The sequence below is a fragment of the Delphinus delphis genome, chromosome 2 (assembly GCF_949987515.2).
Source record: "Delphinus delphis chromosome 2, mDelDel1.2, whole genome shotgun sequence".
Taxonomy (NCBI): Eukaryota; Metazoa; Chordata; class Mammalia; order Artiodactyla; family Delphinidae; genus Delphinus; species Delphinus delphis.
In genome coordinates, this window is record NC_082684.1 from 157,834,440 (window position 1) to 158,122,797 (window position 288,358).

General features: G+C 42.8%; 1 protein-coding gene across 3 annotated transcripts; it reads right to left on the minus strand.

Annotated features, from left to right (window-relative positions):
• Positions 1 to 63,275: 63,275 nt before the first annotated feature.
• Positions 63,276 to 207,070, minus strand: USP6NL (USP6 N-terminal like). 3 transcript variants are annotated; one of them, XM_060006035.1, is made up of 15 exons: positions 207,028 to 207,070; positions 190,282 to 190,368; positions 126,449 to 126,516; positions 123,719 to 123,801; positions 115,255 to 115,294; positions 104,090 to 104,170; positions 96,045 to 96,152; positions 87,247 to 87,356; positions 85,065 to 85,113; positions 83,325 to 83,445; positions 80,288 to 80,382; positions 79,565 to 79,630; positions 79,373 to 79,472; positions 76,725 to 76,877; positions 63,276 to 67,201 (listed from the first exon to the last, which is right to left on the minus strand). In XM_060006035.1, the coding sequence occupies exons 2-15, from the start codon at positions 190,283 to 190,285 to the stop codon at positions 65,784 to 65,786; spliced, it is 2,496 nt and encodes an 831-aa protein (XP_059862018.1). In that variant the 5' UTR covers positions 190,286 to 190,368; positions 207,028 to 207,070; the 3' UTR covers positions 63,276 to 65,783. The 3 variants fall into 3 exon arrangements, with proteins under 3 accessions (XP_059862018.1, XP_059862019.1, XP_059862017.1); XM_060006036.1 differs by lacking the exons at positions 190,282 to 190,368; positions 207,028 to 207,070 and adding an exon at positions 169,698 to 170,048; XM_060006034.1 differs by lacking the exons at positions 190,282 to 190,368; positions 207,028 to 207,070 and adding an exon at positions 131,312 to 131,441.
• Between the last annotated feature and the right edge of the window lie 81,288 nt (positions 207,071 to 288,358).

The window sequence follows — 288,358 nt, forward strand, 5'->3', positions numbered from 1 at the left end:
ATTGTTATTCTTTTCAGTCTTTTTCAAAGACTTAAAGGCACGAAAAGCAAGGGAGCGAGAGAGCACAAAAATGTGCATCTAGCCAGAGGGAGCCCGTTTGGCAACCTGAAATCTCTGCTTCTCGTTAATTAGCAAAGCTGAGAAATCACCCTTCAAAGCTGGCGTTTCAACCAGAAACGCCAACTGCTCAACCTTTTGTGGGAATCGTGCCACTGGCCCCCTGGATGGCCCAGTGCCCTGGCCACACGACTGAAGCGTCCACTCTCGCCACCCCAGCCTGTTAATTGCCGTGGAGAGGGGCCCCCGCTCGCCCTCTTTATCTGTCACCTCCAGGAGCAGAGCTGTCCTCGCGCTTCTCCCAGAGCCAGGCTGGCGGAGTTGCCGTCCCCGTGCCAGGCGCTGGCCGCCGCTCCTCTCCTGCTTCCAGGATCTGGATCCCCGTCCGGCTCAGGGCTCACACCCTGGCTGGCTCGGCTCCGGCCGCACTGCCGAGCACAGGAACAGCTGGGGAAGTGGCGCTGGCAGGTGGTGGCGGCTCCCGGAGCTGGACCCGCAAGCACGGTGGCCTCCTCTCCTGCTCAGCTGCGCTGGGGTGGTCGGAAAGTACAGGGCAGCCGCACGGACGGGGAAGGGGACCCTTGGACGCCAGGCTTCCCACGATGAAGGACTGTGATGCTGTGATTTATAACAGGAAATATAAATTTGGTCTGAGTCCCTGCTCCTGGCACAGAGCTCCCAAAACCCTTGGGATTACCTACTGGAGGAGAGCCATAAAGGTGTCTCTGCTATGTGAATAGGGTGCCTGGAGGGTTGGAAATTCCAGTCCCTCCCCCAGCCTCTGGGGAGCGGGGTGGAGCTGAAGTTTGAGTCAATCACCAATGGCCAACGATTTAATCAGTCGCAATGAAACCTCCAGAAAAACCCCAAAGGACATGGTTTGGGGAGCTTCTGGGTTGGTGAACACATACAGATAGGGGGGGAGCGGCCCCCAGAGAGAGCATGGAAGCTCTGTGCCCCTTTCCCCATGCTTGCCCTATGCATCCCTTCCATCTGACTCCTGAGTTAATCCTTTTATAATAAACCAGTGATCTAGTAAGTAAAATGCTTGTCTGACTTCTGAGCTGCTCTAGCAAATTAATCGAACCCAAGGAGGTGGTTGTGAGAATGCCCACTAGACAGCTGGTGGGTCACCGGTGACAACATGGACTTGCAATTGGCATCTGAAGGTTGGGGGGTGCAGTCTTGTGGGGCTGAGTCCTTCATCTGTGGGATCTGACGCTGTCTCCAAGTAGTGTCAGAACTGAGTTAATTGCTTGGTGGTGTAAAAAAAAATTGCTTGGTGGGAGAAAAAAAACACACCCACGGGAATCGGTGTCAGAATCATAGGCAGGAAGCAGGGTTACTTCACCTGGAGAAGAGACAACAGAAGGACAGACCTCTGGGTTCCCGTGAGGACTGTCGTCACTGTAGGAGGACCAGAATGACGGTACTGACCCCAGAGGTGGAACCAGGCCCTCCGGGTGGAAGCAACAGAAAGACAAATCTCCTGGGACAAGGGTGTGTGGCTGCCTCTGGACAAGGCAGGTTCCCAGAGGAAGGGGAGGGGAGGAGGCCAGGTACGAAGACAGGGGTGTCGCAAGGCTGGACTCCACCGGCCCCAGAGGTCTCGGGGGCTGCCCCAGCCGAGGGAGTGCACCTGTCTACTCCGTGGAGGGCGGGGAAGGCATCAGAAGGGACGGATTCCACTCCCAATTCTGCAGTGCATTTGTCGACAGTGGGATCTGGCAAATCACTTAACCTCTCCGAGTCACAGGCTTCGCGTCTGTAAAATGACAGGTCTCGGAGAAGACCCTCTCCAAGTCATTTCCAATCTTCAGTGCGGCAGTGCCGCCCTGCCCCCACCCTGCCCCCTGTCCTGTGGCCAGAGAGGGGTTTTTGCAAGTCAGGAAGTGTGTGTGCATTCTGGGGCTGGAGGGGAGGGCACGGAGAACTGTTTATATCATAATAAGGTCAGTGTTATGCTAGCACAGGGGCTCTGAATCTCAAATGTGATACTGATGAGGACTTCGGGGAGAAATCACCCCCTTGCAATTTGCAATGGTTCCGATTGGTTTTAGGAACTTAAAGAAAATAAGAGGAAAAGACAAGTCTCCCCGAGAGCAGAGCATCACCACCGCCCCCCTTCATTCCACCAAGCAGCGGAGTGGACGGGTGTGGCTGGCTCACGACTATATCCAGAGGCAGCGAAAGCTCACAAGATGCCGGAGGAAACTTCTCAAATCCTGGTGGAGGCTGGGGGTGGGGGTGGAGAAGAAGGGGAGGGGTCTTGAGGAAAGAAGGAGTTAAAAGGGCAGAAAAATTGTGTGGGAAGGCAAGAAATAGCTACTAAGGCAGAGAGGGTGCCGCACGCTGGCCTAGGGGGTGTCCACTTGGCGCCATCCCAACGGTCTGAGCCAAGATCGCCAACTCCCGGAAGAGGTGAGGATGCACAGCTGCCAGCCCAGGACTGCGGGTCGGAGGGAGCATCTGATGCCTGAGTTTCCTTCTAGTCCCACCTCTGAAGTTTAGATTTCTCACAAACACCTTAAGATGAATCTGAACATCCTTGGTATCTCCTGTGCTCACGTGTGTTCGCTTTAAGGGGATGGTGGCCAAGTTGGCCACAGCTAAGGGTGTAGAGTAAGTCCCAACCCCCAGCTGCAGTCAACCCAGGCAAGAGAGTCATTTTTACGACGGGCCATGAGTCACTTTCAATGGCTGAAAAAATAACAAGGTGGGTCCTTTGGGCTCTCTCCTACCCACTCTGCTTCATATCCTGGCTGAAAAGATACGGAGAAAAGTGGGAGAGGCTACCATCTTGGATCTCCAAACTTTGCTGCAAGGTCCCTCTGTGCCTCAATCCCATTTAGGGTCCCACAGAGCCAGAGGTGGAAGCTGCCAAGCTGCAGAGCTGTTCTGGTGTCCAGGGGTGTGGCAATGGGGTCATGGCAATGGGAACAGCCTCTCGGAGTGAGAGGGACTTGGAATGGGTAGCTGGAACCTTGGTTCTGGAATCAGCTTGGGAGGTGGGTGTGAGCACTCTTCTCTCGGCCCCAAATTTTCAAGCAAAGATGTCTTCCCAGAAAGGGGAGGCAGGTCTGTTGGAGGAAAGGGTTCTGGGAAAATCCAAGCTAAATTTCTTACCTCCTGGCAGAAAGGGGGTGAAAAGACCCCTAAGTGGGAGGTGAGTTTGCAGAGCTCCATGGACAGCAGTGGAAGGGGCAGAGAAGCTGGGAACGTTTATCCAGAGCCTCTGTGTGCCTCAGCCAAGCGTTTGCTAGAGAGATTCATGGTGTCAGCAAAAACCTCAGGCTTCATGAAGTGCCCACGGGCCTTCCAGAACCTTCACGATTAGTCTGGGTGGGGGAAGAGGAAGGAGAGGCCACAGGAATTTTGAAGAAAGAGAATAACACTGCCAGCTCAAGTCTTAGAGACTAAAAGAGAAAACGTCACAGGGAGAGAGGTTAGCAGCTGCTCCAAACCCACCCCCAGGACCTGGGGCCAGGCCCCACTCATGGCTCCACCCTCCCACTTCTGGTTCCCATATGAATAGGGTGGTATTAAAGGTGAGCTGTTTAGAGCCTCTGAAATATCTCTGGTGTTGGAGGAGATGTTAGTGACAGGTCAGAACAAGCCGGACCAGGCCTCGGGGAGGCTAGAGCTCCCCACAGCTCCCATTCCCAGCTCCCTGGCTGGCAGGGCTGGAGGTGAGACAGGTGCGTATCAGAGAGAGGGGGACATACCTGGCAGTGCCAGAGGTTAGGTCCCAAGATGATTCTCCTCTGGTCCTTCCCCAGCAGCATCTAACCCAGGCTTCACTGCAGGACGCAACAGAGTGCGGCCTCTGACGCAGGTCCAGGACAGACACCCCTGCAAGGTACGTGGTGACAGGCCAGGAATTCGGGGGATGGCCTGAGGGTAAGAGAACTCATGCTGCACCTCAAAGGCCTGACAACGTGGCCCAGGTTACTGGGACAAATTCTCATCCAGTCCAGTGTTAACCCATTATTTCCACAACCTGGTTGAATCAATATGCAATGACACTACGGCTTCTGACCCTGCTACTTACGCCCACCTCCGAGGGTGTGGGGGGCAGGGTTGCACGGTTTCCAAGGCAACCATGCTGGTGGGGAAGCCTCAGGGATCCGGGCCCAGGAGACTAGCCTGCCGCAGCTTAAAGGGTTTGCCCTCCATGGATGGGATGGGGCTGCAGGAGCAGGGCGTGCCCTCAGTTGTTACAAGACCCTAGAGCGCTCAGTAGTGTAAGGGACCACATTAAGAACACCCAATAAATAGCATTACACGGGAATACTCAGCTTGGTTAAGGTGCAGAGAAATGGTAGGAGGTGAGGTCTGAAATTCCAATTGATGCTCAACTGTGGGCGGGGGCCTTGCACACCTAGCTAAGAGGTGTGGGCTTTTCCTTGGAAGCAACGGGAAGGCCCTGAAGGGAGGCAGGAGGGAAGTGGAATCAGCATCCAGATGTGTGCTGGTAGCACCTCTTCCTCCCTCCAAAGGGCCCCTCTTCCACGCTTCCTCTACACACCAGTTCCTGCCCCAGCCAGCTTTCCAGGTCAGTGCTTGGCATCCAAACAGGATCTCCTGAGCACATTAACGGACAGTGTGATGTTTACTGGAATCCAAAGGGAGGGAGTCTAATGAGCGTTAAATATGACATGACGTTTACAACCTCCAATTAAAAACTCAGTAGTGAAATAAAAATTATTATTTTTCTTAGGCAGAGACATCTCTTTGAAAAAAATATTTTGATAAGTCACTTATGGTGAATGACATGATTATGAGAAATGATCATAAAGCGGCCTTTTAAAATGAAAGTAGGTCTAGTTAACCCCGTCACTCTTTGTTTCACTATGGTCTGTACAGAGTTTTCTGCAAGTTTGGGAGTGGAGGCTGGGCAGGGCTGCTCCGCTTGTAATGAAGGAGGAGAGGACCGCCACCCAGGTCGGGCACTTCCTGGGGACAGGGAGATAGAAAAAGCTTTTCGAGAAGCGAAACACCTGAAATGGACTTTAAGCAGTTTGCTGTGATGTAAACGCCCACACCGCCTCCCTTGGGAGAGCTTCTGGAAATCCTACTACGCAGACTTCTGCTCTTGCGTGAGGGGATGCTTTCTGAGTTCTGCTCCCAAGTTCATGCAGGATAAACATAGAGGCCGTTCCCACAAATGCTGGCGCCAGAGGACGAGGGACAGCTGACATCTGGCACCAGTGGAGGGACCATGAGTCACCTGTGCTGGACGTGCCCTGAAGACAGTCTTTAGGAGGAGACAGGGCTGCGGAGAGGCAGGCGGTGGATGTGAGGATAGGATGAGTCCGTAGGGGATGGGGGATAGAATCCACTGGCCCTGTGACCGGTCAACCACCAGCACCAGCACCTGCTCGCATCCCTGTTTTCTCCGTCTGTGTGATGATCTTTGATTCTCACAACTCAGCAGGCAAAAAGCAAGAGCACGGGGAGGGCAGGAGACCGAGATGACAAAGACTCAAAGGAAGTTCTGTCAGGGGAGAAAAATAAATAATTATAGGCTTTCACACCAAGCACTGCTCTGGGGATCCAACTGTTCGCCCTGTATTCGAAGTGTACATTTACTAAGAAAGCAAAAATAAGCCAGATAAAGGCGATTGAAACCCTCCCAGAAAGAAGGCTTCCCCTGCTCGTGCCCCGCCGTCACATCGCCCTGTGGCTCTCCTGAGCGCGGTGCAGCTAGCCACAGAAACGGAAGGCTGTAATTAAAGGGAGACGGGCTGCTGCTAGATGCTCAAATTAAACTCCTTTAAATGACAACAACATTTTTAATAAAGAGAGGCCAAACTCAGCACGCTTTGGTCATTACTGTAGCACTTTTCTTCCAGGAGGGTTAGCAAATAAGAAGTATGGGGCCTTGAAATTTTGATCAAGCAAAGTGTTTTAAAGGGTTTTATTTCCTCCCTGTTCATTAAAATTGCACTACTGTGATTCTATTCTGTATATAAACTAGATACACACACGCCTGCTGTGTCATTTCTACCAAATGAGGACAATAGGACCCTCCGTAGGAGCTAATATCTCTTTAAGGATCTGTTGGGGAAAAGCCATACATATAAAAATATAAATGAAAATGTCCCCATATATATTTATATATATAAAGATACAAAAAAGTGCTCATTTCCATCACTAGGGTATGGTTTTAACTTGAGAACGCATGAGAAAAATACGTTTATTAGGTCAGAGAAACAGATCTAGACTTGGGAATGTGACTAAAAGGAGACTGGAGGCCTCTCACCTGATGGCTGAACCTGGGAGGAACTGAACCCCAGAGCCTCAGACGAGAGAAGGACCCTGATTGCTGCAGCCTGGAGCCTTCTGCTCCCAACACTGCCCCTCCATTTAGCCCCAATGACTAGAAAGGAAGGGGAAAAAAAGAGAGAAGCAAGAGGAGAGGAAGAGAGAAGTGGGCAGGAGAGAGAAAAGAAGGATGAAGAGACAGAGGGAACGATTTCAAGGTGCCTTTGGTCACAGTAAGGTAAACCATCTCAAGCCACTTAAGAGAAAAAGAGGGATGTACTATAAAGACAGAGAGGTGATTCATGGGAATCCACTCAAGTGGGCCTTGGGGAAGTTCTAGAACAAGGACCTAGAAAATCTTCAAGCACCCATGTCACCCCCAGGCTCTTCCAGCTCCCCACCCTGCTCCTCCCTCTGCCTCATTCCGTCTCTCCAGCCCAGCACCCTCCACTTCTCAGCCCTCAAAGCTGCACACGAAGACCCGCCAGTTCTTAGGATCGTACATGTATGTCCCCCACACCCAGCCGCGTGCAGAAGCCAGCTGGCCATCTCTGAATCCCAAGTCCAACCTCCCTGGGGTGAGAATTTGATTGGCTCACACACGCCCACCTCAGTTCAATACTGCAGAGAGGGGTCACATGATGCAAATGTGGGCAAGAGCCCAGCCCTGGGGCAGAAGCATGGGGGTTCCTAGGATAGAGGGATCACCCTAAAGGTTAGGTGAGGGAAGGCTCCAGAAAGTGGGAAAGGAGGGACAGAGAAACCTGTTTATCCTCCTGTTCTCAGGAAGCGTGACGCCTCCCTCCTCAGTTGTCAGGGCAAGAAGAAACCGGGTCTAGACACAGGCACATTGAGTTATGTGTCATGGAACCTTCTGGAATCCTTCCCCCTACGTCTTTGCCTCACTCAATAGCTACCAAACAGGAGCAGCCTGTTGGATCCCTTCTTATTCCAGGAAGACCCTGTGGAAAATGAGTCAAAGGTGAAGACCGTCTTCCTTGCCTCCCTTCCCGGAATTATCTTCCCTGTTCCCATCTTACCCTAGTGCCCTCTCATTATTTCCCCAAATGCTACACCATTTCTTGTAATAATATTTTTAAATTAAAATTTAATAATGTTTTAAAAATTTGCTTTCATTTCACTTTACACCTAAACAAGAAGCCATGCAAAGGATGTAAACAAGACCAAGGAATCAAGATTCCCCATCACCTTCCTCACACCCAACAGGTACATTCCAAATCTGTGGTCAATGTAGCTTCCATGAAGTGGGCAGTCTTCCAGCTCAGAGGATCATCCTATTAATACTTTAAAATCTGTTCACTTGTCACTATTCAGTTGGTCATGCAACCAATACTTACTGGTATGTCTTCTAGATACCAGATAATGTGCTAAACACTGGATACAGCCATACAGGACAAACACAAGTTTCTGCTCTCATAGAAGCTTAATGACTTGCCAGGAACACAGTCACTGAAGAGTAATTCCACACATTAGAAGCGTTGCAAAGGGAAATCGAGGGTATGGGAAGAATTTATGAGGGTGAGTCAAGGAACGCCGCCTTGACTAGGTGAAATTATATAGGCTTGCAGCTTATGTGTTAGTTTACCAGGGCTGTCATAACAAAGTGCCACAGGATGGTTGGCTTAAACGATAAAACTTATTTTCTCACAGTTCTGGAGACCAGAAGTTCAAGATTATCATGCTGGTGGGGTTGGCCTCTCTCTTTGGCTTACAGGCACCCATCTTCTCCCTGTGTCTTCCACATGGTCTTCCTTCTGTGCCTGTGTCCTAACCTCCTCTTTAAAGGCCACGGTCATACTGGATTAGGGCCCACCCTAACCACCTCATTTTAACTTAACTATCTCTTTAAAGATCCTATGGCCAGGACTTCCCTGGTGGTCCAGTGGTAAAAAAATCTGCCTTACAATGCAGGGGACGCAGGTTCGATCCCTGGTCAGGGAGCTAAGATCCCACATGCTGGGGAGGGCGGGGGCAACTAAGCATGCGTGCCTCAACTAGAGAGCCTGTGTGCCACAAAGTACAGAGCCCACGTGCTCTGGAGGCCACACACCACAACTAGAGAGAAAAAAAAAAACCCACACGCCACAACTAGAGAGAAGCCCGTGCATCGCAACGAAGAGCCTGCCCATGCACGGCCAGGAAAGATCCCACATGCCACAGTGAAGATCCTGTGAGCCGCAACTAAGACCCGAAGCAGCCAAAAATTAAATAAATAAATAAATAAATAAATACGATATTTTTTAAAAAAGATCCTATGGCCAAATACAGTCTCATTCTGAGGTCCTGGGGTTTGGCGGGCGGCGGGGACACAATTCAGTCCGTTACTGCCTGATCACTGCTAGCCAGGTGCCCAATCTTGGAAAGAGCCTTCTAGAAAGAAAACACAGCTGGAGAAGAGCAAGGATGATCATGAAACGTCTAGTAAATCAGGTTAAATACTTTCGACTTTAGATCTTAAAGGTGACCTTGAGATCCTTGAAGGAAGAGGGACGTGACAATGCGGTTAGAAAGATCATTCTGGTTTCACTGTGGAACATGAATTGGAGGAACGAGATGCGTACGCGGAGAACAGGCGCTGCCGACAGTCCAGGTGGCAGGTGGAGGGGACTCGGCCTGGAGGAGAGCCCTAGGTCTGGGGAGTAGCTGGGATGTGACTATAAGCCGGGATGCAGGCAAATGCTGAACAGAGCCCCGGGAAGCACCGATGTTTGAGGATGAAGAGAAGGCAGAAAAGAGCAACCAGAAAGGTGCCAGGAAACCACAAGAACGTGTGGTCACCAGAGCCGGGGACCGGAGTGCCCCTAGCAGGGAGGGGTCGGAGGGCAGAACCGTCCAACAAGGGAGGATGGGGAGTGGCCACTGGATGTATTTATCTGGAGGCCAGCGGTGCCCCGAGTGAGGGCAGTTTCGGGGGTGTGGAGGGCTGATAAAGGTCCATGGGAAGGGGAGGTTGCGGGACAACCCTGGAATATTTGGGCTGGGGATGCAAGGAGAGGGAAGAAATCACAGCCGGGAGGTTAGGGATCCCAAAGGAACATTTTTAGAGGGAAAAGGTTGAAACACACTTGAACGATGTTGGAAAAGAGCCAGTAGAGGAAGAACATCAGATCCTGAGGAGGCAGGTGGGAACGCCGGCCCTGGGAAAGAAAAGGGGCGATTCTTCCACCTCAGTGCAAATGAAGCAAGAAACAAAGAGCAATCAGAGCCTGCAGTCACAGCGATGGCATCCCAGCCGAGGTGTGTGCAGGGGAAACGCGCAGTAGAGGGACTCCGCGTGGATTCTGCATGTAGACAGAATGGATGCATTAATGAAGAATGGAGTGAAGAGTGAATACCCAACGCATTTGGCGACAGCTGTATGAATCAGGCCTGCTCTTTTCTTTTTTTAAATAAGATTTGTCCTCAAATTGCCACCTGTGCCCCTTGGCGGTTCGGTATCTAGACTAGCAGACAGGAACCATCCCATTACCCCCTGGAAGTAGGCCATCGAGCTATCCACAGACAAGCCAAATTTTTTCTCCAGAATATTTTGAATTAACTATAAAAGCTGGAAGAGTGTGATTAATCCCCTAAAGCTGCAAACCACAGAGTGTGCAAGAACGGTCGTCTGGGCCCGGATCATTCTAAGGGCCATTGTTCTGAGCAAAAACAACGGGCAGACCTCCAGCGAGCTGGGTCTTTCCTCCTCCGTCCTTGCCTGGGGCCCCCTCCACAACCCTGCAGGTCCTAGATGTCCCTGTGACCGGACACCCCGCTCTGCGGGCCCCGAGGTCAGGAATAAAGCCCCTTGGAATAACCGGGCCATTGAATCTCAAACTGAATCACCCCCAAAGGCCCATCTTCTCCAGTTACGGGGCTCATCAGAGCTCAGGTAATGTAACAGCTCCTCCTGCTAATGGCGCATGAGCAGGTGGAGGAGACAAACCAGCCCCTCTGCTACTTCGCTGAAGAGAAATGGGGAGGAAACGGTCATTGACTGTAGCCCCGAAGTTCTTAGTGTTTTGGAAGAACTTCCTACCATGAGTGAGCTGCAGCATGAAGAATGGATTCACCGGGAGGTTGTGGTGGTTATAAGCAGAACAGACATTCATCCGTGAATCCTAGTGACCGATGGCCAGCGTTCTGGAATTTGTCATTCTAGAAGTTTCCATGGCTAGTCTCACTGGTAGGAAGGAGGCATGAGAGATCCCTGGAGCCAGAAGAGGTCTTCAGAAGCTGCAGGGGCCGCATGCCAGGAAAAGTGACACCTCTAGGAGGTGCCTGGTTTGCACTAACTTGTCCCGCTTGAACCTCAGGGTCTGGACAAGGACGTGCTCTCCAGGGACACTGAAGAATTTGACAGCGACTGGACAACTGGAAATACAGTGGAAATCGACCAAGATGTTCCTAGCATTCAGCGTGTGGCATTTCCTGGGCCAGGACTCCACTGGTACCTCTGCCGGGGGCCACGAGAAAAGGGAGCGCCCCTTACCGCCCTGTGGTCTGACCCTGAGCCCCAGCCGGCCTCCAATCACGTTCACTTGCTTAGAAATCAGCTGACCTTCAGAAAGTGATACCTAATAAGGAAAAGGACTTGAAGCTGGGGGTTCCAGGCACAAGAAAGCTAAGAGTAGCCCCCTAATTCTGTGGGGACCAACCAGAGCTCCTTAAAGGAAGACAGCAGATCGGTTATCACCACAAATGAAATGTGTTGTCAAGTGCCTGGTGCACGGAAAGTGAACGGTTTCTACCTGGTCCTGTTAAAATCACTCCCACTAAATTGAACGGAAACAAAGGGATCATGGCTCCAGGGCCTTCCTAGCCCACCAGGCTGGGAATCATTTCCCACAGGCGAATGGCATCAGGAAAGAAAATTGGGATTCCTCAGCCAGATTCCACTGTAGTCCCAGATCTGTGCTTCTTGCTGTCAATCTTAACTGGGAGGAAGCTTTGGGGCCAGTTAAAGACCCCAAGCAATGCAGTGGCCCACCTGAGTCCCCTCTCAGCTTCCCATCCGTCATGAAACCTGCAAAGGGACTGCCAAGAATCCCAAGAACCTGACATTTTGAGTGTCCCAGACAACTGCAGAAGAGGAAAGGGATGGGGGACACCACAGTTTCACAACCCAATGGCTTTGGCCAGCCCAGGCACGTCACACGATGGGGGAGCAAGAGCGAGCCATGACCATGGCAACCAGAAGGACCACAGCTGGGGTCCAGGAGGGCCCTGTGACTCGGCCATCTCTCCTCCTGGGCCAACCCCAGCAGATTCTTACAGGTTTGCCAGGCAGGGAAAAAGGGGGCATGGTCACTGAGAAAAAACTCGACTAAGGCCTTCCTCCTCCTGGTCCCTGGTCTCACCCACTCCCACACTTTCTGCGTCCTTGCCTGCCAGGGAGCGAGGGGCAGTCTGTTTCATAACCAATACACAGGTTTTGAATGCCTCCTGTGGGGAGGGCTCTGGGCTCTGCCCCACTGGGACATGGGGCACTGGGAACAACAGACTGAACACAATCTATGGAATGCAAGGCAGAAGCCCATCAGGGTAGAGGAGCAGGGGAACCCGAGGAGGGCATGACTGATTCTGCCCCAGAAGATGCCAGAGACTTCACAGAGGAGGTGACCTCAGAGCTGGGAACACTGAGCAGCTCATTAAGAACGGGCAGATGGGGCTTCCCTGGTGGCGCAGTGGTTGAGAGTCCGTCTGCCGGTGCGGGGGGCGTGGGTTCGTGCCCCAGTCCAGGAGGATCCCACATGCCGCGGAGCGGCTGGGCCCATGGGCCATGGCCGCTGGGCCTGCGCGTCCGGAGCCTGTGCTCCGCGACGGGAGAGGCCGCGGCAGTGGGGGGCCCGCGTACCGCAAAAAAAAAAAAAAAAAAAAAAGAACTGGCAGATGATACAAACGAACTCATTTACAAAACAGAAACAGACTCACAGACTTAGAGAATGAACTAATGGTTACGGGGGGGGGGGGGGTAGCGAGGAGGGATAGGGAGTTTGGGATTGGCATGTATACACTGCTCTATTTAAAACAGATAACCAACAAGGACCTACTGTATAGCACAGGGAACTCTGCTCAGTATTATGTAACAACCTAAATGGGAAAAGAACTTGAAACAGAATAGATACATGTTTATGTATAACTGAATCACTTTGCTGTACACCTGAAACTAACACAATGGTGTTAATCAACTGTACTCCAATATAAAATTAAAAGTTTAAAAAAAGGACTTCCCTGGTGGTGCAGTGGTTGAGAGTCCGCCTGCCGATGCAGGGGACACGGGTTCGTGCCCCGCTCCAGGAAGATCCCACATGCCGCCGAGTGGCTGGGCCCGTGAGCCATGGCTGCTGAGCCTGCGTGTCCGGAGCCTGTGCTCTGCAACGGGAGAGGCCACAGCAGTGAGAGGCCCGCGTACCGCAAAAAAAAAAAGAACTGACAGATAGTCCTCCTAGCTGTGGGCTGGGAACACTTCTCAGCTCCCCAAGGCAGAGGAGCTTGTCTGCGGTCAGGGCCTGGCTCCCGGGAGCCTGGGTCACGCCAGGCCACGTTCCCGGCTGCGCGCTGATGGGGTGTCAGAGGCTTAGCTTCCACACGTGCCTCCCACTCCTTCCTGCCCCAATCCAGCTCCAATTCACCCATCTTTCCCTTCCAAAAATGCTTTGTTCCTGCACCACTGTTACACCCTCACTGCACCAAAATTACCATCCTACTTGAAGCACATTTTTAAACATATATAAAAGTAGAGAAGATAAATTAATGCACCTCTGTCACCTAAATTCAACAGTTTTCACCTTATGGCCAGTCATGTTTCATCCATAATCCTGCTCCATTTCCCCAACCTGCACCCCAGACAACATACCATTTCATCTGTAATTATTACAGAAATTATCCCCCCAAAATCAGAGTTTTCTCAGCACATCCGCAAGACCATTCTCGTTCCTTTAAAAAATATCAATTTCCGAATATTATCCAATATCCAGTCAGCAATCCCACAGTCAGGATTTTTCAGACTGCATCCCCAAGATTTCATTTGCTATGTTCCTCTGTCCCTTGACTTTTCTGTAAATGGATATTTAGACCTAAAGACTCAGTGATTATTTTTGGCAAAAACTTCAAAGGCAGTGGTGTTCCTTCCATCAGCTGGTGCACAGAATCTGGTCAGTTCGTTCTTGATGTTAACAGACACTGACGCCAGATCCGTTCATTACTTAGAGGTGGTCACGTGGTGATGCTCTAATTCTGTAACTCCTGCATTTATTGGCTAGAATGCTTCGAAAAAGGAGAAACTTCATGGAAAAACAAAATGAATGCTTGATTTTTCCCTTCTTATACCAGTTTCCCAAAGATTGAATTGCTTCCCTAACCTTCTCCAAAAGTGACCAAGGAGCGCTTGATTTTTAGCATTGCTATAAAGGCTTCGATTTCAACATATCTGATGTATTTTAATCCATTGCAATCAATCCCTTGCAGTTATCACTGTAACTGATGTCTGAATTGCCTCATCTTTGGCTACTAGGACTTTCGCTCCTGCGTGCACTCTGATAGTTTCCATGCTTTCCGGGCTGACAGGATGGTCCAGGCTCATCTTGTACATTCATCTCACTCTTGTTTATTTCAATAGCAGGTCCCCTGACCCCCACCTCCAATCTGTCTGTGTCTTCACTGCAGCTAGATTAATCTTTCCTCAAATTAATTTTAGTCCTGTTTCTCTTCTTGGGAGACAGTGTGATACAGGCAACAAACAGGACCTTTGGAATTCGGGAGAACTGGGTTTGAAAGTTGGCCACATCAATTACAAGATAGGCAGCCCTGGTTGGTTACATCATCTTCTGAGCCTCAACTGCCTCAATTGTAAAAATAGGAATAATAATACCTTACCTTACAGGATTATGGTAAGGACTAAATAAGTGTAAAGCACCTGGTTTAGAATTCTGCGAAGAGTAAGTACGGGTCAACATTCCTTCCTTTTCTTCTTGTTCTTCTTGAGAAACATTAGTGGTTCCTAGTGCCCCTTCCATCATGCAGACTTCCAAGCTCCCTTTCCTCTGACCCTCGATGCCTGTTCTCTCCACCCACCTCCACTCCAGTCCCGCCAGTGTGCTCTCACCCAAGCTACTAGCTCCCACACCAATCTTTATTTACACAGACTCCCCAGTCTTAAATGCCCCACGTGCTTCTGCTTATTCAAACCCTACCTGTCTGTGAAGACCCAACTCAGGTCCTTCTGTTTCCCCAAACCCTTCAGACCTCATACTCTTCTCATCCCACAAAAGCTTGTCTGCCTGCCCACAAAAGCAAGTTGGGAGGCTACAGTCTTCCGTAGCCATTTGCACCTGCCACCTACAAGTTAGGACAGAATACACTTCAAGAACAGCTGTTTCTGAAGCTGGACTGGTGTGTACACAGGTCCCTGGGCACCCCAACTAGATGTGGGACCGTAAGCGTGCAGGACCATTTAAGGGTGTGCTTGTGCGTGAATACATGGGTGTGCACGTGTGCGTGCTTGCATGCATTTGTTAGCACATTCATGTGTGCACATGTGTAAGTGCATGTGTGCACACACATGTGTGCATGTGTATACGTGTGCGTGTGATCAACACCCTGCAGGAAGCCAGGCTCCCTGTTGTCCTCTCTGACTCAGAATCACTGGGAGTCCCTGAGGCTCTGGCCTGCCCTCAGATTTCAGCTGGAACATGGGAGGGCCCTGATTTTAACAGAGACCCAGTAATGGCCTCCTTGGGGGTCTCACTTTTCCAAACCAGCTATGACTCCATCCGGAGCAAGGAGAAGAGCCATAAATGACCAGAGAAAGCTGCCCTGTCCAAATCTGGCAGCCAGATCTGAAACCAAAGATGAACTCAGCATAGAATTTTTCAGTGGAAGAACCAGCCTCTGGAGAAGCAGCGAGTAAGAACACTTAGCAAGATGGCCTCTCACCCCAAGACAGGATGACCCCACCCATCGACTTGGCCAATCGTGCCAAGGCATCACAAAACCCGGAGAGGTAGCTGTGACACGCGGTATCCACCTACAGGCCCTTCCTGGACCCCAGAGTCTGTCCCAGGACGGAGTCGCTGCTGTGAAGAATGAAAGAAGAAAGCGTGTTCCAGGTGAGAGACAAAATGGAGCTCCAGGGTGGGTGCAGAAGCCCTACATGGGCTTTCCTGGGTCTTCTGGGTTTAAAAGAAACGCCTGCCCCTTCCCTCAAAAGGTGTTGCCCAGATAAAAGGGGTTTAGCCAAAGCAGGGTTCAAACCTCAGCATAAAAAAGCAACAGTAATTTAAGCAATAAAACCAGAATTTCCCTGGAGGGCTGGAGGGGCAGGGGGAGCCCTGTGATGAAGGGAGGGGCTGGCCAGCACCCCAAGAAGAAAGTGGCCAGTGAGGAGGTTCCTGGAAGGCCTGGCTGTGCTGGCGGGGGGGGGGGGTCCCTTGGGACAGAAAGGGCCACATGTTCAGTGGTCGCCTGTCAGCTGTCATGAACCCACCCCTGCTGTCCCGAACTGTCAGGAAGATGCCTGGGCTGATGTTCCCCAGGGGATGAAGGAAGTGGGCAGAATCCCCAGGCTGGCAGCTCTGTGTCCAGGGCTGTCAGAAAACAGGCTGGCATGTGGCCATCTCTGGGGCAGAAGTGAGACAACCCCCAATTATTCCAGAGGAAAGTGGCCTTTGGACTGAGTGGGGAGAGGCTGGGCTCTTTCCACAGGGGAGTGAAAATGGAATCTCAGGTTGTTTAATGGCGTGTTAAAGGTGTGGTGTCACTTCCCCCGAAAGGGGTGGGGCGCTTGGGGACATCCCAGCAGAGGCAGGCTTCTGGGTCTGCAGATGCTCACTGGTTAAAGGCAGCCGCGCTGGGGGAAAGGCTCTTCAGGACCAGAGGATGTGTGGCCCTGCCCTGCCCTCAACCCACTTCCAGTGCTCGTGGGCGTGGAGAGCAGGAAGGCGGGCTTCCAGAGAGTGAAGCAGCTTGGTAACCACCAAGGGCCATCACACAGTAACATTTCATAGTGCTGCACAAAGCTCCAGGCTGTGTTCCAGCAGAGGCTTGAAAATTCCAGGCCCACTTCCTTCGCAGGCCTGCCACAGGAGCGGCATCTGGGGGTGTGACAACGTGGGCTCTGCCCCAGGCCTGCAGGACATTCATTAAGGGAGGTCTGCCCTGGCCCACCCTCTGCCCACCCTCCACGGGTCAGCCTGATTGAGACGGACACTGGTGCACGAGCCTTTACAAAACACCCTATGAGCCACTCTCTATTCCTAACATATGAATAGACTGTGTTCTCGTGCATCTTTCTGGAACAGGTCATGTGTGCAGGCTCTCCTTCCATGGCTTGCCTTAAGTGGGTTTCTCAACCCAGGCACCCGACCTACCTACAAGAGGCAGGTGCCCCGGGCCAGGCCTCCTGGAGGCTCTGACCACAGAATTCTTAGAGCGCCTCTCTCCACTGGAAGCTGGAAATCCAAGCTCAGAATGGTCAGCACAGGGCACTCCCGCTGGGGTCCCAGGAAACTCTTTATTGCCAGCTTGCTGTTTTATTTCAATTGGTTTTTTTAAGATTTTTTTTTGATGTGGACCATTTTTGGTCCAAAGACCATTTTCAAAGTTTTTACTGAATCTGTTACAACATTGCTTCTGTTTTATGTTTTTGGCCACGAGGCATGTGGGATCTTAGCTCCCCGACCAGGGATCGAACCGGCACCCCCTGCACTGGAAGGAAAAGTCTTAACCACTGGACCGCCAGGGAAGTCCCTCAATTGTTTCTAGATGAGCCAAAGGCCAGGTCCCTTATCTGTCTGCTCGAGAAAGCTGCCCTTATCCTGGGGAATGGACCTCACAAATGATCACACCCGTTCCCTGCTTCCAGCCCAGGGTGAGCTCAGAGAGCCCCAGAAAGAGCCACCTGCCTCCTCAAACATCCCCCGACGAGGACAGGCCACACTGACCCCTGGAAGAAGCGCAGTGACTGGGATGAGGCAGTGAGGCATCCCGGGGGCCCAACTCACGGGGCAAAACCCCCAGGTGGGCAGTTTGGGTGACTACCTAACCTGCCGCACCCTGGTCGCTGCTCTGCTTGCAAATAATCCTGTCTTGTGTAGGATAATTTGTAGGTTCTAGAAGTCTCCCCAGACATCCATCTCAAATTCTTCTGCTTCAAATTGAATAAGGCTTGCAGCTCTTGTGGAGAAAGAAAGGGAAGAGACTGGAGGGACAGAGATAGACAGAGACTTACAGAGACAGGGAGACAGAGAGATGCCCCTGGTCCTGCCAGATGTCCTTTGCATTATCCTCAGGCAGTTTTCTCCTCAACCTCACTTTCCTTATTTTTTTTCCAGCCTGATCTCTCCACATCTTTCAAGCTCTGCCAGTGGGATGAGTTCCATGGAATGTCCCACGAGCATCCATCCCCCTCGTAATGCATTTCATTTTCCTTGTAGCTGTTTAATCCTTTGAGTCTCCTCCCTCATTCACTCAGCGCCCACTGGGTTCAAAGCTCTGGACAGGGCCCTGGGGCTGCCAAGAGCAAAGCGGACATTGGGGCAGCACCATGACTTTCGTGGGCTCTTCCTCAACAACAAAAAAATCTTAAAAATTCCATTTTATGGCTCTGTTGGTACAAAGGTGAATATATTAATAATATATATGACAACATTTTCTTCAACCTAAAAGTTCATCTTTTTGCTTCTGATTTTAAAAGAAATGAAAACTAAAAGTCGCGGGCCCCTGAGAGTGTCACGGGTCCTAGGCACAGTGCTTCATGGGGGCTTTGGCCATGGCAGACGGTTGCCAGACTCAGAGCTGCCAGTCTGGCTCACAGTCAAGGATGTAAAGTAGACCACCCTGGGAGCTTTCAGAAGCGCTGTAGCCCAAGGCACTCAAACAATGACATCAGAACCTCAGGATGGGACCCAGACACCAGTATTTTTTTTAAAGCTCCCGGTTGATTAAATGTGCACTCAAGGCTGTGAATTAGTGATTCTCAGCCCCAGCTGCCCGAGACAATGACCTGAGGAACTTTTTTTAAAAGCCCAGGGAAGAGGGGTTGTGCAGCCACGTTCTTAAAACCCCAGGCAATCCCCCCTGTAAAAGGGTTCTCCTTCCCTTGCCAGGCGGGGACTTGTATGTGTTCACCATTGTCACAGACTCCGAATTGCAGTTCTCTGCTGATTCTGAATAAACCCTCTTTGCTGGAGAAATATCTGGCTGTCTATTTGTTTCAGGTCAACACCATTAAACAACAACTCCCCATTCTCCCCACTCCCACCAGCCCCCGGCACCCACCATTCTGCTTCCTATCCCCATGCACTTGACTACTCCAGGTACCTCATGTAAGTGGAATCCTGCAGTATCTGTCCTTTTGTATCTGGCTTATTTCCTTCACAACGTCCTCAAGGTTCATCTATGTTGTAGCACGTGGCTGAATTCCCTTCCTCTAAGGCTGAATACTGTCCCGTCGTGTGTACGGACCACATGTTGTTCATCCGTGGGATTTTGTCTCTTTCATCCTGCTGCATTGCAGTGCCTAGAACCTTGCCGGCACACAGGATACGTGTTGAAAGGCTGCTTTAAGTGAAATAATCCATTACAAGCACTTCTTTCCGGCACACGGTAAGCCTTCCAAAAGTATTAGCCATTGTTGTGATTAGCCATCTTCATTCTAGATTCATCCATGTAAACAGAGGGCAGCTCTCAGCACTGCCAGGAAGCAGTGGCATTTCCTCAGGCCACCCCCATGGGCACACACAGAGAGAGGCAGGAGAAGTCACAAGTTAGAGCTACATGTCGCTGGTGCCATTGAACTTGGGAGTCAGAACCCGAAGTTCCACCAGCTTCTGCCTGAGGAGGTGCTCCCTGGACCCAGGCTGGTCCCTGCCATCTTGTGACCTTCTTCTGGGAAACACAGAGGTAGGAGGCCCTGGTGTCCGCCCTCCATCGCCCTTCATCATTCTCAGGGACCCCTACTTTCCTCCCAGATGAATGACCCCTTCCAGGAAGGCCCAGAGCAGCATGCAGCCTGGGTTGGCACTTTGTAAACAAGAGCCGGTGAGAGATGATGGAGGCTGTGAACACGGGCCTCGCTCCCTCCTGCGTTACGCCTGCAGGAAACCTGGGGATTGAAGTGGGTCGTTATTACAGGGAGAGAGAAGCCCTCTCCACTTTCTCTTGGAACAAATTCCAGGAGACTCAGCTCATCCATCCTGAAGATGGTCAGCCAGCAGCCCAGGGCCATCTTTCTTGTCACTTTCTCACAGCACAGACCCTGGCCCCGTGATGGTGCCACTGCCTAAGGTCTCTGCTCCAGCTTGGAGGGAAGCTGAAGGCTGGTGAGGGGTTAGTAGGGAGGGCAGGGGTGGGGGGGCACAGGAGCGGGGCCAAGGTGTCTTTCCACAGAAAACTCCAGAACCTTTCACCCTCCGCCTGAGCCTGGCAGCCCAGAGTTTGATGGGGGCAGCTCCGTCTCTCCTGGCAGATCCATCCAGACAGCTTGCCCAGAAGTCTTTTGACATGAAGTAATAATTGTCAGAGAGGGTCAGGCTCCAGCAGCTGAGAAAACAACAGAGTGACCCTTGCAAGGCAAGCAAGCCCTGCAGAATCGGACACAGCCCATTAGCAGGTCAGAGGACCTGCCCCCACTGACATCTGCAATGTCGCTGCTGCATCGGGAAATGTGATGGGAGAGACACCCTCTGTGCAGTCACCTTGATGGGGTGTGAGCCAAGCTCTCCTTCTGAGTGGTTGTAACACCAGAGTAAAAACACAATAGAAGGCTGTTCACGGGTGTTTCTGCCTTAATACAAGAGGAACAACTAACCACAAGAATTTTGGAGATGACAGAAAAGCACACTGATGAAATAAATTGCCCATAATTTCATCCTTAAGAGATGAGAGCTGCTTGGACCTCTGTCAATGTGTGTGTGTGTGTGTGCATGTGTACGCATGTATATGTGTGTGTATGCACGTACATTATGCATGTGTATGTATATTATATACATGTATATATATGTTGCATGTAGTGTATGTGTGTAGGCATATGCATGTACATGTGTGTGTCTATAAATGTGTTATGTGCATGTATATATGTTAAGTGTGTGTATATTATGCACATATATGTGTGTATTATTTGTATATGTGTATGCATGTGTCTACATAGATGTATGGGTATACGTATGTGTATGCGTAGTATGTGTGTATATATGTGTACACATTATGCGTATATATGTATCTATATGTGTATGTCTACATGCATATGCATGTGTAAGTGCATATATATTATGTGCATGTATATGTGTTATGTGTGTATATTATGTGTATGTATGTGCATATTATGTGTAAGTGCGCATGTATGTGTAGGTGTGTATATGAGTGCATACTGTATGCATGTATATGTACATATACATATGTGCATTATATGTATACATATTATGTGCATTTCTGTGTGTACATTATGTGCATGTATATGTAGGCAGTTATATTTTTATGAGGACACACTTTCATTTGTAACAAAATCAATCACCAGGATAAGAAAAGATGCTGTGAGATCAGGGGCATTTTGGTATTTAAAGCTTTAAAAATGTTTGTGGACATCTTAAATATATTTCTATAGCAGCATTTTCCAAACTGTGTTCCACAAAACACACACACGAATTAAAATAAAAGCTGGGACCTGCTGCTGACCAGCTAGAGATTCTAGGGCACACACAGACCCTGAGAAACCCTGTCGCAAAATACGTTAAGCATGGTTTACCCAGCACCGTCAGCCATGGACCACCTTTCTTCATGAGACCACTGATCCTTGCTGGTCTGCGGGATAAAGGGAACCATCTTTTCTCACACCCTTTCCTGAAGCCGGCGTCCAATCCTTTCCAGTTCTCCTGGGCCTGAGGAGGGGCCAGTCCAATATCACTGGGGGAATTCTGAAAGCAAAAAGGAGAGGGAAAGTGGCTGAGATTCTGTGTAACATAATACTTTCCCTGCACATTTCCCCAGCTCCTCCTGGGCAAGGGGTGAGGCAGATGACCGGAAGGGAATTAAAATCATTGGTTCTCTAATACACTGCCTGACCTCTGACTCACTTTCTCACTCTCACCAAAACATGGGGAAGGATGGGAGGGGGTTGACAGGCAGTGGAAAAAGGAGAAGACATTCAGGAATCTTTTTTTAAATGAAGATCTTCACTCTTTTTCTTGCTCTTTTTTTAAAAATTAGGATTACACTGTATTGATTGCTTTTGTAATCTGCTTTTTCACTTAGTATATCATGAGAATTTTCTCAGGGCATTAAATAGTCTTCTAAAACATAATTTTTAATGTCTTCATATAATTCTATCTTGCAGATAAATACCATGATTTTACCCAGTGTGCCAGATAGCAATTGTTTGCCTATTGGATCCAAATTCACCCTTCAGTACCTGCTCTGTGATAAGGGGCTGTGTGTACTCTCAGCATTTCTACTTTACTGTAAGAGCAATGCTAAACTTTGTCAGAAGACAGCGTGAGAGGGACACTGCAGGAAAAAAACTTTGTCAGAAGACAGCGTGAGAGGGACATTGCAGGAAAAGGCCAGGTTCTCTTCCCACATTTCAGGGTGAGGGGTTTGCTCTTTTTCATTTCTATTGCACTGTCAGTTGTGTGTATGCACGCACACGTGCATGAGTGCCCGGTGGTGCTCTGCCCTAGCACACAGGCAGCCTTGGCCCAGGCTGGTGACCACCCAGCTGCAGTGCGGACACTGCTGTTCTCCCCCAGCCTCACGTGGGCAGCAGTGCCTTGAACCCTCTGTGCACCCACCTACAAGCCCCCCTCGCCTGTGCTCTAGACACAGGTTCCTGCTGCCCAGGGACATGGGCCAGCTCTGGCCAAGGCCACCAGTGGACTTCTGTCCCAGCCAGTGACCCCCAACCACACCTGCTTCGACCATGGTGAACCCCCTTCCAAGTCTGCCCTTTCTTGGCTGTCTCCCTGCCCTAGGGCACCCCTTAGAGTTCTCTTTCCATCTTTATAGCCACTTTCCTATCACTGTGGAATAATCCCTTAGAGTTAACTTCCCTTGTTCAAATTATTGTGTGGTTTCTGCCTCCTAACCAGACCCAGATGGAAACATCCGGCGAGGATAGTGCTTTAGGCCTTGTTTTTGAAGTGTTTTCATTAGAAGTTGGGCAGCAGGAAAGGATGGAGTGAAGGATGTATTTACTCAAATGGCAAACGTTTACCCAGGAGCCCTAAGAGGGCTACCAGGTCCCAGAACAGGCAGCCAGAGAATAGTGACGGTGACATTACTAAAAGCCTGTCATGAGAACCAAGTCATTAATCTTCACGACAGCCCCATGGGTGGCACTACAATGAGCCCAGCGAAGGAGTTTGCTGGTGTTTTCATCAGGAGAATCCGAGGTCCAGGCACATGGGACTCACTGGCTAGTATACAAAAGTAGCATGAGGCCAGGGCTGGAACTTCCAGGAGATGGACGGAAGGATCGAGAAGGATCCTGGGGAGGCACGTTTTGCACACAGGAGAGGAGGCCCCAGGAGAGCCCGGAGAAATGGTTTCCGTCTTCTGTGAGCTCTGCGTGGGTTCATCATTGGTTGTGAGACAGCCTGGCCACCTGGAAGAGTCAAGCAGCATGCCCTCCCCACTACTGCTGCATGTCAGGCAGACTCTCCCCCTGCTCCTGTGAAAAAAGTGCTGTTTCCACTGAATGTCCACATCCCTTGAGTCCTCCCTCTGCTGTGGGTGTAGCGGGCTGTGAGGGCTGTGGGAGCAGCAGTGGTCCCCAAGCTTTGCACCTCATCATATTCCAACGTCTCATAAGCACTTCATGTTGCGTATTTATTTATCAATTAAATATATTTACTACTGTTCCAATCACAGTGTGCACCTCATAAAGCATACACCCAGTAGAAATGTTAGGGGATTAGACAAAAATAAGTACAGAGCAAAGTTCTAAAATTATCCTCCTGCATTCCAGTGAGTCATCCTGACGCCATACCCCACCCGAGATGCATGGTCCCCACTTTGGAGATCTCTAGTTTCCAAGACATGCTGACCCTACAGCAAAGTCCAAGTTAATTAAAGTTACTTAAGCCCCTGTGATCTCTGCTTTCTGCTTCTTCTCCTCCCCCATGAGACCCTCCCATCCCAACAGTCCACATTAACAGCCCAATTTTCCCATATTTAAAAATGAGATTACATCATCTCTTACATATTTCTTACATGTTGCTTTTGCTACTCTTTTTACAAAAATATTTGTTTGTTTATTTATTTATTTACTTTGGCTGTGCCAGGTCTTAGTTGCAGCATGTGGGATCTTTAGTTGTGGCATGCAAACTCTTAGTTGCGGCATGCATGCGGGATCTATTTCCCTGACCAGGGATCGAACCCGGTCCCCTGCATTGGGAGCATGGAATCTTACCCACTGGACTACTAGGGAAGTCCCTTTGCTACTTTTGAAGAGTCCTCCAAATTCATACTGCTCTATGAGTTCTATATATTTAATGGCTATATCACATTTAGTAGTGTGTGGGGGGGGGTAATTTATACAACCATTCATGAACGTTCACTTTGCTTCTCATGTTTTGTCACTATGAACAATGCCATAATAAACATTCTTGTATGAATACAAATAAAAATAAAGAGTTACTTAGCCTGCTCCTGGGTGTCCTTGTTGCATCAGGACCAGCCAGCTCTTCCTCTCCTTGAAGGAGACCAGGCTGCACACCTAGCAGGGGTGAGAAGGTTGGTGAGAAGTTCTTGCAATCACAGTCCTGGGCGCAGTCTCCTAACACAGGACACAGGCGTTTTAATACCTGTCTCGTAGGGTTTGGTGAAGATGAAATGAGGTAATGCATGTGAATCACTTAAAAGAATAACCATTGCAAAGTGGCTGTTCAGTAAGTAGTAGTTGTCTGCTACTATCTCATGTCAGGGCAGTTGAGGGTCTGCATCAGATCAGCCACCCAGAAGAAGGGTCATCACTCCAACCAACACCTCACGAATGGTCTGACCTAAATCACGAGCTGCGTGTTGGGATTCTGAGGGACAGAAAATGGCTATTTCCTAGACAGCAGAGATTTAAGGAAAAGTACCCTGGGGTGAGCTCTACTCCCAAGGACAGGCTGGGTGTGGCAGAGACGGTTAATTGTACCCCAGTATCTATTTCCCCCTTCTTCCTTGTAGTCATAGAACCCCTTGAATTCCAGCCAGGCACGTGGCATCCTAGTTAGAAATTACATTTCCCAGACTCTTTTGCATTCAGGGGTGACTATATGGCTAAATTTTGGCCAATGAACTGTGGGCAGGAGTGATTTGTGCAAGTTACAGGTTGCTTTTATAAGGAAATTCTTTGCACTCCATTTCCTCTTATTCTGCCTTGAATGGACTAAAATGCAGATACGATGGAATGATTCAAATTCAACGCCACAGTCAGAGGAAACCACCTCAGGGATGAGATGCGCAAAAACAGGTGAGGACCCGCTATCCCTGGTGACCTTGAAGAGCAGAGCTGCAGTATCCCTGGACCACTTCCCAGCTTCTACGGAGAAGGAGATATGATTTCAGCTTCTTTGAGCACCTGTCTTCTGGGATCTTCTGCTACAGTGGCTGTCCTGTATCCTAATTGGTCCTGCAATTGGTGTTGGAAGGGAGGTACTGCCATAATGAAAACTAAATTATACAGCATTGTCTTAGCAGTGGGGTGGCAGACAGTAAGAAAGTCACACAGCAGGCTGGAAAGCAGGTGATCCGTGTTATGTGGCAAGATATTTGGCAAATCAGTTGCCTTCAGTAACTTGGAAGCAGATCAGGTACATAAAGAGCCTGTGTCTCTAGCAAAAATAATTTTAGAACATTCACAACATGGATCGTCTGGCTGTTCCTTGATACCTTTAACAAGGGACCACAAGAGAGACATAAAGTCAGGTGTGTTTGCAAGCAAAGATGGAGGGAGGCAGCTCTGCGACAGAAAGGCCACTCTGCCTGTGGCCTGCAATCGAAATTGACCAAGTGGCTGGAAAAGCCAGCTGCTTCTGTCACCAACAGTAGAGTCTCCTGGCACAAGCTCAGAGCCTTTCTCAAAGGCCTCCTGTGGAGACTTTTCAACCGGACAACAGGATCCAGGCTAGAAGCAACAGTCAGATTAGGGATGTTGCTTTCCACTCAAACATTTCAGGTGGCTTCAAGAAAGCCCCTGTTAAAATGAGGAAGAGGAGGTTGGCAGTGTAAACCCTTAAACAGAAAAAGACCTAGGGGCAGGCTTAAGGTCTGCATCCCAAAGAGATTTTTTGAGTAGATTATTTTGTCCATGGAATGAACCAGAAGCAAATAGACTGAAAGCTTACTAAGTCTGGGGCAATTTATTATGGTTCGTTCCCTAAAATAGCCCTCAGATCCCCAACCTGCAGCAGTGGGGGCCTTCAGCTCCTTTGGCATGATGTCAGCATCTTTGATATAACCTCCTTACTTTCCGGTAAATTAGATAGTCTGAGCTCATCTTGGAATAAGCCTCCCAAACTTGGAATCAGCTCTGGTTCCTTTTGGCAGGAACTGGTTTTAGATATTCAGATACTCTGATTTGTGTTCTGGGGGTGTTCACTGCTTTCAAACATCTTTATTGGACAAAACCATGAAATACTTTGAATTTCGTGTTCATGATATATGAGTTCATACTAAAATTTTCAATTCAGATTCAGGACTATGGGATTTTTACTTAACTCATTAATGGTACATCTGTACTTCTTCCTTTATGCCGCATATTCCGGTCCTCAAAAATGCCAACCAAAGAACTGCTGTGCTTTATTCCACAACGTGCACAAAACCGCTCCAGAATAAAAATGCCTAACACCACCACAAACAGGAGTCACTGAATACAGTGTTTTTTTTTTAATAAATTTATTTATTTTTTTTATTTTTGGCCGCGTTGGGTCTGTTGCTGTGCGTGGGCTTTCTCTAGTTGCGGTGAGCGGGGACTACTCTTTCTTGTGAAACGCGGGCTTCTCATTGCGGTGGCTTCTCTCGTTGCAGAGCGTGGGCTCTAGGCACGCGAGCTTCAGTAGTTGTGGCACGCGGGCTCAGTAGTTGTGGCACGCGGGCTCAGTAGTTGTGGCTTGCGGGCTCTAGAGTGCAGGCTCAGTAGTTGTGGCACACGGGCTTAGTTGCTCTATAGCATGTGGGATCTTCCTGGACCAGGGCTCGAACCCGTGTCCCCTGAATTGGCAGGTGGATTCTCAACCACTACGCCACCAGGGCAGCCTTAGTTTTTAAAAATGTTTTACAGTTCTTTTTTCCTCAGAATACGGCCCGACCAGGGACGTAGAGTCAAATGATTGCATTTTATAGTCACCTGAAAGAGTTCCTTTCTAGATAGTTACGCCAGTGGTTCAAGACCCAGTTCTGCTCAGTTGTTTCATTTTGCTCTCAACACTTAGGAAGCACACCTTGAAATTTAATTTTTTGCCATCGGTATGTAAAATATTTTCATGATTCCCAAGGTAAATATACAAAACAAGGTGAATTTATTAGTAGACTGACCTTAACATGTGTGGGTCCTGGGACAAGGTTACAGACAGAGGCCCGCATTCTATGTGGACATGTATTTTAAAGTAATAAATCAAGCCAACAAATTCTTAAATAGAATATGTCCCATCCTCTTCTCAGAGAAGCACTTCCTCACAGACATGGAGGCCAATTTCCAGGTAGAATTCCTGGCTACTTAGAGCTCCACACTGGAACGTGGCGGCACAGGACAGCCTGCCGCTCACTGCCCCTCCTGGTCCCATTCCCCCCACCCCCGCTTCCTCATAGCTCAGGGGGCCTTGCACACACACATGTGGACACGCCAGCCCTAGTCAGCCTTCAGGAGGATGAACCCTGAGACGGGGCCCTCGAAGTGGGCTTGGGGCCACGTGGGTAGGGAGTTCCAGAGTCCTGTGATCTAGAAAGGAGGGTGTTGGCTCCCCGTAACTCAGCCCACGGGGTCCTCACCCCCCAGGCCCGGGCAGGGACTCCTCGCACCCAGGCCCACAGGCAGTCCTGACGGACAAGCCAAGCATCTCTCCCTGTCCTGCAGCCCTGCAGTCTTCGGTTTATCGTTCCAGTTTATAAATAGAAGCACATTTTATATGTAAACAGACTATATCTTCACACACACACATATACACACAGACGTCCTACCCTGTGGCTGGGGATGGCAGGGAGTGGACAGGAACCTGTGATCACAGATCTCCTCCCCGCAGATAAGGGCCCTGCTGAGCCCAAGCAGCAGTGAGGCCACCAGCGGGCAGCGAGCACGGGGAGACCGCTTCCCATCACTTTGGGATGATTCCGTCAAAGGAAGCAAATACGACTTTAATTCACATTAACCAGTAGGAAAATACAGTCTTCTCCGTGTACCAACATAAGGCAAATTCGACATAAGAGACACAGATTCAGTTCAGCTCCACTGCCTTGAACCGATCGCTGGCCTGACCAGCCTCTCTTTCCTTTGCGAACGCCTCACGTGATTACGCACCCCCCCACCCCACCCCCGCCTCTCCAGGGAGCGGGACCACGAGAAGGAACCCAGGTCGTTTGCCCCACGGCCGTCTCGCAAGCTGCCAGCTCAGCACCACCCTTTCCGTGTTGGTCCACAAGCCCCATGTTGGGAAACCACTTTACCTTCTTCAGCTCCATTCCCCACCCCCGCTCTCATCCGAGGTGAAGAGGGTGCTTCACAGGCGACAAGCTGCCAGCTTTCCACTGAAGCCCCGGGTCCTCAGCCGTCGGGCGACAGAGGCTTAAACTCCCCCTGCTGAAAGACGATGAGGGAGGAAATCACAGAGAGTGGAAGCTTAATGGGTATACAGTGTCAGTGCTACAAGGTGAAAAGTTTTGGAGATCTGTTTCACAGTAATGGGAATATACTCAGTATTACTATAAATGGTACTGTTGAAAATGGTAAAGATGGTAAATTTTATGTTATGTGTTTTTTACCATAATAAAAATCATAATAGCATAAGACACACACACACACGCACGTACGCACACACACACCCAAAGACAGGAGGATGCAATCCGAAAAACAAATCAGCATCTGAGACGCGAATCAGTCCATGTGTCTTTTCTATCACTAAAAAGGAACTGGATTTGGCATGGACACCCCTAGGGGACAAACGAGTCCCCTCTGGACACTGCGGTACCCGTCGTGGCCGCCAGGTGGCCTGGGGGGTCGGAGGGAACGCTCCCCTCCAGCCAGGAAAGCTGAGAGAATTAGGAAACCTATGAGCCAGACCAGAGGTGTTTTTGTAAATATAAATAAATAAAAATATATATTATTTAAAACAGTGTAAATTTTGGGCTTCCCTGGTGGCGCAGCAGTTAAGAATCCGCCTGCCAAGGCAGGGGACACGGGTCCAAGCCCTGGCCCAGGAAGATCCCACATGCCGTGGAGCAACTAAGCCCGTGCACCACAACTACTGAGCCTGTGCTCTAGAGCCTGCGAGCCACAACTACTGAGCTCACGTGCCACAACTACTGAAGCCCACACACCTAGAGCCCATGCTCCACAACAAGAGAAGCCACCACAATGAGAAGCCCGCACACCACAATGAAGAGAAGCCCCCGCTTGCCACTAGTAGAGAAAGCCCACGTGCAGCAACAAAGACCCAATGCAGCCAAAAATAAATAAACAAAATAAATAAATTTATTAAAAAAAAAAAACAGGGTTAGTTTCACTTATAAGAGCAACGTGGTGTCAACTCACTAAGAACTCAACCTCTCGTAAACTACCACCTAACCTTGTCTTGGGTTGAAAAACTCTCTGATTTTGTGCAGAATTAGGAATCTCAGGAGCAACACTCACTTTGTATCAGATCTCTCATTAGCCTTACGGGAGAGAGGCCTCCCTTTGGCTGCCTAAGTAATAATTAGCAAAGCTTTGCTGGAGGTTTTTGAAGTCTCTTTCCTGAGAGAAAACCAACAGTCCCTCTGTTATGGGCTTTTATCCTCTATCCTTTGTTTTCTCTCCATTTACGTAATTAAAAAAAAAAAATCTCCGTGAAAGTATGGCAGCCAGAACAAGGCCCTACTGTACAGCACAGGGAACTATATTCAATGTCTTGTAATAAGCCATAATGGAAAAGAATATGAAAAAATATATACATGTATAGCTGAATCACTTTGCTGTATGCCAGAAACTAACACAACACTGTAAATCAACTATATTTCAATAAAAAAGAATTAAAAAAAAAAAAAAAGCATGGCAGCCAGGCCAGGCTGCCATAACCCTCTTCATGACCAGCTACCCAATCAGGAAGAAAGTTCGCTTGGTTTCCAAGGGCAACCGCCACTCGGCCTTGGCTCTGTAAGGTCTTCTCACAAACCATTGCTTCACTAGGATTGAAGAGATTTTCTTTGTTCAAGAAGGACGTCCCTCCTTCATACCTTTTTTTTTTTTTTTTTTTTTTGCAGTACGCGGGCCTCTCACTGCTGTGGCCTCTCCCGTTGCGGAGCACAGGCTCTGGACGCGCAGGCTCAGCGGCCATGGCTCACGGGCCCAGCCACTCCGCGGCATGTGGGATCTTCCCAGACCGGGACACGAACCCGCGTCCCCTGCATTGGCAGGCGGACTCTCAACCACTGTGCCGCCAGGGAAGCCCCCTCCTTCATACTTTTAACTTCATCCTGAAACCTCGGACCAATCTGCTTCATTTCCTTTCCAAATATGCAACCGTTTTCGACGGAACAGCTGGTAAATATGCAGGACTCAGCAGTCTCCTCTCAACCGGCAAGTGAAGGTCAACCCACAGGGCTGCTCGGCCGGGATGTTAATAATATCACTTGTAGAAACAGCTTTTCTACGTAAGACAGCTGGTAAAAAGACCCTGTTTGCTCAAGATGGCATCGTAAATGAATCTCAATTGGAGGTCCTCTGCATGGAGATGTGACTGCACAATAAGTCAGACAAAGCAACTGTCATAGCCTCCACACCCTCCATCCTCCCTTCTTCCTCTTTTCTGTGGTGGCCATATGCGCAGCACCAGATAACCGTGACAATCCTGTTCCCCAACTTCCCAACTTCTCTTGCAACTAGGGGTGGCCCTATGATCTACTCTAGCCAGTGGATCCAAATGGAAGTAGGTTGAGAACATTTCCGGGAAAACTTTACTTTTCCTATTAAAGGGATAGACGTGGCTTGTCTGACTCCTCGCCTCCCTTCTTTCTGCCTTGACTTCAGACATGATGTCTGGAGCTATAGCGTCTGTCTTGCAACCAGGAGGCAAAGGAAAGGCTTGGGTGAGCATCACAGATTAAGGGAACCAGGGGCAGCAAGCCCTACCTCTGAACACCTGCTTACATGAGAAAAGTATACGCATACGTGTTCAAGCCGCTTACGCTGGCTTTCTGTTCCTTGCAACTTCACACGATTCTGAGTGAGACACACCATGCCTGGCATACTTTCCACTAACTTTGCCGTCTCTGAAGGAATCTAGAGCTGAAGGAGCAGCATTTCTGCTCACCTCCTCTCTCCACCTTCTCTCCTTTGTAGGGCAAACTCATACAAACCCAAGCTGGGTAGATGAAACTGTGAAATTCTCCAATTTGACCCAGGGATTTTTGTCACTGCCAGGTTAAATGGGTGACGACTGATATCCAAAGAAAATCATGGGACTTTATGTCAAAGACGTTAAAGGACCTGCCCATTCCAAAGCCAGAACATCTGCCCCCTGGGTGGGAGGAACCCTCCCCGGAGCCAAAAACTCAACCCCGACCAGGTGTCCTCGTCAGAGGGACAGGAGGGTCCGTCCAGCCACCCCTGAAGCATCCACTAGGCGGTGCCACAGGCCAGAGGAGCTCTGTGTACGCAGAACACATCTGAACGGGGCCTGAGTGGATTATTTTGAAGAAATCCTCAATACTGCCTGGTTCCGGCAGCCTATTCAGCACCGATTCCTGAGCTTTAAGAAAAACGGTGGGAAAAGGACCTGGAATGGATGTGGCATAATCATAGACACGAATGATGGTTTTCATAATAATAACCTCCGAAGGGGTCAGGGCAGCGTTATCATTAATCCCATTTAACTGACTTTTGACGCTTAAGCTGACGGGGTATCTTGCCTTGGAGTCCCCGCTTCCATGCCGCTCCCCTATATCACAGGACATTCACCCGGACTCCCTTCCGCCACCACAGCAGGGTGCTCACCAGGCAGCCAGGCTCCAGGGCGCCGACGGGGCAGGTTTACCAGCAGCAGGATGGCCGTTCTAAGCGGGGTGGCATCCTCTCCCTTCACGCTGCCCAGTGGGCGAGCTGGGCCAGGATGCCCCAGCCTGCTGGTTCCCTCTGTCTTCCTTTTGCCTGCGGCCATGGGCACCCCCATCACTGCTACTTCCTCTGGCGGCCACGTCTAGACGTGGGGCACTGGGTCTCTGTTGGAGACGCTTCAGCAGGCAGAGGAGGGGGTGCCCCGGCACGAGCATTTGGGATGAATGTTGTATGGACGGTGTGGGCTGCGGCCGGGCCCTGTGTTCAGACCTCCAGCTGCCAGCACGACCACCAAGGGGCGTAGCAGAAGAGCAGACCCACCTTAGTGAGGTCCAACTGAGCTGGGGGCCTCTGTCCTTGGTGGGAAGAGAGATCTCTCCTGGGACCAGCAAAGGTGTTTTTGATTCTGGTGGGTGACGCACATGAGGAGAAGACCTGACTCATGAAGTTCCATCTGTGGGCCTTGGCAATGTCGATTCGAGTCCTTTGTTTCTTTTCACCTTTAAAATTGAAAACAAAATTAAAAAGGGAACCACAGGTGTATTAGACTGCTAGGGCTGCTATACCAAAGTCCCAGTATAAGCCTGGGGGGCTTAAACAACAGACACTTATTGTCTCCCCGTCCTGGAGGCTGGAAGTCCCAGATCAAGGTGTGGGCAAGGTGTTTCTCCTGAGGCTTCTCTCCTTGGCTTGTGGATGGCCGCCTTCTCCTGTGGGCTCACATGGTCGTCCCTGTGTCTGTCTTCTTCTCATAAGGACCCCAGTCATATGTAATAGGGCCCACCATGCTGACCTAAGTTAACCTCAGTTGCCTCTTTGAAGACCCTCTTTCCAAAAACAATCACATTCTGGGGACTTCAACATATGAATTTGGCGGGGGGTGGGGGGACACAGTTCAGCCCATAACACGACTCATGTGATTACACCGGCCCCACCCAGATAATCCAGGATAATCTTCCGATCTTAAGGTCTATAACCTTAATGATACCTGCAAAGCCTCTTCTGCCATAGAACACAACCCAGTTACAGGTTCCAGGGATTAGGACGTGGACATCTTTGCGGGGAGGCTCTTCTGCCTTCTCCATCGTGCCGGGTACTTTACATACATTACCTCACTTGTATATGGCCAGATTTTCCTACTCTCCCCGATTCCTAGCTGCAAAAACTGAGACACAGAGAAGCTAGGAAGGACCCCAAGTCCCATTTATCACTCCACAGTTGATAAATGGTGAGAATGTGGTCCAGCCACAGCCTGACTATAAGGCCTGCCCGTTCTAACTGCCGCCCAGTAAGGAGTCTTCAGCCATAAGGGTGGCTGCAGTTCTGGAATCTGAGGGCTACTCTCCCCCGGCATAGAAATGGGGTAAAGGGACACGCCCCTCCTCTCTCGCCCACTAGCCTCCCTGAGGCTGCATGGTCTGAACCCTTCCCCTCAACGCCGGTCTCCCTGAGTCTGTGCTTCTTCCCTAGAATCCACCCACCACAGCGTAGCCAGAGCCATGGTTTAAGTCACAGATCTGATTTTGTCACCTCTCTGCTTAAAAACCTTCCACAGCCCCCCAGTGCTGCCAGACTGCTATAGACTGTGTCCCCCCGAGATCCACATGTCAAAATCCTAACCCCCAAGCTGATGGTATTAGGAGGTGGAGCCTCTGGGGTGATGAGGCCATGAGGGTGGAGCCTGCAGGGATGGGATTAGTGCCCTTATTAAAGGGACCCCACAGAGCTCCCTCGCTCCTTACACCATGTGAGGATGCAGGGAGAAAATGCTGACCCAGGAGAGGACCCTCACCCGACCATGCTGCCACTTGGACTTCCAGCCTCCAGACTATGAGAAATCAATTTCTGCTGTTTATAAGCCACCCTGCCTGTGGTACAGACTTGTTTGCTATGACAGCTTGAATAGACTAAGACACGATAAAGACCAAAAGCCACAATATGTTTTTTTTGCTGGGACTCTTGATTTAAAGCTATGAAAACCCAATGCCACGTCAGAAAACAGTTTGGTAATTCCTCAAAAAGTTAAACACAGAGTTTCCATATGACCCAAGGATTCCATTCCCAGGCATATACCCAAGAGAATTATAAACATGTTCAAACAAATACATGTACACACATGTTCAGAGCAGCATTAGTCACACTAGCCAAAAGGTGGACACAACCCAGGTGTCCATCAACGGATGAATGAATGAGCGAAATGTGACATATACATACAGTGGACGTTATTCAGCCACAAAAAGGATCAGGTACTGATACATGCTACGACATGGATGAACCTTGAAAACACTGAGTTTTCAAGTGATGAGAATACAGACACAAAAGGTCACATACTGTATGATTCCATTCACATGAAGTACCCAGAACAGGCAAATCCAGAGACACAGAAAGCTGATCGATTGTCAGCGGCTGGGTGGGGAGGGGAAGGGAATAACTGCTTCACGGGTATGAGGTTTCCTTCTGGGGCGATGAAAATGTTTTGGAACTAGATAGAGGTGGTGGTTGTACAACATGGTGAAGGCACTAAATGCCCCTGGATGGCTCACTTTAAAGTGGCTAATTTTATTTTATGTGAATATCAGTTAAAAAAACCATGGAAGGAAGGAAGGAAGGAAGAGAGGGAGGGAGAGAGGGAGGAAGGAATTTATTGGCTCACGTAAATGTGAAGTTGAAGAAAGAGCCTCAGCTAAATGATGGACTGAAATGGTACGATGGGGGGTTTCCATCATTGTGTCACCTTGTCTCTGATGTGCCTCAGCCTCCACTAGACAGGCAGGGTGACAAACCTTCAGCCTCAGACACCAGTGCTCCCAGCCCAGAACCCCAGCAGAAGGACACAGCCCAGTTCTGTCTTCATATCCCTGTGGTCTAAATAATCAGCTAACTCCACATACACCCAATATGCAATAAGGGAGAAAAAGTTTGGGGGCTGTGATTTCTTTGAGGGTTCAATTTCTTTAAAGGAGGGGAGTTTATTTTGGACTTTCATTTCTCAGCAAAAAAGGGAGGGGTAATATTGGTCAAGATCTAGTTGGAAGAAATCGACCACCATGATTATCTGAATGGGGAAATTTAATATTAAGAACTGTTAACCAAAACTATTAAAAGGGGTATAAGAGGACTGGAGAGGGTCCAGCAGTAGCAGGTGCAAAAGGGCCTGACATTGTCTGATGGAGGGAGAGTGGACATAGGGGACAAGGGCTGGGAGGGGGTCACCCCCAACCAGGGCTAGGACTCCCACCTATTCAGGAGACCCTGCCCGACAGGGAGCATGCAGCCAGCTGGAGAAGCAGCTCGCTGGGGCGGGGGGTGGGGCAGCTGTGTAGGCTCTTCACTGAGGAACAACAGCAATGCAGGGCCGGGACCCGGAAGGGAAGGGTCTTCCTGGCCCCGTGGTCCATCTGTTGCCCTCTGTTGAGGAACCCTAACATTCCTCCAGCCTGCAAAAAAGAATATTCCCCCAGCCAGCTGGGGTCCAGCTCCAGTGTCACAGGCAGAGCAAAGAAGGATGGCTTTGGGGCTGAGAGATGATAAACTAATAACTGAAACGGGGATTTCATTGGTTGGGGCTTTCGTTTCTCTGGTGAAACACAAATGGGAGCGGGTCCCTGTTCTGGGCCTTGTGTCTGGACAACTGATCACAGGGTCTCTCCCTGGTTAGGAAGGTGGGCATGGAACTGGGCGTGGGGACTTGGGGTCTGATGTGCAGTGTGCTCTTGGCTTTAACTGATGTCCATTCTGACCTATTTTGGGGACACAAGCTGAACTTCCCACTGCACTGATCCTGCAGGAATATGAGCGGTTCGCAGAGTAACACAGAGGAGGGAGTTGTCGCTCTCCACCTCCCTCTAGAGGGTGGGGGAGAGGGGTTCTCGCCTGGCTTTGTGCAGCTCAGGCTGGGCTGTGGCTGCTGGAGGAGAGGTCACTGCTCATCTGGACACCCCGGGGCCCTTCTCTTCAGGCTGCGGTGGGACAGGGTCGATGGCCGAGTCTGGCCACCGTGCTCGTCTCTCTTCCCTGCTGCTGTACCTGGTGCGCTTTGCTTTGCTCTCCTGCATGAGGCACCAGGGTAGAAGGGGATAAAATCCCCTCTCAAGGTTGTGGCTGCAGGGGAGAGAGGCTCCTGCTGAGTCCACGCCAGCTTGGTGGGACAGGCCTGCACAGTGAGACCTGTGCTCGCCCAGCCGCTGTTACAGTGGCACCTGCTTCCCCGTGTGCTCCGTACGAGGGCCGCCCCCTCGATACAGGGCAGGCAGAACAGGCTAAGACAGGTCTGCGCAGTCCTGAGCTCTCTTCACCTGATAATACTGATGATGGTCACCACAGCTATTCAGTAGACCCGCTGTCGACAGACCCAGTCTTGAATCTAACACGCCTTGCGAAGGCCAGGCTAGAGAGTGCTTGCACTGCACTTAGACGACGCACGCTTTGCATCCAAATCCCAGCAGTGCTGCAGCAGATCTCAGAGGAACCTGATCCACCGGATTCAGTATGATAGATCACACAAACTTAGCACACGCCTAGCACTGAATCTGGCACAGAGTAGATTCCATGGACGTACGCACGAATTAATGGACGTTCGGGAAAACTCGCGGCGCTGGACAGCATATGCTCAGGTTGTGTTCAAGTGCTAAATAAAAGAGGAAAATCTAATCCTTCATCCATCATCCAGTCGGATGGTAAACCGATCACTTCCCCAAACAGCACTTCCCTTCAACAAACAGTGGCCATAAAAGCAAAGGCTCTGAAACTTTAAGAGGCCATAAAGCCTTTGGCAGTGGTGCAGGGCTCTGAGAACACACACATGAATAAATTAAAACCCACAGCTGCCGCGGAGACACAGCCACGTCCAGAAGGACACTGATGAACAGACTCTTAGTGGAAAGAAACATGGGCCACAGCATATAACGTGAGCCAGGGGCAGCTGCCCGCCAGGCACCCCGGGGCCCCCAGCCCTGTGCCAAGTCGGCAGCTCCCGTCCAGCTGAACAGGGGGCTTACACAGCAACACAAAATCGATGCCACTGGTTGGTCAACCGAATAGTGATCTCAGCGAACGACTCTCAGGCCACAGATGCGCTCCTCTGAGAGGGGAGAGGACAGATCAGTCTGGGGATGCAGACCCACACTCCCCGAGTTACCAAGTTTACAGTCAGCCACCAAACAGAGTGCTCCGGGGCGGAGAGAACCACTAGTGCAGGCTCCTCATTCAGTGACGGACGTGGGGAGGGCCCTTCACGTGGAGAGCCTGACTCTGGACGCTGGATTTCTCTATTGAGAACCGGCCACCAAGACCAGGCAGGCCGCCTGCACCAAGGTTTCGTCCTGGATTTAAAAACATTCTTTTCCCTGCAGACCTCTGAGCGGGGACTGAAAAGAATTGCAACGAGGCCCTTGGTGTCAGACAGAATTAATACGACTCATCCCTCCTGCTGGGTCTCGGCAGGACACCTGACACCCAGACCACAACCACTCAACTCCTTTCCCGGGACTGGGTGTCAAGGCTGCGAGCTTGGTTAAGCTCCGAGGAGGATTGGCAATAGAATTCGAGTTGAGGGGTTTTTTTTGGGGGGGGGCAGTTCTTTTTCTACTTTCTTTTCACCTGTAAGTAGAGTCCAATCAACTGCTCAAACACGCATTTTTTCCAGGGCTAAAAAGTACATACAAACCAGGACTCGGGGGAGACTGGACACACAGAGGCTCCATTAAAGCCACTGAAGGAGACAGAGCTTGGCAAACAGGAATTTCTACCTCAGTTCCAGCAGCCTCGGGTGGTGGAGGCATGTAACAAAGATCAGGCAGAGTGAGGAATGGTCTTCTCAGACAGTCATCCTAGGTTGCCTGAGCATTTATTATGTGCCGACGCCATGTTGGGCAATGAAAAACAATTCGGGGCAAAGAAAAGACTGAGAGGCTGTTTGAAGGCAGTCAGGCCCTTGGAATGATGGACCGTTATTCTCCGAGCCTGTCTGAGGGCCCGGGCAAATCCTTCACCTTCCAAATAAAGAAAACGAGGTACAGAGACAATGAATTAAATGTAATTTCCAAAAAATAGTAAGTCTGTGCCTGTTTCTACACCACAGGAGTATTGTGTCTGGAAACCCCTGATTTCATCTGGCTTCAAATCAGCCATGGGACTGTCCTGGTCAGCTCGGGCTGCTGAACAAATATATCAGAGGCTGGGTGTCCTAAACAACAAACACTCATTTCTCACAGCTGTGGAGGCTGTTGATTCTGTGACTGGTGAGGGCTGCTTCCTGGTTTGCAGATGGTGCCTTCCTGCTGTGTCCTCACATTACAGAAGGGGCTAGAAAGTGCTCTGGGGTCTCTTTATAAGGACACTAATTCCATCATGAGGGCTCCACCCTCATGACCTCATCACCTCCCAAAGGCCCCACCTCCTGATACCATCACACTGTGGGGTTAGGATCTCAACAGATGGATTTTGGGAGGACACAAACATTCAATCTATAACATGGACCAAGCAACGTGGCCTGAGCACCCCTGATGGTAGACAGAAGGGGCTCTCCTCATTCTTCGTGGGTGTAGCATAGAAGTCTGGGGTCCTACAGTATCTTTTTCTACATCAAGCTAATAGAGACCTGCTATGTAATTTTTTTCACACTTATATTTTTCCCCAAATGAAAACCTCTTTCCTTACTACTAAATAATAAAACTTACATTCTTAAACGTCTCCCCTTTGTCCAACACTATACCAAATGTTTTATACTTAACTCTCACAACACCTCTAAGAGGTTGGCATCCCATCTTGTGGATGAGGACACGGAGGCTCAGAGAGATTAAATCACCTGCCAAAAGCCACACAGCTGGCCACGATCCAGTCAACTCCCACGCCCATGTATGCCCCTTCCAGTATTAGCAAAACTCTTACAGATTTACTGGCTGCACATAAGTGGGCCGTCGTGACCTCTTCCACGGCGGTGGGAGCAGATGGAACAGATGAACAAACTCTACTCCGCCAACCTTTCTCTGGCCAAGGCTGCTCTCAGAGACAGTGCCGGGGAGCAAATGCTGCTCCCTCCCAACAACAGGAGGGCGGGCGGCTGTTTCCAGCAGGGGTTGTGATGGGGTGGCGCCAGGCCCCTCTGGCTGCCATGCACAAAGGTGGCTCAGGCCATGGGGCTCTAAGGGCCCCTGAGATGGAGGGATGATGGCTGTGGCAGCAGCAGCCGCTGCCCCTGGCATGTCACAGGCTCCTTGCAAATGCCTGGATTCAGGTTCAGATGGGAACAGAAATGAGACACCTGAGTTGATCCCTGCATGCCTCCACCAGGGTCCATCTGGTCAATCAGTGAGCTTACTTCATAAGGTTCTGAAGGAATGAAATGGAGCAGCACCTAGAATGACACAAGGCTCTAAATGACAGTGTGACGTGTTCATTAGTGTGAATACAACTGCACTCCCACTAGTCAGGGTCCCCATCAGACACAGACCTCCGGGGGCTTCAATTCTTGGCCAAAAGTTTAAGAGCTGTGATCTCTCTGTAAGACATGACTACAGTATATCCAACAAACTAATCACACACCATCCTTACTGAGAGAGAGAGAGGATTAAAAGAATAGAGTTGGAGGCGTGGGGGAATTCCTGGGAAAGAGAGGGGGTTTTCTGAGGATGGGCCCCTGTCTCTTGGTGTGGGAATTCCCAGATAAGTTTAGGGATATTAGAGGAAAGTTTCCTTGTGGCTTTGGAACCTCATAGTAAAAGCTGGAAGGACTTTGAGGAAAGTGTCCATGAAAACTTGAAGAGCCTTGAAAAACTGTTTATAGAAGCATGACTGTCTTTGAGGTGGCCTCAGGTAAGGGATTAAAGAAAAGGGAAAAATCTTACTGGAAATTGTTATGTAGTAGAGACAGAAACTTTACCAGCACTGTTGCCTTATAAGGAAGATAGAAAACGTACCTTAGGCATGGGGTGGTCTAGCAAAGGAGATGGTCCAAGCAGAGTACTGAAGAGTGATTTCTTCTTGCTGCTTCTGGTAAAAAGTGAGACAAGAGAAATGAGCTAAAGGCAGCACTGTTAAAAAAAAAGAGAGGCAGCACTTCCTGCTTTTGAAAATTCTCACCTTCTCCAGATGGCAAATGATGTTAAATCTAAAGGGCTCTTAGGTAAAAATCAAGTACAGGCACCATCAGGAAAATCTGGTCTAAAGATGAACCCAAGAGTGCGACTGTGCCTTAGTCGGCTCGGGCTGCCATACAAATAACAAATGCCACAGACTGAGCACTTCAACAACCCTGTCCTTTCAGGGCATATATTGGAGCTATTTGTAGGTGAAGCTTTTTTTTTTCTCTAATGGAGTGAGCCCCCCACCCCGCAGTGAGATTCACAGGTCATCCACAAGGTTTTTAAGAGAATTATATTGGAAGAAGCACTGACAGCTTGAGCTGAAAGGGACAGACAGCACAAACTGAAAAGATGTCTTTGGACCCTGAAACTTGTACAAGGCAGAAGCAGGCTGAGAAAACTACACAAATACAGGAAAAGGAAGGATGACTCAGAGGGTAAAACCAAAAGCCTGCAGAGTAAATCCAAGAGCTGTGGAAAATTATTCCCAGGAAATGTCAATTTGTACCCTACTGGATTTCAGAATTGCTATGAACCAGTGACTTCCGTGCATCCCCAATTTCCAACTCTGTTGAACAGGAGGGTCTTCAGTAATTATGCTATGCTTGTCCTATTATTGCAGATAACTTGTCTCTCTAGTTCACAAATTTCAGACCTGGCTTTGAGGATTCAAGGAACTACACCTAAGGAGCCTCAAGAACATCTGGATCTAATTTGGATAATGAAATTCTGGACTTCAAACTGATACTCTACTGCACTGGGGGCCCTGGGAGAGGCTAAGCACATTTTGTGTGTGGGTAGGACGTGAATCACTGGGGCACAGAGGGAGGATGTTGGTAGCCAGCCTCTAAGACTTCCCCCAATGATCCCCATCCTCCAGTACTCTTGCCCTTGTGTCACCTCTTCCCACAATGAACAGGACTGACTAATGTGACCAACAGGATGTAACTTCTAGGTCTTAGCAGACGCTGTGACTTTCCCCTATTCTCTCCTGGATCACCTGCTCTGGGGGAAGCCAGTTGCCATGTCATGAGGAAACTCACGCAGGTGTGTGGCGAGGTCCCCATGGTGAGGACTGAGGCCTCCTGCCAACAGTGACCATTGGCTTGTCACCCACATAAGTGAGTCATCTTGGGGAGCAGATCCGCCCAGGCTCCTACAGTTGGCTGCAGTCCTGGCTGATCACAATCTCATGAAAGAACCCAAGCTAGATCATTCTACTAAAATGCTCTTGAATTCCCAACCCACAGAAGCTGTGTAACATAACAAATGTTTATTATTTGTTTAAGCCACTAAGATTTGGGATAATTTGTTACCCAGCAATAGATAACTATTACAGGATTGAAATGAGCATATCAAATACTTCATTCAATTCATTAATGAATGATGGAAATAGTAATATAATTCCAGGAACACTTGGGGAACTTGATATTTATAGCAATTTCATAAAGGACTGTTAGAATTTGAGTGCTAGGTTAATACAAAATAGTACAAAACTGGTTAATGCCCTAGGGAATAATAAACTGAAACCTTTGGGGTTATCTTTTTGAGTTAACACTGAAATGACATGCCATCACCTTTTGCCTCATTTTCAAGTCTTAAATACTTTTTCTTAATAAGCAGATGTGATCCAGGAACTGAGAAAGGGAACTCCCACTTGACTGACTGCTTCTAAGGAAAGGGGGTCCCGGTAGCTGCTGCCACCCCAGCTGAGACTGCATGTGTGACGTGGCCTCCCTCACCTCTGCTCAGAGGGGACAGAAATGAATGGGTAAAGAGGGCGGATATGGCCGGGGTGGAGCATGGGCTGAGAGCTCCCAAGGGTAAACAGCATGGGGCTATATACAGACTTGTCTCAGAGCAGCTTTGGCAGGGTAGGTAGGAAGGACAGGTAGAGACGGAAGGGGAGAAATAGGATGCCCAAATAGAATCCCAGTCCCTAACTAAGGTTTGGGGGGTTTTGTTTGTTTCGTTACCTTTTAAAAATCATCTTAAATATGTAAGCAGTATTTACCTAGTAAAAAGAAGAAATGTGAATTCACCTTTGGGACAGACTCATCGTCTTTGTTTTGGGAAGAACTATTAAGTGGACATTTGATTATGAAATATAAAGCAGACATCATGCTTCTTGTTGAGTCTGTTGGCCTGAATGCGCGTGTTTGAGGCTGAGAAGCTCCATATTCTATGCGGAGTAAACGGCAGAAACAGAATTGTTCCTGAAAAAGAAGTAATTGGTGGGCTAGGGGCTAAGGAATGGGTTTGCAGTAGCTGTACCTGCAGCCTGCAGGTGGCACACCTGCAGGAGGCCAGGCTGGGTTGGAGAATTCTATCATAAAGGAGAGAAGAAAGTCCAGAGCAGGGACCTGGGTAGTTTGCTGTCTCTGTCAGCCTTTGGGAACGCTGTTGGACACACTTGTTTTTTAAGGCTCACGTTGGAAAATCATGTTCTAATGGACCTTCTTGTCAGGTACCAGAAGGCAAGGGAGCATTCCTGAGGCTAAAGGTGGGGGCGGGTTTATCTCTCAAACACAAGGGCCATTTCTGTTGTCAGTCATCCTGGGGAGAGGCTGCTCTTGAGACAGGAAGTGAGGATTAGGGAGGCTGGCCTCTGAATGCAGAGACGGGACAAGCACAAAGCCCTCCCAGGGAGGAAGCGGCCCCTCCTCCCCATGAGGGTCACCTGGCAGCAGGTGTGGGGGGAGCTCTGTAAAGGACCCCCAGGACAGACCCACCTAGAGGCTCTAAGGGAAGTCCCATCCAGTAGGGTTATCTGTTACCTGTGCTGTACCTCCTTCCCCTTCTCTCACTCACACTCGTCAACACAGTCTGGTTCCTGTTGTGGTGTCAGAATTTAAGGGAAAAGCCTTTTCTGTACCTGAAACGCAGGGCTGAGTGCCAAAGCTAGCGTGTTGGTGAGGGCAGCAGCCTGACAGGGAGGGACGGTGGCCCAGCTCAGTGACAGAGCATGAATAAGACACCACAATGCCAAATTTGGACGCTGGAGAGATCTCAGGATTGAGGGGCTGGACAGGGAAGGGACCCAGATTAACAATCCACAAATTGACAGGTAGCTGTGAAATTCACAGCAAGATGAAGTGTGGCTTAATTGGTGATCACCTGGCCATGCGGGCTATTGATGAATGAGACAGAGGATGGATGATGGTAGATAGGCAGGCAGGTAGAGGGACAGGTATAGGATGGATGGATGGATGGATGGGTGGGTGGATGGATGGATGGATGGATGGACGGACGGACGGATGGATGGACAGACGGATGGATGGATAGGCAGGCAGCTGATGTATAGATAGATGGAGATATAGGTATAGAATGGATGGTGAAGGAGTTCAGAGAATGTCCCCCCAAAATATGCCACTCAGGCATACTGATTCTTTTGAATTAAAGGCATTTGAAAAATAGCAGGTATAACAAGGGCTCTCTAACTTTCCTTTTTCTTCCTGAAAGCAGGAGATAAACTCCCCTGTGAAAGGTGTCCCCCCTGTACCGGGAGAAAGGAAGATACTCTTATCACCAGAGATGGGGAATCTGAGGCCGAGAGATCTGTACAAGCAAACCCTGTTCAGCCAACCCTTATCCTACTTCACCATTTACCACCTCTGGCCCAAAGCCCTGTGTCTTGTCCATTCTTCACAAATGTATTGTTTCTTTGTCTAAAAGGTATAAAAGCTTTCTGCTCTGGTTGCTTCTTCAGGTCTTCATTCTCTTATGAAGGCTCCCACGTACATGTAACAGTTTACTAAAACGTGTATGCCTTTCTCCTGTTCATCTGTCTTTGTCCATTTAATTCTTAGACCCAACTGGAGACCTAAAGAGTAGAGGAGAATTTGTCCTCCCTTACAGACAGATAATGACGTATAGATAAATAGATAAACAGATATAAGTACAGGGTGGATGGATGGATGGATGGATAGATGACAGATAGAAAGAAAACTGCAGAGGAAACATTTATTTTTATTATCTTCCTAAAATGTAGACAAGCACAAAGAAAGGACATGAAAGTATAAGTGAACAGGAACTCCAGAATACAAATTACTTAGTTTTGCTTGTCACACTCCAAGAGGAGTTTTAGAAGCAAAATTCAATGGTTTCCAATCTCCCCTTTTCTAGATTATCTGTGATGGATACTTTTCTCAGCAATTTCACCCAACACCAACCAGGAGATTGAAACTCAACAGAAAATAGAACTCAAAGAGCCAGCGCTGCCCGTTTCTGTCCCCTCCGACATACAGAAGAGCGGAGCGGAGGAGGTTATCCGGATGGGCCGAGGGGGAGGCTGGTCCCTGCAAGCTTCTCCTGAGCCCCCCACCCAGCCGTGTGGGGCCTTCTGGGTGGCTTCTTTGTCACCACGCTTCTCATACCCGAAGGGAAGGGCATGATATTCTGCCAGCTTCCCTAGTGTGTGTCAAGCAGCTCCAACAGCCATTTGAAAGAATGCGGCTATTTGGGGATAAAAAACTCTATGCAGGGCCAACTACTGTCGCTTCATAACAGGACTGGGTCCCCGGAAACACGAGAGGCAAATCAGTTCTGCTGGGGAGCCACAGAAGGTTTTTGTGATCCAAATGGAACCCAGTGGGCAGTTAAGAGCTCTAGTCCCCATGAAAGGCCCCCGTGGAAAGTGCAGTCATATGCAACGTGCATATTTTTCTCTACAGAAAGCTGATTATCTACCATTTCCTGGAAACAAAGAAAAATTACTTGTAATTATTCTAGACTGAAAAAATAGCGACTTCTGGAAGTTTTCCACCTCCTCTCCTACAATGCCCGTTAACAGGTATGAGGAGGAAATAATACCGCGTGGATTCAGGGTAACGCGATAGATCAGAGCATGAGTCACGTCTTAAGAGGGGGTGGGCGAGAAGGATCTACCTTTAAAGAACTCTAATTAAAGCAATTACCACTGTTACCAAAATTACTGTTTTTAAAAGACTGAAGTCCTCTATTGGAGAACGATCACGTCAGAAAGCTGTGGGGAAGAAAAACCCACATGACCAGCACTATTAGGGAGAACAAAAGGCAAGCATTATTTAAACCCAGGTACTTAAATGCTCCCATGCCTCCATTCCTTGGTGGGAAGTCACCATTCCTGAAAGCCTGTCATACTTTTTAAGTTTTCAAAGAGCTGTCAGCAATATTCCAAGGGTGGGAGGTAAGCGCTGCTGAGTGTGGCAGGCGGGTCAGGCAGAGTGATGGCTGTTGCCTTTTCTCCTCCTGACAAGGTAGCATCCTGGGGCTTCTCGTTCTGGAGCAAGGAGTGGATGGACCGCTGCGGGGGTCTGAGATTCCGCACTCAGACTACAAAATTACAGGTGCACGAAGAAATGATAACAGGCAGGGCTGGCTGCCCTACAGGGGTAGGGGATGCTGGAAGGTAGTCTGGAGTCCATCTGGGTAACCTTTGTGCTCATGGCCTGATGCTAGAAAAATCTGATCGGGGGTTTGATGTTGGTGGGGACGCTCTCAAATGATGAGGGGAAGGACTGTGATTTTTTTTTTAATTTTCAGTGTGCTGTATATGGGTATTTTTTGTAAAGTACCCTAAAAATTAATGACTCGAACATGAAATACCAAGCAAAGAAATACAAAATATAAGCCCCACTACTTTGGTATTAGGTTCAACAGACATAAAAATTAATCTGTCCAACTGCCAGAAAACTTTCTAAAAGCTTACTCTCAATTTCCGTACTTACCCCACTGGGGACCATCAGGCCAAAGGCTGCCCTCCAAGTAGCTCTGATCTAGGACAGTGTATCCCAAAGTTGTTGCTGGAAAACGAAGTCACCCAACGTGATCATGGGAACATGGTTCCGATGGTCACATAAGAGGTGAAAATGCTACCTGTCATTCTGGACATTCACAAGGCGTGGTGGCGTATTAAAGGCTCCGAGAAATCCTGTTTCAAAAAAGGGAAAAAACTACTTTTATTGAGCCTAGTTTTCCAAATTTATTTGCTCACTTTCTCTTTGTCTCCTTTTTAAGTTTGTTTACTTATGGATTTATTTTTGCATCATACGTACAACATTTGCCAAATTACATTCCACCATCACACGCTACGAGATGCGGGTCTGGGGTTTGCCCCCATGGGAATCTGCCCAGCCTGAGACACTGAGAAGTTAGTCATAATGCTGGACCCCAAAGTGGAAAGTACCCCAGCCTCGGCGAACCTTTGCCAGCCAGTCGGCCCCGCGGTGGTAATGCCTGGACCCAGTTGTAGACGGCGCCAAATGGTCCAAGGAATTGCTTCCGGTGAAACTCAGGTTCCTCTTTAATTGTTTAGCTGCAGCAACAGACAAGAGCTCCAGCTATTGGCACTACTCCATTTTGGCAACTGCCTCACACATTGAGACACGGTGGCCTTTAGCGGAAGTCTGTGCGTGGAATAAACTCAATCAAGTGTAAGGAGACTACAGGTTATCCTGGGAACTCCAGGGTACCAGCTATAGTAACACTGTTTATCCTTCCCCGGGCTCACTCAAGCTAGGCCCAGAATGGGCTTTCCTAATTAGCTGGCATCAGCCAACCATCCCATAGTGCAATCAATGTCCTTGCAGGAGGCTTTCAAACACCTCTTGGAAGTAGATTTGAATTCACTAAGACTCCCAATTCCCCTCTAACAAAACAATTACCTAGAGTTCGATTTCCGCACATAGAACCCCAAGTGCCTTCACACTGGGGTCAGTAGCACGAGAGGTCTGGTTTTGCCAGAACTGGTGTCACTACTGGCTTTAATAGTCATGGAGGCAGCTGGCTGATCTAGTTGGTCCAGAATATTGCTCTCTCTCAAAGACTTGGAAGTTTCTGCTGTCGCGTCAAATCAAAAGCACAGCAAAGTCAAGGTCACTTTCTTACCTACCACTCAGTCTCCTTACTGTTTCCTGCCTTACTGTTTCCTTGCCTTATGTCTCCTAGCTCTATTTTGTATCCCTGTGACATGAACTACTTTACAATGTACTCTGATATATACCATCCTGAGTCACAGAAAAAAAGTATTTCCAGGCCTGGGGGTTTTCCTGGTAATGACATCGACACAGTATTTAGTCTCAGAAAACGTAGCCACCTGCCTGCACGTCACATCATCCCTCACACGTCCGACATTAATCGCCAACCACCGCAGGCACCGAGAAACTTTCCACTGAACGCCTCTTGTATAATAGGAGGGTATAATTATGAGGTCCCCAGACCATGTCACAGGCTTCTGTGTGGTTATAAATCACGCCAGCAAATCCTTGGATTTACCTCCCAGAAAAAGGTGGAGTCTACTTCATGTCCCGTGAACAAGGGCCAACTGTGGGCACTAGCTTCTGACAATCAGACTGCAGCAAAGAGGAGGCTGTCTGTCCCCCGAGCTCCCTCCTGGTTGTTTCTCTCTCTGGGGACACGTGGCTTTGGAACCCTGAGGTGTCACATAGGAAGTATCACTGTCGTGAAGACACCATGCTGGAAAGACCCTGAGTGGAGACCCCAGAGAGAGAAATGCCGGAGGACAGGGAACTCCACCTACTCCAGCTCAGGCGCCACACGTGGGAGGGAAGAGCCTCTGAGACGTCGCTGGCTGCTCCTGAATCGTGAGAGATCACAAATCACCACGGCTGTTATAAGTCACTCAGTTTGGGGTGATCTGTTACTCAGCAAGGAGGTAGCTAACATCTCAAATGGCTTACAGTTAGAGCTCTTCCCACTTCTCTTTTTTTCAGCACACACTACTGACCTCCTTAGGACTGACTCTCCCAGCTGGCAAGACTCTCCCAGCTGGTAAGGCTCCCAGCTAGTAAGACTCTCCCAGCTGGTAAGACTCTCCCAGCTGGTAAGACTCTCCCAGCTAGAAAGACTGTCCCAGCTAGTAAGGCTCTCTCAGCAGGTAAGACTTTCCCAGCTGGCAAGACTCTCCCAGCTGGTAAGGCTCTCCCAACTAGTAAGACTGAACCAGGTAGTAGGACTCTCCCAGCTAGTAGGACTCTCCCAGCTGGTAAGACTCTCCCAGCTGGTAAGACTCTCCCAGCTGGTAAGACTCTCCCAGCCAGAAAGACTGTCCCAGCTAGTAAGGCTCTCTCAGCAGGTAAGACTTTCCCAGCTGGCAAGACTCTCCCAGCTGGTAAGGCTCTCCCAGCTAGTAAGACTGAACCAGGTAGTAGGACTCTCCCAGCTAGTAGGACTCTCCCAGCTGGTAAGACTCTCCCAGCTGGTAAGGCTCTCCCAGCTGGTAAGGAACAACAAAGCACACCTGGTCTCACAGATTAGCTTGAACTGTCCCCCGCCCCACTGCCCCCGCCATCACTCACACCTTGCTTTACGCTGCTCACCTCAGATGCTGACTCATGTTTTCACGTTTCTATTTTTGATGCTTCTAGTTATGAAGTTGCTCACCTTGAACACTCCGTGCCCCTGGTTTTCAAGCTCACTCTCCCACGTACCCACCATGCACCCGGTAGATGGATGTACCCCATCCCTGGGTCCCGTTCCTTGGCTTCTCCCCTCACAGGCGAGGAACATGGTCAGTCCAGCCTGTGGCCGGCGCCTACAGGTTCCACAAGCTCACTCACTCACTCACTCACTCTGTGTTTACACGGCATCCATGAGGCTCCAGGAACAGAACAAAGCTGATAATCTCGCCGTGCAGCGGGACCAAGGAGAAGACTCACGTCTTCATTAACAGTGTGGCGAGCCAATACCAACCATGGCTGTGCACTTAAGACAGAACAATCAGACAGGAAAGATCTATGTTGCTGCTGCTGCTGCAGGAGGTCTTGTCAGGCTGTGAATGGGTACAGCTACCCGCTGTCTTATCTCTACGGTAAGAGTGCTGTTGTAAGGATGAGATGGGACCATATCTGTAAGATGCTTTGCCCAGTGCCTGACACATAGGAAGAGCTCAGCAAACGTAGGCTCTTCTTAGTCTCATTCCATATTATCTCAAGTTTAATATGCCCAATGCAGAGGCCCTCACATTCTCCCTGTTCTTCTCACATGTTCCCCATCCCAGTTCATGGTACATTATCCTTTGAGCTACTCAGCCGAAAAGAAACCCCAAACACCTGCCGTCATTCCGTCTCCTTTCCTTCACTCACGTCCCACATGCAACCCAATGGCAAGGATTTTTGGTTTTGTCTTTAAAATGCATTCAGAATCGACCACTTCTCACCCCTCACTGCTCTGCCCCTGTCCAAGTTCTCATCGCCACCCGCCTTTGTTCACAGCTGAGAGGTGCTAACTCCTCCGCCTGCTGCCACCCGCCCTCCGCACGCCCTGACCCACTCCTTAACCAGCAGCCAGGAGAAATCCTGCAGTAATTTCCCATCTTTCTAACGACCTTGTGATCTCATGATCTGGCCCCAGATCTTCTCTCTCGTCGACTTCTCGGCCCCTCACACACTCTTGGCTTCAGCTTCGCCAGCCCTCCTGTTCTTCCTCAAATACACCGGCCACTCCAGCCTCAGGACATTTGCACTCGCTATTCCTTCTGTCTGAAAGACTCTCCTCCAAAGACCTAAATGCCTGGCTCCCTCAGCTCCTTTCAGTCTATTCTCAAAGGTCAACTTTCCCAGGGGGGTCTTCGTTGACCATCCTGATTAATATCACAACCCCTCCCAGCACTCTACTCCTCTCCATGCTTTGTTTCCCCACCAGCTACCTCGCTTACGTGTTGGCTTTGCCTTGCTGTTTCCCCCACTGGAATGTGAGCCCCACGAGGCTGTGGGTTGTTGTTCACTGCTCTATTCCCAGTGCCCAGAAACAGTGCCCACTACACAGCAAACAGGCAGTAACTGTTCACCGAAGGGAGGGAGGGAAGGAAAAAGGGAAGGGGATACAGTGCACTACTTCTTTGCCTCCAACGACCTAGAAAAAAAAATCCAGGCTGATCAAGTGTGGAGCCTTGCTTGGGTTCTAAACTGGAAGGGAGAGTCCTTTGCACTTCCTCGGCAGGGAAGGGAAGTGCGGCAGCCCCTTGGATACCTGTCCCTTCATCTTTCATTTAGTGCCGGCACAGACGAGTCACCGTTAGTTCGTGGCCCCCACTGCTGCTGACCTTAGGCATCCTCCCCACTGTATATGGGGGAAGAGGTAACTTCTTTGGGTAAAAGTGTTTGCCCAAGGTGAAGAACAGAGAAGGGCTCGAGGTCAAGTCTTCTGGGAGGCCCCTTGGCCTTATGGAGGTCAGTGACAGGTCCCCAAGTTAATTCACTCCCATGCTCGCTCACAGAGGGGTAAACACGGATAGTGCACATTTCCTGGCTGGGTCAACAGCTTGACAGAATAGAAAGCGTGTTGAGCTGGGGGTCACGGGATATGGGCTTTAGTCCAGGCTCTGTTATCAACCAGGTCCAGAAGCTCCATGACCTGAAGGAGACCAGTCACAGCTGCCACAACCCCATGAAATAAGTCACTGCTCAACCTTCTCAGGAGGACACGTCCAGATGTCTCCATGAGGCCCCCAGCATGTTTGGGACAAGAGCCTTACAAGTAATTGGTGGGAGGGAAGCAGAACAGGACATTTGGTGGCGACACCCGTGCTTCATATGCAATAGCTTTTTCCTTCTTGACTTGTTTTCACTCATTCATTCAACAAATGCTTACTGAACATCCATCCAGGTAACAAAGGCACGTTTACAAAGGCTCTTACCTTCCGCGGGGACCTCATTTCCTGGGTCTCTGACTCCACTTTTTTCTTTCTCTCTGAGCTCTAACCCTCATGCCACTCCCTGGAGTGAAGCCTAGGACCTCTTGGGCAAGAAAGGTGTTCGCCCCCGTGCCAGATGGTCAACAAGAGTGTTCTCTTTGGGGAGGTGACAGGCCTCCAAAGGCCCAGCTGACGTCTGCTGCAGACTCCACAGTCTGTAACCCCACCACATGACAAATGGGTTGGGTGACCTGTCTCAGTGTGGACTTCAAAACATGCTTTAGAAGGAAGCGGGGGGTGAGGAGGCAGGAGAGCAGACACTAAAGACTTGCTGGAAACAAACGTGGCAGGAGCTCTGGGTTCTGCAGGGACGGGGCTGTCAGAGTTGCCATCAACCACATGGCAGGAGGCCCAGGCACAGCAGGTGGCAGAGACACAGCCTTAATCAATAGCTTCTGTAAGGAATTAGGTGGGTTATAACTTCCAACCTGCAGCTTGGCTTAGCTAAACTGCATTATCTTCCCTCTCCAGAGTAACATACACAGAAGTGAACGAGAGTGGGTGTCATCCACCCAAGACCTGCGGCTAAGCGGCCTGTTTGTAAACACAGTAGGAAGAAAAACGATGTGCTAAGGAGAACAAGTCCACAGGCACCTCCTCCGCTTGCTGGAAGCTGCTCCAGGAGATCCCCGAAGGCAGCATTTACCCTTTTCCCTCGAGAACTTGCTGAAGTGCCTTCTGGAGACGAGAAGGACCACCTCCAACAGCCAGATGAGAGCCTTCTGACGGTCTAGGCCTGTGAGATAACTGAGGTCTGCGAAGACGTGGAAAAGCAGACACCCCACTACCTCATGTATGCCCCTGAGCTCCCGAGGCAAACGGCTTGTGTTTACGCCAGGCGGCAGCCTCTGAGACCCTGGCGTGGGAGTGACGGAGCCTGGCAACCTGAGCTTCTCCCGGACGGCTCTCCAGGGACATCTGGTCTTTATCCTCGTCACTCACAGCGTGCTCCCCAGTCTAGCAGCATTGGCATCGCCCAGGAGCTTAAAAGGAATAGAGATCCTGGAACCCACGGAACCAAATCTGCATTTTAACAAGCTCCCCAGGCGATTTCCACACACATGGAAGTTTAGGAACCGGTGACCCTGGTAATGGATGGTACAGCCCAACCTCCAGTTGAAACTCACCCTTTCCTCAAACGTTCTGCGTAACTTAGGACTGTAAGAAGAGTGAGGCCTCGGAAAACTCTAGGCCACTGGGTAGACTCATAACTGGGATCTGACACCTTTATTTAAATATAAATGTGACGTTGAGGATCTCAAGAGAAGTGATACCAGGTGGGAAGAGTCCTAGGTACGGGAGGGGGACAAAGCAACAGGAAGGGTGTGAGGGACATAAAGGCAAACCAGGCTTTGTAATTCTGCCGACAGCCCGGTGGGCGACTTCCTTCGTGGACTCCGTGGAAGATGGTGCCCCCACTGCAGGGCCAGGCACCATGGAGCCTGGAACACTGACTAAGCTACTGAAACCTGCCACCAGCGAAGCTGAGTCCTGCTGTACCTCTTTAGCGAGCCTCAGCCAGCAAAGCCCCTTCCTGACTTTTACGCCGACATCCAACTTCATGACTTCCAAACCCACCACGGCCTGAGTCAATTCTAGAGGCCCTGGGGCCCCAGAAAGCACACACGGGAAAACCCTGCTGAAAGGAAGTTCACAGTGTATGTCACAGGCAGCCTTGAAAGCGGGGCTGAATGATGGATGTTTCATCTGATGGCCTTTGGGAGCCACCGAAGGTTTTTAAAGCAGGAAAAGGACATAATCCAAGCTGGGCTTTAATGGTATGATTTGAGATTGTGTCTTTGAGTAGAATGTTACTGCAGGAATCCAGCAAGTGTTACTGAAGACTTCAACTAGGAAGTTTTGTTTTTTAATTGGATGTGTAGTGAACAAAATATGACTTTATTCTGATAAACACTTATGGGCACACAGCAGACATTCGGTAACGCTGTGGGATTCAGGGGCCTCATTACACAGGCCAGTCTACACAGTGATGCAGGGAAGACTTCGGATTTGTTGGACTTTCACCCATATTGCCATTTCTTGAATATCTGCACCAGGGTTGGTTGGTTGGTTGTTCAGGTAACTAGGCTTTATCCTCCTCTCGCTCTCCGGCTGAGCGAGGGCTGTCCGGCTGACGGCAGGGGTCACCGCAGTGCCCACCTTCCTCCTCTGGATTTGTGTCTTCAATCTGCTTTGGGGTGGATCAGCAGCAGGGACAGGTGAGGTCTGGTTCCTGCCCAGTCGTGAGACCTTGGGCAAGTTGTCCCCGGACAACTCTGGGCTTGTCTCTCCATCTGGAAACTGTTCATCACACGATGCAGGGAGCTTCAGGAATTGCCTGGCCTGAGTCCAATGGGTGTGGTCTGTCATCCAGAGAGTTTCCCCAAGAGCACAGCGCTCCAGCTCTACCACTCTACATGTAGGACATTAGTTGGTTAGTCAGCCCGGTTCCTTCGGGCCTCCTGTCCTCGGGTGAAGCTGCCAGGTGACTGGATTCTGGGTGGGTTAAGTTGTCCCTGCTTCCCTCCAACGCACTTCATCATAAAAGAACATCTGGTTTTCTTTGCATGGCTCTTAATTTCTTGTATCAGTTTCAATTAGGTTCTAGTTTTCCCTGCTTCTCTCAGCTTATCTCAGGCCTAACTCAGATCCCAGTGTTTTTTTTGTTTTTGTTTTTGTTTTTTTAGGCACTGTACAGATATCCCTTCTCGGGACTCGATTAAACTCACACACTCCATCTGGTGTTACAAGAGCTGTTTCAAGCCTGGATTCCTTCTCTGAAGTTATCTGCCAACAACCCATCCATAAATTAATAGTTACGGTATGTTTATTAGTTTCCAGACTTCTAACAGTATACTGATTCTGGGCAGAAGCTTAGCATCTGGTTTAGCTAAAGAACTTAATTTTCTACAAACCACGCAATCTAATTTTATCATCTGGTACTCAAACACGAAGTCAGTGGCCTTTAAATGCTGATGTGTGCACCACGGCCGAGCCACTTATCGAGTTTCCACCAGTCTGCCATGACAATGTGGGTGTTTAAAAAAAGAAAGAAAATAAAGGTCAATATAGTGGATTTTTAAAAAGGCTAACTACATTCAGTTTAATGGACTGTCCATTTTTCTGATTTATGCTCTTACTTTCTTCTTTTTCACCTGTGTAACAATATTCTTTAAAATATTTTCCTTTTGGGACTTCCCTGGTGGCGCAGTGATGAGACTTCTTGCTCCCAACACAGGAACTAGATCCCACATGCATGCCGCAACTAAGAGCTCGCATGCCACAACTAAGGAACCCACCTGCCACAACTAAGACCCAGCACAACCAAAACAAATATTTTTTAAAATGTTTAAGATATTTTCCTTTTAATAAACACATTTGATAAAATAAAAATGGACAATTCTATGTACCTCAAACTTTGTAGAATATTTTCCTGATCCATGAACTCCAAAAGATAGGCTACCCCAGGCGAATGGAACATCCAGTGATTTTAAAAAGATGGGCCAAGTCCAGGTTTAAAACCTCCTCACCTCTTTCTGGAATCAATAAACACCCACCATTGTTTCTGATGGGGCCAGCGGGGAAGAGAAGACAGTTTCCGACACAGGCTTTGAAACAGAAGCAAATCCAACATCGACTTACTCAGCCGGAAGAGACTAGCAGGGATTGGACTCCCCCTTGTTTCAAGGCCTTCATATTTCTGAGTTACCTGCCTTTCAAAAAACTATTATTGCTTTTCAAACTGTCACTCACTGGGCATCACTTGGCCTTTAGCTTCGATGTGAAAATAAACAAGTGCCCTTTCACCCCAGGCCACACCAGCCTCAGACAATCAGGGTGTGGCTTCCAGTAGTGCTCTGGGCTCGGGGCTCCTGGCCTGTGAGCACCTGCTGCTTTTCAGGGCTGCTCCAGGGACCTCTTTGATTTCCTGCCCCTTCTTCTTCCGCCAACTCCCCAGCTGAAAGAACAGGAAGGGAAGGAGCAGGACTGTTTAAGGGGAGGGCTTGGCAGTTTGAGGGCCTCTCCATGGAGGATGGACACTTGCTGAGTTCCATTGCAAGCCCTGTCAGTCTCATTCTTGGCTAAAGCCTTTAAACGGTGACCCAAGCGGGAGGTATCTGCCCGGCCTCCCTCTCACCTCTTATCCCTACCGACCTGGGACATGCCCCCATCTTTAGGGGTCTTTACCCCTCTTCATCACCCTGTCTTACTTCAACGTGGCTCATTCTTACGTCCCAGGTGCCTGCCCATCAGTTCTAAAACCTTCTTCAGAGTCTGTCTGTCCTTAAGGCTTCGAAGCTTGTGTACATAGAACTTCCCTGGCCCTCCCAAACCTATGGTGAGTGACCCCCGACCCCACCCGATACATGACCTTCAACACCACAATGCTGTCTGCTTCAAGGCTGGCCTGATGGGGAGGCAGAAGCTGGAAAGTCAACCAAGGGCTACGTGAATACTGTTTGTAGCTTTGTTCACTGAGCAATAAATCAGACATCTTCCCATGTCAGTACATATCAGGCCATCTCCGTATTTTTAAAGGGTGAACAGTGTTAGCGTCCTTTTATATGGTTACACTCTAATTTAACCTATCCTCTGTTGATGGACATTCAGGCTATCTCCAGTTCTTCTTTATTACAAACAATGGTGAAACAAACATCCCTTTACATCCACATGCATTTCTGCTCTTGGAAGTGGTGCTGCTGTATGGATAACACAGCATGGGAAGTGGCACATTTGGGATGCATTTTCCTCCCACCAGCAGGGCACAGACATCCTTTTGGCCAACTGTTTGTCAATCATTGCTTCAATTTCAGTTCCTCTAGTTAGTGGAGATGGAGGATATGTTTAATCGCTTTGTACTTATCTGTACATTTTCTTTTACTATGCTTTGCCCATATTCCACTTGGGGGTACTTTGTAAGTCTCAAGGCGAAAAACAAGCCCTTTAAATATAAATGATATTAGCCCTTTCCCTATACAAACATTTCTATTCATCATTTAACATTTATGGAGCATCTCTGTCCCAGGCACTGTATTACACGTACATTACCTCAGTACATCTTCAGAGCGACCCTGCAGGGAAGGTCTCATTTTCTCTATTTTACTCAAGAGGCTGAGGTCCAGCAGGGTTAGTGGAAAAGCTAAGACTCATCTCCAAGTTTGCTGCAAGCCTGAGTTCTTTCCACACACCATTCAAACCCTCTAGATAGACATGCCCTCACATGATTTTAAGGTGTCTCCTGATAGTAACAGAAGAATGACGTGGGAGCTAGAACAATAAAGACGTAGAGGTGGAAAGGGAAGGACGTCTCCTTTCTTCATGGTCCAAACACTTTGCTTGTTACGAGAGGCAGGTCATTCATGGCTTCTCAACCAAGATTTCAAGCCCAAGGCTCTGGCTTCTTGCAGTTTATTCCTATACAATTGCATCACATGGTTCAGTTCTGAGGCTCAGGTTATAGAATCATGAAATATTGGACTGTGTGTTTAATTTTTTAAAAAAATCCTAATTCCTAGGCCCCAGCCAGGGAGATTCTGACTTATTGGTCTCGGGGGGACTGAGCATCAGTATTTCTGGCAGCTTCTCGAGTGACTCTCGTTCACAGCGCTGGTTGAGACCCGCTGTCCGAGGTCATCTCCACCACCCTGTCTAGCTCGAACACTCACGTTTTAGAGCTGAGAAAGTGAAGCCCAGAAAGGGAACGTGACTTGCCCAAGCTCACCTGCTGACAAGTGGCAAGCTCAGGCTGCAGCGCAGGTGTGAGGGCCTCCAGTCTACTCCAGCAAACTGCAGACGGCCAGGGCCGTCGTCATCCGCCTTTCCAAAGGTGGTCCTGCGAAGGTATTATTCGTGGGTACAGACACGGTTGATAATGTACGACTGCCTTCACGTTAGCAACTTGCACTGTCTGTGCCATATTTGCTACTCTGCGTCCTCTGCTCCCAGGCTGTCCTGCGAGGGCCCCTCATCTCCCACGGCCATGAGCCGGTTTCCTCGGCCCATTACCGCACCGACTTCGCTGCCCGTACAATTCAAGCCGCATCATTTCTCACAAGCATCACCTTCGTGCTTGTCGTTATCACAGGGGCCCGAGCGCACTGGGTCCTCCTCCCTCCTGGTCCCTGCCACAGATGTGGGTCTTCATTTATGCTGGTAACAAAGAATGCCAGCCTTCCCCACACGACCGTCCACTCCGTAACGCCAGGGACCATCTGGTCTTTGCTCACCACTGTTTTCCTAGCACCCGACATGGTACCTGCACAAAGCAGACAAAGACACCTGGGGTCGGGGCACCCTCCCCTTAGCGTCTGAGGCAGAGCCCTTTTCAAACTCTCCTTCCGACCCCCAGAGTTTGCAGATCAGAGAACCCAGGCCTGGGGAGGCCCAGTGACCTGCCTGGAGCCACACCAGGGATCTTGGCAGAGCTGACAGCCGCATTCAAGCCTGGGCTTTCTGGGAGCCACGGTTCATCGCTGATTTGTGCTTAGCTTTCAGAGCAGTGAGCCTCTCCACCATCCGCGCACGGCGACTTCTAGATCACACCTCCTTAGTGCGCTGCACATGGCAGCAAAACTCAGAGAACTGCTCTCCAGAGTCAAGGATGCCCCTGGCAGGATACGAGAGCTTTCCTGACGCAGCCTGCTTTATCTTCAGATTATGCTGATTTTCCTCCAAATTAAAGTGGAGAGTCTGAACTACAGAAAGGTCAATCATTGGTGCTTTAATCCCCATGAATACAGAACGTAACAAACTGGAATAAAACCACAGGCTGGCTGGTAGAGGTCCCTGAGTGGTTGAATGGTCAGAACTACCCTCTAACTGGCATTATTTCCCCATGTAAATCCACCCCTCCCAGCCCCTCCCTCCACCCACCCTTCTCTGGAGAGACCGGCATCGCCGCCCATGGGTGCCAACCTGGCCGTGGCTCTAGGAGAGACAGCAGATGACGGCACCGACCCCCAAACTGTCAAACCCCAATTGTTTCTTCAGTCAAGGCAATGGGCCTTTCTGCTGCACTGAGGCCGCCGACCATTTCCTCCTTCCTGGGACCCCTGCCCCCCTAGCCAGGGCCCCTCCTCTCCCATCGCCCTGTGCCGTCCCTCCCCCCACGTGTCGTGTCGTGTCGTGTGTGCCTCTGCGCTGCTCACGAGACTCTCAGCTCCATGAAGTCAGGGTCCACACCCTCCTGGTCTCTAAGGCCCAGCTCCGTGGGGCCGTGTGGCAACAGGTAACATTCCACGTTACTACCGCGTGATGACGCTACGCTGGATACTTCGCACAAGTCAACTCATTTAATCCTCACAACTCCATGAAATAAGCGCTACAATCTCCATGCTACAAGAGGAGGAAATGGATCACATCAGGTCCCCGAGGACACGGATGCTGTCGTCCTGCTACTTCACGATTTCCCAGAATCAACAACAGTGGCCTCCGTGGATGTCGACTTCAAACTCGAGTCAGTCTGACTCCGAAGCTCCGTCTTCAATCACCGGGCACGTGGGTACTGCGGAACCAGTCCAGGACTGCCTCTCTGAGTGCTTCACACCTTCTTCCCTGGGGCACCTCTTAACTGTCAGTGACCCCCCAGGCTCTCCCGTCCTCAGCTCATCTTTTCCCGAGGCAGGTGCTCTCCTATGACTTGATCCTTACATGCCAGCAAGTCCAAATCTCCCTGGAATTCCCGGCTGCCCATCAGACAGCACAATCTGTCCGTCCCCTATTCCTCAGATTCTACACGTTTCCTCACCAAGCCTCCACCTGCTCCGTCTCCTGAATTCTTTTCATCAGATTGTGACCCCACTATCCACACCACCGCCCAACCTGGGAACTGAAGAAATCAACCTTGAGCCTCCTCTCCCCTCAACAGTACAGAATGATGTGTAAGCACACAGGCTCTCAAGAACACAATTCTATTCACAAGAGCAAGGAAAATAAAACACTTAGGAATACCTTTAACAAAATAAGTGTTAAGGCTAAAGCTACAAAACCTTGCTGAAATTAAAGATCAAAATGAATGAAAAATAAATTAAAAACCAAATGAAAAATAAATTAAAACTCAAAATTAAAGGGCTTCCCTGGTGGTGCAGTGGTTGAGAGTCCACCTGCCGATGCAGGGGACACGGGTTCGTGCCGCGGTCCGGGAAGATCCCACATGCCGCGGAGCGGCTGCGCCCGTGAGCCATGGCCGCGGAGCCTGCGCGTCCGGAGCCTGTGCTCCGCAACGGGAGAGGCCGCAACAGTGAGAGGCCCGCGTACCGCAAAAAAAAAATAAAATAAAAAATAAAAATCAAAATTAAAGATCAAAATAAATAGTCTATGTTTATGGATCAAAAGACCCAACATTTTAAGATTCCCAAGTTGATCTATAGATTCAACAGGTTGCTGTTTTGGTCTGGTTTGGTTTTTGAAGAAACTAATGAGTTGATCCTAAAATTTATATAGAAATGCAAAGGACCCCAAATAGCCAAAACAACTTGAAAAAGAACAAAGTTGGAGGATGTACACTTCCTGATTTCAAAACTTAAAATACTTATATATATGGTCAACTGATTTCTGTTAGAGGTGCCAAGGCAATTCAGTTGGGGAAAGCAGGCTTTTAAACACATGGTGCTGAGACCACTGAATACCCACGTAAACTTAGATCCTTACCTCACACCTTACACGGTAATAATTCAACACAGCTCACAGACCTAAGTGTAAGAGCTAAAACTATAACACTTCTGAAATCAAACATAGGAGAAAATCATTTGTGACCCTGGGTTAGGCAGAGAGATACAATACTAAAAGCATGATCCATAAAGAAAAAACCAGTAACTGAACTTCATTAAAATTAGAAACACTCACACTTCAAAAGACACCATTAAGAAACCGAAAAGACATGTCACAGACTGGGAGAAAATATTTGCAAATATGTCTTATAAAGGACTTGTATCCAGAGTATTTTAAGAACACTTACTTTTCAAAAATAAAACCCAATTAAACAAGTGAGCAAAAGATCTGAATAGACATTTCACCAAAGAATATACATGAATGATTCATAAAAAGATGAAAAGACGCTCAACATCATTTAGCCATTCGAGAAATGCAAATCAAAGCCACAATGAGATATCACTTCACACTCACTAGAACGGCTATAACCAAAAAATATAAAACAACAAGTATTGGTGAGGATGTGGAGAAATCAGAACCCTCAAACATTGCTGGTGGGAACGTAAATGGCACAGACACTTTGGAAGAGTGTGGGAGTTTCTTAAAAAGTTAAACACAAGCTTATCATAAACACCAGCAATAGCACTGCTAAATACATATGCAAGGGAAGTGAAAACAAGGCCACACAAATACCTGTACACAAATGGTCACAGCACCATGTGAAAACAATCCAAATGTCTATCAACTGGTGACTGGATAAACAAAATGTGATGTAGCCATACAACAAAATACTGTTCAGCAATAAAAAAGTGGTTACTAATACATGGACGAACCTCAAAAACATTAGCCTAAGTACAAAAGAAGCCAGATGCAAAAATCCCACATATTATCTGATTCCATTTATACGAAATGTCCAGAAATGGGAAATCAAAGAGATATAAGGTGGATTAGTGGTTGCCTGAGGCTGGGGGTGGGAATGGATATTGCAAATGGGGACAAGAGATCTTTTTGAGGTGATGGAAAGGTTCTAAAATTGGTCTGTTGTGATGGTTGCACAAGTCTGTAAATTTACCAAAAAATCACTGACGTGTACACTAAAATGGGTGAATTTTATGGTAGGTAAGTTATACCTCCTTAAAACTGTTGGTGAGGGGGAGGGAAGCACAGGCCCTAGATTCAGATTCAAGTCCGGGGTCTCTTACCTACCGTGTCACCTGGGGTAAGTTACTTCAACTCTTCGTGCCTTGGTTTTCTCATCTGTAAACTGGGAATTAGGGTCGTACACACTTCAGAGAGTTATTCTGAGAATTAAGTGAGTTAATACAGGTAAAATGCTTAGCACAGTGCCAGATGCACAGCAGGCATTCAGTAATGTTAGCTACTTTTCTTAATTATTGTGGTTACACTCAACCAATTATCAAGTTTTGCCAATTTTACTTAGTAAATAGTTCTCAAGTTCATCACCTTTTCTTCGTAACTTCTTCCCTGGCATTGAGCTCTGGACCACCTACCTTGTAGACAGAACACCTGCTGCAATTGTCCTAACTTCCCCCAGGCCTGCACCCCTGCATCCGCCTCCACAGGCCACAAAAGGCCCTCCAGGACCCGGTCTCTGCAGACCCTCCCACCCCATCCCACACGCACACCAAAGCGAGAAACTTCCCCACACGCACCATGCAGTTGCTCGTTCCATCCCCTCTGTACAAACGCCCCCTTCCCCTCCCTTTAGTCCATCTACTCTGAGAACCCTCCACACAGGCCCTCCCTCACCCTCTTGAGTTGGGCCCTTCTGTGCCCATAATAGTCACCTGTGCACGTCCCGCCCCCAACACTGAATTGAGACACAGATTACAAAATGTGCCTCTTATCTTGACGTGTGAACCTAGCACAACCCCAAGGCAACTAGTACACTGTAGGTGCTTAATAAAATGCTGAGCGGTCAAGTGGACGACCAGGATATGCAGCATCTTCTCAGCTTCTCACATGGGGAAAACGCACTTGGGCTTCCTGACAGCTTAAGCCTCTTTTTAGCCTGTCACTTACGGAAAGTGACAGAGGTTGTCCAGGAAAATGGAAATCCTCGTAAGGCTCTACCTATTTGGAAGAACTACTGTAAGACGTAATGAGAGAAAGTACCGGGTCAGGCCACCTTCAGCTGAAGCCACTGCTACTTTCCACAACTGCTAGTAGTTCATAAGCATTTACAGAGATGGCTGGTAATGTTAGTCTTTCCAGTGGAAATTTTCTTAACTTACCTGAAATCAGTTTCTAATCTCTGAAACTGACCTGTTAAGAATTTTTGAGACAGCTCACAGTGGTAATACACAATCAATTTTTTAAAAAAATTTCCCCAGTTCTAACTAGCAGCAGGGGTCAAGATCCAGTCCTATGAAATCTAACATTTGTTCCTCTATTTTTCAGGGTTCTTATTGATAAAATGGTGGCAATTATGCTTAGATTTATGGAAACTGAAAATCCTTCTGAAAGTACAATTCATACATAAATGTTAAATGGAACCCTTTCTTCCTATTCTCAATACCTTAGGTCATTATAAAAGTAAAGTCTGACTTATTAAAACCATCTGGTCAGTAAGTGTTAATATCAATATTAGAAATGAAATTTAGGGCTTCCCTGGTGGTGCAGTGGTTGAGAGTCTGCCTGCCGATGCAGGGGACACGGGTTCGTGCCCCAGTCCAGGAAGATTCCACATGCCGCGGAGCGGCTAGGCCCGTGAGCCATGGCCACGGAGCCTGTGCCCCGCAATGGGAGAGGCCACAACAGTGAGAGGCCCGCATACCGCAAAAAAAAAAAAAGAAAAAAAAGAAATGAAATTTAAAATCCATTAAAGGACAATTAAAACAAAGAAACAGATTGCCAAAACCATAGTCTCAATTAACCCACAATCAAGTGCATACTAAAACAAAGGTGTGAATCTAAAAGATAACTGAGCAGGGACGAAGTGAGAGAGAGTGGCATGGACTTATATACACTACCAAATGTAAAATGGATAGCTGGTGGGAAACAGCCGCATAGCACAGGGAGATCAGCTGGTGCTTTGTGACCACCTAGAGGGGTGGGATAGGGAGGGTGGGAGGGAGATGCAAGAGGGAGAGGATATGGGGATGTATATGTATAGCTGATTCACTTTGTTATACAGCAGAAACTAACACACCACTGTAAAGCAATTATACTCCAATAAAGATGCTAATAAATAAATAAATAAAGATAACTGAGAATAGTATTTCCAGAAGATTAAGCTGTAGATCCTCTGTGAATAAATCCCTATTTGTGGAGATGGAATGCTTTTCTCTAATCATGAAAATGAAAAGAAAACGGATCTTAGCAAAGTACTGACTAGGCGTCATTTTTGTGCTTATAGTATAACGAGCCCTGAGGGAGAGATCTGAAATGACAACAAATATAAAACTCCATGTTAAAGTGACACTGAGTATGACATAAATTTTGTATAAGAATCTTCTTAAAATGAAAAAAAGTTCAAACAATCACATCACATCCTGTAAACAACCATTTTTCTTCTCCGGAAATGCCCCATTACCTGAATCTCTCTTCCTTCTTTTGAGAAACATTCTGTCATTGACAGTGAAGGGTATCGCGATCTATTACCCTAAAATATGCCACTGGGCAATAAAAACGATTTTTGAGCTGAAGGCATTTGAGTTTCTGATATCCCTTATCTGCCTAAAAGCAGAGCGCCACCCCCCCGCACCCCCAAAGAACACAACTCTCCTAAATCCCCTCCTGGGGCAACTCTATAACCTCCTCTTCTGGCGCCCCACCAGACCCCGTCACAGACGATCATGTCTCCCACCTGCTCTCTTAAGGCCCATTTATTTTCCAGAAAGTCACCTGCTTTTCCGTAAGTGCCCTTTCTCCCCCTTACCACCCTCACCCCTGCCTTGACTAGGTTGGGTGGAGAGACCCCAAGCTAACCCTCCCTTTGACTGACTGATAACCGGATACCACGTGAATGCAGGACGCACGTGTTAATGACCTTCCAGTTGCTTTTCTCCCGTTGGTCTGTCCTTTGTCAGTCCAATCTACAGGGCCTGGGTGGAGAACCTAGAGGGCAGAAGGAAGAAGAATTTTTTTCCTCCCCTGCAATACCAGGGTGTCTGATCTGACAGCTATGGCTATCTCCCAGCTCTCAAAGCTATTTTAAAAATCCTGTAAGCAACATAAGCACCTGAAAGAGTCGAAGTTTTAAAACCCTTTGAGACACTGGGTCTAAGTTTAACTTTTCAAACTAAATATTAAAATATAAAAACTATATCAAAGTGCTTACTGTGTTAGGCAAAACTGTTATGAAGAAAAGACTTAATAGTGGCAAAATAGTTACCCGTGTACATGTAGTTAAAGCAAAATCAGTCTCCGCACCATGAAGATCCTCACCAAATGTTTTTTATAAATATACTTCGCCTACTTTATGAATGTTATTTCATATTTTATCCTTATTTCACTATTTATGTTTTATTAAAAGATAAATTTGAAAGAGTAAAATTGTACGGTGGCAAAATGACTCTGAGTTATATTTTCCTACTTGAAAAACTAACAGATCTACATTTTCTAACGGGGAAGACTGAAAATAATACCTTATCACTATTAACAATGGCTGATTAAATCAAATAAAGGGCAGGTGATGCGGTTCTAAATACAGAACTACTGGAAATTAGTAAAACATATACAACTGTGATACATATAAAGTCATGTAGGCAAACGCTACGCAGTATCTGCTCAGTTAGAAAGGAACTAGCTTTAGAAAAATCAGAGATGCCATCTGAAAAAAGCACATAAAAGACACAAAACAAAATATACTTATTTAGCATGTTAAAAACAATCACATCAAAAGAAGTATACAGATAAAAAAGTCATAGGTGACATAAGAAAATAGTGTGTGTGCATATATTTTTTGCATATATATATATATATATATATATATATAAATCTACAGTATTTACCACTGTTGATATATATATATATTTTGGAACAGCTCTGATGCTGCTATCATAAACTAAATTGTACAGCTTGGTTTATTACAAGTCACAGAATCATGGTTTAAAATTGGAATTCACATCCCCAGCTACAATTTTATATACATTTATTTCTAAGCTTCCACATGATCTGAACCAGGAGCCTGGTGGATCGGAGTTTCCGTGCAGCGTTTGGCTGCTAATACACTGCATTTGTTTTGCCATTTAATAACATCATTACCAAGTTGATTAAAATTATATTAGGCTCATTATATACATAAAAACATTGTCACATTCACTAGCTAAACAAATGTTACTCTCATTTTAAAAGACATACTTCTGTACCTTGAAAGCTTAAAGCCCCAACTTGCAACAAGAAGAACCATCAATGTTAGGTTTTCTATTCCTTATTGTTCTAATAGGATCAAAGTAATGTTGAAAACAAGCTCTCCAGTGAAACCCAAAGGCATACTTCCTTAGAGTGCCCAAAACTTGGTCAGTGTTTTGGTCATTGTAGTGTAACAGATGATTTTGAAAGACATTGCTGATTTGTTACCATGAACCTGAATTTTTCACTGAAACAAACAACAAAAAAAAAAGACTTTTGAAAGTATGAAAGTCACGCTATTTAAAAAAAAACAACAAAAAACCCACCAAAATCTGAAGTTCCTAGTAATAATTAGGATCATTTTTTACAATTTTACACAGCGATAATTTAACGGCCTACGAGCAGCAATATTCACTGACTACATTCTTTAAAGAAGAGGGCCAGGAAAAGATCATGTAAATGCCACCCCGGGGCCCTTTGCGGGGAGACTCCACAGTAATTTAAGGGGCAGAAGTAAGAAGTAACCATATTGTTTATCTTGCTTTCAAATGAATGTAAAGGAATTTGTTCTGCTGCCCCGTGTGAGTGCTTGATGATCAGTAACTTGCAGCTTCTCCTGCTGGCATCCGCCGGAGGGCTGTGTGTACTTCCTGGGCATCTGGCAAGGAACACTCTGCTCTGAGCTTTGCGAGGGTCAGACCAGAAAAAAGGGCACAGACGCACGAAAGCTGATGTCTTGGTGAACACGGATACATTGCGTGCTGCACCTTTGGTCATAAAATTAAACTGCCCCGATTTTAAGCACCATTAAGTGGTTAGCCTTTCTCTCCAATGTCTTTAATCTTCAGATTGAAAACTGAATGAGCAATTGAACGAGAAAGCTGAGCATTCCGTGAGATGCTGAATTAAGCCAGGGCAAACCCTCAAGTCAGTTTAGGACCTGCGTTAAAAATATAAGGGGGGAAAAAAAACATGACCAAAAGACAAGGTAGGGAAAAGAAGTAGAATAAATTATTCCATGGATCTAGATGAAAAGTAGTTGTTTTTTTTTTTTAACATTTCTTTAGTTCTGTGTTCAAACGTGTATGCGTAGATGCATATAGTATCTATTAAAAGACACGTACACTACACATAGCCTTAAAATATCTATTCTACAGTTTTTCAGTGCTTTGTATCGTTACTCAAAATAGAATGGACTAACAGAGTACAAATATTCAGATTTTGGAGAAACTGTGCGTGCATCCCTAAATACTATTGCTATGTTTCCAGGTTAAATTCTTTTTAACAGGTTCAGTGATGATGCAAGTTAAAAGCTCATCTTAAGCAGCATCTAGGTGGGGATGAAATCACTTCCATATATTCTTATTACCGACATACATGAGAACTGTGCGAGTTGTTCACACTGTATAAAATACTGCTTTGGCAATTATCAACATAGCAATGTAGGTTTCATATGGTTTCTATTCTCTCGTCTGCAGCAAGTACAGATCAATTCTCACAGCAATACTGATTCCTGGATAGAGAGTCCATCCCGATTCCTGTAGTGATATACTGGGGGTGAGGGCCCTGAATACTGATACCCAGATGAACTGGCATCTTCCAGAGCTGGGGAAGTTCGATACCGCACCGGACTATCTACTGAAACTGCAGGGAGGGTGTGGTCCTGATAGGGGACGTGTTGAAAGGTGGGGTATTTGGGTAAACTGCTTAAGTGGCTACGGTTGGCATCACGAGTCCACGACTGTCCGTGCATCTCCGGTCTCAATGCGTAACCAACTTCCGACCATTTTCCGTTATTATCTGGCAAACATTCCACTGGAGGAAGGAGGAATTTCCCATTCTTTGGTGACCCTGAATTGCCCGAATATCCCGCAGCACCAATATCAACAGGGAGAACTTCTATTCGACTGGACGGCTGGACCAGAGGAGTTGCGCGGCTGTAAGATTTCTCTGGAGAAACATCAGTCGAAAGAGTAGAACCGTAAGGTCTCCGGGAAGGATTCACTGGTGTCCCGTGGGGAAACGGTGGAGACACAAAGCTGCTGTTAGCAGCAGGGATGCGCTTTGGAGAACTGCCCTGGTAAGTGGGGGGGTCACTGTAAGATGGGGGGTGTGCTGTCCCTCGATCCTCCCCGTCTAACTGGGATGGATATTTTGCATAACTCGGAGGCTGTAATTTAAATGTAAACGTGTTCGGGGCTCTGGATGGACTGGAGCTGGGCTCAGCGTGCCTCCTTGGGCTGTGAGGGTAGGCCGCGCCCCTGGGGCTCTGGGAGCGTGCCCTCTCCAGCGCCTGCTCCAGGGCCGCGCTGGCTCCATCCCCGGGTACGTTGTCATACTGCGAGGCTGTGGAGCCACGCTTCCCTTCGTCCGCATCCAGAACCTTCACCTTCTGCCTGACGCTGGGGGCCCACGGATCAGCGGAACCGGGGACGGTGACTCTCGGCGTGGGGTGTGCAGCCCGACTTCGGCCTTCAATGGCATACTTGGCGGTTTTCTCAATAGCTGAGATATCTGACGGCTTATTCCATTTGGGCACAAACTCCTTCCTGATGTGTGAAGTGGCGTTGCTATTCTGGTTAGCGGTTGCGTGGTTATACTGCCTGGAATTGTCCTGTGGACCCGATGGAAGTCTCCTTTGAAAATCCACCTCATCTTTAAGCTTTTTAGTCTCCTCGTCCACCGACTTCCGCCGCAGCTGCCGCGCCCTCTCGGGGGTACCTGTTCTACTTTGATGGGGAGGGGAATGCTCGTGGGCTTTGTAAGGTGACGAGCCGCTCTCTCTCCTGCCGTCCAGATGCGGACTTGACCTGCCCACACTTCTCTGTCCGTTGCTCAGGTGACTGACGCCAGCTGATTGAGATTCAGGGGGAAGTTGTCCCAAAGGTTTCTTTGGAAATTCATCCTCTTTACCTAAAGGGAAAGATCAATTCATAACTGACATACATGCATGAATAAATGGTATCAAATATAAGAACTATATCATGAATAACTGCTTACTTTTCATGTGTGCACTCAAGCACATGCACATACATACAGACACACAGAATTTTAGTGGCTTAGGAGAAGCATGTTTTAGAGAGATTCATACTAAGGCATACCAAAACTCAGTCTTATGCAATGTGCAGATGGGAAAATTTTATAACCTTATGAGTAAGGATCATACAATCATGTAACATATGATTCTTATATTTTGTTAAGATAGTTACCTGCTTTACCGTGAATGAGAAGCTGATATTCTCATTTCTATCCCTAAAACAATCCTGCAGGTCAGTAGTTCAGTGTCTCACCGTTACATTCCTTCCACTTAAGCATACCTCAACTAAAACAGTTCTGGAATGTCAGTAAAATGGTTCCTAACAACCTCAAGCCAGTCTGCCAAGTTTAAAAGTTAACTGATGACCAACTGTGGTCTCCAGTTATCCCCAGAAAGCTTATTATTATTCTCTCAAGTACCTTCCACCATATACAAAGAGACGGCATTCTCTATTTCCAAATTACTACTCTAAGAGGGTCCTGCTTTAAATGCAAAAAAAAGGGAAAAAGAATAAAAAAGAAAATCATATTAGATACTTTTGGTTTTACATTTTAAATAACTAACATGGGAAAATTAATGAGGACTTAAAGGAACATGCAATAACTTGGGCATTTTGTAAACAGTGTTTAAAATGATCCACAATATGGACTCCACTAAATACCATCCTGAAAAAAAACAACAGACTCCACTTGTAAAAATTCCAAGGTTTAAGACATATGTTTTTTATGTCTTCTATTACTACAAAACCGTATATTCTCACTTAAAAATAAGTCATTGCACTCTTCAAATGCTCCGCCACCCACCCACCTAACAAATGTTTCCTGAGGAAAGCCATGAGTCCACCAGCTGTGAGCAGGCGGACGCCACCTCATTTTTATGTAGCTTACGGTCTAGGTGATGATAATTGTATTATTTACCCACATACCATAATTTTCTTTAAGATGTTAAAATAATTCAATGAGCTTTTCTTTGGGAGGGGAGGGAGTAGAGAATGATGGCAATGCGATATCCTTTAAATAGTTAAGCTACCAGAATAAGAATTATTGAGCTAAAGATACTTTATGCTTTTCTGATTCAGTGGTCTTGGCATAATCAACATGGTTCTTGCATCTTTCTATAATAAAGACGTTTTATGATATATGGACAGACTATTTTAAGCGATAACCCAAACTTGAAAATGCTTGTCATTGAGAAAAGCTTTGTTTATGAATGTTGCATGTAAAATAGTCTGGAGCATTCCAGTTCAGCCTGACTAGCCTCATATGAAATATCTGGAATTGAGGTGAGAAAGTTGACGCAAATGCAGCCCTAGTCCAGAATATTCACAAGTAGTCATTCAGCCTATCAGGTTAAAAACGAACAATAAGGGGCTTCCCTGGTGGCGCAGTGGTTGAGAGTCCGCCTGCCGGTGCGGGGGACGCGGGTTCGTGCCCCGGTCCGGGAGGATCCCGCATGCCACGGAGCGGCTGGGCCCATGGGCCATGGCCACTTGGCCTGCGCGTCCGGAGCCTGTGCTCCACGGCAGGGGAGGCCACGGCAGTGAGAGGCCCGCATACCGCAAAAAAACAAAAAAACGAACAATAAAAATAAAATTAAAATCTATCTGGTGTCCCCCAAGTTTTTATCAGCTCTACAAGTAGCTATCCATTTAGTCCCAAGGAAACATATGAATTCCTTCTTTCCTGTAAGAAAATAACCGCAACAAACACAAATTATCTGGAAGATATGATAGAAAAACCGAATGCAGGAATTTTCTCTTTGCCTCCACTCTGACAACTCTCTAAGCGCACAACAGAGTAACTGGACTGGCCGATTGATATTCCATCAGATAATAACATCAGCCTTTTCAGGTTGGTGTGTAGGAAACCTGATGGAAAACATAACCATTAAAAAGAAAAGGAAAACAGTGGCTCCTGGAGAGAGTGCTAATTCATGCCTGCAAGACGCACGTTACAGGGACAGACAGATCAGCTGTAGAGATCCTCACGCTGAGCCCTCCAAGCCGTCCCACGTCCCCACCACTCGATGGCTCCCGGCAGCCTGCAGAGAGCCGCCAACACTCTACTTCCCATGAAATCATTCTAAATGTTTCTAAAAATTCTCCACAGCGGTATTAAAAAAACAAAAAAGGAAGAACAGATTTCAAGCTGCCCGGCTGCTGCAGGTTGCACGCCTTCTCCCTAGAACACCGTCAATCAGCGGAAGCCTCACCTGCTTCTCTCGGCCCAGACCCTGCGTTGGGGTTTCAGTCTTTATCAATTCACAAGTCACGAAAACAGTTGCTTGAAATTAGGTTTTTCGAGGGTTAGCTATCTGCTATGGTTTGAATGTCTGTGTCCCCCTAAAATCCATGTTGAAACTCCCCAGCGTCACCTCCATGTAATGGTGTTTAGAGATGGGGTTTGGGAGGTAATCAGGTCACAGCGTGCAGTCTCGTGATGGAATTAGTGCTCACACCCTTTCCACAGTGGAGTAACGGACGGGGCCACCAAGAGAGCAGGGGTCTCCTGGGTTTTTCCTCCCCCCCCACCTCAGGGACTGCAGCCACGGGTCCCTCTGAGTTGTGGTCGACAGTGGGGTGAGGAGTGGCCCTGGCAGAGCAGGAGGAATGCCCAGCTGGAGAGGCAGTAGTCAGACAGGGGGTTCCGGACCCTGCGCGGGCAACCCACCTCCTTCTGCTGTCACGCCTGCCCAAATACACCAGAGGGGGTGACATTGACGAGGGAAGGAAAGGCCGGTACCTGATTAATGTGAGTGACGTGCTGGGCAGGGCCTGGCACGTGTAGCCCTGGGACAGAGCCACACACCCTGTGTCCTCTGAGGTGGATGGGGCACCAGAGCAGGGGGTGAGTCACCAGAGAATAGATGTTTGCTTTTTCTCTTCCTCAGCAATGTCTGTGTCTAAAAACCACCTCCTGGTTATGAGCTGAATTGTGCCCCCTCAGAATACCTATGTTGAAGCCCTAACACCCCGAACCTCAGAAGGTGACTGCATTTGGAGATAAGGCCTTTACAGAGGGGACTAAGGTTAAATGAGGTCAGCGGAGTGGGCCTCTCATCCAACGTGACAGGTGACAGTATAAGAAGAGGCGATGTGGACAGAGAAACACACAGAGGGAGGACCACATGAAGACACAGTGAGAAGGTAGCAACTAAAGCCAAGCGGAGAAGAAACCAACCCTGCCCTCACCTTGATCTTGGACTTCCAGCCTCCAGAATCATGAGAAAATCAATTCTGTTGTTTGAGCCACTGTCTGTGGCGCTTTTGTTGTAGCAGCGCGCACGGACTAAGACACTACCCTTCAGTCTACATCCTAAACCTCAAAACTGATTTGCTTTTACTAAACACAAATTTTATGGATTGCTTTTCCTGTTAGTGAAAAGTCACATATTTCACATATTATTTATGATCATCTGCTTTTATGGTTCTAGGACATTTTCAATGTCAACAATGTAATGAAACCAACTACAGTAATTAAAACTTATTTTAGGGGCTTCCCTGGTGGCGCAGTGGTTGGGAGTCCACCTGCTGATGCAGGGGACATGGGTTTGTGCTCCGGTCCGGGAAGATCCCATGTGCCGCGGAGCGGCTGGGCCCGTGAGCCATGGCCGCTGAGCCTGTGCGTCCGGAGCCTGTGCTCCACAACGGGAGAGGCCACAACAGTGAGAGGCCTGCGTACCGGAAAAAAAAAATTATTTTACAAAACCAGGTCAAAAAGATAACTGAACACAATAAGTGTGGAGGGTGGACACAGGCAGTAACAGACCCACAGGGGTAACTCGAGTTCCGTTACTTCACAGATTCTTGTGATTTCCTATGGAAACGCAGACATTCAGCTGTAGCTACTTACTGATGCTGATAAAGATAAAGGGCATCTTTGTAAGTGTGGTACCCAGAATTTAAGCAATATTCTAGGTTTGGAGTAACTGAAATGCAGTACAGTGGGGTTTAATAAGGGACTGATGCAATGGAAGAAATTTTTTAAGAACACTTTACAGTGGTGGTGGGAGAGAGAACGTGAGGGGGAAGAGGTACTAGGGGAGAAAACTGAACATCACGTCCTGTTCCTGTATTCTATTGTCCATAGACTTCCATCCTGAAATCCTTTGGATACATAAAAGGTCCGTATCAGTAAAGACTAATAGGACACAGGGTAAAAGGCAGGATTACAAAAATAAGGCACATATTTCTCAGGAGAAGGAATAAAAAAGTGAGAAGGAAGTAATGGACTGAGGTGGTAATTTCATGCCTGAAACAAAATGGAAAGGTACGTGTCATCCATACAAGGGAGTTTTAATTTTTCAATATAATGGGTAAGAAAAGTACTCACCTTACACTTAACACTACTTTATATTCAAGTCAATACACGAATTTCTCTAAGGAAGAGACATTAATATTCTAGGCATCTACACATTATATTAGAATTAAAAGAAAATTTTAGCATGTTCCATTTACTTAATGGTCAAGAGGCCAAAATCCACACCGGGAAAAAAAAAATCTGTGACTGTTCTAAAATATCAAAAAAGCAGCTTCTTAAAGTTCTTTCATGGTAGCCCATAATACATTTCCCTTTCACCTTAGCAGAAGATAGCCTACTTAAAGTGCAGTCTTACTTATTTTGCAGACCTTCCTATAGCATCTAAAATATTAACAGAATTACAGGTAAGGTTTTGACAAAATGTCCACTCATTCAAATGTAATTAATCTTATTAGAGTAACGATATACCATTCAAATAGTACCAAAACATAACGGTTATAAATACCCAAGATCTATGTAGCTATGAAACTAGATATAGCAGGGTTTGGAGAAAAAAAAAAAATCCAGTGCAGACAAAAGGACATTGCGTCTTAATTAATTTCTGAATGTCAATCTCTCACTAGGAACTAGGATTCTGTAAGAGGTGCATGGTGAATACCTCGACTGTACAAAGACATTTAGAGGATATGGCCTCTTTGCCCCCATAAAGATTATCAATAAGCATGGAAGAAAGGAAAGTAATTTGAAAAAGGCAGCAGACAAGGATATAAGAAGGAGCTCTCTAAAATGGAAGTGCTTAAGAAACCTAATTCCTCCCAATTTTAAGGACAGTAATGCAAGTTAGGCAAGGAGGCCTTGCTTGGTAAGGGTAAGCTTATTCCCCGGTGCCAGGGCCGGGCCGCAGTGCTGGGAACAGTGCCAGGCTACACCTACTGTCCATAGTGACCTGGGACCGGGGAGCAGGGTAGGGCCACCAGCAGTTGCTGACTGATGACACACGGACTCTGCCACGTCCAGTTTATTCCTGTAAGTGACCCAACCCCTCTGAACAGCGCAGCTCCTCGGTGATTCAAGAGCGAGCAAATGTGCACTTGCTGTTGGCATCTCTAAGGGTCCTCAGGGCCACCGTGACCATGGGAAGGGCTGTCTCTCAAGAGGAGTGAGAATAGGGTGGGAAGGAGGGACCAGAGGGGAAAAGAGAGAAAGAGGGGGGAGGAGGAGGGGAGGGAGAGGACGGGAGACAGAAGGGAGGAGTGTGGAGGGCAGCAGGGCAGGGGGGGGGGGGTGTGGGCACGGTGGAGCATCGCCCCACCCCCACCCCCCGAGGCCGCTGGGGCCCGTGTGTCTGAGCAGGGACCTGTTCCTGTTTCTCAAAAACTGAGCAAGGCTGAGTCTCGGCAACCACAGCACCAAAACCCAAGGGCCCTGCGCCTGGGGGAGCTGACCTCTGTGTGTAAGTACAAAATCAAGAAAAAAATCTACCCAACCTCGTTGCAAGGCGATTCTTCCGTGAAGATTAGTTATTCAACTTTCCCTGAGCTGAAGCCATACTAGGCAGACCCTCCAAGAAGTACGTATGCCATCGTCATATTTTCATATGCTAATGAATATCCCTTGCCCTTTCCCACAAAAGTAGATCCAAATAAGCATTAAACATTCTTGTACAATCTCTTCATAGATTCACCTTAACCTCCTCGAACTACCTGTCCCCCAAAACACACACCACTATACTTGGCCTTTGTTTGGTTTAAGTATCTCCTTTCACCCCTAAGCAACTGAGTGTAACTAAAAGATTCAAGCATAACTGATGTCAAAAGAGATAGCTATAAACAGGCAATAAGTACTAATATTTATTATGCACATTTTCCCCTGAAAACCAGGAGTTTAAATGATATTTTTCACTAGCGTTCCATTATGTGAATGGTGAGTATTTTTATGCCAGTGCCAACAATTAGACTACTCTGCTCAAAAAAAAAAAGGAACTACAGCTTGATATATTTCAGGATAAACGCAAAAATGCTTATTATTTTTTCTTAAATAAGTTTTTTCCTTGAAAAAAAAAAATAAGAAAGAAAAGCCACCGAAAAGAATACTCCTAAGCATCCCTAAAGAAATACGGGAGAGTCTCAAGCCCCTTTGGGCTGGTCCATCTCTGATCTTACTCAGGTCTCTGTCACCACCCAGTGGACACCACACGCAACTACAAGTCTCACAGACTGCCTCCGAAGACCTGAGCAGCTTTCTTCGCCCAAGGATACGTAATTACAGGAAAGTGCTCTCAATGCTCTTCCCTGTGAGCAACTTTCTACTTTTAAACTTCAGCAACAGAATACATGTACTCTGACTGTTCTAAAAGTTTTCAGTTATAAATGGTGGGGACCACTGTCAGGAAAATTTTTCTGGGACAGAATCATCTTATTCCTTTTTCCAGATTAATTAAGTCCATTTGAGGTTTCAAATATTGTCACAAAATTACTGATTTCAAATTTATATCTGAAAAACAGAGCAGTTTCATTTCTGTTTAATGTACTATAAGCCAGAAGAATATACAATTCAAACACTATTACAGCTTTCAACAAGGTGATCAAAAGAAATACAGTATGCTTTCAAAATTATAGCTATGATAGTTTCAAAAAATCAAAAAAACTTATTGTAGTTAGGCTCATAGGCTGGACTTCCTTTCTAACAGATTAAACTTGAAAGATAAGGGAAGCTGAAAGGACATAATTATTTAACACATTTATTTTTATAAACCTATTTTAATGCCACATAAATTAAATAGATCTCTGTGAAATAATTTTTAAAACCTGTGCTGTGTGTTTCCTAGGGTTTCAAGTCACAAACACAGTACAAACTGCTGTGCATGTGTAACATCAGTTTCCACTATACAAACAAATAGAAGTGAAAACGCACTCAAACCCTCAAAACTTGAGACAGAACACATAACTAAACTGACTTGTCTGCGTGTGCAATCGAGATACAGAAAGATTCCATCACCTCCAAAAACTGCCTCCCACTAACCTTTTGTAGACGATAGGTTTTTATATCCTAAAAAATACATTATAGCTTCATTTGTTCATTAAAAAATATCGATTGAATGCCTACTCTATGCCAGGCACTGCCCTAGGTGCTGGAGACACGAAGACACGGTCACGGTCCTCCAGGAACCTACTGTCTAGTGCAGACATCAAACTAACTGGCACGGGGGTGACGCCCAGTGAGTGTGGGGACAGATGCACACACGGGGCACGCACGTTTCCAGCACAAAATACCGGTGACCAAACTCTGTGGCTTTGGGGAGGTGGGGGACTGGCCGAGTCTTCAGGAAGGAGACAAGGCTTAAGCCAAGCCGTGTGCACTCAGCAGGGTGGACCGGGTCAGAGGCCCGGGTGGTGCGGAGCCCCCTCACCACGTTCCCCCTTAACCGCCAGCATGAGCAGAGCAACATCAACCAGTGTTCCTGTTGTTATTTATCCACCCCTCTCCTTTTATCCCCACACTACTCTCCATCCCCTTTCTACCACTTCCTAGTAAAAGATCTTACGAACGACTGCTACCAGGTTTCCTCATGTGTAAAATGAGGACGAGTACTTTTTCTTAGAGTTATTTTAAGGATTAAATGAGACAGTGCGTGTGGTATGTGGCAGACAGCAAGCATTCAATACATACTAGCTGCTAGTTAGATGCTAAATCATCCCATTCCATTATACAGGTTTTGAGATTTTATTCTCATGTTCAAATAGTTCTATTACATACATATATTTTTTTCTTTATGTGTCTTTTACTAAAACTTGTCTTAAACTCTTTTTAAAAGTAGGCAAGACATTTAAAAATAAATGTTGAAATAGCAAGAATATAGTTAATAACTGCTGTTCCAAATGCATTCCCTGCTACAGGAAAGGATTAGTAGAAAAGGGACATCATCACACTGCACCAGGGAGGGGTGACCTTCCAGAGCACAGGTGATGGTCTCACAGGGCCCAGCCCCACACTCCATTATTGCTGTGACGGCTTGTTTTCTAGTGAATCCTGAAGACCCAGAACAAACCTCAGAGAACACGGATTAGACCCCTTGCAATTAAATAACTAAAAGCAGAGCATCTCGGTTTTCAGCGAAGGTGTGCTCTTAAAACTTCTTTCTACTGTGCTCTCTCCACATTTTCTTTTTTTCTCTTCCACTCACCCGGTATCACCCTCCAACCATCTTCCCCCATTTATCCTGTTTCTAGCTCTATTATGACCCTATTCACACTCTATTATTGTGTAAATTCTGTCTCTCCTCCGTGCACCCTGAGAGCAAGAAGCACGTCATTCTTTTCAGTTAAATCCCCAACAGAGCACCTAGCAGAAAACCTAACAGGTGGTCCTGGAAGATGTTTTGAAATAAATGAATAAAATATATTATTTAGGGCTTCCCTGGTGGCACAGTGGTTGGGACTCCGCCTGCCAATGCAGGGGACACGGGCTCATGCCCCGGTCCGGGGGGATCCTGCGTGCCGCGGAGCAGCTGGGCCCGTGAGCCATGGCCGCTGGGCCTGCGCATCCGGAGCCTGTGCTCCGCGACGGGAGAGGCCACAGCAGTGAGAGGCCCGCGTACCGCAAAAAAAAAAAAAAAAAAAAAAAAAAAAAAAAAAATATATATATATATATATATATATACTGCAACATACTGCCAAGAGCCCTGGATCAGCAGTCAGGAAACTCTGACTCTAGTGGCAGCAGTAATGCTGTGTCTGCAGGTTCTGCAGCTTCAGAGTTAGCATTTTAGTATCAGTTTCCTCTTCTAGAAAATGGGACTTTTACTTGCTCTGTTACTGCGTATGGTTCCACAAAACGAGATGACGAAAGTAAAAAGCGCTTACTGTTATGGTAGCTTAAAGCACCATGGTCACTTCTGTTGAAATAACATTATTTGTATATCAAACTTCCTAAATTTAAGTAGGGACTCTATTAAGAGAGGCAGATTTAATTAATGTGTTTATTCAATTTTTCTTAAAATCGAAGATTTTAAGAAATCTGATTTACATGATGTCATCACAAGTATGCTGCTGTTTTCAAACAGAAATGGCCCATGTTAACTGCACCGTGTCTTCCAATCTTAATTGTAAGTTACACATAAAGAGTCTGGCTATTTCCTTACCAGGTTCTGGAAGGTCTAACTTTGCCCGCTTTAGTTCTACCATAGAAATCTGGAGCTGCTCTATTACAAAGTCGTCTTCGAAGAAAAAATCCTTTGCCAAGGTCTCCTGAAGAAATTCCACAAGTTCTTCCATAGACAATTTCATAAGATGTTCTGAGAAAGGAGGAAAAGGTAAACAACAGCTACTTTAGGTTGAGAATATAATGTATTCTATTGTGATGTATGTTTTTAAAAGGGCACAGCATACAATTTATACATGGCCTTGTGAATTTCACCGAAACTGAGTAAGACGAACATCTTTTCTGATATTAAAGCAGTCACAGAGAAAAGCAGGTACTCCTGGGGGCTTGGGGAGAGGCGAATGCTGCTAAATACGTTCTCGTTGGTGTAAGAATAACCGGACCTGGGTATTAATATTCCCCCAGAGCCACCCAGGATGACATGTGCGCTTTCTGTTTCACTGATACGGAGCTCCAACTGTTATAGGCACATCCACTTCTAGGCCTGTATTTTAACTGTCTCAGAATTTCTCAAAAATCTGGATTATTAATTTTATTTGTATTTCTACTTATGAAAAAATTCAAATTACAGATACAAAGCAGAAAGTAAAAATCAGCTAAGATCCACTAGCCAATGACCTACAAGCAGATGTATGTACATGTGTATCAATTTACAAAAATAAATGATACTCTCCATGTTATTCACCTCCTTGTTTTTCCCCCACTCGATGGCGTACATCACTGATACCTCTCACTTCAACAAACATTTTATACCACCATCATTAACTATATAAGAGTCCATTGTATTGTACGCTCTATACTTTACTTAATTGGTCTTCTAATATTGGGCATTTAGGTTGCTTCTAATTTTTTTTTACTGTTTAAAATCACTGTGTGATTTTTTTTTTTTTTTTAATTAGTAACAATGTCTCTAAATATTGGTAAGGCCATCAGGGAAAAAAACAAGAAAAAAATCTTACGAGCTTCAGCTAACTATTGGTCCAGATTTTGAAGGTTTATATGGTGAAGGAACTTCATGAAAGTCCTTGAGCTGTGTCTTCCTAACAAGAAAAAATACACAGCAGCAGACAAAGGTTTTCCACAGCTTATTTAATCTAATGACATGGTAGGATATAAACTAACTGTTATGCTTAAAGTTTATTTACAAAAGGTAGAGAAACTTTTTACTTGTCAAAGTTAAGTAAGAGTCTGAAGTAAAACATAATTTAAGAGGAGGAAGACAGCTACAGGGAAATATAACATCATGTTTTTACTTTCTCACTGCTTAGGGAACATTAAACTAATAATGTTTAAACTAACTAATGTAAACTAATGATGTTTAGTATACTAAGAGTATACTTTTGCTCTACATTTTTGTCAGTTCATAATCTAGAAAGAGAGAAAAGAAGTAAAGGGGGTGAGAGGAGAGACTGATTGATTGATTTCCTGTGGTTACGATAGACCCTGAGTCTTGGGAGATAATTCATTGCCAAATTGTTTCATCTTGGTGTTGTGGTTTGCGTGTTGGGGGAGGGAGGGAAATGGACCACAACACTTCTGAATCCTCTTCTTTCAGAGTAAAGTATACAGTCGTGATTTCAAAGTTTCATTCCAACATAGAATTTGGATAATCTGATGCTCCTGAAGGCCACGCTTTTCAAGTAAGCAATCTCATATCAAAGCACCTAACACATTCTTAGAACAAAGCCAAGCACAGCAGGGAGAAAAACTATAAAACATGACCCCAAGCACTCAATTAGCTTATAAGTTATGGGGGCAACTGAAGAGATGATCATTCAAGATAGGATGCAGAGTATACAGTGAACGTGAACCTAGGCTGTGCCCTAGGCTGGAAGTGTTGTGTGAGGTTCCAAAGCTTCCAGTGACTCTCTTCTCTGCATTGTTACAAGACGAGTCACCAAAGTTTTAAGGTTGGGTTGAGACTTTAAGACAAAAAACGTTCTTCATATTCATAAAGAGAAACTCTCATTCCTTGACTTAAGGAATTCCTTGACTTAAGGCACGGCATATCAAATATACAGAGCCCTTGAAATATTGCAATTGAAGGCTTTTAAAAGCCTTGCGTTACATTTGGGCAACTGTGGACATGGACTGTACTTGCTTCAGAGGCCGCAAAGCAGCCAAACAGGGAGATGAGCTGGAGGTTCCCCAACTCTGGTCTACGGCGTGGGGCTGGATGCTTTTTTCCTGGGTGAAGGACACAGTAAAGGAAAACGTCCTCACTAGCCCTTTTAGCTAAGGGGCCTGGCTTCTTTAGTCTCTCCCTTTTCCTACTACAAACCTGAGATTCCGACCAATGAAAAGAAATAAGGGATCCCCCCTGGAAACAAATAACTAACAAGAATATTATTATTAGTGAAACATATACACTGCATTCTACTGAAGTGTGAAGATGAAAATGACATAGAGAAAAAAATCAAAGACGTTTTCCAATGTAGTAAGCTTCTGGTCATGAGGAAGAACCAATGAAAGTAAAGTGCCAACTGAAGATAATTTCACTGATTCCCAAGAATTTTTTAAACTCATTACTGAAAGAAAATGAATTTGAATCTGGGTGGGTAATGAGAAATCAAAGTTAAAACAAGGCTAGGTTTTTGTGAAATCTTTATAATTAAAACATTTTCTTACTTCTGTGTAATTTTAAGATTGTGTAAGACATAGCAGTAAGAATTCGTTCTCCTTCAAAGATATAGATGTCCCATATTCTGAGGTTTAGTGTAAAGGGAGTCTACAATTAAAACAAAACAGAAATAAGATTAACAGTTTGCCCTTGGCTGGAATTTGTAATTTTATCATTGGGCTTTGTAAATAAATACTCACCCGATCAAGGAAACATTGAAAAAACCATTTCATTGTGTAAAAACTTGTGTAGATTTCTTGAGAATCCTGGAAAAAACAAAGACTTCACAACTTCTGGATTGCAGCACACAAAATATGACAATATAATACTAAAAGTTAGGCAGGTTTTTGGAGGTAGCTGTCACAGCTAAACAAAACCATTCATTACAAATCTCTTTCGTGCTGGAGTAGTTCCACTTCTTCTCTCCTGACTCCCTCTTCTCCCTCAATTTTACTTTTGAAAATCACCCTGAGAATAAACCCTTCATAAGATAGGACTGTAATACAACACTTTGCTTCTCTTTAATATATTCTAAAGGGATGTATCCTTGCTTTACTAAATTACTGTGTTTTACAGGACAGCATGTATATGGTTCACTGAGGATGAGTTTGTAGGACTCTTAAAATACTTCAGTGTGATTAAAAAACCTCCCAAATCACTGAGAAATCACACATCCTTAAAAACTATATTGTTCGTATATATCAGCTTCAAAGTTTGATCCTATGAGTTAGGGCTGTGATAGTTCATCCATACTAAATTTCACAAATCTAACGTCCTCTGAACAACTGGGAATTGCAACTGCTCAGTAGATGACATGGACAAGACTATAAATCAATAGGGTAATTGGGACCAATGGCTGCACTCAAGTCCTCTAGCTTTATTCTTGGTGTAGGTGGGTGTAAGTCAATGTCACATCTACCTACCAAGTGCTGCTTAAGCTTGGACAAAAATTTATTCAGTATTTTTTCATGATGTTCTTGAAACCTCAAGAGTTTGGGAAAACCATGGACAAAAAATCCTAGAATATAAACATAAAAACAATACTTCATAAACAATACCAACAGAAATCTCTATTTTAAAGTGCAACATACTTCTTTCATCTTTTAACTGTCAACAACAACAAGAACAACGAATCCAGTAATCACCCCAATATTTTTCCTCCCCTCCAAGGAAACAATTGTGTATAAGCATTGGTTAATGAAACTTACAGTCTAGTATGTGTTTGCTAAGGATCTCCTATATCCTTGTAAAAGTATAAAAGAGGACAGAATATTTCTGAATTAAAAGGGAAACTAAGAAAAAACGGAAACTGAGGCCATTTATCAAAATTATCTGTTCCCTTGAAGTACTGGGTCATGTCTTATATGTACACATTTTTATAAGTTATTCTAATCTTGATTATTTATTTTGTTTTACCATTAATACATTACATAACAAACATTTTATTACCCTTTTCAGGCTTACTCCAATACCATACCAAGGTTATTATCACTTTTTAATCCTTTCTATAAGTGATACTTAACATCATCTAAAACATACAGCCACTATATGATCGATGTTAATATATTCTATCCCAACTGATTATACAATATAATCTATAAGATTTCTAGGAAGTAACTGTAAATGGGAAGTTAGTATTCATTTTGTGTATTTAAGTCATGGAACTTTACATCTATTTTCATTCAAAAATTTCCTTTCAGATATTCTATATAATCTGTTAAAAAGGATGCACACACAATGAATTTATCATTTATCCACATTAGTGTTTTCCAACCTGGGTTCTACTTAACTTCAAAAGATGTTACTAAATGTTCTGTTTTTGAAAGAATCCAGGAGAAATACTGTGTGTTATATGTACCCTTCTTGCCTATGTTCACGAGGCATATGAACTTCTGAATGTTTCTAAGTTGCTTTATGGACTAAAGAAACCTGGTTTTCTTCGTTTAGCTCATCTCCCAGCCTTACTGGCTCTTGGAGTCCATTTTTCCGCACAGCACACCTGTTTCCAAAAAGTGAAACTACGTCCCTCCAAGAACCCAAAGAACACACTGCTGGGAAACACAGCTTTATAATCTTCAGGGAAGGGCTACTTCTTAGCTAATTCTCCGCTTTCTAAGGCGCGTGTAGAACTTCCCAGACAGCAACTTCCTCCCTTCGTAACACTGTCCAGTGAAGTGAGTCCATAAAAAATCCATGTCTCTCTTTCTGTGCCACTTTCATGGTCAATTTGATAGGAATGGGAGTTGGAAGAATTTCAATAAAAAGTCTGATTTTGAAAAAGGCAATCCCTTCAGTAATACACAAGTGCCCAAGGGTGCTAAGATACCCGACTCTGCTTCACTTTTCAGTGGCGTCCCAGACTTGATGTTTCAAATCTCACTTTCTTCAGCCCTCACTTTATTCTACACATTTGTAAGTGATACCACTGTCATACAGGAAATGCAAAGAACTGAGGCAACCTTCAGTTACATAATTTCACAGGCAGACCCTGAAACAAATACCTCTAAGTACAAACCTACCCATAATAATGACCTAAACTGCTTTGGTAATGTAAATGTTAGGATAGTAAAATTAATACTGCTTTATAGATTAGACTGGTGACAATAATTACTGAAAGCAAGCTATCAGGTTTGTTTAAAAGAATGAATTTTCTAAAATTGGGCGGTATTCCACATAATTACATACTACTTAAACCGTAACATTCCACTGTACTTCAAGATATATCAGCAACACCATCTCAGGGTAAAGCAAAATGAAGACTGATAAAGAAGAGTTATTCTTCTTCAAGATGTCTTTTGAAATGATACTGTCTATTGGATGGCAGCTCAATATAATGTGTCTTACTACTGGAGTCTCTTTATGGGATGCAAAGTGACCAGAAACAGTTATCATGCAGATAGTATTTATTTTTTAAAAGATTCACAGGGAACACTGAGGGAGAAACAGACAGACAGACAGACAGAGAGACAGACACACACACACACACACACACACACACACAATGCCCCCACAATAACCACATGGTAAGAATGTGAGATTTAATAAACTATAGTCTATGGAAGGTCATACTTTTGAAAATTTAAAATATTACTTTAAGATGTGGCAGGTTCCCTACCACGTAAAGCTTTAACATTCACAAACAGAACTAAGATGGTCCATTCTCAGAGTGATTAGTGTTAAAATTGTTTTTAATTTAGTATTATCACACGCAGTGGCACTGGGAAAATAATTTTGCATTATACGGACAAATGCCACTTTCATTTCCAAGAGAAGCTGCAATCCAAACTCTCGCAAGTAAAGTTTACTGCATATGCTTGGCAAATATAACGAGAACGTTATTAAAAACCTCCTTCTAACTTGAAAACCAAAAAATTATGCAAGTTTTGAAATATTAAATAATAAAGTGGCCAGAATATGTTATCAGCCTTTTTACTGTAAAATGGACTCAACTTTACGGCTGAAACAACTGAAACACACACATGAAATACAAAACTACTTAATTATGGTGTACCTTTCCTTTAAACACCTAAGTGTCATTTCTCAATTAATACTCTTTGACAAAGAAGCAGACATCACAACATCCAGTCAATAGGAGACATCTCACTGAATGCACGACTGTCCAAAAGTTCTGAACAAAAGCTCTCAATAATTCAGTTTTTCCTAAATTCTTCTAAACCTAAATTAGTTTCTCCTGACTGGGCCAAGTAAGGAAAGAGTTTTAAAATGTCAACAGTATACTTTGTAGTAAACACGAAGGAATATAAACGTGAACAGAAAAGTTTAGAAATAGAGAAGAATTAAATGAGAAACTAGTAACAAACACTAATGAATTAAAGAAGCCCCTAAACATTTTTTTGTACTTAACCCTACCGATCATCTTCCAAAGTCTGACTTTGTTTGAATTTGCCTTTTTCTCCCTCCCTTGTTTGTTGCTGATGATCAACTATGGGGTTTTCTTACCATGCATAGCATGTTTGGGGCCCGAGAACAGTTTGACCAGGGCCCAGAAGGCGTCTTCTTCATTCATATACATGAGGAGTAAGGCTGTGATCTGGCTCATCCCCTGACAGTATCCAACTTCCTAAAGAGAAAACGAGAACAGAGAAACTGGGGGTTTTCAGATCGAACTACATGTACATGCACATATAAAAAACTGATGTAGAAAATAATCAGAAAATGCCTAAACGCATTATTTAATGGCAATTCTATAGAGAAATGTTACAATCTCAACAGCACTGAGCCACAAACTATCAAAGAATGCACCTGGCATTGGAGAATAAACGAAGAAGTACAGGCAAGCCTAACCTACGTGGATTTTACTGAGCCCTGTTCAGTAAGTACCATTACACCTTCTGTAAAGGCTGTTTATTTTTCTGTTTTGTGTGTGATTCTCAGCTCAATAGTCCTCTTCTCTGCTCAGATGCTGGCAAATTTCTCTCCTCATATAGTTCCCAAATTTGCTGTCTTTTCTCCTCTACACTTCCGGACCCTTATACGGACACATTGCGGGGTACTATCCAGCCTATGCTCCTTCCCTGCGAACTGCCCACTCTCCCCATAATCCCTGCTTATAACATGGCCTTAGAGATTCATGTCTGTGCCACGTGAACCAAAGCTGCTGGAGCAGAGGACACCTGGCCCCAGGGAACCATTAACTGGCTGCAAGACTAATTTACTAATTTCTCTAAGAAAACTGAATAAAGCCACAGAGACTGCAATCCGATGGTGGTATGTGCTTGAACAGAATGGTCATGGTGAGTCCATGGGTGCAATACTAGCCTTGGAAAAACAGATAAGCAGATAAAGAAAGCAATCTGGAAAGAGAACCAGTGGAACGAACAGTTCCCAGAGACAATTAGAGTTACCACATGGCCACAGAGTGGAAGAGAGAGAAAGGGAAGCTCTACTCACTGGAGGCTTCTCACTCTCCAGCTCCAACCCCCCTGAGCTTCATTTCTGTGAGAAGTCCCTTTAATCAATCCCTTTTTAACTTGCCCTTGTTTGAGTGAATTTCTGTCCCTTGTAACTTAAAGGTTTTGACTATAACAGAAATGATATACCCCAAGGTTCAAGGTGTCCTTCCTGTAATCTAGTCGACAAGCATTTATTTGGCATCTACACTGGTTTCGACACTAGTTGATCTTTCCCCCCAAATCGTTCTCCCCCCAGAGTAATCAATGCCTTAAGAATAACATGTTCTAATACCTAAAAGCTTCGTTTTGGCCCACTCCAGGAGACAGCAAGTAGGTACATATGGTCTCCCACCTGGACCTCACTGAATAAACGAAAGGTGATCCTGAAAGGCAACCTCCCAGGGCAATGAGGAGTCACCAGGAGTCAGGCGGAAATTAACCTAGCTACCACTTCCTGTCCTCCTAGCCTGCTCATTCCAGTCCTATCTGCTTAAAATAAAAACAAGACAAACAACAACACAAAACGTAACAAAACAGTCTGGAGAAAGAGGGGGAAAGTGAGCTTCGCTGTCATACTGTGGTTTTTCCACTTCCCAACCAGCTCTGCTCTAAGATGCCAGGGGGGCCACGGGAGCCTCAGGAAGATCCAGAGAGACCTGGAGACCATCCAGTCCTGAGATGAAGCAATGCAGGCCAAAAGGGCCTTGTCAGGAGGGAGGCCCAAAGATCTCCTCCAGGTGCTCAGAGCACAACTCAAAAAGCTGTGGGCAGGTGTGCTCCAACTTACTGTATTGTAGATAGAATATGCAGCAAGAACGTGGAACAGGGATTGCTGCCTAGAAAAAGAAATTTACATTGAACACAATTTAGTTTTTTTCACATATTTTTAAAATTATAAACTTAAAAAAACAACAGTTTGAAGATAAACAGATAATGCAGATAAAACTACTACTATAAGGAAATGATCCCCGAGCTCAAATTTAAACAATACAGTCTAAACTTGAGGCTAAATTTGACAGAAAGGATTTATAGCAAAAACCACGAAGGGCTTCACAGTTTCTTCAATTTGTTCCCCTCTTTCACTGAACTACTCTCACTATAGAATCATCCCCATAGAAGGAGCCGGCTGGACGGAGCTGCAGACCGGCCTTCTGAAGACTCACTCACACTGCCAGCTCCAAAAAGTACCTTGCGGGGGGCGGGGGGCATGTCCCCCAGGAGGCGGTATATACACCCGAAATCAGCCTCCAGCACCAGTGCTGCCTCTCCCAGGATCCAGGGGTGGGAACGGGAGTGGCTCCACACACCGTTACCTCTTGGGTCCACTAACAACATGCTTGGCTCTGCTGCTCTAGAGGTCCTGGCTCCAAAGAGAGGAATGTCCCCACCAGGAGACACAATGATTCCACTGAACTGGAAGCCGAGACGGCCACCCGGCCACTCTGGGCTCCTCATGCCTCCAAATCAACAGGCAAAGAAGGAGGTGCCTGTACCGGCTGGAGGGACTGCTCCCGACCACTAGGGGAAGGGGGTGCTAGGACACAGTGGACGTAAGCAGGAGCACGTCTAGAACACAGGAGACACTTAAGGTGCCTCTGAGTATAACCAAACCCTGTGATTAAAGTCAACGGATAACCTCCACAAGCAAATTCAGGCAGGACTGCTAATGGTCCAGACTCTTCAGGAATAAAGGTTTAGGTCCCCCCACCAGGCAAAGAACCACAGCCAGCCGAGGCACTTGCTGAGGGCAAAGGGAATATGGGGTAGGCAGTGGGAAGGTAAGTAACCAACCAGCAGTGACCACATGCCCAGTCGCAGAACTGCTGACTATATCTGTTTTGAGCATTTCCTTATTTTGATATCAATATGTTTGTGTATATATTTTAATGTGTCTTCTTCCTTCTCTTTTCCTTATCATCTAACATAATGTTTAATAATAGCTGACTTTTTATCACAGAAGTTAGGTTACACATATCAACGCAAAAAGAGTAAACACTGCCCAAGGGCGCTGCATCTTTTCGTGCGGAGGGGGTTAGCATATTTTCAGTCGTAAGTAGAATAGCTGTACCATGTCAGGCAGAGCATGCCTTTATCGTCTTTATGCGGAAATTAAGTTGACGAGGGTGGACTGTGATGGTTAGCTTTACGTGTCCACTTGGCCGGGCTACAACCCCCAGTTATTCAAACCCTAATGTAGGTGCTTTGTAAATGTCATTAAAGTACACAGTCAATTGACTTGAAGTAGGGGAGAGTATCCTAGATGATCTGGGAAGCCCTGGGTCGAGCAGTCAAAAGGCTGGAAGAGCAGATCCGAGGGTTCCCTGAAGGAGGGACTCCTCCTGTGGACCGCGGTTTCACTCGCGCCCACCCGAGAGCTCCAGCTGCCCTTCCTGACGGCCCGCCCTACAGATCTTGAACTTGCCTAGTCAGTCCCTGCAACTGTGTAAGCCAATTCCCCACGATAAATCCCTTAGTTTACATCTCTTACTGGTTTCTTTTTCTCTGGTTGAACCTTAACTGATAGGAGGTCAGCAAAACTGTACCTTTCATTCCTAAACTGCCACAGTCATTTCATTTGCGTATTTTCCATTTTTTTAGTTTCACCTTTGCATGGAGTCAAGGGTCTAAGAATATATTTATTGCTGACATGGCTCTCAAAAAGTAACACAATCTCTCATTTCTTTGATAACACTTTTAATAAAAGTATCTACCATATATTTAAGAATTCCCAGATCATAAAATGATTTATAGCAATTTTATAGCACCTACTATGTCAAAGGTTAAAAATTTAAGTTAAATTAGCTCCTGAATTGTACACAATATGGAACAAATGATCCACCAAAACTTAAACCCTTAGAATTGGAATCAAAATTATCGTCTATACAAGACATTCCAAACATTGACATTTCAAATTGATAAAGACTATTTGTACATGCTATTCATAGTTCATAATACTAAACTTTACTTACTTCACACCATATCTGTCTCTAAACATGATATGGTCCCTAAAGGTGCGGTTGACATCAAGGTCTATTTGTCTGATATCAGGTGAACAACCCCGTGCTCTGTGTTTTAATTTCTGAAGAGGAAAAAGAGGGGAAGAAAGCACATTTTTATGGAAATCGGTTGTCAAAAAGCCTATGACAAATGGTAAAATAATTCTCTTTAAAAAACTTTTGACTTAGGAAAGCCATTTCCATGGTTCAAAAATGAAAACAATATGAAAAGGTGTGCAATGAAAGGTTTCTCTCCATCCACAACCCCTCCTCTCCCTCCTCCCACCCCCTCCTCTCCTTCCCATCCTGCCAGTACAGTTAGACTTTCATTTTGGATGGAGAGCGTTTTGGAGTTTGTGTTCCTAAGACTCTTCACAGCTGAGCCATGTAGTTCACTATGCTCCCTTTCTTCTTTCTAGCACAATGTTCTTGTTTTCCTTGGGGCTTATCATTGCCTTGTTTCTTGATTTGCTTCATTTTCTACATATGTGTCACTAATTCAATCCAAACTCACTTTAAGTTGCATCAACCTCTCCTGGTGCTATTCTAACAGAACCGGCACCCTCCCTGCAGACCTGGCTTCCAGAGCTTTTGGACCCGCTACTCAGCGGGGGTCTCGGGGGTCTCCCTTCACCATCGGCTAGGCCTTCCTTTGCTTGGGTCCCCTCTCTCCTGCATCTCACATCTTTCTTGGCTTATTCCCTTGTTCTGGAGGAGCTTGTCCTCCAGTAGCTCCTGTGAAAGGGCGTGTGGGAGATAAATTTTGTGACACTTTGAATGTCTGATAAATCTGTCTTCTTTCTTAGCTATTTGGCTATTTTAGAATTCTAAGTCAGAAAATATTTTTGCTCAAAAGGCACCGCCTTCACTGTCTTCTAGCTTCCAGTGTTGCCATTCTAATTCTTTCTTCTTTATATGAAATCTATTTTTTCCTCTCTAGAAGCTTATAGGAGCTTCTATCTTCAAGTTTTGAAACTTGCAATTTCTGTGCTTGGCTTGGATCTATTTTTAGCCACAGGTTTGGGCACTTGATGGATATTTTCAATCGTAAAAACTCATTGATTTGAGTTTTGACTTCACAATCTATTTTCTGGGAAATTCCTTCACTTGTTATTTTCAAACCCTCCTCTAGTACTTTTCATTTCTATTATCATTTTTTATATTCATAAGCTCTATTGTTCTCTAATGTTCCTTTTATAGCATCCTATACTTGTTTTATGGACACAATCTCTCTTTTTATCCCTCTGAAGACCCCAGCAATAGCTCTTCCGTTTTCTTCTTGCTGTATAGTCTTGTTTCTCACAAATTGCTTTCTCTACTTGTTCTTATTTTCCATGTTATCTCCTAGCTCTTCTCCTCACTCATATTTGAAAGAAGACATGAGAAAGCTGATGGAAAGCGCTATGTGCAGACGTGGGGCTTCAAGCTCTGTCTTCACTGTAGAGTGATCTGGCTGGTTTCACTGGGCTTCCCTTGAAGTCAGGAGTTTGGGGGTATTTTCTTGGGCTGGTCAGATTCCTAGAGAAGACTCTTCTGAGCTCCTGTCAGGAGGACAAGCTTCCGGATGCCGGTGTTTTTGAGCGGAGGGAAAGGCGGGGCTGCCCCAAATTCAGGACATTCACTCCCTCGGTGCTTTCCTCCGCAGGTCTGTGTCCACTCCAGCCCACCGGCCTTCTGTTTCATCCTCTCCAAACAGTAACCCACACCCTGCCCCCGTCTCGTGCAGGGGTGGGGAGCAGGTGGGGGAACTCAGGGACTCTAACTACTTCTGCAACAGACTTTCAAGCACTTCTACTGTTTTTAGTTTCACTTCCACTTCCAGAGGTACCTGGAGCTGGCAATTATGAAGCCTGCTGGGGATTCTGAGACATAAATCAGGTCCTCCTCCAGTTTTCTCAGGGTTGCTAAAATTACTAAATGTTTGTCTGAATTCTGGTCTCCAAACATTGGCAGGGGTTACCTCTTCTCCCATTTTCTTATTCCTTGCAGTTTTTGTCTGTTTAAAAAACCCTCTCTGCTGTCAATTAAGCAGCATTTCAGGGGGAAAAGAACAAAATGAGTATGTTTAACCAGGTGGGAGATTAAAATTTATATTAATTTATACTTAACCAGATTTAATTGTAATTAAACATCTATATACATGTGTTATATTGACCTATTTACCATGTACTGGAAATATATATTTCTGTTAAAACCAATTCTAGTAAATATATATAACTGTTAATTCCTGACTTAAGCTAAAAGTGGAAAAAACAAGGCTTCCTGGAATATATGTTTTTATGTTAAATGTTTTGTGAGTATGTGGGTTTTGTGTCTTGAGGTAGGAACTCAGAGAAGGGCAGCTTCTGCAGCTTTTAAAAACATGAGCACTTCCACAGTGTTTTAAAACACTTCAGAGTTCTGAAGACCAAGGAAGATATTTATACTATTGTACTAGAGAACCGTACAACCACTAAAATAGTATTGTATGCTATTTCTGATAAAAGTTGGTCCAAGAGACATTACAAAAATTTAGCTTTAAAAATAATAATCTTTACATATTTGTTCTTTAAATATCTTTAAAAAAAAATAAGGTAGTCGGCAAGCAAAGAGGTTTCAATTATTGTTCCACAGGCCCCCTGGTAAAAGATGAGGTATCAAAACACAGAAAGAAAATGTTTGACAAGACATGATAAAATATGCTTTAAAATAAAATTTAGCTGAAAGGGAGAAAAACACCCAAAGACATCTATAATGTCAATTACTCTAGAAAACTTCTCCTGAAGATGGCGGTGTGGGAAGACGCGGAGTTAGCACCTCCCCACTAAAGCACCTGCCGGCCGCTGGTGGGGGGCTCTGACACCCAAGGAGACGGGAGGAACCCCAAAGTGAACCAGTAGGACATAGGGGGACTGAGGCGGGAGGAGAAGTGGAGGCCAGACAGGATTGGCGCCCCCGAGGCCGGGGAGATCAGGAGAGGCAGCTGGGAGGGACTCTCCAGGAAGACCGGGAGGGGAGAGAAGCGGAGGGCGATCGCCTGGCCCAAACGGGCCGGGGAGCCTGCTGAGCTCCCAAGCCGGTATCCCCCGCTCCAAAGCCCCCTCCAGGCCGCGTGGGTGCTGGGGGTATAGGAGGGAGGCCGGGGAGATCAGGAGAGGCAGGTGGGAGGGGCCCTCCGGGAGGAGCAGGAGAGGAGCGGAGGGCGATTGCCCCGCCCACTCAGGCACGGGGAGCCTGCTGGGCTCCCAGGTGAGGTCCCCTGACAGCTGAGACCAGGGGCGGGGGGCACGCCTGGGCCCCTTCTGTTCCTTGAGCCTAAGCCTCACCCCTCACAGCCTTTTCCAGCCCTGTGGGTCCTGAGCATTGGCCCCGCCCACTGCCCAAACCTCACCCTTGCTTAGGCCCTGCCCTCCACAGCCAAGGCCTTCCCAACCCCCTCTTTTATTGTTTTTTCTTTTCCCTCCTCCTCTTTTTTTTTTTTTTTTTTTACTATTGTGGTACTGACGTACCTTCTGGTTGTTGATTTATCTATACTTTTATTTTTATATTCCTTCTAACATATCTGTTAGTTTTGTAGACTAATTTTATTTTTTTACTTTGTTATTCTTTTTTTTGCAAGGATTCTTCAATATATACAAATCAATCAGGGTGATACACCATATTAACAAATTAAGTAATAAAAACCATATGATCATCTCAATCAGAAAAAGCTTTTGACAAAATTCAACACCCATTTATGATAAAAACTCTCCAGAAAAAGGGCACAGAGGGAACCTACCTCAACATAATAAAGGCCATAAATGACAAACCCACAGCAAGCATCATACTCAATGGTGAAAAACTGAAAGCATTTCCACTAAGATCAGGAACAAGACAAGGATGTCCACTCTCACCACTCTTATTCAACATAGTTTTGGAAGTCCTGGACACAGTAATCAGAGAAGAAAAAGAAATAAAAGGCATAAAAATTGGAAAAGAAGAAGTAAAACTGTTACTGTTTGCTGATGACATAATACTATACATAGAAAATCCTAAAGATGCCACCAGAAAACTACTAGAACTAATCAATGAATCTGGTAAGGTTGCAGGATACAAAATTAATGCACAGAAATCTCTGGCATCCCTACACACCAACAACGAAAAACCAGAAAGAGAAATTAAGGAAACACTCCCATTTACCACTGCAACAAAAAGAATAAAACACCTAGGAATAAACCTGCCTAAGGAGGCGAAAGACTTGTACTCAGAAAACTATAAAACACTGATGAGAGAAATCAAAGATGACAAACAGATGGAGAAATATACCATGGTCTTGGATTGGAAGAATCAATACTGTGAAAATGACTATACTACCCAAAGCAATCTACAGATTCAATGCAATCTCTATCAAACTATCAATGGCAGTCTTCACAGAATTAGAACAAAAAAGTTTAAAATTCGTATGGAAACAGAGAAGACCCCAAATAGACAAAGCAATCTTGAGAAAGAAAAACGGAGTTGGAGGAATCAGGCTCCCTGACTTCAAACTATACCACAAAGCTACCGTAATCAAGACAGTATGGTACTGGCACAGAAACAGAAATATGGATCAATGGTACAGGACAGAATGCCCAGAGATAAACCTACGCACATATGGGCACCTAATTTACGACAAAGGAGGCAAGAACATATAGTGGAGAAAAGACAGCCTCTTCAATAAGTGGTGCTGGGAAAACTGGATAGCTACATATAAAAGAATGAAATTAGAACACTACCTAACACCATACACAAAAATAAACTCCAAATGGATTAAAGACTTACATGTAAGACCAGACACTATAAAACTCTTAGAGGAAAACACAGGAAAAATGCTCTTTGACATAAACCACAGCAGGATCTTTTTTGACCCACCTCCTAGAGTAACGGAAATAAAAACAAAAATAAACAAATAGGACTTAATTAAACTTAAAAGCTTTTACACAGAAAAGGAAACCATAAACAAGACAAAAAGACAACCTCAGAACAGGAGAAAATATTTGCAAATGCAACAACAAAGGATTAATCTCCAAAATATATAAACTGCTCATGAAGCTCAATATCAAAAAATGAACAATCCAGTTAAAAAATGGGTGGAAGACCTAAATAGACATTTCACCAAGGAAGACATACAGATAGCCAAGAGGCACATGAAAAGATGCTCAACATCACTAATTATTAGAGAAATGCAAATCAAACCTACAATGAGGTATCACTTCACACTGGTCAGAATGGCCATTATCAAAAAATCTAGAAACTATAAATGCTGGAAAGGGTGTGGTGAAAAGGGAACCCTCCTGCACTGTTCAAGGGAATGTAAATTGATAATACCACTATGGAAAACAGTATGGAGGTTCCTTAAACTAAAAACAGAACTACCATATGACCCAGCAATCCCACTACTGGGCATATACCCTGAGAAAACGATAATTCAAAGAGACATGTACCACAATGTTCACTGCAGCACTATTTACAACAGCCAAGACACGGAACCAACCTAAATGTCCACTGACAGATGAATGGATAAAGAAGATGTGGCACATATATACAATGGAATATTACTCAGCCATAAAAAGAAACAAAACTGAGTTACTTGTAGTGAGGTGGATGGACCTAGAGTCTGTCATACAGAGTGAAGTAAGTCAGAAAGAGAAAATTAATACCATATGCTAACGCATGTATATAGAATCTAAAGAAATAAAAATGGTACTGATGAACCTAGTTGCAGGGCAGGAATAAAGAGGTAGACATAGAGAATGGACTTGAGGACACGGGTGGGAGGGCGAAGCTGGGACGAAGTGAGAGTAGCATCGACATATATACACTACTGAATGTAAAACAGTTGGCTGGTGGGAAGCAGCAGCACAGCACAGGAATATCGGCTCAGTGCTTTGTGATGATGACCTAGAGGGATGGGATAGGGAGGATGGGAGGGAGGCTACCTAGAGGGAGGGGATATGGGGACATGTGTATGCATATGGCTGATTTGCTTGGTTGTGCAACAGAAACTAACACAGTACTGTGAAGCAATTATACTCCAATAAAGATCTATTAAAAAAAATTACTCTAGAGGACAAGAAAATTCAACATAAGACCTCATAACAGAAACAAAGCCCAGTTAAGCAGGTAAAAAATAATAGAGCAGAAAGATTATTTATGTCCTAGAATGGTTACAAGCCAATGTGCAGAATATAGGAAATCAAGCATATTTCTTATCTTAATGAAAGGAGGTGTAAGCAACTTCTAAGGTTACTCTGAGATTGGGTGGGTTAAGATCCATGAGTGTCACAATAATAAAGAATAAACATTTTACTTAAAAGAAATAGGAATGTAATGAACCTATAAACCTGAGAGCAGAAGTACAGTGGAAAGTATCTGGATGAAAAACTAGCAATTTCACTGTGGGTTTGGCCAACAAGATTACTAAGTCTTGCTAAGGCTGCAGGTGAGGTTGTTATCCACTGTCACTGGACCTCTGCCACCTGTGAGAGAGAGCACTATACCCCAGAGAGACAGATAACAATGAGATACAATTAAAAGAACAGGAGAAATAGCAGATAAGAGCACTGGCTCAGGAATCAGGACAATTCCACCATTTGAGAAAAATCTTAGTATCAATAGATTAAGAAAAAGTAGTTTTATTCCCATTGAATTTCCCATTTCAGGACAGCAATTTATACTACTTTTGCAAAGAGAGAGTAAAAGAAAATAACTGGGAAAGGAAGACTTGGTTAAATGCTAGAGGAATCTCAAGTAGTAAAAATAATGCTTATGATAGCGCTGAAAATTACAAGCTTGAAATGATTGGTGGGCAAGTCATTTCTTTTCTTGTTACTGTATACTGGATATACAGTAACTGGATAATTTTATTCTATGTAGAAAAAGCCTGAACCACAGTTCTAATATTAGCATATGTACTGGGTTGAATAGCATCCACCCCAAATTCCTGTCTACCTAGAACCTGGGCCTATGACCTGATTTGGAAATAGGGTCTTTACAGATGTAGTCAAGTTAAGAGGAGGTCATACTAGATTAGGGTCGACCCTAAATCCAATGACTAGAGTCCTTAGAAGGTGAGACAGAGACACACACAAGGAAAGGCCACTTGAGGACAGAGGGAGAGACTGGAGTGACGCAGCCTCAAGCCAAAGAACACCCGGGATGCCGGCAACTCCAGGATCTAGGAAGAGTCAAGGAAAGGTTCTTCCCTAAAGCCTTGGGATGGAGCATGGCCCTGCTGACACCCTGATCTCAGACTTCTATCCTCCGGAACTGCAGGAGAATAAATGTTTGTTGTTTTCAGCCACTCCGTTTGTGGGACTTTGTCATGGCAGCCCCAGGAAACCAAAACAGCATGCTAAGTAAAATTTTCTTCTTTATTAATTAAATAAATTATTTACTGAGCACCCACCCTATGAGAGGCACACTATACTAGGGGCTGGGGTTAGATTTTAAATATTTCTCTCAGATATCATTTTTCAATACTGGTTCTAAAACTATGACATTAAAGGCAAATATCTAATCAACCATCTAAAATAATTTGAAACTCTAAAATCCTGAGACAAAACTTATATTCTGTGCAGGGTCCAAACAACTAATTTAAAAACTCTTTACATCATAAAAAACAAGTAACTGTTTAAATTAACCAATATTTATTACATCTTTTTTAAAATTTATTTATTTAATTTATTTATTTTTGGCTGCATTGGGTCTTTGTTGCTGCGCGCGGGCTTTCTCCAGTTGCGGTGAGCGGGGGCTACTCTTTGTTGCGGTGCGTGGGCTTCTCACTGCAGTGGCTTCTCTTGTTGCGGAGCACGGGCTCTAGGTGCACGGGTTTCAGTAGTTGCAGCACGCGGGCTCAGTAGTTGCGGCTCACGGGCTCTAGAGCACAGGCTCAGTTGTGGTGCACGGGCTTAGTTGCTCCGTGGCACGTGGGATCTTCCCAGACCAGGCCTCGAACCTGTGTCCACTGTATGGGCAGGCGGATTCTCAACCACTGTGCCACCAGGGAAGCCCTATTACCTTACATCTTGATGAAATTTTGCTTATTTATACATAAATATGAAAATATCAAAAGAGCATTCCAAAGCCCCTTTTATAATTGGTGTTGGGTTTAAATGACAAATAATTTGTCTTTATTTCAGTTATTCGGTCTTATTCTATTTATATACAATTTCTGAGGAACAGATTTCAAAGTTATTTTTATTATAATTTGTCTTTATTTCAGTTATTCTATCTTAATTTATTCTATTTATATACATTTTCTGAGATTTCAAAGTTATTTTTATTTTTAATTTTTTTAAATTTACATTTCCTTTTTTATTAGTGACATTGAACACTTTTTCTAAGGCACAAAGTTATTTTTAGATATACGTTTCTTATTCCTTTCAAAGGTTAATATAAAATTTAGGTTTAGAAAGGGTATAGCTGAGATGACAAGGAGGTAAATTTAATGCCCTGACTAATATACAGAAAGCATTACTGATCACTGAGTGAAACGTTTAACTTTTTATAAATAAAAAATAAAACCTAGAATACTGTAACAATCTTAGGGGAAAGAAGAAGAAAACAGTCAATCATACACAGGCAGCCATTGGATAAACTGAATTCTGCTGTTATTTTCCCAAAAACTCTAAAAGTGACATTGTAAATCTCTTTATTATTAATACTACATTGCAAATGAGTAGCTACAACCAGGTGTTAGTCAATTTTCCTTACAAATATGCCCCAACATTGAATGATCGTTGCAAAATAACAGGCTGGCTCTCGGTACTCACACTATATAGGTCTCTGGTTTCTTCCTTCATTTTCGGGATCTCCAGGAGGAGGGCCCAGACTTCCCCTCTGAGCTGGAGTGGGATTCCTTTGTAAATTCTCCTATGAAACTTATTAAAAGAAACATAAATTGAAAGTTACAAACTGACAAAGCTTAGACTAGTCCCTTAAATCAAACTAATGAATATTTGTTAGTCTTGTCTTTTCGAAGGATTCCTCATAATTGATACAATTTAACATGGCACATTTGGATCCTCTCATCTCTACTTTTCAGATCCAAACAGGGAGGCATATACAGAGAAAGCACAGAATAAACAAGAAAATGTTAAGTATGCCCAGTACATTAGTTATTTTCATACACTGCAAAGGTGTTCCTTCAGTGGCACGAGAGCACAATCAGTGTTCTTTAAGTTGTGAACATCTGACTTACACACTCCCCATTGATATAACTAACTAGATACACATTTTCTTCTTTTTCCCTCCTACATCTAAAAGGTTCCAAATAGCAAAAGGGTTCTCTTGTGTCAAAGTGCCTTCAAGGAGGGTAGAGTCTCTCTAGAACCTTCTTATAACTCAATGTGACCTACAGTCTTCATTCAAGTCCACCTCCACCCCCCAAACACACACTCTCTCCCTCTTCCCTCTCCTCTTCCCAATTCTGGAGCGTTTCTTCAGGAAAGCCTCTGTCCTCTTCTTAATGACATTGATCCTATCTGACCAGACAAAAATAGTGATAAATTTCCATCAAGAAGGAGCATCATCATCTTTGAATGAAATCAGGTATAAATCATCAGCATCATTAACACTCTGGGTCCTTGAAAGTACACTGCCATCACTCTAAGAATCTTAAGACTCACCATACCTCTCCATCTTCTTGTAATTATATCTTTTTTCTCAAGGCTAATTACATACTCAAAATAACATATAAACCTATTATGCTCGTTACAAAGTTGTGCATAAGGAAACTTTGAAACTTAAAAGTAGATGAAACTTAAAAGGAAATGATTAAACAAATTACGGCAGAAACTTCAGGAGCGAGGTAAGAATAAGTACATAGTTACCTTTATGATCAAAATAATATATTGAAGTAGTACGGCCAAGAAAATAAGATGCAAGTTCTAATAATTGAGATGTTGACGAGCTATGAACTAATAAGCAGAGCTTCAACTTCTACAATTATACTAGATTTTTAAAAATGAAACCTTTAGTAACTAAATTATGATGTAGCTTTAAGAAACTGTGATTTTAAATCAGTGACACTATAGAATAACTTTTCCTGTGAAACACTGAATACTGTGAAGTTGATTCAATCAGATAATTACATACATAATCTCAGTTTTGTTCTCTTGGTATAAACACAGTAAGTCTCAAATTTGAAATTCCAGCAGACAGTGATTAGAAACACTGAAGTTTTAACTTATGCGGTAGATGTAACTGGAAGAATATGTACAGAAAGGCTTTGTATAAACTGGACTCTGCTTCTTCAACATTTCCCATGTACTAAACATTTACCACCATTAACTGCAAACAGTGTGGTTTAAAAAAAAGTGAATTTAAGATTTACTTTCCAAAGAAAGTTTATCATCTATATTCATTTCAAAATTATGATAAACTTTTTTTTTTTTTTTGCGGTACGCGGGCCTCTCACTGTTGTGGCCTCTCCCATTGTGGAGCACAGGCTCCGAACCCGTAGGCTCAGCGGCCATGGCTCACGGGCCCAGCCGCTCCGCGGCATGTGGGATCTCCCCGAACCGGGGCACGAACCTGTGTCCCCTGCATTGGCAGGCGGATTCTCAACCACTGCGCCACCAGGGAAGCCCCTAAACTTAACTTTTTAAAGGAATATCATCCACTAAAAGTAACTTCAAATTATCTCCTGAATTTCTAGAGTAAGGATGTTAAACTGAAAGCAATTAATATGAATAGCAGAATGTGGGAATTATTGCAAATGTGAAAAGTGAAATTTTGATAGTCAAGTAAAACATGATGGCAGGTAAACAGATAAACTTTGATGGACCTGAATGTCCATTAGATGGATGTTTTTCAATGAGTAAGATAGGAACCACATGCATTTCTTATACTGTATCACTTACAAAGGTTTTGGACATTATTTACTGCTTTCATTCAATTCTGTATTCACCAACTGTACAAAAATTACCGTTCATTGTTTATCCTAAAGTTAAATCTAGATTTAGAAAAACAAAACATTAAATTGCCATGATTCAATGAAGAAGAAATAATAGAAAGATTTCAGGTAGAAATAAAAAATTAATGGTCCTAGTGTTATTCCAGGGATAAAACGAAAAATGAGGCATGTCTAGAAAAGGCTCAAAAAGAAACTCTGATGCACTGTCATTATCATCATCAACAGTAACAGTTAAAACCAACTTTTACTGAGCATTTACTATGTACAGGAAACTGTTTAAAACTATTTACATATGTTGTCTCATTCAATGATATTAATAATTCTATGAGATATTATTACCCCAATTTTACAAATGCTGACAGTGAATCACAAAAAGATTCAGTAACTTGCCCAAAGACACACAGAAGATGTTACCAGTTAGTAGAAGATACTGATTTTATATTTTATAAAAAGCAAAGACCATCTTTCTAAAACCATGGTGTTATGTAGTATATCTACTGTCCTGCTTAACTGGACTTACTAAAATACATGGAATGGAAAATATTAATGAAATTGAAGAGCAGAAAGCATTAATAATAAAATTATAAAATTGTAAAATAAAATAAAATTATAATCAAAACCCAAAAGGAATATAAAAAGGGATGTATCTGGATTCAAGCTGTGAAAGGTAAAGAGATGAAACATGTATACAAAGTAAGATACAGTAGAAAAAGAATCAAATTATGAGATCTTAAAATAAGCATTTTAAATTATAGTTACTATTTTTCAAATACTTCTACTGTTACATGACAGACTGACACTGTGGTTACAGATCTTTCCTCACAAATTTTCAACTATTGTAGAAATTCTGGAAATTTTGTAAAACAAAGTAGGAATCGTATCAAAGCACAACAATTATAATAAAATCTGCTTATTCTCCAGAACAGTAGCACAGTTTTCATTTGTTGAGAATCTGTCAATTGACAAAGCAGTATCTCACACCTTCTAGGACAGCTCTGTAATGTCGGCAGGGCAGGTGCTACTCCAGTTTAAAAGGAAGGGAATCAAGGGACAAAGAAGTGGCCTGCCTAGGCCAAGAATTCCATCTTCCTGCTCCTGCTTCAGGATATTTCTGCCAAATCACACTGCCCCTTAGAGATCACAACTTTATTAAAGTAGTAGAATTTATCAGTAGAAGGGGACAGCTGGTCATCCCAACTCAAAAGTGAACAACATTCGTTCATTCATTGTAAACAGAAACTGTAATGACTTTCTGCTTTGTGGCCAATGCTTACTAGGTACTATGGATACAAACTTGAAAAAGTTCTGTGGAGTTCACAGTGTAGTGGGGAAGATAATCATAGAATCATATAATTATAAACATAATCCTTTGTAATAAGGTCACATATGTTAATTCCTATCAGAGCTGAGTATCACACCCTGAGGGGCAAGTCGTGATAGACATCATCCCCACCAGAGGTGGGCCTGGGTGGTAATGGGAGAATGGCAGGCGCCACGCTGTCTAATCTGGGGGAGTGATTTTGGGGGCAGCTGGCCCTTACGGAATAGACACGAGATTCTAAGGGGAACCAGAAACAGTTTAGGGATAAAGGTGTTGGGGGCAGGGGCAGTGTATCTGCTGTGATGGTCACTTCTTTATTGGTCCAACACCGGGGCTCTCATCCCGAGACTATACCAGAGATACTATAATGGAGGAAGCGGGGTGAGTTCTGCGGGAGAGAGTAAGGAAAGATTTCCTTTAGAGAGGATGACAACAAACTCAACATAAAGGATATGCAGGAATTTTCCAGGAAGGAGAAATGAGGATGGGGACGAGGGTAAAGATAGTGATAAATCAAACAGTAATAGCAATGTTAGTAACACCAGTTACACTAACTAACATTTTATGATTATTAGGAGCTGAGATATGTTTCTAGATCAAAGTATTCCTCGTAGTATTTTTACATTCCTAAAGAGGTAGGTACAGTGCTTATCATGTCCATTTTACAGATGAGAAAATCAGGTGTAGAAAGGTTTAGTAATAAGCTCAGTCACATAACTAATACACTGTGGAAGAAGAACTGAAATTCAAGTAGTCAGATTTCATAGATCATAGTCTGAACAATCATGATATATATAGAACTTTTATATGTTGGATTTTAATATTCCAATTTGAAAAGTACTACCTTTAAAATTCTGTTACAATTTTATTTTATGGGTATGATCTCTGTTCACCTGCCAATAAAATCAAGCGGTCTATTTCAGTCACACAGATAAATTTAAAAATCCATCAACTAAAAAAAAACAATTTTTTTTTTTCCATCAACTGACCTAATGTTTTCAACACGTCTTTCTAACCTTACTGGTTTCAAAATAGTGATAAATGTGCAGTGCGTGCCAGCATGGCTGCGAGGGAGTAAACTTTTCAGCCCAGCAAGTTTGGCTCAGTTTGGTGGGACTATCAAAACTGCAAGTGAACTCCAGGAGACAAAAGTTTACTCTCTGAGCTGCCTGTGCTCTTCATTGCCTTCATTTCCTTCAGTCGTCCCTGCTCCGTTGGTCCTTTCGTCTCTGTCTCCAAATAGGCCCACGTCTCCTGAGTCTGGATCTGAAAGCTTTAGAATCCACAAGGCCCTAATGCCTCTTACAACCACTTTCTATTTCCTTCCGGCCTTTTACTGACAAACACCGAAAGGGAGAGCTAGCAAACAGATGGTATCTGGACGTAGCATCTCTTGCTTGTCACTAATAATGGCCTTGAGAAATTTATTTCTAAACATCGTGCCTCCATTTTCACATCAGTACAATCAAATGTTGGCTAATATGAGTCTGTTAGTTACCTGACGAACAAAGGTCCATTCAGTTATTTAACCAGAAAAAAAAAATGTGTATCTGTAGTAGGAACTCTGCTGTGACAGAGCTTAGACACAATTAATAATGGCTAGTTAAATCAGAATGGCCTCTACTTAGCAGAGATAACTTCACCTCTTCATTTAATAGATTGTATTTTAAAAATACACTATGACTGTACATAGGGGGCAGTCACTGTGAAAACACAGGCAACCGTAATGGCAACTATTTTTCATTAAATCTTATATTCTAAAAATCCAAATATTCTTATCAGAGCTATATATTTTTATTTCAAGATATTTTTAGATACTTCTTTGTACCACTACTACATAAGTAAGGAGTCTGTTGAGAGAAAACTTATACCTCCCTTTGGAAGAGAAGAAAAATATATACTACTTTTTAACTTCAATGCAACTTAAAACTGGGTATGAACTGAGAGCAGCATTCTTTTAGAAGGTACATTCTACCTCATACCAGATTGGACCATATATATCATCAAATAACTAGCATTATAGCTGTGGGAAAATACTTTAAAATTATTCATGAAAGGAAGAGCTCTACTAAAATCCCTCTTACTGGGAAGTATGTTAGCCAGAGTTGCTGTGAGCGTAACAGCCCAGTAGAATGTTCATTTTTACAGAGGCTTATATACTTTCAGACATATGTATAAAGCCACACAATTCTACAAATATTTTATTGAACTGAAGCTGAGACGAAAGTGTAGGTGCAACACATCAAAACTGATCCTGTAATTAGCGCTTGAGAGACCTTTCCACAAAGATGTCAGGTGAAGTAGTTGTCAGTTTTAGGCCAGTCTGAGAAGCAGAGTGTTAAACAAGAGCACAGGGGTCATGACCAACATCCTACTCTGAACGGATTCTTCTTGAAGCACCTTAATGAAATCAGCAACCCAGAAATGAACTTACTCCTGATGAAATAAAATAGTAAGAGTCTAATGGAATTTAAATAGGGATATTTAGGATGCTCAAAAAGAAGAGTGACCTTATTCCTGTGAGATACCCCATGACAAAAAGATTTCCATGGCTGAATAAGTGTCATGCAATTTAAGGTCCCTCTTGAAAATTTCTACCACGTTATAATATTAAAGTTGATGAGGCATCCTGTAGTAAAGAAACCCGCTTACCTCGGTTCAGCCTTATCCCAACTTTATTTAACCAGAGAGCCCCTTTCTCATGTAATAATAAACAACACTTACTGACTGCATATTAAGTATCAGGCACTATTCTTTGTGCTTTACATGAATTAACTTATTTAATTCTCAAAATGACTCTGTGAAGGAGGGATTGTGATTACCCCCATTTTACAGACAAGTAAACTAAGGCAGAAAAAGGTTAAATACCTTCCTCCAGGTCATACTACTAGTAATGTGGCAGAGCTAGGGATTGAACCTAGGATAGTCTATTGCTTAACCATTAGGCAACAATGCTTTTGTGTAATACCCGTTAGACCCCAAGGAACTGCTGCTCCCTGGAATTCTTGTTGGTAAAGGCTGACACACAACAGTTTATATCTATGTAAAAAGGAAAAAATACATAATGCATGGAAAAAAAGTGTGAGGAAACAGACAAAAATCCTAACAGCTCAGTGTTTTGCTGTAGGATTATGGAAGATTTCTTTTTTCCCTTTAAATATTTTTTACTGCCCAACCTTCTTTCAAAAAACTGATAGCAGTAATCAACCCTATTGAATGCTTATTATATGCAAGGTGCAATGCCAAGTGCTTTATATGCATGAAATCATTAAATCTTCATCTCTTTGAAATGGGTATTGTTATCTCCACTTTATAGATGAGGAAACCGAGGCTTAGATGTCAGCTGTTCTCAAGGCATGGGCCATGAGGTCAAGACTATTTTTGTAATGATACTAAACCATTATTTGCCTCTTTCCCTATGTTGACTTTGGCACTGGGAGCACAAAAGCCATGGTGGTGAAGCCCCTGGCACATCAACACAAACTAAGGCAGAGGAAGCACTGTGCTGGCAGTCACTGCATTCTTTCCTCACAGTTTAAAAAAGAGGTCAGTTCGCTTAGGAATGCCCTTGACGAAGCAGTAGAAACTATTAATTTCATTCAATCTCAATCCTGAATACACACACGTCTTATTAATATTCTGAGAGATGAGGTGGAACGCACACAGAGCAGAGTGTCGGCCTCAAGAAAGAGCATTTATGAAATTGTATGAATCGCGATCTGAACCAACTGCTTTGGTCACGGACACCGTCATTACTTGAAAGAACGACTGACCAGCCAATCGTGGTTGTTGACACTGGGTACTTAGCAGACATTCTTCTCAAAAATAAATGAAGTAAGCCACTTTAAGGAAAATACCTGACAGTATTTTTGCCCCTGATAACATCTGCCCTTTCAAGCAAAAGTTAGAATTTTGGAAAACTTACACCACTAGGAACTTCACAGCTTCCCAATATTTAAGGAAGAATAGTAGGAATTAGTAGGAATTCCTACTGATTAGATTAGTAGGAATATTAATAGATATATGCATTTTTACAAATTGATTCAAAACAGCACAGAGTCAATGCGGGGTAAAAAGATCTGGGGCGGGGTGCGAGGGTGGTCTGCTAGAAGCTTTAGACAAGGAGACGCTCCTGCTTCACGGAAAGCTTTCAGAGGCCAGGCCTCTCTCCTTCTGAGCAGAGAGACAGGGGGATACAAAGCCTGGAATGACGGCAATAATCCTGATCCCAAAGGGAAGCCAAGCTCAGCAGGAAGCCGACACTGAAGTAGGCAGAGAAGAGAGACGGAAAGAAACGAAATCACAGACAACATAACCAAGCGGCGGAATTCAATCATCCCCGAAAGCCAGCTGGCCTCTGGACTGTCCGCCACATCCTCTCAATTCCTGCAACCCATCTGAACTGGCTATTCTGTGACAGCACAAAGACTCCTAATTTGAGGCATTCCACTCAATTAAATTACACTTAAAAATTTTTTAAGAATATGAACATAATACTCTTATAATTAAAGAGGAACTTTTACTGGGCAAATCCACATTGAATTTGTATAGTTTCATAAGGAAGTAACATTTTTAATTACCTTTTCAGTGTTCTTGTATTTTTCCCATCCTTTTAGCATTTTCAACCATTTAGTAGTTCTTTCAATTTCCAGGTGCTTTTGCTAAAAATAAAATTGAAATTCATTGTTACTGTTTGTTTCAGGCTTCTTTTACTTACAAATTACAAAAAACTGTCAAGGAAAATGCTGCTGAAAAAGGACTACTAAAAAAGTTATGCTATATTGGACAGCAAATATCCTAACTTTTTTTTAAAGTTGTATAATTGATGACATTTGTGTCTACAGTATCCCCCCGCCGACGTTAAGACACGTAGGAGATGCTCCATTGGGACAGGTAAAGAGAAAGGGATCCCTTAAATTTTCTAACATTTTAATCACTGAAAACGCTGGCTACTCTACAAATTTAAGCCAAAAGGAAGTTTTAAAACAGTCTGAAATATTTTTATGAAGCATCAAAAACACAACTTCAAAATTCCATTCTCTTCTTTCACATTTTACCGATTTCTGGCATCTTAATGTTTTCGGTGACAAAGGTGGTTTTGTAAAGGAGAATTGGGTATTACTGGGGGGAGATCATCATATAACTAGCACTACGTTAGTGAAAAACTGTACAAAAATAAGTAATAGTTGCTGTCCCAAGGCAAGTTCACCGCCTGCTAAGGGTACCCGACATGGAATATGCAGTGTTGTCACCTAGAGGCAGAGATGGTGACTCAAGTCCTGTGGAGGGAGCAGTCGAACCCACCCAGGGGCGTCAGAGGAGGCGAGTATAAATGAAGGACTGGAAGAGGGTTAGGGTTTTTATCAAGTGCAACATGGGAAAGAACATTCCGAGAAGCATGGACAGATGTACTTCTTCGACAATGCAGCAGTGTAGGGGGTAAAAAAGGAACCATCCGGAGCTGAGGCTGAACACATAGGTGGGGCTCTTGGCTGTCACACTAAATTAAGATTTGGGGCAAAGTTGGAAACGGGGAAGGTGGCAGAGAAAAGGCTTCTTCCGCACTTCTTTGGTCTCAAGGAGAAGGGGCATTTTTCCTAAGTACTCGGGTGGGCTCTCCAATCTCTTATTCACTCCTATGGTGGTAGAGTGACTTACTTGATTCATACATTTAGAAAAAACTGGGTGTGCACAGCCCTCTGTCCCTTTACTTTGGGAGCCCAGCTACCCTCAGAAAATCCATGTGTACTCTGTCCTTTCAGGCAGGAAAAACATCCTCTTCAGCCAAGAAGTCTGGGTGACCCCTGTGCCCATGACCAGGTGAGCAAGTCCTCTCCTCTGGGGGCGCAGCCTAGGAGGCCCCTCGCTGCCGCACACCTAACCTCCTCCCCCCTGACTACTCCATCTACGAAGGCCGAGATGTTCGCTGCTTCCCCACTGCCTAGAACAGAGCCCGGCAGGGTCCACTACTAATGATGACCTTTTCATGAGAACAAAACTCAACAGAATTCTTTCTTATGAGTGAGCTGAGATTCTGCTATTTTGTTAATTCTCCTCGATCCCAGCATTGTCTTTTCAGAAGGCCTAAGTGTATTAAGTGCATCTAAAAAGTAAATGAAATGGAAGACTACACAGGAAAGAAAATGGTTCTGAGGATACATTTTATGCTCAAAAATGTATGCTCATGGGCTTCCCTGGTGGTGCAGTGGTTGAGAGTCCGCCTGCCGATGCAGGGGACATGGGTTCGTGCCCCGGTCTGGGGGGATCCCACATGCCGCGGAGCGGCTGGGCCCGTGGGCCGTGGCCGCTGGGCCTGCGCATCCGGAGCCTGTGCTCCACAATGGGAGAGGCCACAGCAGTGAGAGGCCCGCATACCGCAAAAAAAAAAAAAAAAAAAAGTATGCTTGTTATACCCTTATGAGGTAGGTATAATCACCCCCATTTTTTTTTTTTTTTTTTTTTGCGTAACGTGGGCCTCTCACTGTTGTGGCCTCTCCCGTTGCGGAGCGCAGGCTCCGGGCACGCAGGCTTAATGGCCACGGCTCACGGGCCCAGCCGCTCCTCGGCACGTGGGATCTTCCCGGACCGGGGCACGAACCCGTGTCCCCTGCAACGGCAGGCGGACTCTCAACCACTGCGCCACCAGGGAAGCCCAATCACCCCCATTTTACAAATAAGGAAACAGAGGCACAAAGGGTCTAATCAACTTCTCCAAGTTCCCGCAACTGGTGAGTTCAAGGCCAGGCAGCGTGGCCCCAGGACCTGCGCTCTAGGCCGCCATATCCTACGCTCTTGCCTCCATCATGTCCCTGCTCTCGTCGGGGATCACAGTTCCTGGATGGAAGCAATAGTTCCTCATCGACGGTCTTCAATCCAGCCTCAAACAGGCAGATGGCATGGGCCCACCGTCGATATTTTTAGATTCAAAAGAAGCATAAAATCCCAAAGAAAGTCCTGAATTTAGGAAAAGATTCTCACCAATCAGAATAATTTTATGAAATTTTATTTTTAGGCATATCCTTAAAACTCTTTAATTACTTCTTTACTCTTAAAAATTTTGATGGTTTTTTCATAACCAAAGATGATCACTTGTGAGCAAAAGATACCCTGTTATGATTCTCATTTTTCAAAAGATTAAGCATATTCTTCATTATATTATTAGTAATAAAATCTTACAGATGGTTCCAGAAATACGTTTAATTTTAAAACTCAGTGGGGCTCTGAAATCTAATTAATGTTTCTGCTAAATGTTACTTTACAGAAAGCCAAGCTGTGAAAAATTAAGATTGATCTAAGATGCCATTTGGTACTTTCTTGTTCTTCTGCACTTCCCCCCATGACTTCTTCAAACCACAATCCCTTTCTCCACCAACAGGAAAACACCAAATGATTCAAGCCCATCCAAGAGTACAATAACATACACTTTGCCAGGAAAAACCCTGCTGAGATCTAGCAAGTCTTTTGCTATCTTTCATTCTTATGACTATTAAATTGTCAATAAATCACTTTAAGAAATAGCTATTCTTTTCTTTAAAGGCACATTTTTGTATTCTAATGCTCATCATATATATAGAGAGGTTATTTTAAATGCTACACATTCTCATATGCAAGGATAAAAAAGACGCACACAATTTTCAGAACCATTAAGTATACATTTCTTTCCCCTACAGCAAAAAAAAAAAAAAAAAAAAAGGAAAAAAATACACTTCGGTAAAGCTCCCAGGCTGTAGGATTTTTAAATTATACATCAGTAGTTCAATCGGGTTTCAGTGTTAACTCCATAACTCTGCCCGATCAACTACACCAGACTTGCATGCACTCATGCATCTATAATAAATGGATACAATATACTTTATCAGCAAACATGCTATAGCTTAACAACTCCAGAATTTATTCTGAGGTAAGGAGTAACTGAAAACACATGTGACAAATGTAAACTTAAATGCTCTAGAAAAATAGGCTAAGGAACATCATCTTGCCATGGACTCAGTAACACCAAAACAGACTAGAATATAACAGCAAGTTAGAATCTCACCCAGAAGTTCAGCAGATACTTCAAACTCAGCACACCCAAAACGATTTCCCTAAACATGCTGCTAATTACCCCTCCCTTTCCTACTACGAATTAAGAGCATCACCACCCACTAAGTCAATCAACCTAGAAGCTTAGGTTGTCTTCAGTCTTCCTTGTATCTTCTTTCCCAACCTACACTCTGCTGGTCCCATCCACTTCCGCTTCCATCACACCCTCTGCCCTTTTTCTGTCAATCCTCATCCCTAGATGAGGGCAGTAACTCCTCACAGGTAGCCCTGGATGGCTTCAAGCCAGCCTCCACACTGCTATGACCTTTAAAAAGTGAGTCCCAGCTTAAAATCTTTCAATAGCTACAAATAAAGTTCAAATCTCTACACGGTTGGCCCTTCACAATATGGCCCAAACTCACCTTCTAGTTTCACTTCCTGTTACTTTTTTTTTTTTTCCCCTGCTACTTTTATGATCTGGCCACCTTGAACTATTTGTCATTCCCAACACACAATGTATTTTCATGCCTCTCTGACCAGTGTTTGCTTTTCATCTGCCTGTGATGCTCTTCCTCACCATCATCTGGCAAAACCCTATGCATCCTCTCAAGACCCAGTCAAATGTCCAAAACCTTTTCCAAATTCCTCCATCCTCCAGGCAAAATAAACTGTTTCTTCAGCATTTCATGGCATGGACTAAGGACTCAGGTGGCCTGAGTTCTGCCCCTTCTTATCTGTTTCATTTGGGACGAGTTACGTAATCTTTCTGTATCTTAGTTTCCTTATCTATAAAATGAGAATTATTATGATTATTGTTATAGCACCTAACACCACTTGTGTTCTAGTTGGTCTAAATGCCCAAATTTATTATTATTATTATTAAAGGATGAACTCCTTGAGTACAGGAACCATATCATATACTCTTAATTTCATCACCTAAAACTGTGACTGGTGTATAAGAAAAGTTAAGTAAACATTTTTAAACATAATTTACATCAGGAGAGACAAGCAAACAATACTATGAAGCAATTATGTAACAGCATTTTGTGGTCTTGGAAGCAGAGGGGTGGGAAGGAGAATGAATATGACTAGACCGACCAAAATCCCTAGTACTTTTGATAGCAGTTCGATCACTATAATACAGAAGTAAACATAAGTACAATAGTATCTCTAATGTAGCATAATAAAGATATGGATCATTCCATCATGTTGGCAACGCTTTTCAAAGTGCTGCTAAAATGTGAAACTACTGATGTTAGGAATCTATACAAAGCTGATATTAAATAACTCTGTTGCCTTTATACACTGACATCTTACTTCTCCCAATTTTTATTGAAATATTTCAAGCCTACAGAAAAGTGGAAGACCAATGCACCATATACTTATATATGCTTCACCAAAATCCATCAATTATTAACATTTTGCCAGATTTAATCTATTTATATTAGGGCTTTTTTTTTGCAGGGGGGTGGGGGGCGCTGATCTATTAGAAAATCTCAGACGTCGTGAACACTCCGAATATTTCAAGTATGTAACACCAAAGAACAAGACACATTATCCTACATAATCACAGTACAACTATTACACCCTTTCAAGAAATTTAAAATTGGTCCGTTACTTGGTAATAAACGGTCCATATACCAAACTCCCCACTTGTCCCAAAATCGTTCTTTAAGGCTGTTTCCTTTAGGTGGGTTGGGGAGGGGAATTCAGAATCCAACCCTGGAACATACATTGCCTTTACTGGCACATCTCTTAAGTTCCCTTTGCTCTAGAACAGTCCCCTGGCCTTTGTTTGTCTTTCCTGATGTTGACTTTTGAAGAGTCTAGTCCACACTATCTGGCTTTGCTAACTGTTTCCCCTAGATTTTGGTGGGACTATTACACAGGTGATTTTGTGTTCTTCTTATGGCATCACATCCAGTGACAGATCATGCTGATTTGTACCATTATCAAGGATACAACTTTTGATCCCTTGGTTAAGTGGTATTTGCCCAATTTTTCCACTAATAGAGAAATTCCTTTGTGTAACTGCTAAGTAATGTGGGTGGTGCACTTTGAGATAGTACGGATATCCTGTTCCTTAACAGCTCTACTCAATGGTCTTCTCATCCACTATAATCTCTGTCTGAGTCAATTCTGATTCTGATGGTGGTAAAATGGTATGGTGGATTTTTTTTTCCTTATGATTCTGTCTATATTATTAACTGATATTTTTCTATTAAAAAGTTTTTCCTTTCAAGTCCCTCCCCATTTTTAATATCACTAAGGTATAAAGGACTATTTTATTCAATGTGTTAAAATCCATTATTATTATCATCATTATTCTTTTTGAAGCTCAAATTGCCCCCAATTTGGCTGGGCTGCCTCTTACCTGCTTGGAGATTTCCCCTCTTCAGGCAGATCCTTTAGACATGACTCATCTGGCACAATGTAATTCAGGCTCACTTTATACTTTTTTCTATCCTAGACCTAGATCATCCATTTCTTTAAAGAAACAGTGGTTCTTTTTAATGGGGAATGGTATTCCAAAACTAAGATCTGGGTACTAGACAGATCTGGGTGCTAGATGTGCTCATCACTGAAATTTTTAAAATCATATAGGAGACCCTAGTATAAGGAAATTCTACTCCCCTGAGAATGTCAGAACAACATATATCAAAAGGAAAATGAGGCAGAGGTCTTAACCTCCACTCTATATTCCCTTTGTTATCTCTCCATTACCTCCACTGATTAGGAAATGGTACGGTGTTGTATACTCTTCCCCAGGAGCTGTTTTCAGGAAAGGACTAAACTTCCATTTGAAGTTTGCAACCTGATACCTGATCATCTTAAATTCACATCCCCTCTGAATCAGGACTGGCCCCTCCTATTGGGGTAAGGAGGGTATAACGATTAAAAATGGGACCAATATCTTCTTGGTTGAGATCATTCAACCTCTAGTGGTCTGAGACTATACCTTAATCCTATACAGGACCAATTGAATAGGAAGTATTTAACAACTGCTGCATCACCCACACAGTATGAAGTTGCCTTGCATTGGGTCCAATGTTCCTCCCACTAGCAACAATGATTTATAAGATAGGTAGTAAAGGCTACCCATATACACAATGCATGGATGGATATTAAATAGCCTTCTCTTCTAGAATAAGAAGGCTCAGAACTCTACTGAAGTTCGAGTCTTCAGATGTTTTTTTGAATATTAGGATGTGTGGCTGAGGATAAAGCTGACCCAAGGCACGCACAACTAGACCTCACCAGCAGAGGTCAGGAGAGGATAAGGAGTGTAAGAAGCAAAGAGTCGTGTTTTGATAGAATGATGATATTGAAAAGTCAGTGTATTTTGAGCAAGATTTCACACCTCGTAAAATTAAAATATAATTTTTAAAGATCTGAAAAGGCTCCAATATTCTGTTAAGCCAAGCAAAATACTGCACTGCAAAAAGGAGTAGCTGAATCCATGAAAATTCATAGCTTTACATATCCTTTCCTCCTTATTAAAAACATCAATAAGCTCAAAGAAACAATATAATCCATTATTAATAGTGTTCTCTGCAGAGTAAATATAATAAGTGTGTGTGTTTATTTGCTTCAGTGACTGTCAGGGGGAATCCAAAGCAGTCTGCAAACACCAACACCCCTCCTCTTACGAGGGACTGCCTGCCTTCCACACCCTATTTTAAACAGAGAATTACCTTATGTAAAAGGAATACACTGGCAAAGCTGGAACAAAAGCCCCGATGACCTGACTATGCATCAATGTACAAGTGTTCCCGAACAGCAGGCAGGAAGTACACGTTGCAAGTGGATGCTTTGTGAAGACTGATGAACACTTGTACGCTTCCACAAGGCTATCCTTTCCACTGATTTTATTCAATGCCGCATATGAATATGCAGAATTTTTTATTAGTTTCCTAGAAATGGCAGACCTTGGCCATTAGGACTAGGCAATCACTGAAGAACGTATGAACTAAACTGAAACTAGAAAAATTGGGGGAAATCCTGATAAACTAAAAAGTTTCCAGCCTCAGACTGCTCTGCATGTGTCTAAAGTTCTCATTCCACTTTAAAGAAACCAACTGGGCCACAGGATATGAGGGCAGTTTATAGACAAGGGGAGGACGGAGTCTCAGTCGGCAGCCTCAGAACCCCCACTCCCAGTAAAAGCCTGACGAGGGAATATGAAACTATGTCTTACGTTAAATTATTAAGGTGTGCGTATCATTTCATAGTGATTCCCTGTTATATTAAACTGTTTAGAGCAAACAATCCATTAATTATAACTTTAACTGCATTGGATAAGAGGTCTTTTACTGTACAGGCAAATCTCTTTAAAAAAAAATTAAAAACAAACAACCTCCCTCAAGCACGCATTCTCCAACTAGGTTTTGTCTCATATTTCTTCTTTCCTTCACTGTCACATTTCTTGAATCATCTACGCTACTGGTTCCCACATGTCTGAATTTTCTGGACCAGGAATTCGTTCTGAAAGGGGAAGAGAGGTGGCATTGGAAAGAAAAGTCAACAGTGGGTTGCCAGATTTTTATTCTGCCAAATATGGATAAGGTACCTTCCAACTCTTCTCTCCCTCATTTCTCAAATAAAGCACACTGTCAACATTTGAAAGGACAAGCTCCGTCAACCTTTAAATTCACCTGTTTAATGACATAACACAGTCTTTATGTTCACCTGGTCGTTTACTCAGCCACCATTTATTATGCACGTACTATGTGCCCTGCTCTAGGTTCTGGGGATACAACAGTGAACAAAGCAGATGAAACCCCCCTCCTAGAGATTACATCCTAGTGAGGAAACAGACAAAAAAAAAGACATAAGTAAAATACTGAGTAAGTGAAACAGTGTGAGTACTCAAGAGAGAAACAAAGGACCGAGGGGGATAGTTGAAATGCAGGGGGGAGGGAGTTCCCAACGTAAGATCTGAGATGCCAGGGAGGGTCCTATTCCGAAGGTGGCGTCATACAGTAAATACCTGGAGCAGATGAGGGACCATGCCCTGTAGCTTTTGGGGGTAGGAGGAGGGGCTCCCCAGGAGAGGAGGCAGCCAGGCAAAAGCCTGAAAGAGGGAACATGGCGGGCTGGTCGGGGAACACTGAGGAGGCCGGTGGGTGAGCAAGAGATGGGAGCAGGAGAGGAGAGACTCACGGAAACCAGTCACACGGGGTTCTGAGATCATTCTAAGGACCTTCCCCTTTACTGTGGATAAGCTGGAGAGCAGGCAGGATGTTCCCATCAAGAGTGACACACTCTCTCTTATTTTAACAGGATCATTCCGGCTCTTGTGGTGAACAGACAGCGGACACTAGCAGAAGAAAGAAGCTGGAAGCCCCAGAAGAGAGGTTCCAGCAGACCAGGCAGCAGAAGCGCGGATGCTGAGAAGTCATCAGACTGTGGACACACACTGAAGGCCAAGCTGACACATGAGGTGTGGGGATGGTCAAACACAACTCAGAAGTTTTTAGACTGAAACCTGGAAGGGTGGCGCTCCCACTGGTTGAGATGGAGAGCTTGTTCACAGATGGATTTGAAGAGAATAACAGAAACCCCAGTTTCGACATTTTAAAGACATCTGAGTGTATGGAGTAAGCCAGACACTAAGTCTAGACACTGAAATGCACACACAGTCTGGGGGCTGGCGTTTAAAGCCAAAAGACTAGATGAGATGACCGAGGAGGAGATCCAGACAGGAAAGAGAAGTTCCAGGCCTGAGCCATGGGCTCAGGATAAAGTCATGAGACGAGAAGGAACAAGTGGAGGAAATGGAGAAAGAGCAGCCAGTGAGGAAAGAAGAATATGTGGAGAGTAGGGGGTTCTGAAGGCCAAGAAGTGGGAACGTGTGAGAGTGAGGCTAAGCAACCAATCACACGCGTGGGTGGGTCACTGGGAACTGACTACTTGGTGTGACAGTGCAGAGATAAGAAATAGGAAACACGAAGCACGCACATCGGCTGGGCAAGGCCAGAGAAGGAGGTACTGGAGGTTTGAGAGGGAATAGGAAGCTGCACTAGTTAAAATGGGAGCAGAAATTCGCTAGGAGGAAGCGGTATGATGTCCAGGCAGCATAAACATCCAGCTGAGGTTTGTGAACATGGATGTAAAGTAAAACCAGTCATCCCAGTTGAGAGTCTTTTCCCAGTTGCACTGAGCCGCTCAGGTGCAGGCGCTGCAGAGGCACAAAGTTCAGCCCAGGAGAAGTGGGCAGGAGGGGGGAGGGGGCAGTCCCAGCCTGTGGCAGAGCTGAGCCGGGAAGAGAGGGGAATGAAGACATAACAGTTGTGGGATCCAGAGGGTCCACGGATTAGCCAAGTCAGGGCACTAACAGAGAGAGAATGGCCGGAACGTGGACACAAGCAAATCCCTGTGTGCCCACTTCCAAGTGGTCTGGTAGAAGTTCACCAGGGGCAGAATTGGTAGAAAGCGCCGTCACTTCCTTCTCCTGCATCCCTGGGCCGCAGGGGCCCGCCTTCTCCGCCAGCACCACTGCCACGACACGCTGCACACACCATGCCCCTGAAAGCCACTATCATTTCCCACTACTGTCCCACCTGACCTGCCTCTAGTCACTGGATGAACAGCCAGCCTCTCAGAGCAGAAACTATGCCGTATTTGATCCTGATGTTCCAGGCTATGGCCTCGATTCTAGACCCGTGCTTGATATATAGTTGCTAAGCAGTAATAGAGCTTTATTAAGAGAAAGAAACTTCTTTGCCCAAACATCAAGGTTATGACACAGAATCAGGCAGTCACAAGAGAATTTAACCGCAGGAAGTACCCGTAGGGCTCTCTACACGGTATATGTAAAATGGCACTTTTTATCCAGAGTTATGCTACAGTTCTAATTTTCAGGAAATTTTTTACTTTAGAAAGATTTTCTAAAATATTTTTCAAATTCCAATTCCAATTTTACCTCCATTGTCTGAAACCCAGCCTCCTTCCCCCATCAAACATAAACAAACTGAGAATAATCCCCCCGATCAATAGCCTCCCTCTCAAATCATAAATTCTACAATTCATTTTTAGGTACATAAAACAATGGAGAGGGGGAGGGAGGCTCTGAGCAACCTTAAACATTCAGTCGCTGGTTCTCATGCACACCCAGCTATGGAGTCAGCTCCCCAGCCAAGTGCAATGAAGAAAGGGGAACCACTGAGTTACAAAAAAACTGATGAGTTTACTATATGTAAGACTTCTAAGTCTTTAAAATGCACATGTACTTATTTGACTACAGCAAACTCTTTTTGTTGTTGTCTGTGGAAAATGTGATTAAAAGCTCACGGCACAGTTATGTTCCGAAGAGCTGCTGGTCTGGACCACGGCTTTAGGAGCCGCATGGTGCTTTAGAGGCACCCGGGAAACTTGTACACTTTAGGGGCCCAGGCTCTCGCTGCTCCCAAGCTCTGTGCTCTCACCAGGCCCGAGTCCTGAGGCATCCTCGATGGAGAACTACCCGCGCACAATGCACTCTCTGCTAACGCCTACCTCACCTTTTTTCCAAGTACCTATCAGAAGTTCCATAAAATCTAAAATTATTTCACCATTAATTTAATTACTTTCTTACAGTAAGAAACATGAGGGTCAAATTCTAACGATGACTACAGCACTGACATATATAACACGGCACTCACAATCTCAACGGTAGCAGGTTTTATTCCTCTGATGAATGTAATTCCCCGGTAACTGTAAACAAACGCAGAGTTGGACTTACCCGTTCCATAGCTGCATTATGATATGGGAGCTCCTCTTCGCTGCAGAGGAAAAACAGTGGATGTGAAATAGTTGAAACCAGAGCAAACTTTTAAAACATTATAAACCTGTAGGTAAACATGATGTACAACCATTTATTTATCATCTCAAGAGCTACGTAAGCTTCCACTCCACCGAATTTAACATAAAACAATGAGCTATTCTGTAACCACGTCCCCTGTCTTCAAATCTCTAGACACACTCTGTCCAATCCAGTCATCTCCTGTCACAGGTGGCTGTTTAATTTTAAATGTAAATGTAAATGAAATAAAATTAAAATTTCAGTTATAAGCCTCATTAGCCATGGTTCAGCTACCATACTGAACAATGCAGATACAGTGAGAACACTTGCACCACTGCAGAGAGTTCTACTGGACAACACTGCTCTAGTCCAGGAGTCAACAACCTTTTCCTGCAAAGGTAAATGTTGAATTGTAAATATTTTAGGCTTTGTGGGCCCCACGGTGTTTTTCATAATACTCAACTTTGATGTCGTACTGTGAAAGCAGATACTGACAGCATGTAAATAGAGTGTGGTTTTGTTCCCATGAAACGTTTACAAAAATAGGTGGTGAGCTGGATTTGGCCTATAGGCCATAGTTTGCCAACCTCTACCCTAGACCATCACCTCCACTTTCTGTCTTCAACTACAGCCTGTAACAAATGATTGTTCAAAAAAATTAGTATAAGGAAATAAAACTGCCTCCCATGGATTTATGAATTAAAAAGAAAACTTCAATTTTTATTCTGTAAATAAGGAAAGCTTCATTTGTCGAAACTTCAATGGGAATAATTTTTAAAAATGTAAATATAATAAAAGATCAAATCCATTTCTCTGATACAGTAATTTTGTGATACCACCTGCAATATAAAACATTCTGAGACTCTTGAATTAATTGTCAGTAATATGAAAACCATGTACTATCTGTAAACAGTGCTATGTACTTTGAGTTGCTCTATCAGTAGTACTGATGTTTTGACAAGAACTATCCATATTCTTCCCTTAGTTTCTATTGACACCAGATAATAACACTTTTAAGAGTACAATATGTTAGTATTCAAGAGTCCAACGTTTTCAAAAGCACTCTTTTGCTACTCTGGAGAGTCCTTAGGTGAAGCGTGAAGCTACAGCAATGAAACTGACCAAAAGGTGTAAGAGCCAAAAGAGATCTCAGAGAGATAGTCCAACCCCCTCATTTCACAGATAAGAAAACTAACATTTTCACTCAGACACCATCACTCATCCTCGTACAGAGATGTTCAGCACTATCTAACCCAGTGGGTTCAAACTTAGATAAGTATCTATCTTCAGATTGTGCAAGAGTATATGAAAAACAGGCTAAGAAACCAATTCTCAAGAAAAAGAATATGAGGATTAAATATAAGTTGTTTTTTTTTTTGAAGTGCCTACTCACCTTTTTTTTTTTAAATAGCTTTTGTTAGGCTCTTAGTCTAACTTTCCCTGCTGATTTGTAATCCTGATTACTAGTAATGCATGAATTACCAGTGATGCATGAATGGCACCCATCCATTCTTCATTTACTGGCAGAAGAAGGCCTGTCAACACTACTGGAATGTACTTGCTAGGTGATGAGGTCAGCAAGGACATCTTGAAAGAATAAGAACATCTGGCAACCTCTGTGTGCACCAACAATGGTATTTCTGGGGTGAGTGGGTTGGGCTGCTCTGGGCAAGAGCAACCTTCTGTGCAGCTGATTTGAGCAGATCCTGACCTAACACTGAACACTGAACATTCCTAACTGCACATGAAGTGCCAACTCTGGCTGCCACCAGAGGACAAGCTCTTCAGTGTCCTCCTATTCACTAAACAAGACTAACAGACCTAACTGTGCCTGTTCTCAACACTGAATCAGAACCAAGTTCTGCACACGTCTGTGGAGTGGTGCGAATCATCTGCTCAGGCTACATGGTCTGTGCCAGGCAGGTCCTACCCCCGCCTCTGGCAACCACCAGTATGTCCCCTATATGTATGAGTTTGGGTTTTCCTTTTTTTACATTTCACACATAAGTGACATCACACAGCATTTGTCTTTCCCTGACTTATTTCACTTAGTATAATGCCTTTAAGGTCCACCCATATTGTTACTAATGGCAGAATTTCCTTCTTTTTTATGGCTGAATAATATTCCCCTGAATATATTCACCACATATCCATTCATCCGTTGATGGGTGCTCAGGTTGTTTCATGTCTTGGCTACTGCGAATAATGCTGCAATGAACATGGTGGGTACAGATACCTTTTTGAGTTAGTGCTTTCATTTCCTTCAGATACATACCCAGAAGTGAAACTGCTAGATCAGACAGTAGTTCTATTTTTGATTGTTTGAGGAACCTCCATACTATTTTCCATAGTGGCTATACCAATTTACGTTCCCACCAACAGTGTACAAGGGTCCCCTTTTCTCCACATCCTTGCAAAACTTGTTATTTCTTGTCTTTTTGATGATATTCATTCTAACGGGAACAAGGTGATATCTTGCTGTGGTTTTGATTTGCATTTGCCTGATGATTAGTGATGTTGAACACATTTTCATGTACCTGTTGGCCATCTTCTTTAGAAAAATACCTATTCAGATCCTCTGCCCATTTTTTTATTGGATTGTTTGGAGGGTTTGTTTGGCTAGAGTTGTATAAGTTCTTTGTATATTTTGGATATTAGTCCCTTATCACAGTGGTCCCCAACCTTTTTGGCACCAGGTACTGGTTTCGTCGAAGACAATTTTTCACGGACGGTGGTGGGGGGATTGGTTCAGGTGGTAACGTGAGCGATGGGGAGCAGCAGATGAAGCTTTGCTCACTCGCCTGCCACTCACCTCCTGCTGTGTGGCCCGGTTACTAACAGGCCACAGACTGGTACCGGTCCACAGACTGGGGGTTGGCGACCCCTGCCTTATCAGATATATGATTTGCAAATCTTTTCTCCCATTCAGTAGGCTGCCTTTCATTTTCTTCATGGTTTCCTTTGCTATGCAGAAACTTTTTAGCTTGATATGGCCCCACTTGTTGTTTGTTTGTGTTTGTTTTTACTTTTGTTGGCTTTGCTTTTGGTGTCAAATCCAAAAAATCATCACCAAGACCAATGACAAGGAGGTTACCACCTACTTTTTCTTCTAGGAGTTTCATGGTTTCAGGTCTTATGTTCAAGTCTTTAATCCATTTTGAGTTGATTTTTGGGTATTGTATAACATAGTGGTCCAATTTCATTCTTTTGCATGTAGCTGTCCAGTTTTCCCAACACCATTTACTGAAGAGACTGTCCTTTCCTCTTTGTATATTCTTGGTTCCTTTGTTATAAATTAATTGACCACATATGCACGGACTCTAACAGATCTACGTGTCTGTTTTCATGTCAGTACCATACTGTTTTGATTACTGTAACTTGTAATAGAGTTTGAAATCAGGAAGCATGATGTCTCCAACTTTGTTCTTCTTTCTCCAGATTGCTGTGGCTATTCTGGGGCTTCTGTGGTTCCACACAAATTTTATAATTGACTGTTCTATTTCTGGGAAACATGCCACTGGAATTTTGATGAAAACTGCATTAAATCTGTAGACTGCTTTGGGCAGTATGGACATTTTAACAATATTAATTCTTCCAATCCATGAGCATGGAATACCCTTCCATTTATTTGTGTCTACTTATATTTCATCAATGTCTTACAGTTTTCAGTGTACAGGTCTTTTACCTCCTTGGTTAACTTGAGATTCCTAGGTATTTTATTCTTTTGGATGCAATTGTAAATGAGACTGTTTTCTTAATTTCTTTCTGATAGTTTGTTACCAGGGTATAGACATACAACTGGTTTTTGTATGCTGATTGCATATCCTACAACTTTACTGAATCCGTTTATTAGTTCCAACATTTAGTGGAGTCTTCAGAGACTATATAGACAGACATATCATCTGCAAATGGAGCTGGTTTTACTTCTTTCCTTCCAATTTAGATGTGTTTTATTTCTTTTTCTTGCCTAATTGCTCTGGCTAGGACTTGCAATATTATGTTCAATAAAAGTGGTGAGAGTGGGGACCCTTGTCTTGTTCCTCATCTTAGAGGAAAAGCTTTCAGTTTTTCATCATTGAATATGATGTTAGCTGCAAGCTTGTCATGTAGCCTGTATTATGTTGAGGTACATTCACTCCATACTCATTTTGTTATGAGTTTTTATCCTGAATGGATGTTGAACTTTATAAAGTCTTAAGACCTCATAGATAGAATGCGATCCATTCATGAATTTTCTTGCACTATTGCTCCATTTCTAAAATCTTTCATACAAAATCTGCTATGTGCTCAACACTGATCTCCAAAGAACTTTTCCTCTTCTAGTCTCTGTGTTGGCATACACTCTTTCACGGCCTTCCAAAGAGAAAACAGGGAACTACGCCTTATCAAGAGCTATACACAATGTATACATACACACGTGAAACACTGTGGCAGCCTCAGGCACCATGGCTGGCATGCTGCAGGAGTGTACTAATGTTGCTGAATGAATGTATGAAGGGAAGGATGAATGCATGCCTGCATTCATGTATGCATCCTTACCGTGACACCTAAATATCCTCCAAGTAGAAGAAAGGGAAGACCAAAATCTGGGTGACTGCAGTGTTCCTTTAGATCAGCAAACTACAGCCCCTGAATGAAATCTGGCCATCGGCCTGTTTCTGTAAATGAAGTTTTACTGGAACAGCACCATGCTCATTTATATATTGTCTATGGTTGTTTTCAGGCTACCATGGTAGAGTTCAATAGCTGTAAGAAAAACCATATGGTCCACAAAGCCAAAAAGTATTTAGTATCTGCCTCTTTACAGAAAATGTTTTCCTACCCCTGCTTTAGAAAACGAAGGTTTGTCGTCTAATGGAAAGAGGCACCTAGAGACTGCTTAAAGAAAACACCAAGCTGATAGCAAGAAGCTACGCCTCGTAGAAATACACAAAGTAAAAACAACAACATAGTCATCACTGGAAACCCAGGGACCTTACCCGGATCTATTTTCTTTTATCTGCTATTAAGCTTAAAAGAATTACTAATTAGAGTGTATGTGCTTGTAATTTCTCAATAGCTCAAATGGAGTATTTCTGTAACTATGAGATAAACTTTCATTTGGAAACATAAAAGTTAACTTGTGAAAATCAGTTATTCAATATACTGACTAAATTTTATTTCTGATTTTGTAGCAAATTTTGCCTAAGTTTAGATTTACTCTAGTCAAAATTACTGGATGGGTAGAAAGAGTTCTCAAGGCCTCGTCATTAAAACAGATATTCTTTAAAAACAGAAACACCATTATTCTGGCTTACAAATATTTATATAGTCACATTAAACTACAGACAATGTGCTAAATTTTATAAATATACACATTTTGATAAGTAGTTGAAAATCTGAAGCTTGGTATTAATTTTATCTTTATTTTTGAAACAATTTCCTTCTAATTCTTCTATTAATAACTTGTGGCCTAAAAGCATTATCTATGATTATCCAAATACCAAGCATTCTTTGTCGAGCAGACTGACAGTGACTATTTTTGAAAAAAGTGTTGAAAGTTCAAATACTGAAAGTTCTCTAAGTTCTTAAATAAGCTCGATTTCTCCATTCTCCAGATACAAGTCCATCACAGGCATGCAGCTAGGGACAGCCACCCATTTCTGCGTACTAAACAAAGACGACCCTGTTCCAGCATCACGCCAGGCTGGTTTGGCAACAGTTTTTATATTTATTGTGAAATCTGCTATAAAACCAAGTTAGTCCTATACTGTATTTGTTAATTACTGTCATCCTTCTCCACATATCATAACAAGTAATTTAAGTTACAAAAACTGTAATTAGGTATGAAGTCAGCAGCCTTCAGAGAAGGCTGCAAAGTTACTTTGTACCATTTTATTGACCTTGACACTTAAAACGCATGTTTATCACAGAACCAATCAGAAATTACAAAGAACTAAGACAGCAGAAAGAAATGCGCTTGATCAAGGTGTGACAGGGAGCAACGTCTAAATGCCTAGGCCAGGTGACTTTATTCAATAGCGCAAAAAAACCCAGCAGCAACCTTGGGAGAAGGTGTCTCACTGAAATGAAGCACTGTAACAAAAATCAATGCCTTTGGTGAAATTCAGTGAAGCCTAACATCACACTAAAATCCATTTCTATGCTTCATTATTTTTGTTTGTGCTGCCTGCTTTAGGATTGCACCATGGAGTTAATACAAAATTTAGGGGGGCAGTATGAGGACTGGTTGGGCTTCGTTTTCAAAGACCGGTGAGCTCACCAGTGGGATCACTTCAAACAGATCCCTCTCCTTAGGCACTCTTCTTTCCCCCTTGAATTTTCTTTCTAGGCATTTCGAAGAGCTTCTTCGATGTTTCTCCTATTAAAACTACAGAGGCAATAGAATGCAGAAGGTCAGAACTCAGGCTCTGCCCTGAGGCTGCCACAGTCAGTTCCCCAATCTTACTGCGAGCGCAACCTGGGCAAGTTGCTTGATCTCTTTGTGCTTCAGTTTCATCTAAAAAAAGACAAAAACAGTACCTATCCCAAAGAAGTTTTGAGAGAAATAATCCATGTTAAGAGCTTAGAACAGTGCCTGGCACACAGTAAGCGCTCAATAAATATTAGCTAATATTATTAAGGTAAATCACTGACTGGCTTTTTTTCCCACTAGAGCCAAATGGACCTCAGCACAGAGGTAAAAAGAAACATGGAGTAACTGAGTGTGATTTTTAGACTGTAGACACAGGCTAGGCTCTTGGGCCAGAACCTAGTTGTTTCAAGCAATGAGAAAAGAGAATTTAGCTAATTCCTAGACCCTTCTGGAATGCACTGATTTTTCATACGTATTTTGTCCTGTATTAGACCATTTTATGATAACATCCTTTGTAGTGGTTCACGCCTATCACAAACACTTGGGGAGGTCAAAATCAGCTGAGTTGTATCCTACCTTCTGAATCAGAATCTGGGATACAACCCAGCTATCTATTTAAACAAACAAACAAACATTTTCCAACTAATTCTAATGTGCAGGAGATTTTGGGACCCACTGATCTTGACAGTGCTAAATGCTCGAAGTGTCCTTCCAAACAGCATTCACATACCTCAGATCTGCACATTAACCCACACAAACGTAAAATCATTTCCTGTCACATTTGTGGCCAAGTTTGATTTACTTAAAAAAAAAAAAAAGCCGAAGTGGGGGTTTCCCTTGGGGACAGTATTTTCATCAGAGTTATACACTGCTCTGTTGGTCTGCTGAAATTCAAAGTCTTCTAATTAGAACTAGGCAGCAGAACATTTCGGATATGCTGATATCATTAGGTAGCATAATGACACCTTACGTTTGTCTAGACCTGTATGTAGTATTCTATCATTTTATTTCTTCAAAGCTTCAAGTACCCCTAAGTATGTAGAGCAATTAATGATTTCTGTTTCACAGATAAGGCGTGAAATAGTTAACTGAAACCAGCAAAGCCAGAAGAAGAGCATACATTCTAACTCCCAGAACTGTTTCTGTTTGCTTGCGTCACCCTGAGAAAAACAAGATACAACAAACTACTTTCTAAATGCAAGAAAACTGAACAGAAAGGAAAAAGAAGGTCTGAGTACTATAAAGTTACTGCTATGAACTCCCTAAGAAATTGTATTCCTCCTTCAAAATTTAATCATGTATCATAACATAAAAATCCCTGGCTTCTTCCTCTTTATAATAAATGAGACTGGGAAAGGATAAATGTGAATAAGTAGTAGGTTAATCACTAAATTGTATGGAACCATACAAACTACAAAGATGCAGAAAAGTCTCCAGCCCATGGGAATCTTACTAAACAAAGCCAGAACCAAACAGGCAAATTCACATCATTTCAGGATGTTTTTAAGAGTCAAAATCACTTTAACTACTTTACTTTATAGTGCTCTAGACCTCTCTCGACTCCTTACATAACATACTCAGGATAAATGGAATTAATTTTCAGAAGCAATAACACGAATACATTTCCCACCATAAGGAAGATCAGTGGCATTTCTTTTCATTGCTCATTTTCAGGCTGCACGATACTAAAGTTCTAACTGCTAATTATTTTTAAAATGCATTTACATAAAATAAAATGTTTTATAATTATTTTTGAAATACAAGTTGCTATTGATTTCCACTTAATTCTGCTAAATTATTAATATAACACATTCATTGCACTTAATGTTCTTACTAAAACACAATGAATATTAAAGATTGTATTCTTAACTATAGTTCAATTTCAATCACACAGGTTAAAAATGCCAGGAATTTAATAAAAAAAGCATGTTGCAGGATCAATCCTGGAATCTTATTCAGAGCAATGCTATTAAAAATAAAGAAAATCAACGAAATAGGAGACCATAGAAACATAATTTTAAAAGTTAGCTTTCAAACTATGCAACTTACTGTAAGAAGCCAAATCTATCCGTGACTTTGTAAACAAGGTAATCAGCATCTTCCCAAGGTTCAATCTCTGCACCTTCTCGTCCCTATAATAGGGGACAAAGAAGGGTGTTATTGGGAATATATAAAACTGAATAATTTCTTAAAAAGAGCAAAAAACAAGACTTATTTTTTGCTAAAAATAAGAGCTGGAACTGAGGCATTATCGACCCTAATTAACTTAAAAAAATTTTTCTGGCAATAATCACTATTTCTTTGATACAAACTTTGGAAGACATTAAGCCGTGATCAGACCTGGGTTCCTGTGAGAAACAGACTGGGAAAGAGGGAGCAATGGAGGACAAGAAGCCACTCAAGAATGAACCGCCAGGGCTTCCCTGGTGGTGCAGCGGTTAAGAATCCGCCTACCAATGCAGGAGACATGGGTTCGGGCCCTGGTCCGGGAAGATCCCACATGCTGCATGTGCCACAACTACTGAGCCTGCGCTCTAGAGCCCGCGAGACACAACTGCTAAGCCCACGTGCCACAACTACTTAAGCCCACTCTCCTAGAGCCCGTGCTCCACAGCAAGAAAAGCCACCACAATGAGAAGCCCACGCACCGCAACGAAGAGTAGCCCCCGCTCACCGCAACTAGAGAAAGCCCGCGCGCAGCAATGAAGACCCAACACAGCCAAAAATAAATAAATAAATTTATTTTTTAAAAACAGAATGAACCGCCAAACTTGAAGGTTTTAGAGTGAAAACGTCTTAGAAGAAAGTATGTCTTGCTTTTTCATCCTAACTTCTCAGAAGAGTAGGCTACCTACTTTGCCTCTCTTCCTCTTCGCTCCCAGCTCTACTGGCCCTGATACTATCCTTGCCAAGGTCAAAACCGGCCTCCCACCGTCAGATCCCGTGGACACTACTCTGGCTTCCTCACCGAGTGGACTTTTCCACTGTGCTTGTCAGTGCTGCCCAACCTCATGACACCATCGTCTCTGGTTCTCCTGCCCCTCCCCTACTCTTCTGTGACAGCTTCCTCATGGGCTGCCCCCACCAAGTGTCCGTGTGCCCAGAGCTCCATCCTCAGCCCACTGCCCGTCACACTCCCCTCCTGAGCTGTGAAGCAGCACTGATTAGAGCAGGAGCCCCAGGGCAAGAGTCTGCACTAATCCCTCACGTTTCACACTTAGTACCCGACTGTCTCGTGGATGTTTTATAACTGCCTGTTCATGTGTTTTCTGAGTAGGCCGTGAGCATCTTGCGGGCAGGGACCCCTTGTAACTCACGTTTGTACAGTGAAACCCCACTGCCTAGCATGACACTTGGCCTGGTCACTAAGTGTTAACTGCATGAAAAAAAAAAATGCACGTGAGCATGAACAAACGATGGTTCTATTGGTTTTAAATTAGTTAAGCAGTTAAATAAATTAATTGGGTTTTTCACGGACTACGTTAAAACCTAATCATAATAATGGGAAACGGTGTCTGATGTTCCAAACAACCAACTTAAAAAGAAACCTTGGGAACATGACTGTTCAGTTGAGCTCTGCCTGTATGCCTCCCTGGAAGCAGGGCACAGTCCAGATGGCCTTCTATAATTTCATGTTCCTGTTATTCTCATAAGTAATCAAAAATAACAGATACGAAATTACATCCAAGTGACATAAATATAAAACATGACATTTATAAATCATGGCTACAACTCATTGTAGATCTCAAGAGCTAAGGTAATAATAAGGATATATGTAAATCATCAACAACTGTGATTTTCTAGGGCATCAAAAATGAGATTCCAGGGTTTCCCTGGTGGCACAGTGGTTGAGAGTCCGCCTGCTGATGCAGGGTACACGGGTTCGTGCCCTGGTCCGGGAAGATCCCACATGCCACGGAGCGGCTGGGCCCGTGAGTCATGGCCGCTGAGTCTGGACTTCCAGAGCCTGTGCTCCGCAATGGGAGAGGCCACAACAGTGAGAGGCCCACATATCGCAAAAAAAAAAAAAAAAAAAAAAAAGAGATTCCATAATTAACTTAAGGATAAAATGCTAATGGAGATTATACATCATGTATAAATTCAAATTTTCAGATCCATGTTCAATTTTTAACATCACGTATCCATTATAAATAAAATGGGTATCCAATTCCATATACTAATATATTAAAATATTTATTGAATACCTAGTATGAGCCAGAACTATTGTAGGTATTTAGGATACAAGAGCAAATCAAACAAAAGAAATTCTTACCCTCAGAGAGTTTACATTCTAGGAGGGAGAGCAGACAACAAAGTATAATATAAAGTATGCTGATACTTTAAATGCTATGGTGAAAAGTAAAGAAGAGAAAGGGGACAGAGAGAGCCAGGGGGTGGAGGGGTGTATTTTTTAAACAGTGTGGTCAGAGAAGATTTCACTAAGAGGTAGCATCTGGGCAAAGAAAAAGAGGAGGCAATAGGGCATGAAGGTATCCAGGATACAAGTGTTCCAGGAAGAAGAAATAGCCAGTGCAAAGGCCCTGAGGCAGGAGCAAGCCTGGAAGAAGTGTTGGAAGAATAACAAGTGACCAGAGTGGCTAAAGCACAGGGAAGGAGGAAGAAAAAATACGGAGATGAAGTCAGAGAAATAAGATGACTTCAACAGTCACGGGAAGTAAACAAAATGCTGCTGTAATTTAAGCTCTCCAAAAAGGAACTCCATTTCTATTTATACTTCTGTAAATAAAAATTACTCAAAGAGTAAATATGAATACTTACTCTGTCATATTTAGCAACTATTTCAGCTCGCTCCTGGGCAAGTTTGATTGCTACATCCTGGTTTGAATCTGTGGAGAGATCAAATTTCAATGAACTGTTATTTAAAGATTTATAAAGTTAATTAATTATAAAACTAAGATAAAACAAATGAAAATAAAACAGTAAATCAATGCTGCCTAAAATGACAAACCAGCAAAATCGAATAAAGTATCCGTAATTATAACTTTGAAATATCAACATATCTACCATCTCAATATTACAATACCATACTCAAAAGAAAGCAAATTTGTTAACACAGCATTAACTTAGGGGATATGGTAAATCTTATCCCTCAAGAGTTAATTTTGGATCTAGTTTCATAGAAATAAATATTAAAGTAGAAACTGGAACTGAGAGCTCTAAGTTTTCAGATGAAATCCACTTGGGTAGATGATGAGAAGAGCATTCAAGAAGGCTTTTAAAATTTTAGGTAGTTTGCTCGCAAAATAAGTCAGTGCAAGATAGACTTCAGGAGTTAAAAAAAATATTTCTCTGACATGATGAATATAATCATTTCTTCATTTAGCCTCTCAGGTCTCCCTTATCAACTGCCCCAACGACTATTATAATCTCCAGTTTTTTACCACAATACAACCGCAAATAAAGTTTTCTTTCTTATTACCACCAGGTTATCTTTCAAAATCATTAAGTCTGATAACAAGTAAAGGTCAAAACATGAAATAGTGTGGATATGATTACACACCCCAACTACCATAAATAAAAATAAAAGATCAATGACTGTATAAAAGGCACCTCTGATCAAGAAGAAAGACAAGCATTCCAGTGGAAACTGGGCAAAGGTCATATGCAAGAAATTCACAGGAGTAACAACAGCAGTGACAACTCTGTGTTCTGCACAGAGTGACCTGCAGATAATAAGATACTGTCAGCATCCAGATACTGCGGGAAAGCACTTTACATGCCTTATCACACTTAATTCTCACAACGGCACTTTACTGTATTAATTCTATTACACAGATGGAAAAAAAATGAGGTTTAGAGATTTTAACCAACTTGTCTAAGGTCACAAAGCTAGTAAACAGCAAAGACAGATTCAAATCCAGACAGTATTGACTCCACAGTCCATAATTTTAACCACTACTTTATAAAAAAGATCACTAAAGACACGAAAAAGGATGTCCAGTTAAAGATGGCAGATGGAACACACACTTTTATATCCATTCCTCCTAAAACCCCACTAAAACGACAATATAGGGATTCTTTAAATCCTTGCCCTCGGTGGCCCAGCAAATGGAGGTTCCAGAGAAGAGGTGAGGGTGGGGTTAAAAACAGGGAGTTGATTAAAGAAGTCAAGTCCCGAGAGTTGAAGGGATGCGTGTGTGTATGTAAGAGGTTGAGTGAGTGCAGGGAAGAAAACCAAATCCTCACCCTCCAAAGCAGGAAACCATGAGATAATGACTAAATCTGCAGAACAGGAAGCGGCAATATAGGCATGGTATCTAGCGCTTTGCAAGTAAACGGATAATGAACCAGCTGGGAGTGGAGAGTGATTACTTCTTTGGGGTGGGCAGCCCGGAGGGAGGGGTGTGGAAGTCAGCTTATTTTTCAAAATAAGTTTTACAGGCTGCTGAATCTTTACACCAAGTACAGCTCTGATAAAAATAAAAGCTAATTTTAAAAGCCAAGACATGGGGGGAAAAAACTCAAGTCATCAGAAACTAAGGAAATACAAATTTTAAAATACCACTTTGGAGGGGGATGGACCTAGAGTCTGTCATACAGAGTGAAGTAAGTCAGAAAGAGAAAAACAAATACCATACGTTAACTATGGAATCTAAAAAAAAAAAAAAAAAAGTTTCTCATGAACCTAGAGGCAGGACAGGAATAAAGATGCAGACGTAGAGAATGGACTTGAGGACATGGGGAGGAGGAAGGGTAAGCTGGGACGAAGTGAGAGAGTGGCATGGACACAGATACACTACCAAATGTAAAATAGATAGCTAGTGGGAAGCAGCTGCATAGCACACGGAGATCAGCTCGGTGCTTTGTGACCACCTAGACAGGTGGGATAGGGAGGGTGGGAGGGAGACGCAAGAGAGAGGGTATATGGGGATATATGTATGCATATAGCTGATTCACTTTGTTATACAGCAGAAACTAACAGAACATTGTAAAGCGATTATACTCCAATAAAGATGTAAAAAATAAATAAAATAAAATAAAGGGACTTCCCTGGTGGCACAGTGGTTAAGAATCCACCTGCCAATGCAGGGGACATGGTTTTGATCCCTGGTCCAGGAAGATCCCACATGCTGTGGAGCAACTAAGCCCATGCACCACAACTACTGAGCCCGTGTGCCACAACTAATGAAGCCCGTGTACCTAAAGTCCATGCTCCACAACAAGAGTAGCCACCGCAATGAGAAGCCCACACACCACAACGAAGAGTAGCCCCCTCGCCGCAACTAGAGAAAGCCCGCACGCAGCGACGAAGACCCAACACAGCTAAAAATAAAAATAAATAAATAAAATACCACTTTGCACCTATCTCACACTGACCAAGAAATGCATTGATATTACTCAGTCTTGATATAGTGTGGGGAAATCTGCCATTAACTTATGCTGTGGGTAGACTTACAAATGTATAAAATCTTTCTGGAAAGCAACTTGATAATATGTATCAAAAATCTTAAAAACAGGGCCTTCCCTGGTTGGCACAGTGGTTAAGTCTCTGCACTCCCAATGTAGGGGGCCCAGGTTCAATCTCTGGTCAGGGAACTAGATCCCACATGCATGCCGCAACTAAGGAGCCAGCGAGCTGCGACTAAAGAGCCCACGAGCTGCAACTAAGGAGCCTGCCTGCCGCAACTTAAGACCCGGCACAACCAAATAAATAAATAAATATTAAAAAGAAAAAAACCTTAATAGGTAGAGACTATAGTCCAATAAATACCCACATAATAGCAAAGTGCTGTCTATATGTTAAATAGTATTAAGGACAAAAGACAAGAAAAGTTTTCTAAAGTAAAGAAAACAATAAAAATTTTTTAAAATCTTAAAACAGGCATCTCCTTTACCCAATAATTCCACCTCTAGGAATTTATGATAATGAGATAATCAAATAAGCACAAGGTTGTTTATAATAGTAAAAATAGCAGAATGGAATTTGTGAATTTCTTAAAGCTTATTTGGGAAAAAAATGTTTCTGCCACTGCTTTTCTCAGACTACAAAGTGTCAATATACTATCCTTTGAGGGAAATGTGAATAAATAACAAATGGTTCAATAAAATAACAAAAATACAGGTTAGTTGTTCAGATTTTCACAGTTAACTTATACAATCAGAAGTCTGGGATACTCAACTCAATTATACACATATTTATTATCCTATTTTAGACGTATGAGCCTTCATCAATTCCTTTTTCCCTCTCCTGTTACCCAGCTTTAACACATTACATTTCTACAAAGGGGTAGGGAAAGCAAATTAACAGAAATTAAACTCAAACTAGGAAACTTGGCTACTTAGTAAATTCTATTTCCATTACCAGAACAGCTAAGCATGAATTTCTATGGTGATTAGGCCAAATCCAATAAATGAGTGCTTTCTTTGAAGTATTTTATACTAGTCCTTTATTCCTGCTACTAGTCCTAGGAGTCTCAACTATATTTCCAACTTAACAATGAAAAGTTTAAAAGTGTAAAGGCAAGAACTGGAAACAGTATAGAGTTCGGAAGTGAAGATGCAAAGTATCCCAAGAAAACATCATTGTGGCAAACTGTAAGCTACAACGCTTTACATGGGTCGCCTCCAATCTAGAGATTTCCAGAAAGGAGACCTAGCCAAGTAATAGGGGTTGTACTGGAATTGGATGAAACTGTACCTAATTTTATGGGAATAAAATGATTAACATGATTAGAATAGTTGACTCCAAATCAAGTCAGTACTAATATTTACATTCCTTTAGAAAGTTCTTATCCTTGTATTTCCTGATGCGGAGAAAATTTTGTAATGTTAATGAATGTAAAAGAGAACAGAGTTAAGGTCAAACTAATTTTATAAAATATAGCCAAACCTGCTTCTTTGAAGAGACTAAATAGAAATGCCAATCTTTCCCAACACCAAGTTTAGAGACATTGTTTACTAATCCGCGTTGTGAAGCAAGCATCTTTCCAGTAAGAAGCAGTGTCCTTATGCAGAATTCACTATAGTTAAATTATATTTCATACTGTCTGATCTACAGTTGAGAAGTTTATTAAAAATTATAGTAGAATACTCCCTTTGGTTTTGTTCTGATTGCTTATTTAGAAATTCCGCTGCAGAACAAAGAGTTTGCCCTATAAACACTGACCACAGAAGGTATCGGCAGCTGTCTGTGTCTATGCAAGTGTGCACTGACTTCCAGGCTGTGTTCCTGGGCACTTGTCATTATCAAACACAGTATTCAAATATCACAGTATTCAAGTCAAATTAAATCAAATTATCTTAATTGACTTTACATCTAATGTAACAATGTTTCAAAGTACAAGAGGCACATTTTAAGTAGTAAGGATAGAAAGGCATTTGGATTAAATACTCAAGTATACAGAAAACATCTCTGGGCACAAACGAACGGAAGAAAATGACAACTAGAGCATTTTAAGAAGACCTCTAATTCCATTTAAACACAAAAACTTTAAAGAATCAAGTATCCACCTGGATTGTAACTTAGTATCACTAAGTTAGCCCCAAATTGTAATGAACAATTCACTCAAAGTTACTAAATTTTAAATTCAATGAAACAAAATTGACAGACCATTTTTCCTAGTATACATTTTGACAGATGAATGTAAATAAATATATATTTCAATTTAAAAAGTACTTTACCCTTTGTTAGATAACCAGTCTGGCTTTGGGAATTAACAACAGCTTCAGTCCTCATAGAGTAAACTTATCTCTTCCAAGATTCCATTACTGCTTTATAGTTTGCAAGCACACCAAGAGTGTTAGGTGGTCCCTCACACATTCTGCAACAAACTGAAACAGAAAAGCGGAAGGCAGCTCTACTTTAAACTATTTGTGAAACAGGCACAAGAAAGAAAAGGTCTGAGATATATTCTAAGGGGGAAAAAAAGACCTTGCTGTGGTTACACGCACTACAGATATTCAAACAAAGATGATGTTTGTTGAGGGTAAAAACATGCCTTTCAGGCTAGATCCCAAGTATGAACCACACCAGCCTACACCCAGCATTCCATCTAGTAACAAACAGGGGCTTTGAATATGCCTTAATCTTGCACTTCAAAATTAGCCACAGTCTTATTACTTTTAATAAAACTTGTCTTGGAGCAATAAAGAAAAGTTGTATTTAAAACATTATACTAAAGCTAAGTAGGAATACTCTTCTCGAGTACATTTTATAACTTAATTTTAATGATACTTTTTAATGTGAAAGCTTCAGCCCCTGTTTCAGACACTAAGCAAATGCATACTAAATTCTGGAGGGTTTTGGAAATATTTAACACACCACACATATACAAGTGAAATAAATGTTTCATGAAACAAAACGCATAGCTTACTGCAGGGTGGCACTGTGAAATGTCCTATTTATTCTTTCCTTCTTCCCTTCACTGTTTCCTTCTTTCTTTTTTTTTTTTTTTTAAAGGGTTGGGACCTACAATATGGAAAGTACTTTGCAAAAGTGACAGCCACCTTAGAGGCATGATTATGAACATTAATTACACTTAACTGGACACTAGTGAATTACGTTTACACTCAGCTTAAGCCAGGTATAACATTCAATACAGGTAAAAGATGTCAGAAGCTTAGAGAGAGGGAAAAAGTTCAAATCATAAACCAAGGAATGAGAATCAGACTGGCATCAAATTTCTTATCAACTAGAAGGTAATGAAGCACTTATTTTCAAAGTTCTGAGAAAAAAAAAATTATCATGAGCTTGGAATTCTATACCAAGCTAAACAACTGATTCGGTATGAGGAAAAAGTAAAAATGTTTACAGATATTACAAGGTGGGGTGAGCTGAAGAATGACTCCCCAAAATATGTCCACATCCTAATCTCTGGAACTTGTGGATGTACCTAATATGGCAAAAGGAATTTGCGGATGTAATTAAGTAAGGATCTTGAGGTGGGAAGGTGACCCTGTATCGTGAAGGTGGGCACAACGCAATCACAGGAATCTTATGAAAGGCAGTCAAGAAGGTCAGAGGAGGAAGTAGGTGTGAGGATGAAGGCAAGAGGCTGGAGTGATGTGAGGAAAGAAGGGGCCATGAGCCAAGGAAAGGAGGCAGCCTCCAGAAGCTCAGAAAGGCAAGGATGCCCATTCTCCCCTAGTGGCTCCAGAAGGAATCAGCCCTGCTGACTTCAGCCCAGTGGAACTGATTTCAGACTTCTGGCCTCCAGCACAGTAAGAGAATCAATCTTGTTGTTTTAAGCCACGAAGTTTGTCATAGTTTCTTACAGCAGCAAGAGGAAACTAGTACAATGATTCAGAGTTCACTGCCTAAACAATGTTTCTTTGACAAAGACTCTCTCCTTGTCCAAACTTTTAACCATCTTCTTTACTAGGCCTTGAGTCCTGTTTTGGCCTGCCTAGCCCAGCTGTAGCAAAAATCCTGCTAAGTCAGTTCAGTGAGAGTCCCCCCACCCTTGACATCTCTTTGCTCTTGATATCTGGTCAGATTCCTCATCCCCGACCCTTGATATCTGGTAACACTGGCCTGCCTCTACCAAAAATCCTGTTAAGTTGGTTTAGCAAGAATCCCATCCTTGAAGTCTCCTCTTAGTAATTTTCTATCCACCAAGGCCCTCACTTGACTGACTGACTATAAATCTCTTATTTATAGGGATTTCTTTATTGTTTTAATAAGTGTCAGAAAAATTTTTTAACAGAATCAAAAAAAGGGGTAGACACAGGATCCATGCAATCTCAGGAAGCTAACTGTGTAGTTGCCTAGAGAGTGACCACCCTGCATTAGAATAGGGAATACAAGGTGTCTTCAAGAAGAAAGCGGATTCTAGGCAACATGTAGATCACAGATATTATTAGCGAGACAGTGAAAGCTTACATATGAAAGACACCAAAAAGAGGATAAGAAGACTATTAGAAAATTCAGAACAAAGTAGAGAGTGATAAAAGTCATGGTCAAATATGAAGCAATGTACTAAGGGGCATGGCTATGAATTTGATACATATGGGAAAAGTGAATTCATCTGACCTTGACACTTTCAACATTAGGATTATATTTCCTTCCTACATACTTCATCATAATGTTTGAGATTGAAGTAAATTATATTGACTACTGACACTGTGATTATATAAGGATTTTATTGGCTTTTAATGTTCATAATCAACTATACACAAAGCATCTAAAATTGAACTCTGATCTGCACACTTCCACACACCCCACTCCAAACCTAAGTCTCCCCTTCCTAGAAGCAGCCACCGTTATCTCCCAAAAGTATTCTCCACACTATACAAGAATCTGCATGTATGTATGCACATACACATATATTTAAATGTCCCTTTTCTATTTAAAAACTAGAACCATTCTATAAATAATTCTAGATCTTACTCTTTTTTGCTTAACAGTACATCTTCGAGCTTATGCATATCAACACCAATAAAGCCTTAGCAACCAGTTCCTGCAGGGAAGAAGTTTAGGCTGTGAGCCCTGGTTTGTGGCATCTGCCAATTTCTATGCTGCGAATATTCCCACTGTGGCAGCCACTTACCAAGGTACCAGTGTGATGTCACCAGACGCATAGTTCAGGCTGGGTCCAATATACCAGTGGATCTACCTCAACCTTTTTCACAGCTGTAAAGTTTCCCAATGCACGAACATAATTTATTCAACTAGTCCTTTCTTAGGAATTCAAACTAGGATAAACTAGAGAGTCAATTTGTAATGAGAGTTAAAGGTGAAACATTATGAGGTAAAGAGCTTAATAGGTTACTGTAACCAAAGGCAAGCTGAAAAAAAAGAGGAAGCAGAAACTACCAGTAAGCTGAGAAAAAGATGCTTCAGAGAGGAAAACGGTACCCAATACGCAGAACAAAGCAGAGTCACCATCAGAGAGACCTTTTAGCCTAAAAAAAGAAAGAGAGAGTCTAGCCCGCCTCTGAGCTGCTGCTGCGGTTGCTGGCTCTCCTCTCCTGCTCAATGCATGTACACAAAGCAAATGCCTTCTCCTGAAATGATCTGAGTGAATTACCCACGTCTATAATCTGAGTTCTTTAATTCCATCTCAGCTTTCAACCAAAAGAGGCCCTAAGTATCGATGGTGCCTAAACAATGTTTCAGTTATTTGTGATCGCTTTCGTAGAATACTCTGGACTAAGATACACCAATTATAAAGATTCTTCTAATGATAAAATCTTAAAAGGCACCATTGCTAAAAACGTCAGCATTTATTTTGCCATGCTCTAGATCCAAGGCTGAAGGGAACGCTCAGAGGAGAAATAAGCCGAGTTAAACAGATCAACATCAAAACACAACTAAAAACAAAATAAAGGAAGGCACACCAGTCACAAGAGAACCTGAAATACCACTTATTTTAACTAGTTATTCTGTGAGAGATGAAATTCAATACGGACACTTAAAAGTGACGTATACCTACTCTCCCCACAACAAAGTTTATTACTGGGTAGCATCCTGGGAGAGCTTCACATCCTTAGCCAAAAGCTCCACCTGGTGGTCCTGTGAGCACTGATCCCAAATCTCCTGTCCCTTTTACCCTAATCCATGCTCCTGCGCCCTCCAGCACAGTCCCACCTCCACCTCTCACAGCTCAGCTAACTCCACCTTAAACAAGTGTCGTATCAAAAATGTACAACCTCAAAAACCCATTTCTCTCCTTCTTCCTTCCCCCACTCGAGTAGTAATCTCAGAAAAATCATTTGGCTTCCTTCCCTCTGTCCATGTTAACTTGGAAACAACACAACAACAAGACTCTGATCACAGCTGCAATTATAAAAATAGTGTAACTAATCATGATCAAGGAAGGGACAGCCAAAGGCTGAAAGTTAAATACAGGAAAGAACCAATGCCATAAACCCAAAAGTCCTCAGAAATGCCCCACTTTCCACTTCAAAAGAGCCACACAAGCTTCCACGTACATCTTCATACTCCTCTGGTAATAAGCACTGTCTGATACAATAAAAGTGTTCAAACAATAAGCCTAAGTGCTCTTCAATTTTAGCTTTTAACTGTCAGTGTAAATATGATTTATACCTTTCCATTCAAAATATTTCTATTATCTCACTAGTAGCATGATATCAGCATTTTCTATTATATCATGTTTTCATTTTTAAATTTTTCATTCAGTGTGCACAACACATTTCTTCAAACAAATTCTTATATAGAAGCCCAACTTTCAAGCAAGGAGAGTGATGGGGTTGAGGAGAGATAAAGCAAAGTCCTCGTGTTAGCACGTTTGTCATCTACTGCTCAAACGAGTTCTCTTCCAACAGTTTCCCAACTGCCATCGCCACCTCCCTTTCATAGAGACCTCTCAATTCTCCAGGCCCTTCTCTTGCTTCTACAAATAAAAAGATTAACATTTTATAATTGGTAGGTTGTCTGTATGTTGTTTTGTTTGTAAGCATATATATTTTAAGACCTGTAAGAACAGGACCATCTCCAATATTTTAAACACGGAGCACCCAGCATGAGGTAGATATTTAATATTTCTAAAACTAATAAAATATTTTAAATCATAATTTTAACAACAATTCCAGGGAAGGCTTCTATTACTTGCTTCCTGAATTCTAGAAAGATGAGAAACAAAATAATTTTAAAGTCCTACAATTACTGACAAGGACTCATTATAACAGGATAATTTTTTTCCCTAAAATTTAATCATGACTACAGACCTACTAGAGGATCCACCTTACCAATGCCCATTGCCATAAAGGTAGAATTGGTTACTGGTAGAACTGGCCTTTAGATCTACTGTATTTACCATCTGTTACCCACAACCATTTACTGAATATACTTACTTCCATGTCACTTCTATTAAACTGTAATCTCCATGAACAAAAGACAGTATCTCATTCATCTTGGTATCTCTTATATCCATCACAGTGCCCAGCACACAGTAGTTGCTCACTAAGTATTTCTTTTGAAAAATTACTCAAAATTAGTTACTAATGTGAATTATTCAACCAGGTAAACACAATATATCAACTTATTTTAAAAATTAGATTTATAAGCTGTTTTCCAGATATAGCTTTACTGCAAAAAAAAAAAGAAAGAAAATATATGCTTCTGCTAAAGACTCTTACCTTTTTCATACATTTTATTGTTTTTTTGTAAAGTCTATTTCAAGGTAGCATTTGAAATATTATTAGGACTCAGACATGAGAAGTCACAATCTATTTCTGATGAGCACTTCTGATTATTTGCAAGACCTTCATATTCATTAAGGAATGAATGAATACATTCATGAATAAGTGTATGTAGGTACTATGTGGCTACTGGAAGATGAAAGAAACCAGAGACTTGTTTGTTATGTCTGTGTTCCAACCTCACACTTCCCCTTTTTCCAGCTCCCCAACCTACTCACAGACCATCACTGTCTCACTTCCTTTACTGGAAGCTCCAGCTCACTCAGCTCCGTGTGCCCCCATCATGCTTCAAGCTCACATGGAGGGCCTTCAGCCAGAGAAACACTCCCAACTCCCTCCCACACTTCCTTCACTCCTCTCTCGGGAGCAGAGGAGTTGGGGATGGGCTTGGCTGAGCTCCTCGCTTTCTCACCCAGCCACCCCATCAGAAGGGCACATCCCTTCTGATATCCTCTCTATGCAGGAAAGCACCTGCCCTGATGGGAGGCCTGGGGTTGCTTGGCTGTGCTAGTCACCCGGTGGGTAAATCTAAGTCAAGAGAGGCTAATAAGCCCTTTCCACTTCAGATCTAACGTGCCCTCCAATCAGCCAAAGGATTTTGCTCTCCATCTGTCAATGTCTCCTGTGTTACTTCTCAAAAAGAAAGAGCATTACTACTGGTTCCCTAGAACTCCCAAAATCAGACTAGTAACTCCAACGTTTATGTGTAAGATGATTCACAGAGAAAAAGGATATGAAGTGATGTAACAATGTTTAAATACCATTACTACTAATGAGAAACATAATTATTACTTGTTGAATGTGAGTTTAATTTCCACATTTGGCAGCAGGGTTGAATGACAAAATTGCCAACAACAGATACCTAGAACCAAGACAAGCATATGAGTCATTTTACTCACTTCAACCTGCCTACAATTGCTGGCAAACTCAAGACTACACCTTAGCAGTTTTTCTAGCAGCATGAGAGCATGATTGTAGTAACAGATGACACAAGACTGGTGTGTGACAACTCCTTGCTTGTGGATACTTTATAACCTGCTTAGTGCAGGTTTAATACGTACCAGACATTTACCATGCATTTACTATGCATAAACTCACATAAACCTCACAGCAACCTACTCCGTCAGCTTTATGACCCTCCCTAGTTTACACACAGGGAGCGTGATGTTCGAAGAGGCGAAGTGATTCAGGTCCTACAGGAAGTAAGTGGCAGAGCAGAGTCTGGCTGTCTGACTTCAAAGCCCTGTTTCTAACCGCCACACTATTTGTTAAAGTATAAGTGAGTGATCTTTTTCTATTTCTTCTCACCTCTGCTAGTCCTTACATTTCTTTTCTTAGAAACAAATCTATTTGTGATTCCTATGAATTTTAACAGTTGTTTTCTGGGTTCCAGTAGCCTTCCAATCTTATCACACTAAATTGTCAATTATTTGTGCAAAATGGAGACCAATGGTGTTGTGTAGAATCCAAGAACCATTTATATAAAATATTCTTTGTGATCATAACCTCCTCTATTACATTTTAAGTGGTGTATCAATACTTTAGGATAGTAACAGGAAATGATCAAGAAACAGGCCAAAAAAATTGACAGGATAATCACCAAATTACTGAAGCTAACTTTACTAAAATACTTTATGGTTTTAGTAGATACTAAGTCAAATGTCTTCACGATTAATTTCTATGATTACAGAAAGAATTCTGTTGAATCCACTTCATTTCCTTAACTTTCACAACTCTTTCAGCTCATTCGGAATTGTAAGCATGTAGAATTTTATTAATTACAAAAAAACTTTGTGTTGAATTCAGCCCAATGGGTATTAATAACAAATGATGCAATTACAGCAAATTCTTGTGGACCAGATGTAAGACAAAGAGAATTCACAGACTGCTCACCCTAATAGCAAATAACTAATTCCACAGATAGTTTGGCAAGCCTTATTCTAAACCCAAAGGTAACTTTTCTACTCTTTAAATCAAAAATGCAAATATGCAAAAACCAAATTGTGCCCAAAATGACACATGAAAACAAGAACTAAGTACTACCTATAACAACTGAGTAGTAAACAGGAAGAACTGCATTAATACATAAACAAAAGTATAAGCTATGCAAGTATTTGGTCCCCAAATGGCCCTTAGGTTCAAATTGGAACATAAGGCCATCAAAAGCCAGCAATGTGGGATACAATAAATGTAAGTGCTCATATCACACTGAAGCTGTCATTCATACAATCATTAAAAAGAGAGACAGGGCTTCCCTGGTGGCGCAGTGGTTGAGAATCCACCTGCCAACACAGGGGACACGGGTTCGAGCCTTGATCCAGGAAGATCCCACATGCCTTGGAGCAACTAAGCCCGTGTGCCACAACTATTGAGCCTGTGCTCTAGAGCCCGCGAGCCACAGCTACTGAAGCCCGCATACCACAACTACTGAAGCCCACACGCCTAGAGCCTGTGCTCCACAAGAGAAACCACCGCAATGAGAAGCCCTCGCACTGCAACAAAGAGCAGCCCCCGCTCGCCGCAACCAGAGAAAGCCGCACACAGCAACGAAGACCCAACACAGCCAATAAATAAATAAATCTATTTTTTTAAAAAAAAGAGACAGAGCTCTAAACTCTGACATAACACCACGTAACTCTCACAACATACAACACACTTCACCTAACAAATCCTAGCAACGTGATCTATACATATTACACAACAAACATCAAAACTGCTATACATACAGGGGTAGTCATTGATCAGGAGTCTAGATGCATTAAGTACCAACAAAGAGCCAGGCTCATAAGTAATAGCTAGCACTTATTCTGCACAATCTAAAAGTCTTATGTATATTATTTCATTTAATGTCTTCACATCTAAACTACGAGGTAGGTATCATGATCATTCATTTAAGAGACAAGAAAATTGTTAGGTTAATGAACTTGCAAGGATCACACAGCTTTGAAGTTGGAGAATTGGCATTCAGACCAAGACAATAAGGCTTCAGAGCGCTCTTAATCACTCCACATGGTCTTTGAATAAATAAAATAGCAAGCAAATGAACAAAGGTTTATCAAGAGGATTTGTCAACAGGTATCATCAAAATAGCATTAAACAAGGGCAAGAGGCCAAGGAAATACCCTACAGTCAATAGGAAGCCAATGTGTTTCTGAAGAGAAAAGAGGCCAGAAAAGCTGTGGAGAAAATGAAGATCACTCAGGAAGGAAGAACAGTTTATCCTGCCTGTTACCAATGCACACTTGTTTGCTGAGCTTTTAATACCTATTAAACCTGTGCTAGGTGTACAGAAAACCTCATTTAATATTCAAACAACCCTATTATCATTTACATTTTGCAGATGACAAAAATGAAACGTAGAGGTCAAGCAACTTGTCCAAGGCTAAATTATCATCAGAGCTCAACTCAAACCCACATCTGAAAGGCTCCAAAGTCTGTGTCCACCTGCCCATTATGCCAGAGAGAGAGAGAGAGAGAGAGAGAGAGAGAAAATGTGTGTGTGTGTGTGTGTGTGTGTGGTGTGTCTAAACTAATAAGGTCTACACTACCTAGAAACTGGTGCACAGTCACCAGGAAGTGGGTTAGTTGACTCCAGTGTGCTCGAAACTACTGTTCTTGTGTTTCCACAGTGAATATCCTACTCCAATAAAAAGAAAAGTCTTCCTAGATCTGAAAATGATTACTTTCCAAAGTTACTTATTCCTGTACACTTTTAGATACCCAAGCTTCCAAGGTTTCACTTCACTGATTCCATAAAGCTGCCATAGAGTTTTAAGGATATAAAATGCATTGTCACAGTATCTGATTATTATAAACAAGGAAGCAAGTTTTTCTAAAGTTTAAATTGAGGCAGCTAACTATTGTTTTCATATACAACTAGATACAATTATACAATTAAGCTTTTTTTTTTTTTTTTTTTTTTTTTTTAATGCTTTACTAGTTACCAACTGCCAGACCCTGGGCAGGAAACAAGGAAGCAGGGGCTCCACACCAGTCGCATCTTACATGGTTTTTCGTTCATACCGTCTACTCACTATAATCCAGTCCTACACTTTTTTTCTTTTTTACAAACCCTTTCAACCACGTCTTTATTTTTTTCTATATACAACACATGATGTTCTTCAGAGTAAAGATTCATTAGCTCTAAAGTATACCAAACTTTAAAAAATAATATTCCCAACACATCTCCTACTGGCATTTGGTAGTATATAAACATTGTACAAAGATTTCAGTATTTCCCTGACAAAGACACCTTAATAAAACAAAATAGACATTGTTCACCAAAGCTAAAGGAATGGGCAGTGAAGTTCTCACATCATTGTTTCAATGGTGGCACAGATGCTTCACAAAACATCCACTTACTAAAAGCATTCTATCAATCCAATCTGAATATCATCTTGGAACATAAATGTGCATAATTTAAAGAAAGATCAAACACCTTCACAAATTCTTAACTCTTGACTTATACAAGTACCAAAATATAAGTAAAAGCATTTTCAAGCTGAGTTAGAGAAACATCAGCACAGTAGTACACTAATATTACCCTATCTTCAATAAATAACCATCTAGGACCAAGAAACAAATCTTCTTCATTTTTGGCATTTTGTTGGCTACCAGCAGAGTAGGTAATAAAGTTTCCTTAGCTTTACCCTTGGACAAAATTTGAAAAATTGGGAAAGTAGGCACAGTGTATGTAGCCATGTGTTTATTCAGCAGCGTTGATGGAGGGCCAGCCAGGTGCCCAGGACCATGGCGCAGAGCGAGCCGCTCGGGGAGCCTGGCAAGCAGCGGGGGACTCATGCCACATGGCGACAAAGGCTGCAGGAGAAGGACACGCCATGCGCTGTGAGAGCAAAACAGAGAGAGCAATCGAGGCTGGCTGAGTGAGTCGAGGAAGGCCTGAAAGAGGAGGGGATCGTTCCTGTGACAGCTCAGCTGGACTGAACAATGCAAAATATTTCCCTGGTCTTGAAACTCTGCCTACATTGTACACCTTGCCCTCGGTGCTTCTTCTTCCTCCCTTGCTACTTTTTCTCAGTATTTTGTGTTAATTCCTTCCCTTCTGTCTACTCTTCGAAGACAAGGTTCCTCAGGATTTGCTGTCTAGGATTTGCCCCAGCTCATCCTTGGCATTCGTCAGTTTTTAACATTTCAGTTTCAATACTGGAGCAAGTTATCCTAAAGGCCACGGCATATAACTACCAGCAGGTCCCTGAGGTGTGAGTGTGAACCAGCCCGTGTGTGAGTGAGAGAGCTGGTCACCTGCCGCAGAGGGAGCCCCACTGCCTGGCCGGCGCCTGTCCCTATGCACTGTCACCAACGCACCAAATCAAATGGGGCGGGGGGAGGGGGGTGAAGAAAAACTGAGCAAAACAAAAAATTGAATGGCTTCAAAAAGAAAACAACCTGGCAATATTTTGGAAGTACTTCTGAATTGAGGGGTCTGCTACAGTAACACAGCATGAGCCCCTCTAGAGGTGACCCACAGAGGTCTTAACTGATGGATCTCACCAGAAGTGTGCCAGCGGAAGCCTACAGTTATCCCAACACCAAGCACCAAATCATCAACAAACAAACAAACAAAAACACCATGAACAGAAAAAAAGACTGAAATGAAATGCACCAAAATGGTAACATTTTAACCTCTGAAAGGAAGAAATATGAGTAATTTTATTTTTTTCTTTGCACTTTTGTATTTTTTGAATGGTCAATAATAGGCATATACTACTTTTATTATAAAATATGCTTTTATAAAAAATATAATATTTATATATGTTAGAAAAATTTTTTTTTTAATTTTCCAAACACATTTTAAGTTTTTTAATAAAAGAGTATGCTGACTAGAAAAGACTTGCTCCTCAGTCTTTTTTATGAGGTTTTAGATGAAAAGCTATGAAACAGTTTTTGAAGAGAGTCATCTACAGTCATCAAAATGACTCTGCTGTATCTCTATGGATACCTAAAAATTCCATTTGAAATATCTAATAATCAGTCATGTAAGTGAATGAAGGTCAGATTAAGAATATAAATACCAGCTTTCCCTTGGAAAAATGAGGTGGATTAAGTCTTCCAATATGTATTAATTCAAAAATTACTGAGCATAATTTATTGCCATTGCACTGTGAATACATATGGATAAAACATAATTCTTCAAAAAGATCACAGTTTTCAGGACTTCCCTGGTGGCGCAGTGATTAAGAATCCGCCTGCCAATGCAGGGGACACAGGTTCAAGCCCTGGTCCGGGAAGATCCCACATGCCGCGGAGCAACTAAGCCCGTGTGCCACAGCTACTTAGCCTGCGTTCTAGAGCCCGCGAGCCACAACTACTGAGCCCATGTGCCACAACTACTGAAGCCCGTGCACCTAGAGCCCGTGCTCTGCAACAAAAGAGGCCACCGCAATGAGAAGCCTGCGCACCACAACAAAGAGTAGCCCCCGCTCACCGCAACTAGAGAAAGCCCACGTGCAGCAACAAAGACCCAACGCAGCCATAAATAAATAAATTTATTTTTAAAAATCAGTTTTCTGAGTCAGAAAAATAATCAACTGTAAATAATGTGATAAATGCCCCTCAATAGATATCTTTTTTAAATGCTACAGAGAAGCCAACAGGAAAAAAGCAAAGTCAGAAAAAGACTTTACCTACAAGGCAACATGTGACCCAGGTCTTACAAGAATGGTGGAAACTCACCATTTGGACAAGTGGAGAAAGCCGTGACGTTCTAATAAAAAGCTGGAGTCCATGGTGACAGTACAGCTATTTCAATAGCACCTATGGCAACAGTCATGTTGGGCAGGGAAGACAGGTCTTTTAACTTTTATCGTTTTTCCTTCCCCTTCTCTTTTCATAATATCCCACCCATCCACTGGAACAGAAGGTAATCTCTTGGTGCAAAAGTTAAGCATACACAGGAAAATAAGCAAAGGAAAAGATTTGGGGATTAAAAATTAGTTTGAGGCCATAAATAAAATGAAATAAACTTACCAACAACTCATCTTTTGATACATTAACATATCATTATTACCGAGGTAGTCATTCATTACTACCTGGGTCATTCAGAATTGAATGACTAAGAGAATGGTAATTGTAAGTCTTTTATTAATGATGTAAAATTCTGCTCAAAACACAAATTTTAAAAACAAGTCTAATCACATCCAAATATATTTTCCTTTAATATTATGAAGTGCCTATATAATGTATTCATTAATTTCCTAATAATGAATATAACATATTTGAGAAAAATAGCAGTAGTAGCGGATAGATTTCCAAAAGAAACTTGCACCATTACATTCAAGATTTAAAGACAAAAACAAAACAAGTCTTAAATGCAACTGACTGATGAGAGAAAAGGGGAAAGGGCTGCCATTAGGCTCCAGTTAACACCTTGTCTGGAGATCCTGAAAATTTACATTTAAGGTTTCTTGACAGTAACCTATAAATCCCATTCCCACTCCAATGCCTCACCCTCAATTTACCTCAAAAACTTATATACAGGTTCAAAGTCATTTTTTTTACACAGCAGCCAAAGAATAAAACTCTTTTAAGAGTCATTAAATGGGACAAAGCCTCTTCCAGAATACTGTACTTGATGAGTTATGCCAATTTCCACATACTCCAGGAGACTGACTATAAAAATACATTTTACATAAAAGACCTGCCATCCTTCTCATTGTGGAAAGTATTTCTTAGAAAGCACTATTACCTACTCATTGAGTAAACTATCTGAAATTACAGAATGCATTTAGAACAGTAAACCAAATTCCTCTTTTATGAGTAAATAAGCATGACCAACTTCACAATGCAGCAAAAAAGATTGGAAACGACATAAATGTTCATCAATTCAGCTGTTAAAAATCATGAAGCAATATTCTGTACTGATTTGATTTGGATTCATCTCCAAGGTATACTAGAGGGGAGAAAAAAGGCAAGGCTCAGAACAGTGTGTATAACACACTACTGGGGTCAGGGATGTACATAAATACACAAAGTTAACGGCGGTTGTCCTGGGGGAGATGAGTGGAAAGGACACTTATCTCTCACTGGATAACCTTCAGTACACCTTGAATTGTTTACCATGTACATGTGCCACCTTATCAAAACATAACACATAAAAGTTTTAAGAACTGTAAAGATAATTAATAGGAGAAAAATCCTTTCTCAGGAAAAGGTTGAAGATTTACTACTGCTCCAACATAGCTGCTTCTGCACAAGCAGATGGTCCCTTATTTTAGTCTCCAGAGACCTCTCAAGTGCAAGGCCACCTCAGCTTTTCCTGATGGAATGGATTCACCTTCCAGTTGTCTTTACTGCTCTAAAGGAAGGAAAGGAAGAACAGAAATTCAAAGAGATAGAAACTATTGTCAAATGCAAAACTTCTTCTTTCCTGTGACCAAATGAAAACCAATGAATACTTTCACCTCCAGCAGCCCATGCAGGCAGGGGGTCTGTGTCAGCGCAGGAAGAGGAGATTAAGGGTCTATATTCTATTTTCTCGGTATATGGCTAGAAGACTAGGCCCTCTACCACAATAATCTGTAAAAGGATCAGCGCTTTACTGAGAACTGCAAAAATTAAACAAAGGATAATACATTATATTTTATGCTATTTAGGGCTGGTTCACATACTTTAAAAATAAGCACAAGCCAAACAACAAAACTGACAGGAGAATCTGCCTCAGCAACTCACACTACAACTTTCCTATCAGTTACTTACCAGAGGGGATTTTTATTGCTGACAAATCTGGGTGGTTTTTTAATGGATGTCTTACACCAGGGGGTCCCCAACCCGCCCCGCCCCCGTGGACTGTCTGCGGCCAGTTAGGAGCCGGGCCGCTCAGCAGGAGGTGAGCAGCCGGCAAGCAAGGGAAGCTTCACCTGCTGCCCCCGTGGCTCGCATTACTGCCTGAACCATCCCCCTCCCCCCTCCACCCTGCCGGGAAAAATTCTCTTCCACAAAACATTATAAACTTGTGTTTATAATGTTTTTGAAATGCCCTTAAAGCCCTTTAGAGGGTATTTTTTTCATTTAAACTCATATCTTCCTTATGACACTGATCTTGCCAACTGCTTTTTTTGCCAACTGCAGTCCTTTTCAAGAACATAACTTTAATAAACTTGCTGACAAATAGATTACATTTATAATCTGTTGTGAATGGCAACAGATCACTGTGAATGGCAAGTTACTTTAACTGACCATTTTTAATACAACCAATTTAATGGGTTCTTTGGTTTCCAATAAAGCCATCAATGCTTTGACAACTTCACAGACTCACTACGTGCAAAGCTCTTTGCAAGTACTGAGGAGCATAGAATACTGAAACACAGTATCTGCCCTCAAGATGTTTACAACCCTGTAAATGAATAAAAGTATCCTTACCCTAAGAGATGTGTTACTACACAACTTAAACTGTTTCTAACTAGACCAGAAAACTACATAGCATTTAATGAACTAATTCTAAGAGGTGATTATCTAAAGATAGAACAGAGTTTTGGTGAGATCATTCTTCTGTTTACTTCAATATTATAAATGAGAGCCGATGTGGATTTTTCTTCTAGGAGATGCCTTCAGTTTGACTTATGTTCCTCGAGAAATCTAAGCACATCTAGAAATCAGAAGCTCAAGCTGCTTGGCACTAGGAAAGCCAATAGAAACCAAAGTTAATTGCCTACTTCCCTTCAAACCCTATCAAGCACCATAAATCTTGTGGGAAATGTGGTTATCTTTATTTATAATATGCTTTAGAAAAGGCCTTCCTACTGAATTATGTCTGGAATGTGTGTATATACGTAAACACCCACAAAAACCCTAGCTTTCCTAAAATCTACGGTCAATAATTTCACAAAAGTCTTAATAAATTAAAGTGAAATCAATATTGTTTCACAAATTTGTCCATATACCAGTAATTTTACCCCATTTTTTAAATCCAATTCAACAGAATTCTTAATAACTTCTCTACCACTTATTATTGATGTAAACTTGGGCCACAACCTGTGTGAGCTTCAGTCTCCTTACCTGTACAAGAGATACACGGTGATAAGAACAAGCGCTTAGCTAACATTTACTAAACGTCTACAACGTGTCAGGTACTGCTCTAAGCTAAGCATAATGTTCTAGGCGTATATTCTCAAGCAATGATCATATGTAAACTCAAACAACCCTACGGTGTAGTCACTATTATTATCACCAAATTACAGATGAGGAAAACAAAGGCATTCAGAAATTTCCAAAGGTCTCGCAGCCAGGTGCCAGGTGCCAGAGCCCAGACTGTCGAGAACCCAGAAGCCATATTCTAAATTAAGATACAGCTGCCTAAAAATTGTAAAAATCTCCTGTCCAACCTGTAGAATTCTTGCAAACATCCCATTTAATCAGGCTCATAAAAGTATTCCAGAACTTTTAAGTGCCATATAAACATAAGACACTAATTATGAATAAAGTCTTTAAGATTGATAAAATTGATTGTGTAGGTACCTAAGTAAAAATCAAAATTAAAAAGAAAAGTTAAAAGGAACCTCAAAATGTATCCAGCTCAACCTCCCCAAATGATGACCTTCCCTCTATAACATTCTTAATAAGTGGTCACTCTAAATGCAGTGACCTTCAATGCTTCCAGAGATGAACTCTCACAAGCTCACAAGTCATCCCCTTCCATCTTAAAACGTTCTAATTATTATTAGAAATGTTTTCCTTTTAGTTCTAAACAAAATTGGGCTTTTGCACATGACAACCCATAAATACAAATCACTGATATATTCACACTGCACACATGACATTTTATTAAAGTCCCCTTTGAAATGTGACACCTAAATCCAACATGACAGCCCAGAAAAAGTCTGAGGTGAGGAGAACAACAGCTCTATTACCGCCCTTGATCTGCAACCAAACCAGGCTGGCAAGTCAACGTAATGCGCTCCAATTTAGCATATATGTAACATCTCTCAACCTCCTCTTAGGAGCTGTCTCAATTGCTATGTAGAGGTTGACATTTTATCTTTTTTAGTCAAGCTTTTTTTTCATTTTGGTCCACTATTCTAGCCTGTAAGATCTTTGTAAATCTCCATTTCATAATCTTATAAGCTTTGTCAACTCTGTACCCTCCTCCTTCCATCATAAATCCAATGATTATAACTGAGTTTTTATTCTAGCCACCGAAAAGCTGTTGAATAAGCTAAGAACCTAGGACACACTGGCAAAGACCTTCACTCTGATATAAATAAATTACTTTAAACATGATCCATCAATCATTATAAAATCCTTACATGACCAATTACTTCTAGTCTATGGTGGCATCTTAGAAGACTTTATCACATACCTTTCTAACACCCAAATAAAACCTATCTCTAACATTTCTTTAGGTGGTCTATTCAGTGACAACAACAAAGAAGGAGGTTGCATTAGTTTATTCTTATTATACCCAGAAAAGCTCCTAAAGATCGCTTCCTTTTAAATGCATTCATAAGCCATTATTTAATAAAATCAAGCTAGAATTCTGATTCAAATTATCATGAAACTCAATCATTTCTAATTACCAGAGTCTCCCCTTTCTCCTCTCTGAGTCCATTCTTCAGGTACTTTCTCCATGTTTTATTACCCTTACAAGACTATTCACAATTACTACAAAACCGTCCAAGACTATATTACTCGACTTAACCTAAAGTCCTGACTTAAAGGGTATTACCACCTTCTAACCTACACTGGGCTTCAACTACGTTTCATTTCTGTCCATTCCCTTATCTGTTTGAAGATAACTTTGCTTTGACAAAACAGAAAAGCAGTTGGATGCAAAAGAGTCTGGGACTCAGATGCTCTCTCTCTCTCTCTCTCTCTCTCTCTCTCTCTCTCTCTCTCACTCTCACGTTTACACAACATGACCTGCCCTGAACAGCAGGCCTATCTGGTCATTAGTGACCTTCAGGTACCAAATTGTGCTTCTTAAGATGTTTTTGACATGCTCCACACTATTCACAGATGTCAATTCATCTGCGCTTGATCCTTCCTGACACTGGTTTTGTAAGTACCTACTACTCTTTTCATTCACTGGTTACAAATCTTTTCTTCTACCTTTCATTCAAGCCCTTGAACTCAAAGAGCACCTTTAAGCAGCTACTTCATTTTGTGTAAATTCCTTTATCTTTTCTTTCTCATTAAAATCAGTAGCCATTGTAGATTTTTCTTTTATTGATTCAGGTCTCCTTTTAGAGTCTGTGAATATAAGCAAGCCCACCTTCACACTAATATTTTTCTAAATCACTTTCCTATATATCATAACTGGTTACTGAACTTTCTTCCTTAGAACTTGACAGATTCTAAGAAGTTACCATCACTTCTACATTACCAACAAACACCCCCTCATTAGTTTGAATTAGCCCTGAAAAGCAGTTCCCTTCATTGTTCTTATAACATCCTAAAATATATACTTACCAGTAAGAATACAAGATGGATTTATTTATATTTGAATAAGCACTGTTGTCAAGCTTAAATTCTTGGTGAAAGAAGATGGTTACAAATGATAGCAAAGTCTCATAGTCTAAATGATTCAATGGGGAAAAGACAGTCTTTTCAATAAATGGTGCTGGAATAACTAGGTATCTATATGGGGAGAAATTAATAAACTTTGGCCCTTACCTCGAACAGTACACAAAAATTAACTTGAAATAAATCACAGATCTATACGTACAGCAAAAACTATGGGACTTCTAGAAGAAAACACAGGAGAAAATCTTTGTGACACTGGGTTAGACAAGATTTCTTTTAACTAAAATAAGCACAAACTATAAAAGAAATATTTATAAAATAGATCTTATTAAAATTAAAATAGAGCATCAAAGCTAAAATCTCAACTTCAAAAAATATAGTTAAGAAAACGAAATGCAAGCCACAGATAGTGAAAATACTTGTAAAGTATCTGCCAAAGAGCTTGTGCCCAGAATATAAAAAGAATTCTTACAACTAAATAAGAAGATAAACAGCACGTTTTTTAAATGGGCAAAAGATTTAACAGACTCTTAAAATACCAAGCAGATATCTTAACAAAAAAGATATTCGAAGGGCCAATAAGCATATAAAAAGATGCTCAACATCACTAGTTATCAGAGAAATGCAAATTAAAATCACACTGAGATCCACCACAGCTAAAGCTAAAAAGATGAACAATATCAAGCTCGCAGAGGGTGTGGAGCACCTAGAACCCTCACACAGGGCTGTGAGAATACAGAATGGTACAGCCCCATTAGGAAAGAGTAGAAGCAGCTTCTAAAAGTTAAACATTAACTTTACCATATGACCCAGTAATCCAATTCCTGGTTATTTACCCAAAAGGTATTTACCCAAAACAAAAGCATACAGTCATAAAAACTTTTATGTGAATGTTCATACAAGTGTTATTCATAATAGCCAATAATGAGAAACAACCCAAATGTCCATAAGTTGGTGAATGGATAAACAAATTGTGGTTAATCTCTACTTTGGAATACTACTAAACTGTCAGCAAAGAATGTCCTGATTTATCAGTAAATGAAGGATGTTGCGGCCATCAAGCCATCAGCCACTGCAGCAGCCCCCAACTGTGTACCCTGAGGGAATTCAGGATGGAGAAAAACAGGACACTGGCCCTAGCTAGTTAAGGTGCATATCAAAGGAATGACTTCAAGAAGCCCAGACTGGCTAAATTCATTAACTTGAGGTGCTTGTTTTTTCTTTAATTAGCTGAAAGCTTTTGATGTCCAAATACCTGGTTTGCTTCAAAACTCCTACATATCCTGGCTCCTCACTTACCTCTTCGGAAGAGTCCCTCAGAGCGACCTGAGAGCCTGTCTTCCAGGCTGAAGTCCTCAGTATGTCCACTGAATAAAACATAGTTCTCCACTTTTAGGTTGTGCAATTTTTCTTCAGTCGACAAAATGATACAAAGGAACACATTGCTAATACATGCAATAACATGAACAAAAGGAAGTCAAACCAAAAGACTTCATAGTGTACAACTCCATTTACACGAAATTCTAGAAAACACAAAACTATAGTGACAGAAAGCAGATCAGTGGCTGCTTGAGGCTGGTGGCCACGGCAGAGAAACACAAGAAAATAAGAATTTTTAGGATTCTTGATGGAACTTTTCTATAGCAGGATATGGTTGGCTATGTGACTATATATAATTATGAAAATTCATCAAGCTATGCTGCAAGTGGATTCATTACACTGTATGGAAACAATACCTCAATAAATCTGAAAAAAAGATTTCATCATCTCACATTTTTAACCATCACTAATCACTTTAAATTTTATTTTTATTACACTGTAACTGCTTTCTGTCTTTTGGAGAACCTCTAAATTCATGCCCCAATTTGTTACTTCTAGGCTGTTATAAAACTCAAGTAACTAAATTTATGTGAACAGTATGAAAAATCATCACCAACAAGCTCTGAGTGAGGGCCTGAGCCCTCTCTAAACAGCATACACGAGTTTAATGCACTGACTTCACGGCATCTACTTGGGAAGTTATTAGCTTCCTTCAAGGCTTTAACTGACAGCCCATAACGTAACCTCTACATAAAGTAAAGGATCATTATAGTAAGAACAATGATAGCAGCTGACACTAATCACGCCCCCTGGGCCAGGCACCACACAGGTCAGCCACAGCTATCCCACTCTTCACCATCTGCAAGCAATACTCCAACCCACGCAGGCCTTCTTTCAGTTCCTAGTAACACCGCCACCACCCCACCTCTGTTTTTTGCGTCAGGACCATGGAATATTCTGTTCGCTCCAGCCGGAGCTCTCCCCTCTATGCTGACTGGCTGGCTGACTCCTGCCACTCTTCCCTTGTCAATCTAGAAGCTGCCCCTTCAGTGGTCCTCTTACGGTGCCTTGATATCTTCCTGACAGAAATACCGCAACTGTAAATTATCTGTTTGTTTGCTTGCTTTCTGTCTTCTCCACTGGACCCAGAGGTCAGTCCATGTCATTTTATTTTCCACTGTAAACCAGTGGCGATACAGTGCCTGACACCAAACTGATGCTCACTAAACTTACTGAATGACTAAATGAACGAACGAGAACTTCCTAATTTAATCCTAATCAAAACCCTAGTGACATAGGAACCACTGCAGACTTAGCGAGGGTGGCACTGGCCATTACACAGCCATAAGGTGGTGGTGCCACAAATCACACCCAGGCCTCTCAGTCTCCAAATCTTGGGCATCTAACTGTATGTTAACATCTGTAAGTAGTTCTATAATGGATTGTTTAGGTCTATTCATCTAGTCTTAAGCTACTGGTCAGCTCCTATCACAAACTCAAGGACTATTTACTTCCCTGGAATTTTGTTTGATCAAATATTCTTTGAAATAAATGGGCCAGCTCAATTGTTGAGCAGAAATATTTATGAGACTTGATGGTACTTCCTGGAACAGGCTTTAATTGGGTACAACTAAAGTTATAGTACATTCCCAAACAATAGGTGCATATTTTCACTGAAGTAAATGATACAGTATTTACACATTCACCCTATTAACCACAGACCTTGCTGTCTCACGGCTCTTACACACTACCAACTCTCACCCTACCGTACTTCCTGCCGAGACTAAACAACAAAATGCCAGCCATCATAAGCAAAAGACTTGACTATGCCTAGAGGCGTGGCATATACACACCAATTAAGAGAAAACAAAGGTTATATTCAGCAATGTGAGACTTACTACAATAATTCTATTCATTAGGAAAAAAATAAAAGCCAGAAAAAGAACAGCAGAATAAAAGGGCTTCTGAATGACAGTGAACTTGAACAAGTGAGTCAGGATAGTGAGTCATTCTTAAGTGTATACCTCAGAACTGTCAACAGATACTACCGTAAGTCCTAAAATGCTAATTATAATCTCTGTCAAAATAAGGAAATAATGCTACTTTATGTTGAATTCCTGTTTTCAATGGGGTTAGAGTTTTGCCACCTACATTAGAATTGTACATGGTTTTAAGACTAGTTCCTGAAATACCATCTATGGAGAGGGGCAGGCAGGGAGTATAAAATGGAATATATGAGGATACAATAGCAACCATAGGTTTGGTAAAGTTTGGTAATATCCTTTAGGGTGGGAATACGATAAAGAAATTCTTTTATGTTGGTGTAATACAATTCACATTATGCAGAGAATTCATTCACACCAAGAGGAAGCATGCCGATTAAACATATTCTTAACCTTAAAGTAATGAAACATTTTTTTTCTTTCAAGAAACGCTTCCTAATTTACCTATTTCCACCAATAGCATCACCATGCCAGACCCTAAGTTCAAAAGCTTAGAGTCATTTTTCACATTTCTTTTTCTTTCACCCCTCTACATGTAATTTCTCACTAATTTCTGAATATTGTTTTTCAATCATTCCTTGCTTTTTTCATTTCCCCCGCTACCACATTAGTCTACAACCATATTTTGTTCGTGGAATTATATTTGTTGAATGGAAAGAATATGCTGTTACAAGACAATGTCCAGTAATTCCTGAGTATGGTCTATTGGGATCATCTGGTAGGTATGTCATAAGTAACTTGCCAAGCATAACAACACCTGAATTCAAATCTCTCCCTGTAGTAACATTCCTCTGGCTAACTTGGATTTCCATGTTTCCTTGTGCCGGAAATAAAGTGATGGCATTTGGGCAACTATGTCAGATATAACCAATAACCTGTCCACAAGACTACTCACTCAGGTGAATGTCTCTTATTATATATGTTACAATTATATAAAAGACTGAAAAACAACAACAAGTTGATCATATTCAATATTTTTGAGCAAACTAATCTGGCTCTCAGTTTCATAGGTATAACCAACTGAAGACCTAGATTTTTTATAATCCTTGCATGAAAGAAGGTGGCCTTGAGGGATCATAATTAGAGAATTTTAAAAGAATTCTAGTGCAACTCCATATCCTCAGAAGAACTTTTAACAGACAACCAAAGCTAAAGCATATAACTCATTATCAATTATGGATATCATTAATTATACACCACATTAACTTTGCTGAATAGTTTATTGTCCTTCTACATTAAACTTCCTGCATGCTAACTGTCTTCATGCTCACTCAGCTCAGTTATTCATTCACAACTTCATTCAACATATTAGAGAGAAACTTGAAACCATCTGCTTGGTCAAAACTAGACAACTTCTTAGTAGTAGGAAAGATTAAGGAACAGTCACCAAAAAAGACATATGGAGCCCAACAGTACAAAGCCAGCAAGTATGGTACCCAATATGATACAGCAGCAATTAAAATTTGTTACCATTTTAATACCTCTTTATGATATAACCATAGCAACTATGGATGGATGGTAAATCTACACATTTCTCTAAATATATTATACTTAGCAAAGGAAATTAAAGTGCTGTGAATAACACTCCGCTTCAAATAAAACTTATGATTTTAAAAGCAAATTTTAAATTGACTTTCTGCCAATGTTAAATTGAAGTCATGGGGCTGAAAGTCTGACTACAGTGAATTTAAAAGAAAAGTGGAAGAGGAGAAATTGAAGACAGTGAGTACAGACAACTCCTTGGAGGAGATTTACTGCAAAAGGGAAGAGAGAAATGGAACAGCTGCCGACAAGAGGAGCAGAGTCAAATGAAGTATTGTTTCATCTGATGAGAGAAATAACAGCACATGGTATAATGATGGGAATGATGCATTAGAGGAAGAAAACTGAGGACAAGGGAAAGAACAGAGAGCTGAGTGAGCAATGTTTATGAGCGTATGAGGAGAGAGAGCTTAGTGCACAAGGAGGGGGCTAGCTTTACATGGGAGCAGATAGCTCACGTGTGGCAGGAACAGGCAGAGGTCATGCGTTCAGCTGATGTGATGGAGGAACTGACAGTGAGTCTGTTAGTCCGTGGAAGCAATATGCTTCAAGTTTCTCAGTTAAAAAAGGAGATGGTAATCAGCTGAGAACTGATATGGTAAACAGATGCTGAAGGTTTGAGAAAGGCAGGGGAACTGAGAGAGTCACCGATATGAAGGAAGTAGGAATAATATGGTATGACTGCCAGGCAGCATTAAAAGCCCACCTAAAGTTCATGATCAGGAATTTAAAGTACAACTATTCAGAGGTGGTGTACTCTCCAGCCACATCCAGCTGCCCGGGTATAAGCAAAGTGGGTGTAAAGCTGGCTAGAGCCTATTGGGAAGAGGTCAGATCAGCCACCAAAAACACTCTGAAGCCCTGGACTCTTCTTCCCCTCTTCCCCTGCCACCCCCTCACCCACCCCCCCGCCCCTGCCTAAATTCCTCTTCTACAGGGATAAGCACTAGAGCCCCTGTACAGAGGAACACCACCATCTCAGGGTCTCCTTTACCAACAGGGTTCCCTTGGGTCTCTCTCCTTGTCTTCGCTCCCTCTGTCATCAAGTTCTCCCATGAGTGATCACATCCTTTCCCAAAATGATGAATCCTCTGTCTATGTCGCTCTCCCCGGTACCACCTAGATGCTAAACTCCTATCCTGATGCTTTCCGGATGTCTACACTGGATACCTACAGGATAAATCCCAATGTATCTAAAACAACCCTTGACAGTCTGGTCCTCATCTGTGATTGTGGAATTCCAAACACATCTCCTTAAACCACTGCCCATCCACGGACTCCATAATCAAGGCACACTGTATTTCTTCTCCAAACACATCCAGCTCTTTAACAACTCCACACCTCTAAGATTATCACATCTAATTCACCTCATTAACTTTATATAAACTATAGCCACTTAATCCTAAACAAGTTGAAAGTTACAGCATACTGAAGTTATATATAAACACCTAAAGAACTCAAAAAGATCTACGCCCCTCAGCTACAAATACAGAGCAAATACAGTGAATTTCTTCTGGAATTCTTTTTTAACAATGTCTAAATTCAAACAATGTCTAAATTCAAATTCTTTTTTAACAATGTCTAAATTCAAACAATATTTTGCTTAATATTGGTACATGTTTTGTAACTGTCTAGATGATATATTCAGGTCAACTACTAACATTATTTTTTTTAACCTACTTCGGAAAAAATCATGAAAAAGCAAAACAAAAAAACATGAAGTCAAGCTTCATTACATACTTATAATCATGACAGTACAATTTTCAAAATATCTGAAATAACAGGCTGCCAAATCCCCTAAGCTAAAGGTCCAAGTATGACAGTGTAACAAAGGATAAAGTCCCCCGCAGAAATAGATTTATGTGTGTGTGTACCTACAGGTACTGTATAGGCAGTATATATAGTACAATATACAAACTAGTTTTTCAGGGAGTTTCTAAAGATTATAAATAAATCTGTAAATGCTTTAGGATTTTTTTTAATTAATTAATTTTTGGGGGCCATGTTGGGTCTTCATTGCTGCACATGGGCTTTCTCTACTTGCGGCGAGCAGGGGCTACTCTTGATTGCAGTGCGCGGGCTTCTCATTGCGGTGGCTTCTCTTGTTGCGAAGCGCAGGTTCTAGGCACACGGGCTTCAGTAGTTGCAGCGCGTGGGCTCAGTAGTTGTAGCTCGCGGGCTCCAGAGTGTAGGCTCAGTAGTTGTGGCGCATGGGCTTAGTTGCTCCGCAGCATGTGGGATCTTCCCGGACCAGGGCTCGAACCCGTGTCCCCTGCATTAGCAGGCGGATTCTTAACCATTGCACCATCAGGGAAGCTCCAGGATGTTTAAATTAAAGGCACCATTTACTGACCCAAATAATAACTTCTTATCTTAAAAACACATGATCGGAAATTACAATTTCAAAAATATCATAAAAATAAGGATATGGCTGATTTAGTCCTTTTCTGAGTACAATAAAACAGCAACTTTAAGATCATTTTCCACACCACTCAGGAATCCAACATCCAAAGTGAACACATAGTGTATTCCAAGCACCACAGTCAGATTTTCTACAGCTTAGAGAGTTAGGCTCACGCTGGAGAAATACAAAGTCTCATTTTGACCTCAAGTATTAGAGTTTAATGTTTACGGAGCTACAAACATGCATATCACCTAAGTAACGTTATACTACAATAATACACGGAAATACCATGCATTAAGCCCAAATCTACTTTGCAATCTTAATCAAACATCTTATAATCACAGATTATTGCAAACTGATTATGAAGAGAGATGACTGCTTCCAACTGGGTGGGGAGGGGAGCCCCTTCTCACTCCCGATCATGAACACCGGCTCCACCACTGACCAGCAATTCGATCTTAACCTCTCTCAGCCTCATTTCCAGTAAGGGAAGACTGAGACACCACCATGCCTGTAAGGTTGTTTGAAGGATTTAATATTGAGTCTATTGATATAAAGCAAGTAGTATTTGAACATGGCAAAAAGACTGAATGACAGACCTATAAAATATTAATAGAGACCTTTCCTGAGTAAGGAAATTATAGAGGATTTTTAAAAAAAATTTTCCCCTTGTGTGTTCTTGAAGTTTTCCTCATTAAGGATAATAATTCTATAAAAATAAAAGGAAAAAATAAAATGTTTTGTTATAAAAAAGTATAATACATTATACAAATCTCAAATTTCACATTATCCTCCATAATAAGTCACTATTTGAATACTGTGGGCCAGATACATTACACAAATTTTCTCCACTTAATCTATGAATGTGTCAACTAGGCATTTATATAAAATATGTACTAATATTAAGCAAAATAAGCCTTTAAATGTAAGAAAACTGAGGATCAGGAAGGTCACTTAGCTAAGTACATGACAGAGCCAGGATTCAAACCCCAGCCTGATGTGTATGCACTGCACACTATGTTACATGGGGTTAATTATTAACTTGTCAACAAAGACAAGAATCATCTTACCATTAAGGAACAGAAAGAAAATGCAGATGCTCAGGGGCTTTTTTCCTATATAACCCTGTCCTAAAACACCCTATCTCCTTTCCTTACTGCTGTAATAAGTTTCTCTAAAAGAGCGACACTGACGGGTTATCTGCTTTTTAAACATCCCTAGGTTTGGCAAACTTCATGTATCAAGCCATCTCAAACAACTAAAACACAGCTGAAAACAAAGGTAAACAAAGAAGAAAAAAAGAGCTCTAAACAGTAAAAAAAAAAAAAAGATGTTCAAATAGCAGTAAGCTAAAGTTCATGTACTTTACCCACAAAGTCTCTCAAAACCTTCATTCGGAACTAATTTATCTTGTTTTTATTCAGAACTATTTTTAGACACAATTAAACCAGGTTGCTGGTTGCTTCATTCCCAAGTCAAAGAAGATTACAGCAGAAATTAGAAATAGGAAGAACTGTTAGAGGCAGATACATTGATATACACAAAAAGTACGGCCTGCCTAAGAAGTCAAAGTTTAAACATTTATAAGGAAGCGTTAAAACTCATTTAATCTAAATCTATTTTGAGTATATTTAAGCAGCCCTGACTATCTCATTAGGCCTTGAGTGACTAAGAAAAAATATTTAGTATACTATATGCATAAAATGGCAAAACAAGATGTTATGCAGTTTCATCCAGAATGGTTAAAATATAAAAGTATGTGCTTCAAGCATCCAAAAAAAATCACATTATACAATACTTCATTTCCTAATTGAACAGTTATTACAGGCTTGTAAACTATTCAAGCAATACAGATGTATATAAAGAAAAGTGAAACCTCCTCCTACATTCTCCCTTCCCAAACCCACTTCCCACTGTTAACTGTTTTCAGTGTTTTTCAATAAAGTCTTTCTCTTCTGCATAGGCCAAAACAGATATAATCACACCACACACATACACACATGCACAAGAACACATACAAAAACACATACATATGTATTGGAGGGCGGGCAGTAGAACCATATTATGCATAATGTTCTGCAGTTTTATATTTCATGGCTGTTTTCCAGGTCTGTTTACATAAATCAAGCTTATTATTTTTACTGGCTGCCTGTACTGTACTCCACTGTATGGATATATCATGATGTATGAGCCTTTCTCCCACTGACAGACAGATAATTTCTAGTGGTTTGATATTATGTAAACAACGCTACAGCGAAGATCTTTCTGCACATATGCAGGGACAGCATTTCTACAGAATAGAGTCATAGATTTGTACTGATGGGCCAGATAAAACACAACCTTTAATTTTGATAAAGAATATCACATTGCCCATCAAAAAAAGTATACCAATTTGTTCTCTTACAAACAATGTGTTAGTACCTTTTACATAACACAGGGCATTATTCATATTTTTTAATTTCAGGGTCTTAGGCACACATGACACTTCATATCTGCACTCTCCAACAAATTTTGCTAGTTGCCTATGCAATATTTCCACATCTTCCTTACTAAGAGAACCCCGTATCTTTTCAGCAAGAATGTTTCAAGTAAAAAACTACTTGCTTCCCAGGCCCCTTTGCGGCTGCTGGTAGCACGTGACATAATTCTAGCTGACGGTTTAAGGAAAAGTTTTTGCTTCCCTTCTGCAAGTGACACTCATTCTGGATTTCCCCCTTTCCTTTTTCTTCTGGCCTGGCTCTTGCACCCAAATATGGAGAAGCAGCAGTTATCTTGCCAATATGAGGACAAAGATTGTGTGTGACTGAGGAGAAAAATGAAAAGATCTGGGTTGCTCAAGGCATTTCTTGCCCACTGTACCTGCCATATAGCCACCCTGGACTGTTCCAGCCATTCTGCCTGCTTTTAAATTACTTGCATCTAAACATAATTCTAACAATAGTTGTCTGATTATCAGTGACATTCAAAATCCTTTCATATGTTAATAGCCATTTGTACTTCTTCCATAACTTGTCTGTTATATCTACTAAATGTCCATTTGGTTGTCTCTTGATCTGTAGACACAGAATTTTATAGAACACAACCATATGGGAACTAATTTCTCAGTGTCTCAGTTTTATTAGGCATTAGTAAGTAAGTTTTGGAGAAATAAAAGTATTGGTCTTTTGGTAGTTCCCTGAAAAACTAGACATCTAGTTATCATTCAATCCACCAATCATATTCTGGATATTTACCTCAGAGAAATGAAAACTTATGTCCACACAAAAAAAAACTGTATATGAATGCCCATAGCCGCTTTACTTGTGTTGGTCAAAATCTTGAAAAAATCCAAATATCCTTCAATGGATAAATGGTTAAACAAACTCTGGTACATCCATACTATGGGATACTACTCAGCAATAAAAAGAAACAAATAATTGATATGAAACAGTTTACATGGATACTGGGAGGGGGTGGGGAGCCAATCCCCAAAAGTAACATAATATATTATTACATTTATATAATATTCTCAAAATGACCAAATTATAGAGACAAGAAACAAATTAGTGGTTGCAAGGGGTTAGAGAAGGGCAGGGAAGGTGAAGGGAGTAGGACTGACTATAAAGGGGTAGCTTTGTAAGTGACGGAACAATTCTGTATCTTAATGGTGATGGTGGTTACAAGGATCCTATATATGTGGTAAAACTGCACAAACTATACACCACACACACACACACACACACACACACAAGTGCATATAAAACTTGTGAAATCGGAATAAAGTCTGTGGGTTGCATCAATGTCAGTATTTTGGTTTTGATATTCGACTATCATTCTGTAACGTTTTACCATTGGAGGAAACTGGGTGAAAGGTACACGGGACCTCTCAGTACTCTGTTTTGCAACTTCCTGGGAATCTGTAGTTATTTCAATTTTAGTATACATGCTGCTGAAGCAAGCACTGTAATTGTTTCAAAACTTTAAAAGTATTTGGTCCTATTTTTGAAAACCCCATAATCAATAAACCCTTTCTCACTTTTCAATGTTCTCCCAGCAGAGTCTGGGTAACCTTTTTCCTTCCTTTCAATTCCACTCCAAGCCCCTCATTTTCAGTCAAGGTTTCACATGACAGTCAGAAGGCACGAGAAAGTCACTGCTTCTCCCACCCAATTCTGTACACAGACAACTCCTAGATGCTGAGAATTCAGCCCATGGGACTCCAGGACTATCCAGTACAACCATTCCGAAAGTCTGTCCTTGATACTTTTTATTGCTCACTTTACAGAAAGATAAGGGCTTTCTCACAATTATTTAAAATGTAAAGGAATATTTAAATGTTCTAAAGTAGTAATTTATTAGATTAGCCTAAGTCACATTTTCAAAGTACAGCTTCTATATTGTATCAGATGTTTTCTGGGTAACTGCAGTGATGAAAACAGCAGATGTTCAGGTAATAGTCATTAAAAGCTCTCCATAACTAAGCAACATAATGACCTTTATTAATCACTGCATCTGGTGTCTGCCAAATGGGAGAGAAACAATACTTAAGCAGCCAATTTTTAAAGGGTAACAAGTTATCTGAATGAAGATATTGCAGCACTTCTAAATTACATCTAAATTATATCAAGACAGTGTTACAAACAGTTAATTCCAAGTAGCATTCTAAGCATAATAAGTCACTGTAAACCTAATTGTTCTCTAGAGAATGTTTATAATATTTACTGGGGGCTTCCCTGGTGGCGCAGTGGTTGGGAATCCGCCTGCCAACACAGGGGACATGGGTTCAAGCCCTGGTACAGGAAGATCTCACAAGCCACGGAGCAACTAAGCCCATGTGCCACAACTGCTGAAGCCCGCGCTCTGCAACAAGAGAAGCCACCGCAGTGAGAAGCCCGCGCACTGCAACGAAGAGTGGTCCCCGCTCACTGCAACTAAAGAAAGCCTGCGCGCAGCAATGAGGACCCAACGCAGCCAAAAATAAATAAATACATAAGTTTATTTTTTAAAAAATCTACTGGGCAGTCTGTTTCAGTAATAAAATAATATAAAGCGAGAATTGAGTCCTCTCAATAATTAGGTAACTGATTAAGTATACCAATTACCTATTACCCATAGGTGTATTCATCACTTTGATGGTAAGCTACAGAGAAACAAATACCAGACAAGCTCACAAACCACTGCATTCTTCAGAACTCACTTTTCTCCAAAATGATAAATGAACTGTGGTCCTTGTCCTCAAGAAGCTCACAGTGTAATGAAGCCACAGCACTTTGAAAAGTAACCAGAAGTACCATGTTATAGGGTAACAAGTAGTGATATATGCAGAGGGAGACTCTAAATCATTCCCAAGTAGAACCTGGGGCCTCTGTCCTACAGTTCCCAACTATCCCCCAGGCCCCCTCCAAAAAACCCAAGACCACAACACAGGATAATAAATCAAAGTCTCAAAGATGTCTGAGTTATCTCCAGTTATAATGCAAGACCATTTATGTATGAATTTTATTCACATTACTGGCTTTACAATATCCACTCTTTTCTCCATCAACATAATACAAGGCAACTTGCACAACATAAATGCAATATATGCAATACCGTACATGCAGTCCAAAATGCAGCTATCCATAGATAATTATGGATTTGCCGCTGATGTTATATATTAAGCAACTTGTAGTAACAAATGGGAATTCTGTATGACCTTAGACCACAAGCACACACCACTCTATGGTAAGAGGTTTAGAGTTTTTACACTTTTTTCCTCATATGGAGAAAATAACCTGTTTAAAGTGAAAAAATACCTAATTGTACCTAAATGTCATTATTATAGAAACATAAAAACTAAGTTTTGCTTTTTATAATACATGGTACTTTTTTTCCTTTTGAGTGACTTTTTTTCCCATTGTTACATTCATGTGATAAGCATTTGCGTATAATCAGGAAAAACACAGAAAGAAGCAACGAACAGCAGACCAAAGAATATGGGAGATAACCCAAAGAAATGAGTAAACCAAGGTAAAATCAGCATCCTTTTAGAAAACGTCATCCAGAAAATCACCAAATTCGTCACCAAATGGTGCTTTACACGGCACCACCATGCTGCAGGGTAGTGACTACCATGGTGAGAACCACTGTCCAGACCCCTCCCCACTGAGACAAGTACAGCCCAGTAGCAGAGTCTTAAGAGATGGAGCACCTTTCTGATGCTGACATCACAGATGGTGGAATGGGTTTTGAAGTCCCTTCACTTCAGAGATGACTTGAATAACTAAGTTTTGATATTAAAAGAAATACTGATTGCATTTCAAAAACAAGATTCTTTTACTCAACCTGAACATATCCTGAGCATTTACTAAATGCACGGATAATACTGCTACACGTTCTGGGAGGGCTTATATACCATTTGAAGAGATGAAACCACCACCATTAAATATTTTTAACAACAAAGGCAGTGATTAACTGAAAAATGGAACAAAGGGCTAGAATTGGATGGCAGTGAAAATGAGTTGGGAAGGGCAGGCTGGAATTCCCAAAATGCCTGACAAAGGAAACCGTGCTTCACCCTGAAAGCAGTGAGCAGCACTCCCAATGAATTTTTAAGCCAGAGTGCATGACAGAGACATTACTGTAAATTGCGGCTAAATATAAAAACTCAAATACAAAAACTTATCCAAGCAGGTTGGTATATATAAATTTTTTCTCAAAAGGGCAATAAAACATACATAAAAGACAAAAAGATAATCACTACACATTAATAAGCTATGAAGCGTAATAAATCTGAACACGATGAACATTTGTTTATTTGACAAACACATACTACGTGCCTGGTGCTGTTCTCAGCACTTTACAAATGTTGACTCACTTAATCCACATTAACAAGTCTACATATGAGGAAACTGAGGCACAGGAAAATGAACTAACTTGCCCAAGGTCGCATGGCTATTGAGGAAATGAACCCAGCAGCCTGGCTCTACAATCTCTCCAGCGCTGTCTAACAGGACTTTCTGTGATGTGGCTGTCGAGCACTCAGGATGCGGCTAGCGTGACTGAGGTACCGAATGTCTTATTTTACTTAATTTTAATTATTTAAGTTTAAAGAACCACATATTAGTGGCTAGTGTAGCACACTGGACGGAGTTCAGACTCTGCGCTTCATTACAGCAGAGCACTGCATTACTGACAAGCAAGAGAGGAATGCTAGTCAGGGAGTCCACTGCATTCAATTTTTAAAGTTTAAACAATTCAAAGAAAACCTTTCCAATAATTTAGTTTCAAGCAACAAGTGATTGCAAAATTCACTCTTTACTTTTTAAATTCTTCGCCAAAGTTAAGACAAAGATACACGGGGTCTATGAGCTAAATAAAATGGACCCATTTTTCTTTAAAATAATATTTAAAACAAGGTTATTAAGATCTGTACATACAAGTATATTTCCCTAAAACAAAGTTCTGATAAAACTTTTCTCAATTAACTTTGCCCACAAGACACGTACAACTTTGACGTCCAATATTACAGAGCTAAATGTAAAGAATAAATTCACTGCTTAAAGTTTTCCAAGTACAAATGAACCAACACTACAATAAATATTAATAAACATCAGTATATTGAATCTGACCATTGTCCACAGAACCCTGTACACTGTCTCAGACATAAACACCTACAAACAAGCTATCAGCCATCTAAGTGATCAGGACTGCAGCATCAACAATAATAACAATAATAAAGATAACAAAACCAACAAAAATATTAACAGCAGCTTACATTTAGCCCTTACTAGGTGCCAGCCACTGTGCAGGGTCCTTCCTATGCCTTATCTCAATCCTCACAACACTCCTGTGAAGTACATACTATTATTATCCCTACTTTTCAGATAAAGAATCTGTTGCACAGGGAGGTTAAGTAACTTGCCAAAGGTCACACAGCTAATAAGTAAGTGAGTAGCAAATCCAGGGCTGAGACCCAATCAGCCCGACTGGGTATCCATGTTCTCAATCAGGCTCCCCGTGCTGCAGCTACTCACAGAGCAGTAAATTGTGGGAAATCTCTAAAAGCTCTTCACAATTCAGCCAATTACACAACCCAATTTACTCTGTGTATGTGTTTGTTCAGAAAGAGTAGATGTAGGCAGGCAGGCATTATGAATTTGATATTTTAATCTAAGAGGCTACCACGGAAAAACAAAAATGGCTTTAAGAAAACCAGTAGAATATGAATGTCAGGGCTATATGAGGTCTTAGGGAACAACTCATCATATAATAGATGGAAAACCCTGTGACACAAAGACACTCACTGACCTGCCCAAAGTTGCACGGTGGTATGACCAGATCACAGGTTTTCTGGCTCCCAAATCATCAATGTCCTGCCCACCATATTATTGTAATGGCCACATGTCTGTTTTAACTTGGGATATAGGCTGCTCCTCATTAAGACTGCCCAACCCCAGCACCGAACAAAGTACACTGTAATGGTGTCTGAGGTGCCTTTAAAAGACACTTTTTTTTTAACCACATTGGATACCATACTACTGAGGATTGCTTTGACCGTGAGTAATAAACCAAGAAGTCTAGCAGTAAGTCAAACAACTAAATAAAGTACACTAGATGCTACGACTTCAGTTTCTCAAGCTTAAACAGTCAACATGAAGCAAAATATGGGTATAGTTTAAACATAAGCTGAACACCATTTTCTATCAAACCATTACAAAATATCTTAAAGGGGAATCACACATTTCTCTGTCCATTGTTAGGTTATTAGCTATAATATTTCACTTATCTAACAATCAGTTTATGACAATCTCAACTATCTAAAACACAGCTAAAAAACAGAATGGAAACAAAAATGTTCAGTAAGCCAAAACATTATTTCAATTAACATTTACTGGTTAATTTAATAAATATAATCATAAGGTACAGTAGAATTTTAAACGTGTAGTAATAGAGGCAAAAGCAAAATACTAAGAGAATAAAAAGAAAGGAATGATTAATTCTGACCTAAAAGGGCAAGAGGAGAAAAAGATCAGGGAATGCTTTTTGGTGGGGGTGGCTTTTGAGCCTTGGAGGCTGATCTGTAAGGACTATAGTCACTGGAGAAGGAAGGGAAGGACTTGCCGTCCTGATGGAGCAGCACATCTGGGAAACAGCAAGCATTCTGGTGTCGCTGGCATAGAGGGTGCATGGGGAGATCTAGTTAGTGATCATCACAGCTAGAAATATAGGTGAAGTCCCAATTCCAGGTTTTATGGCAAATTATTTCACAAAATGATCTCAGACAGCAATGGAAGGATGGAATAGAGAGTTAAAGGACCACATACCACTGACCAGTCTTCTCATCTTCTCCCACTATCACCTTAAGAATATTTCCAAACTTCTTCACATGTTTGGCACCTGAGCTCTCCTCCACTATTTATTTTGCTTGAGATGCTTATACACTCTCTTCTTTTCCCCCTAGCTTTTATGCATCCTTTGATACTTAGCTCAAATGAGGGCATCTGTCAGTTCACCAAAGAGTTTAATCCCTTCACCCTCCTAATTACCAAATCAGGGCCAGTTCCCCCTTTGGGTTCCCACGACACCTCGTCTACTACAACACCTCTCATACTATTGTAATCATTGACTTTTGTCTCTTACCACCCCCATATGAGTTCCTTGAGGATACATCTCTGTACCCTTTCATCTAAGATGCAGTAAGTGTTCAATGCATGTTTATCAAATAAAATAAATGAGGCTATTTTAATAATCTAGAGGAGAGGTGCTAAGGCATGAAAGTGGGAATGAAAAGGTTAGGACAGATGCCAAAGCTCATATGTTTTACTAACAGGACAGACTTTCAGGGCTTCATTCTTAATCTACTCTTATTTTTAAAATAATTTTGATAAACATGGTCATCAGGTTTTGTAACCTACAAAAAAATTGTTTCAATAAAGAACCTGAATCATTAAGAAACGATTAATTTATATTTAGCATACTTCTATTTAGCCAGATAGAAGAACATGTCATATTTTCAAAACATTTTTGTCCAAATAAACACGAGGCCTTTAAAGGAGAAAACCAGGCTTCGTACTAATACAAAGTTACGATGATTACATTTGTGCCTTATGTACATCTGAATAGACGGTAGGGTTTTACCTCTGTGTCTACTCAGTGAGGTGGTTCCTTCCCAATCTAGTCAAACTTGGCCCTGGAGATGCAGGCTAACCAGGTCATTCAAGACGAAAACTGTTACAGTTTATTTTTCCATTTAGCACAGAATCACTTATCCCATTCCTTTCCCTAGTCCACAAGACTAAGTTGCTTTAACTCTGCACATGATGACCTCACGGCAAAACAAACAACTCACTATACTGCCCTGACTATACAAACACCTCTTAGACTAGACTGTATTAACAAATGTATATTCTTCCATTCATTCCTTCACTCAGTAAATAGCTGGGATCTACTATATCCCAGGTATGGGCAGAGATCATATTTTATTTTGTATCCCCAGTGATTAGCAAAGTGTCTTCCAAATAGTGGACACCTGATAAAGGTGAACAAATGAGAATGATGAATGAACAAATGAATGAATACGTATACATGCATATTTGACCCTCCATCCCATAACTTTTCCAAAGACCAGTTATCCTTTGCCTAGTCTTCCAAGGCTGTACTACAAAATATCTCTTCCTATCCACTTCAACTACTCACAAACATCAATCACTTCCAGCAGTTACCACAACATCAGCAGAATAGAGTGTGGATCCACAAAAATTATCCTTCAAATAGTGTTACTAGTTCTCTCCCTTTCTTATAGTGCTAACTGTTGCAAAATTCTAAGTTCTTTAAAGAGCATTAGCATGAACTCTTAGCACTGTATTTCACTAAGTTCTGGAAGGTTGGGATACTTGATTAATGTTTCTACTAAGTGACAAAGCAATGATTTGGCAAATATTTTGAAAATTTTGGAGAAAATATTCATGAGTATTCCATAATTTCTCTCTTTCCCCAAAATAATTCTTAGTCATACCCTTGCATCTTACTTAAAATATATTAAGTTTGTTTACTATCTCATACCAAGGAAAACTGATGAAAACTTCTCAAACTATTTATCATAATTATTTCATCCTCAATTTTGATACTTCCCCTCACAAATCAATTTTTCCATACTATTTACTAATACTAATGTGAATACAATACTTTGAAATGTTGCTCTCTCTGCAGCCATCCAAATTCATACTATATTTTAAATAATTGAGTTAAAAACTCTCTTCCTATGGGCCATTGTTTTATACTTGTCTGTAGGACTTTACCTTTCTCAAGCAGTTTATCGATGTTAAAAATTGGTAAAATATAACATTATTTTGCAAGAAGACAAAACTAACAGTAAATATGTTTTTGCTAAATGATTAAAAACACCATGAGAATGGGTTTGAAAAAAACAAGCTTCTAAGAAAAATGTCTATGTATAAGCTGCCTCTGTTTTCCCTGGTCATGGAAAATTCTGTCTGAAATATAGGGGAAAAAACCTAAGAGCAAAAACCATTCTACTACGTTAGTTAGTATCTTTTAGTACTATTTTTCCTATATTCATAAGGCATTTCCTGTCAATATGATTACATTATTTACTTGTGTGTGTGTGTGTAAGCATTATGAAAGGCAAGAAGAATATTATTATTCTTTCCCCAGGTATATTCCAAGTAACTATGATTATGACTGAAAACATACAAACTAGAAGAAACATTCCAATAAAAAAAAAATTCTGACTGTCTGTAAAGGTCAAACTGTATGAATCTGACATTTTCAAACAGATTGGGATTAAATTAACTGATTTATATTCTCTTGAAATAGTAAAAGTGAAAAGCTTTTTTAAAAATGCCTAATTGTTAGAATCCTGCTATTCAGAGATAGAAACAATCTTTTGCTTCAGAAGAAAGTGAAGGAGAAAACAGGAGGTAAATAATTGTAAAATATCCTAAATAAGACTAACACATTTTCAAAGGTAAATGACAAGTTTCTTTGCTTTGTGAGATGCATTTTTGTCCATTTAAATACCATGTTCTTCCATAAAATCAGAACAGACAAGAAGATTTCTAAGGTTTCTTTCAGCTGTAATGTTCCGTATACATGTTACAATATTATTTAATACCATTACCCTAAATCATTTTACATAGGACTTGAGGAATCTCATAAGCTTCACCTTAAACACAGATCATATCAAGTTTTTAAAAAAATCCAAAGTACTCTATATTTTATATCATCTGAGGTAATCATATTACGCTATCATATTACGCTAATCATATAAAGACAGAAAGCTATATCTTTCATATGAAAAAGCTGGTATATAAATTTATCAACTGACTGATTTTAAACCCTAGATTAAATTAGTGAAATTGCCAGTATTATAAACTTAGCTGATGGCCTACATTTCTTAAATTAATTCCTGTTATTTTGGAGATTTACTATTTCAAATGCTTAAAAAGAAAATATACAAGTATTTCTTCAAAGATGTATCTGCATTAGTTCGTTTTAAGATCTGTAAGTCAGGCATGCAATTAAAAAGATTTTGAAAATGTATTCCAGCATATCCCAAACTGTCACAGGCTATAAATATAGGACTATTTTAAATATAAACAGTGCTGATTAAGCATATATCATGGACAGAAAAAAGCAATTATTCACTGAAAAAGGCAATAAAATCTACCTTCTTTGACTAAATTCATATTTATTACTATTATTTATCACTTATTCACATAAATAAGAACCATCTAATTCTTTTGCTCTGCTATAGGCAGAATTCTAGCTTGTTCTCTTCTGATTTCTGCCATGAAAATTTATATTTTAAAGTTAAAAGAGAAGAGGATTATACAGATTATTCTTCTACCTCCAAAATAAATAATGCGAGAGGATCCTTACAGCATGAAAAGTACTGCCGCAGCAGATATGTCATAACCTCTCCTCACTCTTCGTACCTTGTAATAAAATGAAATGCTTCTAATTTGTGGTTTAAAAACAGTAATAATGAGGCATGTTCACAATTATGTCATTACCTGATCCTCCTCTGATACCGTAATATATCAGAAGAGCAAAAGCACACAGGATAACTCTAAACTCTATAACTCAAACCAGCTATAGCTGCTCTTTAGGTCGATATTCGTAAAAATCTCTAAGTGCCTTAAAGTGCTCTGATTGTTCATCCTGATGCTGTTCCTACCTTCCTTCACTCTGGCTGCTTTTTGCCTGGATGGTGTCACCAGCTCCTTTACAATCTGCAAGACGTGAATCATTGCTAGTTAACAAGCCAAAGGCTCCAGCTGCTTCCTCCAGGAATCCAACAGGTTTCATCACCGCGAGCTCACTGCATCTCTGCTTTCAGGAAGCTCAGGCACAAGCACGGTTCAACTCCAGAGAAGTACATGCTCTGCTTAGCTCTCCCTGAAGGCTCTGAAGCAGTTAATAAGAAACAACAAAAGGATGGCCTGCATCTTCTTGAAATGATGGATTCAAAGTGATTTTTGCACATGTGAAAACCACCGTCCTCAAAGTCCAAAATGTATGACTTTGCAGAGCATTAACAAGTTATAAACAAAGCAAAACAAAACATGAGTAATCGTCTGTTAAAGCACTAAGCACAGCGAAAACATTTTCTGACAAAAGTCACGACAGGAAAAATAAAGTGCTACGCTATAAATTCTCATATAGTGGGTTGCAGATGCTGTGTGCAAGTTTTTAAAAACACACTCGGAAGCAGTCAACCAAAATACCCTGCACTGTCAAAGCCCTGATACTTTTTTCCAATTTCTCAAAAATCTCATATTTGAAATACAGAAAATAAAATGTGGATAAAAATACAACTTAATCTTGCTAACTCCAAGCTCCCAGATCTGCACAGAAGAAATGGTCCCTCAAAAAATATCCTAAGGATTCCCTGCCCTCCTCCTCGCACATGCCCCTGAGGTTCTAGCCCCTGAAGAGAGGTCTCGGTCCTGCCGCACACTGGAAATCCCCAGAAGGGCTGTAAATGCATTGCTCTCACCATCAGAGGCGTGGGCCAGAGACTTTCAAATCAAGTATAACCATATGATTTTTAACAGCCAAGCTGCAACCATGCTCAATTAATATTTAATACTTTTGTCATGTGTTCTAGTTAGCACATAGCAGCCCTTTTCAAAGTAAACCTACAGAGTTAATTAAAAGAGAAAAATGAGCTTCAGGTTCACATTGTCAAATGTTACATTTACTAAAGTGATTTCTTCACCAGCAAACTGTTCCTCTTACTGTACTGCTGACTTTCCTAGTTTTCTTTCCTTCCCATTTACTGATATTCTTAATGTATCATAAAATAATAGATCCCAGAGCAAATCAAAGGCAGTTCCTTTGCCTCCACACAGTTAAAGGCTTGCTTGTTATTTTCCCATTTTTCAGTTGGACAACTGAGGTACATGGTGAATCAACTATGGTTGGAAGCAAAACACAGGATCCAAAACCCAAAGGCTTCTGCCTTCTATGACACCAAGTCTCTTCTGTAAAAATGTACAGTTTTGAAATTCAGGGTAAAGTTGTCAGCTCTTCAAAGAAGAGGTGCTGTAACATGCGCATATGTATCTGCCCATAATGTATTCTCCATACGGGTGTTAATTGAAGACATAAGTGCTACAAATCCATGATGGTGAGAAAATATTTGCAAATGAAGACAAAACACGGCAATTATCCTAACTACCTATTATCTTTAAAGAGTTTGTACTTGCAAACCAAATCAAGAGTTCAGGTGGGTCAAAGACCAAGTTTTAAACCTCAAATCAAAACTGTTTTTCAATGAATCCCTTTGAAGACCTGAAATAGACAAATCAACATTTAAGTCAAACCCTTCAAATCAAGTTCCCCTAATTCTTTCTAGCCCTTGCCCCATTTCCTAGGGCAGTTCTGAACATGAAACAGGTATTAAGTATCTACTGGCTTTATTTTCCAGTCCTTTGCATGTCCAGCTCCTGAGAAATTACTTCCACTTTTCTGGGAAAGAAATGATGTTTGTGAAAAGTACTTTCTGGTAGCTTTGCTTTCTCTCATAATTTTTCTCTTTCCATGCAAGGAAGGGGATATACAGGACACCATCCTCTCAGTCAACTCTATCTTCCATATCTGATCAGTGAAGAGAGGAATATCTGTATTCGTGTTTCCATAAATTTCAAGTATCATAACTCCCTAGTCTCACTGATATCAGTATTGGTTTTGAAAATGAAAATCATATAATGATCAGTTTGAACACACTGGTTCACCACTTTTAGCCCTTAACTTCTGCTAACCTACCAATAGTTTCTTCTTGTTTCTCTCATTCGCTTCTCATGTTTTTATCACACATTACATCAGTAAAAATATGAGCATATATTCTAATATATGGAACTGAGCTGTACTCTAAAATGTCAAGATCACGAAATACAAAGACAGACTGAGGAACAGTTACAGACTAGAGGAGAGTAAAGAGTCGGGATAACTAAATGGAACACACAATTCCAGATTAGATACTGGACCAGAAAGGGATAAAGGAAAAAATATGACATTTTGAGACAACTGGCAAAATTTGAATACAATCTATAGATCATCAGTATTCATTTCCTGACTATGACCGTTCCATGGCAGTTATGTAACAGAATATCCTGGATGTTAGGAAATACACCCTGAAGTACTTAAGGGTAAATATCAATACATTAATTTACTCTCTGATGGGGCAAAAATAATATTTATTAGAATGAGAAAGCAAATGTGGTAAAATGTTAACATTTGGGAAATCCAGGTAAGAGAAGATGAGAACTGTTTATGTTACTCTTGCAACATTTTCCTAAGTCTGAAACTATTTCAAAGTAAGTTAAATTCTGACTACATATCCCAATATATGCATTATTTTATTGTTTAAAAAAGATATGTATGTGTTCATATTTATATATGTTTAAATCATACAAAACAGTAATTTAAAATGATGAGGAGATAAGTAATATAAGAATTACACATTTGTATATAGGCTGTGTTTCAGTTAACTCTATGTATGTATGTACACATTTACCTAACTTGCACGTGCATTTTCATACTTGCTTCCTTCACCCCAGAGATCATTCTGAACCCTCCTGTAAGGCAAGTTTGGGCTTACTCTGGCATGGTTAGGCTTAAAAGAATTAACTTTGCCACTAAAACTGATCTGCTGGAGGAGATGCCTGAAGCAGTGGTCCTCCACTCCTACCCCTTTACACAATCTCCCTTCTCCCATTTTACGAGAAAAAGGCCAACCCTCACCCATCTTACTATGGTGCAGAGCTCCAAAGGGTAAAAACATGGCAGGTGGGGGACACAGAAAATTCAGCAGCTCCTTTGATCAAGGCACAAGAAGTAACATCAGCCCATGCAACTGATTAAGATACATGAGTTTCTAATAAAGTATTTGTTTATAGTGAATATCAAATTTTATCACGTTTGTTGTTTTTGACCAACTGCATTAGGATGAAACTCTGGGAGGAAAGTGGAATTAATGTATACTTTCAGAAAAAAAGGAAAGTATGTAAAATCTCTAGCTACTAAGGAATAGCCTGTTCGTTTTTATAGATGGATGACACTGGGTATCAAACCACTGAGATATTTAAACCCTACTGTATACACTTACAAGAGGGATGTAACAGTTTTCATCTACTTAATATTTTTCCTCATTAGGCCTCTGGCACAAAGAATTGGTTTAATCATAGTCCTTAGCGCTTATCATTGGTCCATGCATGGCCCAGTTTTACTTATCCACTTAATTATTTAATCATTTTCAATAATTTAATAAATGCCACAAAGCAACCACCCAGACAAAAACTAGGATGTTAACAATAATCTACATTTAACCTATGGTGCCCCCAAACACCAACTCAGCTCCCTGCTTTCACCCCAAAGTAAGAATCATCCTGAATCCAGTAGTTATCATTCCATTGATTTCCTTTATGTCTATCTATATTTTATTAAACACACACACACACAATCCTTGTGTTGCTGTTTGGTTGTTCTGAACTTTATAAAAAGGGCATCATATTTTATGTGATGTTTGGGGAATTATATTTTTTCTTAAAAGTAATTCTATTACATTCTAGACCAGTGGTTCTCAATCTTCAATACACACTGAAATTACCTGGGAAATATTTTAAAGTATGATGCCTGGGTCCATCCACAGAGATTTTGACTTCCCTGTCCTACGGTGCAGCCTGAACACCATAAATTTTAAAAGCTCCCCCAAATGATCCTAACATTCAGCCAAGGTTAAGAACCACTATTCTAGAAGAATGACACAGGAAAAGCTAACTATATGTGGATAAGTAAACAAGAAAAGTACAAAATGTTAATGAATGCCCTATTGCCATTTATTTATACATACATGAGGGGAAAGGGAGAGATGGGTGTATGAAGGAAACTATCAAAATGTTACCAATGATTTTTCCTCTGAATGGTGGCATTATAAATATTTACTGTCTCCTTTTGCTATACTTTTCTAAGAGAACACATTATACTATCAGTACTTTTTTTTTTAAAGGGAATTGCATTTTGGTTCTTTTAAAAGTCTATATCACATCACCAAAAAAGATATATATAGAAAACAAGTATACGAACAGAGGCTCAATATCCTATGTCATTAGGGAATTTCAAACTAAGACAATCAGATACCACTGCACATCTCTCTGAATGGCTAAAATCCAATACACTGACAACATCAAATGCTGGCAAGGATGTGCAGCAACAGGAACTCTCATCTACTGCTGACGGGAATGCAAAATGGTGCAGCCACTTTGGAACACAATTTGCTGGTTTCTTACAAAACTAAATATACTAATATAATATACTAATATGATCTACCAATTGTGCTCCCTGGTATTTACCCAAATGAGCTGAAAACTTATGTCCACACAAAAACCTTTATAATTGCCAAAACTTGGAAGCAACCAAGACGTTCTTCAGTAGGTGAATTCTGGATAAACAAACTGTGCTACATCCAGGCAATGGAATACTATTCAGCAATAAAAGGAAATGAGCTATCAAACACAAAAATACATGGAGGAATCTTAAATGCATATTGCTAAGTGAAAGAAGTCAATCTGAAATAAGCTGCATAGTATATGATTCCAACCACATGACATTCTGGAAAAGGCAAAACTATGGAGACAATAAAATGATCAGTAGTTGTCAGGAATTTGGGAAGAAGGAGAGAAGAATGAATATGTGGATTTTTTAGGGCAGTGAAAACTACTCTGTATGGTATCGTAATGACAGATACATGTCATTATACATTTGGCAAAACTCATATAACATATGACTCAATGAGTAAACCCTAATGTAAACTATGGACTTTAGTTAACAATAATGCTTCAATATTGGCTCATCAATTGCAGTAAATGTACCACACTGGTGTAAGATGTTAATAACAGGGCTATGAGGGAACTCTTGGTACTTTCCGCTCAATTTTTCTGTAAACCTAAAACTGTTCTGAAAATAATAGTCTTTATAAAAAATTACGAAGGAAATCTATATTTAACACATATTTAATCCACATCCCACTCTTCAGACTTTAATACAAAGATAAATCCAAAGAGTACAGAGTTTAACAAGAGAGAGCGTGCTTAAAACAAAAATCCTAATTGCCTACATACATGAGAGATCCATGTGGCCTGGAGGACAAGGAATATTATTATAGTTGCCCTTGCAATGGGCTGTCTGCAAACAGTTGTGAGCTACTTCTTTTTTTAACAGAAAAATTCTTACCTCAATCTTGTTTCCTACATTTGTATTTCTGTTATACATAGCCACCCCCAAAACCACTAACTTTTGGCTAAGCCCCAAAACCGCTGATTTACTTTTCCTTCCCATCACTTCCAAATCCAGCATTCCCAGAGCAGACACAAGGGAGAAAACCCGTGAGAGAACAAGAAAGACATGACAAAGAGAGAAATACAGCACTCTCTACTCCTATTTGGATATTTCAATTTGTGCCATTTTCCTTTCTCCAGAGGAGAATACAAGGCAAAAATCAACTTGTTTCAGATGAAAAGGGATCAAGAACAGGAACTGTATGACAAATGATATAAAGATAAAACAGCTCAGCAGAGGAAAGAAATCTTTTCCCACCATTCCTCACTCACCGAAAAAAAAAAAAGAAAAGAAAAGAAACAGGAAGAGAGAAAGAACAAGATTGAATTTGATCTCATTTGTATTCTTTCCCTCATTCATTTAATAAAACCATGAACAAGTTCACTGGAGCATCTTTCTTGGCCCTAAGTGAAAACAAGTACAAGAGAATCCATATATTCTAAAGCAGAATTATATTACTATCCATAAAAATAGTGTTATAGATACTTCAAAGCAACTCCTTAGAATCTTAAAGAACTGCAAATTAATTTAACAAGGCTTCTGCTTGCTTCTTTTTTTCAATTTACATCTTTAATAGTTTTTCTCTTTACAAAAAGAATGCATGTTCACTGTAGAAAAAAATATCCAAAAATAAGCCAAAAGAAAATAAAAATCTCTCTTAGGCCCATTATACAGAGATAAGCACTCCCAACAACCTTTCAGACTTTTCATGTACTTTTTGCTTGCTGATTTTACAAAAATGAGATAACAGTACGCATACTCTTTTAGAATTGATATGTTTTCACACTTCTGAATATTTCATCATCTCTTTCATAAAATAAACACAGACCAGGATATTTGCACTGTGCTCTGTCCACAAAATTTTTGGATCAAATGAATAACAACCCAGCATCTTTTCATTCTTGCCAATGATTTAGATTTTTTCTACCCAATTTTCAGAAAACTTCTTTGGTTTTCCTGGAAATATATTTCAGAATTAAACTACTGTCATTCTTTTTTCAGAACATGGAGATAAGTGAGAAGAAAAAATGTGAGAGGCCACACTTCTTGTGACAAAAATAATCTGTAAATATTCAAGATGTCAGTCGGCCTGCAGATAGAAAAACACTATTGAATATTAAGCTATAAACCACTTCCAACTGGTTTCCTCTTGGTTTAATATACCAGTTAATACACTTCACTTCTCTGTCATTCTACTTTAACTGTAAGGCTGAAATATAGTCACTTTGTTCTAGAATTCTGAAAATCAATCTCTACAAACTCGTCAATAGAAAATACAACATATACTGTTTATAAAAAATAAAAGTTTTACATTTTTTCTATACCTAAAAATCTATACTGTTTTCTGTCCAAATAGTGTTCCTAATAATTCACACTGGGTATTTAAAAATTAACATTATCAAAAGCTCATCAACTATCTTCACAGATTTTCATAGAAAAAAAGTAAAACAAAACAAAGAAGATATGAAGGTAAATGTCCTGAAATTGTAGGATGTGGAAAGAGCCACAGAATATGTTTATGGATGTTGATATTATCCTTCTTTTACATAATCTCCAAGTATATTAGATACAGTAACTGTTTATGAACAAAGTATCTGTATTAATGTAATTAAGTTAGCAATTCTTTCAAAACCAGTTTTGTTTTGTTTTGTTTTGTTTTTTGCGGTACGCGGGCCTCTCACTGCTGCGGCCTCTCCCGTTGCGGAGCACAGGCTCTGGACGCGCAGGCTCAGCGGTCATGGCTCACAGGCCTAGCCTCTCCGCGGCATGTGGGATCTTCCCGGACCGGGGCACGAACCTGTGTCCCCTGCATCGGCAGGCGGACTCTCAACCACTGCGTCACCAGGGAAGCCCTAAAACCAGTTTTTAAAAATATTTTACCAAAGGGCAATTCATTTTACTTATAAAAAGCAACCAAGAAACTGCTCAACTGTGTAGCTCAGTGGAAACTGTCATAAATGTGTACAAAATATGCTTTACAAGCAAGGGAAATACAAACATGTTATCCCAATACATCTTCACAAATTCTTAATGTACTGATTGTACACCGAAGTGCATGTTAAAGGCAATAAAATCCTGTTCATCCATACAAAATATATTACGCATCTAATATGTATGTACAATACCTAGCAGGTACCTAGTAGATACAATGCCAGTGCTGGTTATTACAGGTGTGTGATCAACCTCCTTTCATTCTTCCAAGAGAAACTGGCATTAAACACATAATTACACAATTCATTACTGAATTACAACTGAGATGACTACTGCAAGTAAGTACTGGATGACTGGAGCATGTGCCGTTAGGTGGAAAAACGGTGTGAATTAAAGGCCATACATAGTACATTATAACTGAACATATTCCAATTTCTGAATTACCACATTTTTAATTTTTAAAGTAAGCTTTCCTTTGTGCAGAAATGACCTCTCTTTTGACTTTCCCAAGCTACATGCAGATGAATGCACAGATATGGAAGGAAAAGAGACTTTCTAGTCATAATAAGGAAATTTAAATATGACTTTATTTTCAAAATCAAGAATTCAAAGAAAACACAGTATCCAGGCAATCTGACCTACTCCAGATTTTAACAAAGCTATGAAATAACATAATTAGTTTTAAAAAATTCATTACCATTAAAAAACACATATTAAAAATATGTGGTCATGAAGAACCTAGGGGCAAGACGGGAATAAAGACACAGACCTACTAGAGAATGGACTTGAGGATATGGGGAGGGGGAAGGGTAAGCTGTGACAAAGCGAGAGAGAGGCATGGACATATATACACTACCAAACATAAGGTAGATAGCTAGTGGGAAGCAGCTGCATAGCACAGGGAGATCAGCTGTTGCTTTGTGACTGCCTGGAGGGGTGGGATAGGGAGGGTGGGAGGGAGGGAGACGCAAGAGGGAAGAGATATGGGAACATATGCATATGTATAACTGATGCACTTTGTTATAAAGGAGAAACCAACACACCATTATAAAGTAATTATACTCTAATAAAGATGTTTAAAAAAAAAGAAAAAAAAAGAACATCAGGATACAACTGAAATAAATTTAATGCTCTATTAAAAAAAACACACATATTAAAAATCATTTAAGTATATGTTTATCTCAAAATAAATCATAACTCAATTTGGAATAAATCATAATTCATTATAACATCACATTTAAGATCAAATAGTCCTATGTGGGGAGATATATATACACACACACATAACATACAAACATAAAGACATAGGGATTCTATAGAGTTCATAAAAGTGCTTGTGTACATAAACACAGCAGTCTCTTCAACATTCAGAAAGGTCTTTCCAGCGTTTCCTCAATATAAAATCTGTAATCACCATAACACATTAACCACAACAGGGAAGGAAGACCATTAAGAGAGTCCTTGACAGAACAATACATTGAGCAAAACTGATCCATGGTACCTATCATTCTCTGCTCTTCCTCCCTTTCTGAAACCTTTTTCCATCTCTGCCTTTTCTGTATACTGCGCATTCTCTCTCCTCCGACCATCACAAAATTACCTATGTTCCAATAAACATATAAAAACTATATTGTTGGGCTTCCCTAGTGGCGCAGTGGTTGAGAGTCCGCCTGCCAATGCAGGGGACACGGGTTCGTGCCCCGGTCTGGGAAGATCCCACATGCCGCGGAGCAGCTGGGCCCGTGAGCCATGGCCGCTGAGCCTGCGCGTCCGGAGCCTGTGCTCCGCAACGGGAGAGGCCACAACAGTGAGAGGCCCGTGTACTGCAAAAAAAAAAAAAAAAAACTATATTGTTTCATAATAAATTTTTGGAGAGACAAAAAAGCATCATCCAAGGTTAAAAATCTGTGATTTTTCAATAAGCATTTTGGAAGAAAAGACTATTTTAGAAGGATATGATGCAACAGAAAATGTAAATAGTGAGCACATGAAAAAGATATCCTAACAATGCTATACCTCCTGAACACCCATTAGGATGGCTGCTATCCAAAAATAGAAAATAACAAGTGTTGACAAGGATGTGGAGAAATTGGAACTCTAGTACAATGCAAAATGGTGTGGCCACTGTGAAAAGCAGTATGGCAGTTCCTCAAAAAATTAAACATAGAATTGCCATATGATCCAGCAGTTCCATTTCTGAGTATATACTCAAAAGAACAGAAAGCAGAATCTCAAAGAGATATTTGTACACCTAGGTTCATAGCAGCATTATTCACAATAGCCAAAAGGTGGACGCAAACCAAGTGTCCATCAACAGATGAATACACAAAATGTAATCCATATAGTAGAATATCATTCAGCCTTAAAAGGTAAGGAAATTCTGATATATGCTACAACATGTCTAAACTTTGAGGACATTATGCTAAATGAAATAAGCCAGTCACAAAAAGACAAATACTGTATGCTCCCCCTTACATGAGGTATCCAGAGTAGTCATATTCACAGAGACAGAAAGTAGAATGGTGGTTGCCAAAGGATGTGGGGAGGGGAATATGAAGTTGTTTAATGAATACGGAGTTTCAGTTTTGCAAGGTAAAAAGAGTTCCGGAGATTGGCTGCACAACAATGTGAATATACTTAATGCTACTGAACTGTACACTTAAAAGTGGTTAAGATGGCAAATTTTACATTATGGATATTTACCACAAATTTTCTGGAAAGTTATCCTGTCTAAAAATCAAATATGCAACTGAAAGCAACAGTATAATGTCATTTTGAGCCTACTGAGCTAGTCATGGTGAAACTGGTATCCTTGTACACCAATTACCAGAGTCACTGTAAATTGATGTAGTCTTTTAAGAAAGACAGGAAGAACATTTCAATACTACAAATCTACAAAAACATTTCAATACTATAAATCTAGCCTAAAGAATTATAGTTGTTTTTTTTAAGAAACAGGGCAAAGTCATCAATGATATTCATTTTACAAACATTTTTTAAAAAATGAACCATCATAAATAAAAAAAATAATAGGGACGTAGTTAAATAAGTTACTATGCATCATTACCTTTAAGGAATATAATTATGAATTCTAAGTATAAAAACAATTATGGAAATATGATAACTATCTAAACACAATTCAATGTTAGAAATCCAAATATAAAATTGCATATACACCAAGAACCCAATTACATCAAAATATATACTATCTGGACAATACCAGAGGACCATATGCAAAAAAGCAAACAAGTGGGGTTACCAATGACTTTCCCCCCATTCCCAAATGTATTTATTTTAATGTTACAGTTATACTTTAAAACAACAAAAGGGGATTAGAGAAAATGAAGAGAACAGATTAGTTTAGATGAGATTAGGTAAAATTAAGTATAAAATGGAGGCAACAGTAGGGTGTTTATCTAAACTGAAGTTACCAACTTAATCCCCTCCAAACACCTACTTCTACCAATGCTAAATTTTCCTTAATTTCTTAATCTTAATCTCAACCTCTTAACTCCAGATCTTCACACATGTTCCTTCTGTTTAGAACCCTCTCCCTCTTCCTCTTCACTTAGCCAGGCCTCATCTGGAATATGATTTCCTAAGGGTAGTCTTCCTGCCCTCCCAGAAGGAGGTTCCCTGGCTCCTGCAGACACCAGCTTCCCTTTTTGCATTAACAGCGCTGCGGTATCTGTCCTCCCCACTAGTTCTGTGCTCCATGAGGCCCAGGGCCATGTTAGTCTTGTCCTTGTCTATATCCCCAAAGACCAACATAGCAGCAGTGCACGGGGAGGTGCTCACTAAATATGTTAGTACTAAAAAGAAAACATTATTAATATTTATTCTAAATCATACATTCTCTTCCTTAAAATTTGTTTTAAAATCAGACTCATACACCACAACTCTTAAAACATTTTAAGAAATTAATTTATAGCATCACCTGTCTCAATGTTGTCTAAAAACAAGTTTTGAATCTCTCATACTTTGCAATATTCTGTCAATTTTCTAGCTTCCAATATACCTTTCAATTATTAAACTTTTAAGAATTATAACTACAGATAGTAAGTATCCTGACCATTTCACATTAAATTTAATATAACCCATAAAAACCCAATGAGAATCAAAGTCTTGATACGTTCACCTATTCTATTTTTAGCTAAAGAAAATTTATTAGGACAAAGACAAAGAAGCACCAAGTTATGGGAAGGGCTAACCTTTAGTGAAGCAAATTCAATTTATATATGAAGAGCTGCAGCTGCTTTATTGTTATTAAAAAAAAACTAAATTCAATAGCGCTATACCTTACACCTTCATAGTACTTATTCAACAGCATCTTGAGATTTTCGTCAATGTAATTCAAAACAGGAATCATACGGAAAGGAATTTCTCTTGATAAAAGCCAAATGTCTCCATTCAAGGTCATCTCACATTCTAGAAAATATTTCATTACCATTTTTCTCAAGGCTTTGCAATAAAAGCAAAACAGAAACCAGTAGAATAATAAATCCTGTTCTTATATAAGAGATTTGAATCCTATTTCAATTAAAGAAGAAATGGGAAATTTTTCTGTGAAAGAACCAAATCGGAAGGAAATGGAGAGATCACCACGCAGTCCTCCTGTCCCTTCCAGACAGCTTCCTGAAGGAATGCCCCCAGACCAGTCACACATGCCAGGACGGATCCCGGGAGAGGAGCCTCAGACAGTCCTAACCTCAGGGACACTCGTGAAAGAACTGGTCTGTATTCTTCTAAAATACCACATCATGTGAGATAAAGAACATCTTAGGAGAGGGCTTCCCTGGTGGCGCAGTGGTTGAGAGTCTGCCTGCCGATGCAGGGGACACGGGTTTGTGCCCCGGTCCGGGAGGATCCCACATGCCGCGGAGCGGCTGGGCCCGTGAGCCATGGCCGCTGAGCCTGCGCGTCCGGAGCCTGTGCTCCGCAACGGGAGAGGCCACAACAGTGAGAGGCCCACGGACCGCAAAAGAAAAAAAAAAAAAAGAACATCTGAGGAACCTTCCAGATTAGAGGAGACTAAAGAGACTTCACACTAAACGCAAGGCGTGAATGATACTCAGCTGGACCCGGCACTGGAAGGACAGAATTGTCATAAAGGACATTACTGGGGAAACTCAGCAATGAAATAAGGATTGTAGACCAGATAAACATAATTTATCTTTTTGATAGTTTTACTGCAGTCATGTAAGAGAGTATCCTTATTCTTCAGAACTACACACCGAAATACACGATATATGCAACCTATTCTCAAATGGTTCCAAAAATAAATAATGTGTATTTTTTAAATACACATTCAGATATTTAAAAATAAAATAAAGAATTGATCCCATGGAAAAAATTAAGTTGGACTGGGTGGGAAGGAAGGATAGAATTTCACGATATCAGAGGTAGAATTTCACCTGCTGAGAACAGATATGCACTAAACAGAAAAAAATAACTTAAGAAGGAAAATTCTGCAGACCTACAAGTTATTATTGTCCATCAGAATGCAGCTCAGCGCTGAGCTAGGAAAGCATAGCTTTAAGGTTAGACTAAAACCTGATAGCTAAAAATTTTTTACATCACATTTTAGGGGAAAAGAGAATAATGACTCCACTTTTAAAACACAAGTCAACATTTTTAAGTATACCTTTCTTAAGTGGAGAGTTACTTCTACTAAGTAATCATTTGAGATCCAAGTTCCTTTTAACAAAGTCAGTTTGGGTACCTAAAAAGTTGGGGCGGGGTTTTTCTCCGGTCCTGGGCAAAGTTCCCTGTACATATAGGTACATATACCCATAGGTACATATAGGTACAAAGTTCTATGAAAGGTCTAAGGCTGATTTTTTTTTTTTAATCACAATGGCCCTATGGCCTCCATGTGTGGTAATATGGATCAAGACCATGTGCATTCTTCATGGCAACAGAGAAGGATCTTTCCTAATCCAAAAGAGGGTACAAAAAAGAAGCTTTCTCTTTAGTTAGCAGTAAGGAAATCCCCTTTCATATAGCTTCTAGGTTACTTCTACCACCAGAAACAACATTTTTTATAATAAAGCATGCCAATGAAATATTAATATATCTTGGCAATCATATTCTAACAGTCTGAATCAATCATTTGGCATATAACCTTGTATTACTGCAGTTAAAACAATAAATTCAAGCAGGTTGAAAAATCAAATTCAAATTTTGTTGTGCCATAATTGTCACAAGGAAACAAGTTTGTAATATTCTTCCAACACTGGTAATACCTAGTTCCTCCTTTCCTGGTACATACACTTACTTGATCTATATCTACGTATCACAGAAGGAAAGAACAGAAAGTTATTACCTAAGGAAAATACAAAAGACCAACTACTGTAGGTTTACATAAAAACTTAATACATGTTTGCTTTTCAAATTTCTTTTAAGTTACAGTCAAGCAAACATATTTTGCCTTACTTTGCATTTATTAGAATATAACAAGGTTAACCAGTGAGGAGATCACAGTACTTTACTATATAGTGTCGAAAGCTTTTATCAGTGCATCCAATAAATTCCAGTTCTGTTCCATTCTTCTAGAATCTGAAACAGGCCACTGTACTTTTAAAAAGACATTGCAATTCCAAATGCCCCACAATTTAATATAAGATGTATATGAGTGTATGTTAGTATCTGACCATAATCTTTTTACATCCCACTGTTTAAAGTTTAACACCTGAATGCTCCAAAGGTGTAAGCAGAAAGAAAACTGTTGCAATTCCAGGGGTACCTAGGTAATGCCAGCAGAAGTCAGCTTCTGAATTTAGGGGGGAAAATAGCACTCCACTACCATCTGCCTATACAATGACCACCATCTTTGAAGCTAAATAAGAGATAACTCATATAAAAAGTTTTCAGTTCCAGTTGCCCTCCTAACTTCTGGACCACAATCATGATAGAAACCTATACAACATTTCCTTTTTTAAAAAAAAAATAACTATGGCTCAGTGCTGGAAGTGGGAGTGGGAGACTGGGGTAAGGGAAACTGGGAAGACGTTCTCGCTATATTCTTCATCCTTTCAGCCCAAGGATTTAAAGAGAGGCTAGAAAGAACTATTACATAATCACTTGTCTATCTCCAAAAAAGAAAAAAAAAGTAACACCAAAATATCATTTTAGATCAGTTTTAAGGGAGAAAGATCGAGGCTAGGAAATTTTTAACATCAATCTCACATATCTGGGAAATGAGAAGACAACTATACAATGATATCCATCATATACACTGACAGGCTCAAATTCTCTTAATAGAAAATGTCTATTTGACTAAATGCAAAAAGTGATAATATACAGCTGTCCAGACACTATTTTAAAAAAACAAACTGATGTTAATTATATGTAGATAAACTAGTTGTAGACCATATAACAAATATCACTTACAAGCTGTTTTCCATTATATGTCTTTTGATGAATGAGAAATACTAAAAGTCATACCTATAATATTTTCATATAGAATATACTAGAGAAGTTTTTGTTTTTAGAGAAGTTTTTGTTAAAGAGATAGGAATTTTTCAAACCAGTACATCAGTTATAATAAAATGAATTCAAGAAAAAATTGTAAAACTCAAACTCTATTTTCTGAAATTAATGTCATTTTCAAGGGGATTTCTCTCCAGATTTCATTAAATGCAGACACGCCAGTATTTAAAATGCAATTCAACTTAAATTTTCTTTTCTTTAACTTCTGCCCAACTTCTGAGGTACACAGCTATTCCATAAAACAGGATATACATCTAGATAGGCTATTGTTATAGAGAGAAGATGTAGCCAGTACTTAGGGAAAGTCCTATCTTACTTGTTGCATGATTTTTTCTATTTAATAAAAAGACTCAGAAGAATCCTTATCCCACCACTCAGGGATTTAGTAATCTCCTCAATTATTTGTAACATTATCTGCTCTAACAAATGTTAAAGTGTTCTTCACTTCAGCATCATCTCTTAGTCTACCGCTCCAACGAATGATGATATTTACTCCTACTCTTATTAGAAAGCCACAAATACACCACATCCCAAATTATTCGCTGCCATTACTTTTTCCTCAGATAAAAGAGAAATATTTCATATCCCGAAGTAACCTCAAAAAACTCACTCCACTATTTAGGCCAAAGGGCAGGATCAAACTCTCCCACACAACAGATTCACTCCTGGATTGCCCAGTCAACCTCCAAAAAGACTCTCTTAGGAAACATTTCATATAACTACTTACAGAGCAAAACTTTTCCAAAGAAAGTGAAATAAATACAGAAGTAAAGATTAAAATTTTTAATAGATTAGATAAGCTTTATTTTTTTTAACTTAAAACTTAGGAAAAGGAAAATAATTAGTACCCTAAATTATCACTTTTGGTTTTTGGTGCTTTTTCGGCTTTTTTTTTTTTAACATATTCCATCAAAATAATCATCTAGAAATTGTTAAGCACTGCTCTTCTTTTTTAAATAAATTTGTTTATTTATTTATTTTTGGCTGTGTTGGGTCTTTGTTGCTGCACGAGGTCTTTCTCTAGTTGCGGCGAGAGGGAGCTACTCTTCCTCGTGGTGTGTGGGCTTCTCACGTTGCAGAGCACGGGCTCTAGGCATGTGGGCTTCAGTAGTTGTGGCGCACGGCCTTAGTTGGTCCGTGGCATGTGGGATCTTCCCGGACGAGGGCTGGAACCCGTGTCCCCTGCATTGGCAGGTGGAGTCTTTTTTTTTTTTTTTTTTAAGAAGATGTTGGGGGTAGGAGTTCAGTAATTTATTTATTTATTTATTTTTGCTGTGTTGGGTCTTCGTTTCTGTGTGAGGGCTTTCTCTAGTTGTGGCAAGCAGGGGCCACTCGTCATCGCGGTGCACAGGCCTCTCACTATTGCGGCCTCTCTTGTTGCGGAGCACAGGATCCAGAGGCGCAGGCTCACTAGTTGTGGCTCACGGGCCTAGCTGCTCCGCGGCATGTGCGATCCTCCCAGACCAGGGCTCGAACCTGTGTCCCCTGCATTAGCAGGCAGATTCTCAACCACTGCGCCACCAGGGAAGTCCCAAGCACTGCTCTTTACACAAACTACTCTTGCTTTTATAATCTCCATCAAGGATCTAAAAAATCCATTTTAAATGACAGCCAGACTTAAATATAACAACTGTATTGCATCTTTGGCACCATCTGATAAAAACAAAATCTTTAACAAATCTGATAAATGCTAAACATTGCTGAATATGCATTATAGAAAATTAAGACCAATTTAAGTACTGAAAAAGGCTTTTTGCAAATTGTAATAAAGTTAACAATTCACAATGAAATGCACAGCATAGCAGCATCATATAACACATATTCCACAAGACCAATATTCGGCCTCAGAACTTAACAGAATACATAAAAATTGAGACTAAAAGCTGAAAAACATCTTAAAGCACCTAACAAATTCTCTAGGTCTTACAATTGGAGCATCCCAATTTGTGTGTCAGGATGTGCAGAGAAACAGATCCCTCGGCCCGGCCTGAGGTGTCAGAGCTGGTAGCCTCCAAGCCCCAAACATCTCCATTAGTTTATCTCACATGCTGTACAACTACTACCATGTCCTACATGGTTCATGACATGGGAAGGGTTAGGAAATCCTGCAGAGCTAAACGCATCCAGACATACAAGTATCCAACCTTTCTTGTAATCTCTAGAGAAATACTGAAAAAAATTTTAGTTGTCAATCTCACCCAAATCTAGGTTTGGAAATTCTATCTTTAATGACATGTCTTCCTATTTTTTAACCTGTACCATGCTTCTCCAGTAGTTTTTACAAAAACAGGAACTCTGATATACTCAGTTCCCTCCCACCTTTATGAAAACTTACAACCCCATAGAAACTGCAACACGGCACAGACCATGACAACACTCCTTAATCTATGGTTCCAGTTCTCTGCTCGAGAATGATTTCCATCACTACAGAAAATCAAGTTGGCAAGAAAGAAACTCAAAGTTTATTTCAAAGCGAGCAACGAAAGGGCTGAAAACTAAGAACAAAGCAAATACTGCCTGTAACCCATCTTTTTAATTTACATCTAACAAAAATGTCTCTTTGTCAGAGGAATTTTTCCAGAATAAAATCTTAAGTTGTTTTCCCCTAACTGAAGTCCCTCAATAGTTCCTAAGCCCTGAGATATGAAGTCCAAACCTTCAGAAATGTACATGCCCCCGGACCCTGATTTCATCTCCTCCCCAGCTCTATATTCCAGAATGCTCAACTACTCAGTAACATCCTTGTATGGTCAAACCTTCATGCCTTTCTCACAGTGCTCCCCTACTTGGAACGCTTTATCCTACACACACACTCTTTTCATGGGAGCAGCTCGAATTTCAACCTAAGAATAATAACACATGGAACAGCTACAGTTACCACATAGTAAGGATGTCACTTAGGAACCGTCAAATCCATGCACTATTTACTGAGCATTTACTGAGTGCCAGGAACTTACCACTAGGAATAAGTCTTTGCCCTTAAGGAGTTTACAGAATAGATGAAGATCAGAGTAAACAGGCCGCTGATTTTACTGGAGGACGAGGGCTACTAGAGTGAGGCAAGCAGCATGCTCCAGAGGCACAGCCCCACGGGGCTCACCTAGCGAGTGAAGTGGTAATGGACGACGGGGAGGAACGCTAGGAACCAGGGAACTAAGCAGAAACTGATTTATTTTTAAATCTTAAATGTGAAGCAAGGATTGGGGACTTCACTGTATTCCCAGTGGTTAAATGCCCAATGGCATTGTTCATGCTTTGCAACTCCCTTTCTTTGCAACAAACACAGAGAAATTACAGATAAAATATGAAGACAAATGACCAAAAGGACATACCTATGCCCCCAAACATGTTAAACGTCTCCACAGATCAGAAATCTAACAGAGAAACAAAGTGTGAGCCTTGCTGAAGCCAGGAGGTCTGCTGAGCTCTGGGCCGCAAAGCAGGAAAAGGCAGCAGGCAGCTGATCCTCGGGGATTAACTATGGGTTGATCGTGTGGTGTAACAAGGGCTCCACAAGGGCTACGAGGGTCAGTAGCCAGGCTCTTTGCTCAAAACCAGGGACTGGGCTGGCACTCTTCCTTGATAGGAAACTAGACTGAAAAAGATTTCTGCTAACTGCACTCAGGCTACAGCTTAGGAAGCGGCTGACCTAATGCCAGCTGCCTCAGTGACTGAATCTGTGATATCCCCAATGTCACCATGGGACTGGGGCTCTGGTCCACTAACACAGACCTGATTCTGATCTGGGAACTCCAAAGCCAGGCAGAGACAACGGCAAATCCGCTAGACCAACAGGGGAAATCACAAAGAGACAGAGAGACACACACACGCGCACACACACACACAGGAAAAAGAAAAAAGAAACTCCCATCAGAACTTGCCTGCAGAATTACAGAACATGATGAAAACACCAACAGTATCAACAACCACACATAAACTCACTGCAGACAAGACAAAAATCATCAAATGATCTGAAAAAGACTTTAAAATAAGCATGTAAGAGATCTTCGAAGAGATAAATAACAAAAGAACCAAAAAAAATTAAATACAAACGAGCAGAAATGAGAAATGAACTAGTAGATAGAAAACAAATTTTAAATCTTGCAAATAAAGTATAACCATTGTAATTTATAGATAAATTGTTGGTGGTTCCGATACATATCTTGGCTGCCTAGTAAGCCATCCCTCCCTCTGCTTTCACGCTCACAGGGCTCTGAGTTTTAGGAGGCAGTCGTGTTAGACACCAAGATTCAAAAATCAAAGACACCCTGTATTTGTCCTCAAAGAACTTGCCAGCTGTAACAGTGATCTACCAGACCACTAAGGTTACAACGCAGAACAAAATTTAGTTACATTTCCAAAAAAGGTAAGCATTTTTTAAACTAAAATGCTCTTAGTGTTCATGAAGTCATATTACCATCTTTACTAGAGTTGGCATTCTATGATAGGTAAACATTCTCACAACACTTCATATGAACGGAGCTGACATAACCAAAGGTGCTTCTTTCCGAATCTGTATTTGAACTCATCTGGCAACTATCCTTGTTTATTCAAAGCACACCACTGAAAAAGTAACCCACTGAAAAGTCTCCAAAACCAAAGACCACTACTTGCAATATTACTTTTAGCAGAAAGCACTCAAAGATGTCACAATAACAGCTTCATTTTCACTTATCAACTGCCTGATTATTCAAACTGATGAGAAAAGCGACTCTATTCCTATTAAGGTAAGTATAATTAATATAAATAACATGTGAAAAATTTTAAACTCTCTAATATTATATTCCAATAAGAAAATGCTCACTTCATCCCAAGGTTTCCATAATCAAAAAGCTGTACTCTAAAAGTACATCAGAACTGTCATAGGATCCCAGTCAGGATTAAATCTTAATTCTTTCCTCACTCTCTAAAAGTAAACAACACAAAATAGTAAAATCCAGTTCTGTTCACAAACAGAAGTGGAAAGGAATGACAGAAAATATTACACATACCATCCCCTCACAACTGAGCAGATAAAATCTATATCAAGACAGGTCTATAGGATAGACTTGGTTCCTTGATCCATCAAAGACATTGATAAAGAGATTTCTTTCTTTTTTTTGCTTAAATATAATATTAACCTATGTTACCCAATGATTAAATTTCACACAATAAAACCTCTGCTAATTATGGTCAACTGCAATTTTTTCCCTCTTCATATTTCCAAAAAGTCACTTTCCAATGGCTAGTCAACAGAAAAGTTTAGATAGTGGAACTAAACCAGCCAAGAAGCTAATGACACAGATATCCTCACCACACCTAACTTCTTAGAATAAATCAAACATCAATCTCCTCGTTTAAATACAGGCAAGTGCACAGTATTGGGCTGAACCAGATTATCCAATCTCTGATGAAGTGACATAATTCCAATCTGCTCAGTAACAATTTTTTTCTTTAAGGACAACAGCGCAGATGCTCCTGAGAGGACTGAAATGATACACAGGAGGAAGGGCACTTACCCATGACTGGAGATGTCTTTGTACGTGGTCCCGATCAGGCACTACACCCAAATCTGCTGTCCAACGTTTCTCAGAGGAATACATGTCCTGGTCAGAAAACAAAGAGAAAGAAATCATATTTTCTAAAGGTCAGTGTTTAAAGTTTTCTAAAAGGAAATAAAAATAATTTACTTATAAAAATTTTCTATTTCTAAAAGAACCCCATGACGTCATCTAAATATAAAAAATTACCAATCTTCGGAATATCATGATTCTGCTCCTATTTTCCTTTTTCAGTAAGCCATTACCTCAAAAGCAAATAGTATGTCTAAAGGAGTTACCACACAGAAACTTATTAACATGTGCCCTTTGTCTTCAGTCCCTCCCCATCCCACCCCCACATAAATAAGTCATAGGAAGAAAGCACTCCATTGGGGGTAAATTAAGCATATCACGCGAGCTAAATGTATTCTGACTGCACACAGGTGATTTATATACACCATCAAATAAAGGTTACCAAAGTGATTGCTATGGACTTTCCCTTATAATGGGCAGTTTCCTCACTATAAAAGTAATATGGTTTCATTGTTTTAAAAAGCTGGAAACAGCAGCAAAGTAGAAAGAAAAAAAATTCTCTCACAGTACAATGCCACTACATCTACCCAACCATGTGGGGCATATCTCCTTTCCAGGAACTTTCTGTACATATTTTAAAAATACACTTTATAAATACTACATACAAAATTTTGTATTTGGTTCTTTTGAGTATAACGTAAAGCACCACCCTGCATTATTATAAATACAAACTTAACCCTCTGCCAAGATTTCCATTATAAATCTTCTTCTCTTGATAATATATTAAACAAAATGAGGCATAAAGTAATACTAATGCTACATTTAAACATAACCACAGATGCACAAATGCCTCCCCAAACCTAATACATGAAATTCCACAAACAAGGTAACATCAGATTCGATATAAAATTTACATTTGTGCTAAGTCATGTGTAGCTGCCTTCATAAACTGATAAGCTACTTCTCGTAATCACCAGAAGCGGTGATTACTTTCTAGATCAATTAAGAAAATAGCATAATACTAAGGACCTCTGCTTCTGAAACAGATTTCAGTTCAGGAACCATCTTTTGAAGAAACAATGCTTGCCCCATCTATAAAACATCTCTACTCATACTGTGTAATATACAAAAGAAGGATAAATTCACCGAACGGAAATTCTGGACGCCCAGCAGGGTCCACACGCTGTAATTAGTAGTGGCCTATCTCCGACGGGCTACCGCATAATCACCTAGCCCCCACCCCACACGCCCTCCTCTTCGTCTTGCAGCGGCTACTATTAAATGATTTCCATTTCCAGATAACCCAATTATCCCAAAGAAAATGAGAAGCTGTAGGGAAAATTCTAAAGCAACACATAATCCACGTGACGAAAGGTTCTCACAATGAATACACTTTCTTCCTGGTGCTTCGCCGAGTCTATTAGACTTGTTTCCCGGCCAGGAGACTAGGAGGTGGCGCACGCTGCCCAGAGGAGCAAACTGACAGGTGGCCGAGGACGAGGGCCCCATGTCACAGAGACACAGAGGAGACTACCCGCTCACAGGGGCCCCGGGAGCTCACGCACTGCTCGCTCACACCTGTGAGGTCTTCTCTCTGCCCAGGGACTTCTCTCTTTGTTCATGCTTATATCAAGTTTTTTATCTTAATTTAAAATTCCTACATGGCAACATCAAAGCACTTTGTACTAAGTCATGCACCCCTCCTACCCACAGTTATAAACTGCCAGATAAAAACTTATTCAAGGATTGAAGTTCCTCATATATTAGTTTTCTCAGCACTAAAAAGAGTAACTTCAAAAAACCAGGATAATAAAACTTATAAACACTGGATTTATAACCTTACTATCTGAGGTGGTAAATGTACTTGACAAATATGCAACAATGCATGAGCTGGAATTAATGTCATGGAGTAGTTCTTAGAAAACACATTTTTAAATTACTTATAACTGAAGTCCTATGTTCAAGATTCTTTATGCTAATCACAGCTTTGAAATGCAGACCCTCCATCCCCAAGTAGGTGGTCACCAATTCTTTTCAGCAATGAGGCAGTTCAGAAGCACAAATGATAAAACTTTCAGATTCCCTTCCTCCTCCTCAAAATGCTACCAACCTGGACATACGAAGAAGAAAGAAGAAAAATCTTACTTGTTGTTTTTCACACCGTCTAAGAGGGAAAGAGTCTGTCTTAAATCCAGAGTTTCACGTAAAAGGCATTATTGGGATATTTCTGCAAAATCTGGCTTTTCAACGCACTTTCCAGGAACTTGAGCCACTGCTGTTTATTTTCAGCAAAGAATTTATCCTCATGCTAACCTACTATGGGTTCTTTCAAGTGGTTCCTCCAACTTTTGTGATAACACTTGATATGCACAAGTGGTAATGCTACAGCAGGCCTCCTTAGGCCCGCTGACACCCATCCTGACAGGGAACTCAAGGACCAGTTAAAGGAAAAAAACTCCACCATATCCTTTTCTTTACTGCAGGCACTAAACATGACCTAAAAATAATTCCTGTCACTTTTTTTATTGTTTTGTTTTGTTTTTTGGGGTTTTTTTTTTTGCGGTACGCGGGCCTCTCACTGCTGTGGCCTCTCCCATTGCGGAGCACACAGGCCCTGGACACGCAGGCTCAGCGGCCATGGCCCACAGGCCCAGCCACTCCGCGGCATGTGGGATCCTCCCGGACCAGGGCACGAACCCTTGTTCCCTGCATCGGCAGGCGGACTCTCAACCACTGCGCCACCAGGGAAGCCCACTTTTTTAATATTTATTTTTATTTAGTTTATTTATTTGGTTGCGCTGGGTCTTGACTGCAGTAGGCGTGCTCCTTAGTTGCGACTCACAGGCTCCTTAGTTGCAGCTTGCCGGCTCCTTAGTTGCAGCACGTGGCCTCCTTAGTTGTGGCATGCGAACTCTTAGTTGTGGCACGCATGTGGGATCTAGTTCCCCAACCAGGAATCAAACCCGGGCCCCCTGCATTGGGAGTGCAGAGTCTTATCCACTGTGCCACCAGAGAAGTCCCTCCTGTCACTTTTAGTCAGTTAAAACCTACGGAAGTATTTAAAAGGATTTCTGGTTTTATAACACCAGATCATCTATTCTAAAACTAGCTCAAAAGTCCCACTTTTAAATTATTTTAAAACTTAAATTTAATAGAATTATAAACCACAACATACAGTAGCACATTCTATTGTTTCTAATGATATTCTGTCTGGAGATCAAATTAACATTAATTTATTTCATTGTACAATAACTTCTACAAAGAAAATACACAAAGATTCCCAATCTCTACTAAAAGCTAATGTAATCTCCATTTTTAATCTCATCACAAATTATAATTTTAAAAAATCAAATTTAATCTTGAAGATATTATGCTAAGTGAAATAAGCAAGTCATAATAGGACAAGTACTCTATGATTTCACATGTATGAGGGACCTAGAGAAGTCAAATTCACACAGACAGAAAGTAGAATGGTGGCTGCCAGGGGCTGGAGGAACGGAAAATGGGGAGTTAGTGTTTAATGGGTGAAGAGTTTCATTTTGGGAAGACGAAAAAAGTTCTGGAGATGAATGGTGATGGCTGTACATTAATGTGAATGTACTTAATGTACCTGAACTGTACACTTTAAAATAGTTAAAATGGTAAATCTTACGTGTATTTTACTACAATAAGAAATAGAAACGTAAAAAAAGAATCAGTTACCTATGGTTTCGAAAGGGTAAGCAAATCCTGAAGTAACAGAAATTACAAAGAATTTAGACTTTTTAATTCATAAATACTAAAAACCAACTGCATGTTTCTAATATTTGGCTATAAGAGAAAAAGAAGTGTCTACGTGAGAAATAGCTAGGACTCATTACTTAGATTTTTTAAAAAATCCCTACAACTAAATTACTAACACACGCTCCTGCTAAATCCAGGAGGATTTAGCTGTTCCCCCAATACCAACATTCACTATGATCTCTTAAACTCATTTGGTTTATTTCCATCCATTTTCAAAATATTTTTCCTTCTAAATACGTGTATACTTTTTCATTCATGCACTCTTGTATACATAAAACACTGACACCAAGAAGCTGAAGATTATGCGTAAGACTTTAAAAACTTTACCCACAGTTCTATTTTTATCATCTTTAAAAATTTTGTAGAATAAGGACAAAGTAATTATTTAATTAATTCTTTCTCATAATTTTTAATTTCACGGTCAGTTTCTATCTAAAGAATTCCCACCACTCTGCTATGAACTTTCCAATGTTTATCATTCAAGATAAGTACTTCAGGGCTTCCCTGGTGGCGCAGTGGTTGAGAGTCTGCCTACTAATGCAGGGGACACGGGTTCGAGTCCTGGTCTGGGAGGATTCTGCGTGCTGAAGAGCGGCTAGGCTCGTGAGCCACAACTACTGAGCCTGCGCGTCTGGAGCCTCTGCTCCGCAGCGGGAGAGGCCGCAATAGTGAGAGGCCCACACACCGCGATGAAGAGTGGTCCCTGCTTGCCACAACTAGAGAAAGCCCTCGCACAGCAATGAAGACCCAACACAGCAAAAATAAATAAATAAACTAACTCCTACCCCCAACATCTTCTTTAAAAAAAAAAAAAAGATAAGTACTTCACTAACTAATAAAATAAAGCTGTAAGAGACTTCCCTTTCTGCAATTCTTGTGTCCAAACGGCTTGAGAACCCTTTTGCTACATGACACCTAAAAATGCTTGATAAAAATATAAGAATTATCCTTTTGAATGCATAGCAAAGCTCACAAGCAACTAAGGGATGTCCTCAGAGACCAAAAAAGTAAACAGGAGCACAAATAGAGAGTGGAAGGTGGGCAATGATGCCAGCAACTGCTCTAGAGGCACAGACAATCCCCTATAACCAAGCTATACTGTCTAATACTGAGCCACTAGCCACATGTAGCTTTTTAATTTTAAATTAATTTAAAGCATCTAAAATTTAAAATTCAGTTCCTTTGTCACACTAGCCACATTTCAAAGGTGACTACTGGCTATCATATTAGCACAGATATATAATATTTCCATTATCATGGAAAATTCTATTGGATAATGCTGAAGAGATTTCAGTGTTAACAGTCATGCATGGGACAAAGCAAAAGCTTCATACTACACAACATGGGAAGTCAGACTAAAGATAAGCACTTAAAGCCTGGTCCCTGAAGAACTAAATCTTCAATAAAAAAGAATAAACTATGAAAAAACAATCTACCGCAAACAGAGACTAGAGAAAAATTCTCCCCTGCGTCTAGGCTTATTGGTGTTTTGGGAGGAGAAGGGGACTATTCCCTGGAAGTTTGCAACCAAAACCAACCTTCACACAGGTATCAAGTTCAAATCCATACTACTTGTACATTGTGAAAATCTCAAGCCTAGAAATTAAGTGGCCCTGGGTTGACAGTGTCCTCAATTGCAATTCTTCTCTGGGAGAAAGCACTCTTAACCCAGGTCTCGTAAGAATTTCCACAGATAAAGTTACCATAAAAACAAGTTCAAATTGTAAAACTAAGGATAATAAGCAAGATACAACAGAAATAAGTATATAATTCACGATTTTTTTTTAAAAAGAGGGTGGGGCTTCCCTGGTGGCGCAGTGGTTGAGAGTCTGCCTGCCGATGCAGGGCACACGGGTTCGTGCCCCGGTCCGGGAAGATCCCACATGCCGCAGAGCGGCTGGTCTCGTGAGCCATGGCCGCTGAGCCTATGCATCCGGAGCCTGTGCTCCGCAACGGGAGAGGCCACAGCAGTGAGGCCCATGTACCGCCAAAAAAAAAAAAAAAAAAAAAAAAGAAGAAGAAAAGCAAGAGAATGCTGGATCCCAGAGTTTCTGGGGACAGGAGTAAGATAGAGGAGGAGTTGTAGGGAGGTGTGAGCCAAGACGGTAGTGCTAGCATTCTACCACTTAACCTGAGGGAGGGGACAGTACAAATATCATTCTATTAGACCTTACATAACATTACATATAGTCCTTCGTATGAATATATATTTTATTATGAAAAAGCAAAACTTTTCCAACAAAATTCAGAAATGAAATGATTATAAATAAAACTGACAACATATGTTAAGTAATCACATGTATAAAAGAGTTAAATGCATTTATAATCTTTAAGTCATAATTAAGAGACGGAAAGAGTTGTAGTGACTCACATTCTTTTTTTTAATTAATTAATTTATTTTTTATTTTATTTATTTTTGGCTGCGTTGGGTCTTCATTGCTGCGCATGGCCTTTCTCTAGTTGTGGTGAGTGGGCGCTACTCTTCGTTGCGGTGTGTGGGCTTCTCATTGCAGTGGCTTCTCTTGTTGCGGAGCACGGGCTCTAGGTGCGTGGGCTTCAGTAGTTGTGGCACGTGGGCTTCAGTAGTTGTGGCTCGCAGGCTCTAGAGCGCAGGCTCAGTAGTTACGGCACACGGGCTTAGTTGCTCCGCGGCATGTGGGAACTTCCCGGACCAGGGCTCAAACCCGTGTCCCCTGCCTTGGCAGGCGGATTCTTAACACTGTGCCACCAGGGAAGCCCTGACTCACTTATTCTTTAAGAGAAAGAGACAAATACAAGTGATAGCCAGGTCCACTATAAAATGCAAGAGGGAATTTACATGAAAAAACTGATGATTATACATTAACCAAACGTAGAAGCAGCTAGCCTTCCCAAAGAGCTGTGTCATTTGTGCATCTGCTCTTAGCTATCTGATCACTGAAGATTCTGATCTCACCTTCACAGCTGTATAATACAAGTTCATTTTCTAGTAGAAATTCCTAGGTCCTGTTTTGCTGAATTGCCATGCACTGAACTACCATCCCAAGAAAAAACTTAAGAAAATTGTCTTAATTGAAGCATTATTTGTAACAGAAAAAAAAAAGTATAAACAACTTAAATGTGCAATAATAAGGGACTGACTAAATGAATTGTTAATTTATATGTAATGGAGTCTCATGCATCCTTTAAAAAACATCGCAAAGAAATTTAATGACAGTGAGTGAATGAATGCTCTCCAATGTGCTTTGTGCCACTTTCTCACAATCAGCAAGAAGTATCAGAAATGATGCCTCAACCAACTTAAATGTATTTCCCCAAAGGCTTATAAACCAATACTTAAAGTGATTAATGTTCAATTTTTAAATTTAAAATGAACAGATAATATAAAAATTTACTATTCATTCAATAAATATTTACTGAGCAGCTATTATGAGCCAGACAGCGTTCTAGGCTCTGCATACACAGCCACGAACAAAACAAATACCCCAACCTCGTGGAACTCACACCCTAGCAATTCTAGTACCTTCCCTTCTTAATTCAGATGTACAGTTCATTAGTTCAAATAAATATGTCAGGGCAGATTCCAGGGTACTGTCTTCTCATGCCAGATAAAGAAAACTTTAGTTAATATTTAAAGTCATTATTCATTGACATGGATGGTCTCACCACTGTACTTTCACAATTCTTGAGCTTTCTATAAAGAATGCTCTTTCTGCAGTTTACACCCCCTGAAACACAATGCTGAATTCCCATGGCTTTCAGTATTTTCCCTGCTCAAGAGAAGTAAAGCAAATCTTCTGTCCCAGGTAGAGTAGAAGGTTTATTTACCCCACTCACTCAATCAACAAAGTACTTCCTGCTAATAAGATCAGAGAAGGAGATGGGCAAAATGAGAAATCCTTCGGTTTCCTAGGCTTGTTTACACGTGTATGTTAATGAAGCATCAGATAAGAACCAGGTCTGATTTCCCCCTCTACAGGTAGAATTTAAGTTAGGTTTCCAGAAGGACTTATCGAATTCTAGTAGCTTTACACTGGTCAACGCGTCAACTTCTAGGTATTCAGGAAAACAAATGTCCTTCCCAAGGCTTCCTTTCCTATCTCAGCTACAGAGACGCAGGGCCTTTCAAAAGCAGCTTATAATTTGCTTACATGTCACATTTGCCTAACGTACTTGATACATCCTACCAGAACTAAGCATAATGCCTGAGGTCTACAGATAAAAGCTAGAATGAAGGGTACAGTATCTCTGATTTTCAGGGGCCTGGCTTCATTTAAAAAGTCAATTAAAAATTACATACAGCTAAGTGTAATATAAGCACTGCTGCAGACACTATGAGGACTAAAAAGTAGACAGGATTCCAGGCTCAACTTTAAGGAATTTACATCTAGTTGGATTCTAAACACAAGAATGTATCCATCCATCCATTCAATAAATACTAATTCAGCTCTACAACACGTAAAAACTTCTCAAAGGGCTTGAGATACAGCAATCGAGACAAACCTGATCCCAGCCACCCTGCCGTTAACAGAACATAGTCAGGACAAAAGTCCTAAAGAAGATGGGAGTCAAGGGCTTCAGCTCATGCAAAGGCCCTATACTGAGTTAAAATGAGTAAATGTATGGGCAAAAAAATGTAAATGTATACAGGTAAAAAGAGGAAAATTCATGTAAGATGTCAATAAAATTGGAATTCAGCAAGCTGATGGCAGAATGTAAGAAAATCACTCAACATACAGCAAGTCCAAGATGAAAGTGGTCCAGCTCTGCCATTAACCAGCTCTAGGAATGCAGATCAAGTCACTTCACTTCTCTGAGCCTTGGTTCCTTTATCCATAAAATGAGAAGTTAGCTTTTTCAACCTGGCTACCACTCAAGACTGTCAAGGGATTATGCATGACAAAAAAAAATGCTTTCATAAACTAAATATCTCATATATTTGACACATGCATGAGCATGGATCCATTTTTGGTCTTATTATAAAATAAAGGAATTGAAACATAATTTTTAAGTTCTCTTTCTAGCACTGTAAGGTTTGTGACCTAAAAACTAATTTTAGATCAATGGATAACTAAGAAAGGTTCTAACTTCCTCAGCATTATAAGTAGACTCAATTAATAAATTATTGCAATAAACCAAGTATGAGCTGAAAAAAACTGGTCTAAAATGTTGGTTATGTTTTAAAAAGCGGGGGGGATGGCAGATTCAAAGGGCACTTGGAAGAAAGTCAAGATGACTACTAACAGTGAAGTAATCAAAGGTAATTCTAAATTCAAAGGGAGAATCCAGATGATATTCTTTTGGCAATCCTCAGTGATGGCAGATCATCAACTTTGTAGGAAAAAGTTTTTGTAAAAGAAAAATATTGGGCTTCCCTGGTGGCGCAGTGGTTAAGAGTCTGCCTGCCAATGCAGGGGACATGGGTTCAAGCCCTGGTCCGCAAAGATCCCACATGCCGTGGAGCAACTAAGCCTGTGCACCACAACTACTGAACCTGTGCTCTGGAGCCCGCAATCCACAACTGCTGAAGCCAGCGCGCCTAGAGCCTGTGCCCTGCAACAAGAGACGCCGCTGCAATGAGTATCCCGCACACCGCAACGAAGAGTAGCCCCCGCGCGCAGCAACGAAGACCCAACGCAGCCAAAAATTAAAACAAATAAATTAATTTTTTTAAAATAGTGAAATGTCTGGAAGGGCATATTTCTTAAAAAAAAAAAAAAAAGAAAAGAAAAATATTTCCCAAGCAAGTCTGGTGAAGGAGCTTAGAATTCAAACTGATAATAAAATGTGATATAAATTGATGATGAATAGGGTTTCATATCTCTAAAAAGCAATTTCTAAAAAGAAATTTCTCTTCAGCAACTAATGTAGTCTACTAATGGTAACTAATTTGAATACATATTCTAAAATGCTGCTTTCAAAATGAGTCTATTACTTCACAACCACATTATTCTACTTAGCCTCTATTTTCCAATAACTAATCATCAGCTGGGAAAGTAAAACACAAACACACGAAAGTTACATAAAAGACAAAATAAGGGACCTGCATTTCCGACAAAAGTAAACCACATATTACACACCAACCTTAAAGACAAAAACCTAGACCAAAATATATATATATATAAATGTATATATAAAGTATATTTTTTAATTATTAAAAATATTAGAGGGTAAAAATTGGTACAACAACTTTGAAAAACTGGTAATAACTCCAAGAGCTAAATATTTATCTACCTATTACTCAACAATTCCATTTCTAGGGATACTTCCAAAAGAAAGGAGTCCATACGTCCAACAAAATACATGTATAAGAATGTTCATAGCAGCTTTATTATAACAGCCCAAAGCTGGAAATAATGCAAATGCCTATTAAAAGTAGAATGGAGAAATAAATTGTGATACATTCGTATGTTAGGTTACTACTATGACAGACAGTATTTTCCAATAACAGTCACTGTAATATTTCTCAACTCACATGTTGTTCCAGAACCTTGCATCTCTCATCAACAGGTTTCTGCTCTCTCTAAACCCGGGTCGGTTCCTAACAGGTGATCTAGCGTCCATCTGGCTCTCCACATCCCCCCCTCCCTGGGCTGCCTGTGCAGGACGACCGCCCTGGCAACCGGCCACCACCCAGTGACAAACTCAGGCCACCTAAGATGCTCTATCATCAACCACCAGCTGTGGGAGCAAACGTTCAAATAACGTTAGGCCCAGCTTTCCAGCTGCCCTACTTGAAACTAAATGAAGCAGAGACAAGCGTTGCCCAAACTGCAGTTTTGTGACAAACATAAATGTTGTCATTGTTTAAGTCACTGAGTTTTGAAGCAATTTTTTTTGAGGCCACAGTAAACTAGAAAAAGTGCAGAGCAATAAAAAAGAAACACTACTGCCACTTGCAACAACATAGCTGCATCTCACTGATAAAATACTATGTTGAATGAAACAAGCCAGACAAGAGAGTACATATTGTATGATACCATTTTGACGAAAAACTAGAAAACTTCTATGGTGAGAGAAAACTGAGTAGTTGTTACTTGAGGTAAGGGAGGAAGGTGGCATGGATTGGGAAGGAGTGTGACAGAGCCTACCGCGGTGGCAAAAATATTCTATACGTTAAACTGGGTGTGATTATATACTTAATTACATTTATAAAAATTCTTCAGGGTATACATTTAAGATTAGTGCATATTATTATATGTATATTACACCTTAATTTTTAAAAGGTGGGGAGAGGTGGGGCGATCAAAGAGCTAACAAGATAATGAGGAATTACCAGCCACAGTCTAAGAAGAGGAATCCAAAATGGGGACCATGGTACCCTGGGGCTTCTTTCCTTCCGGAAGTGTTTGCCCAATCAAGGGAGGTGCCTGAGAGGCTAAAATGCACTTAGGCAGCCTTGCAACCTAGGAAGACAACATGTCAGAGTACAAGAGCCACCAAGGGAGCCATCCCGTGCTTTGGAGTAAGACTTCAAAAAGCTGAATTCCAGAAGAAAGAATAACACAAAGGTAAACTAAACCAGCCTTTGCACAGACGCTAAAAAAAAATCTCAATTTGGATCAAGGTGATCCTAAGTGCCTGGCAAAAGCAACAGAAAAATCCTTATCTAAATCTATAATTACTTCTAGAAATAATTTTTCAAATACAATGAACAGTACACAATCAAAGATGAGCAGGCATACAAGGAGATGAGACTCCTTGAGAAATACCAGACGACAGAAAAAACCAGCAGGACTCTGGGACAGAGTTACATGCTTACTCTGTCCACAGAGATATATGCAAAGCTTGAACATTTTGATAGGGAATTAGTAACTATAAAAGCGGCATAGCAGATTTTAAAAAGAACCAAACTGATATTCTAGAATGAAAAACACAATAACCAAAATTAAGAACCCAGAGAATGAACACATTTAAGACCAAATTAGACAGAGATGAAGACTAACTTAGTAAACCGGAAGATAGGCCAGAAGAAAATGTCCAGAAAAAAAGAAAAAAATAGAAAACCTAGAAGACAGGTGAAATACACAGTGGAGTCAGTGAGACCTAACACTGGAACCGAAGTCCCAGAAAGATTAAGCATGAGAAATGGGGAGAAGCAATATTTTAAGAGATGACAGCTGAAAACTACCCAAGACTGATGAAAGACATCAGGTAACAGCATTAACACGTATACGCCCAAGCAAGAAAAGGAAGGGGGGGGGGTGAGGGGCGGGGGAGGGAGAGGACATCATCTTAAATAAAATCTGAAAGACAAAAAGAAAATCTTAAAAATTGCCTGAGAAAGAAACAAATTACCAACAAAGTGATAAACTGCAGCTGCTTCTCAATAGAAATAAGGATTATAGAATAATCTCTTCTTCAAAGAACTAATATACAAATATATGTATGTATGTATCTCCAATCTATAATTCTATACCTAGCAAAATGTATCTTTCAAGAATGTAGGTGAAATAAAAACATTCTTAGACAAACTAAGAGACTGAAAATTTTTCAACACTAAATCCACTCTAAAGAAAATACTAAAGGGTATTCTGTAGGCAGATGGAAAATTATTTCAGAAGGAAGGTCAGTATCACAAGAAGGAATAAAGGAAAAGAAAGACAGTTAAGTCTAACTGAATAATAATGGTACAAAACAACAGAAATAGGTCTTTGGGGTATAATACATATATGCATTTAAAAACATGATAACAATGAAATAGGTTTAAAAAATAGGAAAGAAATTGACTTACATGTTTTTAAAGGCCTTAACATTATCTGGAAAAAGGGTGAAAGTCTCAATTAATGCTACACTTTGATAAGTAGAGAAAAGATTAGAGTTTCTTAGGCAAATACTAAAGAGTAAAAGAATATATAATCCCAAGCTAATAAAAAAGGAGGAAATGGAATAATTATTTTTTAAAATCAATCCAAAACAAATCTAGAAAGAGAAAAGGAACATGGAACAGGTGAGATGCTTAATTTTTAACCATTAATATCAAGTTATCTGCCAATTCATTTTTATGAGCCATCAGCAAAATACACAGAAATATCTAGCCCCCACTCACATACCTAAACTTTGTAAATTTTAACCTCCACATCTGTTCCATTTTTTTCCATTGTCACTGACTTTTCAAAGTCTTATTTCACCTTATCTTTTCTTATGTAACTGCAGATATGCTAACAAGCATTAAAACATCCAAAAGCCAAACAAAAAGAAACAGGAACAAAAAATCCAGAGAACCAACTGGCTTATAAATGCTGCATTAATTCCGCAGTAAAATACTAATTTGCCATTACTGATCTATATAATAGTACTAACCAAAATTAATGTATTAAGAAGCTTAAAATGATATTCTTTCACTTATTTCATGAAAAACATTGCTCTAATATTTTTTAATTCACTTGTTAATTCAGTGAAGGGAAATCCCAGGATAAAATTAAAACTTTTTCTACACTAGTATCAATGTCAGCAAGACACAGGTGCAACATATACCTCTATCAGAGAATAACTAAATAATCTCTTTAGAGCCAAAGATACTTAACCAAACAAGCTATAAAACTCCAGAGTCACTCTTGAGCGTCCTATAAGCAAATGAAATTACCTGCCACTTACTAATTTTTTTTTTAATTTTACAGTGGATTGCTACTTGCATTTTGTGAGGAAGAGATATTTTAAATAAGGGGGGTCTAAGCTCTTCCAAGGGAAAATACTATCAAAATTAAATCAAAACACTACACTCATATTATACAGCATCTCGCTAAAGAAATCAAAGAACCTTTTATTTACCACTTAACAGATATAAGAACTATCAAGTAACCGGTGCCAGAGTTATAAAAGTAGACACAAAGTATGCAGACTCATCTCCAGTCTAGCGAGGTGAGAGTCATCTAGACTAACTCCCTTTCTACAAAGGCTGAGCCACCTCTGTTCTCACCTGGTTTAGATGATGCGAGCACGGGGCCAAGAGCCTACCTTCCCTCCACAACTAACAGTGGTGGCGTATGTGCCACAGAGGGAACTAACACACAAGCATTCTCTTCAGGGACCGTGTACGCGCTCTCTCTCATACTCAAAGTGTCCCACCCTCCCACTTGCCCTTTCCACCTGCCATCTTCTCCTCATCCTTCAGGTCTTACCAGCCACTTCCTCAGGACAGCTTGCCCTGCCACTCCCAATCAAGTTAGGTTCCCTGGTGACAGGTTTTATAGCTCCCTGTACTTTACTTCAAAGGACTGATCCCTCCTGTTGTTGAAAACAAGGTACCTAACACAAGGTCATGGGTACAATAAGGCACTCAAGAAATATTTGTCGAATAAACAAACAAGTGTGAATTTATGATCCCCCCCCATTTTACAAAGAAACAAGCTTTAAAAAATTAAGTTATCTGCATGAAATACCATAACCTGGAAATGGCAGAGACCAGACCAGCTGAGACTCCAAGTTTATGACTCTAATTCCCGTGCTCTAATGCCCATGTACTATAAGGAAGTGTGCTAGAAGTCAGATTTCTTTCAAATGTATATTATTTTTGTATTGACTTCCACTGTAAAAATTGAGACACTTTCTAAAGGAAAAAAAATGAGACACTAAATATAAGGAAATCATATCTAACAATGCAATATGCCTTTCAAAAATCACACTGAAGGGACAAACTATACCTTTCTGGGAATAAATGGTCTGAGTATTGTTGGTGTAACAATACCATTGTGCTAAAGCGAAACAAGGATGGTTGAAGTGAAATTGCAAACATAAACCAGAAAATGTAATCACTTGCCACTTTCTAACTGAAGCAGCAATTCCTAAAGTTTTGGTATTGTGGCTAAGTTTTTTTGCCAGCTTCAAACTGCCTTAACATTCCTAGCATTTACAAATCAAAGTAATTTTGTTTCATTACAACTTGCCACTAGCTTAAATTTACTGGCCTCTTTTTCATCTTCACCATCTTCACTAGCTACAAAAGGTAACAGTAACCTGAGAGAGATGCAACATGAAGGCAAAGCCTGACACACAACCTCTGCCTGGCACTGGAAGTCCAACTTGGATCTGCCATGCCAGGAAGTTGTCTTGGTTCCCAAGGATGACCAGCCAATTAACAGATGGTGCCAAGATATGGGGATACATGTATAGTTGATTCACTTTTTTATACAGTAGAAACTAACACACCACTGTAAAGCAATTATACTCCAATAAAGATGTTTAAAAAAAACAGATGGTGCCAAAGCCGACACTTCTACTTACTGGCTTGTTTAACCAATGGCAGCTGTCCTCCAGAGGAGCTATTTCATGTCAAAACAATGTTACAACTGGTAATGAGCTATTCTCACCAGAAACAAGGATGCCAGAGAGTCAGACAGACTAGCTAAAAACAGTAAGTAGGCACCAACAGCAAGGTTCAGGGCCCAAGTTCTTAATGTTTGGGAAATGATGCTTCTTTGAATGCCCTTGTGACACCTCAGTGATTCTTTAAATAGGTAATCAGCAAAGGAATTTCTCTTAACTCAGAATACCTGTACTTGGAATTAAGGCTCTGGTTTTCCTTTTTAAATTAATTTATACCTTTATTAGTGTAGCTTTTTTCTCATATTTTGACATATTTCAGTTACCTATGTGGACTATAACATAGGTCAACAACATCCACTTTAAGTAATAAACTAGACTATGTTTACAGACTTTACTATAAAAAAAACAGCAAGCCCAGAAACGCTTTTCTTTATTTTCGGGTCTGACAGAGTGAGAAATAAAAGCAAATAAACCACTGTCCATTTGATGCTGGCTAATTTGATTCTTGTTAAGATGACTGCACAAAAGAAAAAAGTACCCTGACTTCCCTGTAACAGAACTTCTCATAGATTCAACATGTGACGGAGTTGGCCAGGGTGATATCTAAAGTTTTGTCCAACTTCTCTGTGCTACGAAACATTAAATATCTATCCCAAAGACTTACTTCTATTTATAAATGAATTAATACAGGCTTGAAATCACTTTCTTCCAACAAACAAAATATTTAAGACCATGTCCCCACTTTTTTTCTATGTGTCACCTTATTTCCAATGACTGGGTATTGCCCCAATTCAAAACTCCTTCCCAGTCCCGTAAGGGACTCATTTAACTCAGGTTGAAATCTACTGACTAAAAAGCATCCGTGGATTAAAATGAAGGGGGGCGCGGGCAGACTTTAATCTTCAATTTCTAGAAATGTCCACCCGTGGATTCATAGACTCTTCACATTTCTTGGCATTAAAATACCTGCGAGTAACCATTCTGCCGCATCACAACTGCCGCACCAACACCCGGCTGTGAGCTCCAAACTATTTTGCAAACTCTGCAAAGGCGCAGAGATTTCCAGCTTCTCCAAAGCCCTCATTCACCCCATCCTCCCCTTGCCTAGTCGAAACGAAGTCCCGCGGCAGGAAGGCAATAATTTAAAAGAACGAAGTTTGCCTCAGTCCTGCCCACTTGGACTCTGGAGGACGCAACTGAAACTTGCAAGGGAGACACGTCTCCCGGGGACCGAAACTTGCTCGCGGGGAGGGAGAGGCTGTGGGTCTCCCCTCCCCGCGGACCTGGCCGACCTCCGACCCTTCCAGAGACCCCCTTCACCGGTCGGCAGGTCCCCTCCCGCGCCGGCCCCGCCAAACCCTCCCCGCACGCCCCCCTGCGCCCCTACCCCGCGCCCGCCAACCTGCCAATCGCGCCCGCCAACCTGCCAATCACACCCGCAGCACCCTGCCGTCCAGGTTCCAGGGGGTTCCAGGCCGCGCTCGTTTCCGGAGCCAGTCCCGCTGGAGGGCGGGGACGGGGAGCGCTGCTCCGTCCACCTCCCCCGGGGCCGGGAATGGCGGCGTCCGGCTCCCCGGGGCCAACTCCGAGTCCCTGCCTGGAGGAAACGCGCCGAGCCCCACCGCCGCCGGCCTCTGGCGGGGGGAGAGGAGAAAATGAACTTACCTCCGGACGGTCCCGTCGGCGGAGGCAGCGGGGGGAGTCCCGGGGGCCCAGGAGGTCCCGGCGCGGCGGCGGCTACCGCAGTGCCCTCCGCCCCATTGTTTCCCTTCCAAGAGGATCCCGGCGAAGCCGAGCCCTGGAACCAGGAAGTTGCCCGGCGCGACACCTCCTGCCGCCGCTATGGAAACGGCCCCCGCCTCCCAGGGCGGCTCGCCCGGGACCCCGCCTCCGCGCCACCGGCCCCGCCCGCCTCACGGGCCGCTGCCAACCGACGCCGCTGCGGCCGCGGCCGCCGCCATCTTGGGGCGGCCCGGTCGGCCTCTTCCCGGCGGCACGTGCGCGCAGCTCCCGCGTTCCCGCCGGCCGCGGGGGCGCGCTGCCAGGGCTGCCGGGTGCGGGCGCCGTTCCCCTGGATGCGCGGCCAGAAGCGTCGCCTGGAACCCAGAGGGAGGGAGGGCCGGCCCGGGCGGCACTGGAGAACCAGGACCTGGAACGGGGCTTCGAGGCATTGCACGAAAACGACCGGCTTCAGCTGGTGTCAACTGGCAGGTCGAGGGATGGACGTGTTTCGTTCCTGGCTCAACTACTGACCAGCTGTCAGGACCTTGGACACTTTTTCCCTATGCCTCACTTTCTTCAGTTTCTTCATCTGTAAAGCGGCATAACAATAGTACCTGCCTCATAGGGTTGTTACCTGGAAGCAAGTGCATGGTACTTAGAAAGTGCAAAATTATCATTCATTCAATAAAATGGCACTGCTTCTGACAAAAGTCACATTTCTGTCTTTTTCCAGGAACTTAATCTAAGTGTTCAAATCAGCACCACTTTAAATAGGCTACTGTGTAAGATCCCATTGCTGCTTGAGACTTCTGAAATGCTGATCTTTTGTCCCATATTTCTCTAGGTCAGCTTTCCTTTTTTAGATCATGGAAATTGTCAAGAGTTTTAATCTCCAGAATCGTCCATCAAGAGGTTCCATAAAAAGATGAATGATGTAAACTTTCCAATACTGTAATTAGCTGGCAGTTAAATGATTTATTCACTAGAAGCTAGCAAAGTTAGGGTGTGCAAATAACTAAAAGGCTTCCTGTCCTTGATTCCAGGAACTAGAATTACTAAAGCTGGCAACTCTGCATGGTGGCTATTATCTCTCTTTTCCAGCTGCTGAAAACTGACACCAAGAAACTGGGAGCTGTGTGCACTATGGGAGAGGAGGGGAGGAAGGAGGCGGGGTCAAGGCCTCTTCCAAAGGATGCAACCTTGAGAACCTTGCATAAGTTTAGGTCTCAAATGGTCTCTAAGGCTTCTCCTTCTAGCTCACAAATGTTGTGATCTTTGTACACTCTTTAAGAAAATACAATGTATATACTTCCCTTTGGGTCTTCCTACATACATTTAAGCCAGATTTGTGAAGACCAGTGTTTAATGATCCTGATCCAAAAATAGTGGGACTTCCATGGCGGTCCAGTGGTTAAGACTCCACGCTTCCACTGCAGGGAGCACGAGTTCGATCCCTGGTCAGGAAACTATTGATAAGATCCCGCATCCCGCACGGTGCAGGCAAAAACAAAAAGCAAACAAAACAAAGCCATAAATAGCTTGATATATGAAATGAACTGGGGTAAAAACAGATCAGGAGCTGGCGGGACAGCAGGACATTGGTAACTTTTTCAACACTCAAGACACTTCTCCAAAGGTTATGGAATGCTCTGATTAGCCATCCCCCAGCTTGGGAAATTTTGAATTTCTGAAAGGCAGGAGCCCCCTCTCATACAGCCTTTTAGCCCCCACTGGACCAGCAGATTGCTTTGCATATGGTAGGCCCTCAATAAACATTTATTGAATTAAATCACCATATTTGTGGCTGTGCTCTCATCATTTCAGGAGGCCTTGGGGACCACAGAGACACGCAAGAGATGTTCTTCAAGGGACATCCTCGCAAACATCATAAACAAGAACCCGGAGTTACTAGTTAATGAGTTAATGGGATTTTGGATGAACAACCTCAGCCCCAGGCTTATTTGGCAAAACGAAGTGGAAATTTCAGATATGTTTTTCCATAAATTTTATGGGTAATTTTTTGAAAACTTTACTTTGGACCTAATTATGAGCACCACTGACTCAATTTTATACTACAATAATAGCATGATTAAGGTTAAGAAAAACCCACATTTTCCCCAAGTCAAGGTGTCACCAATGAATTGTGTCACCTCAGTATAAAACCTGTATTTGTTCTTAGGTATACCTTTAGGGGCTTCCCAGAATTTTTTTTTATTAACCGTCTTGGAGCTATTGTTAAACAGTAAACACAAAGTTTTGTCTTTATATCCCCAGCATAGTATTTGACACGCGGTAGGCACGCAAATTCACTTATCTATGGCATATGATAAATATATAGAATTTATGTCAATGATTAGCAAGGAAATAAAGATAGAATCATTTTTCCTCTAAATGAGGGATGGGCAAACTTTTTCTTAAAGGGGAAAGATAATGAACATGAGAGCAGCCGTACACAATATGTAAAAGAATAAGTGTGCCTGTATTCCACTAGAAATTTATCATGGAAATAGGTGGCTTTGACCCACAGGGCATACTTTACCAACCCCCTAAAAATTATATTTAGATTATGCTCACTCCACTTTTATATTCATTCCAATAAAATTTCAGATATTAACTGAAGAAAGTGTAAAAGCTTGATATCCATAAAGCACCAAAAAGTTTAAAAAAAAAAGTATGGAGTAACAGTTTATGTTACCAATTAAAATATTTCAAAAATAACAAAGGTTTAGGGGCTTCCCTGGTGGCGCAGTAGTTGAGAGTCTGCCTGCCGATACAGGGGACACGGGTTCGTGCCCCGGTCCGGGAAGATCCCACATGCCATGGAGCGGCTGGGCCCGTGAGCCATGGCTGCTGAGCCTGCGCGTCCGGAGCCTGTGCTCTGCAACGGGAGAGGCCACAACAATGAGAGGCCCGCATACTGCAAAAACAAAAAACAAAGGTTTAGAACTATGTCTCACACATTATGATGGAATAAGATAGATGGATATTTGCATTTCATTTTTGCAAAAGTTATGCATTATGCTAATGAAAAAAACTTAAAATGTTGCCAAAGGTAAAAGTATATGTTTAAATCCTCAGGATGCCATAGTAACTAAGGCCAGAAGTACAATTTGTGGTGAGAACAGAAGAACATCGGACATAGAGGGAAAAAAATCTCCAAAACAAATCATACGTCCTTCACTATCATCAGAATATGGATGAAAGGGTGCGTTCCTAGAGTCTCCTGTAAATTGAGAATTTGAAATGTGAATCCATGGCTATTGGGTCCATTTAATTTTTTTAAAATAAGGGAGAGCAGATAGCTCCTTAGTGGGGGGAGTTTTTTTTTTTTTTAGTAAACCTGTGGAAAGCCTTGCAGTGCACACTGTCATGCTCACCAGCAGTAGTACTTTCTGAAATCTCATAAGGAGCCAATGCTCTCCCATTGGTTAGGAAAGTCAGCTCCAGTGACACTGTGCATAATTGTGCTTCATTGTTGAACACAACTCAGGCCAGTCAACACCTGTGTACCCAGTATAAGTGAAAAAGCAACGACTAATCAACAACCACATCCACAATGCTCATACTGAAAAGTTATCCTTTGGTTTAAAAGAGAAGTTATTGATTGCACAGCAAGGAAGGAGAGTCCATGGCACGACTGTGAACCCCATAAAATTGTATGCAAGTTGCTGTGTACACAGTTTGTTCCTTATAACTATCTGGGGTCGTCTTGTTTTTTTACTGGTATACTTGGGTCTTTTCTGTCTATCTTAAAAATGGACATGCCGTGAGACTGGGGAATGGATCTGTCTTCTTCCCTACTTTATCCCTTAGTCCAAATCAGTGTCTGATACAGAATGAGCTTTCTCTACATAATTGTAGAAGGAATGAAGGAAGGGAAGGAGGAAAGGGGGAAGGGAGAGAGGGAGGAAAGAATGAAGGAAGGAACAAAGGTATACAAATATACATTTTTCCTATATAATATTGTACATCACCTATACTTCAATTTTAAAAAATACATTTATTTTCTGGGCAAAATATTTCCTAACTTTTCCATGTGCTCCAAAGGGTCTGTGACTCAAAGGGGAAAAAATGTAGGAATGATTTGTTTTCAACTACAAAGGCTGCCTCTCATTATCTCCTCTGCTCTTTGGTTCACAAGCCAACCTGCTCCTGATTACACACCAGAATGGCTGTCATGGTTTGCCAGAGACCGATAATGATGTCATAGCATTTGAAAAGCATCTCCTTATGTTTTTATAGCTTTAGAGAATTTCTTCTGTCTGCTCAACTTAGAGTTTCCATACTTCAACTCTCTGTTTGACCACCTTTTAGATATCATTCATGACATTTATTTGTTTTTTATTTGTCTCATCAAGAAGAGTTGTGTTAAAAAGTATTCTAAGATATTGAAAAAAATTGAAGTACAATTTCAAGGCATTTTTGTCTCTGTTGCAGGGCGATAAAACTTTTGCCTCTGTGTCTGTGATTTTTGAATTTACTTTTAAACTCTGTACACATAAATCTATATACACTGTCTGAGAGCTGGATTTCAAAGATGACCCCCCAATGAAAAATGCCTCCGCTATCCACATCCTTTTATACTATCCTCCTCTTGAATCTGGGCTGGACCTGTGACTCACTGTTGACAAAAATAATCAGGTGGAAGTGATGTTAAGTGATTTCTAAGGCTAGATCATAAGATGTCTTACTGCTTCCACCTGGGTCTCTGGAATATTGATCTTTGATGGGCTCCCTCCTAGCTCAGCCATCATGCTGAAAGAAGCCCAAGCCACACGGAGAGGCCACACATAGGTGGTCTTAATGACAACTCTGGCTGAGCCCCCAGCATCGACTGCTAGTCACGTGGGTGCCCCATCTTGGACATCCAGCACAGTCAAGCCTTCAAGATGTCTTGAGCCCCAACTGTGCAACCCCATGAGAAACCCCAAATGAGGACATCTCAGTCAACCCACAGAACCCATAGAACCAGGAGAGCAATAATGAATTATTTTAAGCCATTGAGTTTAGGGTGGTTTTTTACCCACTTACAGATAACTGGAATAAATTGATTAAAAATAAAATGTGAAAGCTATACTTAGATATACTTTAGCTAAAACCTTAATAAGTAAATAACTTTATCAAGATTAGTAGAAATGCTGTATTAGAAGGTCCAGTTGTAGAAGAATGAGGGGAGCTGGAAGAGATCCTAACGTATTCCGAGCACGCTTTTCGCTACTAAGTTGCTGATTTTGTCTGGTTCTTTCCTTTGAAGTGGGGTCATGTTGCTGGGTGCTGTGAAAGAACACAGTGACCTTAACCTTCTGGTGTCTGCAAAGTAAATATACTCACAATTACATTTGACTTAAATAGATATGCAATAGTCTTTGTCCACATGCTTTGGCTTAAAAAGGAAAGAAGGAGTGGTCACAAGGAGCCAGACCAAAGACTCATTTAAAATAAGACAATAGATGGAAAAAAATTTTTTTTATCTGCTCAGTTTATCTTTTCTATTGGCTAATACTTTATTAAAAATGCAGGTCCAGGGGAATTCTCTAGCAGTCCAGTGGTTAGGATTCCACGCTTTCCCTGCTGAGGGCCCGGGTTCAATCCCTGGTCAGGGAACTGAGATCCCACAAGCCGCATGGGGCAGCCAAAAAAAAAAAATTCAGGTCCGTAATTCCTAACCTGTAATTTTGAAATCCACAAAGCTCTGAAAACCAAAAGTATTTTTCCTAAATAATTTGCCATCTAAACTCATTGGGTAGCAACTGAACTTCCCTTTGGCTATTTATGATGGTCTTTACCTTATTTCATATGAACACTCACTTCATCACAGAACAATTAGTGTGTTTGATTACAAGGTCCCGTCCCAGACCCCGCTTATGCTGCCCACCTCAAGTAACATGCAGTATATGTGCTGTGTCACCCTTGAAATGGAAACTTCTTGTTTCAGACCTGAAGTTGACTTTATTGATGGCATAAAGTAAACTTTTTTTGCAGGGGGAAGGGCAGTCTACCGCAGAGTCATTGAGGAATCTCTGGATTCAGACAGCCCGAGTTCAAACCCCAACTCCACCACTGGCCACCTCTGAGACCTGGATTAGTGTGCAACCCTCTGCCTCAGTTTTCTCCCCTGCAGAATGAGGACAGCAATAGAAACTACCTCATAGTGTTGACTTAGAGGACTAAGTGAGATTATGCATGCAGAATGCTTAGCCCAATGACTAGCAGTAAACACTCAAAAAATGTTCACTCTTATTGTATTATTATTAAACGTAAGCTTTTCATAAATTCAATGAAATAAATAATATCTCAGTTAGGATTCAGTGAGGGAAAAAGAAACTACTCAAGGTATTACCAGCAGAAAGATATTGAATATTTAACCCATGAAATCAGATGTGTACAAAGGCTTTGGAAGGAGTGCATGAGTGAAGGTTGAGAGTGACCCTCCACTAACTTTCAGGTTATTCCACATCAGCTGTGGACCCAATGTCAGGAAGCTGCTGCACCCAGAGATCAGAACTTGCAGGAAATGACAGGAAACCATGGCCAAAGTCACAGCTGCCCTGCAGCTTAGAAGCTGGTGACTGTCAGGGACACTCTTTGGTGCCTGGCTTCACTGCAAAAATTTATGTCTATCAAACCCTCGTGTCAGCCACTCCTGGAGGAAGAATGGCACCATCCTTATGCTGTCCAAATCCCGAGTGCATCTCACTGGCAGAACCTAAACCTTATCAGAACTTGCTGGCAAAGGATTCTGGGAAATGCAGCCCTGAGATCAGGCAATACTCAACATAAACAGTAATTTAATAACAATAATTTACATTTGTAAAGCACTTGTCATAAAAGCTCTCTGAGGCAGGCAGGAACAGTAGCACAGGGGCTAAGTGATGTGTCTGGAGTTGCCTGGGTAGGGAGAGACTCAGGTCCTTAAATTCGAAATCTAGAGAATGTGTCTTTATGCTGTTGTGTCCTATTTATCATCTGGGTTCTACTTTATCCCTTAAATCTTCATACCATTTATATTATTACTGACTCACATTTCTACTTAAATCAATCTAAAGAGGAAATTTTGCATCACTATGTAAAGTAGAATGAAAGTCACTAAAGTAGAAAACAGATGTCACATGACATAAACAGAAGATAAAAGTAAAAGAGAACACACTGAAAACAATGATATTAAAACCGCCAGAATAACATTGCCCAGAGGGCTCTGAGCCTGAAGCCTGCTCTCTCTTTGTTGTAAAGGGAGATTAGCTTGTATTAGAGACATTAAATGTACTAACAGCAAACATCCTAGCACCAAATTCAGACTGTCATTGATACATTCACATGGACTAAAAGGTGACTGAAATCTCAGTAAAGAAATTAAATTTCTCACTATGCAAGGCAATGTTATTTAAAGCCTTGTCCGTCTTACCTGCCATCAATAGAACACAACCCACACTTTGGGTAACACTGCCTTCTGCCATATCAATACTGAAAGTTTAGCTGAGAATCCAGGTATTTATTTATTCAATTTTGAAAACTACTTCATAGCTGAATATTAAATGCATGTCAGTATGTTTTGCTCCTACTGACTCACTCATATAAGATTTTTGGATGTGGTTGAGATGAAATTCACATAACATAAAATTAACCATTTTAAAGTGAACAATTTAGTAACATTTAGTGCATTAACAATGTTGTACAATCACCACCTCTATGTAGTTCCAAAACGTTTCCATCACCCCAAAAAGAAACTCAGTACCCATTAAGCAGTTACTCTCCATTTGTTGTCTTCCCAGCCCCCAGCAACCACTAATCTGCTTTCTCTATGGATTTACACCAGATATTTCCTATAAATGGAATGGAATCATACAATACATGAGCTTTGTCTCTGTCTTCTTTCACTTAGTATGAGGTTCATACATGTTATAGCATGTGTCACTACTTCATTCCTTTTCATGGCTGAATAACATTCCACTGTAGGGATATACCCCCATTCATCCACTGATAGACATTTGGGTGGTCTCTACTTTTTGACTTGTACATAGTGCTGCTATAAACATGTGTGTACATGTATTTGTTTCAGTACCTACTTTTCCATTATTTTAGATATATACTGAGGAGTGGAATTGCTGGGTCGTGTGGTTGATCTGGGTTTAACTTTTTGAGGAACTGCCAGTCTTCCATAGCGGCTGAACCATTTTATACTCCCACAGCAATGCACAGGTATTCCAATTTCTCCGTATCCCTGCCAACACCTGTTTTCTACTTTTGTGATTATAGCCATCCTGGTGAGTATGAAGTGGTGTCTCGTGGTTTTGACTTGCATCTCCCTAACGACTAATGATTCTGAGCATCTCTTCATGTGCTCGTTGGCCATTTGTAAATCTTCTTTGGAGAAAAGCTTACTCAATCGCTTTGCCCATTTAAAAAATTGGGTTGTTTCTCTTTTTATCTTGGAACTGTAAGAGTTCTTTATGTACTCTGATCCTTCTCAGATATATGATTTGCAAATACTTTCTCCCATTCTGTAGATTGCCTTTTCACTTAATTGATAATATCCTTTGATGGACAAAAGTCTTCAGTTTTGATGAAGTCCAATTTATCTATTTTTTTCTCTTACTGTTCTGCTTTTAGTGTCCTAGTGCCTAATTCAAGGTCATGGATATTTACCCTTATGTTTTCTTCTAAGAGTTTTATGTTTGAGTTTTTATATTTATAAAAGAATTTTAAACCACACTATAAATTTTTCGTAGAAATAAGGTAAATCCTTTGACCAAAATTAACTCTATAACCACTGAAATTTACTCAGCCTTAAAAGACTCATTTGTTTCTTTAATAAATGGGTTTGTTTAGCCATGACTATAGACAAGTCATTGTACAGATAGATATTGTACACATTGTACAGATATCTATAGGAGAAATATATATATATATATATATATATATATATATATATATATATATATATATATATATATATGGAGTTAGGCTTCTTCCCACATGGGGAAGGTATGGTTCTCACATGGAAAACTGGGCCAGTGAGAAAGAAAAGAGGAATGGCTTTGGGGGGTCATCACAACGTTCATGTAATCATGTAAACGTTCAGGTAATCTTACAGGCGTCATAACAGAGGAGATGGGATTTGACCTGGTCAGAGGGAATCTAATAGCAGAAGAGTTTGGAGGTCCATTTTTTTTTTTTGGAGGTCCATTTTTAAAAATAAAGAATAATCATCCATTTTAGCTGGACCACTGGTGTTAGGTGAAAATTAGTAATCCTAGGAGCATAACTTGAAAGCATATCATTATGGAGGACTCCAAATACCTGCCTAAGAAGTTTAGACTTAATTCATTAGGCAGCAAAAAGGGCGGGGGGGGGGGGGAAGGACACCTATTCTCCCCCCCAAAAATTTCTCTAATTAAAACTGTATAGAGATGAAAGAATTTATCTTTAAAAAATTAAAAATTAAAAAAAATGTTAAAGGGAATTCCCTGGCAGTCCAGTGTTCAGGACTCCTTACTTCCACTGCAGGGGCACAGGTTGGATCCCTGGTCAGGGAACTAAGATTCCGCATGCTGCCCAACACGGCCAAAAATAGAAAAAAAAGAAAGAATTTAGAAAAATTCATTTTAATGCTAGGACTTGGTATTTGATAAGCTATTCATTTATGGAAAATCATTCATTCACTCATTCAATCGACAAATATTTGTTGAGTCCCTAATGCGTGCTGGGCACTGTGATGCCAAGAGCTGGTGATTCAATGATAAAAAAACAGAGCATCACCCTTGTGGCGGTCATAAGCCAATGGAGAATTTATACATGGTATCATCATGTCATCAGATTCTAATGTCTCATCTGCCTTTGAAAAGCATTGGTTAAATTCTGTCATCAGATTCTAATGTCTCATCTGCCTTTGAAAAACATTGGTTAAACTCTCTTCTGGGCCAGAAGAGAGTTACAGTCACTGAATCACTCACAGCCAGTGGAAAGCAAGGTAAGAAAGCATTCAAATCATAGTTAACACACCTGACCGGGGGTAGCTCAGAGACCAACAATGTTCTCAAAATCTCCATGTCCCTTGCCAAGTTAATCCATTCCTATTGTGAGTCTTCTGAGTCTGGTTAATACTTCACTACAGAGAGGCCACTCTTTAGCCCTAATTGGGTGAAAGGACAGGAGCTACGCCTAAAGGTCTTCTATACCTCAAGCCCAACAGACTCACTCAAAAAATAGGTGACTTTTGCTTTACCGCCTTGTAAACCTAAATACTGTCATGTTAAAATCAAAGCAGAGACTGGATAATTAAGTTAAATTACCCATAATGTACTTGGAAGTTTCCTTCTTTTCTCTCTCCCATCCTTCCTCCCTTTTTTCAACAGCACTTATTGAGCACTTACAAAGAGGCAGGACTTGAGAACAACAGTTACCAAAGTCCCTTACCTGCCCACTCCCCATCCTCTAGTATGTGTCACTCCTTTCTTCCCTATGTTACCTGAGCTGGGAAGGATGCATGTGAAATTAAAACGATTCTCTTTCCAACCCAGAAAATGTAGCTTGCCTTGGTCCAGAAGTGAAACTGCCCAACTTAAGTTTGCTATTAGAAGTCAAGTTTACATTTAAAGGAGAATGTATATAAAACATTGAAAGACCACGTACTGTACGATTGCAACTCTAAGACATTCTGGAAAAGGCAAAACTATGGCAACAGTTAAACGATCGGTGGTTGCCAGCAGCTAGGAGTAGGGAGGCATGAATAGGTGGAACACAGAGGATTTTTAGGGCAGTGAAAATGCTGTATGATTCTTTAATAATGGATACGTGACATTATACATTTGTTCAAACCCACAGAATGTACAACACCAGGAGTGAACCTTAATGTAAACTATGGACTCTTAGTGAGGATGCCGTGTCCATGTAGGTTCACCAATTGTAACAAATGTACCATCCGGTGAGGGATGTTGATCTTGGGAGAGGCAGTGTGTCTGGGTAGGAGCAGGGGGCATATGGGAAATCTCTGCACCCTCCATTCAATTTTGCTGTGAACTTAAAACTGCTCTAAAAGATAAAGTCTATTTTTTAAAAAGCAATGAAAAAAAGGGGAGTTTACTAATTCAACCCATACTTCTTAAGCACCTAGATGTGCCAAGTACTGTACAACACATTATAGTATCAAAAATCAACAAGACACACATGGTTCCTCCCCTCACAGAACTTATATTAATGTGTTAATCAGATTCAGTGGTCAATTTTACTCTAAATAATGATGGTAATCATTGCTGTTATCCTGTCCTGTAGTAAGAGTCGATACGAAGGTGCCAATAGAAAACTGGGCAACCACCAAGGTACATGGCAAAGAAGTTTATGAGAAATAAACACAGATAATGAATAACCACCTGTTCTGCTTCACAAGTAATCAAACCTAAATTGAGGCCAGTAGAATGTAATTATTCATCTATCATATTGGCAAAGATTTTAAAACACCCAGAATATGTTGAGAATCTGGTGATATGGGTTGGTAGGAATGTAAACTGGTAGGATTTAACTAAAGGGCACTGTGGCAATATGTATTAGATTTTGTAATGTAAATACAGTGGTCCAGTAATTTACTTTCTAGGCATATTTTTTAAGGAAATAACTCACATACAAAAAGGACCCACAAAGATCCATGTATAAGGAGGTGGTTTATCACAGCCTTGTTTACAATATAAAAAAATTGGAAGCCACCTCCATGCCAATAAAGAAGTGGTTAAAATAGAGCAACCCATCTAACGGAAGGCAATTCCATTAAAAACTATGTCCATCTACAGACTTGTGGTTGCCAGGGGGAGGGGGAGTGGGGGAGGGATGGATTGGGAATTTGGGATTAGCAGATGCAAACTATTATATACAGAATGGATAAACAATAAGTTCCTACTGTATAGTACAGAGAACTATATTCAATACCCAGTAATAAACCATAATGGAAAAGAATATGAAAAAGAATATGTATGTATAACTGAGTCACTTTGCTATATACCAGAAATTAATACAATATTGTAAATCAACCATACTTCAATAAAATAAATTTTTAAAAAATTATGTCCATCTATATTTATTAACAATGGAAATATACCTTTCACTGACTTTTTTAAACTACATATACAGTATACTTTTATTTTTGGCCGCACCGCACGGCACGTGGGATCTTAGTTCCCCAACCAGGAATCAAACCTGCACCCCCTACATTGGAAGTGTGGAGTCTTCACCACTGGACTAATTTATTTTTGAATAAAATGTGTGAGACACATAGACCAAAGTGGGAAGGAAATTGTTGAAAACGTTGAGTGGTAATTTCTGGGTAATAATTACTGGAAATTTTCTTGTGTTTATACATTTTTACATTTCCTGAATAATATCTACAGCGAGCTTGTATTACTTTCAAAATCCTTTCCCCTCTAAAACTCTGCATTTTGTGAAATAAACATCTGGACATGTTACACCTATTTGCATGAGAATTTTCACTAAAGGAACAGTGTCTAAGGCAGTTTGGGAACGGCTCTATGGGGAGAAGATAGGGGGCATGGAGAAGCTGGAGGAAGAGGACAGTCAAGGTCTAACCTACAGCTCAGACCCCCAGATTAGGGCTGAGCTTAATGGCAAGAGAGGCTGCAAGCAAGGACTGAAAGGGATGTTTTCCCAGGGAACACTGTGAGACAAAGAGGCATAAACAGTATTACTTCAATGCCCAGATAGGGTACATGGCAGGTGACCCTGAGTAAGGCAAAGAGTCATTCTCCTCCATTCAGAGCAGCCAGAGGAGCAGTGAGGGCCTATGGGAATATCCTAATATTGCGAGGCCAGAAAACTGGAGTGTTCCTTAGATGTGGCAACATGGAAAACCCGTATGCCTTAGCAAGAGTCAGCTCAGGAGAGGGGCGAAGCCAGGTCCGAAGGGAGGAGGAGTCCAGAGAGGATTTTCCAAGGTGGGAAACCTAAGAGCATGTTTCACTGTTGATAAAAGCATCCAGGAACAGGAGAGGGGTTGATGATACAGGAGAGAAGGGGCTCTTCTTATTCCACTCACAGTCTAACGCGATCTCATCCACACCGTGGTTTTAACTACTACCTGTATGGGAATGATCCAATTGCCACACTTGTAGCTGGAGCCCAGGCACACAGTAATTTATTAAATAAATGAAACTTTCTGCTGACCGCCAGACCCACATAACTAACCCATCATATCCCTCGCAGCAACCCGTCTACTACTAACTTTATCACACACATACATGCACATACACAAACACACAGACACATACACCATTCTTCCTTTGTATTCATATTCAATAAATGGCTCCACCATCCACCTAATTGTCAAAGCCAACCACCTGGGCATCCTCCTTACTGCTCCTTCTCATCTGTCCCCATTTCCAACAAGTCAACAAGTGTAGATTCCATCTTCAGATAACTGCTGAATCTATTTCCTCCTCATCTATTCCCACCACCACCATTTTGATTCAATCTCTCATCAATTTGTGTTTGGATTAATACAAATCTCTTCTTTACCTTCCATCCATTCTTCACTCCGTCCCACATAGCTATGCCTCACACTGCTAACAGCACGATTTGCCTATAATTTAAATCTGACCATGTCACTTACCTGCCCATTCAGAGCTCCAAAACAAAGCTCACGGTGAACACTCAGTAAATGATTGACAGACTGACTGAATAAAGGAATGACTCAGCTTAGAGCAAGATGGTCAACCTTTTCCTCCTCTGGGATAAATTTGCACTACTAATCCTTTATTATAATAACTAATCCCTGTTGGTATCCAGGCAAAGACTCAAAACAGGTATCCCTTGCCTGTTAATGTTCTTCCCAAGTTTTGTTACATGTTAGTTGTTCATTTTTTACTCTTCAGCAAGAAGTACAAGGGGAGCCCTGCAGTATATTATGTGGTCATGACAATTATTGGGTGGATATAATGGAAGGCCCATAGTACCTACAACTGAAAAAAAGTCCGTTTGAAAAGTGGAGGGCTTCCCTGGTGGCGCAGTGGTTAAGAATCCGCCTGCCAGTGCAGGGGACACAGGTTCGAGCCCTGGTCCTGGAAGATCCCACATGCCGCGGAGCAACTAAGCACACGCACCACAACTACTGAGTCTGCGCTCTGGAGCCCGCAGGCCACAACTACTGAGCCCGAGTGCCACAACTACTGAAGCCCACGCGCCTAGAGCCCGTGCTCCGCAACAAGAGAAGCCACTGCAATGAGAAACCTGTGCACCACAACGAAGAGTAGCCCCTGCTTGCCGCAACTAGAGAAAGCTCGTGCTTACCAACAAAGACCCAGCACAGCCAAAAATAAATAAATTTTATCTTTAAAAAAAAGTGGAAAAATAAAAGACAGCTTTGGGAATTACATATCATGCATTTATATGTTTGCTACCTGGGAGATACTAAGATCAACTATGAAATAAAATGCATTTCCAAGTAAAAGGAGGAACATGAACCAGAAAAAGTACTGAGGAGCAGAGAAAAGTACAAAAGAAGAGAGCTTTGAACAGAGCAAACCATGCAAGGGCAATTTCATTTCCTTCTAGGATGAAGTGGAGGGTTCACTGATAAGGAGGAACCATGTCTATAATCTACAGCAGGGGTCCCCAACCCCTGGTAGTGGTCCGAGGCCTGTGGAACCGGGCAGCACAGCAGGAGGTGAGCATCAAGCAAGCGAAGCTTCATCTGCTGCTCCCCATCGCTCCCTTTCACTCACATTACTGCTTGAACCATCCCCCCCATCCCCCGTCCATGGAAAAATTGTCTTCCATGTAACCAGTCCCTGATGCCAAAAAGGTTGGGGGCCGCTGATCCACAGCACCTTTCTTCAATAAAGATTCCAACGTGGCATCATCCTCAAGAAGCTGGGAAGATGCAGCTCAGTCAAAGAATGGCTAATGACAGATGTATATATATTGTGATACCAGCATAAAGCCACTTCTCAAAGAATACCAAATATACTCTCTTTGACAAAGAAAATGTTAAGATCCACCTTTTCCAACGTTGCAAGATCTAGGACCAAGAAGCAAATAGATACAGAAACCCTCTTTTCATTTTCATTACATCAGTGGCCAAAATATAACAAAATTTGCTCTGGTAGACAGACTCAGAATGGTAGCTGATGCTATAGATAATGACCAGTGATAATCCTTCTACACTGTATACGTATTTGGGTATAAACTGTGAGTGTCTTTGACTAAATAGAGGATATACAAATAAAACTATTAATAAGACATAACTATGTTGAGGTTAAAGAGAATGTCGTCCCTTGTTTCAGCAGCAGGGAAGCTTGTGTATTTAATATTGGAGTCTTTGCTATCCTTCCTCAAAAAAATAATAATAGTAAAAATTATCTAAAAAGGCATTTTAAGCCAAACACTTGGAATACAATTTTTAGAATATATATATTTTTAAAAACACAAATGTAAGGGATTTCTGTCTCCCTAATCTCTGAGAGAAGATGCTCCTTATGAGGACAAGATGCTGACAATGGAGAACTTGCCTCTGCACCTGAGTTTCACTTCCACTTGGGGTTTGCTCAGTGGGTGTGACAGTCGTTAGTGATGCTTAACAAATATTTCTGGCCCTCTGCCTCCCAGACATATGGTAGGATTGCTTCCTAGCCCCCTTGGGTTGAGTGGGGTCATTCTGGCTAATGAATTGTGAACAGAATGTGACATATGTAACTTCTGTGTGAAACACGTGATTGCTGGTGTGAGACCCTCCACAGCACGTGTTCCCTCTGCCACAACAACCAGCAAAGCAATGTTCCAGATGCTGGCTGCCCCATCAGCCTGACTTACAACAAATGCAGAGCGGAACCCCCAGTTGTCCAGCAGTAGGAGTGTAGCATGAGCAAGAACTAAATCTTAGTTTTAGCCCTGGGAATTTTGGAGTTATTTGTTAGTGCAGCCAAGTCTAGCCTATCCTGACTAATCACAGTGAGCTTATTACTATCACTAACGCCCTTACCCTCATTATTAATTTTCCCTTAACCCAAGAACCCCACATTGACAAAAACTCTTACTTAGGTTTCTGTTGACTTAGCTGATAAGACACTGGAACTTTTGAAATGACATTAATAAATACAATGGGGGAAAAGAAGGGGCACAACACAAAGGCTCAGAGCATGAGCCAAGAGACAAGCTAACTGGCTTCTGCCACTGCTATGCTGTAGGATCTTGGACAAGTTACATCACCTCCCCAAGCCTCAGGTTCCTCAACAATGAAATGAGAGATGATAAATAACAGAACCTATCTCATTGGATTGTTTTAAATGCTCAATAAATTCCTATTAAAAAAAAGATACCTTCTCAGCGGGGCCGGGGGTGGGGGGGCTTCCTCACCCATTGTCATAGCTTAGGTTCCCACAGAAAACAGAATCTGAGAAAGATGCTTTTGTATGCATACTTCGTTGGGGATTGTGACCCCAGGGATCAAAATAGGAAGGGAGGAAGGAGGCAAAGCAGGGCAGAGGGGAGAGCCAACACAAAGATGCAAGGTTGCATTATGAAGTTGGTGACTTGTTACTTGGTCCTATAGGACTTCTACAGCCATCTGGGGTGGAGGAGAAAGGAGGAAGCATGTAGCTATCAGCTCCTGTCCCACACTGGTCAAAGCTTAACTCCAGGAGGAGATTTTCCTTCTTTCTTTCTTTCTTTTTTTATAGAATTATTGTTTTGGGGATGTTTTATTTTTTATACAGATCCTACTTTTTTTTTTTTTTTTTGGCCATACCATTCAGCATGCAGGAACTCAGTTCCCCTACCAGGGATCGAACCTGTGCCCCCTGCAATGGAAGCACAGAGTCCCAACCACTGGACCACCAAGGAAGTCCCCATGGGGAGGTTTAGTGTCCATGGTCATACATGCGTGGCCATGGGCACTGAGAGACGTGTCCCACACCTTGTCATCAATAGAGCAGCCCCACAATGGGAGACAAGGTGAAGGTGGTGCTACCAGGTTGCACCTGGGTTAGGATGGTCAGAGATCGCACACAAGAGATCTGAAGTGGCACAAAAGGAGATATCTAACCCACCACCTACTTAAAATCGCAAATACCTCACCCTGGAATTTATTATCCTTCTCCCCTGCTTATTTTCCTCCATTTCACTTACCACCATCCAAATGCAATATAGTATACTTATTTAGTTTATTCTGTCTCCCCATTTTGGATGGAAACTCCATGAAGACAAGAATTTTTCTTTTGATAACTGCTATATCTCAATGCTTAGAACAATGTCTGGCATAGAGTAGATCCTCTGTAAAGATTGTTTTTTAATTTTTTGTTTTGATAAAAATCTCAAATGTATAGCAAATTTGAAAAAAAAAGTACAAAGAACTCTTGTATATGCTTCACTCAAATTCACTGTTTTTAACATTTTACGTTTATTTTCTCATTATCAGTCACACGCATACACACACACACACACACACACACACCCATTTTGAACCATTTGAGAATAACGTATAAATATCATGTTCCTTTACTTTCAAATACTTAAATGTGAATTTTCTAAGAATAAGAACATTCTTTAACATAATCACAGGACAATTATCAAAATCAAGAAACAATGTGCTATTGAATATACAGTTCATATTGAAATTTTATCAATAATCTCAATAATGTCTCATAGCAAAATTTTCCCTAACTCAGGATTCAGTCCATAACCACACCTTGCACTTAGCACATCTGTCTCTTTAATCTGACGTAGTTCCTTAGTCTTTCTTTATCTTTTGTAACGTTAACATTTTTTTAAGACTACAGGCTTGTTATTTTGTAGACAGATCTCTCAATTCAGATGAGCTTGGTGTTTTGCCATGACTAAATTCAGATGATAAGAATACATATATAAATTGTTATTATCAAAAAAGGTTGTTCTCAAAGTAGAGGGGTCTGACCCCACACAAGTAGCTCCTCCTGGGATTCACAGACCCTACTGCACCCCCTCTCTTACAATATCTAAACTCTAACCCTGAGGAGCTGACACATTCCCTGGTGGCCCCTAAGTTCCTTACTTTCCAGCTCCTGATCTAGTTCCATGTACAAGGCCAGAGCTCCCAATCCCATTGGCCAGCAGCTCCTGCCTATAGAACTTCACACTTTTATGGTGAAATCGAGAAAGAAATTCCCCCTCTGCAGCCCACTAGGTGTTAAGTCATAATACTGACAGGAGGCCAGGGAAACAGTCCCCATCTTGGGTGAAGACCAGAAAATTGTCACACAGAGATGAGCTATTGCCCTGAGATTCCCTTCAGTATAAGCATGTGGGTCACATGCCTATAGTCATATAACCAATGCAGAAACAGAGACAAAAGTCCCCAGGACAACTTCTGATTTCAAGAGAAAAGAAACCCTCAATGATGTATCCAATGAGAGTTTTCTGTTTTTCAAAAGAAAACATAAACTTTTTTTTTCCCAGAGGCTAGAATGCTCCAACATAGGAAGTTTAAAAGTGTATGAAAAAGCATATGTGTACCCACATGCCATAAACACTGCTTATCTGGCAAAATGTCATTGATTAAATAGGTCCATTTGTTTTACATAACACTGAGACATCAATTAGCTGTTCATTAACAGGGAAAGTGTTCTCAATTTTAGTTGGATGTTAGCTGAGAGCTCACTGAAAATGGTCTGAGTCAAAGACAGCTGGTCATCACATGCTGTTCATTCTCCACTTCCTCCTTCCGTACACTGTTGGGGTAACACTATACCCAGTTGAAACAACACATTTTCCAACCCTCCTTACAATTGGAGTAGCCTATGAAAAGCATGCAGAAATCATTGATTCAGGCTTCAGCTTACTCTGTTCTTTTCCCATCTCCTTCCTTCCTACCAGAAATCCAGATAGCAATACACTGATAAGTTCTACAGCACCCATATTGTGTCTCCAAGGAGGACGTTTATGACACTGGCACCATACTTCCCTGGACCTGCCTACTTTGTTTTTTATAATATGTGAGAGAAAATAACATTTTATCTTGTCTAAGCCACTGTTACTTGAATTTTTAAACCTATACTTAATTTATAGAACAGCTGAGTATAGACCTTTAATGCACATTTCTCATGAATTTGAATGTTTATGTCATATTTGCTACCATAGGGAAGAACATATTTTTGGAACTAAACAAATGTATGGCAGAAATTAAGGCGATGAAAACTACATTTTAAGAGTAACGCTCACGCTTCACATAGTTTGGTTGTAAATTTTATGGTATAACTACCAGAATGCCTTTGTGCAAAAGTTTTTCTCAGTGATTCTAATTTTTCTACAGATATTCACCTTTTTTCTAAAACTGTTTCCCCCTGAAAATACCTGTGGCTTTTCTTGGTTATAAAACAATGTACCAAACATGCTACAGTGGATGAAACTTGAGGCCATAATGCTAAGTGAAATAAGCCACTCACAAATACAGCATGATTCCACCTATATGAAGTACCTAGAGAAGTCAAATCCACAGAAGTGGAAAGTAGAATGGTGGCTGGCAGGGGCTGGGGGCTGGAGGTGCTGTTGTTTAATTGGTATGAAGTTTCAGTTTTGCAAGATGAAAATGTTCTGGAGATTGGTTGCACAACAATATAAATATACTTAACGCTACTGAAATGTATGTACACTCAGAAATGGTTAAGATGACAAATCTTATGTTTTTGACCACAATTAAATTTTTTAAATTTAAAAACCAATATGCCTCCCTCTCCTGATTTTTCTCCCCGCTCTTTATCTCCCCTCCATCTGCTTTGTAGACTATTTGTCCTCTGCCCTTTTTTTTTTTTTTTTTTTTTTTTTTTTGCGGTACGCGGGCCTCTCACTGTTGTGGCCTCTCCCGTTGCGGAGCACAGGCTCCGGACGCGCAGGCTCAGCGGCCATGGCTCACGGGCCCAGCCGCACCGCGGCATGTGGGATCCTCCCGGATCGGGGCACGAAGCCGTGTCCCCTGCATCAGCAGGCGGACTCTCAACCACTGCGCCGCCAGGGAAGCCCATGACGAATTCTTTAACTTTCTCAGATTTCCCTGACAAGTTCAAGTTGGATGCCTCTCCCACAAGCCCCCCAACAGAACCCAGTACGTTCTTATCGTAGCACTTATCACACTGTAGTCTTATTTTCTATTACACGTTTCTCACCCTATCCTCAACACCCCTCACCCTAGCACCGAATTTTTGCCCCCGCTGGAATATAAGCTCCATTGAGGCAGGAAGTAGGTCTGCCTTGTTCACTGTTGCATCGTCAATACCACACACAAAGCTTTAACAAATATCAGGAACCCGACAACTTTTTCTTAAAAGAATGAATGGATGATTGAATGAGGGAGTTGATATGCTAGACGCAGGGTGTAACAGCTCCAAATAGGATTGAACTTTTCCATTCTAAGGATAGTGAGGCTAATAAGAATAAATACAGGGTGATGTCAGCAGAAATGGTGTGGGGTAAAGACCTATGAAAATGCTTCCTTCCAAAAGAGCAATGAGAGAATTGGCAAAAACTGACAGAATCAGCATTTTCAAAACTCTGGAAATTAATCCAAGGCTTACAGCCATCTGGGAAGTGTTTAATCAAGAAAAATTGCAGAATTCTGCTCAGAATGTTTTAACATTCTTGAGGTGTTTTAACTTTTCCTGTTTCAATCCCCTCTCTACAGCTCCATGGTAGCCTTAAAAAAAAAACAACCCAGCAGCCAGAGAGCCACTGAAAAGGGGAGAATAGGGTCGGAGCTCCTTCAACACCTCATTACCAGAGAATTGTCATTATTTGACCAGTCTGGCCGACCTAGAAGACTCCACTTGCAAGGCTGTCTTTGACATGACTCGGAGCTCACCCAGTGAGAACAGCCTTTTCCCTGGGCCATTTGTCAAAAACACTTAGAGGCAACTGTTTAATGTTGCAGCTCCCTGAGACTGAGGATAACAGCTGGAGGCAAAAGGTAGGCTAACGAGGATGCTCACGAGGAAGAGCTGGTGAAGCTTCGTTTATTTCCATTTGTCCTCTCTTAGAATGCAGTAAAGTCTCTTTGAAAATGCCATCTTGTCTCAACTCGGTGAAGACGGGGTTTTTTACATTGGGGGTAGGACGTTCATAGAGAAAGTATCTGTGGCCATGGTGGTGACAGTGGTCATCACAGTAGAGATTCTCAAGGGAAAGTGAAAGGCCCATGTTTCGAGGGAGGGTGTTTGGTCCTGCTGCCTCTTCCGCCCCCAGACACCTAAGCCTTCCCCTCTGATACTTCCCAAGTCAAGAATACGGGGTTTGTGACTTCACTTCTAAGCAGGGATGATTCCCTTACTGTCTCTATAAGGAACTCTGAGACTTAAATGTATCAGCCTGGAAATAGGTTAAGACAGGAATCTGAGCAGTACCCTAGTCGGGATACCAGGCTCACCTGAGGGTGGGGTCCTGAGAGGCTAAGATACAACCTAAGTGGGTCATAGTAGTGAGTGGGTGAATAACGTGGTGGAGACTAGTGCACGTTCATCAGCCTTGCCTCTACATGGACTCACATTCCATTTCCAGCCACTCTGCAGTTACATGTGGTCACATAAATGCACTCTCCTATAAGTGTGCAGAGGTGATGCCCATCTCCTGCAGTCGCGGTCCACAGAAACCTCCCACAGGCAATTCTCTATTCTAGTTTCCCTTTCCAGAGCAACTCTGGAAGCCACGCATGGAAGATAACATGGATCGAATGAGCTTGGGTCCCAGTAGGAATACCCAATTGGGTTTTGACTTCATGAGAAACAAAACCTTATTGTGTTAAGCCACTGAGACTTGGGAGTTCATTTATTGAAGCAGCTCACTTGACCTTACAATAAATACCTTTTATTATTATTATTATTGAATTTGGTCTGCCACTATTTTCCTTAGAATTTTTTAAAATTTATTTTGTTGAAGTATAGTTGATTTAAAATGTTGCATTAATTTCTACTGTACAGCAAAGTGATTCAGTTATACATATATATACATTCTTTTTCTTTTCCATTATGGTTTATCACAGGATAGTGAATATAGTTCCCTGGGCTATACAGTAGGACCTCGTTGTTAAATACCTTTATTATGATAATACATTCCTTTATAAAGACCAAGGAGATAACAAAAAGATGCCTGAGGAAGCTGGACAGGAGGACCGCAGTCAGCTAGAATGATGTTCCGAAGCTGCTGTCGGGGCCTCACAGCAGAATCCTCTCCTCTGCATCCTCTCAAGCTTGCACCCTTCATCTCATTTTCTATTCATAGCCAAGTTTCTAGGAACAGCAGTCTGCATGTGTTTCCTCCACTTCCTCACCTCCCACTCATTCCTCCTTCCATAAAATCTAGATCTTGCCCCACACTCTGCTGAAACTGCACCTATGACCTACCTCCTAGCTGTCAGATGCAACCAAATACTTTTCAGTCCTTATGGAGTGGCTTTGAATATGCAACAACACACAGACTTAAAGAAATGTTCTATTTATATGTTTCCCCCTCTAAAAATTAATCTGTTTCTAAGCTCCCTTTCCCACTAGGTAGGGAAGAAATCCAATCTCTGCCATTATTGGGGTTCCCTTCCTGGGATCTGGGTCATGCAAGATTCCAAAGGGTTTTAGACAGCACACAACACTGGGGGTGGGATCTTTGGTTCCCAAGAGTCTGGAGTGACCTGCTTCTTGTCCATCCCCTATGCTTCCATCGGGGATGAATAGCTCCCCTGCTTCTGTTCTAAGCCGGGCACAGGGGGTGCTGTCTAGACTAGATAACCTCGTTCCCCCCTAGGTGGACACTGCCCCTGCCCCATGCCCCGGGTTCCTAAGGGGGAAGGCCTTGGGCCCCACTGCTCTGAGAGTCCACGGGCTTCAACTCATTCCCAATCCCTTAGGACACCGTCCTCACTAAACAGTCCATTCTCAATTTTGCAGTATCCTTGGAGCGCTTCCTCTGCTCTCAAAGAATTCAACTCCTTGTGAGCCCTTCAGGGGACAAGGAAATCCTTGATCTCCAAACTCAAAAGCCCCCTTGGGCAGGGGAAGGGTGAACTGTCTCCCAGGGATCTGTGTTCTCATGAACTGAAGCCTCAGTAGATTATCTCGTGGCACTTGCCTTGCTCCAGCTCTCTGAGGCCTAGAACAAACTCTCTCCTCCAAAGTCTCTCCTCCTTTGAATTTTGTGAACGTGCTCACTGAGTTTTTTTCTTTCTCTCTGACTATTCTTTCTTAGTCCTCTTTGTTCTGCCCATCCCTAAATCAATGTGTTTTTTTCCTTTTTTCTTCCTAAAAGTATTTTGAAAGATTATACACTCTCCCTGTACCTTTTTAAGTTGGCATATTAAAAATGTTATCTTAAGTCTAAATAGCTACAAGAATGAGTTTTCTAATACAGTGTAAAGACGAATATTTTCAAATGAAACTGTTATATGATTCTTCTAAATAAATCTAATGGAATCTACGAAGCATGGTGATTTGTTATAACCCACTATCGTCATATTTTAAAATATTTGAACAACCTCTTTTTTAACAGATGGCATTTTATATGGTTTCTTTCCCCCTTTAATATCACATTTCCTTTCCCACCAAATTTTTCCTTAATACAGTTTACACTTTACAGCCTTTTATTGACCACTTTCTTACTTGTACAGATGAGGAAACTAAGACTCTGTGAGGTGAAGTGAAAAGTCAAGTATATTCAGAAAAACATGAAGGGAATAAAAGATTTATTCTCTGCTTTGACTTGGTTGGAGAGAAGTTACTTAAATAAAGATATTAAAAATCAACACAAACCTGTACATGCAAGTAACCAAACTATTACTCAGGCAGATGGTACAAAGGATAATTTTCCACTAGTTTTAATTTAAAAAGTAGTATAGATTTATAATCTACATTAAGGTACCATATCTCATTTCCTCATGGAAATACGAAAAAATCAAAATTGGTTGCTGGAAAATAAATTCATTAACCTACAGTATCTAAGACCCCAATTTGATTAAGAACTATCAATGATTAAATGGTTGTTTAGCCAGAAACAGAGGTGAGATGTGTCATTTCCTTGGCTTCCTTCCAACAATTTAATTCCATACAAAGGAAAAAAGTAATGTTTTCCCATGCTTTTATTGTGTTTTTGACATAGGCATTCACTGAATGTACATTTCCTGTCCTGAGTAAGGGGTTTGTGGATTGTGGGGAAAAACAACATCTCTGACTCTACAGGTCTTGAACAAGTATTCTTTGTAACAAACCCCGGGGAAAAGGGCATCTGGGGAGTCCTTTGAGTTTTTGTTCAACCAGACTATGCGATTTTCTATTTTCCTATGATGGTGGTCAAGGGACTTCCCTGGTGGCACAGTGGTTAAGAATCCGCCTGCCAACACAGAGAACACGGGTTCAATCCCTGGTCGGGAAAGATCCCACATGCCGTGGAGCAACTAAGCCCATGTGCCACAACTACTGAGCCTGAGCTCTAGAGCCCACGAGCCACAACTACTGAGCCCGGGTGCCATAACTACTGAAGCCTGTGCACCTAGAGCCCGTGCTCCAAAACAAGAAGCCACCACAATGAGAACCCGCGCACCGCAATGAATAGTAGCCCCCACTTGCCGCAGCTAGAGAAAGCCCGCGTGCGGCAACAAAGACCCAATGCAGCCATAAATAAATAAATTGGTGGTGGTGGTGGTGGTGGTGGTGGTGGTGGTGGTCAAGCAATGATCAACCAAGCCTTTAAAACTGTACTTCTTTTCTCTCTCTCTTTTTTTTTTTATTTTGTTGTTTCCCTATCTCTTGTCTTTGGATCTTATTTGTCATTGGCTAAGATGTCTGTACTGTTTATTTTTGTTTTTCTTTACTTTTTGGCCACACCACATGGCATGCGGGCTCTTAGTTCCCTGACCAGGGATTGAACCTGCACCTGCTGCATTGGGAGCACAGAGTCTTAACTGCTGGACTGCCAGGGAAGTCCCTGTACTGTTTATCTTTACTGTTTTATCTTCACAGATAAATCAAACTTTCCGTTTCCTTAGTCATATTTATTACTCTCATTTTCATCTCATTGTTTGTACCTTTTTGGATTTTGGATACATAACACCAAGCTTTCGTTTGTTGATAATGAGTGAAGTCTACTCTATTAGCATGTGTTTTATCTGGCAAAGACCTACAGAGGTAAGAATGCAGCCAGTCAATGAATAAGGGGAGGTGTACTGGGAGCAAAGGAGTAGATGCATTCCAGTCCAACCTATGTAAAGTCATACTCCTTACTTGAGATCTTTGACTCCACTTTGAAATCGGAAATGATGGAGGAAGCACAGCTTCCATTTTATAGGAGCCAAAGGGAAACTGAGGGTTTCCAGGATGTTCTGAGTTTAAGTGTCCCCAATTCCATCTCTGGACTTGGAGCGGCTTCCAATGTTTCCAGACCAGCTGGTGATGGGTCCTTTGGGGACTGCGGAGTTCACAGGGCTGAGGGGGCTGAGATGTGAAATACGCTCCATGGCAACGTCCCCATTCCTGTTACACTGCCAACCTCAGTGGCACCCAAAGTACACAGGACATTACCAATATCACTGAATATAATAATCTAGAACATTCTATAATCACAAAACTAATGTTTTTTGTAAAAAATTCAAACAGAACAGTGTTTTGGAGAACAAAAGTCAAAGTTCCACTTCACACAGCTCCTTCCCGCAGAGAAATTTACTGATAAGAGTTTGAGGTGAATCAGTCCATATCTTATCTATTTACATGCATTTACATACATGTGCACACACACACAGCATACTGTTTTTAAAACCTGAACAGTATACCATTTATATTATTCTGTGATTTAGATTTTCATTTAACAATACACTTTAGAGTTCATTTTATGCCGTTATATATAGACTGACTTCATTTTTGTTAGGAGTTGTGTAATATTTCAGATGTACTACAACTTATTTGACTAATCTTCTATTGGTGGACATTTAGGTTATTGGCAGTGTCTGGGTATTGCAAACAAAGGGGCAAGAGACATCCTTGTACATAATTTTGTGCACATCTGCCAGGATTTCTGCAGGACAGATTCAAAGAAGAATCACTGGGCTATTGGATACCTGCATTTCAATGTGCGTAGAATTAGACAGCAATTTATGGACACCTTTTCTTTTTGACTTTATGCTTTTAACTTGCAAAAGACAATCATACATATTTCAAGCTGGGAGAGATCGTGCCAATGTTGGGAGAGGTCTGATCTCCACAGTGGGGGTATGTCTAAGTCCATTAATGTTGCTTTAACAAAAATACCATAGACTGTGTGACTTAAACACTAAACAATTATTTCTCACAGCTATGGAGGCTGGGAAGTCCAAGATCAAGGCACTGGCAGATTCAGTGTCTGGTGAGAGCCAACTTCCTGGTTCATAGACAGCTGTCTTCTCCCTGTGTCCTCACATGGCAGGAGTGAGGGAGCTCTCTGGGGTCCCTTCTTAAGGGCACTAATTCCACTTATGGAGGGCTCCACCCTCATGAGCTAATCACCTTCCAAAGGCCCCACCTCCAAATACCATCACATTGGGGATTAGGTTCCAATGCATGAATTTTGGGAGCAGGACTGTCCCACAGACTGCAGGATGTTTAGCATCCTGACTCTGCTAATTAAAAGCCAGTAGCATCCTGTATTAGTTATCAATTGCTGCAAAGCAAATTATTCCCAACTTAGCATCCTAAAACAATAACCATTTATTATCTCACAGTTTCTGTAGGGCAAGAATCTGGGAGCAGCTTAGCTGGATGGTCCAGGCTCAGGGTCTCTCACGAGCCTGCCGTCAAGGTATGAGCTGGGGCTGCAGTCCTCTGAGACCTGACTGGGTCTGGAGGGCTGGCTTCCAACTTCACGCATCTGGCTGGTTTGCAGAAGGCTTCAGTTTCTCATCATGTGGCCTCTCCACAGGGCTGCTCACAGCAGGGCTTTCCACAGAGCAAATGGTGAGAGAGAGAGAGACAGAAAAGGAGCAGGAGAGGGAGAGAGAGAGAAAAACAGAGAGAAAGGGAGGGGGAGGTGTGGGAGAAGGAGCCCAAGACTGAAGCTGTGGTGCCTTTTCTAACCTTATCTCGAATGGCTGGCCCTCACTTTTGAAGACTTCTGTGGGTCACACAGACCAACCTTGATGCAATATTGGGGAGGAGGGGTCTACAGCGGTGGGAACCGCAGAATTAGGGGTCATTGGGGGCCCTCTGGGAAGATGGCTACCATATATCTATCACCACTGTGAGAGCAGAAGCATCTCACACATCCCCTCAACCTCCCTCCCCTCCCCCGGTTAAGCACAATCACCCCATTTTATGGTGAGGAAACTGAGGCGAGAGAGAGGGGGTGACTTGCAGATACCGTAGAGCTCATTAGCAGAGCTCATTAGCATCACCTCTGCACCACACTGCCTCGCACTAAATGCATTTGCAGATAATCTTTGGAAATCATTTGTGTTTTAGCTGTACTCCTCAGTTAAAAAAAAAAAAGAAATTATGATAATAATCACGTATTTAAGTTAACAGCAGATTTTTTCCCCCTTGATTTCAGTATTTCTTCATCCTGAATAAAGTAAGCTTCCAATTTAAAACTCCTCTCCAACTTTTCTCAAGTGTGGTTAAGACTCAGCCTGGTGCTGTAGTTTTTAATATTTTCCAAACAGGAACTAAATACTTTTTTTGTATGCCAAAGAACTGCTAATCTTGCAAAGAGCTCTTTAACTGGGGTGGGAGAAGCTGGGAAGATGTGAACAATGATATGTCCAGGGTTTCAGAGCCATTTCTCATTTAATCCTCCTAACAATCCAGGAGGTGAGCATTATTGTTCCTCATCTGCCAGCAGAGGAAACTCATGCTCAAAAAGATCAGGCAATAGCTAAGTGACAGCCAGGATGGAACCAGGTCTGCTTGAACATAACCTCTGCTCCTGCAGTGATTAGGACTGAATTCTTCATACTAACAACAGCAATGAAAAAGAACAGAAATTAGTTCTTTAAGAAAGACTAAAAGGAGAAGCTCCAAAGAAAACCAAAAGAATTATCAGCCTCAAAGATGAAGGAAATAATCATTTTAACCCCCAGGAATGGACTGTGTACCAAAGCCTTTCCCCAAATTGATAATGAAATTTACAAAAAGATGTGATGAGTAAGTGACACTGGGTTTTTGGACAGTTGGGGGACAGGTGCACTAACTTGACACAAATACAGCAGGACATCACATCGTAAACATTTAGAACCAGCAATAACCTGGGTACAGACTCTAAATAGCCCTAAGAGCCAACGCCCGCCCTTAGCTTGGTGGGTCCAGACCTATCAGACCTCTGAGCCTTACTTACCTAATCTACCAGCATTTTAAGTTCCACATTTATCCTAGCCCTGCTAAGTGTCAAAAACTGATAATAACTACTATCATTGAACACCAACTGTGGATCAGGCAGTTTTAGGCATTTTAGTTACATGACCTCATTTAATCATCATAACACTTCTCTACAGATGAGAAAACCAAGTGATTGAGTAACTTACCAATGTCAAAGCTGGTAAGACCATCACCAGATTCAGAGTTGTCTAACTCCTACTCCCATGCTTCTGGTACACTGACTCCCATAAAGGCTTTGACGTGGAAAGGTTGGTGTGAACATTCTTTTGACAGTATTAACACCTTATTTTGAGCAATGGTGAATTAGTATCTCTCTCCTTTCTCCCCCCTCCCTTGCTTCCCTCCACCACGCAATTTTAGTTGATTATATATTTTTTAGTTCTTTTCTTTATATGGTGAAGTATTTGTAGGCCATCGGAAGCCATGCTATAGAGATGAAAGTATTGTAGTAGTTTGATTGGGGAAAAATGGTGGGAGAATTAAGTCATCAAAATACACATGGTGGTGTAAGCATACAGAACTCAAAAGAGTGTGTCCCAGAGCTCAGCTCCATGCTCACATCGCAAGTGATTTAGAGTAAGAAGTCCATGATGAAAACACACACCAGCTTACAACAGATCATTAGTGGGTACAGTGAACAATCTGTGAATAAACTTTGTTAACTGATATTTTTGCCATCATATTTGAGATGCACCATTAGACGGTCTCTTCTAAATAATGGATAGGGGATATAAAATAAATTCTGTCCACAAGGAAAAATATCACCAGAGATCATGACAATTACTCAAATGATGGGAAATACACTCAAAATCAAAATAACCAAACCAGCAAGTGAAATCTCAACCACATAAATAGATTTTCTACTATTAACGTCAATAGCAGTGATTTTATTTCAGCAAAACAGTACCGTCTGTCAAACCAAATGCCAATTTCTATTTTTATGAGTTTTGTAGTTTTGTTAGTACTTAATATGTTTTGATTTTATAATTGTATAAGAGCTATAAACATAGGTTTATAGCTGGTTTTAAATATTTAAATGTATGTATTATCAAAAATCTTTCTGTTATGAATGACAAAAACCCAGATCAACCTGATTGTGTTCATTCTTCATATCCAGGCTGTAATCAGTGTCTTGGTCTAAAATTTTATAGCCATCTCATTTTATAGTCATCTCCCCTACCTCACAATGAAATATAGGCATTACCCAAGATTCTGTCCTCTGTCCTCTTTTCTTTCATTTGGGGGGATTCATCCACCCATGCAGCTATGACTGTGAAATGACATCCCTAATCTCTACATTACCATCCATCATCTCTTCAAACCCACATTTCTGACTGCCCAGTGGACCTCTCCATTTCCTGTTTAACGTAACACTAAGAGATTCTCCCTGTCTGTCCCTCTCCCTGTCTCTGCCTCTCCTTTTCTCTCCTTTTTTTTTAAAGTAAGATTTTTTTTTTTTTCCCCTGTACGCGGGCCCCTTACTGTTGTGGCCTCTCCCGTTGCGGAGCACAGGCTCCAGACGCGCAGGCTCAGCAGCCATGGCTCACAGGCCCAGCCGCTCCGCAGCATGTGGGATCTTCCCGAACCGGGGCACGAACCCATGTCCCCTGCATCGGCAGGCGGACCCTCAACTACTGCGCCACCAGGGAAGCCCTAAAGTAAGATATTTCAACTATAATCAATTAAAACCATTGTCTCTTTCCTCTTGGATTTTCTCTCCATCCTCCTTCCCCTTGCACAGATACCACCGGAATGGCTATGGCATTTTGGATTCTAGCCAAAGGGAAGTTGAGTTAGGGATGCATTTTATTGGGTTTGGCGGGATATATCCATGTGGTTCACAGTCACTTGGGTGTACGCTTGTTGCTAGCCACCCTGGTGCAGGAATGGCTTTCAGGAATATTCCTTACTGTCCATTAGGCTGATTCACCTAGAAAGCACGTCATGATGTGACATGTGTCCTACTGCACTCAGTCCTGAAAGGATACTGGTAGTGAAAGAAAAACAAGTTTGAAATTTGCAATCTGTTCCCAATGAACCCCAGTCAGAAAAGAAGTCCTCGGCTTCTGACTCCTGACTAGTTAGGAGGACTCAATAACGCAGCAGAGACCCTTCTAGATGCACTGCTTCTTTTTTTCTTTTTTTGGTGGGAATTGTATAAAATAGAAAGATCATAAATTCTGTACATATAGGACACAAACTGGAATAGAACTACCAACAGCAAGTACATCTGTAATGGCTCATATGTGACAAAAAGCTATCTATATTTCCAGAATTAAAATCTGTAAAATAAAATGAGATAATCTACAAAATAAGATAATAAAATCTATGAAGACTGTTTTGCCTCGTACAAGATCTTATTTGATCTCTGTTGCATAAGTAAGAGGGTATATTCTCCCCAGTTTTCAAATAAGACCCAAAGAAGTTGTCCGAGCCTGAACTGGCACTAGACTTCCTGCTTTCTCACGGCACAGAAGGAACCTCAGCCCTTGACTAGCTGGTCTACCGGTCTGGTCCTGGCTCTTGTTAGCCCGCACTGGGAACAGGTGCCCATCTCACACCACTGTCTGCTGTCAGCTCTGCTCTGCTCACCATGACTATACTGGGCACACAGACTGGGAGGCACGTGAATGATGCTGAAGTACCAGGTGGCACGTCTGCTGCCTCAGGGTCCTGCCAACCAACCTAGAGAGTCTTCCTGCCCTTGATGTGCTACCGTGTTCCTCCTTGAGAGATGACCTTAGCTAGGAAAACTTTTTCCCCCAAGTTTTTATTTTAAAAATATCTCTCCTATAGCCAAGGGAAAGAATAGTATAAGAATAGCTGTATACTCATCACTCAGATTCAAACAGTCGTTAGCATTTTGTCACCTTTGCCCTCTCTCTCCCTCTTCCCCCTCCCACTCCCCCTTCCTCTTTCCCTTTCCCTTTCTCTCTCCCTTTTGTTTGCAAATAAGTTGCAGACACTGGGGCATTAAGTCTTTTGCATGTATCTTCTAAAAATAAAAACATTCTCCTCCATAACCAACACCATCATCACACTCAAGAAATTTCACATTGATACAATAGTATTATCTACAGTCCAAAATCCCAATTTCCAGAGTTGTCCCCTAAATGTCTCCCATAGCTCTTTTTCAATCTAGGACAATCAATGGTCATACAATTCACTTGGTTCTCACGTCTCTTTACCCTCCTTTTATCTACAACAGCTCCCCCTGACTTTTTTTCTTTCATGACATTTTTTTTAAGGGCTTAGGCCAGTTGCCTTGTAGAATGTCCCACAGTCCATATTGTTTGTTTCTTCATGCTTACATTCAGGTTAAACATTTTGAGCAAAATACTACACGTGTACTTTTCATTGCATCACATTGAGAGATGCATGATAACATTGTCTCATTATCACTCATGCTAAGCTGATCACTTGGGTAAGATGGTTTCTGTCAGAGCTCTCTATCACAGAGGCATCTTTTCCCATTTGTAATTAATAAGTAATCTATTGGGTGATAAGGGGAGACTTTATAAATTGTGTGAATATCCTGTTTCCCAACAATCTTTAACCCAATGTTTTAGTATCATTATTACATTGGTGGTGGTAAAATGGTGAATTTTCTAATTATATTATTCTGTCTACATTTATTGGCTGGCATTCCTCATAAAGTTTTCCCTTCTGTGCAAGGGAGTATAGTGATACTCATTTTCAGTATCACTATAAATTCATTGTGCTTTTAAAAAATAAATTTCTTTCTTTCTTTCATTTATTTGGCTTTGTTGTGTCTTCGTTGCTGCACGTGGGCTTTCTCTCATTGCGGCGAGCGGGAGCTACTCTTCCTTGCAGTGCGCGGGCTTCTCATTGTGGTGGCTTCTCTTGTTGTGGAGCACGGGCTCTAGAGTGCAGGCTTCAGTAGTTGTGGCACATGGGCTTAGTCGCTCCGTGGCAATGTGGGATCTTCCCGAACCGCGTCTTGAACCGGTGTCCCCTGCGTTGGCAGGTGGATTCTTAACCACTGCGCCACCAGGGAAGTCTCAATCGGTTCTTTTTTAATTCTGTGTTTTATAATCCATTGTTATTACTATTCTTTTTTTGTGTGTGCTCAAATTGTCCCAAAATTCACCAGCAAGAGCCCCTTCAAGCTGGCTCTTCTGAACTTTTAACACATCTTCCATTAATAGGGCCGGCTTCGTGGGCCTGTGACCCTGCTCTTACAAAGCCTTCTATGTGGTTCTCTCTTGACATTCTTAGTAGTTTTTCAACAAGAGGCCCTGCATTTTCATTTTGCACTGGGCCCCGCAAAGTATGTAGCTGGTCCCACCCATTGATTTCTGGCACAAGAAGACATTCCAAACACATTATAGCTTCCCTGTCCCTGATTCATAGTCAGACAATTTATTCAAGGAGGCTTGTTCCTTTTAGAGGGAAATGGTATTTAGAAACCAAGATCTGAGTACTACTGTGTCTATTGGTCCTGGGGTGTCACTGCTTCAAGGCACGTTCAATGGTGAGAACTGCATGTAACAACTCCATCCAGACCTCTGCACCAAGAGACAACTAAACTCTAGCATGGCTTCAAACAGCATAAGGCCATGTCCGTAGGATGACCCCAGCCCCTCCCTTCAACACCTGCCTGGAAAACTCAACAGTGCCAGGAGAATTTACTGTTTGTTCCAGCCAACACCTGAGGACAGGCCCCTCACCAGCCTTTCTCAGTGCATTCACTAAAACTTGCCTACAGTTGTGAATCTTTACTCTGTCCCTTTGAGATGTGTATCTCCTACAACCCAAGAGTGTCATTTTCAAGGTCCTAAAAGCCATTCCTTTGAAATGTAATCATCAAGAAGTATAGGTACCTCTGTTTCCTAATCTCTGTGGGGTGAAGAATTCTCACTTCCGTGATTGCCAGCTAACAGACACAGCTGACCTAATCACATCTACACTGACCGACCCAGGGTAATCACTTACTTGAGCCCTGCTCTGTCCCTCTGCTGACTCCTTCCTTCTCCTGTTAAAACACCCAATCACTCTGTGCAAATCAGAACAGAGCTCAGTTCTTTTCCCTACTGTCACTAGTTACTGAATAAAATATGTTTTCACAGCTTTAACTAATGTCCCACTTTGTCTTTAACAGTGGATAGAACTGGAACATCATGAATTCATTCTGATACCCCACTTCCCATTGCAGGATCATATTACCATTCCATATTTACCTCCATTCTATATTACCTCCCTCCTGCTACAGTGAGGGCCTTAGGTCACCCACACACAATTAATATATTGACTCATTTGCTGTATCCTACAACATACACAAGAGAGGTTTGCACGATGACCCTAATATTAGTCTCAATTACTAGCCTAATTCATAAGCCTCCTGCCGATTTTTTCCCCTTAGAATATATCCCACTAGTCAAAAGCACAGGGTTTAAAAGCTACATGTACGGCTTCCCTGGTGGCGCAGTGGTTGAGAGTCCGCCTGCCGGTGTAGGGGACGTGCGTTCGTGCCCCGGTCCGGGAGGATCCCACGTGCCGCGGAGCGGCTGGGCCCGTGAGCCATGGCCGCTGAGCCTGCGCGTCCGGAGCCCGTGCTCCGCAACGGGAGAGGCCACAGCAGTGAGAGGCCCGCGTACCACAAAAAAACAAAAAACAAAACAAAAAAAAACTACATGTAGTTCTTATTTCTGTGTTGTTATGCCATCAATTTGCTAACCACATACATTCCTTTGTTTCTGTTTGCATTCAACTTCAAGGTTTCTTTTTTTTTTAACTCCTCTTAGATTTAATGTAATTTTTTAATACTTAAAACGTTTACATGATTCAGAATTCCAAACTGCCTAAAAGGAACACTCAGAGAAGTGAAAACTATCACCCTCATCTGTATTCCTTCCACTCCATTCACACCTACACCCTACAGGTAATCATTTTCATTTATTTCTGGTTTACCTTTCCTGTGATTCTTGTGAAAACAAGCATGCACGCACACACACACATTCTCATCCCCCTGCAACCTTTTTTTACACAAATGGTAATGGGCTTTATATATTCTTTTCCACATTGCTTTTTTCACTTAATAATATAGCTTGGAAATCCTCACACATCAGTTCGTAGTGATTCAGTCATTCTTTTTTATGGCTGTATAATATTCCATGACTTGACTGTTCCTTGATGGATTCAACCAGTCTTTTATGGACAAGAACTTTGGTTGTGCTTTCAATGTTTTGCTATTATAAGAAATTCCACAATCAATAACCTTTTTCATACGTTGTTTTTCATTTTGGGGGTTGTTTCTTCAGAATAAATTAATCTAAGCTGAATTGCTGGATCAAAGAGAATGCAGCCCTGCTGACACCCTGATTTCAATTCGGTGGGATCCATTGATGTTGGTTTATTAAATAGTGCTAAGTCCTCCTCCTTAGTCATTAAGCTGCTTTGAACTCTTGCCAGCAATGCCTGAAAGTACCTCTTTCAGCTGTGGAAATGCTGACATAGAGAAGCTTATCTGGTGCAGGTGCCTGAGAGTGGAGGGTTTATTCTGTGGGTATTGTCATCACCAGAAAGCTGGTCTTTTAAATCTTCCCACCACAAGTCTGCTGTGTTTGTGTGTCCAACAAGATGGAAGTGAAAGCTCATGCCAGCAACAAGGAGGCTACAAAGAAGAGCAAAACCTTTTCATGACGGATTGGACATTAAACCACCTGTATGGAGAACCCTAAAAACAGACTGTGGGGGCTCAGAAGTGGGCACAGCACTGGTCTCTCAAAGGAGACCAAGGAAGCCACAAACTGAGAATCCAGACACTCCACTGATCAAGGAATTAGGATGAGAGCAGCTACACAAGAACCAAGATTAACTACAGCACTGAAAGCAAGTATAAAGCACAAGTCTACTTTAGCTAGCGTGTTTTCACCTAGTGTGAGGAAGTTAAGGAGTTTAATCAAAGCTCTTATCAGTAAAATTCATAGCTATAAATTTACATACAGTATTTACGGTAATTATAACCAGCTTCACATTTTCAATCCAAAATTTAGCTACCTATACTCCACACCCATAAAACCCAAGTGTATTCGTTTCCTATTGCTGCTGTAACAAATTACCACAAACACAGTGGCTTAAATAGCACAAATATACTATCTTAAGTTCTGGAGGTCAGGTTGTTGGAAGGGCTTTTCCAGCTGCCAGAGGCTGCCACTTCCCTGGCTTGTGGCTTCCTTCCATCTTCAAAGCCAGTGATGGCCAATCAATTCTTTCTCACATCATGTCACTCTGACACTGACTCCTCTGCCTCCCTCTTCCCCAGTTAAGATCTCATGATTACACTGGCCCCACCCAGGATAATCTTCTTATTTCAAAGTCAGCTGATTAGCACCTTAATTCTATCTGCAAACAATTCCCATTTCCATGACCTAACATATTCATGGGCTCTGGGGATTGGGATGCAGACATTTTTGGGGCCCGTTATTCTGCCTTCCATGCCAAGTATAACTGGTCTTCCCTGTTCCTAACTCTGGTCCAACTTAGTGTCACATTCAAAATTCTACAAAAGCCTTGAAAATAAAGTGATCTTTACTAAAGGTCCCTTGAAACACTGAAAGGGGAGTTTTAGGTCTTCACACAGTAAATCCCCTTTGGACATCTCTTCTTCCTAAGGTTTCTTCCCAGTGTCTCTCATTGGAACTGTCAAATCTCTCTACTTTCTCTTCATTTTCTCTCTCTGGCTGTTTCTCTCTCCTTTCAGACTGTTTTCCCCTCTGAGTATCTCCCACACCCTTTCTCTTTTAGAGGAACTCAGCCCACTCGTGTTGCTAGCTTCTCATCTTGCCTCCCCTTTCACCCCACACTTAACTCCTTGTAGAAGGTGGTAGGCTGGATATACTGTTTGCTCCTCTAGGTCCAGTCTCCATCCTTGCCCCCCATGCTCTGTGCCTGGGAAAGCCAGTCTTACCCTCTGGCTCCTGGTTGGGTTGGGTAGTGTAAAGCACAGGAAGAAGATTGGGGGGTGGGGGATGAGGGAAGTGGGGGTCTCTTCTCCCTTCTCCCCAAGTCTTCAGCTCCTGACTGGTGGCCCTGTCTCCAGCTACAATAGTCTCTCCAGGTTCTGGTAATCATTACCCCCATTGCCCTTCAGGCCTTGGAGTGGTAACAGCCCCCAGTGGTTGTTAGCTCTGTTGGGGGGGGGGGGGTGCTTCACCACGCCTTGTTGGTTTCCTTAAACCCACACCCTTATAAATAGCTCCTTTATTAAATTTTGCTCAGTATCCGTGTCCCTATCCAAAACCATGTCAGGGGACCCTGACAACATAGTGGGAATGGGGCATCAATAATACTTAGAATTAAACACACACACACACACTTCTGACACATGCTACAACATGGATGAACCTTGAAAACATTATGCTAAGTGAAATAAGCCAGACATGAAAAGACAAATACTATATGATTTCACTATATGAGGTTCTTAGCATAGTCAAATGCATAGAGACAGACAGTAGAATGGTGTTGCCAGAGGCTGGGGGAAAGGGAAGTATGGAGTTTTGTTTAATGGGCACAGAGTTTCCACTCAGAAAGATGGAAAAGTTCTGGAGATGGATGGTGGTGATAGTTGAACAACGATATGAAGGTACTTAATGCTACTGAACCTACATGTAAAAATGGTTAAGATGGTAACTTTCATGTCATGCATTTTTTTTAACCACCATTTTAAAAAAAGAAACAGAAGACTTTTAAAGTTCACATACACGATAGGGACCTCAGCTTGAGTTTAGACTGTAACCATGTTCTGTGGTGGGATATACCTAGGCAAGTTTCGGAAAATGTTGGGGTGGCCTGAGAGAAGTTCATTTGCAAGAGGGCTGGGAACTCATTGTAAAGGAAGAAAGACCCAGGCAGCAGGAAGCTGACCCAGAAACACAGTCTGGCTCAGCACAGGGGAAAAGCAATTTTCCAATTCAGGGAGTGTCCCCTGCAATACACCCTCACTTTTAGCGTCTTCATAGCCCTTCCTGCAGTTATAGCTAAAGACATGTTTAATGCCTGTTGCTTCCACTCACTCAAAGCTGCATGAGTACACTTGTCTTAGTTCATGCGGGCTGCTGTAACAGACCACCATAAACTGGGGGTCTTATAAACAACAGACATTTATTTCTCACAGTTCTGGAGCCTGGGAAATCCAAGATCAAGGCATTTTCAGATTCACACACTCCCTGACATCAGACTATACTATAAAGCTACAGTAATAAAAACAATATGGTGCTGGCACAAACACAGACACATAGATCAGGGCGACAGAGTAGAGAGGCCAGAAATAAACTCACACACTTATGGTCAATTAATCTACAACAAAGGAAGCAAGAATATACAATGGAGAAAAGATAGTCTCTTCAATAAGTGGTGCTGGGAAAACTGGACAGCTACATCTAAAAGAATAAATTAGATCATTTTATAACACCATATACAAAAATAAACTCAGAGTGGATAAAAGACATAAGTGTAAGGCCAGATACTATCAAACTCCTAGAGGAAAACATAGGCAGAACACTCTTTGACATAAATCAAGGCAATGTTTTTTTGGATCTATCTCCTAAAGGAAATAAAAGCAAAAATAAACAAATGGGACCTAATTAGACTTTAACGTTTCTGCACAGCAAAGGAACCATCAACAAAATGAAAAGACAACCTACTGAGTGGGAGAAAATATTTGCAAATGATATGATCAATAAGGAATTAATATCCAACATCTATAAACAGCTCATGCAACTCAACATCAAAAAACAAAAAACTTGATTAAAAAATGGGCAGAAGAACTGAACAGACATTTTTCCAAACAGGAAATACAGATGGCCAACAGGCACATGAAAAGATGCTCAACATCTCTAATCATCAGGGAAATGCAAATCAAAACCACAAGATATTACCTCACACCTGTCAGGATGGCTATCACCAAAAAGAACACAAATAACAAATGTTGGCGAGGATGTGGAGAAAAGGGAACACTTGTACTCTGTTGGTGGGAATGTAAATTGGAGCAGCCACTGTGGAAAACAGTATGGAAGTTTCTCAAAAAACTAAAAATAGAACTACCATATGACCCAGAAATGCCAATCCTGGGTATCTATCCAAAAAACACAAAAACTCTAATTCAAAAAGATACATGCACCCCAATGTTCATAGCAGCATTATTTACAATTGCCAGGCAACCTAAGTGTCCATAAACAAATGAATGGATAAAGAAGATGTGGTATATATACAATAGAACACTACTCACCCATAAAAGAAGAATGAAGTTTTGCCATTTGCAGTGACATGAATGGACTTGAAGGATATTATGCTAAGTGAAATGAGTCAGACAGAGAAAGACAAATGCTGTATGATATCACTTACATGTGGAATCTAAAAAATACAACAAACTAGTGAATATAACATAAAAGAAGCAGACTCACAGATAGAGAGCAAATTAGTGGTTACCAGTGGGGAGGGGGTGAGGGATTGGAAGGTACAAACTTGGGTATAAGGAAGGCAAAAGGATGTGTTGTACAACACGGGGAATGTAACCAATATTTTGTAATAACTATAAATGGAAAGTAACCTTTAAAACTGTATAAAAAATTTTTTTTAATTTAAAGGCACATGCAGATTCAGTGGCAAGTAAGGACCCACTTTCTTCTTCAAAGACAGTTGTCTTCTCGCTTCATAGACAGTTGTCCTCCCATGGTGGAAGGGGTGAGGGAGCTCTCTGGGGTCCCTTTGATAAGGGCACTAATCCTATCATGAGGGCTCCACCCTCATGACCTCATCACCTCCCAGAGACCCCACCACCACACTGAGGGTGAGCACATTCAGTTCATAACCAGGGCCATGATTATTTTATTCATGGCTCTGTCCCCAGCACCCAGCTTACTACACTGGCAGTAGTACTAATACCTGTTTGTTCCCTACTTGAGTGAGAGAATGAATTCGGAATACTGTGTGGTGGTGGTTAGCACATCTGTTCCTGCCCAGCTCTGGGGAGGCACGTCTGGGTCCTGGGGTCACAGGAGATTATAAATAGAATAACTGTCTCTGTGGACTCTGTAAAACTCCAGGGGCATAAGCAGCACCACTTGGGCCCTTTAGAGAACATGGCAGATGGATGAAGGCTGTCTGGGATGGTCTTGAGTCTCAGAATTTCAGAGTGCACAGCAGCGTATCACCCGACAGTGGAACAGGGTAAATCATACCCTGACTTCTCTGCTTTCTTTCCAACCCAACCTCAAAATATCCTAATGCCAGCCATCCCAGAGCTTTAAAATGGTCTCTTTTTGTGCATTAATGTTTTGGAGCCACACGAATCAAGTTCGTGATATTTACCTTTAATGGATTTTGTAACTATTAATATAATTTTTGAGATATTTTTCCAAGGGGAGAGCTTTCCCGTCCTGCTCCTATATTCCTTTCTTAGCTTACGGTTCCTATTAACTCCTTGACTTTAAACGTGGCCAGCTGTTTCTGTGTATGAGAACAGCCTTCCTGCTGGAGGCTGCAGGAAGCTTTCCAACCTCTGCCAGGAGAATGAAGGAAATTCAAGACACCATTTCCTTGATTCCCTCCACCCACACCTACCAAAATTTACTCCCTGCTCCTGTGCTGCTGGCTCTCACGTGGTCTTGTTATGACATCAGACGTCAATGATAATTAGTCTCCAAGCTCTTGTCTATCAGTATCTTGGGCCGTTTTTATCTCCTCCTTTAAAAAGCCAACTAAACCTATCTATTGATCTTTCTCATTTGAGCCCATCCAAATTCCCAAGAAAGAAATCATTTCCCTCCTTCCTGACCAAGACTGGAACTGAAATTCCCAGGTATGGGTACAACCTCATGGGCACACAATTCCAAGTGGGGGGATGCTGCTCCTCTGAACAAAAAGACTAGAGGGAAAAAGGGAGAAAGGGACAAGAGGAGGGAGTTTGGGAGCATTGAGATGTACGTGGAAAGGATTTTCTAGGCTGGACCCCTCCCGAATTCTGGAGGGTTTGTCATATCTTCTGCCAGGGTTATTTGATGGTCCTTAATATAATTTCAGCACTATTTCTGGCAAAAGCTCCACACTGTATTTCAATAATCCATCACTTTGCATTCTTTTCCTCGCAACGCATGTTCGTATCATCACATCTGACTCTTGCCCCAGCCTTGTCCATGCCACATGGACACACGAAATCTCCGGGTATCAGCAATAAAGAAGAACAAGGAATTGACACATGCTATTACAGGGATGAACCTTGGAAACACTGGGCTAAGTGCAAGAAGCCAGTCACAAAGGACAATACTCTATGGTGATTCTATTTGTACAGCATGTCCAGAATAGGCAAATTCACAGAGACAGAAATTAGAATACTGGTTGCCACGGGCTGGGTGGGGAGGGGGGTGGGGAGTGACTGCTGGTGGCTGCAGGGTTTCTTTGGGGGAGTGATGGAAATGATCTGCAGTGGCTTGCGGTGATGTGTGCGCAATTCTGTGACTATGCTAAAAACCACTGTGTTGTACGTTTTAAGTGGGCGAATTGTAAGATGTGTGAATTGTATCTCAATAAAGCTGTTATCAAAACACAACCCACAGTGAGGAGAAAGGAGGAAGAAGAAGAAGTCAGTGTAGGAGGAAATGAACTGTGAGGCTGAGAGAAATCAGAGGGGGATCAAGAGGGTTTTTAGAGGCATCCCTGGTGGTGCAGTGGTTAAGAATCTGCCTGCCAATACAGGGGACACGGGTTCAAGCCCTGGTCCGGGAAGATCCCACATGCCACGGAGCCACTAAGCCCATGCGCCACAACTAGTGAGCCTGTGCTCTAAAACCCGCGAGCCACAGCTACTGAGCCCCCGTGCCACAACTACTGAAGCCCGAGCACGTAGAGCCCATGCTCCGCAACAAGAGAAGCCACTACAATGAGAAGGCCACGCACCGCAACGAAGAGTAGCCCCCTACTCGCCGCAACTAGAGAAAGCCTGCGTGTAGCAACAAAAAGCCAACGCAGCCAAAAAAAAACAAAAAACTATAAAAAAAAAAAAAAAAGAGAGGGTTTTTAGGAGGAAGAAAAAAGTATGTTCTTATAAAAATAGAGTTTTTCACCCAATTCCTGAGAAGTGTGCTTTCTCTAAAGTGTGTTCTGGAAACTGTAGAAGGAAAAAAAGTGAAAAAATGCCTGGATCAAGTGGGAAACAAACAGAGGGCCAGGCTGACCGCAGATGAGACACAGCAAAGCTGAGAGTCAGAACATCAGGAAGCAGAGTGGACAAGACAGCCCAGAGCAGAGAGACAGGAAAAGAATTTTGAAATGAAAATTAAGTTGAATGAGACAAGAGAGCCCACTTTCTGTCTTCTGGCCTCTTTTTTCTCTTTTTCATCCCCTCTACTACGCACACACCTCTCCCTCTTGCTCTCCTTCTTTCTCTCCTTCTCTGCCAGTTGGATTTCCTATCCCAGCTCTGTTCACAACAGGCTCAAGTGGGGCCCTGTCCCTTCCCATCCCTCAAACGGGTCCTTCCCAGCAAACCCTGTGCCTGGCTCTGATGGACAAGCCCAGGAAGTTGCAGGCCTCGGGGACACACACAGGGGTGTGAGCAGGGGGATGGCACGAGCTTCCACCAACATCCAACTTCTGAGCAGCAGTGTCCCTGGTCCTCACCAGAAGGTTATTCATGGATGGAGCCAGGTAGAAACCATCTTCACACAGTAGCCGGGATGCCAGGCCAACTGGGAGCTGGCGAAAGCAGACAGAGTTTTGGAGCTGGTCCCTTCTACTTCCTCTCTCACCAAACATCTGGCCCGGGCACTAGACCATGAGGCAGGAAGTCCAGAGCTCTTGTTTTTAGCCGTGACATGCAGTCTGGGGGCAAGTCCTTTCAACACGGGGTCACTTTCTATTCTGCATCCACGTAGCAACTTTTGCTTCTTAGTAGCTCTGGGTTGCAGACAGTGGCAGACAGCATCCTAGCTGCTGTTGGGGCTCCCATCTCACTACTCTGAAACTTGTACAGGGAAACCGACCATCTCCCTATCACAAAGTGAGTCACTGGATCCAGCCAGGATTAGAAGGCCTCAGTCCCCAGACCTAAGTCTTACCAAAGAGGCCCAGGACAATCGTTGGGGTGGTATTCCGATAATGCCTCGTGAGGAAGAACTTAAAGCTATAAGAGATAGTATAATAGTCTACTCACATGTTTTTTAAAATGTTATTACACCTGTCTTATTGTAAGAGATCTGAAGCTTAGAAAGGTCAGGTTGGCTAAACTAAAACAGACAACAAAAAATAAAAATTTGTAGCTTTTTCTGATTCCAATCCTATATACCTCTTTTAATTTATCTAGTCTTCAAATAAAATGATACACCCACATCCCTGCCCAACAAGCAAGTTACACTTAAAATTTAAATTTGGTAAGTTTAAACAATTCTTTAAATTGTAGAAATGTTCTATTTAAAAATGAAAAAGCGGGCATAAAGCAAGGTGCCCTGGCTGCATAGACTCTAGAGCATCTGGGGCGGGTCACGGCAATGGGGAAACACCCTTTGCCCTTCGTGTTTTATTTGGTTTGGGACAAGCCTCCAAAGCAGAACTGCAATAACTCGAGGCCAAGAATGGGATGATCTCACTCACGTTTGTTCAGATCTGCGTATGGCAGCTCATTTGGGGACCTGGCTTTGTAAATATGCTTTATGTTTCCAGAATTATGCATCAGATCAGACCCTCTAGGGAATCACACATATGCAAATTAGAAGTTCAAGCCCTGGAAAGTTTTAAAAAATAATCACCACCATTCTAACCCCACTCCACCCACTTTCCACCTAGTTCAAGAGATAAGTCCAAGAAAGTCTAAGAAATACATAATTAAAGAAATGATTTCCTGTAGTGTTCTACCACCAGGAAGCACTTATTAAGTACCTAATTGCTTGTGTTTCTGAGCTCAGCACTGTACAGAAGGAATTGCATAGAACTGCTCTCTTGTTTCCAAGATCTTACCTTCTAAGGTAGACAGCATTCACCTGGACAAACAGGTAGGACAAAATGACAGCAGGTGGGAACTTGAAACCATACCGGTGGCTGCCAGCCGAAGCATTCATCCGGTCCCTGTCAGCGCATTGCTTGGGTGGTGAGCCAGGACATGGCAGTGAGTAGCTGTTGAGTTTCCCAGGGACCTTAGGTTCAATTGCAGACACCACTCACACCTCTTGGAAGAGGCCAAGTCCTCCTGGTAGTCAGAGAAGGCTGCAGGAGGGAAGAAGTTGGGGGTAAACAGCTGGGCTGGAGGAGGAGGGGCAGAGGGCAAGCAGCGAGGGTGTGGCCAGCCGAGAACAGTGAAGCAGAGACAGCTCTTCTGAGGGGACAGGCGAAGGGAGCACAACAGAACAGCAGCCGCTGGCAGCCCCACCCCTGCCTTCGGGTCCAAGGCGTTTCTCAAGACTTTCACTGGGCTCAGAAACCTCAGGTGGATTCTAGAATGCTTGTGATTGGTGGGAGTGGGAAAGAGGAGGGTCTAGATGAGGTTAAAAAGGTAGATTGGGGCTTCCCTGGTGGCGCAGTGGTTGAGAGTCTGCCTGCCGATGCAGGGGATGCGGGTTCGTGCCCCGGTCCGGGAAGATCCCACATGCCGCGGAGCGGCTGGACCCGTGAGCCATGGCCGCTGAGCCTGCGCGTCTGGAGCCTGTGCTCCGCAGCGGGAGAGGCTCCAACAGTGAGAGGCCCGCGTACCGCAAAAAAAAAAAAAAAAAAAAAAAAAAAAGGTAGATTGGAGTCAAGGAGTGAAGGGCATGAAAATGTCCTGCTCAGAGGGACCCTCTCCTGATAAGTGACAAGATCGAACGTACTAGGAGAATGATGTCTTCAGATCTGCTCTTGGGGATGAGAAGACCCCAGAAAACCCTTGGTATTTCTGTGGATGAATGAAAACCACTCAGAAGGGGATGAACAGGGGCCAGAGCGTTTCAGTTGACCAGCTGACTGTAGTTTAGAATCAAGCCTCGTCAAAGGATATGGGTGAGCCGTAAAACCTGACTCGGCGTCACTAAGCCTCCAAAGTAAAAGAGAATTCTTTCTTTAAAAGCCGCCAGATTGGGCTTCACTGCTGGCACAGTGGTTAAGAATCTGCCTGCCAATGCAGGGGGCACGGGTTCAAGCCCTGGTCCAGGAAGATCCCACATGCCGCGGAGCAACTAAGCCCGTGTGCCACAACTACTGAGTCTGCCCTCTAGGGCCCACGAGCCACAACTACTGAGCCCATGTGCTACAACTACTGAAGCCCGCACGCCTAGAGCCTGTGCTCCACAACAAGAGAAGCTGCTGCAATGAGAAGTCCGCACACTGCAACGAAGAGTAGCCCCCGCTCGCTGTAACTAGAGATAGTTAACTGTAAGCTTTCCAAGTCATTTTAGACAAGAGGCAGGACCCCTGGTCCCACCACAGTCCAGACCCCAAACGCAGATATTGTACCCGGTGAGGGGGGCCAGGTCCTAGATCGAAGCATTTCCATTTCAACCCCCTCAAATAACGCACATCTTTCTGTCATTACGCACATTTGTTAAAAGAAACATCTAAGGCATTTTAATGAGGAAAAAAGATGGAGGGCATGTAGCTAATAAATGTGCTCAATGGCCACTAATTCTCATAAAATACCATTTATAATTACGACAGTGAGATACTATGTTTTTGCAAAGCAGAGCGATAAAGAGTCAAGATTGTCCATAGACAAGGTGGAGAAATAGATTGTCTTCTATTCACCGGCGGTACTCTGATAACACTTTTGCGGGGTGGGATTTTGTCAGGATCTATCTTTATGAAATGCCTGTGCCTTTCAGCTAGCAATCACTTCTGGATGTCTGTCCCGGTTTCCATCTGTCTTAGAGAATTACTCAAGTGTATGTACAAAGAAGCAAAGAATGTTTATTACAGCAGTGTTTAAAAAAAAAAAGGAAACAACTTAAAAACCATCATTAGAGAGCCTGGTTAAATTTTGGCACATGCATGGAATACAATGTAGCAGTAGAAGAAGGAATGAAGTAAATTCAGATGGAAAAGACCACATCAATGATCGATGGGAAGATTTCAAAGGCATACTGTTCACTGAAAGCTGAAGTTGCAGAAGGCTACAGAAAGCGTAACACCGTTCATGTAAATACACACACAAAACTATATATTTCTCTATGTACATATGGCCACTCAAATGCAAACAAGAAAATCTGGACACATTTATACCAAAATGATACTAGCAATTACGTCTGGGGGAGGAAGTAGGTTGGGTATTGAGGAATTCAGGGAGCTTTTTGTCTTTATCTGTATTTTACAAAGAGAATGTATTCATGTGTTACTTGTGAAAGTCAAAATGGATTTTAAAAGAATGAGGGACACAAACGAACTTATTTACAACACAGAAACAGACTCAGATATAGAAAACAAACTTATGGTTACCAAAGGGGAAAGAGGGCAGGGAGGGATAAATTAGGAGTTTGGGATTAAAATATTCATACTACTATATATAAAATAGATAACCAATAAGCACCTACTGTATAGCACAGAGAACTATACTCTATATCTTGTAATAACCAAGAAGAGAAAAGAATCTTAAAAAAAGAATACATATACATATGTATATATATGTGTATGTATATATATATCTGAATCACTTTGCTGTACACCTGAAACTAACACAACATTGTAAAATCAAACTATATTTCAATAGAAAAAAATTTTTTACACAAAAGCAAAAAAAGAATGAGGAGAAGGAACAAAAGCATCTGTCTTCATAAGCCAGGCAAATAAATAGAGTCGACCACTGAGAAGGGTGGAACTTCTTCCCAGGGAACGAAGCAAAAGTACCCACCTCCTTCTCTCCCTCCCCCATTCCCTCCAGAGTTGACTGGACGTTTGGCACACGGTCCCATCCATCTCTACTGGCTGGGTGGCCCCAGCACTCTATTCTGAAGGAGTGTGGTACCCAAACCACTACCTCATCCCCCACAGAATGAGGAAGACACAGGCCTGAGAACCATCGTTGTGGGAACTTAACAGTTAGGAACCTCGCTGGAACGCGATAACCTACAGTTCCAAAACTCACCGTCAGACCATTTCCCTTGACCCCCATCCAGGGGGGTTTTCTTTATTACACAGAGAATTCAAAGTCCCTCACTATCGCACTACTCAACCTCAGTGAGTCTGCAGTATCTGTGGTTTTAAAACAGATACAGCAGACCAGTTTGAAGGTACTGAACTGGCATTTTAACAAGTCACCCACGAAAGAACTGGCGAGTGACAACGGTGACCTATGAATTGATGGACACAGAAAGTAACGCTGGGTCAGACCAAAAAGGCTGAAGAAAACACACAGCAACGAAAACAACCTAAAACAGAAGACTGGGGAAAGGAAGAAACCTGGAAAAAGAAAAAAAAAAAACAAAACAGTATATGTCAAGCTGCTAAGTCTTATTTTCATCAGTATTTTCACCTTCAAATGTCACTTTTTTACTTTCTTTCCCCCCACACGAGAGGTGAAGATGGTGAAGCATGAATGAGCTCTTTATCCTCAGAGAATGCTTGGCAAAACAGCAACAACAACAAAAAGTAACCGCACAAGCTTTTATTTCCTTTAGAGGGGAACAAAACAATATTTTCCATCTCAACCCAACTAACAGGAACATTTAAAAACTACTTTGCTGGCAGAGATTACAATCACAGATGCGGTCAGCCAAACAGCATCCCTTTGCCTTCCTCATTCATCTAATGAACTGTGACTTCACATGGAGGTTTGCATTCGAGAACTAAGTATCCTAAAACTGGCGTTACCGTCTTGACTCTATTGAAACTATAATGAGAAAACATGATCATATGGTGAATCTGAGGTCTTACTGCAATAACTGGAAAAATATTCTTCCGTGTATATAATGTCCATACTGTAACCCATCTGTAGACTCTTGATAAATGAAATAAAACCCACTTAAAATTCTGTTGTTTTGGTTGTTGGATCCAGGCAATGTTTGTGTGTGTGTACATATATATGTAGAGTAATATATTACAAATGTTTCTGTATGTTTGAAATTTTTCATAATAAAAATCAGAAGAACTTCAGTTGCTTCTTTCAAAATCTCTGAGATGACCCCTTACCACCTGTTCAGACCTTGGCTGGCTCGTGGGTAACAACATCAAGGCAGGTTGCTCTGACCTTCTCCGGCTCCACTATGCAGGCCAGCCTGTTTAGAGCAGCTACAAGAGTCTGCTAAAACAAGCTCTCATCGGGCCACTTCCTATCTCCTCGTGGCTCATCACAAAACGTCAAAACTCCTCTGCCCAGCTTTTCTGGTTCTCAGCATCCGGCCCCTCCCTTCCTGTTTTACCTGAGTCCCCATCATCCCACAGGCTGGTCTTCTCACCAACGCTCTGTTTTCTCCTGCATCTGTGCCCCTGGGGCATCATGCCAGGAAGGTGCTTCCTACGACCTTCACTGATCTAAGTTCCAGCTATTCTAGTCCCAGCCTAAGTCTTGCTGCCCCCACTCATTCCTTGTCTTTAGTGCCTGGAGTCTGAACCGTAAACATCCAGAAAGAGTACCCACCTGCACCTTGGATGCAAATTTAGCATCTCCATTCTCAATAAAATTACCACCTCCGTGATTCCCTCTCAGCTACTTAAAAACCAGGAAACAAAAGCAATAAACATCAACTAACAGGTGTTGGAAGGTAAATTATTTATCAATTTCAATGCAGTGATGTTCTAGAGGAACACAAAAGCAAACTCGCTAAGAATATGTGACCCTGTCATTTGTTCAAAACATACCGATTGAGCATCTACCATATGCAGGCACTTTTCTAGGTACTTAAGATACACCAATGAATAAAACAGATAAGCCCTCATGGAATGGATAGTCGGCGGGGGGGGGGGGGGGCGGTGTGCAAACATAACTAATGTACAAAATAAATATGGGTGTTATATAGTATATCGGAAGATGGCAAATGCTACGAAAAGAAGAAAAAGTTGGAAAGGTTAAAGGGAATTTGAGAGTACAAGGCAGGGGAACGTTGCAGAGGGAACAGGGTGTGCAATTTTAAATAGCACGGTGAGTGTCTTAGTCTCCTCAGGCTGCTAGAACAGAATACCACAGACTGGGGGAGCTTATAAACAGAAACGTATTTCTCATGGTTCTGGAGGCTGGAAGGCCAAGTTCAATGCACCAGCAGATTCAGTGTCTGGTGAGCACATACTTCCAAGTTCATAGACAGATGGCTGTCTCCTTGCTGTGTCCTCACCTGGAGGAAGGGATGAGGGAGAACTGCAGGGTCTCTTTCATAAGGGCACTAATCCCACTCATGAGGGCCCCACCCTCATGACCTCATCACCTCCCAAAGGCCCCACCTCCTAATACCATCACATTACTGGTTAGGGATTCAACATATAAATTCTGGGGGAGACACCAAATACAAAAATCAGAACATAACAGATAAAGAAGTTTCATTGAGACAGCGACATTTGCAGAAACAGTTGAAGAAGGTGAGGGAGTTGGCCATGAAGATACTTAGAGAAACAGCATTCAGGGCAGCCATGCAGAGGGAATCAATCAGGTATGAGCCTCATGAGGCTTTATCACCTCTCAGGTGTGGGCACTCAACACCTCACACCAGAGGACACATTTCCTAACTGACTTCCTCCTTTCCTTTCCTCTGGACATGCCCCACTGTAGCACATGGGGCTTTCCAGCTCCAACACTATCTTCCAAGTTGCATAAGACAAATATTCAATAAATACTAATTAGGTAGGGAACAAATAGATAATGGTATACTTTTGTAGTTCTCAATCATTTACTACAGCACGGATCTCAAAGAAGACTCTCAAAACATGTCTGTTCATAGAGAACAGACTTGTGGTTGCCAAGGGGGAGGAGGGTAGAGGAGGGAAGGATTGGGAGTTTGGGATTAGCGGATGCAAACTATTATATATAGGATGGATGAAAAACAAGGTCCTATTGCATAGCACAGGGAATTATATTCAATATCCTGGGATAAACCATAATGGAAAAGAATATGAAAAAGAATATATGTATATAACTGAATCACTTTGCTGTACAGCAGAAATTAATACAACCTTGTAAATCAACTCTACTTCAATAAAATTTTTTAAAAAATATCTCTGTCAACTGATTTGTTCATTGATGGCCTCCCACGTCTCAAAATCTTCACCATTATTTTGGAAACTTTTTCTTCCGTTGATTGCATGTTGTGTCCTTTGGAGAATTGTAAATAGAATTTAGCACACGATAGGGGAATAAAAGAAATACCCTACTCCAAACCTCTGATGGAAACTGGCCAAGTCTGTGTGGGGGAGGAAGAAGGGAAACAAGAGGCAGAAGAGATGGAAGAAGGGAATTGCAAGGTCTTTCAGAAGCAAAGGTGGGCCTGCCCGTGGGAAACCCAGCGTCAGGGAGTTCAGCTTCATTTTGCCCAGCGTCCAGGGAGGGCTCAGTGACCAAGGACAACCTGGCTTAATAGGAAGTCTCTGCAAAGTGAACATAATGAGGCAGACCAGGGAGCTACAATTTATACATTTTTAACTTAAAAACACAAGTTATGAGTCATGTTTATCCCCATACGGAAGTCATTATGGAAAGTGGGAGAAGGATAAAAGTGAAGAAACAAAAATTAAAATTTCATCTGTCCTGACTCTTAGTCATTTATTACCATCCAGCTCTACACACACTTTAAAAACCACAACAAGCAAAATTATCCAACCAGAAAACACCTTGTTGCTTTAATTAGATTGATTTTTATCTTAGCTATGACAGAGCAATAGTGATATTACTAACTACAAGAAAAACAGTCTTTCTCTTTGGGATTTACACTTCTTGACACAGATGAAGGCAGGCAGGTTGTTTATTACTTTATCTTGCCCTAACACTTTTGTTGTCTTTTGCAGAACGTAATCACTTCTGGTATAATACCAGCCATGGGCACAAGGGTCCACGCAATCATTCATCCATTCATGCATGGCCCTGTGCCACGTGCTGGGACCACAGTGTTGAACAAGACAGGTGTGGCCCCTGCCCTCAGGAAGCGCCCTGTCCTGGGAGGAACACAGGCATTAAACAAGTAAATTCACAAATAAACATTTAAATTACAGTTATGGTAAGTATTAGGAAAGAAGTTTAGAGGGAGTTGGCCTAGCCGTGGGGGTGGGGATGCAGAGGGGTCAGGCTTTCTTAAGGAAGTGATCCTTAAGCTGAGGCTTGAGGTGGATTTGGCTTTAGCCAGGACATGAAGGAGGGATGGAGGGTCCCCACAGAGAGAAGGGACTTAGTGCTTTCAAGGAACTGAAAGATTAGGTTGCTGCAGATAATCAGGGTGGGAAGGGATTGTATTAGTCATGGTTCTCCAGAGAAACAGAACCAATAGGATGCATTGATATGTACAGAGAGCGATTTATTATAAGGGATAGGTCCCTGTCTTCATGGAAGTGGGCCTGTCCTAGTATCTGCAGGGTGAGTCAGCAAGCTGAAGACCCAGGAGAGCCAAGAGGGTAATTCCAGTCCAAGACTGAAGGCCTGAGACCCAAGGGAGTGGATGGTGTCATCCAGTCTCAAGTCCATTAGACTCAAGACCCAGGAAGAGTCAAAGATTTAGTTTGAGGGGCTACCCTGGTGGTGCAGTGGTTGAGAGTCTGCCTGCTGATGCAGGGGACATGGGTTCGTGCCCTGGTCCAGGAAGATCCCACATGCCGTGGAGCAGCTGGGCCCGTGGGCCATGGCCACTGAGCCTGCGCGTCCGGAGGCTGTGCTCGCAGCAGGAGAGGCCACAACAGTGAGAGGCCCGCGTACCGCAAAAAAAAAAAAAGATTTAGTTTGAGTCCAAAGGGAGGAAAAAACCCAATGTCCCAGTCCAAAGGCTGTCAGGCAGGAGGAAATCTCCATGCCCAGGGGAGATCAGCTTTTTGTTCTCTTCAGGCCTTGAACTGATCAGACAAGGCTCACCACATTATGAAGGACAATCTGCTTTACTCAACCTACCCATTTAAATGTTAATCTCATCCAAAACACCCTCACAGAAACACCCAGAATAATGTTTGACCAAATATCTGGGCACCCCATGGCCCAGTCAAGTTGACACATAAAATTAACCACCACAGGGATGGTGAGGAATGAAGCTGGAATGCCAGATGTGGGGCAGATGTTCAGGGGCCTTGTCAGCAATGCTAAGAGTTTGATCTTTATCCCAAGAGCAATGGGTAGCTATTAAAGGGCTTCAAAAAAGGGAAAGAAATACTCTGATTAATATTGGGAAGAGGTTGCTTTGATTGCTATGTAGGGAAGAGATAGGCAGGAACAAAGACAAGGAAAAGCTGGGACTTCGCTGGTGGCACAGTGGTTAAGAATCCGCCTGCCAATGCAGGGGACACAGGTTCGAGCCCCAGTCCGGGAAGATCCCACATGCCGTGGAGCAACTAGGCCCACGCACCACATCTACTAAGCCTGTGCTCTAGAGTCCACGAGCCACAACTACTGAAGCCTGCGCGCCACAACCACTGAAGCCTGCGTGCCTAGAGCCCGTGCTCCGCGACAAGAGAAGCCACCGCCATGAGAAGTCCACACACCGCAACGAAGAGTAGCCCCCACTCGCTACAACTAGAGAAAGCCCACGCACAGCAACCAAGACCCAACACAGCCAAAAATAAATTAATTAATTAGAAAAAAAAAAAGACAAGGAAAAGCTCCATAGAAAAAGTGACATTTTAGTTAGGTCTTGAAGATTGAGCAGGATTTAGTTATTTGGAGAAGAGTAAAGGGCATCCCAAATGGAAGGAATGCTATCAGCAAAGGAATAAAGATGGGAAGTCAAGTGACTAAGTCATTTTGACCAGAGAATAGAAAATTTAAATAAATAAATACATTTATAAGGTAAATATATAATGAAGCTAGCAAGGTGGCTGCGGACAAATCAGTCTTGAGTAACAGCTGTAGGAAATCCAAGACTTTATTTTGTACCTAATAAGAAGAACTTGATGGTTTCTTTGAGCAGGTGAATCATACAATCAGATCTGTTTTAGAAAGATGATTGTTAATGACAGTATTTTGGTAGCTGGAGAGAAGACTCATGGAGCAGGGGGCAATTGGTAGGAAACCAAGAAACCATTAAGGGCTGAAAGGGGAAGAGGCATTGGAGATGCTGGAGGGAACCAATTCAGGAGACTTATCTCAGGTGACATCAACAGAATTTAGCAACTGATCAGCCGTGGAGGGGGAGGAAGGGGGAGGAGTAAGATATAACTGCACATTTCTAACCTGAGTTATTAAGGGGAGAGTGATGCCCTGACCATGATAGAGGATTCAGGAAGAAGGAAAATCTGAGTTCATTTCAGGGAAGGGTGGTAAAGAGGGATGGAAGAAGGAGGAGAGGGAAGGTAAAACATTTCAAGTTAGACATGTTGAATTGGAGGTGCCTGCAGTATTTCAAGGTAAGATGTCCAGTGAGCAGTTCGGATTTATGGGTCTGGAACCCAGGAGAGAGGCTGGGGTAGGAATCATATTTATATTTGTTGTCAATCTTTGAATTTCAAATTTTGGTAAAATTTCTCAGAAAAAAAAGGGGGCAGTTCACATAGCTAATTTTTTTGTTTGTTATATATTATCATCTACTGTACCACCACTTCAAAAAAGACCAGACACTGTAATTCCAAAAAAAAGTATGAAAGCCATCAGAAGAAAGGAGACTCCTTTAAATCAAATCAATTTATATGAAAACCTCCCTCCATCATCCCCTTTTGTCTCATTTGGCTGCACACCTGTGAAATTTGTGTCACAGGCCGTCTGTTTTGCATTTGCCCAGCATGGGCTTAAGACACAAGGGTAACACAAACTGTGAAATTTAATGAGAAAGTCCTGGAAGAGAATTGAGCACATAATGGAGAAGGGGGAATGGAAGAGAATGAAAGCTTAGGAGATCTTCACACTTAGGTGAAGAGGTGAGCAGAGAGAGCAGTGAGGGGAAAGTGAGAAAAAAAGAATTAAAAAGATGAAAATAAGAAGGATCCTTTCACTTTTCAACTGCAATCTGATAGAAACTTTTACTCTCATCCTTGCTTTGGTAGAGAAAGAATTTTGATGTGTGGTCAAGAGGAAGTCATGTGCCCCTAGTGGCCAGGAGGAACATTAGCACAAAAGCAATAACCTAGCACAAGAGCTGCAAACTACAGCCCATGGGCCAAATCTGTCCTGCCCACGGCCTTTTTTTGAACAACACATGGGCCAAAAATGCCTTCTACATTTTTAAATGGTTTAAAAACAAATCAAAAGAATACTATTTTATGACATGTGAAATTCATTTGAAATTCGAATTTCAATGTCCATAAATAGTTTTGTTGGATCACAGCCACTCTTGTTGTTTACATGTTGTCTGTGGCTGCTCCCATGCTCTGTGACAGAACTGAGTCGTTGTGGAAGAGATGTGTGATCCACAAGGCCTAAAATATTTACCATCTGGCCTGCATTGGTCTAAATGTTTACATCTCTCCAAAATTCATATGTTGAAACCTAACACCCACTGTGATGGTATTAGGATGTGGAGCCTTCATGAATGGGATCAGTGCCCTTATGAAAGAGACCCCAGAGAGCTCTCACCCCTCTGTTACACTAAGTTACAGCTAGAAGGCACAGTCTGAGAAGTGGGCCTTCACCAGACACCTGATCTTGAATATCCCAGTATCCAGAACTGCAAGAAGCAAATTTCTGTTTCCAAGACACCAGTCTGTGGTATTTTGTTATAGTTGCCTAAACCAGTAAGACATGGCCCTTTACAGAAAAGGTTTGCCGGCCCTCAAACTAGAAGCCACAGGGAATGGGATGGGCAGGTTGGAAACCCAGGAAAGGAAAAGTCAGGCAAAGCTGCAGAAGGTGGTCCCCTTCCACCTTCATCTGGGACTGAGATCACATCAGGGAAGGGTCTCTCAGTGTAGCACTTAGCACCATAAAATGCCTTGGTTGTTCAGAGGCCCAGGGAGGGGAAAAAAGATTAACATACCACGGAGCCTGTCAGCACATTACATATAGACTCACATTTGGATTATTATTGCTGTTGTCTGATTCCATGCTTGTGTGTTTTTATACTGACTTTAAAAATGTTCCTTTAAGCAAAACTCCACTCTGCCTTTTAGAGCTTGACATCCCTCCCCAGACCTAGGTTCTGATTGTGTTGGGGCTGAGTGACATTTTCCTACAATGCTAGCTCATTAGTTTTGCTCCCGGAATTGCAAATCCAAGGATCAAATGGCACTGGCTGAATGCAGCCAGGAGGGGAGGGAATCCCACCAGAGGTGCCCTGAAACAAAGCAAACAAATAACTTCAAAAACCACATCATGCAACCTGGACCTGTTACAGGACAGATGGAACTCTGAATTGTTTGATTCTATCAGCAGAACAGAGGAAGGAAATGTTTTAAAATGAGATTATGTTATTTTCCCCAGTTCTTATTATGAAACCTTCCTGAAATGAACTTTAAATATCGGCAGCCCCTTTCATGGCGATGAATGCAATTCAGCCAGCAGGAGCATTGCAGGAAAGTGGTTCCACTATGAAAAATGTGGAGAGGCAGAGGTTGAGATGAAGAGTGGATCCCTGCGGGGTCCTTTGGCTGGGTGAAAAAGCAGGCTCTCAAACACAGCTGTGTGTGTTAGGGAGGGCCGGATGTCTTTGAAAAAGCTATGTGCCCCGCATAAACATTAATTGAGGGGTCCTTTTGCAAAAGACATCAATTGTAATGAATGAAAAGTCTCTTGCATTCTTTGCCCTCAACAGGAAAATGATTGACAACTAGTTATTGTGTAGAGAAAAATATCCTGGAAGTTATGAAAATTTCCCCCAAACAAGATCATATGATAGTTCTTTATAAGGCTAGATATTCTGTACGGGTTTTTCCAAAGGAAATTGTTGGTATCATTCAGCCCCAAACTTTGCTAAATAAAAATTTAAATTAAAAAAAAAAAAGTGTTTTGCTAGTGTTCTCTAGTCAGTGACTGTCCAGGCAGGGTGATATGGACTGGCCAGGGATGTGTTCATTTGTCTCCTTTGCGTGGTCACTCACACACACACGCACACATACACACGCACATACACACCCCTCTAAAGGTTGGGATTCCTCCAGACCCTCTGAGTCCCAGAACCCATACCCAACTGCTTACCTAACATTGCCACTGGGAAGTCTTGGAGCATCTGAAATTCAATTACCTTCCCCATCCTCCTCCTGGTCTTCACCAACTCTGTAAATAGCCTTCCATCCACGCATCAAGGCAGATTTAGGATTCATCCCCAATTCTCCTATTGTCATCACCCAGCCCATAGACCATTCTCTACCAGGGTCAAAAGAATGACTTCTTGAAGCGTAAATGAGACCATATCACTGCCCTGTTAAGACCTTCACTGACTTACCATCACTCTTAAAATAAAATTCAAACTCTTCTTCCTTAGCCTGCAAAGCCTGCATGGTCTGGTCTGGTGATTTCTCGAGGCTTTTCTCAATCACTCCTTCCTCAGTCACAATGTTCCATCCACACTGGTGTGTTTCAGTCTTTGGACGCTAATCCTTCCCACTCTGAGCTCTGTGTTTTCTCTTCCCTGTGTCTGTACAGTTTACCTCCACATACTTCACAGGCAGCCACTTTGGAGATAGAGCATGTTCCCAACCTCCTTTTTCTTTAAATGATCAGGGTTTGGGGCTGAGCTGACTGTCACTGCTGGAATGCAGCATGGTCCCCCAAATGGCAGCCTTCTTCTCTATCCAAGTTCTGAGTCCTTGAGAGATAAGTGAAAGGAGCCAGGCAGTTGGAAACCAAAACATCATCTTCATGACTGACAAAATAGACATTGGAGAACGTGGCTTATGTTATCTGCAAACAAGGAGCTTCTGGACACTAACCCCAGCTTCAAATAAAGCTGCCCACCCAGCAACAGGCTGTGCTGTGTCAGAGCACACCTCCATGCCTTGCCCCTGGAATATTTACCGTGGGGCCGGGGGCGGGGTAGAGGGCAGAGCAGACCTGCACTCTCTGCAGGTAGGCTGGCTCGCCAAGAAAAGGAGAGGACATATCTGGACTCTGCAAACCCAGTTTCTCTTTCCAAATGTAAGGAATTCCTCTTCCTCTAGGAAGCAACATGGCAGAAGGAGACCAGAAGCATTACACTAATGAAGCTTCCTCTTCATGGAAGGAAACAGCAGGAGTTGAAAAGAAGCATTCCCGACTGCGCCCCCCACCCCCAAAGTCACCTCCTTTAAATGCCCGCTCTGCTCCCCTCCCCTGGGCTGGGCTGAGGGCCTTCATCTGGCTCTCCTGGAACCCCAGCATCCCAGCATTCATCTCTCCCAATGCCACAACGATCTATTATGTGTCTGCAAACTTCCTGAGGGCAGAGACCAGGTAGAATAAAGAGTGGAGGGAAGAAATATTGTGGGAACAGTCGTTGTGTATAACTTGGAGGGGATTCTCTAGGCACATCCCACAGGTTGAGGGGTGACCCATGTTGGGAATGGAATCCCAGCTAGGATGGGACTTTCAACAAAATGAGAACAGGGCAAGGACCACAGCAGGGCTGGCGCACGCATGGAAGCCATTTTTGGAGAGCTCTCTCTGGTCCCTTCCCAGCCTCAGAGAGAGGGTAAAAATTGAAGGGAAGTTCTATCCTCCTCACACAGGGCTTTGTGTGACTTTTTTTTTTTTTTAACATCCCAAAGACAGGAATATATCCATCAGACACAGGCTGCTGCCACCACAACGTTCAGTGGTTCAACCCCTGTTGCAATGACTCCAAGGTTAAGTGGTTCAATCCATGTCGCAATGACTTTGGCTTCCTGGTGACAGAATGGGCTCTCACACATTAAACTGATGTTGTTTTAAAACCAGTGCAGCTGCATTTGAAGTCTGTCTCTCCCAAGGAGATTTCAGCAGCCCCATATATAGGGTATAATACATACACAGTGCTAATCACCGTGCAGGCATTACCGAGAAAGGGGTATAATCACTACCTATAACCTACAACCAGTTGAACTGTGTACTTTCTCGCCCTAGCATTTACATTTTCTGCAAAGGGTGATATTTAAGCCTGAACTATTGCAGAGAACAAGGAAGAATGTGCTTACATGTAGGGCAAGCGTCCCATGGGGGAGGGCTAACCTACCAGATTGAGGACAGCAAGAAACGGAGTTATTAATATCTAAGTCACAACCTAGATGGAACAAGCAACGTTCCCAGGACAGAGCAAAGCTTAGCCCTGCTCTGGCTCCCCCACTCTAGGGGACCCCGGGGGCCAGGGGACAAATCAGAGAGGCAGTGGTCTTCATGGCTACTGACAAAGCGCTAAGACTCCTGTAGAGCTAGGTCTACACATCAGACTCACACATAGATCTATGCGTGTAAGTTTGTACAATGAATCCTTAAAGAGCCGCCATCACCCACTATGCTCCATGTACAACTTCCAATTATATCGTGTCCTTTAGCGGCTTCTTCCTTTCAAAGAGCCCTTGGTGTTTCTCTTAACCTTCAACTTTATAGAACTGTCCAACCAGGGAAGGGATGGAAGCCCAGTGGGACTTACTTGAGCCCACACCCTTTATAGGCGTGACCCCACCTCTAAAGCAAAAATTAAAAGGACGCTCGCATTTCACCTGGAGGGAGATCGCTGGGGATGCCATTCCCTCGTCAATTCATCAGACATTTCTGAATTCCTACTCTGCCAGGCCACACAAGGAAGGCCTTCTGGAAGAGCGAATCCTTGAGCTGAGTCTTCAAAGATAAATTGGATCAGGTAGATATTCGAAGGATGGGTTGGGCGTAATAGGTGGATGGCATTCAGAGGGGACCACACGAGCAAAGGCATAGAAGGTGCAAAACTATGAGCAACTATGGTATAAATTGCAAAAAGTGGGGAGGCACGGTCAGGGAAGACCTCACCTGTATCCTGCAGGCAGTGGAAGGTGTTAGGGTGAGATGTGCACAGCAAGTGGATGACACTAGGGCCAATGGAAAAGATGGACTTGCAGGATCAGGACAGGTGGGATGCTGTTGCTACGGCTCATGCTTCAGGGAGGACTTGTAAAGTGCAGGTTTTAGGCTGACCCATCAATGCTATAGACTGGAAGGGACAGTGGCCTAGAGAGATTAAAAGGCTCTTTGGGGGTGAGAGAGGACCCATACAGAGCCAGGAGCCAGTTGGGCTGATGGCCTCATCTCTGGGCCCCAAGACGAACACAGGGTGAGAAGCCATCTGACAGTGCTACAGACAACAGCTGGCCGACTCCAACCTCCATGATATCTATTCAAGTTTTTGAAAATCAAATTTGCTAAAGGTGTTTCAAAGGAGAAAGGATCCACCTCTGTGTGTGCCCAGAACAGCACTGAAATGGACTCAATGAATGGGACTCAAATGGACACACGTATACCATGTTCATAGCAGCATTAGTCACAATAGCCTAGGGTGGGAACAACCCAAGTGTCCACTGATGGGTGAGAGGATAAAAGCAATGTGGTACATATACATTCAATGGAATATTATTCAGCCTCAAAAAGGAAGGAAATCTGGACACTTGCTACAACATGGATGAACCTTGAGGACACTATGCTAAGTGAAATAAACCAGTCACAAAAGGACATATCAGGACTTCCCTGGTGGTGCAGTGGTTAAGAATCTGCCTGCCAATGCAAGGGACACAGGTTCATGTCCTGGTCTGGGAAGATCCCACATGCCACGGAGCAACTAAGCCCGTGCTCCACAACTACTGAGCCTGCGCTCTAGAGCCTGCGAGCCACAACTATTGAAGCCCACAAGACTAGAGCCTGTGCTCCGCAACAAGAGAAGCCACCACAGTGAGAAGACAGCGCACCGCAACGAAGAGTAGCCCCCGCTCGCCACAACTAGAGAAAGCCCACGCACAGCAACAAAGACCCAATGCAGCCAAAAATTAATTAATTATTTTTTTTAAAAAAAGGTTAAAATGGTAAATTTCACATTATGCACATTTTTACCACATTTTTTGTAAAAGAGAGAAAGGAAAAGTGAATTTATATTCATGGCGCACCTAGTGTATATCAGCACCAGCCTAATTGATGTGCTTCAATTTATTTAATCCCACACAAAACCCCTCCAGGCTCTGTGCAAGGCAGCCAGCAGGTCAGGTGTCCAGAGACCGCCCTCTATTCTGGACTTCGGGCCTTTCTGGGAGGAGTGCACCCACCATGTGTAAGCCCCTGTCCCCAGGGCAATGGTCAAAAAACTGCCCCAACCTGCCAGAGTTTCAGGAGAAGGGGTCCCTCATTCAGCTACCAGCTCTTTAGTTCACCGACCAGGAAGAGATCGGGGCTCAGCCTCCCAGGCCCTGGCCTGCCCCTGCCTCCCAGCCCAGATATGTCTGGCCTCATAAAGAAAGGGCTCCCACATCCCAGGAATCAGAGTTCTGTGTGACCTGGGTCACATGCACGTCAGAGATGAGGAAAGGTGCACAGCTCCACTAGCTGGGCAGTCTGCTGGTTAAGGACCTCCTGCGCCCCTGACAGCCTTGGTGGAACATGAAAGACCGTTGAGATAGAGACTTAGGATCCTTCTCAACACAGCACCCTGGGGTCAGAGTTGGCTCACAAGGTGAAACCAGCCCGCCATCCTGGCCTGGCCTGGCCTTGCCTTGTGCTTTGACTTCCCCCCAAATGGCTGCCGGCACTCCATGCCCTGTCCCATGCCCAACCCAGGCAACTGAGATGCTCTCCCCAGCCTGCTTCTTGGAGAACGCACTGAGCAGTTATAGCGCGACCTCCTAAAAAGGCACAAAGCTGCAAAAGCCCACCTGCCCTCGTCCTATCTCCACTTTGCAGAGCCAGCTCCCGAGGGTGCATCTCCCCTCCTCTCTGTCCCACACCACTGAGCCAAGTGAAACAGCAACTTTCCCACCAGGCTCCTTTCAGAACCTCTGCCTCCCATCATGGAGGCCTCCCATCATGGAGGTCTGTTTCAAAGCTTCTGTCTTTGTTAGTGGAGTAACATCGACTTCAGCCTCTTGCTCTGCCCAGCTCCAACGTGAGGGGAACAGACGGGGCACCTGGCATGAGAGATGCTGTTCTATGCCCTGCAGGCTCCCCCCTTCCCCTGCAATTTCACACACACGCACGCGCGCGCACGCGCACGCACACACACACACACACACACACACACAGAGGTCTGGAACAAGAAGGGAAAGAGTCTGCCTCTTAGATCCCAGGCCTGCTCGATCACAGAGATAAGCGTACCCTTGCTGGCCACTGGCCTCACCCCAGAACGCACGGCCACCTCAGGGCAGCCGGGAGGGCTGGGCTGAGAGACACTGGGACAGCCCTGCCCTGGCCGCTTGCACAGCAGCTTTCAAACCAGATCAGCAGGCCGAGAGTTCTTTGTTCTTTCTGGCACATGTTTAACTCGTGTTAAACCAGGGCTCTGGCGGCTCCCTCTCGGAAGGGAGAGGAGAAGGCTGCATTTCCTTTAAGTGAGCCGCGGCTTCACACCTTAGAATCGCAACTAGCCTGACGAGTCACGCTTCCTCCCTGCCAAGTCACCAGAACTCTGGGGCTCCCGCTGCCATCAGAGAACTCCAGGCTGAGGGGGACCCTGGCGCCAGGTCTGGAGGAGACCCCCCTCTGCGCCCCCCTACTTCCAGGCAGGACCCGCCTATGTGCCTTCAAGGCAGCAAGGACTCATGTTCAAGGCTGACGTCTTGGGAATCCAGGGAAGGCGATTGCACCAACACCTAGGATGGGGCTGTGAACAGCAGGTGTTTCATTTGTTTGGGGCGCAAAGGGGCAGCCCAACCTGCTCTCACTCCACCAGCTGCTTTAACAAGCACCACAAACGGTAATTATCTTCTGCCAGGTGGACCAGTTGAGGAAACGGATGGCTTCCCCTGGAGCTGGGGTGCCTGCCAGCCCCAGGGTTCTTGGGACTATCCCTGAATGTCTTGGTCTGGCTAGACTTGTTATGTGAGTCACAGCCCAATTAAAGTAAAAGTGGAGGAGGAAAAAAAAATGAAGGAAAAGACGGGATAACTACAGAGAGGATATAAGACAAGTAAGCGTTTATATTACAGGATGCCTTCCTGTAAAAAACGCCAACCCAGAATCTCAACTTACGATACTTCCATTGTTTAGCACAGAGGCAACTGTAATCATTACAGAATGATAATTATTTTATTTTGCACCACCCCCAGATCCATCAGAAGTTTCCTTTTGGCCACTAGTGAATTTTCAACATTACTACATTGTCAGAAATCTGATTTACATACAACTGTTTCAGACCCCCTATATTGTATTAAAAGCAAGATATTCTTGGAATCTGAAGGTAGCTAAGCTTGGAAAACACCAAATGCTTTTGTAATTCTAGATAATAATAAGTGCCCATTTGGCATGAGAGAACATGAAATATAAACGTCAGCTCATCAAACGACTTCAAATGTCTTAAAAAGGAAAGAAAACAATGCATTCCAGGAGCGAAACGTGGTAACAAACCCGACTCAGAGGAGAAGTCCTCAGTCGTTAGGCAGCTCCGTAGAGCATGAAGCCAATGGTGGCTGTGCTCCCAGGTTCCTCCTCGTTTGTAACTGGACAGGTTGGGGAGGCAAGGCTGGGTTCCTCCACAGTCCCCAGAGCTCACCACGGTTCACCAGTGCATTGATCTTATTTTTCAAGCAAGGTGAGCTTTGGCACAGGTCTGGGAAGAAGTACGTAGGGTCCTGGTGGACTTCCGTACCCCATGGCCCTCTCTCCCACACCTGACCCAAAGCTGGACCAGCCCACAGGTAAACTGTAAAAGTAGACAAAGGAATCTTCAGCTTCCTCCACCTGCCCACCTAGTGTCTACCTCACTCCTTTCCTTCTTCTTGCAGGTCCCAGCCCAGCCCTATGTTCTCCTAAACCTTAGGTTTTAAGGGAAAATGTGATGGTCTTTCATCAAGATGTCAATGGCTGACCTCTGGCAGCTGAGCCATCGCCTCTCTGAGCAGCATCTGTGTTCTTGCTGGGTCATTTAATTGTTAATATGACTCGGCCAAGGGATGCCCAAGTAGCTGGTAAAATATTATTTCTGGGCATGCCTATGAGGACGTTTTCGGAAGCATTTGAATTGGTAGAGTGAGTAGAGAGTTCCCTCTCTGATGTGTGTGGGCATCATCCAATCCATGGAGAGCCTGAATAGAACAGAAAGGCAGAGGAAAGAGGAACTCGCTCTGTCTCCTTGAGCTGGGATGTCCACCTTCTCCTGACTTTAGACATTAGCACCCCCTCAGACCTGGACCAGGACTTACCCACTAGCCCCCTGGTTCTCAGGCCTTCAGGTCTGGACTGGAACTACACTCCTGGCTTTCCTGGGCCTCCAGCTTACAGAGGGCAGATTGGGGGACTTCTCCGGCTCCAAAATTGCATGAGCCAATCCCTCACAATAAATCTCCTTTGTATATCTGTCTATCTATATATATCCTATTTGTCCTGTTTCTCTGGAGAGGCCTGACTTAATACAAAGAGGAATATGGTCTAACTGGAATTTCAGGTGTCAGAAGGAACAGGAGGTATGGGGGAAGATGAGGGGTAGGGAGGAACATCACAGAGAAGCTCTGAAGTCACACTGAGGAGGTGTCACCGACGTGAGCCACACACAGGACGAGGCCAGGTACTACGAGGTAGACCAGTTGTTCAGGAGAAACCACCTTTGATAGGCTACTTAACCAGGGGACAAGGGTGACCCAGGTGCTGCCAGCTCTATCTGGTGTGGCCTCAGTAGTGCTCCATGCTGGGGGACAGGGGCTCTGTCTCCCAGAGGAGAAGATCTTCTCTACAAAGGGGCTTCATACACAGGGTTGAGGAAAGTATCTGGATACAGAAAATGGCATCAGCAGTCTGACTGGCCCCAGGTGTGTCCCTTCCTTTTCACCCCAGGAGAAACTCAGGTATTCTGGGCTTGTGCCATTTAAACACACAGGAGGGATGGCTCCTTGGTGACCTCATTACCGTCATTGCCCAGAGAACCAGTTACACCTGCTCACGGCCCACAGCCTGCTGACGCTGGGCTCGGATGCCAGGCCCAGGAAAAGCCTCAGTGAAACCCAGTTTCTGGGCAGAAGATCCTCCCTTTACAGCCACATCAAGGGCTTAGAACTGTTTCTTCTTGGGTGGGGAAAGAATAAGGCTTTCTGTGCTCATTGAGAAATAGATGAGCCATGAGTCCCAATTGGTGTGAACTGTCTCCTTCACATGCTTCTCGAGCACCACCCACACAGTCGTGGGTAGAGCTGTGGGCCCCACGAGTCAGCACCCTGGAGCCTGAACACGGGGTTGGTCCACCTTAAGGCGAGGAGGCCAGCCTTTCCTCATCAGGCAGCCTTGGCTTCCAGCTGCCCTGGGGCTGGGGAGGCTGCATAGCGTCCTGGGCAGAAGGACAGCTAAGGGCTGGCTGTCAGCAGCCAACATGGCCTATTGGAGGCGGTCTGGGGATCCACCTGTGTCTATTACAGCCGGAAACACGGATTCCAATCTACTTGTGTTCCTTTGATGAGGTTTTTTTTCCAGACTGGTTTCTTCGTCCATCATCTTTACGGCTGTTTATTTATTCCTGCCTTTGCTTTCTTGATTATTTTTGCATGTCTGCTGTTCCAGGCTTCCGTTTCTCTCTCTTAGAGTGTGGTTGAATTCCCTGGGACATACTTCATTCCTTATCGGATCGCTTATGTCTCCCCTTCTGAGCTATAGTTTTGACGGGGGGTTTGCAGTCATAGCCACTTTCTGTATCTGGTCACTTGGCAGGGAAGAGACAGAGGAGGGTTTCTGTGGGGTTCCGAGCAGCCTTTGCTGGCAAGCTTTCTCTTCTGAGATGGTGTGGAATGTCCTAGGTTTCACACTACCTCATTATGAGTATTTCTAACTGCTGTGTGGATTCCTCAGGTCTTAGGGTCATTCCTCCAAATTTTGTGGAGTTCTGGAAAGGGGCTAAGATCCTGAGAGCTTGGGGGTGGAGGGGCGGGGTAAGAGTTTTTGTTCTCATGCAGTTTCCCTATCAATATTGTCAAACTGTTTCATTCACTAGAGAATGTTCCTGATTTTATTGATTAATCTTCCTTTTTATATTTTGCTTTCAGGGGATGTTTGCAGGGGGTGAAGCTGGAGTTAGGAGCTGCTTAGTATATCATGTTTCTTTCCTCAGGGACCACTTTTCAAAGTTTACAGTATGGGATTGTACTCTTTTCTGTGTCTGAGCACCGACCGACAGTGGGGTTTGGGGCTAGACACGACCACGTCCTGTTGATCTCATTAAGCTCTTGGGAGTGAGAGAGTTGTGGTCTGACTTTATTCTTGGGAAATGCAGGTCCATGAAATTACAGACCAGCGTTCCACAGAGCAGGGTGTGGGCAGCAGAGAACAGAACAGGCCCCCAGGCTGTGGTGGCTCTGGGACGGTGGCCCCGGCATCCTCCCCACAATACCTCTGACAGCCCTTAGTCCCCACCTGGAGACGGACATCCTCTTGGCCACAACCAGAGCCAAGAAAACAGGGACCTGCTTTCAACTGAGCTGACATCTGAGAAAAAGAAAGCCTTTCGTTTCTGTTAGGAGCCTCCACCCTCAAAGCTGAGAGATGGCCTCTGTGGCCGGTACCTCAGCAGGACCTTGTCTAGGATCCACATTCTCCGATCCCTCTGCCTGGTCCTTCTCCAGGTGCACAGGAGTCCGTCTTCCTCCAAAGAGAATCTCTCCCCAAGTTTATAGCTAGCTCTAGTAGCCATTTTGGCAGTAGAAGATCAAAGTGTGAAAAGTGCCCTCAGGTCAATGGAACAACCATATGCCCGATGGCGAGGGGAGAGTGCTCCCTACATAGACAAAGCCTCCTCTCTGCACCCCCGTGTCCACCGTAGCTGACACAGGGACAGGGGTCACCTGGCCACCCCAGCCAGAGAGCTGCCCTCGGGTGGGGATGGGAGAGGCAAGGAGTATGGTAGGGCGCTTCCTCAAGAGTTACCAGCTTAAGGGACTTCCCTGGTGGTCCAGTGGTTAAGACTCCTTGCTTCCCACACAGGGGACACCGGTTCAATCCCTGGTAGGGGAACTAAGATCCCACTTGCCGCGGAGCCAAAAAACTTAAAAAATGTTTTTAAAAAGTCACCAGCTTTCAACTTTACAGTCTTTTAAAACCATTATTTCAAAAATCTGCTCCCTCTAACATTTGGCCTCCAGTGGCAAAGCCCAAACGCCCTGCCCTGATTTGGGCTTCACCTTATCCCAGGAAGGCTCCTGGTTGACTCCAAGCCCTTAGGTCAGTTCCAGCCTCTCCCGGCACCAGGTTCCCCCACCCCCATGGGCCGTGATCATGTATTTCCTTAACTTACACCCACACAGTGTGTGAAGTGGACCAGGGCACAGAGAAAACCAAGGAAGAATTTGCCAAACAGAGAGAAGATGAGGGTACCCAGAGCTGAGCGCTGCCAGCATCCTGCAGCCGGAGGAGGCATCTGGCAAGAAGGAGAGCCACTATTTGGTAAACCCACCCACATGTCTGCCAGAGATGTTAGGAATTCCTCACCTGATTCCTGGCCACAGATGCTCCTGTAACAAGCGGTGATTCCCCTCCCTGGCAGTGCCATGGAGCTATCTGGCTCTGCCTGTGTGGTTTGTGGGGTCCAGGGTTTGGCACAGAGGGAGCAGGGGGAGGGGAAGGGTGCCCACTGTTTTCCAGCACCCCGTCTCTGGCTTAACCAATAATAGTTGTTTTCTTTCAAACATCGAATTCCTGAATTGTAATTACATTTTTTGGAGAAGGGATCGCAGAAATAGAGATGTAAGGAATCTCCATGTTCAAAAGGACAGCCCAGAGCAGACCTACGGGGGCAAGTCCAGCCCTGGGTGACCAGTAAATAGTGCTCCAATCAGTGTGCACATACATATGGTCACATCCCTTCTACTTTTGCCATTAATACTCAGACTTTGTCTAACTGTCAGGAAACCCATTTATCTCCTTCATGGGGCTCTCCCTCTCCCTCCTCACCCCAAGAGGTCCACACCATCTGAGCAGAGAAAAACATCAAGTCTAAAATGTCTTTGCATCTGAAGGCCACCGAGCACCGCTGCTGGAAACCGTTCCTGCTTGATTCCACCAGCCATCTCCGTCCACCACCTGGCAAGAGCTGTGCACAAGAGGCTTGGCTCTTAGAGGTGGGGTCAGCCACTTCCTCGGGACTAAATCTAGCCCGGAGGGCCCCAAACGTGAGTCCCCCTGTGTATTGGTTTCCTAGCGCTGCCATAACGAATGACCACAAACTGGGTGGCTTAAAACAATGGAAATTACTCTCTCACAGTTTTGGAGGATGGAAGCGTGAAATCAAGGTGTTGGCAGGTTGGTCTTTCTGGGGTTCTGAGGGTGAACCCTTTCCATGCCTCTCTCCTAGCTTCTGGGGGCCGCCAGCAATCCTTGGCTGGCAGCTGCGTGATTCCGATCTCCACCTCCTTCACGCGGCCGTCTCTGTGTTTCGCCTCTGCTCTTCTGTCATTGGATTTATGGCCCACTTGGTTAATCTGGAATGTTTTCATCTCGAAATCCTTAACCTAATTACATCTGCAAAGATACTTTTTCTGAATAAGGTGATATTCACAAGTTCTGCTGGACATATCTTTTAGGGGAGCACCATTCAATCCAGGCGTATTAGTCAGCTCAGGTTGCCGTAAAAAATACCAAGGACTTGGTGGCTGAAACAACAGACATTTATGTTCTCACAGTTCTGGAGGCTGGAAGTCCAAGATCAAGGTGTCAGCAAGGTTGGTTTCTCCAGAGGCCTCTCTCCTTGGCTTGCAGACGGCCACCTTCTTACAGTGTCTTTGCGTGGTCCTTCCTCTGTGGGCATATCCCTGGTGTGTCTCTGTGTGTCCACATCGCCTCTTCTTATACGGTCACCTGTCATGTTGGATGAGAGGCCCATCCGCTGACCTCATTTAACCTTAATCCCTTCTGTAAAGGCCTTATCTCCAAATGCAGTCACCTTCTGAGGTTCGGGGTGTTAGGGCTTCAACATAGGAATTCTGAGGGGGTACAATTCAGCCCATAACAAGGAGGTGGTTTTTAGACACAGATCTTGCTGAAGAAGAGAAAAAGCAAACATCTATTCTCTGGTGACTCACCCCCTGCTCTGGTGCCCCATCCACCTCAGAGGACACAGGGTGTGTGGCTCTGTCCCAGGGCTACACGTGCCAGGCCCTGCCCAGCACGTCACTCACATTAATCAGGTACCAGCCTTTCCTTCCCTCTTCAGTGTCACTCCCTCTGGTGTATTTGGGCAGGCGTGACAGCAGAAGGAGGTGGTTTGCCCGCATGGGGTCCAGAGCCCCGTCTGACCACTGCCTCTCCAGCTGGGCATTCCTCCTGCTCTGCCAGGGCCACTCCTCGCCCCACTGTCGACCACAACTCAGAGGGACCCGTGGCTGCAGTCCCTGCGGTGCGGTGGGGGGAGGAAAAACCCAGAAGACCCCACCTCTCTTGGTGGCCCCATCCGTTACTCCAATCTGTAAAATCACCGTATTGTTAAAAAAGTTCTGTCTGTTGGGGTACTTTTGGTGGCAAGTAAGAGCCAATCTAACTCAAAGTGGTTTTAACAGTAAGAACTTATTGGTTCACATAAATGAAAAGCCCAAATGTGGAGTGGGCTTCAGGCAGGGGTTGATCCAGCAGTTCAACAATGCCACCAAAAACCCATATTTCTTTCCATTTCTTGTCCCTGTTTGTCTTCCTGGTATTGGTTTCAACCAAGGGCTCTGTCCTCTTTGGTTACAAGATGGTCACGAGCATCTCCTGGGATAAGCCGCCTCCATCCCACAGAGCAAGAAGAGAATACCTTCCCCCAACTGGATCAGAGAGCCTAAGCATCCTTCTGATAGGGACCACATGCCCATCTCTGAACTAATCAGTGTGCCTGGGCGTAGGGTGGGACTACCTTAGAAAACAAGGACCCATTTCTGGAGCTGGAGCGGGGTGGTAGAACAGCCACTCCACCCAAACCACGCACTGCCTTGCAAGAACTGAGCCACAGAGGCAGGCTGACACAGATGATTCGGGGTCAGCTTCACCATCCACTGCATCCACAAGTCGGATGTGGATTGTGCTGAAGAGCAGAGAAAACAAAACATATTACAGCACGTGTTGCAGGTGAAATTGTATGTATGTAAAATACACCTTGACCTCTGATCCAGGGGGAAAGTCTTTAAGGAATACCCTTGTCGTAGGCAGAATTATGGCGCCCCAAGAGATTCCACGCACTAATTCCTGAGATTATGAGTATGCTATCTTGTCCATGAATGTGGTACCGTACATGACAAAGGGACTTTGCAGATGTGATCAGTTGACCTTAAAATAGATTCTCCTGGATGATCTGGGTGGACCCGATATAACCACATAAGCCCTTAAGATGAGGGGCAGAAGAGGAAGTCTCAGAATTGCAAAGCACAAGAATGAGTCAATGCACTCATTGACTCAACCCGCTCCAGAGAGGCCCTGGACTGACAGTAAACCCAGAACAGGGACTTCCGTCCTCCAGTTGCAGGGAACCAAATTCTGCCAACAATCTGAGTAAGCCTGGAAGTGGATTCACCCCCAGAGCCTCCAGATAACAGTCTTGATTCCAGCCTATGAGCCCCTAAGCAGAGGGTCCCACTGAGCCTGCCTGACTTCTGATCTGCAGAATTATGACTGGGTGTCACCACCTTTGTGGTCATTTGTCATACAGCAGGAAAACACAATGAATACAGTGAGGAAGGTAATCGTATTAGTCAGAGTTCTCCAGAGAAACACAACCAATAGGTGATAGATAGATAGATAGACAGATATTATGAGGGATTGGCTCACTTGATGATGGAGGCTGAGAAGTCCTACAACCTGTTCTCTGTACGCTGGAGACCCAGGAACGCCCGTGGTGTGGTTCCAGTTCAACCCTGAAGACCCGAGAATCAGGGGACAGACGGTGTAAGTCCTAGTCCAAGTCCAAAGGCCCAAGAACCAGGAGCCCCAATGTCCCAGGGCAGGAGCAGATGGACAGCCTAGCTCAAGGAGGGAGAGTGAACGCGCCCATCCTCTGCCTGCTTACTCCGTTCAGACCTCAGCAGCTTGAGTGAGGCCCCCCTGCGTGGGTGAAGGCGATCTTCTCTGCTCAGTCTACCTATTCAAGTGCTAATCTTTTCCCCAAATGAAGAAACCAAGGCACAGAGAAGTTAAGTGACTTGCAAAAGGTGGCACAACTAGGAGATGATGGTACTGGCCCCTTGAAACCAGGTAGGCTCCAGACCCTATGCTTGTAACCATTATGCCATCCTGGTATAACCATTATACCTCCAGTTTGGAGATGAGGGGCAGGTTTTTTTCAGGCGAGAAGTCATCAGGCAGTGGATTTCCAAACCAGGTTTTCAGAGCACACCTTGCAGATCTCACGTGCCAACACTGGATGCTACATTCGAAGGAGAGGTTCCATCTTCATTTCCAGAACTGACAGCCTCTGAGGTCTCTGGGATAGACTTTCTCCTTGTTGCCTTATAGCACATGTGGCTTGCAGAAATGTGTTAAATCGGATTTTGCCATCTGAAGCGGGAAGAGGATTATAATAGTAACCAGTATCCACTCTGCCCTCTCTACATACCAGGTACCCCGCCTTTTGCAAACATGGTTTCCTTCGATCCAGTCAGGGGCCCTCTGGGATGGACAAGGAAGTTTCTCAATGCAGATGTGCATAAACTCAGCCTCGGAGAGGCCCAGGGATCAACCAGTCAATAAGCAGGAGAGCTGGGCCCTAAAGTCCCAAGCCCAAGTCACACCATCCACCCACCAGTAAGAGGATGATGGCCATCAAAGTGGGCTTGGCAGCCTCCAGATGTGACAAGGGCCGAAAATGAAAGAGGGTGTGTGGTGACATGTGAGTGGGGCCTGGCCCTGCAGTAGAGACTTAGGAAAAGCTAGAGAGAAAAGAAAGTCATTTCTTTGCAGCTTGAGGTGGTGGGTACTACACCGTCATAAGCCCTCAGTAAGCGAAGTGCTGAGTTCATGGTATGAAATCTGGGAGGGGTTTATGGGAAGAGGGGGCACAACACACTTATCCCAGGGGGCTGTGAAAACACAGAGTCCAGAACTCCACCCCAGTTCTATCAAATTAGAATCTGTGGGGCTGTCACTAACACTTCCATTTTTTTGTTATTTTTTCTTTTCTTTTCTTTTCTTTTTGGCCACACCACGCAGCATGCAGGATCTTAGTTCCCCGTCCGAGGACCGAACCCACATCCCCCGCATTGGAAGCTGCATTGGAAGCACAGAATCTTAAACGCTGGACCACCAGGGAAGTCCTGGCAATCCAATTTTTAATAAGCCACCAGGGAAGCCATAGGTACACTGAAGTTTAAGACTTCCTGGCTGTTGGGCTTCCCTGGTGGCTCAGTGGTTAAGAATCCGCCTGCCAATGCAGGGGACACAGGTTCGAGCCCCGGGTCTGGGAAGATCCCACATGCCACGGAGCATCTAAGCCCATGCGCCACAACTACTGAGCCTGTGCTCTAGAGCGAGCCACAACTACTGAGCCCGCACGCCTACAGCCCATGCTCTGCAACAAGAGAAGCCACCACAGCGAGAAGCCCGCACACCGCAACGAAGAGTAGCCCCCGTTCACCACAACTAAAGAAAGCGCACGCACAGCAACAAAGACCCAACGCAGCCAAAAATAAATAAATAAGTTAATTAATTAAAAAAAAAAACGTACTGGCTGTTATGGGTTGAATTGTATCTCCTGCAAATTCATATGTTGGAGTCCCAACTCCCAGTACCTCAGAATGGGACCTTTCTTGGAGATGAGGTCTTCACAGAGGTAATCAAGTCAAAACGAGGTCATTAGGGTGGGCCCTAGTCCTATGTGACTGGTGGCCTTATAAGAAAGGGAAATGTGGACACAGACACGCACATGGAAAACGATATGAAGAGACACAGAGAAGACGGCCGTGGACAAGCTAAGAAGAGAGCCTGGAAAAGACACTTCCTTCACCGCCCCCAGAAGGAACCAACCCTGCTGGTACCTTGAGCTCAGACTTGCAGGCTCCAGAACCGTGAAACCATAGCTGTCTGGTGTGTAAGCCACAGAGTGTGTGGTACTTTGTGACAGAGGCCCTAGTAAATGAACACACCGGCCCCACGGAGAAAGGGACCTTTGCAGGACGTGTATCTGCCGTGGGCCTGGGGCAGGGTGGGTGTGGGCACCCAGAATGTTCCCAGCCACAGCTCAAAGAGAAGACTAGTGCTCTACTTCCCTCCAAGCAGGGAGAAAGCTTTTCACACCAAGTTCTTGCAGTGAAGAAATCTGAGAGCAGCAGCAAAGCCAGTGTCTGTTTTCTGGGACAGGGAGGAAGGATGGAACGAAGCATCTGACTCCGAGAAGCAGAAAAGTGTGGAGGGGCGGGGTGGGGGAGGGGGGAGAGAGAGATTGAAAGTGGAAAAAGAGAGAAACAGGGATCCTGGGAGATCATGGTTTTCATTCCTTATTTGTTCTTAACTTCTAGGCTGGTGCTACAGAAGGCGTCTTCTTTTCTGACCTGCAGGAGCTCGAAAATAGGACTGGGTTGGCATTCGGAGCGCGTCTCTTACTTTGTAAAATAAATGCTCCTCTGAAAGTCTCCTGCTGGGTTCTCCCGGATTCTGGGTCACTGTTCCCACCCCAGGGTCTCCCAGAATGGGGGCTGGGCTGGCAGGAAAAGATGCTAGTCTCTCCTGGGCAGCCCTCTGGCCTGTTCAGTGTCCATCAGAGTCCTTTGTCCCCAGTAGAGCCCTTGAGGCTTCATGTCCCTGGCAATCCTGCCTTTGAAGGAAGAAAGCACGTGGGGTGAGGACACCTCTTCCAGGCTGCCCTCTGGACTCACAGCAAGGCCCCGCATGCCCCAGAGCACTTGGTAAATAGCAGCTCTTTGATGAATGATAAAAGCACAGTGAGGCCCCAGTGACTAGAGAACATCCTGACTGGGTCACCTCAGGCCTTAGGACGGTCACCATGCTGCATTTTTCTATCTCACCCTCCACAGTACTGAACGATTTCCCTCCTAGCCTCAAAGTTCCCCTGTTTAATATGAGCTCGACTGCCCTTCTCTCTCTACCCTAAGAAAATGAGGCACATTCCCAAGAAATCACAGCACACCGCAGCTGGAAGGGATCTTCAGAATCATGCTGTCCACCCCTGAATTTATTGGCAAGAAACACAAGGCTCAGCGAAGTTAGGGCACCGTCTCTCTGCCAATTACTGACTGGTGGCAACCGCAGCCCGAGCCTCCCGAACCCCTGCTAGGGATCCTTCTATAAAACCAAAGCCAAGTGCTGATCCCACAACACACGGAGGGTGGAAAGCGGTGCAGAGGGAGGAGTTCCCTGATTTGAGATCTGATTTGTTTTCAAAACAAGGCCTAGACGCCCAGCCCTTTCCTACTCAAGACATTTGCATAAACCGCCCTCCTGTCTAAAAGTCTTTGCACCCAGACGGCTTCCTCCTGGTCCACAGCCTTTCCTTCTTCAGGTCTTATCTTGAACGTCATTTCCCCAGAAAAGGCGCTCCAGGATTCCCCAGACCGATTAGGACCTAGAGATAAGCGCTGTCACAGCAGCGGGCTTTTCTCCTTTATGGCGCTTATCGGTCATCACAACCGCATTCTCCGTGGAGAGGTAGTCATTTCCTGTCTAGCTGCTACTGGCATGTAAGTTTCATACCAACCTTCTCATCCCCAGGTTTCCAGCACCACCTACGACATCATACACACAGTGGGTGGTAGAGAGGTATGTACTGACTCAATGGCTGATTTAGCAAATTAAGGACTCTGAGAAGTTCTGCAATAAAGCAACCTATATAACTTTGCTTTCACTTAGCATTTCCCAGACCTAGTGGAGCCTGGAACCCTCTTCTTGAGAGATGGCCCTCTGAGGAGCTAGACTGTCCAGATAACAAGGGCACACCTGGGGAGACAACTGTGCCGTGCTGCGGCACACAGACTGCCCCAAGTTTAAAAGGTTCTGATGCCTCCTGCAGCCCTGTCCCAGAGAGAACAGAATATGGTTTCTTTATGAGAGATAAAAAGAAATTTGACTCACGGTCCCTTCTGCCATCAGAGAAATAAATATATTGCCATCATCCCCAAGCCTTCATTCTCAGGTCAGATAGATCTTCAGAATCCAGGACTCTTGGAAATCAGAAGCACCATCATTTGGCTTCTACAGTAGTAAAGGTGCCTCTTCCAAGGAAGCAGAAAATTTTTCCGAAGAAAGTGAAATCAGTATCCACTGTGAATTCTAGTCCAGGGCAGGGTCTGACTCTCAGTCAAGGTGGAGGAGAAAGGCAGATATTCCAGTCGGAAGCTTACTTTTATGTATCAACTTGACTGGGCCAAGCAACGCTCAGATATCTGGTTATTTCTGGGTGTGTCTGTGAGGGCGTTTCCGGAAGAGATTAGCATTTGAATTGGTGGCCTGAGTAAAGAAGATCCCCCCTCCCCAATGCAGTGGGCTTCATCCAATCCATTGAAGTCCTGAATAGGACAAAAAGGCAAGGGAAAATTCACACTCTGCCCGACTGAATTGGGATAACAGTCTTCTCCTGCCCTTGGACATCAACACTCCTGGTTCTATCTCTGAGCCTTCAGACTTGGACAGGAACAACCATCGGCTTTCCTGGGTCTCCAGCTTTAAGAGAGCAAATTGTGGGACTTCTCGTCCTCTGTAATTGCATAAGCCAATCCCACATAATAAATCTTTTGATAGATAGATAGATAGATAGATAGATCCTACTGGTTCTGTTTCTCTGGAGAACCCTGACTAATACACCAAGTGGTAACTATTGCTTGAGGAATCCAAGTACCCATTAAGGGACAACATCAAGGGTAACAGACTCTCTTGCCTGGGAAGATTCAGTTTTGCACAAGATCTAGAACACAGCAGAGGGAACAGGACTCAGTGGTGGGGCCAGCCCACATCCACGTGAAACCAGGAGCAAGAAGGGCAGACACCATGGGACTTCCCTGGTGGTCCAGTGCTTAAGAATCTGCCTTCCAATGCAGGGGACGCGGGTTTGATCCCTGGTCGGGGAACTAAGATCCCACATGCCGTGGGGCAACTAAGCCACGTTCTTGAGAGCCCGTGTGCCACAACAACTGAGCCCCGCGTGCTCTGGAGCCCATGCACTGCAACTACTGAGCCCATGCGTCACAACTAGAGAGAAGCCCACGCGCCGCAACGAAAGATCCCGCATGCCGCTACTAAGATACCGCGTGCCACAACTGAGACCCGACACAGCCAAATAAATAAATAAATTTTTTTTAAAAAAAAGGATATGCCCTTTAAAAAAAAAAAAGAAGGACAGACACCAGGCGGATGGAGAAGAATCAGAACAAATGAACATCTCCTGGCTGGAGGGCTGTGGGCGTGCAGGGCAACAGCGGCTGCACCCTGGCCCTCAAGGCAACGACTTCTCATGCAGAAAGAGCAGAAGGAAACTGAAAGGACCACAGCTGAGAGAGGAGAAAGCTCATCAGAAGAGAGAGGACAAGCTAGAGTAGGTCAAGGGTAACACAAAGCTCAGAGAGAGAGACATGGAGAGAGACCTTTGGCTCCTTAAATAAAGGTGGTGTCCGGGACCATCAGGAAGAGAAGCCTAGTGCCAGCGAGGGAGGGACATTGGAGGCCCTAGCAGGGGAGGATGGAGAGGAGACAAACATGGCTGGTGTCAGGCGCTCCATCTAAGAGTCTGCAGGGAAATAAGACACGTGTGGAAGCCAGTGGGGCGGCAGGTCATGTTCAGACTATTGTAATAGCAGAAGGAACATCAGTGTTCTCCAGCCACACGATCGTGGACCCATCAGATCTCCGTAGGCCCTGCTCTTCCAGCCAAATGCAGGACGGTGGGTGAGGGGGCCCAAAAATGACCATAAGCTTTATTAACAATACTGCTTAAGTCATATTTAAAATCTGAAGTTGCCTAAAAGTGTTCTCTCTATAAAGGAGAAAATAAACGCTGGGAACTGACAGTGCAGATAGGCCTGGCACCTACCTGAGTATTCCACATCCAGTTCATTCAGCAAAGATTTCCTGTTGAAAGGTTTACCAGGAACGAGTCGAGGCTCCTGGGATACAGCACAAAACTAGGTAAGAAACAGGCACCCCCATGAAGTTCACATTCTAGTGGTTTGTGTTGCTTAGGGTTCCAAGAGGAGACAGCTGTCACGTGGCCCAGAAGGGTGATTAGGGTTTGATCGCTAAAGGATTAGCTCAAAGGTGTGATCGGGGGCCAGGGAGAAGAGGTACAGTGGCGACCAGACAGAGGAGGGAGGGACTTCATGCTGGACCCCAGGAAGAGAGGCTCGGAGGGGCAGTGACCTCGTGGGAGGAGAGCCAAGCAGGGGGATAAGCCTGCTGACCTCACCTGCCTCACCCCCACCTGGAAGCCAGGGGACAGGAGAGCCTGTGGATCAGTTCATACAGGTCAGCCCCCTGCAGCAGAGAGTAGGGTAGGGAAGGCCGGGGCTGCAGGAGAGCTGTGACCAGCCCCTCACTTACCTGGCCTTCTTCCCTGTGTTTCTGTTTTTGTGTATCTCAGTCCTCCTCTCCCTGCTCTTATAGGGACATCAGTCATTAGACTCAGGGCCCAACCCAAAATGCAAGATGATCTCAACCCGAGATCCATAACTTGATGACATCTGCAAAGACCCTACAAGCGTCTTTATTTCCAAGTAAGGTCACATTTGCAGGTTAGGGCTTGGACACAGCTTTTTGGGAGACATCATTCAGCCCACTACACTACCTATGTGGCCCCAAGCAATCGCTTAATTGCTTTGAGGCTCCATTTCCTCACCTGTGAAGCATGGAACCCCAACTGGAAGGGTTGCTATAGAGGTTTAGAAAAGATCAGGGCACAGGCTACAACATGAACGACCCTGAGGACATGATGCAAAGTGAAACAAGCCAGACACAAAAGGACAAATACTGAGTGATTCCACTTATATGACGAACCAAGAGTCATCGAATTCATAGGGACAGAAAGCAGACAGTTGATAGGGGCTGGAGGGAGGGGCAAAGGAGAGTTCTTGTTTAATGGGTAGAGTTTCAGTTTTGCAAAGTGAAAAAGTTCTGGAGATCAGTTTCACAACAACGTGAATATACTTCACACCTACGGAATTATACCCTTAAAAATGGTGAAGATGGTAAATTGTGTTATGTGTCCTTTACCAGAATGTTTAAAATGCATAAAGAAAAGAAAAGATCAGGTGATCTAATCTGAACTGAACGCACTCTGTAAACTGTAAAGCGCTATGCACGAGTCGGGTTCTGACAGGCATCTCCCCAGAGAACAGTGCCCAGTATAATCAGGTGCCTGTAAACATTCACTGATTGAGTGAATAATCTTAATGATCATTGTTGTTATTCATAGGGGGAGAAAAGGCCATTAGAGGGAGGAAAAGAAGCTGCAGAACCTTGCCCTGCTGAACAGATGTGGAGCTTCTAGAAATAGGACTCCTTGATCACCCAAAGCCATGCCAGCTGGGAGGAAAACTGTTCACTGTGTAAGAAAGTGTTGGGAGTATGGCTGATTCCTAACAGAGACCCCCTGGAATTCGGCAGTCACACCCTCTCTCCCACCCGCTTTTCTGCGGGGATGAGCAATGGTAATGAGGGGGCATTCTGACCTCCAGAAAGGAAAGGCAGGTGCAGGGAGAGGGGGCCGCTGTGGAACCTCACACCCACTCTGGGTCACCTGGCTGCATTTTGAACCACAGCTGGAGAGAGAACCTCAGGAACATCTTAGGGAGATCTCTGAACAGAAACAACTAGAATCCAGCCTCGACTGTCTTCTCTGCATTCGGCCCCTGTCCCTTTCCAGATACCCGGCGCTGCTCCAGCAGAATAAGAAGCACATGAGGGTCCTCCCTCCTCAAGGGAAAGCATTAACTCTCTTCAGTACCTGCTGGCCTTCCCTCAGCAGCCCATCACTTCCTCCCCACCTTGCATCCTTCCAAATGTGCGGGACCCGCCATGCCTGTATTTTTTCACTTTGCATGGAAGTATCTCTGTCATCGAATCAGTAGAAACATCAACTTATGTTTTCTTTCCTGATGAAAAGTCCCCTTTAAAACATCACTCCATCCTTGCTTTATTTGTTTGAGAAATAGCTGCTATTTGGGGCATCCACAGACACCCAGCTGCTCTGGGAAGCCTGCTGTGGTGTAGGTGTCTGTGTTTCCGGAACTCAGGGCATTATACAAAAGCCAGACGAGGCACCGCGCTGGCGTGACATCTCGAGGAGCAAACGAGACATCTGTATGAAGTCTCGGCCAGGAGTGAGTCTGTTTGTCCTCCTACCCAAATGCTAGCGGGAGGAAGGCCTGAGTGGGCCTGGCAACCCAGACAAAAGGCTGCCCACACGTTCACACACACCAACGTCCACTCACACGCCGAGAAGAATCCGCCAGACTGCGATCGCGCCTGAGGAAAAGGAAGCCTAGGGAAGTTCAACCGAGAGGATGCTCTCCGGGCGGTTTGCCGCGGACCGAGGCTAGGGCACCCCACGCTGCTCCCTTACCTTCTGGATCTTCCATATACCCTCATTCAGCACTTGCATGAGGTCACAGAATCCATTACACATCGACTGCTGGATGCAGCGGAGGGAGAACTTATAGATGCTTTTGATAAACTTTAAGATCTTGGTTGGAAAAGATTCCTACTGGGGTTTGAACTTAGGAAGGAGGAGTTTTAGGAAGTAAAGAGGCAAAACCATTGCTACCACAGTGGCCTGCGTCCCAGTACCTGAACGGCCTGGGACATTATGACGTATGGCCCGGAAAATCTGGGACGCCTTCTGGCATCTCTGTTTGGCCCCCAAAGAGAGGGCCCAAAAGGCTGGCCTTAGCCTGACACCCAGCTCCAGGTCCGAGTAGGGATGTCAACTGAAGGAACAAACGTAGCCAGAAACCCAGGCTCCATCCCCCCTCCCCCAGCAAACTTGCCTTAAAATTCACCCCAGACCACAGGGTGATTACCTGGTCCCACAGTCATGGCCTGGTCTGGGGAGCCAGGATGGGTGGAGCGGAGGCTACTTGGCCCCAAATGAAGAAGTCCTTTCATAAACGGAGCTGGCATGACCGGACGTGAGGGGACAGAGGCCCCGCTGGCGCTGGGAACAAGGGGGGAACGTCTGTGCTCCAGGCACCCCCCGTCCAGCCGTCTGAGGGGCCACCTCTCTACCCAGCGTCCCCACCCCTGCCCCTCAGAGCGGCACTGGCCCAGCGCCAGGGACCGGTAGGGGCCAAAGGAAAAGGCTTCCCAGGGCCTTGACCTAAGCACCTCCACAGCAGACACGCCCTCTCTCCTTTTTGACACAAAAGAGGCATCAAGGCCTCCGCCTGACGTAGGGAGCCCAACCTCAGAGAGAGCGCACAAGGAGGTGGGAAAGGATGTCCAGAAAAGGGAAAGAATGCTAAGAACTTTCGTTTTCTCCCACTGATTGGGAAAGGGGTGGTTGGAACCAACAGATGGTGACTGGAGAGCAACGCTAATAGGTTGAGAGGTTGTTTTACAGGAACTACTGCTTATCCTTTGGTTGGAATGTGTGGTGTTTTTGTTGCTGTTGTATTTGTGAGTTGTTTATTCTTAGTGGGGTAGGATGTGGGGAAAGGAGAGGCTGTGAAAGCCACCAGGTTGTCCAAGATTGAAGACTCAGAAGGGGCTGGGTTTGGGCCACTGCATCCCCTTGGTGGCCAATGGGCAAAACCCTGGCCCCCCCATGAGTAAGGGGTGAGCACACTCACTGCCCATCACCCTGGAAGCAGCCCAGAAGGAGGGAGGGAGAGCTGGAGAAACAGCTTCCTCCTTCGGGTCCCTTGAAGGAGAAAGCTGGGCCCAGACCAGGGGGTCGGGATTGGTTCAAGGGCAGGTTGCATTCTGCCTCACAGGCTGTGAGCATAATTCATTTATTCCACCAATATCTACTCCGCGCCCTGTGCCTGTCACCATCCCGATATTACTCTGTGTTATACTCTCTTAAAAATAGAGTCTTGCCAAAGTGACAACCTGACTCGAGCTGTCACTTTGGCGGAGGGGGGCAAGGGAAGAGTTCGTGCGCACCTTGGGTGGAAGGCGGAGGGAATTCCTTGTTCTAGAAACCTGCACAGGAAGAGGAGGCAACCGTAGTGGCAGTGGCTGGGACCCACCTCAGAGTCCTGCACGAGGCCCGGGGAAGTGGGCCAGCCAGCACAGATCCTTGGAAAGGCCCAGAAATGCTCAGGGGAAACCCTAGGAAAGAAGTTCTTCTAGAAAAGCAAGATAAAAGCACAGCCCTACTGCAGCATAAGCATGAATGTGTATGAGGCTGACCCTTTGGTGACGTTTGGGGCCTACCGGTTGTGACAAAACATTCAAACATAATCTTTAAAAAATTTGCTACGCTCTGACAAAAGTTCACAAAATCTAAAACTTTCTATCAGGATCGACCACACACAGCAACCACTCTTGGACCCTGTAAAATGGGAAAGGGTTCTGTACCCATGGGTGACTCAGATGATAACTCACATTGGGCCCCTTTTTACCAGTCACCTCTACTGAGGAAGTTCGCCTGGGTAAGACCACACGAAGGAAAGGATGTGACAGATACCATTACAGTCAAGGCCAGATGGCTGAGAGCTCCGGGGCAAATCCAGCCACGGTCCTATTTTTTCCTGGCATACGTTCTTCTGTTTTGTTCTGTGTGTTTTAGGATCATGACCTCGAATGTGGAAGGATGTGCTTTCTATATGTTTCTATAGCATCATTTCTGTCTTCATAGCGGAAACTGATCTAGTCAATTCCAGGCGACCTGAGTCAATTCAACGACTTCCCAGTCGCTCTGGGTCAGTCACATCGGGTTTTCCTGCTCCTGCTTCTCTCCACCTCTCCAGGGGAGGTCCTTAGGCCAGAAGATGTAGGGGGATAGAGAAGGGGCCACCTTCTGTCCTATGAGCCTCTGCAGAGATGTCACTTGCTTTAGTAAAGGTGACTTCTCTCCAAGGCTTGTAGCCTCCTTGGGCTTTTCTAGAAAATCAAGACACAAGCCCTTTCTGTCTGAGATCCTCCCAAACTTATCTTGGTTTTTTTAATCCCATATGTTGAATTTTTTCTTAAGTTGTGCTGAAATACATGTGACATAAAATTGACTGTCTTAAACCATTTCTAAGTGTGCAGTCCAGTGGCATTAAGTACAATCATGTTGTTGTGACACCATCACCACCATCCATCTCCAGAACTCTTCTCATCTTGAAAAATTGAAACTTGACACCCTTTAAACAGCAACTTTCCACTCACCCCCCTTCCCCCAGCCCTTGGCAACCCTCATTCTACTTTCTGTCTCTATGAATTTGACTACTCTTGGTACCGCATGTAAGTGGAATTGTGCAGTGTCTGTCTTCTAGGGACTGGCTTATTTCACTTTGCATAATGTCCTCAAAGTTCATCCATGTTGTACCATGTGTCAGGATTTTTTTTCCTTTTTAAGTCTGAATAGTATTGCACCATGTGTATACATCCCATTTTGCTTATCCATTCATCTGTCAATGGACACTTGGTTTGTTACCACCTTTTGGCTATTGTGAATAATGCTGCTATGAACATGGTGTACAAATATCTCTTCAAGACTCTGCTTATAATTCTTTTGGCTGTATTCCCAGAAGTTCAATTGCTGAATCACAGGGTAGTTCTATTTTTAACTTTTTGAGGAGCCACCATACTGTTTTCCACACTGGCTGCACCATTTTACATTCCCACCAACAGTCCACAAGGGTTCCAATTTCTCCACACCCTCAGGAACACTTTTTTTTTTTTTTTTTTTTTTTGCGGTATGCGGGCCTCTCACTGCTGTGGCCTCTCCCACTGTGGAGCACAGGCTCCGGACGTGCAGGCTCAGCGGCCGTGGCTCACG

Bases quoted from the DNA above. Each gene is read 5' to 3' on its own strand.
- USP6NL (XM_060006036.1), bottom strand. From the start codon at position 169,770: ATGATTCACGTCTTGCAGATTGTAAAGGAGCTGGTGACACCATCCAGG. The intron at 96,153-104,089 runs GTAATTAAAAAT...TCTTTTAATAAG, and splicing joins AATACAAGAACACTGAAAAG to TTTCATAGGAGAATTTACAA. The intron at 76,878-79,372 runs GTAAGAAAATGT...CTCCTTTCTCAG, and splicing joins AATCTTAAAATTACACAGAA to AACATCTTATGAAATTGTCT.